The 288,358-nt window shown below is 38.1% G+C and overlaps 1 protein-coding gene across 2 annotated transcripts; it reads left to right on the forward strand.

The window, feature by feature from the left end:
* The first annotated feature begins 6,846 nt into the window (after nt 1-6,846).
* Nucleotides 6,847-184,659, forward strand: PARP8 (poly(ADP-ribose) polymerase family member 8). 2 transcript variants are annotated; one of them, XM_065875479.1, is made up of 27 exons: nt 6,847-6,949; nt 7,036-7,137; nt 8,095-8,149; nt 99,892-99,929; nt 106,595-106,684; nt 107,253-107,323; nt 108,814-108,891; nt 110,399-110,493; nt 119,649-119,709; nt 120,147-120,237; nt 132,235-132,301; nt 137,370-137,495; nt 138,011-138,575; nt 140,199-140,249; nt 140,355-140,450; nt 152,450-152,542; nt 158,967-159,092; nt 160,591-160,656; nt 163,503-163,570; nt 165,367-165,415; nt 166,536-166,648; nt 166,880-166,952; nt 168,567-168,636; nt 171,208-171,281; nt 172,415-172,484; nt 173,348-173,432; nt 184,291-184,659. In XM_065875479.1, exons 1-27 carry the CDS (start codon nt 6,847-6,849, stop codon nt 184,391-184,393), a joined length of 2,679 nt encoding a protein of 892 aa, XP_065731551.1. In that variant the 3' UTR covers nt 184,394-184,659. The 2 variants fall into 2 exon arrangements, with proteins under 2 accessions (XP_065731551.1, XP_065731552.1); XM_065875480.1 differs by lacking the exons at nt 6,847-6,949; nt 158,967-159,092 and having other exon boundaries at nt 7,047-7,137; nt 184,291-184,393.
* The last annotated feature ends 103,699 nt before the right edge of the window (nt 184,660-288,358 follow it).

Consider the following 288,358-nt stretch of genomic DNA (forward strand, 5'->3'; position numbering starts at 1 on the left):
AGAAGCTATCTTGTCCCCCCTGCCCGGGCTTAATAAGCTGCAATGTTATAGGGGATTACCAGAGGGCCATTTTCTCTGGTATCTGAAAGTATGAAAATGCCACGCAGAAATGGAAATGGGAAGAGAGAGACAGTGGGTTGAGTTGAGTCCTCAGTTCAGTTCCCTGAGCTGCTAGGTCTACCAGCTCTTGCTTTGGTCTGCTATGCCACCCAAACATCCTTCCCAGTTGTGAGAGCCAACAAATCAAGTGTTGCTTTTGCTGGTTTGAGTTAGAGTTCTGTGATACAACAAAACATTTCCTGACAAATATAGTGACCCTGGATGTGACCTCAAGGGGGCAAGACTGGGTTATAAAAACTGCACCTCCAGGGAGGCACTTGTTCCATGTTCCTCGAGCTCCTTCCTCTACCTAGAATCTGTATGGGCTCCCAGATGGCACCAAGTACGTGGGCAGGGCCTACAAATATGAATAAGAGGAAGTCCCTGTGCAGGGACTTACCACTTACTTATAACAAATGCATCCAGACCATATGACAGAAACCTACCAAACTGGGGAAGCCAAGAAGGAATTAGTCAATTGTAGATAGGGGTGAGGGAGAGAATTTTTTAAAGGCGGTTCCTGGGGCTTCCCTGGTGGTGCAGTGGTTGAGAGTCCACCTGCCGATGCAGGGGACACGGGTTCGTGCCCGGTCCGGGAAGATCCCACATGCCACGGAGCAGCTGGACCCGTGAGCCATGGCCACTGAGCCTGCGTGTCCAGAGCCTGTGCTCCACAACAGGTGAGGCCACAACAGTGAGAGGCCCACGTACTGCAAAAAAAATAAATAAATAACATAAAAGCGGTTCCTTAATAACAATTAATTCTTACTAAGCAACTCCTATATTTCTCTTTACATGGGCTTATCTCATTTAAACCTCTTCAACTGTTAATGGCTAAGGGCCATTGTTCTTCCCATTTTTCAGATAAGAAAACTGAGATTTTATGTAATGACAAATTGATATTGGATACCTTGCCCAAGTTTCCAATTCTAGTAAGTTGGAGAGTCAGAATTTGATCCTGACTCTTTTACTCCAAAGCCCAGTGGGATGAGGGTTAAAGTTGTTCCACAGTTAATATCGTAAAGAAGAAAAAGAACATATAATGGAAGTTTTTACCTGAATTAAGAAAATATTGAAATTACATGGAACACAATTCATTGCCAACAAACAAATGCAAACCCCAAGTGCTCAGTCATCTAAAGCTGTTTAAATATGCCACATATCCCTCTTAGGTGTATTACAGGCTCAACATTAATTAGAGAGAAGCCTATTTAACTTTACTTAATCCACTTTCCCTCAAACTTATTTGAATCTGGAACCACTTTGGGGGGAAATCTCATTATATAATATAAAATTAATATCCCATGGGACACTCTTGGGGAAATGCTTCTCTTTTTCAGAAGAAAGCATGAAATGTCGAAGGTCATAACAAAGTGAAATCAATTAATCAATACATATGTACTGAGTACCTCCAATATAGTCAGCAATGTGCCAGGAGCTATTTATGGTCAGTGGAAACAGAGTAAGTAACAGGGGAAATCTAAATTTCAAGGAATTTAAAACAAAGCAATAAAAGACAATAATTAAGGCTTCAAGTTAATCCAACAATTATCCATTAAACTACAGTGCATTATATTAAAACAGGCTCTTTTGTAAGCTCTGCGGTGGTTACTGAAATGAGTAAAACTAGTTCCCGCCTTCAAGGAACTTATAGTCTAGAAATGGGGAGTTTGGAGAAGAGGAGATATTAGTGAGTTGGAAAAATCAGGACAGATTTTTTTGAAGAAAAGAGTATGTGGTTTTAAAGGAGTTCGTTTAATTTTTTTTTATTATTGTTTTTAATAAAGACTTAAAACTTCTATCTGACTAGAGTACCTATGAAAGAAAAGGTATTGCTATCCAGAAGATATAAAACCTCCTAGGGGAAGAAAAAAAAAAAAAATCCAGAACCAATAGGAAAACAGAGAAAGCCTATGACAGACAGCCATACTCAATTATACTTGTATACTCAAAAGACTACAAATTGCCAATAAACACTTGAAAAAATGCCCAACCTCACTAACAATCAGGGAAGTACAAATAAAATACAAGGCAGATATTTTTCATCCAACCAATTAGAAAAAGATTTAAAGATTGATAGTGCCTGTTGTTGGAAATGTTGCAGAGAATTAGGTATTCGCAAAAAACAGTTGGCAGAGTATAAAATAATTTTGAGAGCAATTTGCTTGTACCTATCAAATTTTTAAATTGCCAGTTCCCTGTATTTCAGACGATCCGCTTCTAACAATCTACCCAAAGAAACAGCTGAAACTTTGCAGAAAGTGTGCATTTGTTGCAAATTGTTTTAATCACAAAACATTTTGAAAAGCCCATCATGACTGCAGAGGCATGGTTAAAATATATTCAATAAAATATATTTTATTTCATTCAATAAAATTCTCTGCAGGAGCTAAAAGAAATGAGTTAGATCTCTTTGTACTGACTGAGAAAGTTCTCCAGGACAGTGGAAAAATCAAATTGCAAAACAATGTGTATTACGTGGTTCCTTTTAAATTAGAATGTATATGTATAAACCTATGAATATATGTACATTTGTGTGTGGATAGATGAATGCAAGAACCAAGAACGGGAGGATTCTCTTATAACTATTAATACCAGTTACCTTTGGAAGGAGGAGTAGAATTAGGGGTTATGATAGATGGGAATTTTCACATTTTACTCTCTGTACAAATACATGTCTTAAATGGTTTGCACTGAGAATATATTCATGCAGTATTTATGCACTTTAAAAAATAAACAAAGGAGAGGTATTTAAAAGAAAGTAGAATTAATATGATTGAGTGCAAGCTGAGAAATTTAATGAGTTTGTTTGCATGGGATGGTGACGCATCTCATCTAACTAGGGCCGAGGATGCATCTATGGTAGAAACAAGAATTAAAGTTTAATGAGAGACAAATGGGACTAAATTAAAGAGAAACTTGGAACTAGAAAGAGCAGTTCAGGTTTCACACTGTAGCTTTGATATTAGTTAAGTTCATTAAGATTGCTAGAAAGTGCTGTAAAACCTCCACATGACCACTGTGCTGCCCCATCTGAACTTAGGTTAGGGGTGGGGTAAGGATTAAATTCAGATGAATTTCATATCAAGCCACCTAAAATTCTCCATTTTCAAGGTTGACTTTGGTTTGCCCCTACTTTGATTGCTAGGCCAATCAGATGAGGCCAAGATAGCAGGATTAGTATCTCTCAAAGCAAAACTACTAGCTGCTTTATGACAAACTGCCCAAATCCACTTGTTTTAGAAGAGGCCAGCTGGGGCTAGCAGAGATTTTGAATTGTGTGGATTCCTTTCCATTATAGAACAATTGCAAGAAGAAGTTATAGAAATCTAATGATTGACAAGAGCTTTGAGACTGCCTTCCTTCCAGTGGCTTCCCATTTCTCTCAAATTAAATTTCACTTCCCCACTCTGGCTTAAAGGCTCTTGGTGACCCCTTCCCATAGCGACCCCTCCGACACAACCTCTCCCTTTTTCACTCTGATTCTACCACAAATGATCACAGCGCTGTTTCCAAGGTCGACCAAGCCTGCTGGGCATTCCCAGGGCATTTGCTACTGATAACACCGTCACATATTTGGGAAAGAGGGCTGCTCTCTTTGCTAATCCTGTCTCCCACCCTCTTTTCTTAATCCCCATGGAATAGCAGAGGTCAGGCTTTTACTAAGACTTTACTGAGGCCTGGGATTCATTTGGGAAAGGAAGTTCAATGCAGGAAAGAGAAACATAACTGCAACTAGAAGAGGCTATTTTGAGAGCCCATAGGCTCCAGGCATCCCTCAGAATCCATTATGGGGCTTCTTGTTGGCTTGGGTCCTGGCCTGCTGCCATTAGTGGGGCCAGTTTACTCAGCAGTGAGACTTCTGAACATTTATCTTCCTTAAAGCTCAGTTCAACTGCTGAAAGGTTTGGAGAGAGGAGAAGGTTCATTGCCATCTAGTCCCACCTTAGACAAGCTAATTAACCCTTTTGTACCTCAGTCTCCTCTTTTGTAAAATGTGAAGAATAATAGGACAGCTTCCATATAGGGTTATTGTGAATTAAATGAGTTAATATATGTAAAGCATTTAGAGCAGTGTCAGGCGGCACTACTAAGTTCTGGATAAGTGTGAGTTATTAATACCCACATCACACTGTTGAACTTAATGCCACATTTCCATTACCTTACACTTCTGCAGTTGAGTCTTTTAGCATAGGTGAGGAATTTACATTTTTTTTCTAGTAAATCCTCTCTGTTGGCTTGGGATCATTTTTCTAAACCAGTGGGACTTTTTTTGGCTAGACTCTATCATCCACCACATAAAGTATTATTTCCAATTACTACGGCATACCACAGGCGTTCTCTCTCATCAAGAATAATGATTTTTTTTTTAACAAAGTGATTAAGGGCCTGTATGCACTATGTTCCTGAATGCATGTGAGTGTGTGGGTTTGCACAGAAGTGTTTAAGGCAGGGATATAACCTCTTCCTCATCTCAAAGGTACATATAGTTTTTAATAAGACCACGAATAATCTAACTGTTTAAATAGGAGTCTGAGATGAGTCAGGGTAAACGGGATGCTGGCTATGAGCAGAGTTTGAAAGCATCATGCCATAAAGATCTAGCATAGGAACACTGATGCCTTGGTAGTTTTTATGAGAGAAACTTATCTTGTAGAAATGCATACTAGATAGAAAAGTTAGTTTTTAATTTTTTAATTATCCCTTAAAATTTAAAAATATTTAAATATATCACACCTTAAGGGCATGAACAGAGTGAGGTTAGCTTTGTTTAACCAAAAGAAGGCAGCCTGTGAAGCTTGAAGAAAAAATCAAATGTAGGACAAATCACAAGACCTATTTTATGGAGTGAGTGGTAAACCAGGAGGTGAGCCAGACCAAAAACATTTGGTACCTTTAAAACTATTTCAAATTTACTTTGGGAATGCAAGCTTGATGGATAGACAACTATAAAATAAATTCTTGTGAGTTAACAGATTTTAAGTTTTTAGAGACGATAGGGCACAGAATGGAAGGAGGAAGTACGCATGATACCCAGTGTTATGTGGAAGAGAAGAAAGTATTTTTGGTAGCCAGGGGGCCTACACAAAGCAGCATATTCAGGAAGGACTTGAACCCGTCCTGCCCTAGTCAGGAAGCATTTCAGGAAGGATGTGAGCAGATGTACCGTGACTGTGCCTCTACTACATCAAAGACTGCAGTGGTCCAGGTAATGCAGAGGAATGTTTCCTTCTATAATGCACAACGAATGTGATGTATTCCAGGGCGTACCACAAATCATTTCGTGTTTTCTTTCTGCAAGATAGAGGAGTTGGAGCATATGATTTCTCATTGCTTTTGTCTCTCTAGAATCTTAAGAATCCATCAGGGATCACGGTCATTCCTAATTCTCCTAAAGACATTGTCACTGTCAGTGTTAGAACTGTACAGATTAAGGGTCTGAGCCAGTTTGACAACTCTTGGGGACTTAAACTGATAAGGAAGCAGACTGAAGCTGGAGTATCCATAAAGAGGTTGAAGGGACGACCATTCATGCATTCAGCCAACATTTCAGCCTCGCTCCTATATTCCAGGCACTGTATTAGGCACTGGGGATGCAGAACCAAGTGAGACGTGGTCTGCTCAGGGAAGCAGTCTCAGTGGAGAAAAGATCAACAAGCAAAGCGCTGTTAGAGGCCTGTCCTAGGCCATATGGCAGGATAGAGGCAGGGCAGCTACATCAGCCCAAGGTGTTCTTAGGCAGAACAGAAAGTGAGGCTCAGAGCAGTATCTCATTTCTAAACAAGACAACAGGATTGTAGACGCTTTCCCTTGATTGGCGAAAAAGTGGCTTTTTAAAACAAGCCAAACAGATATCCATCCTTTAGGGAGACCCTGGCACGTGCCAGATGATTCTGCCAATTTTTCATGGACGGAAACACAGAGCAGGGAAGAACTAGTGAGTCTCTGCAAGTAGAAGTCCCTCAAAAGGGTCTGTGTTTCCTAAACGGCGCTCCAAAGGGACTAAACTACTTCCATCTGGGAGAAAAAGACTCTGGCAGTCAGGGCACGGGAGGGTGTACGTCTGGAGGCAATTCAAGGCTTTTTCCATCTTGCCTGATGTGGCAACAAGGAAAGATTTGTTCGTTTTATTTATTTATTTTCCATTTTGAACGCTTTTGCTTTTCCCTTCTTCCCCCCTCCCAGCCACTCGGGTTTGGGTTTTCCGTATGACTCATAATTCCTTCCGAAAGTGGAGTCGAATTCATAAAAGTGGTGGTGCGCGGGGGGGAGGGGCTGGGAGCCCCAGGGAGTCTTCACTACCGACATTCCCAGCCCCCGGCGCGAGCGGCGGCCGGGCTGGGGAATCCAGCCTGCGCTCGGATGGCGGATACTATCAGAGCCCCGGCGGCCGGGACCGGGTGACTTCGCGGCGGGCGCGGGAGGGTCTGCGGCGGGCGGCGCTGCAGCAGCCTCGGCACGGTCGCCGCGCCCCCGGGCGGGAGTGTGCGCGGGTGTGGAAGGCCGGCGTGCGGGCCGCGAGGGGTGTGTGCGCGTGAGGCGGAGCGGGGCTCGCCCCTCGCCGGCGCCCGCCGCCCCGCGGGCGATTGCTCTCTTGCCGTCTCCGGGACCCCCGGACCCCCACGGCCTTTGGTCCGGGCGGGGGAGGGAGAAAGTGAGACTCTGTGTCATCATCATCCATTGTGAGGAGGGGAAGAAATTGGAATCCAGCAGCGGCTAGCAGCAGCTGGGCGGTCACATCTGGGAATGCAAAGCCGACCTCCCCCCCCTCCTCCTCCACCACCTCCTCCTCTCTCACCCAGGATCACTTCCGAAACCACTTCGCCTTCAGCCCCTGCCTCGACCAGAGGTTTCATTTTTAACTGAATATTTACGAAAGCTGGAAGCGTGCGAGGGGGTGGGGTGGGGTGGAAATAGCGGCTGCTTCTTTTCCAGGGATTTATTTAATGGGGATGTGTTCAAGGCAAGAGCGAATTCAGAAGGATATCGACGTCGTGATCCAGAAGTCCAGAGCTGAGAAGGACTGCCTGTTTGCAGGTGAGTTCTCGCCTTTCCAGAGCCTCGGATCCAGCGCCAGCTTCCTCTGCCTGCCCGTCACCCCCTTTCCCAGTTTTCTGGCCGCGACGTGTGTGGCTGGGGCTAGGGGGTGGGTTGCACGTCCCCATTCCCGGGGTCATTTGGCAACAGCTGCGGCAGGGGGAGCGGGAGCCAAAAGGGGGAGGGGTTGCCAGCCTCTCCCCTTCTCCCCTCCCCCCTCTGGGGCGGCCACTAGCTTTGGGGGCAGAACCCTGATGGCCCGAGCAGGGGTCTAGGCGGGGGAGCCTTGCATTGTATTTTTAGTCCCCGGTGAACGCCCGGAGCGTCCGAGCCCGCCTCCGGGGTTTCAGCAGCAGCGACCCAGGCGGCGGGTTGGACTCGCCGGGTTTGCGCAATGGGCAGAGCAGCGGCGGCGGCTGCCGGGAATGGAGCCCGCTGCGCTGCGGTGGCCGGCTGCGCCCGGCACCGAGGCCCCCCGTGGGTCAGCGCTGGGCCGATCTCCCGCCCCTTCTGCTCCCTCTAGTACCTCCGACTGGCAGTGCGATGCCCCGGAAAGAGAAGGGATTCCCGAGGTTCCGAGGCGCGCGCCGCCCCTGCCTGGGGGTCGCCTTTCGTCCATTTTGCTACCCCGGGAGAGGGACTGGATTTTGCTTTCGCAGCCGCGACCTCGGCTGGGGCCGCTTCCGGCTGTCCGGACCGGGAAATTCCCGCCGTTGCCACGGCACCAGGCACTTGTTGCGGGGGGCGGCCTTCCGCGGCACCCGGCACGGGGTGCGCGGCATCCCCTTCCGCACCACTCGGAGAGCGGACCTAGGGGCTCTCCAGCTCTGGCCTCCCGCCCTGCCCCGCCCCACCCCGCCAGGTTTCCCTTCGGCTCCATCAAATAGGGGGCCCGAGCCATGACCAGGGTTAAAAATCCACTCCAGGGGTAGCTTTTAACAAGACTTTTCGTTTCAGATTTCAGATACTCAGACTCCACCTTTACTTTCACCTACGTTGGCGGCCCCAAAAGGTACTTATGTGTAGAGTTGCTTCATTTCCTGTTCACAGGCTTGTGTTTCCTTTGTTCTTAGCGTGTTCCGTGTTCCGGTATTTTTTCTTCTTTTTCTTCTTCTTATTCTCTTGTTGTCCTTTAGCCACGTCCCAAGCCTGAGGTCCCTCGATTTTAAATAGCAGAGGGGAAAGAAATATGTTTGATTCAGGTGTTTCTAAGATCACGCCACGGGCCATGAACAGAGCTCTCACACTCTTCGTGTTAAAGCTGTTCTACAGTAGTAGCTAGCTCTTGAGGCTTTAGGGGTTGACATAGGCGAGTGCAAAACCTGAATACTGGGCAAAAGACATAACATGTCACAGAATAGTTTGATCACATGTGGTGATTCTTCTGGTGAGCTGGGGCTGCATGTTTCCATGTTTTCTGAAGATTGACATAAACATGCAGTGTGCCAATTCTCCATGCTTTTTTTTTTTTTTAAGGAGTCCTATTTTGGTGTTCATAGTTGGAAAGAATTTGGGAGTTATATGTAGCTGGAGTGTATAACTTCTTTCTTGAAGAGGAAGAATGAGAGGTGCATATATTAATACTAGGTTGTTAACAGTATGAAAGAAGCCCAAATCCAATTTTGTGTTTAAAGAATTAGAGATGAAATGAAAAGTAATCATTAAAATATGCTTTGCTGTCTTCACTTGGTTGAGGTAGAATTTTCTCCCTGTTAGCCCTTTGGGGACACAGTGGTTTAAAAGAGCAGTGGCCACATATGAGAACTGTCAGAGTTTTAACCTTGCTGTTCGGACTTGACATTCACTACCATTTGATCATATTCCAAATTATGTCTTAGCTAATGGAAACATTTATGAACATATAAATTGCAAAAGAAGCTTTCTTCTGTAAATACATTTTTTACAAGCTTGGAATTGTTACGAATCTTAAAAATGCTTAGGATCTGTGTTGCAATGTACATCTCAAGAAAGCTTTCATTGAGATAGTTATTCAGGTTTCCCATATGCACGGTACACCTAAGTGTCAGGATTGGTATATTGATTTGATTTACTGGTTGAAAATATAACATACGGACTTATTGGGGGAGAATAAAATTACAGTATTTCTCAATTTCCTATAGTACCATCATTTTTGAATAAAAAGAATCAATTAGAAGAGATTCAACTAAGTTAACGCTGCTCCTACACTTGCTATCCAGAGAATGTTGGTGTATGACTAATAATCTCTAGAGTTGTTTTAATAGTTAAAATATGCTGTGTGGCCCACTGAAAACATTCCCCATGCAGTCAGGTTGATACCTGCTTGAGTCGTCTGTTTCACCTCATGAGAGGTGCGGACTGGGAAAGCCCTGGCTAGGCTTTTTAACTAACTAGCTTTACTATTTCCAATAAGATAGTAGAGTTGTTTTGGCCTCAGTTTACTTATCTGTACAAGGGAAAGCCCTGGGTAGGCTTTTTAACTAACTAGCTTTACTATTTCCAATAAGATAGTAGAGTTGTTTTGGCCACAGTTTACTTATCTGCACAAGGAGGGGGTGAACCTTACACTTAATCTCTAAGATCTGTTAGATACTGCACTAAGATTGTTTATCAGCAAATTACTGAACTAGTGTCCACACAGCAAGAGGTGAAGGTATGAACGCCTCCAGGAGCAAGGTCTGGAGGTTGGGATGAATAATTAACTAATTGAGATAACGTCAGTTTTCACTGTAGGAACAAGTTTCCTTTTCTGTGTTATCCTACTAAGGAGATAGTTTTTTCCTTTGGTTCCTGATTTAAATAATGGGGAACTTGCATATCTAATGTGGAACAGTCTGCTTTTTAAAGATGTGTTGTGAATTGTTGATGTGATTGCTTTGTCTTCCCAAAAGCTTGTTCTATAAACCAATATATAAAAGATTGTTTTGGTACAGTAATAATAGTACCCTTAATGATTATCCCTTTATGGGTTTGTAGCTAATGGCAGAAAATAAATTTTCCGAAAGAAAAAATATTGTTTTCATGAACTACATTATCTACATTAGAATCTGATATTTATTATGTATTTCTCATTGCTGTGTGTCTGTCGGGCATTTAAAAATCAAATAATCCTCCTCTGTTTTGATCTAATATGCTTATCAACTTGTAATATTCAATTAATAGTGTCATGTCGGGAAAAGTAGACTTATTTCCTGATTAAAGGAAGGTGGGGATCTTATGGAGAGATAGTACTTGTTTATCTTGAATTATATTGTACTATCATTTCATCTAAACCATTGAAAACATTTATTTTTGAGAAATGATTTCAAGAATAATTTTCAATTCAAGTTGTAGATAAAACAATCTGCTCTTCTGTGTCTGACACTCTCCAAGAACAATTACACTTTGTTCTAGGACAAAAGTTGATCTTACATGTTACCCTTCAAAAAAAGAAATAATATTGAGAATTTTTTTTACATGTAAATTTATTTATGTTTCTGTGGATAAGAGGAAATGCCAAGAGGCCACTGTGTCAGGACTGGCTGCTGTCCTAGTAAATTGGCCTGTCATTCAGAGGTTGTGAGAGGGGCAGAGTTCCTTTTGCCATTTGCTCTCCTGCCTGGGTGGACTTCAGGTGAGGATTGAGGGGGAGCAGATGGTCAGCTGGAAGACTGGGTTCACTTAGTTCTCCCTCATGGGAAGGTTCATGGAATTATTATTATCCTCAGCTTTGGACTGGATTTGCAAACTGAGGCACAGAGAGTTTAGAAAACATGCTCAGATTTACTCAGTTACTGATGAAGCTGCCATATGAACCCTGTTATGTCACACTTCTGAGACCTGTGCTCCTTCCTCTACACTAGTGTTCCCAACCTCTTTGAGACCTCTTTGAGACACTCGTACATCAAAAAAATTATGCAGATGTTTACTTGAGAGCCGTAGTGTTAGTGTCATTTGATTGAGAAATAATGAGAAAAGTGTTAAATGTTAAGAATTGATGGGCTTCCCTGGTGGTGCAGTGGTTGAGAGTCCGCCTGCCGATGCAGGGGACACGGGTTCGTGCCCCGGTCCGGGAGTATCCCACATGCTGCGGAACGGCTGGGCCGGTGAGCCATGGCCGCTGAGCCTGCGCGTCCGAAGCCTGTGCTCCGCAACGGGAGAGGCCACAACAGTGAGAGGCCCGCGTACCGCAAAAAAAAAAAAAAAAAAAAAAAAAAATTGGTAATACCATCTACATATGCTTGAAAACTTGTGTTATACATAGGGCAAGATTGACTCATTGTAGCAATGGTCCTTATAATGCTTCTGACTCCTGGGCTTCTTGGAAGAACTCCACAGTCATCAGTGTTCCAGGGCCTGCTGTAGGCTCCTACCGAATGCTGCCCCCCATTTCAGGGGTGTGCTAAGAACTATAAAACCGGAAGTCTCAACTGTATACAATTTGTAAGTTTATGCAAAAGTCATTCCTTCCTTGTACTTTGTCATGCTGTGATCTCCTGCCTCCTTCTTTCTCCTTTTTTGGTTGGCGGTAAACTCCTTTCAGACCACTAAGGTTTGGGGTTATGGTCCTTCATCTCACCTGCAGTCAGTTGTACAGTTAGTGGTAGAAGAAACAGAAGGGATAAAGTGGGTGGTGACAGCTACTGAGAGGCTGGGGAAGCAGGCTGAGTGTCTGGGGCCAGAAGTTAACAAAGACAAAGAGAGAGCAGGGAGAGAACCCCACGTGAGCCTGGCCATGGACCCCTGTGGGATTCCCTGATTGTGAGCTTTTAGCAAGAAAAGTATTGTGAAGATATAATTGAAGTTTTAAGTGTTGATTGTTAAAAAAAAAAAAAAAAAAGGAAAAAAGATAAGCCAAAAAGAAGAAAATTTAAAAAAACATGATTTCTCCATCTTCTATTAACATATTAGAATTTATTCTTTCAGAATTTTTATGTCTATATGCATATAAAATGTATGCATCCAAAGACGGTATTATACTCTTGAGACCCTCAAGAGTTTTTCACCTAAGAATATGACATGAATGTCTTTGCTTTAGAAAGAATATGAAAATAAAGAAATGTTTATTGAATTAGGAGTTTTCCAGTCAAGGAGTATGCATGATAAGAAATATAAAATTTATATTAGAAATTATTAATAAATTAGAAATTTAATATTTAGTGGAATGTTCAGAGTTGCCTGTAAATGTACAACCTGTATTGTATGAATAGACACTTTTTCATGTGGTCATGGGTAGATTGACATCTTTGAAGTGCACTCTTCTCTTTTAGGAGTTTCTGTCCACATAACTTTTGGAGCATTCTGTGTGACACTAACAGTAGTACTCCACAATCTCTCAAATCACGTGCTACCTCCTCTTTCTCCTGGGCCTTTGCACACCCATCCACATCCTCCCACCTCTCCCACCTCTCCCACCTCTCCCACCTCTCCACCCTAGTCAGCTTTCCTTGTCGAGATCTTTGCTAACCCAAATTCCCCTCTGAGAAGCCTTTCCTGGCATCCTCTACCCTGTTTGATTTTGTTAGTTGTTTCTAAAATCATGTCACATTGTATTGTTAGCTACTGTTTACTTGATCATCTGTCTGGCCATAAGCCTCTCTGAGGCAGGGTCTGTCTTATTCATTGCAATTTGCCCAGCCCTTCGTGCACTGCCTAGTACTATATATTTTCTCAGTAAGTAGATGTTGAATGAATCAGTAAATGAATGCTAAAAGGGCTTCTGGCAGGTGAAAAACAATTTCCTAACCCAAATGGCCAGGTGTAAAGATGCTCAAATAGTTCAAAAAGCCCCCAATCTGGTGACGTCACTTGGACTGGAATTTCTTATGAATCCAGAAGTTGCTTACCCAAGTTATAAGCCCCGTTCTCTGCCCTGTTCAAATGCTTTCAGGAGACAGGTAATGCAATTGCTTAGGATAATAGAGAGTTACAAGGACTGTGGTACACTGGAGAGTTTGGTTTCTAAAAGTATTTAATTCAGTTAAAAAAATCAACACCACTCTGGTGATCAAGCACATCTTCTGGGGACCTTAACCCACCTGGACTCCCAGTGTATAATTCCTCACTCATGGAATGCTATGGAAAGAGAAAATCTACTTGATTGCCAAAGTACATTTGTTTTCTTTTGATTTTCTTAGAAAGGAGGCATGTACCTGCGTGCAGGAGTTGGGGAGCTGGGAGGGTGGAGAAGTAATTCCATCGTCTCCAAAAGATTTGTCAGTTTTCATTATGAAAGAAGTACATGCTCATTCTAAAATCTTGAAATATGTAATTATTTTGAAACCATCAAGTGCCCCTGAAGGTGTCAGAATGAAAAGAAGGATCTTTTTTTTTTTTTTAAATAGGATGCTCCTGTTAGAAACGGGGACTTGTTTTGCATCATTTTTGGTTATACCAATTATTATTCAAAATGATGATTTTTTAAAAAAAGTGTGTGCCCTGGAGCCCTGGGAACCTACCTTAGAAGTTTGGGGTGACCGGTGGAAGGGAGTGTGAAGGAAGCTGAATGTGTGAGAGCCAGGCTTTCACATCCCTTTGTAAATCACAGCTGCTCTAGCTCTTTTCTGTTCCGTATAACATTTTCTTTGAAAAACGTTTCATTGGTAAATGAGTTTTAAAATCATTGACCTAAAATAACCACCAATTTAATACAAGTGTAACGTTATTGAAGCTTATATAGTAAAAACATATTTAAACTCCATTTATTTCATGGATTAAAATAATACTACTAATCATATTTCTGGGCATAACGTCTGCTATGCTTTTTGCCTACCTTACATCCTGTATTTGCAACAGAGAAGACCAGTAGGTATTTTGTCAGCTGTTTTACATTTTATAGCTAAAGAAACTGAGGCTTGGGTAGTTTAAATAACAGAGTTAGTAAGAAGTAGAGTAGGGATATATTGCAGAGTAAGTCAGTGTTTTTGTGAGGTTTTAAGGGGCATTGATTGAACTGGCAAGACTAGAATAGTAGGGAATGTTTGAGCCTAGGAAGGGGTTGCTATTGCCGGTGGCAGGGGCAGACATCTCTTTCCATAGCATTCCATGAAAATCTACTGCTTGGCAGGGGAAGTGCCCAAGCCCAATGCTAAGCATTAATAGTAGGAAACTTATGTACATTTGCTGTGGAATCCTTATGCAGATATCCGGCCGACCCATTTAAATTCCCCATCGTTTCTTTCTGCAGCATTGGGTGAAAAAAATGAATAAAAGTGAAATTTCATCAGCCTTAAAGATATTTTGTAATTCTCTGCACACGTTGGCTTTTGGATGGATATTGTGCTATAGCAGATAAGTATTGCTTTAAAACAGCTGCCACTGACTTTGTATGGAATTTTAATCAAGTTATTGATATATAATCTTTCTTTTTTTCATTCTCTAAACTTCTGAAATCCTATCTTCCATGTACCCCCAGGAAAGACTAATCAGGAATATGTTTTTATTAATAAGCCTTGTCATTCCTACTTTATTGTGTCATACTTTAGGTTTTCTGTTCAGTCATCTCACTTAAATGCTGGGCACTTCAACCCAACACATGAAACAAATCATCATTTCCTCCTTAAAAGAAGCTTCTCTTCCCAGCCCTTCCTTGGGCGGTATCACATCAATTGAGCCTGGCGTGGGGAACCACAGTCTCAGGTTTCATGTATCCCACCATCCTCTTTGCCTCCTAAGCTCCACCAGCTCTTCCTTTGCAATCTTGGTTGGCACTTTCATCCCTCCCCATGTTTACACTTGGTCTGGGCCCTGATCACCTTGACTTAGGTCAGTCACTTTAACCAAGTGCTTTAAAATACTTGATTAACAGCTATTCACCAATCCAGTTCATTTATACTTGAATTCTTTAACCATGAATTTAATCATAGCATTTACATGCTCAGAAGCTTTCAAATGCAACCAAAGTTTATTCCGTATCAAATTTAATCCCCCTTCTTGGCTTTCAAGAGCCAGCTTCCCCATCCATTCATATATTTCTCAGCCTTCTAAACACTGACTCACTACTATTTGTTTATTGACCTCATCTCTCCACTCAACAGCAGTTTGTATTAACTTAGTGCATTAAGCATATACAGCAGCTGTTCAAGGTTTATCGATTGTAACGTGTCGCTTAATATTCTTGGTTTGGCTATCAAGATCATGTTTTTTATTATCACGAAGACTGGTTCATTTAATCTTTCTTTGACCCCAAGTAGCAACTCCGTGAAAATGTATAATGTATTCACATACAAGAAGAGGATAGAGTGAGGCCCTGAGTGGAACAAGGTGAGACTGAGAAGACAAAATGAAATCTGAGGAAGGTGGGATTAGACTATAAACAGATTAGTCCCAATCCGTTACACAATAACAACAACAGCAGGTCTCAAGTGTAGTTTATTTGCATATCAGTGACATCCTGTTTGTGGCTGACACCTTCTCAGTATTAAATGGAGGATGCAGATTTTCCAGTGTTAAATTTAAAAGGGAGGCATCCACTTAAGTCTTTGTGCAGTCAGATCGATTTTCCTTATACCGAAATTAGCAAACAAGATGGTTTCTTTCTGAACATTTTGAAATGTAGGTTGGAAAGACCTTCCCAATGGCCTGAAAATGTTCTTAGGATTTGTCAGCCAACTCTGAAGTGCTGTAGTTATTTGGATTTTCATCATCATTTTGTTTATGAAGCAAATACAGGTTGTTATTATCCAAGAATCGTTTGTAGATTATTTACTGTATTTGAAGTATAGAATTGAGCCAGAGACTAATAGAACTACTTTACATTCGTCAGGCTTTCACATCTGTGCCGAAAAAAGTTCAGGCAAAACTGTAAAACAACAAACCAAAAATACTATTAAGGATAGAGCTGTGTAAAAGAAACAATAAGTCAAATAAAATGTCACACACAAGAAATCAATACTCTGTTTAAAGACTAGAACTATTTTAGCAGAGTGCCCAGAATATAGTATCTCCCAATATTTCTTAAATGATAGTAATATTTTTCTTAAATGCTATGTGATAGCATTTCCCAAACTGTTTAATTAGATGTTAGGTATGTGGCCAAATAATGTCTGGGAAATGCTTAGTTAAATAATATTAAACAATTTTAATGGTTGTCTTTTTAGAGACTTTTATATGTTAGTGTGCATTATGCATACCCAAGAGGTGAATGAAGTATTCAGGGTTTTTCAGACTTATTTGATTACAGATCTGGAACATCTCGAGAGAGTCATTTTGTGGAAAACGCTTTGGTAAACTCTGTCTTATTCATTAAAAATAGTTTTTGAGTAAACAACAGTATAATATAAATGGAAATTGCCGATTCACATTGAGCCCCAAAGAATTTATTTTAAGTAAGTTTTACAGGCGTTGCTTTATGACAGTTAAAGGCACTTGGCATTTCATGCCACCAACATTTCCACATGAGGATTTATCTTTCTGGGTCTCTCACTCCCTCCTTAGTTGTATTGAAGTCACTTATGATGAGGGTTCTCAACTATTCTTCGTTATCAAAGCACCCAAGTTAGCAGGACCCTGTTTGGCACATGATTAGAAGTCAGCTTCATAAAGAAGTATTAGAGATAATGATTCTGTGTAGCAGAAGGATTCATTATGTCCTCTTAAATTCTGCCACTGTAACTGCAGTAGAGCTTCTTAGTGGGCCATCTTTGTTGGAGTATATACTGTGGGAGAAGTTGGTGGCAAGAGAAATCTAGAATTTATCTAAATGTTTCATTTCTTTGACAAATTACCTTTAAAAAATCAATGTGGTTATCTATTTTGTAAACTCATTTTCCTCCCAGTGACCACATAAGAAAATTACTTGAAGGAGTTTTACAGCATTTCTCAGAATGTTTTCAACATTAGTCAGGAAGCAAACTTCCTCTTTAGACAGTGTCAGTCGTTAAACTTTAGGCAGCCACACGTTTCTTTTGGTAATACATGAATAGAGGATGAATCATCTGCTTTACAGCGCACTCCTGGGGACACAGGGTCAGGTCTGTATTTAAAAGGATTCATGTTAACAGTTGATGTTTTGTCTATACGAACATTTTTGTGATTCAGGGGAGCGAGTGGAACCTCACACGTACCGAGATCTGCTTAGTTCTAGGTTTCTCATTTGGAAGTCAGTGTGCAAAATCTTAACAGTGAATTTGTGATTGTGATAATACATTTGTCCGTCTACATGTATTTGTGTCATTGATCTTCTTCAGAACAAAGTCTTCGATATTGGCATGCGGGAGACCTAAGCAGAAGGCTAAAATCTGCTTCATGGATAAAAGCTGATGCAGTCATCCTTTCTCATTAAAATGCACCACAGCTAGATATGCAGCAGCAAAAAAAAAGGCCCTCCAGCTGAAAAGCAGTCATTGCTTTATTACTACTACAGAATTTGATATGATTTCTCTAGTGATTGGTCATATTCATTTTTAGCTAACTAAGAAAGAAGTTTGAATAATTCACTGCAAGCCACATTCTTTCTTGATTCTTTTTGGATCAGTCCATCCTTATGAGAAAACCAGCCTAGAATGGTGATTTCAGTGAATTTCGATTAAGCGATTTCAATCAGAGTTGCATATTCTTGGCTGAATTTGACCCCCCATTGATGAAACTTTGGTCAAGAAAGATTTTAGACTTAATTTTTTGAAATTATACTAGTTTGATTTCATATGAGCTTTCTGTGTTGACTTCCTATGTCATTAATTTAAAATTTCCAGTATTCTCAATTCTTTTTTTTTTTTAAATAAAAAATTTATCTATTTATTTTTGGCCGCATTGAGTCTTCGTTGCTGCGCGCGGGCTTTCTCAAGTTGCGGCGAGAGGGGGCTACTCTTCCTTGCGGTGCCCGGGCTTCTCACTGCAGTGGCTTCTCGTTGCGGAGCATGGGGCTCTAGGCGTGCGGGCTTCAGTAGTTGTGGCAGGCAGGCTCAGTAGCTGTGGCTCGCGGGCTCTAGAGCTCAGGCTCAGTAGTTGTGGCACAAGGGCTTAGTTGCTCTGTGGCATGTGGGATCTTCCCGGACCAGGGCTCGAGCCCGTGTCCCCTGCATTGGCAGGCGGATTCTTAACCACTGCGCCATCAGGGAAGTCCAGTATTCTCAATCCTCGATGTCCAATATGTACAAAATTCTTCCTAACCAAAAGTAATTGGTGGGGAAAAATCTACTTAGGGCAATAGTTTCCTAAAGGGGTATTTTTTCAAAACAGAGAAATGTTGACATTTTCAGCCTTTGAGTTATATTCTGGGAAATGTTACATTTCAGAGGTACTTTGAAATCAAAATTCAGGTGCTTAACACTACACAGCTATTAGAATGGCCAAATTCCAGAACACTGGAAGCACCAGATGCTGGCAGGGATGTGGAGCAACAGGAGTTCCTGGCGGGGAGGCAAGATGTAGGTCCGGTCACTTTGGAAGACAGTTTGGACACTTTCCGATAAAACTAAACCTACTTTTACCTGTGATCCAGCAATCACACTCCTTGGTAGTTACACAAAAGAGTTGAAAACTGAATGTCCACACAGAAACCTGCACATGATGTTTATAGCAGTTTTACTCAAAATTGCCCAAACCTGCATGCCACCAACATGTCCTTCATGTTGGTGGATGGATAAGTCAACTGTGGTACATCCAGACAATAGTGGAATATTTTTCAGCACTAAAAAGGAACTAGCTATCAGGCCATGAAAAGACATGGAGGAACCTTAAATGCATGTTACTAGTAAAAGAAGCCAATCTGAAGGGCTACACACTCTATGGTTCCAACTATGTGAGTTCTGGAAATGGCACAACTACAGAGACTGTGAAAAGATCAGTGGTTGCCAGGGGTTAACAGGGGAGGAAGGGCTAAATAGGCAGAACAGAGAATTTTTAGGGTATTGAAACTGTTCTGTGTGATACTATAATGGTAGATACATGTCATTTTACATTTGTGTAAATCCATAAAATGTACAACACCAAGAGTGAACCTTAAAGTAAACTACAGACTCTGGGTGATAATGATGTGTTGCTGTAGGTTCATCATTATTAATAAATGTATCCCTCTGGTGGGGAAAGTTGGTGATAGGGGAGCCTATGCTTGTGGGGAGGATAGAGGGAGCAAACGGGAAATCTCTATATTCTGCTCAATTTTGCTGTGAACCGAAAACTACTCTAAAAGATAAAGTCCATTTAAAAAATTAGCCAGAAAAAAGAGGCAGGTGCTTGCCAAGGCTTTTCCAACTTAAGATTCATATCGATAGAAAGCAATCTACAGATTCAATGCAATCCCTATCAAACTACCGCTGGCATTTTTCACAGAACTAGAACAAAAAATTTCACAATTTGTATGGAAACACAAAAGACCCCGAATAGCCAAAGCAATCTTGAGAACGAAAAAAGGAGCTGGAGGAATAAGGCTCCCTGACTTCAGACTATACTACAAAGCTACAGTAATCAAGACAGTATGGTACTGGCACAAAAACAGAAAGATAGATCAATGGAACAGGATAGAAAGCCCAGAGATAAACCCACGCACATATGGTCACCTTATCTTTGATAAAGAGACAGGAATGTACAGTGGAGAAAGGACAGCCTCTTCAATAAATGATGCTGGGAAAACTGGACAGGTACATGTGAAAGTATGAGATTAGATCACTCCCTAACACCATACACAAAAATAAGCTCAAAATGGATTAAAGACCTAAATGTAAGGCCAGAAACTATCAAACTCTTAGAGGAAAACAGGCAGAACACACTATGACATAAATCACAGCAAGATCCTTTTTGACCCACCTCCTAGAGAAATGGAAATAAAAACAAAAATAAACAAATGGGACCTAATGAAACTTAAAAGGTTTTGCACAGCAAAGGAAACCATAAACAAGACCAAAAGACAACCCTCAGAATGGGAGAAAATATTGGCAAATGAAGCAACTGACAAAGGATTAATCTCCAAAATTTATAAGCAGCTCATGCAGCTCAATAACAAAAAAACAAACAACCCAATCCAAAAATGGGCAGAAGACCTAAACAGACATTTCTCCAAAGAAGATATACAGACTGCCAACAAACACATGAAAGAATGCTCAACATCATTAATCATTAGAGAAATGTAAATCAAAACTACAATGCAATATCATCTTACACCAGTCAGAATGGCCATCATCAGAAAATCTAGAAACAATAAATGCTGGAGAGGGTGTGGAGAAAAGGGAACACTCTTGCACTGCTGGTGGGAATGTGAATTGGCACAGCCACTATGGAGAACAGTATGGAGGTTCCTTAAAAAACTACAAATAGAACTACCATATGACCCAGCAGTCCCAGTACTGGGCATATACCCTAAGAAAACCATAATTCAAAAAGAGTCATGTACCAAAATGTTCATTGCAGCTCTATTTACAATAGCCCGGAAATGGAAACAACCTAAGTGTCCATCATTGGATGAATGGATAAAGAAGATGTGGTACATATATTCAATGGAATATTACTCAGCCATAAAAAGAAACAAAATTGAGCTATTTGTAATGAGGTGGATGGACCTGGAGTCTGTCATACAGAGTGAAGTAAGTCAGAGAGAGACAGGTACCGTATGCTAACACATATATATGGAATTTAAGGGAAAAAATGTCATGAAGAACCTAGGGGTAAGACAGGAATAAAGACACAGACCTACTAGAGAATGGACTTGAGGATATGGGGAGGGGGAAGGGTAAGCTGTGACAAGGTGAGAGAGTGGCATGGACATATAAACACTACCAAACATAAGGTAGATAGCTAGTGGGAAGCAGCCGCATAGCACAGGGAGACCAGCTCAGTGCTTTGTGACCACCTGGAGGGGTGGGATAGGGAGGGTGGGAGGGAGGGAGATGCAGGAGGGAGGAGATATGGGAACATATGTATATGTATAACTGATTCACTTTGTTATAAAGCAGAAACTAACACACCATTGTGAAGAAATTATACTCCAATAAAGATGTAAAAAAAAAAGTTTCAGGATTTCTTTTCACATTACACAGGCATATAAATTTAAATCAGGAAAGTATAACATTAGCTATTTTGTTTTATTAAATAAGAGTGTCTTGGCACAAAACTAAAATGGGTAATCTGTATTATGGTTTTAGCATTTAGCTAATTATGTAAAAGAAAAATCACAATTTTAAATTAGAAATTTATAAATATTATTCAAATACAGATCATAAAACTGTACTAAACAATAAGTATTTCGTATTCCAAGAAATATCAGTAACTATACAAAAATTCTATGCTTCCAGAATTTTAGTCACCACGGAAACACAATATTTAGTAATGCCAGTGCACTTCTCAAATAAAACCAAGTAGGACTTCGTGCTATCAGATATTTCTGTGGCAGAATACTGAACTTAAACATAAAATATATTTGAAATATTTCTCTCTTGTACACACACGTACACGCATACGCACAAACCTGCAAAACATTGAAATGACAGTGCATTTTAAGCTTCCCCCCTCAACATACAAAGATAACGTTCTGAAGTACACTTGTACATGTTAAGAAAATAATGTATCTATTTCTTTCCCTCACACACACACATCCCCATATGGTTTTCAAAGATGGGAAGCACTGAGAATTACCCTGAAAAATTTTTTTTAGGGTGGAGGGATAGGTAGGCAAGGAACATCGTATAATTTTTAAAAGTGCTGGTACCATATTACTGCTTTTAGAACCACCACAGACATACATAAAATTCTTAATGAATGTAAGTTGGACAGTGTTTACAAATTAATTATAGTCTAAATATTTTTCAAGGATTATGAAATTGTATTTTATATTTTCCAAAGAAAATATTGCAAATGTAGGTTAACTTATAAGATTATTTTAACAGTTCTTTATAGCCTGTAACATTACAGCATGGTATAGCAGAATTGATTCAGATTCTTTTAACCAACCAGTCAAATGGCTTAACCTCTCTGAGTCTGGATTCTGTCGTCTGTGAAATGGCAGTAGTTATATTGCAGGGTTTTCAGGATTGAACTAGATAACATGTTTGGAAGGGGTCTTGAAGACTGAAGGAATCACAGGACTCAGAAAGCTGTTAAACTCACTGTTATATTTTATCATAACAAAAAAATACAGATTAAAATCAGCAAAGGGCAAAGGCTTATTGGGCAAAGTCCAGGAGACACTAGCACAAGTTTCCAAGTGTCTGGTCAGTAGAGTCACATGGACACACTTCATTTTCCCTGCAGTGATTGGTGATAACACATGTTGCCAACCAGGGAAGCTCCCCTGAGCCTTGGTGTCCAGGCCTTTCATTAGGGGTCAGTCACAGCCGTACCGCACCTTTATGACTGACCTCAGCTACTCAGGCTCCAGCAGAACAAAAAAAAAAACAGGTGTTTACCATAAATCACAGTTGTTAGCACAACCATCTGAGCAAATCCAAGACCATAGGCCTAGAAAAACACCCTTATCAGGCAGAATATTCCAAGGGCTCAGAGCTCCTTTCCTAGGAACTGGCCAAGGGCCTGTCTTAAAGACAGACCTTTCTTGGGAATGTGCAGGGTTTGAACATCCAAGGCCTGAGTTAATCCTTTTCTGCAGTGTCCCGCACAGGACAATACTTGTGCTGGACAATAGAGAGGCAATACTTGATATAATTATTCATAGCACTAGCCTGACTAATTCCTGGAGTCTGGGCCCCAGGAGCAAGCAGAATAAGGGTGGAAAATGCCCTTTTTTGGGTAGGAAAATTGCTCTGATTGATTTGGAAATGCAAAATGTTCTCGATTTAAAAAGGCATTAATTTGCAAGATGCACTGTCATTGAATAACAACTTCTAATAAAAACTATAGTAAGTGTACACAAACATTAAAAAGATAGCAATAGCATATGTTCATTTGTATAATTGCATGCTATTCTTTTTTTTTTTTTTTCTGTGTCACGAGGTCCAAGTCTAAGCCTTCGTCATTTTTAGAGTCTAAAGATCCTTCAGACTCACTTGTGGCCGCTATCAGGTCACCGCAGCATCCCAGTGATACTAATTTTCCTTCCCCAAGTTCTGGGTTCCTGATCTTCACCTATAACTTTAGAATAGTTAGGCCTCCTTTTTTTTTAAAAAAAAAAAGTTGAACAATTGTAGGATTTTGTCTACATTTCTTATTTGCTTAACCTTGTAGTTTTTCCCTTTCTTTCATTGAATTATGTATTAGTGAAAATTAAGTAGTTTCTCTGGAAAATCAGCTAAAATGTGTTTTAAGGCCACCATAAGAGCCCTCCTCTTGGCAGGTCCCTCCTATTGTACCAGCCTCCCCCATCCTTAGAAAGTCTTCATATTATTCTGGTACATTTGACAGTTCCTCCTGACGTTTCTTGCGTTGTCTGACATGTAACGACCCTCTCCATAGGAAAAAAAAAAATCTTTTATTTCAGGGTTGTATGGTAGCTTTATGCAACAGACAAGTGGTGATTCCAACGCAGCTGACGATCAAATGAGGTGAAATACTGTTGAGGTTAAGCTATCACTTTTGCTAACACTGGTCGGTAAATGTCACAACTTTTCAGAAGCTTCTTTTGATATATATTTTAGAGATAACAAGTTAAAAACATGAGTTTTATAATCAAGAAAGTTCAATAACCAAGCAAAGGCTTAGTGAGCAAGTTTATGAGATAGGCAAACAATTCCTAATTTCGGCTTCTAAATTACCCCTCACATTTTGGTCCCAAGCAGATTTCTCATTTATTCCATGTCCTCTACATGCTAGAGAAGCTGTTGGAACAGGTGACTGGAATAACTTTATACATTCTGATAGCCTGGATTGCCTCAACATTTACATGTTTAATTAAAGTATCTGATAATTTAAATTAATTTGAAACAATATAATGAAGGGAAGGCTCTTCAGATTTTGTGAGAGAGGCTATTTTGGGACCAGATATTTATCGCTAGGCTTACTACTTCTGCCTCTTCCATTACCGTGGATCAGTGCCCCTCGTTCTGATTTTTCACAGCGCCCTCCCTCCTGCTTCTCATAGCCTCTGCGTTTTCTTTTTTGACAGTGACTCTCAAGGCTATTGGAGCTGCTACACCAGGCAAGGTGGGAAACGGGAGGGGTGAATGAACATAGAGGTCATTTGCAAACCATCTGTGTTCTTACTGCTCCTCCATTCACTCTGTGTCTCTGCCTCTGTCTGTGTGCATGTCTATTACAATATGTATTTTTCATGCACACATTTACAGTTTTTAAAGAGCAACTATTGCCACAGTTAAAACCGGGGGAAATTGATGTTTTTAAAGGAAATACCAATAGGCAAATAAATCAATTGATTTTTTTCCCCCTGAAACTTGCTTAAGTGCATTGATGAAACACACTCAGTAAAGAAAAACATCACTGTCTCATAAAGTATGTTTCACTTTCATATGCCTTCCATATTCCAGTAACTCAGAATTCCCCTTTCTAAGGGTTAGTTTCTAAGTGATGTTGGAAGCCGTGTATGTGGTAAGAGGACAGAATTATAACATCATATTTAAATAAAAAAGTAAAATCTTGCTATATTTGGCACAAATCCATCAGTCCTATGTCCTTTGTTAGGACCTGAGGGCATGCCTGATTTTCATAAAAGCCGTGCATTGCCATTCAAATAAACAAGCAAAAATTATTTTTGATACCCTACTGAAAAGCACATGAATAACTTAAGTGTATTAGAAATTTTGCAAATGGTTGAAATTTTATAAAATGCTGAGTTTTATCTTTTTTCATGAATCCAAAAGATAGACCCTAGTTTTCTGAAAAAAATAATTAATTCACATAGATAATATCTATGTGATTATAGGTAGTAATTAATTAATTAGCATAGATAATTTCCCTACTAATAGGGCATGAGTGAGTTTTAGTTCCAACTTAAAAGAATATATATTACCAGAGATATAAAAACAGAAGAATCAAATATATCCGATCCCATTAGAAAATATTACTTTTTCTTGAAATTTTAAATGACAGGAATTTAATGACATACATAAGTCACCTCTTGTCTCATTTTAAAAAATGGTTTCAGTAAAATGCAGTTGAGCAATTGAGATTTGTTTTCCCAGTACCTATGATATTTTTTGGCTAAAAATTAAGTGAGTTTGGCTTTGAATCCAGTTCATTTATTCTTTAAGGGCTGTTGGATCACTGACCTATGAGGCAAAAGTCATTTAATCATCCTGGATGTGGATAGTCACTTCTAAGCATTTTTTAGATCCTGTTTACTTAAAATGAGAGGGATTAGCATTGGGCACCTGAAAAGGAGGGTGAATATTCCTCTTTGATACCTAGAGCAGCAAGTTTACAGATTCGTTATTCTCACAGGTCAGATTGAGAGCTTCATATAAAATTTAATTCCAATTTCAGCTACTTGTGAAGCAGTTTATTTAAAGTAAAATTAAAGTCCTTGTTTTGAAGTTATGGAGGAGACGCAAGAATCAGAACAGAGTTTCTTTCAACCTGAAGTTGGAAGTCTGTGAGTTCAAGGACTAATAAGTAAAAAAGCAAACTATGTAGTGTGATCATTAAGGGGGAACTATTCCTGTAGTTACCCAGTTGAGGAACATTCCAGTCTTGAATCTCCCACTTTCTGTCCTCTGTCTCCACACACCCCATTCTTCTTTTTCAATTTACTTGTAATACAGTGTGATCGGAAACCAAATAACCTGCTTGTTAGAATTGTGTCAAAAATGGCACAGGCTTTGTGCAGGGACCAGAGGGAACATAAGGACACGGCCTTGTGACATATTTTTTGATGGTTTAAAACCATTTTGTGTGTTTTGTTTTCTTCTGTGCTTAATCTCATGGCTATTATTGTTTCATATCCTCTGACTTAGACCTTTGGCTACAAAGCAGTGTAAATGTTGCACATATTACCATTTGAAATATTGGCAGATGGCAGTGTATAGATAGACGGTTGGAATTTTGCTGTTTGGGCAAGGCTATGCCATTAAAAACTTGTTTTCCCAAGTATCAGTACATTCTCTACTTCTCTGAGTAGAGAAACCCAGATCTGAACTAAGCATAATTGAATACATACCAAGCGAGAGGAGGGAATAACAGTCATTGCCACTTCCTTTGCTTATATATTGTTCATTGCATTTGAATATGAATGGAAAGGTTTTCTACCAAGAATATGAAAGTAACATTTTGCTAAGCGTAATTTTAATGAAATCATTTGGGCTTATTTATAGTCACTTAACATTTTCGGTTCATGTGTTCATATTAATTCTGCTTGCTGGAGAGAAAGTACAGAAATGGTATTCAATGTGAACACCTCGTTACTGCAGACATGTAGAAATTTGGCATTTTTAATATCAGATGTTTTAAGTTAAAGAAAACTTGCCAGTGTCCCACAGCATAATCTATGCTTGCTTATGTCCCTTTAATCTTTCCGTTATAAAATTAAGCCTAGAGGCCTTATACGATTTAAAATTTTCAGAATTAGGTCACGTAAATGTTGTGTCAGACTTCTAATTCATAAGTAATATCCTCATGAATAGTGAAGATCGGATGTATTTATATCCTACTACTTGCTTAGCTGTGGATCAGCAGAGGTGAATAGAGAACACTAATGGTACTTTCAAATGTTGGTAAACTGTTTTTCTTGATCTCTTATATACAAGTGTGATGACTTTTTTTTTATTCCTGAACACTGGAACATATGGTCTGGTAAGTGTGAGTACATTTGGGGAAGGCAAGAGAGAATGCTTCAAATTAGGGCTGACCTGGAAATTTGTGGATTAGGAGGGGGAGGTAGTGAAAAGGAACTTTAAAAGCAACAGAATGAATGGTAAAGAGAATGGATTAGCAGCATTCTCGGGGATCCCAAGGATTTATCCTGAAGAGACTGGGGAGAGTTCCTGTGATTAATGCAGCAGGGGAACAAATTGAAAGCCTTCCACCTAGGAAATGATTTAAATACCCTGGTCCTATCCAGAGTGTGAATACTTTATTTACTTTGAGGAAGATGTTTTGACCCTTCTTACAGATTCTATCAATTTCAGATGTAAGGCAAATACATTTTCCCTTTGGCTGTTTTACAAGGACGTTGAGGATTAATTAAATTTAAAAGAAAGTAGTCCATTGAACTCCCAGGAGACAGAGGAGCTATTTATTATTTTCTCATCATTCATTCCTCATTCATTCATTTTACAAATATTTGTTGAATATCAATTGCAATGAAGACACTATACCAGGTGCTGTAACTGGGAATAAAAAGATGAATAATTAGGGTGACTTCTGCCCTCATTATGTATTGTGTTCGTATTTTATTTTAAAAATTTCCATTGTAATATGAGTAATTGTGCAGGGATATAACGTTGCCAGTGTCAGCAGTAGTTGATCTTTGACTAACATCACTGACACATATTTTTACTTTGTAAATTCATTTTTCTCTTCTAAATTTAGAACTGCTCTACCTTCTACTGTAAGAGAGGCACAACATAACTTCATTTTGTTTTATATTATAATCAGCGCTATATGAACTATTTTTTCTTACTAAAAAAATAAACACAAATTATAATAGGAAACCAAAATAAGCCCCTTACACATTACTTCTCCCATTAAAATACATAGGTATCATTTTAGATGCCACACTGAGAATGATTTTAATCTTGCGTTCTTATTTGTGAAAATATTAAGTAGAATTTTAAAAAAGGGTCTCTAATATTCATATTCTTTAATTAGCATTAAAGAAGCATAAATTAATCCACAGTTTGAATTAAAATATATGTTAATTATCGAAGACATAAACTTAGACATTTCCAATAAGCATTTATAATCTATTGTAGTAGAAAAATGCACACTATTTTCCAAAGAGGCTGGCGAAGGTTTCCTAGCTTAGATGACTTTTATAGCTCGTTGGTTCTTGAAGTTCATTGAATAATGAGTGAACAATTTTGACTACCAGCCTGAAAATGTTAATCGTTCATTTCAGCCTTAGCAAGTGAAAGTAGATAAATTTGTAACGTGTGCCTGGTTCTCTCCTTTGCATTTGAGAAGAAATAAAGACTCTCCTTCCTAAATTAGTACATACAGAAAAGAGGAGAATTTCTCTCCTTGATTATTTCTCAGTTTAGGTTTGTGTTTTTGGAGAAGGAAAATAGTGCTGGAATCAGTAGCCTTTGCCACTGCCAAATAACGCTGTCCTGGACTGGGCTGAAAAAATATTGGATTAAGAATAATGATAAGTGATAAGCTAAAGTTTTATATATATTCATATACTCTATTTCTCTTCATCTTATGTAATGTTATAAAAATGATAAAATGCCTAAATGTAGTCTTGATAGAGCACCAGCGTCCAACTTCTGCTTAAATTACGTGAACCTATCAGAAATCTTAGGATGATATTTTGGGGCTAACCTAATATTATTTGGAACCAGTGTCGGGAGTGATTTCCGGGACTCACTTGACTTCCATATTTATGGCATGAATTTTTAAAAACGATCTTTTCAGTTTGGCTACTTTGAAAGCAGGGAGTTTAGTAAGTGTCACAAATGGCGTATTTTTCTATTCCTGCCTCCTGTTCCTTTCCCAGAAGCGGGATATGGGTGAAGTCTCTTTGTAGGTGGTGTGCTTGCAGGGCAATCAGGGGACCTGTGGTTCTACTGTAGCTCCATTCCCATGAAGATCAAATCATTCAACATCTCTGTGGCTTCAGCTGTCCCACTTATAACAATTGTTCTCGACTGTAAGCTCCTTTTACCAGAAGTGCAGATTTTACGGTATTTCTAAATTTTTTTGCATTTAGTTTAAAGGGTTATTTGTAGTTGATTAGAGAATGTGGAGAAGGAAGCAGGATTTCTGGAATGTGCAGATCATTCTCAGAGCATGGAACACACACAAGCTGTGTGTCTTGACATTTGTGTATGTCAGGATGCCTTCATTTGAGAATGACGGAATACCCAACTCAGTTGGCTGGAATAAAAGAGGATTTTCTTAGTTATCTAATTCTGGATTTGGTGATAAATTGAGTTTCTGGGTTGATGAGTTCAGAGTTTAACAATGTCTTCAACTACTTGGTTGCTTTCCAAAAGTGGGCTCTTGCCTTCCATGTCAGCTAGTATGTATCACTTTCTCCAGGGACTGCAAGATAGCTACAGACAACTCCAGTGGTTTTTCCTTTCCCATATCCAAACAGGGGAGATGCTTTCAGAAGCTGATTATTTTAGGCCTACATTCCATGTCCCATTGCTAGAGTCGGGGGTAAAATTAGATGTCCTCAAATTAGCTACCCTGCGGAAGATATGATATAGTCATGGACAGTAGGAACATTTCTAAGAAAAAAGGAATAGATGATGTTGGCGTGACAACCACAACGTCCACCAGAGAGAGAGTTTTTCCATTTCCATTACATAGTGTATTTTTCTGTTTGGCCTTGGAAAAGCTACAGAACAATTGGATTTATCTTAAGCAAATAATTGTACTGTGCTATGTGAGAGTAGTTCACTCTGACACGCAGCTCTAACAAACAAAATACACTCCTTGGTTTGAGTGTGCTCGGGGCAGACTTCTATAACCACTATCATAATTTTTTTTTTTTTTTGCGGTACGCGGGCCTCTCACTGTTGCTGCCTCTCCCGTTGCGGAGCATAGGCTCAGTCAGCGGCCATGGCTCACGGGCCCAGCCGCTCCGCGGCATGTGGGATCCTCCCGGACCGAGGCACGAACCCGTGTCCCCTGCATCGGCAGGTGGACTCTCAACCACTGCGCCACCAGGGAAGCCCCCAGTATCATAATTTTTGCCACGAACCTCAGAGTTCCCTGGTGAGTAGGCATTGCAGAAGAAGAGACTTCACAGGAAATACAGATTCATTGGGAAATAGATCAGAATATGTCATCATGAACCACGCCCTTCCAGTGCAGATGGTGGAGATAATGATTGGTAAATATTTTATTGTTTTGGATAATATTCTACAGTTCATTTGAATTTATATTATTGATGTAGTTTCAAACTCACATGTGTGACATAAATTATGTATTAATACTTTAATAACGATGGGAAATAAAAATCATAATTCTCATTTCTGTATAAAATCTAATTATGAAAGTTCTAAGTTAATATTTATATAGTGCCTAGAAGTTAATTCTAGCTTGACTCTTCAAGTGTTCTTCAAGTAGCATTTAAATTCTTTACTGAAAGAAAATATGAGATGAGTCATTATGTTATTTTACTCCTTTTATTATATAGCTTTGTCAATTCAGAAAATTAAGGACATCTTGGTATATTATGGGTTGAGCTGTGGCTCAAGGCACTCAAACAGGAAAATGATCACTTTGGTGATTTTGGACAAATATCATCATTCACAACGACTTCCTTGTTTGTGCCAAAGGAATGGCGTAGTGTGGGGGAAGGTGTTTAAATATGAATGATTTTTCTTGCCGAGTTCTCCAGGGGATGCTACATTGTTCCTGGGGGCTCTTAAACTGCCCCTTGACCCTCTGGCCTTCCGAGGAAGAGACACTTTAGTCCACCAATTATCGGAGATGTGATTTTCCAGGAGGCTGGGCTGCCTGACCCTTTAAACCGACTTATCTGTAATTTTGTCCACACCATCCACTCTTGTCAGCAATCACAGCTTTTGATTTTCTTGGCCAATATGGACGTTTTCTATGTTTAGTGAGTATAGCCTAGTTATGCTGCAGTAACCAAGTAACTCTGAAATCCAAGCCACTTCATTCTATTGATACTAAGGTTTAGTTCTCTCTTACTGTCTGCAACCATCTTTGGCTGGTGGGGGGCTCCATGTAATCACCCAAGGAGTAGGATTGAAGAGCCTCTATCTTGTATGTTCATTATCTGGAAACGCACCCTGCTCAGTCTCTATTTCAGGGAAAGAAAGAAGCTAGAGAATTCTACATGGGCCTTTCATTACCTCAGTCCAGACGTGACACACAGCACTTGCTCTCCCGTATCACAGGCTCACATCGGTACCGGGCCACGGCCTGTTAGGAACCGGGCTGCACAGCAGAAGGTGAGCAGCGAGCGCGCAAAGCTTCGTCCACCGCTCCCCCATCGCTGGCATTACCGCCTGAACTGTCCCCCCAACCACCAGTCCATGGAAAAATTGTCTTCCACAAAACCAGTCCCTGGTGTCAAAAAGGTTGGGGACCGCTGATGTAGACCTGCTCAACTATGAGGGTTACAGTGAAAGGGGGCAAAAGGAATGTCAGTGAACAGTGCTACACCTGCTTTACTTCTCTGCACTGGAAAAGGTTGCAATTTCTGAACACTTGGGGAGGTCGCAGGGGACCAACTCATTCCCTCGCCTACCTTACTTGGTAGAATGGTCTCTTGGAATTCATAGATCTAGACAATTCCTAAATGAGGCATGTGTCTCACCTTGTACCTGGATTATTGCAGGCACTTTCTGTTGGAAGATTGTTTTGGAAACATTTATCCTTCTAGCTGCTCTCACACTGAGGCTTGTCAGTTTCTAGCCTTAGGTGGAGATTGGGCCTTCCCTGAGGTCATCTTCCTGCAACTCTCTTAAGAAAGCTGCTCTTAGGTAAGATGGCAAGTAGATAAAAGGATTCCTATTTGATGGCTTTCATTTCTTTCTTAAGGAAGGTAGATGAATAGAGAGATTAAGAAAGTTGGAATAGCCTGCTTAAACTGTGGCATATTAAGCCCATATAACCTCACTCTCTGACATTGTCAATGTGCCATCTTTCCAGTTCTCACATTATTATTACCACTTCTTTGAGACCTTTGATCTCATGGCCCATTTACTTTCTTTGTTAACCTCTTCCTAATTTTACTCCTTCCCCTTTTAGCCTGTTCTGTTGTCTCAGAGACCCATTTGGTAGTATCCCCTAAACTTGTCCTTTTAGCTTTCTGTTGGACCCATTTAGCTAAACTACATTTAAGATTTGTCTACCTACCTACTCCACCCCTAGGCTGATTCACATTTCTGCAGGTAAAAACTCAGAAGTGACAATTAATGTTCCTAAGTGTATGATCTCCAGCCTCAACTGGGCCCTCACATACCAGGTACTACATTAGCTGTTGAGAGAATACTGAATAGTGAGACACCAGTACAGTCTGCTTCCCTGTTCAGCTCTGTCTCCTGTTTTCCACAGTAGTTGCTCTTTCTCTACCTCCCTTCTCCACCCTCCTAGAACCTCTTATTCCTCTACCTTCTTCCAGATTCTTCCAAAATTCTCATTAAAATCAGTAACCAAAAGGTAGCAACTCTTCATTTTTTGCCCGGTACCCACAACCCTGCTTTTGATGATCCTTTCTTCCGTCATTCAATCTCGTTGGAAAGGAGCCCGTGGCTAATGTGTTAACATCCCGCTTTGTGCTCTGGAACACATCTATTCCATGATTTATTCCCCTTTCGCACACCTTCTTCTCACTAGTTCCTTTGTCTTAAAAAAAAAAAAAAAAAAAAAAAGCAAACCAGCTTACAAATAAAAACTCCCTTGTTTCCCCATTCTTTTGTTCCTGCTTTACTCGCCTCCAAAGCCAAATTCTCTGACAGAAGTGTTTGTGTTCTTTTCTTTACATCCTCAGCTTTTCCCTTCAGCTGGCCAGCAATCCTGTCCAGTAGTTGCCCCCTGTGCTCCATTGACACAGCTCTTACTTTGCTTGTCTTGCCTGAATGTAGGCTTTGACAGGATTAATCAGGCTTCCTTTTGGAAATGCTCTTCTCCCTTGGCCTCTGTGATGGACTCCTGGTTCTGCCCCACACCTCTGACTGCTACATCCTTTTTATGGACTCCACTCCCTATTCCAGTCTCGGAAATGTCAGTGTAACTTAACATTCTCTTCTGTTCCCTCATTTTTACCTACTCCAAACATCCGGGGAAATCTCCTGTCAACTCCCTTGTGTTGAGTTAATTTCATTATTGTCATGTCCCAGATCTCCCCACTTCCTGACCCCCTTGTTTTCTTCAGCCCCGATAGATGCTCTGTATATCTGCTTATCTACTAGGCACCCCAACTCGGACATTTAAAGAATCTTCAAACTAAATACGTCAAAAATGAAACTCAGCTTTTGTGCCCTCCCAAGTTCCTATGCCATTGAATGACTCCACTGCTTACCCATATTTACTACCCATGTGAAAAACTTGGGGGGCATCCAAGATGCCTTTGTCTCCCACACTCCCTCTTTATAATTAACCACCACATTCTTCTTGCTTGTTTAACTCCTTAATATCAGTCAAATGACTGATATTGAATGGCGGCCACTTTCCATCCCAACTCCTCTACCTTAGTTCTGACCACCACCACCATTTCTTTCTTTGATTATTCTGATTTTCCAAATTGGTCTTTCTTCTTCCCGTCTTGCTTCATTCCATTCCATTCCACCATAGCAAGATGACCTTAAGTATAAATCTGATCATATTACTTCCTCCTTTTAAAGCCCGTTCTGGTTTACCCACTGACTACAGAGTGAATCTAGAAATCTTCATCGTGTTATTCAGAAGCCGTCTTGTGATCAGACATCCCTTGATCTTCCTAGCTAATCATTAGTCCTCACCACTTTATTTACTTTGGATATTTTTATTTTGCGTTTTATTTTATTACTGTTTGTTTTGATTTCGGTTTAGATGTCATTTCCTCTAAGTTGTCCCTGAAACCCTCAAGGTTAGAGTATATGTCTGTCTCAGGTGCTACTGTAGCCCCTAATACTTACCTATATGTAGAGTAACCTCATAGTTAAAATTCCATAAAGTATTTATGACTCTGTCTTTTACACTCCTTAAAAGCAAAAAAAGTTTCTTTTCCACTTAGCATGGTTCCTGTGTGAAAGCAGATAATCAGAACTTTTGAATGAAGGAGTGAATGCTATTGGGACCTAATTAGACAGGCCTATTGATGAGAAGTTCTCTTTGTCCCCAGGACTGCGTTTTCTTACATCCATAGGATGGTAAAAATTAATACCCTTTACCTCTCTAATCCATTTGACTAGATCTTACTATCAACATCTAAGATTCAGCTTAAGTAGTCACACTTGGTCAGTCATTACCTTGTCTTAGAGGCACTTAATTTGCACCGCCATGACACCTCATGCTTGCTTGTTATAGCACTGAAAGCAATGATTTATAATTATTGGCTTTCCTGCTTGTGTTTACTTCTTGACTTCAAATTCTTCAAAGCAAGAATGTATATTGTTCTTATCTGTGTATCTAGATGACTGACCCAGGAAAAGAAGAGCTCTTAAAATTTTTATTATAAGGATGTTGGGGACTGCCCTTAGGAATTCTTTATATACGTTAAACATAGGAGTTCTCCAGATGATTACCAAACTCAAATGCCATTGGTAGATTTCAAGCGAAATTATCAGTTGACAGGAAATGAAAGGGGTATTTTAAATGCTGTTTTCCCTTACTTTTCACTATTTATTACAACTGACCATAGATTTCCCCCACTGATTTTTAAATGGCCTGTCTCAAATAAAATTTGAATAAGCATGGGAAGTAGCTATCTTGGCCTGGTGTTTTCTTACCCTTTATTCATTCATTTAACACTACAATTGAAAGCATCCCCGGGCATAGGATGGATTACATTTAGCCAGCATTTTGAATCTGAGCCATGTTCTGCAGCCATTAGGAAATTAAGCCTGTCCAGGTGTTGCTGATTGTGTTGATTTTCCTAGGAGGTCATAACCTACCTCAGGATAGAACATAACTACTTTATAGAAGAACATGTTCAGAGTCTAGGGTAGCATTATAGAATTCTAAGCTTTTTTGGTTTGTTATATTCACATCTACACTGCCCATGACTTTAGAGTTACGCATACTTGTTCTTATAATCCTGACAATGCAGAAGGGTATGAAGAAGAAAGAAAGCTGCTTATAATTTCAGCACCCAAAGATAATGGATTAACCGTTTGATATCTTCAGTGTATTTTTCTATACACACACACATTTGTACTCTCTCTCTTGCTCTTTCATAATTTTTTTATTATGTGTAGACTAAGATAATCCTAAATTCCTAAATGGTGTTTTGTAAGTAGCCTTTTTTTTCACATAACAATAACAATAAATAATTGTCTACAGTACCATACTTTATGCTTGAAGCAACTATTTGTGAATATTTTTGTTGCTTTCAATATCCTGCAGTGAACAAGGATCCTTGTACTTACATTTTATTGCACTTGTCTATTAACTCATAATATATTCCTGGAGTGAAAATTCTGAGTCTTTTGACACATGTTGTGAAATTGCCCTTATGAAAGTGACACCGATTTACTTACACTCCTGCCAGCACTCTCATGACTTAGCTCATGCAGGATGTTAGAATTCTTTTAAATTTTTGCCAGTTCCATGCACACAAAGTTGAATCTCATTATAGTTTTAATTTGCATTTATTTAATTGGTAGTCAGTTTGAATATGCTTTCATGTTTAGTTTATTCTCCTAGATTTAATCAAAATCCCCTTGGAGGGTTTTGGTACCACATTTCCTGCAGAGCGGGTTTCATCTCTGAATGTCCTTGAGGCATTTTTTTACGGTGGCTTCAGGAACCTTGATTTTAACTATGAGCCTGACAGTACAGCTTCTAGAAACTGGGGCCATGTGTACCTGGCTTTATCTTCTCTATGGAATAATCTGCTCCCAAGTATAGAAGTGGAGTGCCTTGACAATCATGCTGAATCGTCAGTGCTCGGGTAGCACTGAGCTTTAGGTGGGACCATGACCTGATGCAGCACCCAGGATGCTTAGAAAATGAAAAAATTAACAGCCTAATCCAGGTTCCTGCTTAGTCACCCAGACTTCCTAAAGCAGTGACCTGGGTTGTTAATGTCTGAGCAGTTTAGCTAATTGAATATTTATTAGACATACTTCATAAAAGCAGATGGGTAGTTTCTGTAATCTGCACTAATAATGTGTACCAATTAATTATTATTATTGTCAATAAAAGAGCAAAATATTTTTATGTCTTTCTTTCATGGCTCTTTTTCTTTTTTTTTTTTTTTCCGTACGCGGGCCTCTCACTGTTGTGGCCTCTCCCGTTGCGGAGCACAGGCTCCGGATGCGCAGGCTCAGTGGCCATGGCTCACGGGCCCAGCCACTCCGCGGCATGTGGGGTCTTCCGAGACCGGGGCACGAACCCGTGTCCCCTGCATCGGCAGGCGGACTCTCAACCACTGCGCCACCAGGGAAGCCCTATGGCTCTTTTTAAAAATAAATATGAATCATTTTTTTCTTTTGGTTAGTGTTCAGTTTTCTTATTTTTAATATCTGTATCTTTGCTTCATTGTATAATACAGTAACGGATTATTTCTAAACTTTTCCCCCAATAATACATTATTTTGATTTAAAAATAACTCAATAGATAAGGAATTATTACTTCCAGAAGCACTACAAGTTGATTTACTTTTGAATATGCAAAATATAAGCTTTAGTGTACTTGAGCAATGTTTTTGTGATTTAGAGTTGCTGTGGGATTTATAAATTTCAAAAAATTTCACTTGGGTGAATTCAGAATCATTCTCCACTATGGCATCTTGATATATTTCAGTTGAATTTACTGTTTATTTTTGAACAAAGGCATGATTTAGTTGAAAGAAATACTTGTTCTTCATTATCAGGGATTATGTAAATCTTATAAATTAAACCTGTACATCAGCACTTACAGGACATAATTTAATGCTTATACAGGAGAGATAAAAGATTTTGTTTTAAATGAGGAAAAGAAAAACAACGACTTCATATTAATTTCAAATAGACAATGTAGCAAAAGATTGAGGAGAATCAAACTTTAACTTAGCTGCTTCTGTGTTAATCTATAGTCACTTTTTAGAGTGTTTGGGCTGCCTTACAGAAATAATTTTTTAAAAAATTTTATTTATATATTTATTTATTTATTATTTTTGGCTGCGTTGGGTCTTTGTTGCTGTGTGCAGGCTTTCTCTAGTTGTGGCAAACAGGGGCTGCTCTTTGTTGCAGTGTGTGGGCTTCTCATTGCAGTGGCTTCTCTTGTTGCAGAGCACGGGCTCTAGGCACACGGGCTTCAGTAGTTGTGGCACGTGGGCTCAGTAGTTGTGGCTCCCGGGCTCTAGAGCACAGTCTCAGTAGTTGCGGTGCACGGGCTTAATTCCTCTGTGGCATGTGGGATCTTCTTTCTGGACCAGGGCTCGAACCCGTTTCCCCTGCACTGGCAGGAGGATTCTTAACCACTGTGCCACCAGGGAAGTCCCGATTTTTTTAAAAAGTAGAATTTTTTTAAACTTTCTGGGTGAAAGCTAAAAGTTTTAAGATTAGCTTAAACTTGGGTAACTGAAAAATTGTCCCAAATTTTAAATTAAATTTGGCCATCCAAGGTACCATATTTTCATGTATGTGGAAAACATCCATTAAATTTCTTGAATAATTAGCCCATAATCTTCAATATGAAAGGATGAAAACTGTAGGGCAGCCAGGATGATATTATCTAAAAACAAAGTAGCAGTCCTGTTTTACTCATCAGCTACTTCCCTTTCTCTTTCTCCCTTCAAAAATGTTCTACGCTCTTTATTTTCCATTTACTGATTACCCACTTTGTGCCCTCTGCCCTCGCTGTTCTGACTGATGACCTTCTACTTGGTGTCTTCTTTCTGTGAAGTCTTTTTCCCTTTGACCTTACTAACATCACTCCTAGTTTTGTTTGTTCGTTTTTGTTTCTCTTTTCCTTTCTCTCATCCTTCTCAGGCTTTGACATTTCCACATTTCTACTTTTTTATCTGCCTGCTTGCCCCTTAATCTCCTTGCCCCTTTCTTAACTGACTCTGTAGCTTTTGGAATTTCTTATGCTTTTGCATACTTAGCTCTGGCTATCAGACCCTGAGGACTCACCTGTCTTATCTCTCTCTGTGCCCTTGGACTTATTGCACTTGCCTTGGGTGTTCTTATTCTCACTGAGGATAGTGAGACCCAGGCTTGCAGCAACATCTGTCACTCAGGACATTAAAAGAATGGGTCTGAAAACATGTTCATACCCTTCTGAGTCAAAAACTCTAGGCTTTCGGAAAGTTATTGAACAGGCTGCCAGAATCCTATCTGGAAATCCTGGCCAACAGAAGAAAATTGGTACTTAAATCAAGACGTAAATTAAAAAGACATTGATTCTATAAAAAATAAAAAAAACAATTATTTGTATCATTTTCTTGATAAATGTGTTGGTGGTAACGGATACATGTTGGCAAAGCTGTATCTTTTAAGTAAATAATATTCTCATTTGTCATCCGTAATGTAATTTAGCATGTGGCTTATAAACTGTTTGTTTACTTAACTAATTTCACTAATAATGACAATAATCACTGGGTTGGATCAGTAACACTACTTCCCTTTTGTACCTCCTTTGTAGCTTTCACCGCTGAAGTGTCACAGGAAAGCCTCTCTTTCATGAGGTTAAATCCTCCCATTAGACATCTCTCCTAGCATTGCAACTGAAAATTTACACATTCATATATGATTACTTGATCAAAGTTTAATTTCTCTCTGGACTATGAACTCCACGAGGGCTTTTGGTGTTATGTTGTCCAGGGCCTAGCACAATGCCTGGTACACAATAGGTGCTCAATGACTATTTCTCAATTGAGTGCATAAGTAAGTAAATGAATGAGCTGGTGCTTCATGACTAAATTAAAGGTATAGATAAGAAAACCTCTGAGAACAAAATTCGTAAAATATTTACTAATTGGTTTACTCACCTATCATTCCAGCAGATTTAGGCATCAGAGAAACAAAGATGAATTCGATGTGACCCCTCGCACTGCAGGTGTCCATATTAATCCCAAACGTCCCCTATTCTCAGGACTTCCTGAGAATCCTAGAACATCTGTGAGTGTTGTAATTGAAATACTCTCAAATGATACCTTCTAGCAGGTTCTTCATATCCCCCTCTTATTCCTTAGCATCTTTTCACTTCTTATCACTTTGTCAAATGCCTTATATGAAGCCAGAAATTATACCTGAGCTTGATAGGCAGCAGAATCTCAATGGAAATGAGAACCCCACCCCTACCCCTGACCCCAGCGCATTGAAGAGCAGGAAAAAGGCCGGAGACCATTCTCAGTCAAAGAATAATCAATCTCTTATCCTGATGAGATTTTTGCTTTACCCCGTCTCTGAATGGAAGGAAAAACCATTGAAGGAAATAAATGGGAAACCAAAAAAAATCTGAAAAGAGGCTCTGGTGCCAGGGGTTCCTTGAAAAGGGTTCAGGGAAGGAAAAGGATTAGAAGATTAGGTGTTATATAAGATGTGCTGGCCAAGATGATCTGTAGCTTCTAACTGGTAAGTTAAAAATGTACCAAGTAAATCTATTCAAGACATGTTCCCCCACTGGGAAGACTTAGAACAGGATTTTGCTTAGATTCATAGGGAAAAAAAATTCTTTGGAAAAAGTTCAACTTTGCCTCCTTGGAACTATAGTGGAAAGATACTTTTCCACATGCCTGTGTTCAGGAAATGAGGCCACTGTGGTGTCATTAGATCTTGTCTGTCTGGTTGGAAGAGGATGATACCTAGAACCATGATAATGTCGTTCCCATACAGACAGAGTTGTGTCTGTTTTACTCTCCACTGACTGTAATTCTTATCCTTAACATGGCAGGACACAGATAATGTTGTGTGAGTGAGTGTTAAATGACTGACCAAGTGAATGAAAGATTGTGAAGGGCCTCCCACCCTGGAACATGGAAAGGATTGCTGGATTTGTTGACCCTTTAAATTCCTCCCTTGCCAAGTCCATGATCTAAAGAACATGGATCTCTGGCAGAATTGGGATCTTCAGAAAAAAATCACAGGACCAACAGTTATTTAAGACCTTACTGGTTACAAAGTGTTTTGTACATACATTTCCATGTAATCTCATTTCCAGAGCTGCCTCAGTTTCTCAGTCATCTTGAGAGCACATCATTGTGTAGAGGTAGTTGGATCAGAGGAAATGTACATTTACTCAGCCATCTTCAGTAAGCCATCATCACCTGCTTAGGATTCCTACCAAAATGGTCCTAGAGAGACTCTTGTGAATCAGCCAGATTATTTATAGTGCTGTCTCTATTCAATATGATGAAAAAAACAAGTGTGCTGAATGTCAGCCTTGAATGTAATAGGGATCGCTTGAGCATCTGTTGAAATGTAGATTCAGATTCAGTGGGTCTGAGATGGGCCAAGTTGTACTATTTCTAATAAACTCCTAGATAAGCTGATGCTGCTGGACTGTGGACCATATTCTGAGTAGTAGCAAGTTGCTAGGACATTAGAGGTCTTTGGGTACAGCTAAGGTCTCCCATTGTTTTTCTCTGGCTGATACATTGTTGATAGGATAACATCACCCATTGGTTAGATAAAAGTCCCATTAACACGCAAAAGGACAGACAGCATGACTTATGGAACCTGTCTTCATTGAAAATGAGTGAATTAAGCCAGACTAAATACATATCCATTTTTAAAAGGCCAACCGGAGGCATTCTGGTGAGAAAAATGAGGCTTTCAGGTGGCGTTACTGGTTTAAGGTCAAGAAAATATTGGACTTAAGTCTTAAATCATCAACATTTGTCCTTCTCCTCCTATACCAAGGGCCAGATGTGCCAGAATCAGCTTCTAGAAAAAAGAACTGCACTGGTTTAGGGGTGAAAGGAGCTGGTATTTTTAACTTGTTGCCACTTTGCTGAAAAAAGAACTTATCTTTATATGATTTTCCTCTTTAAAATTCTCTGAGTGGATAAAGCTCTGCAGAGAAAACTAAGTTCCAACTAACTATTGATTATTCAGTAGATAACTTCATTCACAGTTGGGAGAAAAAATAATAAGTTTGCACATAAAAACTTCTTAAGTAGCCTGTGGTTTCCATCATAAATTTTGTTTTGCTTTTCTGTAATGAACTGAAATGGAGACTTAATTTGATCAACTACAAGGAAATAAACATAATATGACCTAAATTTACTAAACAATGCTTTAAGGCAAGTATTTAAATTCTTGGAATATATGTTTGGTTTCCTCTTAACTATTTTATTTTAGTCTCTTAACTATTGCTTATACTTAATAACTGAATGTTTGTGTCAGGCGTCATTTCTCAAAATTATATTTTCCCCCTATGGATGCAATGTTAAATTATTGTGGTAATGTGGTAATGCTAATTCAACTACGGTTCCATAAACTTCCATGTCTTTTCTTTAATCTGGCAAAAGCTTTCTCTCAAGATAATCATTATACTTAGTAATCTTCACTCTCACACTTGATGTAGTTACTAGATAGATAATCTTCCAAGTAGTACTCCTGATCTATCCGCATACTCATTAAGATATTTATTGTTGGTATCGGAAGTTTCTGAATTTCTGTATCTCTGAGACAATAGAAATTCCCCAGGTTATGCTATGGAGAATTTTTTATATTAGAATTTAGATTTAAGTCTCACATTGTTTGAATACTCAAATTCTAATTTTAAACGTGATTTATTTTTAATGACTGACATGAATTCAATCAATTAAATCAATGAATTAAATCAATACAGATTTTAATTTTTGGAGTTCAGGTAACCTAACACAGATTAAAGATTTGACAGCCTAAGTCATTGTCCCCCTTCTCACTCATTTTTTCTTAGTAGAGTGATAAAACGAAAGCGTCGTATATAATTATCTTTTTAAAAAAAATCTTTATTTATTTATTTATTTATCTTTGGCTGCGTTGGGTCTTCGTTGCTGTGCACGGGCTTTCTCTAGTTGCGGTGCGCGGGTTTCTCATCGCGGTGGCTTCTCTTGTTGCGGAGCACGGGCTCTAGGTGCCTGGGCTTCAGTAGTTGTGGCGCATGGGCTCAACAGTTGTGGTGCACGGGCTTAGTTGCATCCGCGGCATGTGGGATCTTCCCAGACCAGGGCTCGAACCCGTGTCCCCTGCATTGGCAGGCAGATTCTTAACCACTGAGCCACCAGGGGAGTCCCTATAATTATCTTTAATAAGAGGAGACTTATAGTATGGCTATAAGGATGGGGATAAGTGGATGAATTGATATTAAATGGCAGAATTTAGTGTTGATCAGATGTGTAGGCTGGGGTGTGTTGATTGCATATGTGGGGTATGAATTGGGGGAATTCATTAAAACGAAGTTCAAATTTCAAAGCATAGTGAATTTGTTTACCTGGGGATAAAGCCTTTATTTAATTCTTCTAATGAAAAGAATATGCTTTTTACCTGAATCCTTTTTATAGATATCAGTTTGCTCTCCGCATAATTTTCAAAAGTAGCATATAATATATATGACACTCAGGTAATTACCTTTCCATTTTGAATAGTCATGTTTGAAGTGACTTTGGTTAACAAGATCGGCTCTTTTGAAATCTGGAAATCTGTATAAATGGTTAAAGAGATAAAGTTTGCTTGCAAAGACCATTTAAAGCATGTGTTGATTAATGATTCCAAAATAAATCGTTACTCTTCTGCTTAGATAATAACCACACACATCCAAGGAAGACCTTGCCTTGCCCAAGGGGCTACAGAGAGGGTACATTTTGAGAATTTTTTTTGTTTTTGTTCAGCAGTACAGTGATACACAGCATTTAGAACTTCTCCCTTTATTATTTAGAAACTTGGAACCTTTTATGTCATAATTTTATTTTTAAAAAATTCAAGAATTTGACCTCATTCTTCCAGCTCTGACTCATGAAAATGATGGGTGTAATTGTGGAGTTGTGACTGTTTTAGCTTGTAAACATAAACGAATACTTTTTTCTTGTTTTTACAGCTGACCTTTTAAATAAAACAGCATTCAGTTTTCCTGCTTTTGTGGACTGATTTGCAGAACATATAATTTGAAACCTGATGAAAATGTATTCATCTTTAGTTGTACAATTTATGTACAATTTATGTTCTTAAATTTGGTTCTTTTAGAAACAAAAGGAGCATCTTCCCTTAACTTCTAATTATATCTTATTTAATTTCCCTAAGCAAGAATATTAAGTTTTTTTTTAAGGTAGATATTATACTACCCTTAATCATACAGTTGCCATAATTAGACCTAGTCCTGTGTGATCATAAATAACTTGATCTTGGTCACTGATAAAGCATGAAAGTAAAATTCTCTTTAAGTAGATAAATAAATTCCTACTTTATTGGTGGCCTCTAGAACAATACCAACTTTAAAATTCACACCTTCTTATCGAAGTGAAAGTATTCTGAAATGACAGTTTTCAAGTCTTGTCACTTTGTTATATGATTTTCTAACACATTTTTATTGTCTATGAAGTATTTAAAATTCATTCTAAGTCAAAAAACCCTAGTTCATCCAAACTAAGAATCTAGTAGATGACACCCTTGCTTTTGACTTCTCACTCTTACCTCTATTTTAAAAATGCATAAAATTCCAAATCCCATTGCTACAGCACTGTTCTTTTTCTCCACCCAGTTTCCCTCTCCACTGTATTCAACAACAGTAGAGGGAATTGTTTCTTTTATTAATGTATGTCTTTAATCCTCCTGTAGAAGTAATTGAGGCACCCAGTAACCTTAAGTGCAAAAACAAGGATTAGGTGAATCCATCAATTACACAGGAGAGGAAACAATAAGGACAATATATGCCTTTCCTCCATGTCATTGTTCCATGAGTGCTTCCTCTCTCTGTGCCAGGCACAGCGGATATAGTAGTGACAGTACTGACCTACTGACCGGGACCCTGACCTCCTGGGCAGACAGACAAATGTACATATAAATAAACCAGATAATTACAGATGATAGGAGGTTTTTCAAAAGCAGATCAACAGGATGATGTGATAATCCCTGGGAAATGCTATTTCTGATTAAGGAAAAAATTTCTTTTTAAAATTATTTCCTCTATGTAGAGACGAGGTATGATACTCGAACTGTCCAACTAAGTCAGTTCATTTCTCCAGAGGTTTACCTGGGGGTTTGATTTGGCCCTTGAAGGAGTCATGATATTATCACTGCCACTGCTTATGCATCAAGCCACCAATATTGATTGAGTGCCTGTTGCATTTCAGGCCCTGGTCTGGCCTTTGGGAACAAAACTGTCAAATTCCCTGATCTCAGTGAGCTTGCCATTTGTTCTCTGCTTTGATATAACCCACCTTGGGAACAACTGGAAGTCTCTTTCCTCTCCGAAGAAAGCTTCAATGGGAAGCTTTGGCCAGCAGGGAACTTGCTTTTCCATTTGTACCCTCCATTAGGCTTGGGAAAGTGAAACAGATGTAGTCAGAGGGTTAGATTTTGGAATTAGTCATGCTTGTCTTATCTCTTTACTTTTAGTGGTAGTTGTTGTCGTAACACCTCACATACCGCTCTTCACAGGTGAGATGCTGGTGAATATTAATGACTGACTTCCTGTGTGTTCACACCACTGATCTAGTAGTGTATGTGTATGTGTTCTAGACTTCTGAGGGCCTTTATCTATGTGCCGGACACTAGGGTTTGAACAATAGAGCCTTTTTCAACAAGTCCCTCTTCATTAAAGAGAGACTCATCTGGAGACCTTATGGAGTTTTCTTTTGAAGATTTTATGTCAAATATGGAAGGCCATTAATAAATTTCTGTTTTTACATTTGCCTAATTAATTTATATTTGCCTTGAGACTTTTTCATGCTTTAAAAAGTGCTTTTATTTTATTTTTAGTCTCAAGAGCTTGAACTTTCAAAATATTCTTAAAATGTATTGATGGAGGTTTGTTTTAAATTTACTTTTTAGGTAAGAAAAATGTCATTTGGGGGAGCTTACTAGAAAAGAATAATGGACTACAAAATGTATTGATTCTATAAGTTTTTATCAGGATCCACTATGTGGCAGGCACTTTGCTGGCTGCTGGGAATATGATGGCGAGCACAGTGAATGTGCTTGATTTCATTATGCAATCAGGCAAAAATACTCATTGAAATATTTTCAGTACTGTTGTACAAAATGTGATGTGATAACCATTTAGCAAGATCCCTGTTTTCAAGAAAACTGTAATGGGGCAGAGTTCATAAAATTTAATTTGGTGAAGAAATTTTATTAAAGTAAGGTGAGTGTCATATGATACTGACTACACACCTGTATATGGTTGTAGTTCAAAAAAAGGAGAAACTGCATTGCCTTGAGTGAGGCACTGGGTTCTTAAAGATAAGTATAATTCAAAAGAGTATCAAGAAAGATAACAATGACATTAAAATTGGTTTACATTTATTGGGCACTCACATGGTCCATACAGTTTTACACACACACACACACACACACACACACACACACACACAAACACAATCTCTCATATACTTTGAGTTGACATTTTCAGTTTTGGGGGTTTAACTTCTTTAAACAAATTGTTATTGTTTAAGTACTGAACACTTTGTAGGGAATACTTTCTTCCTTTATTTTATCACCTCAGTTATATCAGAAATGTAATGAAAATGAGAGGAAAATATATGACATAAATATGACAAAGCCTTGATGGAGGAAATTTTTGTGTAATTAGTGTAATACAAGGACATTCCAATTTAATAGCGGTTAGTAAAGAGAAAATGACTTTAGAAGAATGAACTTTAAAAAAACTTTTGGTAGATTTTTCTTCTTTTTTTGGCTGTGTTGGGTCTTCATTGCCATGCGCGGGCATTCTCTAGATGCGGCGAGCGGGGGCTACTCTTCTTGCGGTGCGCGGGCTTCTCATTGCAGTGGCTTCTGTTGCGGAGCACGGGCTCTAGGCGCACAGGCTTTAGTAGTTGTGGCTCGTGGGCTCTAGAGCACAGGCTCAGTAGTTGTGGTGCACGGGCTTAGTTGCTCCGAGGCACGTGGGATCTTCCCCGACCAGGGCTCGAACCCATGTCCCCTGCATTGGCAGGCGGATTCTTAACCACTGTGCCACCAGGGAAGTCCCCCTGGTAGATATTTTAAGATCGTTGACTTTTCATGTTAGATAACCGCTAAATTATTAATTCTTCTAAGTGCTGCTTTGACTTTTCATTTCTCCTTGAAAGTTTGCAATGCTAAGGAAGTGAGGCATTTATTGCCTTTTTCATTTCAGTTTTTATTCTTTAAGGAGAAGGCAGAAATCTCCTAGATTCAGCATTTGACCTGGAATAGTCCTCTGTGTTAGACGGTGAGGAACCCGAGATTGAGCGAGAGAATGACTACTCCCAGGTCACACAGCCATCCCAGCATGGCCTGCAAAGCCATACTTTTTTACTTCAGGACTTTTTCCACAACATGTGACTTTTCTTGGAGGAAACAAATCTAAAAATCGAGCCCTCCTCTCCCCTCTTTTAAGTTTTAGAAACCAAGCTGTTTGCTTATTGTAAGAAAACAACTCTGAATACGTGAATACAACTCTGAATACATGAACTTAGGTTCCATAATTAATCTTTCATCTTGGAGACCATTAAAAGGTGGGAGTCAACTAAAATTGTAGTCTGCTTTCTCATATTCGTGAACTTGGTGAAGGTAGAACTCACACTGTGGCAAGATTGCGCAGAGGGCTTAGGCTTTGTTTAAGGGACCACTTGACAAGTAAAATAAGGAAGAGCTTGTATTTGGTTTTTTATTTCAGCTCAGAAAATTTCTTCCCAGTTAATATTGTACTTGGTTTCAGCTTCCCCAGATTTCATCTTGAAGTTCAAAGCCTATGAACTGCCCTAACCTTATATTTATACCTTCTCTTCCATGGCTCTCCCAGTCGCACACACTGTTGCCTTTGACATTGTCTTTGGAATTCTGTGTTTTTCAGCACCATTTGTCTATTTAGAGAGTCTGACCTTGTCCATGTCATTGTCTTGATTCTGCCTGCACACATACTCGCCAGTTTTTTTTAAAAAATGAGTAGTTTTATTATGATTCTTATTTTTTCTTTCCATATTTTACTCGGACCTATTAAAATGCTAACATTTGAGAAAAATCTAGGTCAAGCCATTTGAATTAGTTTAGTTTTTGAGTAAAATGAGAGTACTGAAGAAGAGGAAGGAAGGTATCATATCCACAGATAAAAAGGGTCACATTTTCAATGCTCTCCAGCAGTGGGTATGTTAACTTTAAGTACTCAGCCTATTTGGTTGGGTGGATGTTGCCATGTACATTACAGTGCTTGCTATGATGATGTATACCTGAAGGTGGGCATGGTGACAGCACTCAAGCTTTTCAGCCCCTGCCTCAGTGCCAGGGATGTAGCTCTGTGAGAAACAAGAATCCAGTCACGATAGGAGTAAACCTGCAGTACATTTGCAATGAATTTGCAAAAAATAACAGCTTTGCAGTCCATCTGTTGATGTCCATGGGATAATGCCTCAATATCTCACAACTTACGCTTTCCTTATATGAAAGGTTCTGTATTAGATACTTAAGGGTCCTCCAGGCCCCTCAGTTTTATAACAGTCTGAACATTCATTCTTTGAACATTAATTTTCCATGTTTAGATATGAATTATAGGGGAAAGTACCTGCTGTATAAAGCAAAATTTAAGATTTAATTGATAACATTGAAATGATTGACTTTGCTGTTGTTGCTGTTATTTTTGAGCTGTATTTAACATTTGTTTAGCTTGCCCTCATATTAAATCTTTTCCTGCAGTTAGAAGTTGTCTTCTCTGTGTGTTCTATAGGGAATCTGGTGCCAAATCTGCCTCAGGCTGGAGAGTCTGGCCTACTTTTCCTACTTTTAGCCTTTGAGACTCGTGGTGCCTCAAAGTCCTTATCATTCTGAATATCCTGATAATTCTCCTTGGTGTATGTAGATCCTGATCACCAACTGACTATCAAAAGGCCATTTATCTGTCTTCTTTTCAAATCATAATCAGAAAATGTTGCTTATTTTTCTACCATCTTTGAAAAACTACCCTGACCAATGTGTAATTACCTGGGTAAGTACATGGTCATTTATTTAGTATCAGTCTTTATTCCCTAAATGCTCACCTCTAAAGTCTTGCAGTAGTTATTCCTTTAAATCTCTCCTCCCCTGGATAGCAGCCACTAGCTGAAAGTGGCTGTTGAGTACCAGAGATGTAGCTGAATTGAGATGTGCTGGAAGCTACACACTGGATTTCAAAGATTTAGTATAATAAAAAGAAGGTAAACTATCTCAATAATTTTTACATTGGTCACATATTGGAATGATACTATTTTGGATATATTGGGTTAAATAAAATATATTTTAAAAATGATTTCATCTATTTCTTTTTACCTCTTCAATGTAACAATTTAAAATTACATCTGTGGCTTGCAGTATATTTCATTTGGACAGTGCTGCTTTAAAATAGGAATGCATGAAGAATGTTTCAGAATGGTTTTGGAAAGCTGTATTCGTTAATCTATTTGCAGAGATGCAAAATCAGTCTAGAGCAGTGTAATTTTAAAATTTAGAATCACTTCATGGTCAATAATTTGCTTCCTTGTAAAGCAAGTGAGAGCTTTAATGTTGCATATGGGATGGATGCGACATTTACAAATGGACAAACTACAAACTGCCACAGCAGTGTCTTCATTGCCATCTTGATTCTCTTCTCAATATAGATTGAGACTCATGTACACAAGGAAAAATGTTTTGGTGGAAATTGTTGTTTCAGATTTTTAAAGTGTATTATTTTAAAATTGAGATTATTGACCTGAGTAGTACTGTAGGCAGTACTAGTCAGAGATTGGCTTTGGGTTTGTGTTATGCTTTGTTGAGTTTCCAGACACCAAAGTAAATCAAGGGGTTTTCTTCTTGTGAGTTTTATGTGCGTCACTTGATTATAGGAGAACAACCACAGTAGCTAATTAGCTTGCTTCTTTTTTAATTGCCACTTCCTAATGTGTCACACAGGTGAGGAAAGAAAAATACTAATTTGATAAAGATGTCTGACTTATTTTTAGTTAACTGGGCTCATTTTTTTTTTAAAATCAGAAGGCTGCAATATAGGATATAAAAATTGGAAATGTAATTACTTGTATGAGATAAATTATTGAAAACGAAGTTTTTAAAGCCAGTTACTTTTATTACTTTCAAAAATAGTTCACTGATTCAGACAGTTGCTCTATCTCAGGCATCATGGCTCAGGAGAATGTGTGATTTCAGAAGTAAAAGATGAAAGGAACATTGGTGATGCCTTTTGGTCACATATGTAGGAACTATTTTCTATAATATCTGCTTAACTATGAAGAGTAGAGAATGGAATAATAAGGCTTATTATGGAATAATAAGGTATATTATTTCAAAGCACCAAGGTCCAACTGAAAAACTAAAAATAATAGCAGAGTTCTTATAGATACAATGTAAACATTGTAAAGGAGGTAAAATAAGATATAAGTAACATGGAGATAACCAGTCTAGGAATTAAAAATTCAGATGTTTAAAAGGAATTGGTGGGATGGGGCTAGGACTTGATTTTCATCATAAGATAGCTGCATGTACCCTTTAATTTGTTGCCATTTGTCTGCATTTCTTTAATATATATTTTTAATTTGGTCTCGGGCAGTATTTCTTAAAATGTGGTTCAGAATTCTGCATCAGAATTATTGGAGTGCATGTAAAATGCAGATTCCTAAGTCCCAGAATAATTGTATCAGTTTTTCTGGGTGTGATGCCTGGAAATCTGTGTTTTAACTTGAATCTCAGTGGAATCTTTTTTTTTTTTTTTTTCGATACCCGGGCCTCTCACTGTTGTGGCCTCTCCCGTTGCGGAGCGCGCAGGCTCAGCGGCCATGGCTCACGGGCCCCACCGTTCCGCGGCATGTGGGATCTTCCCGGACTGGGGCACGAACCTGTGTCTCCTGCATTGGCAGGCGAACTCTCAACCACTGCGCCACCAGGGAAGCCCTCAGTGGAATCTTTTAAATTGAAGTTTAATTGGTTTACAAAATTATGTTAGTTTCAGGTGTACAGCATAGTGATTCAGTATTTTTGCAGATTATTCTCCATTGTAGGTTATTACAAGTTAATGGGTATAATTCCCTGTGCTATACAGTATATCCTTATTGCTTGTCTATTTTTTACACATAGTAGTTTGTATCTGTTAATCCCATACCCCTAGTTTGTCCCTCCTCCCTTTCTACTCTCATTTGGTAAAGATAACTTTGTTTTCTATATCTGTTGGTCTGTTTTTGTTTTGCATATACATTCATTTGTATTATTTTTTAGACTCCACATATAAGTGATATCATACAGTATTTGTCTTTTCCTGTCTGAATTACTTCACTAAGCATAATATTTTCTAGTTCAATCCAGGTTGCTGCAAATAGTGGCATTTTATCCTTTATGGCTGAGTAATATTTCATTGTGTATATATATACCCGCAGTGGAATCTTGAGCACATTAAAGTGTGAGAATCTCTTTGAGATGTCAGAGTATATTTGGTGAAAATTTTCATGTCGTGAAGTATCTCAGCAGTAACTAAAACAAATGTGCCCTACAAATTCATTGGTATTGATGTAATATACAATTCTAGCCAGCCCTGAACAGCATAACATTGGGATTTACAAAGAGCTTTTTGATAGTGGTGGTTGGGGACCAGCCATTTCTGTATCAGTAGTAAGATGTCAGTGATCTTATTTCCCAGTTCTTGGGGGGTGGGGGGAAGCAAGTCCTTTGTTGGCATTTTATAATTGCAACATTGTGGACAGCACATAGGGGATTAACCCTAAACAAAGTGTGCTTTTTAGTGGGGGGCAGTGTTGTTCTGCTGCGATTACATCAGGGATGGTATCCTTGTCTCAGCCAAGTACCTACGTTATAAACACCATAAACACTACTTTGGTTATGGTATTTTGACAGCAAATAACAAAACGCCTGACTCAAATTGGCTTAAATATGAAGGAAATTTATTATCTCAAATGACTGAAAGACCAGAGCTATAGTAAGATGAAGTCAGGGCATACATCAGGGACTAAGTTATGTCATTAAGGAACTGGTTATTTAGGCTTCATCCTAAGGCTGGTTTTCCTCCTGTTTCCAAGATGGCTGCCATTAATAATCAGCACTTTGCTTACTTCCCTGTTCGGATTCAACAGAAAGCGTGAGGGGATTACCTTATATCAGTTTCATTGCAGTGGAATTATACTCCACTATGTGGTTGTTTCGAGGTAGTGTAGGTACTAATTCTATTGAACATCTTTGTATGTCTCTTTATTTACTTGAACTAGATTCTCTCTTGGATATATTTTAAAAGTGGAATTGTTGGATTAAGATAGGCACATGCTCAGAAATTGCTTTCTGAATTGGTTGTATCAATTTATACTGCAGGCAGAAATGCATGAAAATCACCATTTCCCCCCATTCTTGGCTGTAATTGATGTTACATTTTAAAATTTGTATCAATGTTAGGGTGTTAAATCATATCCCATCGTTATTTTAATTTGCATCTACTGATTATTAGCGAGTTGGAGTATTTTTTGAGTTTCTTGAAAGTTTGGAACTTTATTTCTGTGAGGTTCTATATTCTTTTGCATATATTTTATTGGGTCTTAAATACTTTTCTTAGTTACTTTTAGACATTCTTTTTTTTTTTTTTTTTTTTTTTTTTTTTGCGGTACGCGGGCCTCTCACTGTTGTGGCCTCTCCCATTGCAGAGCACAGGCTCCGGATGCTCAGGCTCAGCGGCCATGGCGCATGGGCCCAGCCGCTCCACGGCATGTGGGGTCTTCCCAGACCAGGGCACGAACCCGTGACCCCTGCATCAGCAGGCGGATTCTCAACCACTGCGCCACCAGAGAAGCCTTAGACATTCTTTATATACTCTGAATAGTTGGTTTATGGGAGGCAAAACTTTTAATGTGTTATCAATTTTCTTTTATCTGAAAAATCATGTAATCCTCTTCCTGTCCCATTTGACTGTATCTGGAACCTTTTGATTGTAAACTTCCTGTGACGGTTAATGTCAGAAACAAGCCTACTTAACAATAATTTTAGTAGTTAAGATCAGGGTTTTGAATCCAGAAGCTTCAGTTTGAATCCAGGCTCTTCATGATCTTGGGTAGTTACTTCATCTCTCTAATTTCTACATAGGAATAATAACTTGCTATAATAAACACACACAAACACAAATGTTTAACTCAGAGCTCAAACCTATACCCACAATAAATAGAAAGAATAATACTATTGTTATTAATAAGGAAGAGAATAGCACTGACAATTTTCATTTCACCAAATAGCTTATGCTTTCAGAGTGCTTTTACTTAAATAAAACTTGGTTGTCTGAGCATTTCCTAATTCACATTTTAATAGTCCATTGTGATGCTGGTAGCATCAAGTGATTGATTTCTGCAATTTTCATATACTGAGACACATATATCTTGCTTATGAAATCACCACTCAAGGGCTTCATAATTTACACAAAAATCTATATAGCTATTTTTTTATTGGGTAGTCTTGTCTAAGTAAGTGTCAGATTTGCATATAATTATGTAGTTCATTAAATCAATATGTTCTTTGTAAACTGACGTAAAATCTTTTTATACAGTTATAAGAGCATGTATTGACTTAATAAATCAGACACTTGTCAACCATGCATCAGTGTAAATTGTTGTTTGTATATAGTGTGAGCATAGTTCTTTAGACAGAGTACATAATTCATCATTCAATTAACAAAAATATATGATCAGTCAGCATTTACCTCCCATGGCCCAAATCCTGCAGGAAGGGAACTTCCTTAGATACATAGAAGTTATAATTGTTTCTCATTTGATGATTCTACTAGGGTGCTTTTGTGTTTTGCAGATATTTTAAATTTAGACTTTTTAAAAAACTCATTTCACAATAAAAATTAAATAGACTTGACAGGTATAGAATGAATAATCTTTTTCTCAAAAACAATATGGCAAATTCTAAAGGTTTGATTAAAATCCTTAGGCCATTAAAACTAACCTCTTAATATTTGAATATAATGTTTGATTTTGAGGCAAAATCAAAAATCTAAAGAGATACTCCAGAGAGTATCTGAGAGAGATTCACTCATTCATTCATTAGGGGACATGTTCTGCTACTTTTCAGGGAACAATAGCCAGGTGTAGAGACCATACTACTTGCCAACATCGTCTTTCAAACGTTGATGGTACTGACTGCTTCTTTTGGATTTGAATGCCTGCTGGTATTTTCCTGCTTCTACTTGCTGTGATCTCCTCTTGTTATCAATGGAGAGTTAAAAAGAATTATATATTCATGACATAAACATATATATATAAGTGCAAAATCCGACAGCATGGGCTTATATCAACTGTATTTACCGTAAATTAGAATAATGTGCTTTAACTGCTCTTTATTGATTTGTCAATTTTAGACAGCTTCTACTGAATGCCTGTTATAGTAGTATTTATCACCTCTTGCATCTCCGTACCCCATAATATCTCCATATAGACATTTCAATAAATTGATGCATTTTTGGTTGTATCAGTAAATCAGCATTACATTTACATTGACTATATCATTGTATTATAACTATATATTTTTTCTTATATAACTTTTCCTAGGATTAAAGATTGTCTATGAATTTTTCCCATTAGCTTTTATTTGACTATATATCTATTTTTTTCCAATTATTTCAGAACATTTGCCATGGCTTTCAATAATTTTCCCAAATGGTCAAACACATCAGAATAAATAATCAGTGACCCATCTCTCTTCACTCCTTACCCATCCTGGTGACCTTCCCTGAGTTCTTTTTTTTCCCTTGAGTCTGACCCATTTTCTGTGTACGTCTGATACACATGTGTTATCCTTCAACATAGCCTTGTGTTGTAACCTCTGTTTACTGGATGCCATGCTTTCCCTTTTTTGTTGAAAAGTGTACTCTTTTAGCTGCGAAAGAAAAGTTGTGTTGGAAGTCATTTTTTTGAGTCTGGGTATGTCTAAAATATTTTGATTTAACCCTCATTTTAATTGACAAATTGAGAAGGTATGAAAATCTGGGTTAGCTCTCATTGTCCCTCATAATTTTGAAGACATTGCTTGACAGTCTTCTACTATCTGGTGCTATTGAGTATACAGTACCTTGCTGATTCTGATTCCTATATACTTAACCTGTCTTTGTATCTCTCTGGAAGCTTGATTTTAGGGCTTTCTTTATCCTTGAAGTTTTGACATTTCACAATGAAATGTCAAAGTAGATTTAGAGTAGATTTTTAGGTTTAGAGTAGTTTTTTTTTTTTTGCGGTATGCGGGCCTCTCACTGTTGTGGCCTCTCCCGTTGTGGAGCACAGGCTCTGGACGCACAGGCTCAGCGGCCATGGCTCACGGGCCCAGCTGCTCCGCGGCATGTGGGATCTTCCCGGACGGGGGCACGAACCCGCGTTCCCTGCATCGGCAGGCGGACTCTCAACCACTGCACCACGGGGGAAGCCCTAGAGTAGATTTTTAAAAGAAGTCTATTAGACTTGACATTCACAGGAAGGCCTTCTGACACAGAGGCTTCTGTCCTTCTAAGAAATTTTCTTGTACTACATCTTTGATAAGATTTCTTCACCTCCTTCAACTCCTTTGTTTAAATTTTGATTCTATTGTTGAACTTCCTAAAATGATCCTCTATGTTTCTTATGTTTATTTTCATATTTTCCATGTCTTTATCTTTATTCTGCTTTTTCAAGATTTCTTCAGTTTTATCTTCCAATCCTTTCTGTTGAATTTTTAATTGTCCGTGTGTATATATATATATTCTTTATTTCCAGGGCTCTTTCTTCATTCTTTTATTTTTTTTTCCTAATTTTTTTCCTTTTGAAAATACTTTCTTAAAACATTTTGTTTTATTTTATGTACTTAATATCTTCTGGCTATCTGTGTCTCTCTGTATCAACTTAAGTTCCTTCTACTTCCTTCATTATTTCTGTTTTCTCCAAGTTTCCTTTTCTGTTTGTTTTGGTCTCTCACATTCATGTTGGAGGCTTTTCTCAAATGTCTAGTGATCGTTCACTGCCTGTTTATGTTCAAGAGTAAGGCAGTGGGTAAAATACAGTAATAATATGTGTAAGCGTTATAGTAGGAGGCAGTAATCAATGAAACTCTAGAGTGCAGTAGCCATGTGGTTTAGAGGACTGTGTCATTTCAGGATTCATCCAAAAATTTACTTCTCCCACAAAAAGTACCCAGTGTCATTAAAACCTGCTACTGTTGCAAAGCATAAAAGAAAGGGAAAAATGAGAACAATGGAAAGACCCAGAGCCCCAGAGAGAGAAAGACAGAGACAGAGAGACAGAAAGAGTTGTAGATGACTAAGAGCCAAATATGGGTAGATGGATTGATAAGGGTGAATTCAGGAGGAAGGGAGAAGGGAGGAAGAAGAGAGAATAAATGATAGTGAGAATATATATTCAGAGATGTTTGTGAAGTGAACTTAATGACCCTTCAATAGAGAGAAGCTTTGTGTTAATTTTGGCAAAAAAAAAAAAATGACAAAGAAAATTCACATTAATAATTTTCTGGGGTTAATCATTATATTTTTATTTTATTACATGATTACTCCTGAAATGGTCCTTTCTCAGTTATCTAAAGGTGATAAAGTGAGCACCTTCCATCAGCTTATTATTTATTCAGATCTATTTGCATGTCCGATTCAACCTGAAGTATAAATTGAGTTTTTTTGTAATTTCATGGGTCTTTGCTTAGGTGCTGTCTTCTAATGATTTTTATCTTTATTTTGGGATGATTTATGAGGCAGTGATTGCTGTTGCCTTAGAACTTTATCAGCAATAGCAATAGAGAAGTACTCACATGCTTCTTTCTATATCCTTTTCAAAGGGAAATCTTTCTATTTAGAAGAATCAGAGACTAGAATGGCTTGAACACCAGTGGTACCCAATCTCACTGAATCCTGCTAATTCTCATTTCTGTACCATTCCTTTGTTCTGGTAGGAACCTTTTAGAGAAAGATAAAGAACAGTGTGTGTGTGTGTGTGTGTGTGTGTGTGTGTGTTTCCTTCTTCATAGGGTAGATTTTCTTGAATTTCATTCTCCTTTTTTAAAATATCAGTATGTAAGTGTGACAGATTAGCAGGGTAACTCTACTACTGACTTTTGAAAAAGAACATAATTTTGTTTCCATGTCCGCAACCTACATATATGATGAAAAATTATTACATCGAAGAGGTTCTGGTTTGAATGACTTAACCTAGCCTCCTTGTATCTATCTCTGTCTCTCTATTTCTATCTATATATTATATATTCATACACACAGATGGGCATGTCTCAAATATCTTGATATGATCCTCATTTTAATTGATAGATTGAGAAGGTATGGGAGGTGGGTATGTGTACCTACATACATGTGTATGTATATGCACTCAAATATATATATATTTGAATGCTTTCCTAGCCTTAGCATATAGTAGTATGTTTAAGTACTTTTTAGAAAGTGAATGGTTTCTTGTTACTGGCCTTCTGTAAAATGGCATCCTGATTCCTCCTCTGGTAAACGGAACCTACCTCCCTCATCCTGCATCCTCAGAACTTGGCAGTTTGGCCTGTTGTAGAGCTAACTCTTAAGACACCAGTCATCTCCCAAGTTTCAAACATTATCATCTATCAGACATCAGTTCCTACCTTTTTCTCTGCAAAGGGAAAACCTGCTTCATTCAGGAAATCACCCATGGTGAAAATGAGTGACCTTCTCTCCAGTCAGGGGTAAAAGGGAGGTAGTTTAATCCAGTCGTGTGCCTGGCCTCTCTTGCCCACCTTCCCACCCTGATTGATTCAAGGGTGTGGCTATAGGACTCACATCTGGCCTCTCAGATATGAGGAGTTCCCTACCGTGAAGCTTCTGGACCTGACTCCTGTTAGAGTTGCTCTTAAGAAGGAAATACACACAGGAAGCCTCTTCTGCTTTGGACATGCTCATGTCTGGGTGTGATGTTGGGACTGTAGCAACCATCTTTTTGGCCACATAGGAAGTTAACCCAAAGGTGAAACGATAAACTGAGAGAGAAAGAAAAGCTGGAAGAAACTTGAGTCCTTGATGGCATTGTTGAACTGCTGAGTTAAACAATTAAACAACCATGGAGTACCCCCTGCCCCTCCCACACACATTTCTTTGCTTTTTCTTACATGAGATAATTGAGGTCTTTTTGAAAGTCAAGTCAGCTTGAGCCAAAAACGTCATGAGTGAAACATATCACTGCTTTACCTTTTACTTCCGTTTTCCATGGTGATTATTAGTACACCTGTTAACCCTCTTTTTGTTTTTAAGCCAGTGGAGTAAATGACAGGCCAGGTTATTTGTCTGGTATTATTGCAATAATGATAAGCCTTCAGAGAAAAAAAAAATCTAAAGGATTTTTCTGCAAAACTGATTTACCTGTTTCCCAAAGGATCTCATTACTTCTTCCATCTCTGAGAAATATTTATGGTACAATGTGATTTTCTTCTTTATCAATTTAAAGTTTTATTAATCTTCACTTTATTCAAGATGGTTTGAAATAGATTACAAAGTGGAATGATACTTATTATGTCCAAAATAATAACAAACAGTGTATGCTGACCTTTGGTTATTGGTTACCATTTTTATATTTATCCCAGGGCTATATGTGTAGAAATAGGTATTTAGCATTTTATTTTTTTAAAAAAGAAACTTCTGGAAAAGGTTTTCTGTTTCTCCACAGTGAATATATACTGTTTTGTGAAGCACCTATAAAGCTACAGAATGTTCATATTTTTTATGTTTGAATCACTGTATTGTTGATTGCAGAAACAAAAGAAACAGGAACATTTTAGAATCTATTCAGTTTCGTATCGATTTTATGTTAATATAAGAAGATGTTTTATTCTAAGGAAGGTACAAAATGGTAGCAATTGGTAAAGATTCTTGGCAAAACAACCTACCAGGTTTTTAAATTACTGCGGTTTATTACTTCTGCACTCATTCATTCAGTAAGCACAGAGGACCAGCCTCTACAGGCCACCCTAAGTATAGAAAGTCCCTGTCCTCATGACGCTCACAGGTCAGGGGACAGATAAAAAGTCAGACATTACAGTACATTCTAATATTGTCAGTGACAGTACAGACAAGGGCAGTGAGCTATGGGAGCATAATAGGATGGGAACCAAATACAGATCTGTAGGGAGGAGAAGAGAGGTGTTTTGGTGTAAGGAGTATTTAATATAGGGAAGTGGGAGGCACTTAAAATGTTTTTAATTTTAAAAAGTTCTAAATGCTAATACTGGACTTGATCTTTATCATGTTTTTATGTTTGTGGCATTAGATTTATATAATAAACTCAATGCAGAGATATAATAATAACTAAATATTATATAACAACTAGATATAATAATAATAACGAAAATGTACTCAGTGTTTACCCCGGTGGTTAAGGAGTGGAGAGGAGATTTTTAATCCCCCTTCTGTCAAATACTTGCTGTGTGACTTGAGGCATAGTTATTGAGCTATATTTTCCTCATCTGTAAAATGGGGATGATAGTGGTCTGTATGTCACAGGGCTACTGTGAGGTTTCAGTGAGTTAAATCTCCAAGGGATTTAGAAGAGTGCTTGGCGTATATAGAGTGATCAATAAGCTTCAGCTGTTATTGTTATTCTTTTGATAGTATCACATCATCTTTTTTAATAGTCTGACAAGGTAAGGTGGGAGACAGAATAATGGCACCGCAGTGTCCACATTCTAATCCCAGAGCCTGTGAATATGTTCCCTTGAACGACACAGAGGAATTTGCAGATGGGGTTAAGTTGACATTTCACGATGGGGGGGATGATCCTGGATTATCATAGTGAGCCCAGTGTAACGACAGGGATTCCTAGAGGCAGGAGAGTCAGAGTGGGAGACGTAATGAAGGTAGCAGAGGGTTGTAGTCAGAGGTTTGCAGATGCTGTGCTGTTGGCTATGAAGATGGAGAGAAGAAAGCACCAGGAGCCAGGGAATCAAGTCGTAGGCAGACTCTAGAAGCTGGAAATGCCCAAAAGAGATTTTCCCCTCAGGCTTTGGGGTAGGGGTTGGTGGGGAGAACGGGACATGGCCCTGCTGACGACTTGATTTTGGCCTGGTGAAGTCTATTTTGGAATTGTGACCTCCAGAACTGTAAGATAGTCAATTCGTGTAAATTTAAGCCACTGAGTTTGTGGCAGTTGGTTAGAGCAGCAATAGAAAGCAAATACAGATAGGCATTATTCCCCTTTCTCAAATGAGGAAATGAGCTCTGGGACGTTAAATCACTGGTAAGGTTACTGGAAGCTCTGAGATGTGAGCAGGGCTTGTAGGCCGTGTGAGGGGATAGTCACCGGGTGGACCCGGGGCCTACAACCCTGTGCAAGGCCTGCAGTTAAGCCTTCCTGTGGGTCCTGAGCCTCTCCAGCTCTTAAGGTAGCAAATTGCCTCTCTTCTCCCTGAGATACATTCTTGCAGGTAGCCCCTCACTGGCTTTTCCACTCTGTTAAATCACTTACCACTTTTCTAGCCCCTTTTCTTTTCCCCAAAGTGTTAGACATCTCTTTTCCATGGTTGGCTCTCTCATCCTTCCTGTCCTTGTGAATTTATGCCCCTCCCGCCCCTTTTCCCTGCTTTTAGTCTCATTTTAGTAAGAGTTCATCAGGAAACAGAAATCTGAGGTCAGCCAGCCACGCTCGCCCCAAGCAGCATATTAATTTCTGACCTGTAGCAGTGCCTCCTGTCACTTCAGTACCCTCAAAAGATTGCAAACAGTAGCATATATTCAGCCAGATGACCACAGTAAAAAAACGTCTCACGTGGTCATCATGAAAGCACCCGAGGTTTTTGCACTCTGTAGTAATCTTTCCATACAATCTTAGTGGTAGACCAGTAGGTGGTAGGCAGTCTTTTTCACAGCCTGCCAAAATACTCACAATGGATACATTTCATATTTGGGGACAGATTTATATGAATTCACTTATATTTTTTACAGATATTCTGGGCGTTTACTCATACTTTCATGAACTCCTTCCCCATATTGGGGGAGGAAAGAGACTTGCAATGCATACTTTTTAGATGTGTGTGGGTCAGCGTGTCCTGGTATTCATAAAGACCTTTAATAAAAATGAAGTACTGCCAAAGAGACGACCAACATTGGTCATTTAATAAGGAAAAGACAGTATGATTAATCAGAATTTTAAAATGTTCATTTTTAAACAGTTATTCAGACCACCATATCATGGGCAGTAGTAACAAGGGGAGTAAGTAAATATTAATTAAAAGAATATTTAAAAAAAAACCCTAGTGTTTATATTGTAATACATGGTATGTTTACTCTATAACTTAGATTAGCAAATTTTCATGTCTCTATATAATTGGAAGTTGTAACTCTTAGGTCTTTACAGAACAGATACGTAGAGCTGCTTTTTCATTCTTGTGTAGTGTACAAGAATAATTCAAAGTTTTTCATTTGTTCTTTAAAGATGAACATTGTTTTAGAGCTTTATTTTCAGTTTTCAGTTCCCAACTTTCTAATTGTAATTCCATTTCTCTTCCACTCTCACATCCGAATGGATGACACTGACACTGTAACAAGAATCTCAAATTTATTATGCCTTGTCGAAATGAGTAATTCTTTCCAAAATTTTGCTGTGCTTCAAAATGGTCATCTGAGACTCTTGTGCTCTCACATGGAGGCCGAGAATTGCTAATTTGGAGCCTCCTGTAAAGAAAGGAAGATGCTGTTATTCCTTACACTAGAATTCTGTTAAATTACAAAGGAAGATGACTTGATGATGTGGCACAGAGCTTTATAAGTGAGGCAATAATTGTATGATACAGGATAGTTCTGATTTAATAGTTGTATCAGTATAGTGAATATCATTTTTTTTTTACTTGCTCATCAAAGGGTTTGATGCTTAAATGAGCCTAATGCCTGGATAACATTGAGATTCTCAGATTAAAGGAATTTGGTAAAATTTTCTTGCTACTAGTGAATGTAAATTGTGTTTGAACAAACATACTGTAAGTTTACTATGCTTTTAATATTTATTCCATTCATTCATTCATTCAACAAATAGCAAATGCACACCTACTATGTATCAGCAACTGTTCTTAGAGCCGTGTTAACAGTGAACGAAGCGCAGTAGGCAGAGGAAGATCATGTAGGGCATTTTAAGAAATTTGATTTTTATTTTAACTACCAGGGGGGCCATTGGATGATTTTGTGGGAAAGGTACATCATTTTCAAATATGTAAGTTGTATAATTTATAAATATTGGGTTAACCAAAAAGTTATTTCAGATTTCTGTGTATCATCTTACGGAAAAGCCCGAACGAACTTTTTGGCCAACCCGATAGATCACTGTGGCTTCTCTGCACAAAGTGGATTATTTGGAGGAACAAAGAGGGAGTTGGAAGACTGGGTGCATGCATTACAGTAGTTCAGGGGGGCTTCCCCGGTGGCGCAGTGGTTGAGAGTCCGCCTGCCGATGCAGGGGACATGGGTTCGTGCCCCGGTCCGAGAAGATCCCACATGCCGTGGAGCGGCTGGGCCCGTGAGCCATGGCCGCTGAGCCTGCGCGTCCGGAGCCTGTGCTCCGCAACGGGAGGGGCCACAGCAGTGACAGGCCCGCGTACCGCAAAAAAAAAAAAAATTAAAGTAGTTCAGGGGAAGGATGACGGTGGCTTGCCTTGGGGTTAAAGAAGAGGAGATGCAGAGCAGTGGATAGCTTCAGAAGGTGGTGTCAGTAAGACTTAATGATGCAATAGACAGATGTGAAGGGGTGGGTGAGGGAAGGAAAGGAGTTAATCATGATGCCATAGTTTTGGGCCTGAGCAGGTATTTAGATAGTCAAGATAGAGAAGTCTGGGGAAGAGCAGGTAGAGGAGAGGAGAGAGAAGGAGTTGTAAGACTGAGTCCTGGAACATTCCATAATTTAGTGGTCAAGCAAGAAGATGGGCTCAGCAGTTGAAACTAAGGAGGGACCATAGACGAGAAACTAAGAGAGAGGATGGTGTCATGGAAGCTAAGAAAAGGAAGTGTTGCAAGAAAGAGAACATGTTTAATTGTCCAGTGCTAATGAGAGTTCAGCTCTCGTAGGGAGAGAGAACTGACCATCGGATTGGGAAACAAAGAGGTTGTTGATTATATTAACAAGACAAGCCCAAAATCTGATTGGGTTAAGGAAAAACAAGAGGTAGGAAAATAGCAGAAATAGTGCATATTGGTAACTCTTTCAAGAAATGTTCGTATGAAATGGAACAGAGAAATAGGGTGGTAGCCTGGAAAAATTATCCTAGATTATACTAGAGTATGTTTGGATGCTGATGGAAAGAGGTAAGGAGAATCTGATGATGACAAACAGGCTAATTTTATGCATGAGATTGTTGAGAGTATAAGCATCAAGGAATTATACAGTTGTGACCAATTGAAATTCACATTAAAATATGGGAATTTGACCATTGGTAAGAAGTTTGGTAAAACTTAATGAATCTTTGTATACCAAATTTTGAAAGTGATACACAGGTAAATTGATCTTAATAGCTCCTTTCTCTCGAAGAAGGAATCTTGTATGTCTTCTTGATAAAAATTGTAAACATACTATGGAATAAATAGGAAGCGCTTTTAAAACCATGGAGAAAGCGTATGTATATCTTATCTCTGAAGGTGTGCCAACAGGAATTTGGCCAGAGAATATTATCAGTATTTTGGTCCTTTATTGTAGGTTTTAAGAAGAACCATATTAAAATTTGTGTCTTTCTCCCCTCTCAGAAGTTAAGTGGTTTAAAAGATAAAGAGGGAAATTATAAAAAATATTTTCAGAGTCCCCAGAGAAAGAACACCCCTTGGAAACAAAACATGCAGTACATTTTCAGAAATCATTTTCATCATGGAAAGTCAAAGTCTACTCTAGATCAGTTTCATGCCAATAACTGAAACCTAAGAGGCTTAACAGAACCAGTAGTATCTTGTTAGGTATAGCTGTTATAAGCCATACAATCCTCAGGCAAATTATTTGAAAATATTTGACTTATTTCTGTCCTTGTTACGGATCCCATCAGCAGTCATATATTATCATTAATGGAGAACCTTTCAAAAATAGTGTTTTAGAAATCTTCCTCTTGCTCCAAAAGTGTACTTTGCATTGCTTATGTTGTAAGAGACGTTGACTCCTTCACTGTCAAGGTCTGGCTCAGGCAGCAGATTGCATTCAGTAGGGATCTAGACTATATGTCAAGGGAAGGTGTGTGTTTCGGACCCTTCTTCTCCCCTCTTGTGTGTTCTCAGCTCCAGCGTCTTCCCATAGCACTTTGGCTGCAGTTAACAAAAAACCATAATAACTTTGGATTAAATGAGAAGTTTTCTTCCTTCTCATGTTGGTCTTTCGGGGCGGGTCTGGTCTCTGTGCTCAGGGACCCAGGCCCTTCCAGCTCGCCCCTTCCTTGTGGGCCAGGATGGTATGTGTGTCCTAGCAAGAAGGAAGAACAGAGGAGGAAGAAGGCAAAGGGACATTTACCAGCTGCCTCTTAGAGGAGGCTCCCAGAAGCTGCCGTAGGTTAGTTCTGTGTGAACCATATTGGCCAGGATCTGATCCTATCCTAATTCCTGGGCGCAGTGGAGGCTGGGGAATATAGTCTTGATTCGGGGCAGCAATGTTCCAGGGTAAACATCCGGTTTCCATAGCAAAAGGCGTGAATACATATTGGGGTCAAGGAGCTGTGGCACTGCATCCAACCCCTGACATCACAGAGGTCTGCATTTCCTTGAAATATACGTGCTCTTGATCATCTTTCTTCTTCCCTTCCATGGGCCTTTGACGATGAGAAAATGGCATCCCTTACTCCCAGCCATGCTGCCCTAGGGTTCAAGTCTTACTGAGCAGAGTGAAGGCTGAATAGCATTCTCTCGGGAGCTCTCAGCCTGGAGCCCTTGTGTGGTGCACACTTTGCACAGCTGTACATGGCAGTGCTGTTTCCCTGCTCTAAGATCTTTTTCTCCTGTGTCCTCTCCTACTTTGGGGGAGAAGAGCAATCTAATTGTCTAATTAAAGTGATTCACAGGAGGTAAAAATAATTTTTTTTACCTTCCAACAGGGGTTATTATGAAATATTTTTGAGTTGGGATAAAACCCTTTCAGCCCTTTAATATCCCTGTGTGCAAAACTTTCCAATAGCCGTCTGCCTGTTCTAAAGAGAAATCTGTCTCACTTAGTATAGGAGTTAAGAGGTTGCAGCGGTGGCTTCCCCCTGTGTTTCAGAAAGCATGCAATTTAAACACCAGTGCATACAGGAGACGCTAAGTTGTTTGTTTTCTAGAGGTAGCATTAGCTTTTGTAATGCAGTCATACCCATGTAGATGATTTATTGGAAGATGAAAATTGGCCAGTTGTTTAAGAAACATGAAGCTAATTTTGCTTGTGTTTTAGTCCACCAATTCAGTAATTTATCTCAGAATACAGAGCTGACATTCTTGAGACAGAATATTCAATTCACTGTATCTCTCCTCCCATCTTCTCTGAATTCCAAGTACTTGTGACTTAAATAACCAGTTGTATTGTTCCGTGCTTACCACTGACCGTGGTTGATTAGTTCACATGGGTGGATTATAGCTGAAATAGTCAGTACTAATTTGGGAATGAGTTTAATAATATTGTGTGGCTGAAACTGTCTTCTTCTCCTGTAACCTTTAGATGGTTTTTGAACACAAGAGTGTCTTATTTAGTACGAAAGTATGAGTGAGCTCATAGAAATGTTTTCTCCTTAGTGAAAAAGAAAAAGTTCTTGGTTGGTAAGAAATCATGCCTTTGTATGCAGCATGAAATGAGTTAAAAAAACTACTAGAAAGGTATTCTGATTTTTTCAGATAGTTTTTATAATATAGTCTTTTCTTTTTTATGTATTTTGTTTTCTGTGTATCTATATCATGCTCTAAAAATGTTGCAGCTTTGTACTAGTATTAAGAATGTGACTGAGTAGATGAATCAGATTTTATTTTTCATGCCCAAGCTGTTTCCTTTTTCAATGTGTCCAATTAAAATATGTTACAGTTTTCATAGTGAATGTTTCAGTGTAATATTTGAAGGATGAGGGACAGCTGGACTGAAACAGTTTTTTTTGTGAAAGTTTTGGGGGACTACTAAAATCTGCTTTAAAATTACCTATATTTGTTTTCCCCTGCTGTTAATTTCTAACTAAGGGCACTGGAAAACTGAAGTTCTTTAGTTACCGAAAGAGTTTAAAAGTTATTAAATTTTACAGTAAGCCAAATGTATTAATAATGTTAAAAGATGCCGTGGTAGAAACTTCTGTGTATTCACCAGCTCCCTTTCTTCCTGAGCACACAGCCAGACTACATTTTCCAGCCTCCCTGGCAGTTCATCATGATCATGCATTTGAGTTCCAGGGAATGGAGTATGGATGGAAATGATGGAAATGATGTATATCATTTCAAGGCTTTGCCCGTGAAACTCTTCTCCATGGCTTCCGTGTTTTGTTTCCTGAGCATGTGATTTAATGCTGAGGTGGATGAAGCCTTAGCAGATGGTTGGACACGACAGACAATAAGCCTGGAGCCCTCAATGACTGTGTAGGGCAGAATTACCCCCTCTTATCCACATACTGTGATATGGATGAGAAGTCAACGTCTGCAGTGTTAAACTGCTGAAAACACATGTAAAATTTGATACCAAAATGTATATGCTTCTCACCCCTCTTGGAGCATGGAATCGAGCTGTGTACTCTGGAGGAAATAGGATTTGGTGAAGACAAGACATTGTCTCTGCCAAAGATAACTTGCCAAAATTTTCAGGCATGGATGTTTTATGTGCTTAAAGATTCTATGCAGCTTACATTATCTCAGATGTTCCCTAACCTTGCAAAGTGATACGAGTTGTATACTCACTAGGAATGTTTGGGATAGTCTAGCATCAAGAAGGCATTTCAGTTCAGTCTAAATCATGAATATTTCTGCAGGAAATAATTAACATTGGTAATTGCACCTTTTCAGAGCCAGCTTATTGGAATGATCTGTAATGCAACTTGGCAACTGTCAACAGCTATCAGAAGCCATTTGAAATAATTTACTGATTAGAGATAAGTTCTTAATTCGTGCCCAGCTTTTTTACTCGATGAATGCTAAAGCAGATTTTTGCCTCTTAAATACAGTAATAGCTTTTCCTTGACATGCAAATAATTGTTATAAACTAAAAATTCCTTTCCCTTGAGAATCAACTTTCCGATGCTTTTAATGGATGATACTTTTTCAAAAATGTTATCCTTTGGTTCACAGATGTTTGTTTTAGAGTTAGATTTGTTTTAAAAACTCACTCACTTCCCCTGGAGTGAAGTTCTGTCTTTGCCGTCTCAGGAAGTGATGGAAGGACATTAAATTTCTCCTTCTTATACTCTTGCCCAAGTGTTTAACTAGTACATTTTCTACCGGAACAGATCATTCTTTCTCAGTTCCTAGATGAAACAGTTGCCTTCTTATGGCTTTGGTGAAGATGATGATAATATGATTAGGTGTTTGGATATCAAAGGCCAGTGGCCTATCTTTTCTGAAAGAATTGGTTTTTTGGTTTTGGCTGGTTTACATTTAATTTCTTTTAGGTGGTTTGGGTCTGCTTGAATACCAGATTCTGGGCCTAATTCTATAACTTTCTTGCTGTACAATATCAATGCTTTCTCATTCATTCATTTGTTCGTACCTATAACAGGAAAAGTTAGGAAGCCCTTTAAAGCTCTGTGATAGTGTGATCCATTGAATTTATGATTTACACATGGCAGGTAGTACCATTATCCTTGGTGATTGTAATCCTAGAGGTAAGAATAAGTTCTTGAAGAAGGATAATAACAAAAGAGAAAACTGAATGAGAAAAATTAAAAATGTATGTACATCAGTGAGGAATATTTTCAGATTTTGCCAAAGAGGTTCATTTCTATTCCTTATTAGATTGGAAAAAAAAATCTTTCAGGAAATGCGGAGGGAGATTTTTAAAAAGTCTGTCTCAAAGTGTTATGTCCTAGAAACATCGAAACTTTTCTAACATTCATTTATGAGAAGTTTAGTTTTGCTTTATAGTTTAAGTAGAGAATTTGAAATCCTCCAGGAGAAATTATTCTGTTTGGGTCCACATACATCTGTGCACTGACATTCATATAAGCATTCTTCAGGATCAGCTGTAGAAATTCTTAAAAATATGATTGTCTATTCAGATTACATGCCTTTCCTTTCTGCTTTTGGAATGGACAGACAAATATATAGCTCGGTGAAATTATATTATGTGTGGAAATTGATTCTTTACTCTTACCTACCTTATTAAGCATGCAAATTGCTGACGTTTCAGTAGATGCATTTAAAATAGATCATAGCTAATCAAATGTGTCGCTTTGTTTCCTTCTAAATGACGCAGTGTATGTGCCAGCACAGCAAAGGAAAGAAATCAGTTTGGTTATCCTTTACTGGAGACAGAAGTTGATTGGTTCAGAAATGAATTTGCAGCTACATGAATTGATATTTATGAATTGCTGTGTAGATGAGTAGGAATCACAGTTTTTCAGAAACAAATGATTGGTCATGAATATATGGTGAAATGTTAGATAATTCTTCCCTGTTCTACCCATCTGTGTGTAGTTTATTAGTGGAAAATAATGTAATTACGTTATTTGTTTTAAAAATTTTTGTGAAAGCAATACATAATACAATTTTGGCTGTATATGATACTCTTTTACTTTATATTTTTATTTGTATAATTGGAGTTAAAATGTCTGAACTTTACTGATTGGAGTAGTAGTCTAATACCAGTTAAATGTATTTAGTTGTTTTCCATGAAGCGTTTTACTTAATGCCTGTGTATATGTGTATTACCTAGAAGTGAATGTTGACTAACGTCTAAAGTAAGAAAAACAATTAGTAAACTATTTATACTTTTAATAAAATATTTATACATAGGTTCAAATAAAAATCTTGTATTTGGGGACTTCTCTGGTGGCACAGTGGTTAAGAATCCGCAGGGATTCTTATGCAGGGAACATGGGATCGATCCCTGGTCCGGGAAGATCCCACATGCTGCGAAACAACTAAGACTGTGTGCCACAACTACTGAGCCCACGCTCTAGACCCGCGAGCCACAGCTACTGAGCCTGCGTGCCCTAGAGCCCACGTGCCACAACTACTGAAGCCCATGTGCCACAACTACTGAAGCCCGCGTGCCTAGAGCCCATGCTCCGCAACAAGAGAAGCCACCGCAATGAGAAGCCCATGCACCACAACGAAGAGTAGCCCCTGCTCGCCACAACTAGAGAAAGTCCATGCGCAGCAATGAAGACCCAACACAGCCAAAAAAAACCCACAACTTATATTTGATTTCACTGTTAATCATTACAGTTAATCTGAGAAAGTATTGACTAACTATTGCTTCCGAACATAAGTACATGTTCAATCAGGGCGTGTCTGTGAAATTCAAACATAATTTCCTGAGTTTACTGCTAGTAATGGCTGTTAACTAAAGCAAAATGAGTGGGCTAAATAACATAAATTAAAGGGTAATGCATCAATTTACTAGTTCTCTTTTCCATGGTAGACATTTTCAATTGTTTATGCAGTATACCGCCCTGGTGCTAAAAGAAGTATTTACAGTTTAGTTACGTTGCCATAGCAGTAGAAGATCTGTTAGGCCCTAAGCCAGTCTTTCTAAAATATAATCAGTATGTTCTTTTCTATTGGTGTTTGTATTTCAGTATGGCAGTGCTAATGTTGGCCTTATCAGTTTGTAAGCAATTCTGCTTAGTTTTTCTAATTCTGTTCATGTAAGTGAGATTTCCTTCAAATCATGACTGTAGAAGCCTCCCTTAAGCCTGAGCTGTTTATGGCTATGGCACCTACTCCTCTGGTATTTCCATGCCTCTTTTAAGAAAGCTGACAATTTGTTTGCTTTATATGTGGTTATTCCACAGTTATACCATGTTGATTCAAGTTGTCCTCTTCCCAACTTAAAAAAAAAATTCTGTTACTTAGCTGTGTGTTAGACAGATCTGGGTTTGAAGCTTCACTTTTTCCCTTGGTAGGATGTGAATTTGGAAGTTTGTGTGTGTGTATACACACACACACATACACACACACATATATTTATTTATTTGGTTGCACCGGGTCTTAGTTGTGGCACGCAGGATTTGCGTTGCAGCATGCGGGCTTTTTCAGTTGCTGCATGCGGACTCTTAGTTGTGGCATGCAGGATCTAGTTCCCTGACCAGGGATCAAACCCAGGACCCTGCATTGGGAACGCAGAGTCTTAACCACTGGACCACCAGGGAAGTCCCTGGGAATGTTTTTATGGTTTTTTTTTTTTTTAATTTTATTTATTTTTGGCTGTGTTGGGTGTTCGTTGCTGCACACGGTCTTTATCTAGCTGTGGCGAGCGGGGGTTACTCTTTGTTGTGGTGCGCAGGTTTCTCATTGTGGTGGCTTCTCTTGTTGTGGAGCACAGGCCCTAGGCACGCGGGCTTCAGTAGTTAAAGCACGCAAGCTCAGTAGTTGTGGTTCATGGGCTCTAGAGCGCAGGCTCAGTAGCTGTGGCTCACGGGCTTAGTTGCTTCGCGGCATGTGGGATCTTCCCGGACCAGGGCATGAACCTGTGTCTCCTGCATTGGCAGGCAGATTCTTAACCACTGTGCCACCAGGGAAGCCCCCTTGGGAATGTTTTTAAACTAGGAGTCTAAACTGTACAATAATACTGAATTTAGGGTGTTTTATTAAATGACATATTTAAGTGCTTGGCATATAAAACATATTCAGTGAAAATACACTGAATGAAAGAAGTATGGGTAAACTGTTTCATTAGCTGTCTTCCAAGCTTTCTTTCTTTTTTTTTCTAACATCTTTATTGGAGTATAATTGCTTTACAATGGTGTGTTAGTTTCTGCTTTATAACAAAGCGAATCAGCTATACATATACAAATATCCCCATATCTCCTCCCTCTTGCATCTCCCTCCGACCCTCCCTATCCCACCCCTCTAGGTGGTCACAAACCACCAAGCTGATCTCCCTGTGCTATGTGGCTGCTTCCCACTAGCTATCTATTTTACATTTGGTAGTGTATATATGTCCATGCCACTCTCTCACTTCGTCCCAGCTTACCATTGCCCCTCCCCGTGTCCTCAATCCATTCTCTACGTCTGCATCTTTATTCCTGTACTGCCCCTATGTTCTTCAGAAACTATTTTTTTTCTTAAATTCCATATATATGTGTTGGCAATGATATTTGTTTTTCTCTTTCTGACTACTTCACTCCGTATGACAGACTCCAGGTCCATGCACCTCACTACAAATAACTCAATTTCATTTCTTTTTACGGCTGAGTAATATTCCATTGCATATATGTGCAACATCTTCTTCATCCATTCCTCTGTTGATGGACACTTAGGTTGCTTCCATGTCCAGGCTATTGTAAAAAGAGCTGCAATGAACATTGTGGTACATGACTCTTTTTGAATTATGGTTTTCTCAAGGTAAATGCCCAGTAGTGGGATTGCTGGGTCGTATGGTAGTTCTGATTTTAGTTTTTTAAGGAACCTCCATACTGTTCTCCATAGTGGCTGTATCAATTTACATTCCCACCAACAGTACAAGAGGGTTCCCTTTTCTCCACATCCTCTCCAGCATTTATTATTTGTAGATTTTTTGATGATGGCCATTCTGACTGGTGTGAGATGATATCTCATTGTAGTTTTGATTTGCATTTCTCTAATGATTAGTGATGTTGAGCATCCTTTCATGTGTTTGTTGGCAGTCTGTGTATCTCCTTTTGAGAAATGTCTATTTAGGTCTTCTGCCCATTTTTGGATTGTGTGTTTGGTTTTTTGATACTGAGCTGCATGGGCTGCTTGTAAATTTTGGAGATTAATCCTTTGTCAGTTGCTTCATTTGCAAATATTTTCTCCCATTCTGGGGGTTGTCTTTTTGTCTTGTTTATGGTTTCCTTTGCTGTGCAAAAGCTTTTAAGTTTCATTAGGACCCATTTGTTTATTCTTGTTTTTATTTCCATTTCTCTAGGAGGTGGGTCAAACAGGATCTTGCTGTGATTGCTGTCATAGAGTGCTCTGCCTATGTTTTCCTCTAAGAGTTTGATAGTGTCTGGCCTTACATTTAGGTCTTTAATCCATTTTGAGCTTATTTTTGTGTATGGTGTAAGGGAGTGTTCTAATTTCTTTCCTTTCCATGTAGCTGTCCAGTTTTCCCAGCACCACTTATTGAAGAGGCTGTCTTTTCTCCATTGTATATTCCTGCCTCCTTTATAAAAAATAAAGTGACCATATGTGCGTGGGTTTATCTCTGGGCTTTTTATCCTGTTCCATTGATCTATATTTCTGTTTTTGTGCCAGGACAATACTGTCTTGATTACTTTAGCTTTATATTATAGTCTGAAGTCTAGGACCCCGATTCCTCCAGCTCTGTTTTTCTTTCTCAAGATTGCTTTGGCTATATGGGATCTTTTACTTTTTTTTTTTTTTTGGCAGTATGTGGGCCTCTCACTGCTGTGGCCTCTCCTGTTGCGGAGCACTGGCTCTGGACGCGCAGGCTCAGCGGCCATGGCTCACGGGTCCAGCCGCTCCGTGGCATGTGGGATCTTCCTGGACCAGGGCACGAACCCGTGTCCCCTGCATCGGCAGGCAGACTCTCAACCACTGTGCCACCAGGGAAGCCCTATATGGGATCTTCTGTGTTTCCATACAAATTGTGAAATTTTTCATTCTAGTTCTGTGAAAAATGGCATTGGTAGTTTGATAGGGATTGCACTGAATCGGTAGATACGACTTTGGGTAGTAAAGTCATTTTTACAATGTTGATTCTTTCAATCCAAGAACATGGTATATCTCTCCATCTGTTTGTATCATCTTTAATTTCTTTCATCAGTGTCTTATAGTTTTCTGCATACAGGTATTTTGTCTCCTTAGGCAGGTTTATTCCTAGATATTTTATTTTTTTTGTTGCAATCATAAATGTTTCCATTAAGGAGTGTTTCCTTAATTTGTCTCTCAGATTTTTCATCATTAGTATATAGGAATGCTAGAGATTTCTGTGCATTAATTTTGTATCCTGCTACCTTACCAAATTTGATGATTAGCTCTAGTAGTTTTCTGGTAGCATCTTTAGGATTCTCTGTGTACAGTATCATGTCATCTGCAAACAGTGACAGCTGTACTTGTTCCTTTCTGATTTGTATTCCTTTTATTTCTTTTTCTTCTCTGATTGCTATGGCTAAAACTTCCAATACTATGTTGAATAATAGTGGTGAGAGTGGGCAACCTTGTCTTAGTGGACACGGTTTCGGATTTTCACCACTGAGAATGATGTTGACTGTGGCTTCGTCATATATGGCCTTTATTATGTTGAGGTAAGTTCCCTCTATGCCTACTTTCTGGTGAGTTTTTATCATAAATGGGTGTTGAACTTTGTCAAAAGCTTTTCCTGCATCTATTGAGGTGATCATATGGTTCTTCTCCTTCAGTTTGTTAATATGGTGTATCACATCAATTGATTTGCATATATTGAAGAATCCTTGCATTCCTGGGATAAACCCCACTGGATCATAGTGTATGATCCTATTAATGTGCTGTTGGATTCTGTTTGCTAGTATTTTGTTGAGGATTTTTGCATCTATGTTCATCAGTGATATTGGCGTGTAGTTTTCTTTATTGGTGACATCTTCGTCTGGTTTTGGTATCAGGGTGATGGTGGCCTTGTAGAATGAGTTTGGGAGTGTTCCTCCCTCTGCTATAATTTGGAAGAGTTTGAGAAGGATAGGTGTTAGCTCTTCTCTAAATGTTTGATAGAATTCACCTGTGAAGCCATCTGGTCCTGGGCTTTTGTTTGTTGGAAGATCTTTAATCACAGTCTCATTTTCAGTGCTTGTGATCAGTCTGTTTATATTTTCTATTTCTTCCTGCTTCAGTCTCAGAAGGTTGTGCTTTTCTAAGAATTTTTCCATTTCTTCCCGGTTGTCCATTTTATTGGCATATAGTTGCTTCTGGTAATCTCTCTTGATCCTTTGTATTTCTGCAGTGTCAGTTGTTACTTCTCTTCATTTCTAATTCTGTTGATTTGAGTCCTCTCCCTTTTTTTCTTGATGAGTCTGGCTAATGGTTTATCAATTTTGTTTATCTTCTCAAAGAACCAGCTTTTAGTCTTACTGCTCTTTGCTATTGTTTCCTTCATTTCTTTTTCATTTATTCCTGATCTGATCTTTATGATTCCTTTCCTTCTGCTACCTTTGGGGTTTTTTTGTTTTTCTTTCTGTAATTGCTTTAAGTGTAAGGTTAGGTTATTTATTTGAGATGTTTCTTGTTTCTTGAGGTAGGGTTGTACTGCTACACACTTCCCTCTTAGAACTGCTTTTGCTGCATCCCATAGGTTTTGGGTCGTCATGTTTTCATTGTCATTTGTTTCTAGGAATTTTTAAATTTCCTCTTTGATTTCTTCAGTGACCTCTTGGTTATTTAGTAGCATATTGTTTAGCCTCAGTGTTTGTATTTTTTTACAGATTTCGTTCCTGTAATTGATTTCTAGTCTCATAGCGTTGTGGTTGGAAAAGATACTTGATATGATTTCAATTTTGTTAAATTTACCGAGGCTTGATTTGTGACCCAAGATATGATCTAACCTGGATAATGTTCCATGAACACTTGAGAAGAAAGTGTATTCTGTTGTTTTTGAATGGGATGTCGAATAAATATCAATTAAGTCCATCTTGTTTAATGTGTCATTTAAAGCTTGTGTTTCCTTATTTATTTTCATGTTGGGTGATCTGTCCATTGGTGAAAGTGGTGTGTTAAATTCCCCTACTATGATTGTATTACTGTCGATTTCCCCTTTTATGGCTGTTAGCGTTTGCCTTATGTATTGAGGTGCTCCTATGTTGGGTGCATAAATATTTACAATTGTTATATCTTCTTCTTGGATTGATCCCTTGATCATTATATAGTGTCCTTCTTTGTCTTTTGTAATACTCTTTATTCTAAAGTCTGTTTTGTCTGATATGAGAATTGCTACTCCAGCTGTCTTTTAATTTCCGTTTGCATGGAATATCTTTTTCCATCCCCTTGCTTTCAGTCTGAAGTGGGTATCAAGGGCTGAAGTGTGTCTCTTGCAGACTGCATATATACGGGTCTTGTTTTTTGGGTTTTTTTTTTTGTTTTTTTTGCAGTACGTGGGCCTCTCACTGTTGTGGCCTCTCCTGTTGCGGAGCATAGGCTCCGGACGCGCAGTCTCAGCGGCCATGGCTCACGGGCCCAGCCACTCCGTGGCATGTGGGATCTTCCCGGACCGGGCCATGAATCCGTGTCCCCTGCATCGGCAGGCAGACTCCCAACCACTGCACCACCAGAGAAGCCCTGGGTCTTGTTTTTGTATCCATTCAGCCAGTCTATTTCTTTTGGTTGGAGCATTTAATTGATTTACATTTAAGGTAATTATCGATATGTATGTTCCTATTACCATTTTGTTAATTGTTTTGGGTTTGTTATTGTAGGTCTTTTCCTTCTCTTGTGTTTCCTGCCTAGAGAAGTTCCTTTAGCATTTGTTGTAAAGCTTTGGTGGTGCTGAATTGTCTTAGCTTTTGCTTGTCTGTAAAAGTTTTAATTTCCTCGTCGAATCTGAATGAGATCTTTGCTGGGTAGAGTAATCTTGGTTGTAGGTTTTTCCCTTTCATCACTTTAAATATGTCTTGCCACTGCCTTCTGGCTTTCAGAGTTTCTGCTGAAAGATCAGCTGTTAACCTAATGGGGATTCCCTTGTATGTTATTTGTTGTTTTTCACTTGCTGCTTTTTATATTTTTTCTTTGTATTTAATTTTTGATAGTTTGATTAATATGTGTCTTGGCGTGTTTCTCCTTGGATTTATCCTGTATGGGAGTCTTTGCGCTTCCTGGACTTGATGACTCTTTCCTTTCCCCTATTAGGGAAATTTTCAACTATAATCTCTTCAAATATTTTCTCAGTCTGCCCCCAGTGGGTAAGGTTGGTTCAGTGGGTTGTGTAGGCTTCCTGGTGGAGGGGACTAGTACGTGTGTTCTGTGGAATAGGCTGGATCTTGTCTTTCTAGTGGGCAGGATTGTGTCCCGTGGTGTGTTTTTGGGTGTCTATGACCTTATTATGATTTTAGGCAGCCTCTCTGCTAATGGGTGGGTTTGTGTTCCTGTCTTGCTAGTTGTTTGGCATAGGGTGTCCAGCACTGTAGCTTGCCACTCGTTGAGTGCAGCTGGGTCTTAGCGTTGAGATGGTGTTGTCTGGGAGAGTTTTTGCTGTTTGACATTATGTGGAACTGGGAGGTCTCTGGTGGACCAATGTCCAGAAGTTGGCTCTCCCACCTCAGAGGCACATTCCTGACACCTGACCAGAGCCCCAAGACCCTGTCAACCACATGGCTTAGAAGAAAAGGGGGGAAAAAAAAGAAAGAAAGAAAAATAAAATAAAGTTATTAAAATTATTTTTTTAATTATTAAAAATAAAAATAGTAAAAGAAAGAAAGAAGAGAGCAACCAAAGCAAATCCACCAATGATAACACATGTTAAAAACTATACTAAAAAAAAAAAAAACGGACAGAACCCTAGGACAAATGGTCAAAGCAAAGCTATACAGACAAAAATCACACAAAGACGCATACACATACACACTCACAAAAAGAGAAAACGGAAAAAATATATATATTTCTATATTTTAAAAAAAGGGGGCTTCCCTGGTGGTGCAGTGGTTGAGAGTCCGCCTGCTGATGCAGGGGTTGCGGGTTCGTGCCCCCGTCCGGGAATATCCCACGTGCCACAGAGCGGCTAGGCCCGTGAGCAATGGCCGCTGAGCCTGCGCGTCCACAGCCTGTGTTCCACAGCCGGGAGGGGCTGCACAGGTGAGAGGCCGGCGTACTGCAATTAAAAAAAAAAAAAAAAAAAAGGAAGAGAGCAACCAAATCAATAAACAAATCTACCATTGATAATAAATACTAAACTAAGATAAACATAAAAGCAGAAACAAATTAGATGCAGAAAGGTAACCCCAAGTGTACAGTTGCTCCCAAAGTCCATCGCCTCAATTTGGGATGATTCGTTGTCTATTCAGGTATTCCACAGATGCAGGGTACATCAAGTTGATTGTGGAGATTTGATCCGCTGCCCCTGAGGCTGCTGGGAGAGATTTCCCTTTCTCTTCTTTGTTCTAATAGGTCCTGGGGTTCAGCTTTGGATTGGCCCTCCCTCTGCGTGTAGGTCACCTGAGGGCGTCTGTTCTTTGCTCAGACAGGACAGGGTTAAAGGAGCAGCTGATTCGGGAACTCTGGCGTACTCAGGCTTGTGGGAGGGAGGGGTACCCGCGGCGGCAGAGGCCGGCGTGATGTTGCACCAGCCTTAGGCGCTCTGTGTGTTCTCCCGGGGAAGTTGTCCCTGGGTCACTGGACGCTGGCAGTGGCCAGCTGCACAGGCTCCTGGGTGGGGAGGTATGGAGAGTGACCTGTGCTTGCACATAGGCTTCTTGGTGGCGGCAGCAGCAGCCTTAGCATCTCATGTCCGTCTCTGGGGTCCACGCTGATAGCCGCAGCTCACGCCCATCTTTGGAGCTCGTTCAGGTGGTGCTCTGAATCCCCTCTTCTCGTGCACCCCGAAACAATGGTCTCTTGCCTCTTTGGCAGCTCCAGACCTTTTTCTGGACTCCCTCCCGGCTAGGCGTGGCACACTAGTCCCCTAAAGGCTGTGTTCACGCAGCCAACCCCAGTCCTCTCCTTGCGATCTGACCCGAAGCCTGAGCCTCAGCTCCCAGCCCCCGCCCGCCCTGGCGGGTGAGCATACAAGCCTTTCGGGCTGGTGAGTGCTGGTCGGCACCGATCCTCTGTGCGGGAATCTCTCCGCTTTGCCCTCCGCACCCCTGTTGCTGTGCTCTCCTCCGTGGCTCTGAAGCTTACGCCCTCCACCCCCGCTCAGTGTCCGCCCATGAAGGGGCTTCCTAGGGTGTGGAAACTTTTCCTCCTTCACAGCTCCCTCCTAGAGGTGCAAGTCCCATTCCTATCCTTTTGTCTCTGTTTTTTCTTTTGCCCTACCCAGGTACGTGCAGAGTTTCTTGCCTTTTGGGAGGTCTGAGGTCTTCTGCCAGCGTTCAGTAGGTGTTCTGTAGGAGTTGTTCCACATGTAGATGTATTTCTGATGTATTTGTGGGGAGGAAGGTGATATCCACGTCTTACTTCTCTGCCATCTTGAAGGTCTCTCCCCAAGCTTTATTTCTTTTCCCATTTTATAAATACGTTTTTCCTGATATGAGTACCTCAGATTTGATTTCAAAGTCTGAGAGGGCAGGCTGCTTTTTCCCATTTTAGCACGTTAATTAGCATCACTGACCACTATAGAGCACATTTTATATTGCCAATGATGTCCCAATTAAAAAATCCCCCGGGAACAAAGCTCCATTTAATAAAGTTGGCTTGGGCATAGCGATGGTTGAGAAAGTTCCCTTTGCCCAGCGCAGGAAAACCCACAAGGGAGCTGTTTGCCTGCTGGTCTCTTGGAGACTTGCTGGCACCTGAATGTTCTCCGAGAAGGGCAGTTCAGGCTGTCACAGGCAAATGCAAGAGGCACTGATCGGTGCTTGGATCATCTCTGTCCCCATGCTGTAGACCTGTCCCAAAGGGCAGAAGCCAAGCCACTCTACTTGCCCAAAGGGCAAGACTCCTTTATTTAGAGGGAAAGGGTGGAGGTGCACTGGGGAGAGAATTCACATCTTAGAATAAATACACCCCTGTTTCCTTTATTATTTCTTCCTGTGGAAACAAACAGAAGAGTGTGCCATTGGAAACTACACTCCTATGGGTAGTTTAAGGACAAGGTAATCCCAAAGGGGAAAAGTTGGGGAGGGGATAAACTCGGAATTTGGGATTAACGTATACGCAGTACTCATGTAAAATAGATACTCAACAAGGACCTACTCTATAGCACAGGGAGCTCTACTCAATATTCTCTAATAACCTATATTGGAAAAGAATCTGAAAAAGAATGTTGATATATGTTCGTGTGGAAAAAAAAAAGGACAGGGTAATCCCATGCTATGGTGTCATTTATAGTCATAAATCAAAACCATCTCAGATTTCTCAGGGCCTTTGATGTGTGTAAGAGAAACACAGGCACTTCCTTTGTGGTAGTGTTTTGTGAGTGACAGAGCATTGCCCAGTTAATGGTTTTGGTAATCGTTTTATCCTTAGCTCCCTATCAGCAGGGCTCTAGTAGTTCTATGACCACTTCCCCCTTTTATAATGAACATTTGAGCTACTTCCTTGCACAAAGAGCTGTAGGCCCATTTGGACACGATGTGAGTCAGCCCTGGCTCTCACGTGCCAAATACCCCCTTCTGCTGAAGTTTGCCCAGTCCCTGCGCCTACTGCTTCTGCTTCTCCCCGGGCTTGGCTTCCTCTGGAAAAGGTGAACACTGATCCACTCAAGCTGTGTCTCTCTTTTTGGGTTGTTTTTCTTTGTGTAGATACTGTGTCAAGTGCTTTGATCAAATGTATTGCAGTGGTAGATGTGGACAATAGTTTTTAAAAGTAAAATATATCAGGTAATCTACATTACTTGTAGGCTCGCGTGCAGTTCTTTTCAACAAAATGTTTTAAGGTTGATTATGGTTTGCGCCTTCTGCTGTGCTGCGGGCTATCGGTACTACAGGTACAACAGAGGAATAAAATGCAGTTTCTGCCCATGAAGAGGTCTGGGTTCTACACTTAGTTTGGAAGATAAAGGCTAGAAAATGAAAAATTTGAAAAATGAAGATGGTGCATTTAAACTCCTCCAGTCTTTTTCCTTTGCTCATATGCAAATTTCTGCCCAATTATCACTTTGTCTGGGAAACGTTCCTTCGCCTGCACCATGGGAAAGTCACATGCCCTTGTTTTATGCTCCAGCTTATGGTGTAGTCTTTCCTTCAGAGCATTTGTCATAACTGTAATTTTCATTTATTTGGGTGATATTTTCATTGTGTTTTCCTTCGATGGACTAGAAAGTTCCTGAGTTTAGGGGTCCTATCTATTTTAATTCAACTCTGTTGGCACAGAGTAGGTCTTCAACAATCATTTACTCCATACTTGGTTGAATGAATACGGAGTTCTGACTATTAAGGACTGGTGAGAACTGATTGTTGAATTCAGTTTCCTTTTACATTTTCACTCTGAATGTGAATGTCATTTCTCTCAAGGGCTTAATATTTGTAGTGTTTTGGTAAAGAGTCGTGTGCTTTTAAAAGTTCTCTTTTGTTTTGTAGTATTTTTAGTCATAATGGGATAATCAGTTTGAATTGCTTCCTCAGAGTCATGTTTGCGATTGGTGGAGTGTGTTAAGATATTTGAGTGCATTATATTTAAGTGGGTGCATATGTGAGAAGGAAAGTTTTGGGACTGGAGCTGGGTAGATAGACATGATCATCACCTGCATTCATTAGTTCTGTGCCATTTTTCTAGGTGGAAGGAAGTTAAGGCTTAAGTATTTTCCTCTAAACTCTAATGAGTATTTCTAAGCCATTATTTTGTTTCCTTTGTTAAATGACAACATCGAGTGAAGACACTTCATTGATACTTGCAATTTTAGAAAACAGAGTGGGTGTAGGTGATGAGTGGATGCTATTGAATTAGACTGACATAAAAGAGTGATGAGAATGTTGAATTATCTAGGAACCAACTCATTTAAAATGGTAAAAGTGATTCTATTGATCTTAACACTTTGAGTTCTGATCAACTTTTGTCATTTTGATACTTTTTATACAATCTTTTTAAATTGACCTTATTCTTGTATTCTTTTTCCTCTCTGTTATTCTGAGTGAAATTTAATTGGTGGTTATCTCAGCTTCGCTTTTGCTATTTGTCAAACTATCTGTTTTTATGTTAGGCCCTTGTTTTCTTAGGAATCACACTTTCAGAGTTAAGGTACTACGGTTTCCTCAGTTTGTAAAGAACTACACAGATTGATTTTATTTTATTTTTGTTTCTTTTTTTTTTCTTGTCACCCATATGGGACTTTTGGTTACACCCCTTCCATTATTGGTTGCCTTTTCTTTCCTGAGAATGCCTGATATAGAAATAGTTCTAAAAAAGAAGTAAAACTAATATTTTAATATTTTTAATAATTTAATCTCTAGGAATTGAAATATTTTTGAATTGATAGCTTCTCCAGCAAAGTTTAAAATGTTGTGTAAATTTATGAGATACGATTTTGATAACACTCAAAATGAAATTTTGTGTGAAGTATTTTAGAGTTTTTCCATATCCTTTCATATCAGAGACACCTATATGTTAACTTTGAAAAATATTTAGTGTGATGAGACAAATCAAAGTTCTTCACTGATGTAGAAAAAAGTAACCAATAGCTCATTTTCTATTCAAACTGACTGAAGACTTAAACTTTTTTTTTGTCTTAAGTGTACTTAGCTGTGTGGTACTTTTATGGTTGAATCTTGTGGTACACATATAAATGTGCAGTTGTTGAAAATTACCCCTCTTCTAAAGTGAAAATCTCATTCATTTAAAAAAATAGACAAACTTTTGCTCTCATTGCTTTGGCAACTATGAACTAAGTAAAAGTTTTCAGCAGTCACCTCATCATCATAGGAACTTTCCTTTGATAACTACTATACAAAGATTTGCAAAATTGATGCCAAATAGCATTGCACGTATCTTCATTCACAAAGATTGCTTTGCTAAGGAAACTATATACAGAGGAACGGTAACTTTCTCTTCACATTTGGCTGTTAAATACATTTTATGATTGATTTAAACTGAATGACTTCTGACTTGGAGCAAGAGCTGGTGTCTGGTACATATAAATGTTAATAAATATGCTATACAGATTAAATTAAATAATTGTGAAAGATGATACAATTTAATGAAAGGCATCAGTATCAAAGAAGACCTAAGTTTTGGATCAAGTGCTGTGTAACCAAGGGCACATTGATAGACCTCTCTGGGCCTTAATTCCCTGACCTGTAAAATGAGAGGCCCAGAGAGATGGTCCGTTTTTATGACTATAATTCTGTGAGTGTTATGAGAGTAAATTTTATTTCTCTTTGCAGTTCAGAAAGTTTACTCTTTGAATTATTTCTTTTCAGTTAGATGTGAATATCTCCTGCAGGCATCTTCCATCCATCTCTTCCAGATTAGCTGTCTCAAATGTTTTTCCTTCCTTTTCTTACCAACAAATTTGGACTCTGTCTTGACACTGATGACAACTTCAGTATCCTTCTTGTCACCTGACAGACTTTAAACATAAAAATCCTCATTTTATAAGTATGCATTAGGACTATGAAGCCTGGCCCTGAAAATTTCCTACCTTTTTAAAAAATATTCATTACCTGAACAGAATTTATTTTAGAATGTAAAATGGGAGAAGAAAGGAGCTAGATGCATTTAAGAATGCACTTATAGTAAAATAAACATTTCAAATGCTTTCGTAAAGTGAACACATATGGAAATGTATTAACTAAGGTATGAAGAAGTGTTTTAGCTTGTCTCCTCCTAATTAGGGCAAGCACCTGGCTATATTTCCTCTTTTAAGATTGGAAAAGGTTTTTTATTTTTTGCGGTATGCGGGCCTCTCACTGTTGTGGCCTCTCACTGTTGTGGCCTCTCCCGTTGCAGAGCACAGGCGCCGGACGCGCAGGCTCAGCGGCCATGGCTCACGGGCCCAGCCGCTCCGCGGCATGTGGGATCTTCCCGGATCGGGGCACGAACCTGTGTCCCCTGCATCAGCAGGCGGACTCCCAACCACTGCGCCACCAGGGAAGCCCTGGAATAGGTTTTTAAAAAACATAAAAGTCATCAGCATAGATTGTAGATGGATTTTAACTGGATTTTGTTTAGTCTTATCAATTTTTTCTTTGCTAGTCTCTGTCATTTTATAAATGTCAAACCTACTTTTATGTCTTGAAAAAGCTGCTATGACAGAACTGAGTTATGTGTGGATTATTAACCAGTACATTAGCTGTTGAAATATTTATTCATTGCCAAAAATCATTGAGATTTTTTGGTTATATTTTAAATGATTTCCTTTGGAAATAATTTATACTTCTAGAATATGAATAAGTTCTTTTGTTATGATTATCAAAGGTGAAATAAAACAGATGAAGAAATAACTGCATAAACTTAGGCATGTTGATTAGAAGCCAAGGTGTAACCTGTGAGGGAAAGGGTACCTGGTGGGGTTGGGCTTACTTTGGGACAGAAACTTTATTCTTTTGACTCTATGTTCAGAAATACTTTGAGGAAGAAGAAGATTAGATCTTGTCACAAAATAATCAGAAGTTTCTTGCCGTAACAAAGCTCAGTGTGCAAAATTCACAAGAGGCCAAAAGACTTAGAGGAAAATGTCAGAAAACCTAGCTCTGCTTCTGGTTCCACGTGGAATTGAATGAATCCCTTTAAATTTATGTTTCTTCATCTGTAAAATGAGTGTGTGCATGAGGTGATTACTGACTTCTGTTGTAGTTGAACACACTGTGAAATCCAGATCATATTGTGAACATTTTTCTTTTCCATTTCCAAAACATTTTTTATCCTTTGGTTGGCCTTCAGAGAGTGAAATCAAAACAACCTCTCTCAAAAAAAAAAAAAAAAAAAAAAAACAACAACCTCTCTCCATTTTGAATTTCTTTGTTCAATTGATTTCTCTTTCGCTCTTCTGTCCAAAAGAATGAGCATATTCGTCTGTTGGACTTGAGTCAAATGAAAATGTAAAATAGGAAATTCATAGCATTGTGCGTTTGCTTGTACAGGTCTGGCTCATGTAAATCTGGTAAGTCTGGTACGTATCTTAAATTTATCTATATGCTAAAGAAGAAAGATGTACTTGTTGAACTTTGAATAAAGGACTGCTAGACAGCTTTTCGTCCTTTCCATTGTGAAGATATATTCATCCTGATCTCACTGTGAAGGGAAATGTTCATTATCTCTTTCAGATATTTTTCTTTTTTTTTTTGATACGTTTATTGGGAAAGCATAAGGTATAGGACTCAATGCTTAGGTGTTTAGATTTCTTATTATAATCAGTTATTTATTTGCTTAATTATAGAATGTGGCCTATGAATCATCCTTTTAAATATTAAAAGTTGAAATATTTCAATTATCCAAATTCATTATCCAGAATTTCTAAATCTAAAACGCTCTGAGAATTGAAGCAGAATTATTTTGTAAATTTGGCCCATGTTAAGTGGCAAACTGACCTGAACTGACATGAGGTTATTTATAGTAGCAACATTCATGCATCTCTCTCCATATATATTATTGTTTTTGATGGTAAGGTGTAAAATATGCACTCTGTTACCTTTCTAAAATATGAAAAGCTCTGAATTTCAAAACACATCTGGCCCCTGGGGATTCAGATAAGAGACTGATATCTTTATCATTATTAATTTTCCCAAAAGATTAGCATGTGAGCGTAAGAATATTCATTTCTTACTCATTATTGCTGGTAGTGGAAATACAATGCAATAATTTAGTGCTTGCGCCTAAGAAAGGTTGGAATTAGAATCTGGAAAAATAAAATACATACAATATGCGGGAGAATCTTAAAGAACACAGAACATATGATAGTACTTATGTATCAAAATTGTGATTTTTAAAACCAGTGTTGTTTGCTATAAATGTAAATAGTGTTTTGTACAGATTTGCTAAATGGTTAAAAGAAATTCTGAATAGAAATAGTTGATATGCAGACTGATATTTGCATAAAAGCTAATTAATGGACTGCTTTGGAAACATTCAATATTTTGTTGAGTAATTTGGCTTTGAAAACAAAATAGTAAAAATTGTTTTCTTGGGCTTCCCTGGTGGCGCAGTGGTTGGGAGTCCGCCTGCCGATGCAGGGGACGCGGGTTCGTGCCCCGTTCTGGGAAGATCCCACATGCTGCGGAGCGGCTGGGCCCGTGAGCCATGGCCGCTGAGCCTGTGCGTCCGGAGTCTGTGCTCCACAACGGGAGAGGCCACAACAGTGAGAGGCCCGCATACAGCAACAAAAAAAAAAAAAAAAAAATTGTTTTCTTAAATGACAAATGCAAATGACATTACAGTAGTTTTGACTCAGCAGATTTTATTTTTTTCAGTAACTATAGGAATGAAACTGTGAATAATTTTCACATAAGGATGCTTTTAAATTTCTGATCTGTGCTCATAGACAACATCCAAAATTGATGAAAAACTTGCTCCTGACATAACAGATGGTGTCTATTGGGCTGTCTGATAGGCAACTTGACTTTAAAAAAAAAAATTGAAAATTCAGTTGCTAGTACCAACATTTTTTTAAATTGAAGTATAGTTGATGTATAATATTATATAACTTACAGGTGTACAGTACAGTGATTCACAATTTTTAAGGGTTATACTCCATTTATAGTTACTATAACATATTGGCTATATTCCCCATATTGTACAATACATCCTTGTAGCTTATTTTATACCTAATAGTTTATACCTTTTAATCCCCCACCTCTTTGTTGCCCCTCCCACCTTGCTTTCCCTCCTGGTAACCACTAGTTTTTTCTCTACATCTGTGAGTCTGCTTCTTTTTTGTTATGTTCACCAGTTTGTTGTGGTACCAATACTTTTTGGAAATTTTATTTTGCTTAAAAAGCTTTATATTTTAAAATTCTTTTTGAAATAGTTTTTTAAAAGCTTTTTCCCTGATTGATTGACTTTAATTTAATATTCTTATTTTATGACTTTTTTGAAAAATTATATTAAGCTGTAATAGCTATATATATATATATGTTTAGATTTCAATTAAACTATACACAGGGTCAGAAAAGGTAGTTGTAAAATAATTTAGGAAATAGCTTATCAATTATTGACTCATTACCTCACAATTTGTTATACATAAAAAGGGACTTTTTGTCAATACAGTAGAATCTAATGCCTTTCTTACCTTTTTCAATCTCTTATCACATGAGGCTTCATTTTAATATTCAGTATGATTACTTGTTTTCCTACTAAGTCAGATTCTCTACAGTGCCCTACATATCTGGTTCTCACACTTGTTCATCTTTTCCTTAAATCTGTAGGACTCATCAATTTCCGGTGTATTCTCAGGTATTATAGTTACCTCCAAAAGCCTTCCATAAGTGGCCTTGTGCCATATAGAGCATTTCCTTACTTTGCTCACACTCTGTACAGTAACTGGTAACTTTTCTAATGAGGAAGGGGAACTTAAGTGACATACTTTGTTATGAAAAATAATGTTGGAAAATCTTGTGGAAGCCTATGATCTAATGATGTTAAATGCAAAAATGTGGATAAGAGTGGTACAGAACTTTTTAACATTGAACTTTATCTTTCTCTTTTATGGAGGTTTTATTTCAGATCCCATATGGACATTTGTCTTTTTTTCTATTATTATATGTGAACTTTGTAATAATTTATGAAAGATCTCTTGAGGGTAGAGTTGGGGCTTGGGAAATCCCATAGAGGACATTTCATCATTTTCCTTTTCTCTGGCCCTCTTAAGAAAAGGAAAGGGGGCTTCCCTGGTGGCGCAGTTGTTGAGAGTCCGCTTGCCGATGCAGGGGACACGGGTTCGTGCCCCGGTGCGGGAGGATCCCACGTGCCGCGGAGCGGCTGGGCCCATGAGCCATGGCCGCTGAGCCTGCGCGTCTGGAGCCTGTGCTCCGCAACGGGAGAGGCCACAACAGTGAGAGGCCCGCGTAACGCAAAAAAAAAAAAAGGAAAGGAAAGAAAGAGAAGGAAAGACCTTTGTGATGGTGCAGGAGAGTATCCAGTACTTCATTTGCTTTGGGCTGTCACTGGATGAGTAAAGGAATCATAATTATACATAGTCAGTTCCACGTGATAACAGAGGGAGGCACATAGGTGAACTGTTTGCAGAAATCATCACAATCATTTCAAGCAAGTCAATTTGTCACTAATGTATTTACTGTTATATAACATTGATTCTCCTTTCCTATTTCATGTCTTTAGGACTATATATTTCCCAACCAAATCGCAAATGTCCCCAGGATGGCTAGTGCACATTTTCTATCTCAAATTGACTGAACAAAGACAGTTAATGCACTTTCTCTTATTCTCTCTCCCTCTCTGCTTTGCTTTTCTCTGCATTCTTTGCCCTGAGAAATTTCTTCATTGACTTATCTGGGGTTAAGAGGTTTATCAGTTTTTATAAATAGAGAAGTGACTTTCCATGGGTGCTGGAGTTTTCCCATTTTCTTCAGTGAATTCACAGTGCCAAAATCAAGGAGGCCAAGACATGGATTTATTCTGTAACGATGCATTGCCTAGAAAGGGAAGTTAAGAGATTGGGGTCTTTTTGCCCACCCTAAATTCAAACCCTAAGAAGGTTAGGTATGCAGAACCACGTATTAGACAAACTATATTCTAGAGTCTCAATATCATTACTACTACTATAATAGAAATCCATCGTGAGCAGAAGGGTTTGTAGTGATTGGAAGAACATTTTTATAAGTCAGATTGATGTTTGCTTCTCTCATTTGGTAGTGCTATAATAGGATTCCAGTGTACATTTGTATGGCTTCTGGGGAGCTGGCCGAACAGAATAGTTTCTGTAATTTATTTAAACATATTTGCATGGCTTGCAGATACTGAAATTTCAAGACCTTCAAGTGCCTTTTGCTGTTTGTTCAGATTTTATAATCAATATTGCAAATATCAGGTGTAATGTTTTCATGATTTTGAGCATGTTGAATTATAGATGAATGTACTTGAAACCTCTGCACATAATATACAAACACAGGCAATGTGACTCCTGTCTTGTCTCATTCAGGACATTATACAGTACAATAAAATTCCATCACAATGATTTGTTTCATGCAGACACATTATAGGCCAAATTATATCCCTTAAAATATTTCATATGTAAAAAAAAAATCTGTTCCATGAGTGAAAGACAGCGTTATTCATCTCTCCTAAAATTAGACCTATTAACAGACTTAATTTAATTGTATTTAGGTTGTTTATCTTTGATAAGACATAAAATACTTATTCTACCATATTTTAAGAGTCATTCAGTGTACTTGGGAAGAGAGTTATACATATATTTTGAGTGCCTCTTAGGATACAATATGCATAATACTGAGCTTCTGGGACACAACAGTGAATGAGCTACATAGACATCTAGTAAAATAAGATACATTAGATCTAGTGTGAGAAAGAAGCATTGATCTGATTTTCACCCAAATTATAGCTGTGAAAGTTTTAGGAGGCGTTAGGATAGGGCCCTATGAAAGTGTTTATTAAAGGGACAATCTGGTCTGGGTCAGGTTGGACAGAGCGGGGTGGAACCCGAGAGGGAGGACCTAAGAAAATAAAAATGTAAACTAATTCCTAAAGGATGCATAGGATCTAACCAGGAGGTATAGAGGAGTTTGCCCCATTTTATTAATGAATATATCTCACAAGTATTTGATTTGTGAAATATAATTTTTAAATTAATTCTAGTAGTTTTTCCCTATAAATATACTTGATTACTATTATAAAGTTTATTCCAGAAAAGTTAGGAAGAAGAGAAAAGCAGACATCATCGGCAATAACAACAATCAATGATTCAGGAAACCTTCTCCCAAAAAGGATACCTTAGATCCTTCTTCCCCACCAAAATGCCCTATACAACTATAAATCGATATTTTAATAAGTATATATAAAAATCGGAATTTTTAACAAAAATGGAGTCACAGCATCATTAGATTACAGTTTTACATCCTTTTATTGTCTGCACCATCCTTTTAATAGATGCACCATTATTTATTTAACCACTCCCTATTTGTGAACTTTTTAGTTACTTCTAACTTTTCAACAACCCAGAAGTATTTTAGACAAAGTGTACAGTATTTATGAAGTTGACTTTATCATTTTAGCACCTAAATTAATCTGAAATAAGGAAGCATTCACTTATAAATTCCAAAGCTTCTTTATTTATGTTTGCATGATTCAAATGAGAATTGGAATACAGATATTTAACTTACTGAGATACACATTCTTTATCAGAAAAAACTCATTTGTAATGCCGTGAACAGAAATCATTTGCGTTATGATCAGTGTTTTTACAACTTAGCTTTTATCCTTATAGAGTATAAAAATAGCTGAGGTGATCAGAAATCCCTTTAGAATCGGATACTCATTTGCAGGGGCCCATTGTTCCAATGGAAAACCCTCAGAATCCTTTTTGCCCATTTTCATGCTTTTGACAGTTTTTCCTTGTAGTCTTCCTCCTGTGATCATAAGTAATTTCCAAAGGTAATTCTTCATCACAAAAATCTTCAGCAAGAGTGTTAATCGGCTATAGAGGCCTCCTTGAGTTTGCAAATCTAGAATCATGACCTATTGAGGTGATAGAATTTAACTTCTCTCCAGAATTTTTCATTAGGAAACTTAGATTGGAGTTTTAAAAGCCTCTATTATTTGCTTCTCTGAGGCTAGGAAAACAAAACCAAGACACACTGTACAACAGATTTCACCTTGAGTACCTATGTAATTGGATGAATAGCTGTTTGGTTGAGTCCTGCCAGAAAGCAACCTTTCTCGCCTGTAACTCGCTGTAACTCTGGGAACCTACCAGCCCGACAGTTTTCCTGGCAGAGATTTGTAGGCATTAGTTGCACATAAAAGTCAATTCTTGTTTCCCAGTAGTGGCTTGTCATTTCTGATCAAATGAAAATCATTTTGAAATATATTCTAGGGATAGTTTTGGTTACACAATTGCTTTGTCCAATAATATACTGGTAAAAAAGAGAGGGCAGATTCTTACTGAACCTGTGAAAATAACTATAGGGCCATAAAACATAAGGAGTCTCATTAGGAGTTTCTGAATTCTGGAGGGATCAGTGAGAATTAGATGCTCTTTCTAAACGTTTCATTTTAGTTTATAAAAGCAGTGTCTACAAAATTGAAGTTAGTTACAGCTCAAAAATAAAGAAAAAGATGAAAGTCTTCCTCATCTGTCTGTTAGAAAATAGAATATTAAAACAGGATCAACAATATCTCAACAAATAGCTGATCAGTTAACTCAATTGTATGTAATTCTTTTTTTTTTAACATCTTTTTTGGAGTATAATTGCTTTACAATGGTGTGTTAGTTTCTGCTTTATAACAAAGTGAATCACCTATACATATACATATATCCCCATATCTCCTCCCTTTTGTGTCTCCCTCCCACCCTCCCTATCCCACCCCTCTAGCTGGTCACAAAGCACCGAGCTGCTATCCCTGTGCTATGCAGCTGCTTCCCACTAGCTATCTGTTTTACATTTGGTAGTGTATATATGTCCATGCCACTCTCTCACTTTGTCCCAGCTTACCCTTCCCCCTCCCCACGTCCTCAAGTACATTCTTTTTTTTTTTTTTTTAGATTCCATATATATGTGTTAGCATACCATTAAACTGCCACCTTTCCTTGGTTAAACCATCCACATGGCTCTCTTTGTGTTAAATATTTGTTACTTTGAGGCTGTCTTTTAGTTACATATTCACTGGCTTAAGAATGAATTGCATTTGCTAATTGAATATCTAGTAATCAATTAACTTTGTGGTCAAAATATGTCAGATTTAAGTACATTACCCTTGTTTTCAAATAATTATACTTTCCACATTAATCTTGTGAGAACAAATCAGTTTTCAAAAGCTTAATGAAGAGTGAAAGGCTAATTGATTTTAGTAAGCACTAGGAAATACTATTCTACAGTCTGAAAGTCTCCTGTTTCATTGATGACCTCCCAAAAGGCTGTAGTCCAGAAAGAAAGAATCAAGAAAATCAGCAGATAGGACTACAGCTTTCCAAATCCAGTTTTACATACATACAGTATTGAAATAAAATGGTAAATCGAATGCCCATGAAGGACTAACAAAAATCATTTCACCACAAGGAAGAAAATGTTATACCCTAAAGAAAATGATCTCATCTTTGACAAATAGAAAAATAATAAATAACTTGCAACTTTTATTTTATAATATCTAATATATCACAATTGCTTTCAGGTCATAAGTTCTGTAAAAGTTATGAATAGTACTTAAAACCCCAAATCATTAGTGTATTCTCTACTTTCAAATAATTAGGCAAAAATTATGAAATTAAACCATGGGTAAATGTCTATTAATTTTTTGTTTGTTTGTTTTTTTAACATCTTTATTGGAGTATAATTGCTTTACAATGGTGCATTAGTTTCTGCTTTATAACAAAGTGAATCAGCCATACATATACATATATCCCCATATCTCCTCCCTCTTGCATCTCCCTCCCTCCCACCCTCCCTATCCCACCCCTCTAGCTGGTCACAAAGCACGGAGCTGATCTCCCTGTGCTATGCAGCTGCTTCCCACTAGCTATCTATTTTACATTTGGTAGTGTATATATGTCCATGCCACTCTCTCACTTCGTCCCAGCTTACCCTTCCCCCTCCCCGTGTCCTCAAGTCGATTCTCTATGTCTGTGTCTTTATTCCTGTCCTGCCCCTAGGTTCTTCAGAACCATTTGTTTTTTAGATTCCATATATATGTGTTAGCATACGGTATTTGTTTTTCTCTTTCTGCCTTACTTCACTCTGTATGACAGACTCTAGGTCCATCTACCTCACTACAAATAACTCAATTCCATTTCTTTTTATGGCTGAGTAATATTCCATTGTATATATGTGCCACATCTTCTTTATCCATTCATCTGTTGATGGACACTTAGGTTGCTTCTATGACCTGGCTATTGTAAATAGAGCTGCAATGAACATTGTGGTACATGACTCTTTTTGAATTATGGTTTTCTCAGGGTATATGCCCAGTAGTGGAATTGCTAGGTCATATGGTAGTTCTATTTTTAGTTTTTTAAGGAACTTCTATACTGTTCTCCATAGTGGCTGTATCAATTACATTCTCACCAACAGTGCAAGAGGGTTCCCTTTTCTCCACACCCTCTCCAGGATTTATTGTTTGTTGTCTATTAGTTTTTTTGTTGTTTTTTTTTTGCGGTACCGGGCCTCTCACTGTTGAGGCCTCTCCCGTTGTGGAGCACAGGCTCCAGACGCGCAGGCTCAGCGGTCATGGCTCACTGGCCCAGCCGCTCCACGGCATGTGGGATCCTCCTGGACCGGGGCATGAACCCGTGTCCCCTGCATTGGCAGGCGGACTCTCAACCACTGCGCCACCAGGGAAGCCCTTTTTAATTTAAATAGCTTGTAGATGTTTACATTAAAATAACTCAAGCAGTTTAATAGGTCCGTGTCCAAATTAGGATGATTTTGGTTCTAAGAAACAAAAATATTTTATGCTGACTTAAACTGTAAAAGCAAAGTTATTTGTTCCTGCCATGAAAACTTCATTGATAAAGAGATGTAGGTTTATTTTGGTCAGGGCTCTGCCTCTGTCTCTGTGTCTGAAATTTTCTAAGTTCCAACTTTCTCTGCTCACCATGGGTGTTAGAAGGCTACCAGCAGAAACCGTGGCTGTATACTTCCTCATCCGCATACAGGAGGAGCAAGTGTCATTTCCCAAAACCATTAAATAAAAGTTCCAAGCTTGACTCTGAACGAATTACTCTGAACCAACTACTGATGCCAAGGTATAGGCTAGGTGACGTCTCTTTCCTACTTTAGGAGAGGGATTGGCAATTCTGATTGGCTTATGTCTCCACCTGAGAGAAGGGATTCTCCTCCCCCAAATTCAAGGGCTTCTTCCTGCAGCAGGGAGGAGAAGGAGGGGAATGGAGAGTGAAGAGGCCTTGTGGATGTCTGTTACAGAATTATTTTACATCTTCTCATGCTTGAATATTTGGGGAGGGGAGAAAGTTGAGAAATCATTTTCATTGATCATTGTCTCCCATTCCACAAGCTGCTTTCTTCCACATGACAGTCTCCATGTAATACTCTCTACAAGATGAGGAAGTAGATGTTATCTCACCTAACAAATAAGCAGGAGAAAGTTAGCCAATTTAATGTTCTCAGGTTCACGTGGTTCATAAAGGCATATTTTAAAGTCCATGCTCTTTCTTCTGCACTCTTCAGGTTGTAGACTAAATCATATTTGCTAAGTAATTTTGTGAGGAAGGTTATTCCAAGTTGGAAGGTCAAAGGATGTATACATTTTAAATAAACATTCATTCTGCAAATAATGACAATGTTCCTATGATGTGCTGAGTACATGGGAGGTGCTGGCATACTGTGGTGAAGAAAATAGGTGCCTTCTAACCTCACAGATTTCGTGAGAGAAGCAAATGTTAATGTCACGCAGTTAAGTTTAAAATTACAAACTGTGTGACTGCTCTGTCATAAGATCTGTCCAAGCCTGGGAAGGTTGATCAGAAACCTTTTTCCTGGGAGGTGACATTTGAGTTGAGATCTGAAGGATGAGAATGAATTCACAAGACAAAAAGGAGCGGGCTTCCCTGGTGGCGCAGTGGTTGAGAGTCTGCCTGCCAATGCAGGGGACACGGGTTCGAGCCCTGGTCTGGGAGGATCCCACATTCCGCGGAGCGACTGGGCCCGTGAGCCACAACTACTGAGCCTGCACGTCTGGAGCCTGTGCTCCACAAGAGAGGCGGCGACAGTGAGAGCTCCGCGCACTGCGATGAAGAGTGGCTCCCGCTTGCCACAACTAGAGAAAGCCCTCTCACAGAAACGAAGACCCAACACAGCCCAAAAAATTAATTAATTAATTTAAAAAAATAAATAAATACAATATATCATTAAAAAAATAATAAAGGAGGAGGGGGAGAGAATTCCAGGCAGCGGGAACAAGGCATGGCGAAGAACTGAAAACGTGCTTTTTGTCTGAGCATAGAGAGTGAAGCAAGAGGGTGAGACGAGGAGATAGGCTGGATCCTGCAGGGTCTTCGGGTAGTATTAAGAATTGTGCTTCGTATTCCACAAGAAATTGTACCTTAACTCTTGGAGAAAGTCGGTGAGATAATATCTTAGTATTTATTGCAGTTATGTCTCTGAATATTTATAATCTTTTCTTAATACATGTTTTCTTGCCTCTACAAAGCCCTTACTTCAGTTACAGAATTATTCCATCATATCCGGCATTTCAGCCTTGACATGCTGTGCAAATCATTTGCAGTAGCTTTAGACTTTTTATAACCACTTATAACTTGAACTTAGATGTAAAATGGTGAAGGCAAAGACCTCTACATTTTAGTGAATATTTACCAAAAGAGTACTGAATTAGTTATAGTTGCAAACTGTGCAGAAAACTCCAGACATTAAACTTAGAGGGAAGAAATATGGAAATTACATATATATTATACATATTTATATATCTATAAATTTAATGTAGGTTTCAGGTTATTTATATATAATTAACTTAATGGAGGTGACCTGGCATGTTGTCCACTATTCATGTCCTATTGGAGTTGTGCTTGTGACCTTCTCTTATTTCTGGTTATGATTAAAGAGAGAGAAGCAGAACTTCGTTTAAATATACTGTTGGCTTTTGCATTCGACTAAGTCAGTATAAAAGAATGATTTTGCTCATACCATATGGTATATTAATACCATAAATAAAGCATGCATCTAGGTTACTAATTAAAGTTGGGCTGAGGTTTTTAGAGTTCATCCTTGTTGAGAAGATGGTTTACTTAGAAGTCTAAACATTCGACCTATAGTGTAACATTTAAGCATAGAAAGTTGCTGACTCAGCCACTTCCCTAAAATCAAACAAAAGAACACCATGGCTTTTGATTCCATTACTTCACGCGCTGCAAGTATAACTTTAAAAATTATCAAAATAAGCTTTGAAAATGGGAACACGTATATTATCGGGAAACAGTATTTATTGGGCAAGCGTCTTCACCCTTTACCTTTGTCAGGGGTGGTATAAATTGCCTTGTATCAACAATTTATTTCCGGGCTTCCCTGGTGGCGCAGTGGTTGAGAGTCTGCCTGCTGATGCAGGGGACACGGGTTCGTGCCCTGGTCTGGGAGGATCCCACATGCCGCGGAGCTGCTGGGCCCATGAGCCATGGCTGCTGAGCCTGCGCGTCCGGAGCCTGTGCTCCGCAACGGGAGAGGCCACAGCAGTGAGAGGCCTGCATACCACAAGAAAAAAACAAAAAAACAATTTATTTCCTTGGTGGGAAAGATGAGCCTGCTGTTCTGGAGTGAGAGCTTCCTGCTCTTGTCTTCATGTTGAGAGGAACAGAGGAAGGGAGGCAGATACATTCTCAGGCTTTTCACTGGAGGCCTTGAGTAAAGCATGCTTATTCCTTGCGTGGAACATATGATGTTGCAACAAATTCCTGCTCAGACATTTTGCATACCGCTGCCTCTTCTGTCTAGGAGAACTGACATTCTTTCTTCTATACTTTCAGGATAGGAGTAGATTAAATAAAGACTTCCATGTGTACTGCTCTCCTGACAAGTAAATTAATTAAACTACTGATCAGTTTGAAATGCTAACATGTCTATTTTTTGTGAAAATAACTGGTGCTTCCATTTTTTAGAGCATCTCAGAGATCTTCCTCTATATCGTGTCGTTGAATTTCAGCTCATGCTATCAGGTCTGGTAGTAATTCAAGTATCACCCTCATTATGGTGATTTGAAAATGAAGAAGACAGAGAACACACATGACCTGGGTGTTCAGACCACTTCTACTTCTGTATATCACAGAAAGCCTGTGAAGAGAATGTGATGAAAGGGCCTGGCACTCACGTGAACAGTGGTGTGTACCCACAGGGAGAACTGCTGGGTACCTGCATTGCTGATTTTTATCAAATATTTGAGCACTTGCCTACTACTTGGTAGGTATTCTGTCCAGGACTGTCATGGTATATCTTCAGGTAATTTAGGAAAAAGATATGATCTGTTCATTTATTCAGAAATTATTTTATTGACAAGTTACTCTGTCAGAGCCCTGGGAATTTGAAGATGAAAATGTTTGGTCTGTACCTTCAGTCTAAGGACAGTTAAGGTCAAGGTGAAGTGGGACATGAAGGAAAGAACACCCAAGTCTACCTGGGTTATTGAAGTTTCATAGGAAGTTGTTCTTCAAACTGAATCTTGAGGGTGGAGGGGCGGGTGTTCTAGGAAAGTAAGTCTACGTGCAGAAGTAATAGTCAATTAATAATATTAATGAAGCAGCTAATGTTTATTGACTACTTTGGTGTCAGTTTTTTTCTTCTCAGTGCTTTACCTGTATTAACTTGTTTAGTCCTCACAACACCCCCAAAAGATAGGTACTACAGACGAAGAAACTGAGGCAGAAAACAGTTATCTAGCCCTCGGTCGCACAGTTAATAATGGCAGAGCCAGCTTCAAAGCCCAACAGTCTGACGCCACCACGTTCCTTTGTGTGAAAAAGCTGACCTGTTTCGGGAATGGTAGAGCCTGAAATGGTTGGAAGTTAAGGTCTGTGGGTATTTATCAGGGTTTTGGCTGGGCAGGTGCTTAAGGGTCAGATCGTGAAGAGCCTTGGGAGACACGCTAAAGAGTTAGAATTTTATTCCACAGGATCAATATTTATATGTTTTTGAAAACAAGATCCAGAGCTTACCTTCATCGGTATTGCTTGGGGTGCTTTTTAGAGACGCACACTCCCAGGTTCCACTTCAGATCTACTATATCAGAATTTCCCTGCTCCAGAAAGTGGCCAAGGGGTTTGTGCCCTGAGTGGTCAAGTGGTAAGTTGATCCCTAGCTCCTGAGAGCAGCCGCTGCTCTTATTTTTACCAAGTTTCTTGGTATTTAATTTGCTGAGTTGAAAATTAACGTAAAGAAGGCTATGAGTTCTGTTTTGTATGTGTTGGGTTTAATATGCTTTCAGAATATCCTATGGGAAATGTGAGGAAAAAAAGAAGCTGCCTGCTTGATTTAGAGATAGGGAATTTTTGAGTCTTCTGCTTATAGCTGGTTGGAGACACTTATGGATATAGTTGAGATTACTCATGTGAAAAAGTAGAGCAGTCAGCATGGCTGGAAAGCATTGAAATATGAAAACAACATGAAACGTGAAATATTGAAAGAGATTAAGAAGACATCAAAAGCAAGCGGGACCCAGGGAGAGGTGGAGTTCAGGAACCAAGGAAGGAGGGTTTCATGACGTCTTTGTTTTTATTAAATGCATCTGAGAACTTGTGTAAGAAAGGAACTAGAAAAATAAAAAAGGTCAGTGGTGACCCGAAGAAGCAGAATTTAGGGGGAGTAGTAGTACTAGGCGTGGAAGCTGCATTGTAATGTGCATGTAAAGTGTGTGGCTAGTGAGAACAGGTGAGATTATTCTTTGTAAAAACTTAACTTTCAGAAGAAAAGTATGGTGATAAAAAAGGCTACAAGGTAAAGGGGGAGCTTAAACATTACTAGCTTTTTAACTTTTTACACGGTTCACATTTATTATAAGTATTGAAACAATACAGATGTAAACAAAGAATAGAGTTCCCTTTCATCCAATAACCAAAAGATAGCAACTGTTGAAGCTTGTCATTATTTTTCAAGCCATGTTTCTGTCTGTATATGTTTGTAGTAGATATGCATTTACACATTTTAAATGAAAATATGTTACAGCAGTCTACATTTTTGTATGTACCTTATTGTATTAGAAACACTTATCTCTTTCTTTTTTTTTTTTTAAGAAATTTATTCAATTAATTTATTTATTCTTGGCTGTGTTGGGTCTTTGTTGCTGCCTAGTTGCGGCGAGCGGGGGCTACTCTTCGTTGCGGTGCACAGGCTTCTCCTTCCGGTGGCTTCTCTTGTTGCGGAGCACAAGCTCTAGGTGCGCGGGCTTCAGTAGTTGTGGCACGTGGGCTCAGTAGTTGTGGCTCACGGGCTCTAGAGTGCAGGCTCTGTAGTTGTGGCACACGGACTTAGTTGCTCCAAGGCATGTGGGATCTTCCCGGACCAGAGCTCGAACCCGTTTCCCCTGCATTGGCAGGAGGATTCTTAACCACTGCACCAGCAGGGAAGCCCAGTTATCTCTTTCATTACATATTATTTTACACCATTACTTTTTCACAGTTGCCTAGCATCATATTGTGTGTATGTATATAATAGTTTGTATAATCCTATTATTGGCACTCTTGGTTTTGGCGGGGGGGGTAATTTTTCATTTTAAATAGTGCTACCATTAATATCTTTGTGGGCAAATCCTTTCTCATTTGCATAATAGCACATTTTTTATTAATTTCAAATGGTGGCATTGTTAGATTAAATTAATATAAAAAGGTACCAAATGGAGTGTGGGTTTATGGGATCTATAAATCGAGATGATATTAGTCTTAGATAAAAAGACAGACATTTCCTTCTTTCTGGATGCAAGGAGGGTGGAGGACTGCTTGCCATTGCCTGCAATTTTGTGTTAGTTTCTGTATTTTGCTTTCTCTCATGTAAATTCTAAAAGTGATCTAACTGGGAGAGAAAAGATAGGAAAAGATTTGGTTTATCGAAGACATTGCTTTAGATTTTAGAGAATAAGGTAAAAGGTATTACTCAATAAAATACTGGTTTTTGCTTGCTCTGTCAAAACCCCCTGGGTGAAGTATGAGTTCAGGATCCGGGAGTTTTGAGTTAGAGATGGCAGAAAGTCACAGCATTTGGGGGCCCACTTGTAGAATACAGATGTTGAATTCAGTACCACTGACAGGTGCTCTTGGTCTAAAACTCTTTCAAGTCTGAATTCCCTTCTCTGTTGTGTTAAAACTGCCATCTTCCTTTAGCTCCTTCCTGTTCTTAAAGAATTTCCTTAGATCTGTGAGCTTGAGAACTAGATCTAAACTCGATCTACTTTCAGCTCTCTGCAGACATTTCAAAACAAAGAGGATGGTAATGCAGCAAATGGTGAATTGATACAAGAATGACCTTATGAATGATTTTTTAAAAATATATAAACAAACACAAGATTGGGCAGATACTGAACATCTAAGGGCTCTCCCAAGGAACTTCTCCAGAGGCTCTTGGCTATCGGGAGGTATCTTTAACTGGGATAGATGCTTTCAGAGGAATAAGAGGTGGAAGCAACCATTTTAATCTAAAAAGTTATTGAGGTTATGAAATAACTTACAGATTCTAGTTTTAAACTTGTGATATTAAGAACCTAGTACTGTGCGGTGCATACAGTATACGCCAAACACACATAGACGGACCTCAATTTCTCTGGCAAAGCACCTCAATGTAATTGTAATTAGCGAATTCCAAATATCTGAAGGCATTTTTTTTAAATCAGAATTTTAGAGTTTGCTCCAGGTTTTTCGTCCTTCTCATGTTCACCCTCTTTCACTTTGACTTCTCAGTATTTTTGCCTGCTTTAGTATTTATTATGTACAGCATATGCTACCCTTACTCTCCTATCTATTTAAGCTTGGTCCTTTGCTCTTTTTTTGGTCCTACCTTTTAGGTCCTTTAGTTTAATCATGCATGTCTGCTTCTATTGATACTAGATTGTTTCCCTAAGGACTCTGTTAGTGAAACTGATTTGGATTTTACATCTCTGGTGATATTCCTTCTGGTGTACACCAAGAAGATGCTATATATCACAGGGGCTGATGCATTATTTTGTAAGGCTTTTGTTTTCTATTTTGTATTTGAAAAATTAGGTGTGATCATGAACATGGGAATGTCTCTTAATATCATGAGGATAATACAATCATAAAATAAAATCATCCATGTTAGCTTTGGTCTCTGAAAAATGTAATATATTGTGATTTTGAGCAAACCGAGTTCCCCAGAGGACATTCATTCATGTAAAACTTCACTTCTGTAAATTTTCATTGCTTGTACTGGAAGCTGACTAAAATTACTTGGCATCTGCTGCTGTGTGTCTGGCGTTGTCCTGGGGACTTTACAGCTGTTAAGCCATTAAATCATCACAGCAGGCTTGTAAGGTAGGTCTGGATTCCCCCATTTTACTGAAAAGGGATGGAAGCTGAGTGTATAGAAAATGGCTTTTCTTATGCCACCCAGCTCAAAGCTGGAATTTGATCCTGTTTGGCCCTAATCACAGCAGTCTTCCTAATTGGAGTTAGACATGGGAATGTATTAAGGCTTCACTTTGGATTTAAACATTGATTCGGATGAAAAATGAAACCAAGTGCTGTTGGTTGAGATGGTAAGCTATTGAGAATTAACCCAATTTAGTACTGAGTATAATCTCTGGCAAGGTCCCAGGTTCTGTCACATAGTACTGCCAGATAAAGGGTTGCCTTGATCATCAGTGATTTCATTTCTGCAAGTACAGTTCCATTGTAGAAGGGAATGAATTGTGGGAAAAGAAATTCACACGGGATCATGGTGTATATTTCCCCCAGCTTGTCTGAGGCTCCACTGGCCTGGTTATTTTATCTTCTAAGTTTTGGCATTTGATTCAGGGCCCAAAGCTGGGCTCTTGGCTGGGGTTCAACATCTGCCATTTGTTCTTCCTTCTCCTTTCCAGTAGGCACCTCCTCACTGATATTTGCTCATTATTTTATTACTTAATTCAATGTCTCTCCTCTTCAGTCTATCCTAAATGTTTCCAATCACAGTAATTTTTTCAAGACACTTATTTTGTCTTAAAATTCTATTACGCTTCACAGTCTGACTTCACTTATATAATACTCTTGAAATGACAGAATTACAGAGGTGGAGAATTAATTATTGGCTGCCTGGGTTTAGGAATGCTGGGGTGAAGGGAGACAGCCTTGACCCTGAACACGGCAGCATGAGGGAACTCTCCGAGTGATCAGATAGTTCTGTATCTGGATCAGATAGTTCTGTATCTGGATTTCTGTATCACTCTCCGAGTGATAGGCACACGAAGCAAATGTGGACAAATGACATAGGTAGAACTGCACCCAGATTTTACACTAATGTTGATTTCCTGCTTTTGATGTTGTGCTGTAGGAAGAGAAGATATAATCAGTGGGGGAAACTTGGTGAAGATCCATGAGACCTCTCTGCACTGTCCGTGTAACTTCGTGTGAATCTATAATTATTAAGAAAGAAAGGACTGTTGTGCTTTAAAATATTCAAGTTCGTTTGTCTAGCATACATTTTGGTATCTATACTTATATCTATATAAAGTAATGGGTAACACGGGGTTGGTTTTCATTGTGTAAAAGCATGTTTGCCTTAGCAGTAACTCGAGCCTTTCTTTTCTCTCTCTCTCTCTCTCTTTTTTTTCCTGTTTTAACAGTGTATCCTATTCAGTACATGTATCTGAAGATTACCCAGGTATGTTTTCCTTTTTCTTTTTATTACAAATATTCATGCCATGATTCTTCGAATAGTTTTTTTCTTCTGGAGATGTAAAAGTATATAAATATATCTAGGGGTGAAGGGTTGGCAGGGAAAGACAATATAAAAGAATTCTGTTGATTGCCTGTGAGTTACATGTCTCACCCTGAGACACAGTACAGAATCAAAATAGTTCTCCCGTGAAACTACTTTCCTTGAGTCAATATGATAGCTTCATCCTGTATATTTACCTCATTCCAATTAAAATGAAGATTCTCTAAACTGGTTTAGTTGTTGGCTTTGGATAGTTTTTTCATACTCTAAAAATAATGGGTAGGAGTAACAGCTAAAATAGTAGCTAAAAATAATAGTAATATTTGAAAATAATAGGCCTTTCTTAATTTCTCTAAATTTATATACAGTTGAACACATCTCACAACAACTCTCTGAGGTTGTTACTCTAATATCCTCATTTTACAGATGAATGATGACACTACTAGTAAGAGGAAGAACTGCAATTTGAACCCAATAGTCCAGAGCCCGTGGACCATACTGCTAGACTGTACTAGGCTTCTTGCATATGCACAGCTGTCCTCACTGTGTGTCCTGAAATAGATTACTAGATCCACACACATTTGTCCATAGAAAACTGAATATAAGGTCACTACAGATCTACTTTTCTATTGATCAAACCAGTATCTTTCTTCTAGGCCATGTTCAGTCTTACTTTCTAGACTCACTGTAATCCCACCAGAGCCCAGGATGTGTACGCCAATATTTAAGTCATGATAATTTGGACTTTATCTTTAGTGTTTTTCTCACTAATGATGTCTATAATTTTATCTTGAGTAAGAGCACGAGCACTGTAGACTTAGTGTAGATCAAACGTGACTTGATTAGTTTACCCCAAAGAAAAAAGTATAATGCGAGAATCTATTTCTTATCATATTCTGTGGCAAAGATTAGCAAATTTTAACTGCCTATGTTTCATATATATTTTTTTTACTCCAGCATTCTTACTTAATAAAATCTGATGGTTACCAAACTAACTGTTCTGATCTGTCAGGGTCATGAATTGAAATCACAATTCCAATTCCTATTCAAATCTAGCCATTTTATTCACTTACTGTGCATGATTGGGATCATAATTTTCTGTATAAAATGAGTAGATTGCTATAAGTAACTTTGATTACGTATACTTTGAGTATTTTAAAAAAAATAATTAGTTAATAATGTGGTATGAGGATATTGTAAAATATTTTTTTAGCCTTTAAGCTAAGTATTTCCAGTGGCAGTTTGCATTATGCATTTAACCTTTTTGTAAGATCAAATGTTACATTTTAAAATAATTTTCACATATCATAAGTTCCCTTACAATTGTTTTGCTATGATCTCTATATGTTTTAAGCATAGCATTCTATAAAACTATTGTGCAATTTTACAAGGAGAGTTATTCATTATTAAAAATATGCCTATTTTTAATAGTATAAAAAGTATTCTAGGCAGATATTATTGGAAGGACCAAGACATGAAATGTATAAAGAAAAAAAATTTCTTAGCTGGTTTTGCAATCAGCCCTCTCCCTTATTATGATATAGTATGTTTTTGATGCTGAATGTTTGCTTAAATGTGTTAGGAAAATAAAAGCCCCACTATTTATTGTAAATATTATGATTATTATGCTTCCCATCTGAGACAGCTCCTAGAGATGTCACCCAAGAGAGGTGCAGGACATTTAAGTCAGGGTGATAGAAATAATGCCACAAATGAAAGTCCCCTGAAGACAGGAAGTGAATTATTCTGTAGCGCAAGAAATATGATAGATGCCTTTAATAAACCAAGTGAACCAAATGTTTAGCTCCCTCTTGTGGTCAAGAAGTATTACTCTGGTTTTTCTCGCCATACGGGAGCCCCACTGCAACTACAGTATATAAAAATTGAAATTAAAACATAAAGTATTGGTTATCATTGGTGCTTTTTAAAATTGAGTTTACATCATGAAGCAAGTGCATAGTGAATTGCCAATATAATTTAATTTATAAAAAAGAAGTGTAAATAAAACACAGAGATGGAGAGAGAGATTAGTGCATTTGGGGATAGAATTTTGAATTGGTTGATGCCAAGTATTTTCTTATGTGTGATTGAATTGATTCTAAATACCAGTTTGTGTATAGACAGAACAAGTGCTATCATGACATTTTATACTTGAAGAAATGTGCTGAGGGAAGTTAAATATTCCCCAAGGATGTGTAGTTTGGTGGTAACCAAGTCTATAATTCAGTTCTGATTCCTATCACTTCTGTGGAAGAAGTAGTAGTAGTATTTTTATGGAGCTTTCTTCAAAGTGAATATTACTATGATAATATTTTCCCCATTATTAAATTTTAATCCATAGTTATTTGTACTAGTTCAGTTAATACGCTTGATTTCTCATATAGATAATATTATATAAAAATTATATGTTTGCTCTTCCTTTCCAGTATTCATACCTGTATTTTTTTTCTCCTCTTGTACTGGCTAGAATTTCCAGAATGACTTTTAATAATAGATATGAAAATTGGCAGCTTCGTTCCTTTTCTCAAAGTTAGTGAGCTTGCTTCTAGTCGCTTTCAGAGAGCAAGTGTCATTCCTTTTCTCATTTACTAAGCTTTTTTTTTTTAAGAATGAGTATTAAGTCTTTATCGAATTCTTGTTTGGCATCTAATGAGGTATCGTGTATGTCTTCTCCTTTGAATAGAAGGTGACAAGTTACATTAGCAGATATCTTAAGGCTGCTCTATAAGAACTACGTGTATTTTGTCATGTACTCTGTTATTAAATACTTCAAATTGATGATGGAATTAAACTGTTCTTTGGCATTTGATAGAACTTGCTAGCAAATCTATCTGAGCCTGTATCTTTTTTCTTTTTTTTTTTTTTTTTTTTGCGGTACGCGGGCCTCTCACTGTTGTGGCCTCTCCCGTTGCGGAGCACAGGCTCCAGACGCACAGGCTCAGTGGCCATGGCTCACGGGCCTAGCCGCTCCGCGGCATGTGGGCTCTTCACGGATCGGGGCACGAACCCGTGTCCCCTGCATCGGCAGGCGGACGCTCAACCACTGTGCCACCAGGGAAGCCCTGAGCCTCGTATCTTTTTAGGGATGGTTCTAGAGCAGTCATATTTTTCTGCCATGATTGATGAATCTGTTCTTTGTTTCTATTTCTTAGTCATTTTTTAACATGTGTTCTTCTTGAAAGCCCACTATGTTGGAGGAATGTCCAGATTTTTCAGCAAAAAGTGTTTTTAATAGTATTCAGTCTGTAAGTCTAAAAATCTTCTGCATCTCTGTGGTTATTTCTCCTTTCTCATTTCTGTTATTTTATATTTATTCTTGTCTTTTTCTCCCCTTGATTTTTCTTCCAAAAAGTTTGCCTATTTTAAAAATTATTTCAAACAAATGCTCTCTTTTATGTTGCTTTTAATTTCTAAATGCAATAATCTTGATAGTACTTTTATTAATTCCTTCTGCTAATGTTCCTCAGGATTTTTTTCCTACTTTTTCTGGATAATACGGTTCAGTGCTTAGCTCATCATCTAAGTTTGAAAATACAGTATGGAATTTTTTTTGCCCTATGAATATGTATTAGCATAATCCTCCAAATTCAGGATTATGCCATCCTATTTATTCCTTAGCAGATTTGCCATTTTATAGTTTTAATCTATTAAGTTACCTGTGCCATCTATTGGAACTCATTTCATAGTTTGTTTTTGTGAAAATTAAAATTGAGAGGGTCTTCAGTTTTAGGTACATATAATAACGTATATAAATGAAATACTAAAGATATATTGGCTATTCAAATAAAATGAAGAAATAAAGCAGCCTTCTAGTTTACCTGTGGAGTTTCTACTGTAGACAATTTTCTGTTTTTTAAAGGTAAGTGTATTACAAGTCACAGATAATTGACTCTGTTGTGACCAGCAGAATTCTTTCTCATCAGTTACCACCTTTAGTTGGGAGGCTTACCTACTGGAGGGTATGAATTCTCTGATTTCTCTTACATGTTTTACAAGATACTGCAATTGTTGAGTGACAATATTCTGATATAAAAAAACATAGCAAAGCATTGATGTTTGGATTCAGACAGTTTTACCACTTACTATGCTATGTGTAATTACTTTAGTTACTTAAATAATTTGGGTGAATTAATTTTTCTGAGCCTTGGTTTCCTCATCTTTAAAATAGGGATAATAATTGGCTTGGTGGTTGACATGAATATCATATGTAGAGGAAATATGCAGATTGTAGTATAAAACCAGTATAGTTATTATTTATAATTATTTCTATTAAGTTACATAGTAATGAATAATGGAATACTGGCTTAAATTAGAAATAGAATAAAAGCAGTAATTTAAGAGATGTGTTTCCGTAGCTCTCTACTCACCTCTCCCTTGTCCACAGAAGTTCCAGTAATGCTTACATAGTCTGGTAGGGAAGGGAAGAGAAAATATTCATACTGTTAACAGCCTTTAACAAGAATCTACAGGTTCTCTACAAAACATACACGTTAAAGAACCTAATTGTCCCCGGAAGCTTTCAGAAAAAAAATTGCCATCCTCAGACTCAAGTGGGAGACTTCCCGTGAAGGAATTTGAGTTTGAAAGCATTCTGTTCTGTCACTGACTCATTCTGTTACCTTAAATGCATTCTTTATCCTTTTTGTGTCCTACTTTCCTATGTCTAAACAAAGACAATGTATTATTACAGATATCAGAAGAGGTTGAGGAAGATTTAGAAATAATTAGTTAAACAACAACAAAAGAAAACATAGAATCAATTCAGACAGCTGGGACGCTCCTCAAAGATCATCAGCAAACCTCTTCATTTTATAACAAAGCAGACAGTGGCTTAGATTTAAAGGGATCAACAGCTAATTGGTAGCAGAGTCTAGATTTGAAGTGCTTTGTCTACTCTTAAATTTCTGTTCTTGACTTGAATACACCTCTGTGATCTGGCCTATTGTATCGTAATGGTTATTTAATGGATACTGTCATGCAAACTGAAAACATTTTGGTTTGGGTAAATTAAGCCAAAAGCAGAAATTAAAAGTGTTCTAATGCTTAAATACTAATCAAACTACAGACTGGTAGAAAATCTCTTAGAAAATGATATGTTGAATGCCTAATCCTGTCTTTCGGTGTTATGCAACAATTATTTACTAGGTTATATTGTCTTGAATCACACCTCACTGCCTTCCAGTGTCAACACTTTGTGTAAGCCATTTGGTCCTTTAACTTGAGTTATTCATTTCCCTGTTTTCTTAAACAGAAAGTTCTAATTTATTTGCCTCTTGATGCTTTAGTACAATCCTCCTCATTCCATGATATGGAGTCCACTGTCCAGATTTTTCTGGATCTTTCCTTCTAGTTGGTGGTCAGCATTGCTTCCATTGCTGTTTGTCTTCTCAAGTTTGCGTCAAGGAATCCATTGTACATAGGGAAAACCGAACTATGCACAGTGAATCAGTAAGGCTCTGAATGAGGGTTTAAGAGGTTTAAAAATGGACTGAACCCTCTGAATGAGGGCTGAGAAATTTTAAAACTCTGTTTTAACAGAGCAGCTGTTGATCCTCACCTGAAGGTATGAGTTTACTGACAGAAGAGACCCCAGATAAGCAGTCAAAGGCTCACCTAATATGATGAGACAGTAATTAAAAAGTTATATTAAATCTGTTTCTTAATCCGGGGTCTCACTTGATAAACACAAAAATCCTCACACCCTCCTAGATGCTACTTGAAAAGGAAATAAGGCAAAATTTGTAATTAGAACAAATCAAAATAATGGGGCAAACCTGTTTTGTTTCAAGTCTAATCCACCTGCATCTCCTCTCAGATTCCTGAATAACTTAAATCCTTTGACTTTGAGAGTCTTTTGTGGCTACGTTGTGAATACATATCACTGTCACTACTCAAGGTCTAAAAACAGTACAGATGTTTCTTTGGAAATAAAGTAATGACTTAGCTATCTATCAGTTTAAAATCATGTTCTCATTGTACTGACACAATATTATGAAGACTGGGCTCAAGATCTTTTATCATGTGTTCGGTAAGTCATCTGAACACTCATTTCTCCTAGCAGAAATTGATACAGGCTTCTGTTGTTGGTTAGGTCTATTTTAGACTTTTATTTTTTATATATATATTTACATTTTTTATACATCATTGGTGAGTGTATTATAGGACGATTATTTAAAAATTGGTTAAATATTTGTTGAATAGCTGTGTCACAGATGCCCTGTAACCATCAATGAGCAAAAAAAATAACAGTCGTGTGTCATATTACCATATACTTGATACCGATATTGGGAAGGATGCTCTTCAATGAGTTGAGGCAACCAGTTGCGTCCAAATGATCCATTACTGCATGGGATGTTAGAGATGTGTTTGGATAGTCTCTATCCAAAGTCCATATTTGTCTAGGAGATGCAAACATCTTTAAAGAAGCTATTTACAATTAATTCGCACATAAACCTGCAATTTACTTCATTTTTTTTCTGAGATTAATCAGAACAGTAATGTGTGCCTCATGAGTGTTGGACGCGATGTGGCTATACCTTAATGTTTTTTAATAAAGGTTGTACTTTTTCAAGTTACTATGCCTTTAGTTGTCTATATTTCTTTTGCAGATAATACATATGTGTCAAGTTCAGAAAATGATGAAGATGTATTAGTTACTACAGAGCCAATTCCAGTAATTTTTCATCGAATAGCAACAGGTAATAGGAATACACAATTTTCTTAAATTCCAGGTTAATATTTTCTTGATTATAGGTAGCTTTGTTTTTTGGTTTCTTTTAACCCATATAGTATTTATCTTTGGCATCTATAAATCTGGTTTTCCATACAGATTTTCTATTTAAAGTCATTAATTTGTTTTTCAACAGTTTTTAAAATGCATAAATTAGTACTTTTAAAAAGTCCCATTTAAATGCCTTATGCAGAGATTTGCTTTTGTGAAAATATTTTCATTCATAATGATACTGCCAGACAAACTGAATATTTAAAAAACATACTGAAGGCAACGTAGATCCCATGAAATATATAGTGAGAACTGAAGGAATTTGTACTGTGGCCGCTTCAGTTTGAGCACATTTTTATGGGCGATGAAAAATCAGAATAGTTTGTATGTAATATAATTCTCCAACATAATATAATTTCAAAATATCCCTTAATTTCTCTTGCAAAGGAAAGAATCATCTATGGGGTGTTTTTATACTGAAACTTATAAATATTTGGTAAATAGTATACTGAAAACTAAAATGATTCTTTAATTATAACTTTCAGAATTAAGAAAGACAAATGACATTAACTGTTGCTTATCCATAAAATCCAAATTACAGAAGGAAAATGGGGAGGTATGTAAATTACATTTTATGTTTTATTATATTTCTTCAAACAGTATAGATGTATTTGAGATTTACTGTGTATTTGTAGTTAATATCATCATTATTTAGGTTAAAATTGCGTATAGTGAATGAAGTACACGCTCCTGGCTTAGGGACTTATGTATGGGAAAGATGGTGGCCTAAAATTAGCTACCTTTCAAGTAATAGAAAGAACATCTGGTTTAAATCTAAATAAAGTGCATACAAAACCTAACTTGTTCTCTGTGTTTTCATCAAATAATGTAGTTGATTGAAGAGCACTTATGTAACATATTTAGAATAACCGTATGTTATTCTAAACTGTATGTTTAGATTAACTGTATGTGGTATACATAGTTTCGATCAGACCCTGAAAATTTCATCTGTAAAAGATGATCTTTCTAGCTAAAGGAGCACAGAGCTTGGGTATAGTCTTATTATTTTTGGCCAGTGTTAAAACAACAACAAACTTATCCCCTTTCCTCACCTTCAAGAAATTTACTTCAATCTGTAAGTAAATACGGGGACATTAAACAAACAAAATGAATGTGGTGGCACCCGACAATTCTTTGGTTTTAAAACTATGCACTGAATGCAACCCTACCTTCCCCTCAGTGTTGTACCATTCATCGTGCTCTTCAGTAGCCAAACTGAGAATCACTGATTTAGCATTATTGCTGCTAAAACCAAAAACTGTTTGTATTTTATAAAACCCAAATTCCCTTTTCTAGGTTTTTTGTTTGCCTTAGTAATTTGAAATTTGATCTAGAAATTTAAGGATAATTACAAAACATTGAATTAATAGATTCCTGTGTCTAAAAGCAGCTACCTTTCTCTTAATTATTTTAAAAGGGTCAGGGATAGGAATAGTTACTTTAGATGAATTTTCGTTGTTTGTACTTTAGACACATAACAGATACGGTTCAGTTAATTAGAAACTCAAACTTCAAGTTCAAGCATATTTAATTAAATATCCTTTTGAAATCTGAAATCTAAAATTATTTCTACAAAGTTCTCTTCATAATGTGATTTGTATTTATTTTCATAATTTGAGTTTTATATTATTAGATTCAAAGTGCCTTTTCTTTCATACCATTATGTGGTGTTGGCAGTGGAAGTGAGAACAGTCTGGGATAAATAACGCTGAGGAATTTTTTAATAAGAAATTGAATCAGTGTGAGCTGCTCAGATGTTTTATCAGAACAAACCCAAAATTGTAATTGATTAATGTAGCTTTTTATATACATCAAATATTAAATTGTACAACTCAAGACCAGTGAAACGTACATAGAGCTTAATGCACCCACAAAATTGTCTCTTAATACCTTTTTGTTTTTGGTTTGTACTGCACCAACAATTCTTTCATTTAAAATCCATGTGGTATGCATAAGACCTGCCTATTATGGCCACTTGTTACTTTAGTTTCAGAAGGAGGAAAACTAGTTTGACCATTAAAATTGCCTTCTTACTATTATTATAAGGAGTCAAGACAAAATAGTACGGTGGAAGAAGATTCTGAAGGAGATAATGATTCTGAAGAATTTTATTATGGAGGACAGGTAAGCACACCAGCTCCTCCAAATAGCCACTCTCAAAGGTAGCAGTAGCCATACACGGTCTAGTGGAAATCTGTGCTTGTCATCTAAAACACCTGTGTGGTGTTCAGGGTTCTGTAACTAACAAGGAAATTTCTATAATTTGTCTGTCGCTCATTTTCTATATATTTTCAGAAATTAAGGTTACTTTTGCAATTATTTGACTGTAATCATTTATTTACATTGAGGTTGTCTTAACTTCATTACAGATGTTTTGCAGACAGCATCTTATTATGCTTTTAACTTTTACATTTATTAAGCATATTGTGCTCAGTCAATAGTTTGAAATGGTGACACTAATAAAAGCATGAATTGTTAGTTTTAAATAGAAGGTGATTAACCTTTATAAAAACTGATGGGCCCTAATTATCGAGCATCCTCATTATTTGTATTCATTATCTTCCTTTTCCTTCTATACTAAAGTGTTTGTTGAAAAATTGTTATGAAGAAACATCATAATTTATATATATGAAAATAGCATAGCCACATATGCATATATGTGGAAGAATTCATTATATTTTTCCAGAAGAATGTTAAAATTTTAAACTGAGCATTTGATTTTAGGATATGGCTATATAAGTTGTCTTGTTCTGTTTCTGTAAACTTCTTGATCCAATATGCTTTGTAACTTGGATAGTTTAAGGGAAAGGTAATATGTTAAAGAGATGCTTTAAAGCCAGTTATTATTATGTAAAGAATGCAAGTCAATTTATTCATTCAGGATCAGAAATTAGTAATCTGTCAATCAAGTGTATGCAAGGCAGTAGAGGTATGGACGGACATAAATAAAACTAGGTTTCCTGTCTCCAGAATTCCTTACTAGGAACGGGGTACTTTTCCTAATGATTCTTTAACCAATATAACGCTCTAACATTCTGCAAAATAATTCTTCCAGTTTCGATTTTTGTTTACACTGCTAATTCTTACAGGGGGAAGTAAATGTTTTCTTCAGTCTAGAAGTTTTTCAGATTATCTGCCACTTCACTCCTTTTAACATTGGCATTGTCTTCGTATCAAAGTAGTCGAATATTACGTTTTAAGCATAATAAATTCTACTAGATGTACGTGAACCTAAGAACTTTAGTGAATATATTGCTGAACTGTCTATACTTTTTCTTTTTTTTTTTTGCGGTACGCGGGCCTCTCACCGCTGCGGCCCCTCCCGCTGCGGAGTAACAGGCTCCGGACGCACAGGCTCAGCGAGCGGCCATGGCCCACGGGCGCAGCCGCTCCGCGGCTTGCGGGATCCTCCCGGACCGGGGCACGAGCCCGCGTCACCCGCATCGGCAGGCGGACTCCCAACCACTGCGCCCCCAGGGAAGCCCTGAACTGTCTATACTTTTTTCATGAAGGCGACAGAGAAAATGCCCATGGCAGAACTACAGGGTCACCTGTCCAAGAGATTGTTTGTATTTTGATTTTTTTGATTCTCTTTACCCTAAGTCATTTCTAAATTATCCCTTTTCATCAGGTGAACTATGACGGGGAGCTGCACAAGCACCCCCAACTCGAAGCTGATTTGTCGGCAGTGAGAGAGATATATGGGCCACATGCAGTTTCTCTCAGGTAAATAAATAGCTTCGGTGAATACAACTTAAAATTATTTGGAAAGTCACTGGAATTTTCTGTTGGAGTTAAGTGGAAATTTCCTTGGGCTTAATTATATTTGAAAGTATATGAGAGTCTATTATGTTTCTACTTACACAAAATGGCATATTTATGGCTATGATTTTTTTTGTGTGTACACATGGTTTAAGATTGCATTGATTTCATTAAAGAAATTAGTTATTTTTGGAGAGTTAGTCTGATAAAATATCAGTCTTGAGTGGCATCATAATCAATTCCCGTAACAGATTTGGCCAGCTGAGCCCATGTTGTTATCATAAATTAAGGACATATTTGTGTGAACAATAAAAGTAAATAATGCATAACTGCTGGTATCCAAATCACATTGTGACATGTAATCTGGCCCCTAAAAAAAGAAAGGAAAAAAAGACATAAGTTTGTGCAATGTGTGTTTGAAGGATAATTATTTTTTTTGTTGCAGTTACTTAATATATTATTTGGTGATAAATTTCCAGGCCACTTTCTATTACTTTAATCATTCAGAAGACCCCCACCATCCCTATTTAGACTTTCTTTTCTCTCCTTAATTTAAGAAAAACCCTTTTCTGCCATCATACTTGTTTCCTTCCATGAGTCAGTTCTGATGTTTCAGATTTTTGTTATCTTCCTAAAGGGTGGTCTCCAAGTCTCCAGACTCCTCTCATAGCCTGACCTCAGTTCCAGCCTCATCCACCCAAACCAGGATTGTTTCTGTTCTCAAAACGTGCTATATTTCCCCTTGACTTTGTCTATTTGCCCAAGCAGTGCTTCCCTCTCAAACCCAGTTGTTCTCTTTATTCAAGCCCCAGTCTAAAGGTCAGCTTTCCTTTGAGCCTTCCTTGAATCTCTGATGCAGATTGGTTATTCTGCCGTCTGCACTCCCATCACATTTGGCTCTTAATCTCATTTGTTAGTCTCTTCATGTCTTGTTGTTATGGGTTTACTTCTCCCCCTCTAGACTCTGAATTCTGTGAGTGCTGGGGCAGCACACTTTTTTGTTACTTGCCTTTATTTTGTGTTGGTTTGGTTTTCAGTCCTCCTTGTACTCCCGTACTTAGCCTAGCACAGGGCACATGTGAAATATAAGCTGGGGGCTTCTTGACTGTTTTCAGTGGAACGTCTGTGAAAAATGTTCATATTATCTGGTTATATTCTTTTCAGTGAACATACGCAGATTTTGAGAGAGCAAACGAATACTTAAGGGAGTATAACACAGCTGTAATTTATAATTGCTAACCGTTTCATTTTACCTGCAGAAACTCACAACCACCTGTGGCCTAAATAAGCTGGGATCGTACACCCGGACCCTCTCCCTCCTGCTCATAGAGGGATATTAGGCTACAACTGAGTGAGGGTGATTGGGATTATACTTGGAAAAGCAAATCTGCAATTTCCAAAGTTTTGGCAAATTAGCTGTGATCATTTCACAATTGATCTATGCTCTGGCTCCAGGATAAGGAATATGGAGATTCCATAAGTATTATAGAATGAATAAATGAAGAAGGCAACAGGGACTATCAATAAATTGTCCAGGGATTCCCTGGCGGTCCAGTGGTTAAGACTCTGTGCTCTCACTGCCGAGAACCTGGGTTCGATCCCTGGTAGGGGAACTAAGATCCCACAAGCTGTGTGGCTCGGCCTAAATAAATAAATAAGTAGTCCAAAACAATGACTAATCTTTTTAACTTTAGTCAAACTTTGGTTGAAAGCTTAAAACTTTAATCGCAGTAGTTTAACCTTCTCCCCCATGAAAGAAAAACGTCTGTATGTGATTAATTCAATACAACATAGAATTTAGCTGCTTTTCATTTGAAATATGTATTTTTGTTTAGAGAATCACTTTACCACACATTGATTGCTTTTATAAAGCTTTTTTACATATATTTCCATGCTATCTAGGCCTCAATCATATCATATATATATGTATATATATATGAATATTTTTGTTTCTTCAGCAAGCATTTGATAATTTCTTATATTACCATCATGTGGTAAATACTTATAATTTCTATTAGTATCTTCCATTATTAATAAAATATTGATAATTTATGGACTGTTGAAATTAGATAAATATCTGGAATTTCATTCAAGTGAAGTGTCTAAAGTCATAAATGGTTTTGATTATTTTCCCCTTGCCTCTTTCACTTACAAGTTTTGGTCCAATTTAACTCTCAATGAATGCAAGCCATGTTCTTGCCTGCTCTAGATTTTCTCTAACTACAGAGGATGTTTCCAGAATAAATAACCTCCCAGAGGCCTCATGATATAAAGGGAAATCACAGCAGGACTAGTGTGATTTACTTAAAATAAATAAGAATGAATTTACTGTCTGGTCTCAAATACTGTGGCTTGGACATATGGGAGAAAGGAGTAGGTAGGCCTAAGATCTTGGAGTCACCTTCTTTGCAAAGTTTTAAGTCTATTGAAAAGAGACTGTTCTAATTAGCTGTTCTTTTACTTAATTGAGTTTCATAAGAACTTAATGGAGTTTGAAGAGCAAAAGTACCTCAATATGCATAATATGCTATTTGCTGTCATTTTTTTTAATGTGACATCTAATGAGAAAGGCAGCTAACCACATCTGAGTTCACTTTAAGAGAAGAAAATAACAGAGATTGCCTCAATTGAGGCAAAACTCTCTTTTAGTAGGTTGAGGGAGGTTATAGAAAAAGTGACCGATGATAAATTTACTACTTAAGTAGCTAATTTTAGCTCTACCTGGCCAAATCATTCAAAAGCAGCATTCTGGCTGGGTTGAACCATACTTGGAAACATTGATGACAATTCTGATTCACAGGCTCTTGTGCAGGAAGTGAGTTAGGTCTCTGGGGGAGCATGGTTAACCCCCTGATCAGTCTGCATGTGTCTCATCTTGAATCATGCAACAAAATGACGTTATTTTATGTTTTTATTATAAATTTACTCCTATAGTCATGTATTCATTTAAAAAATGATCAGTGCTATTGAAAACAATTTGAGACTAATATTTTTAGAAAGCAGGAAATTACAAATCACAAAATTCTCATTTGGTTGGGAATGAAATGATTCTGATAATTTGCTGATGATGTTTCAAACTTTTACCCCAAATAAAATATCCTTTGCTTTATGATCATCCATCGTCCATTTAAAGAACTGAAGGCAGCTGAGTAATATTCCAATCTTTGTATTGTGGCTAATCTTAAAGTAGGTCGGAAGATTGCAAGATTTTGACTATTCACTTTGATCACTTTTTGTGGTTGGATGATTGTAATTTTGGAGTTGATGTTTTGGAGGACAGGGCATGCAGAGGATTTTTTTAAGGTTTGAGGAAGCTATACCACTGAGAGAGAGAGAGAGAGAGAAGAAGGAAAGAAAAAGCCACATAAATCAGGGTGGACCACTTTAATTTCTCTGGATTTCCATTAGTAGTGGGCCAGTAGGACTACTTAACAGATCTCTGGTTCTCCTCTTCTGGCAGATGGCAGGATTGTATTTCCCTATCTCTTTTTTTTTTTTTTAAATTAATTAATTTATTTTTTCGCTGCGTTGGGTCTTCATTGATGTGCGTGGGCTTTTGCGGTGAGCAGGGACTACTCTTCATTGCGGTGCGCGGGCTTCTCCTTGCGGTGGCTTCTTTTGTTGCGGAGCACGGGCTCTAGGTGCGCGGACTTTGGTAGTTGTGGCACGCAGGCTCAGTAGTTGTGGCGCACGGGCTCTAGAGCGCAAGCTCAGCAGCTGTGGCTTTGCACGGGCTTAGTTGCTACGTAGCATGTGGGGTCTTCCTGGACCAGGGCTCAAACCTGTGTCCCCTGCATTGGCAGGAGGATTCTTAACCACTGCACCACCACCAGGGAAGTCCTGTCCCTACCTCTTATAATATCAGCAGTGGACACACAACTAGTGTTGGCCAGTGAAATGTGAGCCAAAGTGCTAGTGTGTGAGTTCCCACATCTTCAGTACTCCACCACTCTGGACCCCTTGGCGACTACAATGAATAGCATTCTTTCTAGTCCTCTGATTCCATAGTAAGCAGGTAGTGTGAGTGAGATATAAATCCTTTTTTTGTGCGTTAAACCAGTGAGATTTTGAGGATGTTTGTTACTACAGCATAACTTAACCTACACCGAAGTATGTCATTCATCAAAAGATCTTGGGTTGGATGTTTGTAATGTCCTTTGCAGCATTACTGATTCTCCCGCTTCTGCCTCTGGAGCCCATGGAAAAGCAGTCTGAACTGAAAACCAGGGGAAAGTGATGGCAGGAGGCACACAGAAGAAAGAGACAAACAGGAGACTATTTTTCAAAAACACTGTCATAAAACCTAGATGCAAGCTTCAGAATGTGAGATCCCAGACAGTCACCTCTTCTTCCAATGCCTGTGCTTTCCTCAAGCAAAACCAAGGACTTTTGAACGGAGGGCAGAGTTGTAGCAAGTGTTTACACTGTACCTCTTATACACTGTTTATTTTATATGGGTTTCCTTTCTTATCTGGATCTAATTTTTAAATTCTTCTTAGCCCTGTTGTCCTTTAGAGAAATTTATAGCTACCATGAATACAGTCTTGCAAATGCTTTAATCTGCCAAGACTTCTTCCCAACTACTGAGTTTGCATATTTCTTGGCCCATTCACAAACATCTCTCCCACACTGAGCATGAAACACACACTGAGTAGGCATGCAGAGATAGACACACAAGCTGTTGAGTTTCAGATGTCATAGGAAGGTGTATGTTTCTTCACAAAATATATTTCTTCTCCAAATATAACTGACTAATTGTTGAAAGCAGAAATAACTAAATAGCAATAGAGGTTTATTTCCCAAGAACTTGTGATAGAGTTTCATGTATGTGTGTGTACGCATATAATTTCCTTGACAGTTGATAAGGGAAGGCTATCTGTCTAAAATATATTTTTATAACCAGCACAGTCCTGCTAATTTTGATCAGATAGTATTATAAAACATCACAACAGTATAATAAATAAGCTGTGGTTTTATAGAGAAAGGAGGACCAACATAGATGGTCTAACATTTAATATATTGTAAGTATGTATGTGGTATCATTAATGAGGATGTTGTCTTGATTAGTTCCACTAAAAAACAGGAGAATGAATTGCTAAGAATTCTAACACATAGTGCCCTCAACAGTGCATGTTCATAGAAAAATATATTTCATACATATGTTCTTAAATGAACTAGGTCACATGCAAGTAGTCCAAATCAGATGGCTGGATTTCAAGATATGTCAATTCAAAGACTAATAACTCAGATGCTGAAAAGAAATTTCTGGAGCAGTTCTTCTCAAGCCCTCAGTCCCAGAGTAAAACAACTGCATCAGATCATTTCTGTGTAGTCTCCCTTCTCTTAAAAAAGTATTCAAGTTCAATTTGATGTGAACTTTTCATAGTGAATAAATACAGGCAGTGCACGGAATTGTTTTGAATTATTATAAACCCGATACAGCATTCAGTACACAATCAGATGTCAAGATTCACAGTTCAAGTTGCATTCGTATTTCAAGCATTCGCCTTGATTCTGCGTTTGCTATTCATGAGATCTAGGGCTACTGAAAGATACTCAGATACAGAAGCAATCCTGATGGCTGGGCCGCTGCATCTGGACAGGCTGTAATCACGCTTTGTAATCTCGCAGTGGGAAACGTGAAATTACTGGCAATATATAAAAAGGGCATCACAAGGGAAATTGGTTTGCATATACACAGTGTTTTTGTGAGTTCTTTGAAGTGTGGCATAAAAACAAAAGTGTAACTATTTACAGATCTACACCTGCAGAATCCGGCTAATTGCAAACCTTTAATGCCTCTGCCTCCTTAAAATTCTGTATTTATGCTCTGCTGTGGTGAAGAAGAACACTTGTAACCCTTTAGTTACTTTTTTTTGGAAAGAAATTGATAGTATTGGTAACTGGGAAAATACTAACTTTTAACCAGAAAAATGCTGAAGAAATCATGTAAGGAATACTTCAGAATTCACATATTAAAGGTTTTATAAGGAACGTATATCACATTCTGATCATAACGTTATGATAAATTCCGTTGAAGTGATCTGGAAATCTATTTTTGAAGAAAACAGCTGTGGGTAAGGTTTGTGCTGACTTTTGTTATCTCTTGATTCCTTTTGCTCTGCCTCTAAACATACCCAAGTCTTGCCATCATAAATAAATCCAAAATTATTCTCGCCTCTGAAACTGGCAAAGATGGGAGAAAGAAATGCCTGGCGATGATGATCATGTGGAAAATGGTCACTGGGGGATCCTCACTGGTGCGATTATAAGTTGTTTTAACCTTTTAAAATAGTAACTAAACAGTATATATTAAGACTCCCAAATATAGTTATACTATTTATTTTACTCAGTAATTCTAGAAATTATTCTCTGGGAAGACAGCTGCACATCGATTTTTATCCAGAGAGCTATTTATCAATATTTATAGTGTAAAAAAGTTGAAAGCAACCTAATGTTGTATTACATAACTTTATTCATATAAATACAGACATTTAAATTTATGGTTTTGAAGAATATTCCACAATATAAAAAATACTCATTATAGAAAAAGTGAAAGAGCAGGACAAAAATCTTTACATACCTTATTATCCTTAATAATAATCATGTGTATTACATGATATATTAATATATGAAAGAGACTGGAGTGAGATATAAGCAAAAAGAATTGTCTCTGAGTGACCGTGTTACAAGTTATCTATTGTCTGTTTTTCTCTTTCTCACATTTTATATAATGAGTCTATATTACCATTGTAATCAGAAAAAGTAGATATTTTTAGAAAATACATAACATTTTTTAATAAAATAAATTGTATCCACAACCTATAGTTAATATATAAGTACTCTTTATACTTTTTTGGTTTTCCTACTTCTATTTTATCTAAATAAAGTGTTTTAGTTTCCATAGTGTTTTGGTAATCTGCTTGCTCAGTGAACAGTATATTTGGAACATTTCCCTCAGGATACTAAATGTTTTTATATCAATATTTTTAATAATGGGTAATTTTAAAAGATTATATTAACGTGCCATCATTTATATCCTTATTATTCAATATTCTTTTTTTTTTTTCTAATTTCTACTCTTACATACATCCTTCTAGGTAAAAGTTTGCACGTATTTGTTATAATTTTCTTGGGAATGGTTGTTGTCAAGGCCTCTTTGTCTCACCAAAATGTCTTTTGCACATCATTAGTGATCTATCCTCATCATTGTATTTAATGGCTCTCTTTTAACATGCCTGGCTGTAGGTTATTTGACTTCTTAAGAGAAATATGCAACAGAGACTCGATGTGGCCTGAAAAACCTAAAATATTTACTCTTTTGACCTTTATAGGAAAAGTTTTCTGAACCCTGAAGTAGAGGCATAAAAGAAATGGTTCTTGTGCTTGGTCCTTCTTCTTGTCTTAGTTTCTGTATAATTTCATAACTAAGTTGGCATACTTTTGTATCTAAATTTGCATATATGTCTATATTTGTAAAGGGTTATAAAGGTTTTTATCCTTTATGAATAGCACAGATGTTTTGACACAGGCAATTAAAGAATTCCTATTCTTTTCTTCTTTATGTAACCTTTAAAAATATGACCATGAAAAAACAAAAAGTAATTTCATAAATAGTGAAAATGTGCTCAGTGTTTTGATATATTTCTAAGGAGAGGAAGGAGAAAGCATAGAGGCTGAGTTATTATTTTCTAACATGCTGCATGTTTTTGGTCATTGATATCAAAAAGCAAAAGGACCCTCTAGATTCCTTTATTCATCAAATTACATAAAGCCATTTAATCATTAAAAATGCCTTCTCTAAACCCTATAAAAGTGCCATAGTTTTGTACTCTGTTAGCATTATTTGCATATATCATACACAGAAATTTTCATTGAGTACTTACTATGTGCCAGATACTGTACTGTACAATTGTGAAGTTGAACGTGAGTTCAATGCCTGGCTTCCCACTGACTTCTTATCTGCCCTTTGACAACTTGTTTCGCTTTCCTAAACCTCAGTTTCCTCATTTGCGAATGAGGATAATTATAGTATCCCTGTCAGAAGGCTATAATGAGGACCTAATGAGATCATCCATTAATGTTTGACCTGGTTTCCAACACAGAGTGGTAAGTGATAGTTTATTGAATATCGAATCGGCTAAGCACTTGCATAAGTAAATAGGATACGTGTATTCACATCCCAGCTCTGCTACAAAGTGATGACAGGTGAGTTACTTTATTACTCTGAGCCTCAGTTAATGGGCATATAAATTGGAAATAGTGGTAGTACCTATAGGGCACTATGATCGCAGGTATGCAAAATCCTTAGAACGATTTCTGGCATGAAAGTGCTCAATAAATATTGTCCATTAACTTTTATAATTTCTGTTATCTCTGTAGTTTTCTCCCTCACTATGATTTGTATTTGTAACTTAAGAAATTTATTACAATATCAAAAATAGGGATGTGTGTATGGAGAATATAAAAATTGCTGTTTTTATGATCTTTGTTAACTAGTTTGTGGCACTACTAGTGTGGCACTACGTTGGCTGGAGAAAAGTTGGTCTCCATCATGTCTTTATGTGGAATATACTGTTGTTTCTTGTTTTAATTTTGATACATCAGACCTTTAGAGCTGGCTGTCAAAACATAGTGACATTTAAGTGGCAGAACACCTGGACCAGTTTCAGAACCACAGTCTAATGTGACAGGAAAATTTATGGGCACTTTATTGTGGCAGTCACTTATCCTTCCTTGTGTCAGAAACTCCATTCTTGTCCTTAGAGGCAGCCCTTCATCTTCAGAGAGTACAGTGGAAAGCGAGTGGTCACATAAGAAGATTGTTTAATTTGTCACAGAGAACTGGGAATGTTTGAAACTATGAACCAAATAAGTCTTGAATTTATGCATGCATTTGCCTGAACACGAAGATGGAAAGATATCTATATGGTATAAAGAGGTCACATAAGGCCACAATCCAACTAAACTGAGTTAGTTAATTCATGTCCACAGTCATTTCTGAGCTATCTGTGGAAATCAGAGATGAAAATTCATGATTAAATTTTAATTTAAAATAAGCTAGGACACACTATCTTTTAAGCAAAATGAAAAAAAATAATGTTAATCTTTGCTTTCAGGGAATATGGAGCCATTGATGATGTAGATATTGATCTGCATATTGATGTTAGCTTTCTTGATGTAAGTATCCGTTGAAGCAATATGATTGGTACATTTAAAAAACACACTTTTATTCTTGGAAGAAATTTAATTTTAGTTTCTATTGTACATAATACTATAAGTAACATAATGACTTTGTCAAAGTGACTTATGAAGAAATGCTATGACTTGTCAAAAAAGCAGAGATTTTATATACATATATTTTTTTTCCATCAGTTCTTGTAATACATTCTGAAACTTATGGGCTTGTAGTATATCATTATTTCTTAAGTTTTCACTTTAATTTTCATATTTAGAAGGCAAGAATTAAGAGTACTTTGGCTTTCTTTTCACAAGCAAATAGGTTTTGAAATAATTTATAGGCCTTAATGATTTAAAATAAGTTTAAAAAATTTTATCTGGAAAAAAAATCAAGAACTCTAAAAGATGACTAATTCATCTTTCAAATATTTGCATAGGAGGAGATTGCTGTGGCATGGGAAGTGATTCGAACAGAACCTATAATTGTCCGACTACACTGTTCGCTTACACAGTATTTAAATGGCCCAGGTTAGTTTTATTTCTCTATTATTTTGAATGTTCATTAGTTGTGCATTATGTAAAATGACTGTTCATTTGGTAATTCTGAACATAAATGCAGCTGTCTTCATAATGATACTTAAATATACTTGCATCCTAACAGAGGTGCTTTATGACCAATATAACTATTGGAAGCAGAAACATATAACATTTAGTTTTATAGTTTTCAGAAGTTGACAAGTTGCTGTGAAACAAACACAATAAAACCTAAAAGAGAATTTTGCATATAATAGATTCTCAGTAAGTATACTTAGGGTTGCTCTTAAGTTTATTTCTGTCTCTGAACCTGAGATTTAATTTTAATGTTTACTTATCTCACCTTTGATTACTGATGAATTTAGCCTAAGTGTAACATATTTCTGTATTTGAAAATGGAGATCATAATAATATTTTTGTTTTCCAATACCTGAAGGGATGATTTTGCTTTATCTCAAGGAATAGTTGTTTATAACACAGGACCCTATTATAAATCTTGCCAAGACTTACTGGATTTAAATGTTTTCTCTGCCTACTAATACACTCTCTCTCTCTCTCTCTCTCTCTCTCTCTCTCTCTCTCTCTGTCATACACACACACACACACACACACACACACACACAACTGCATCTATTCATATTATTGCAGTTATCTACTGCTGCAGAACAAACCACTTTAAAACGAAGTGGCTTAAAACAACTTCTCTCTCACCATTCTTTGGGGCTCAACTGGGCAGCTCCTGCCTGGGGTCTCCCGTGCCTTTGCAGTCAGGTGGTGGGCGGGGTTTATGTCATTAATGGCTCCACTAGTTGGATGCTCAAGATAGTTGGATTTCAGATGGCTAGCAATTGATACAGGTGTTATTTCGGGACCACACAGGGCTCAGCTGGGGCTATTAACTAGAGTGTCTCCTTACACAAGGCTTCTTCATGTGGTTTGGGCTTCTTGTAGTATGGTGACAGGGATCCGAAAGCAAGTGTTCCAAGAGACAGGGTGTGCTAAAAGGCTTAACGGCTCTTTCACTGTATTCTGTTGATCAAAATTATCAATGAACCCACCCAGAATAAAGGGATAGGGACATAGACGGCACCTCTCGAAATTGTGGCCATTTTTGATCTGCTGTGCACACATTACCGTGGTCTCTGCACATTTCTCTTTAGGCATATCATGGAACTTATATCTACTGTTAGTTTTCACATAAGAAAAATATTTGCCCTTTCAAGTTCATGAAATATATAGGAAAGTCTCTCATTTTGAAAATGCCTCTGTTGTCACCATTTTTAAATTTTTGGATAATGTATTCTACTTAAATAATCAACATGCAGTAACACATAGTAACTGATGTGATTTAATACTAGGCAAAGACAAATAGATGTTACATATCTTTATTTTGATTACTTCAAATATGTAGAAATGTAATAAAGAAGAAAACTAATTCCTCATAATCCCTCTATACTGAGAAACCTGTAAATCGGTTGGTGGTGTTTCTGTTTTCTGTGCACATGTGGTTTATTTTCATAAAGTTGCTATCAAATGGTATAGATATCTGTGTGCCTTAATGTTATGTCATGAGCCTGTCCTCCAGTCGTTGCACAATATTCCAGCCTGTAGGTGTAGTTTTTGCTGTTTTCCCACGTATTCTGCTGTGTCGCTAATATTTTTCTTTCTTTAGTGATCTGAAATGTACTTATTCTATTTTATTCTGATGGTGGTTAAAAGCAAAAGAACCCCTCATGTCTGAACTTTTCTTTTAATTAATGGGGTTAGGAAGAAAATTGGGTCATTTAATCTCTACCCACCCCAATTCCATCTGTGCAAGATGACGATGTGGCATGCTTTTATGTAATCTTACCACTGTTACTCATGTGTTTATGTAATCTTGAATTTTAGGCAGAGATTTTCCATTCACAGTATCTCTTTAAAGATTTGTCACATTTGCATGGTTTTATATTTCAACAATTATATTTTAATTCACGTTTAGATCATTTTATTGCTCAATACTATTTATTTAGTATCACAGTTCATCTGTAATTTCTTATTTTTTCATCTTTGTTAGTTGATTTACATGTTTAATAGTTTGTAAACCAAAGAAACGTGAGGATTATGCTTCATTTTTCATACCTAAGAATGACTCTTTGTTTTGTGAATGAGACAAACTTGACCAACTATAAATTTATGGGCTTATAACAGTTCCCCCCAAAAAGGCAAAAGTGCTTTAAGAACTTCTGCTACTCTGTGTCTGAAGTGTTTAACTTTGTTCATTTGTAAGAAATCTATCTTGGTTTTGTTTATGTTTTGTTATATGTACTTATCGAGGTATTTTTTTCTCTTTCTCCTTGATACTACTCTTTATATATTTATTTTTGATTGGTATGCTTACCTTCTTTATCTGCTCACCCCAATATATGTAGATTGGATCTAATTCCTGTATCCTCCATGCTGTTTATCATTTCTCTTAGTCTTTCATCCATCACCTCTGATTTTCTAAGTTTTTTTCATTTGTCTTCTACTCCATTGAGTGAATTTTTTTCATAATTTAGTCTTTGATATAATGTTCCCCTTCTATTTTTAATTTTACTACAATCTCTGCTGATACCATATTTTCCCGTTTATTATCAATTGCTTTCATTTTATTTATGCATCATTTTGAATTTTGTTCACAAAATCAATAATCGTCCAAGAATTATAATTTTGTTCCTATAGATGTGAGTTTTGTTTTCCTCAGAATTCAAGCAGTGTCGAAATGCACTTCTTTCAGAAATTAGTGTGATTTGTGTATAATTTCTTCCGATAAGAAGAGTAAAGACTCTTTATAATGAAAACAGGAAATACAGAGACAGTGTGGGGAAAAAAAATGGATAGTAAAGAAAGAGAGTTCCAGGGACTTCCCTGGCGGTCCAGTGGTTAAGACTCTACGCTCCAGTGCAGGGAGTGCGGATTTGATCCCTGGTCGGGGAACAAAGATCCCACATGGTACGCGGCCAAAAAATAAAAATAAATAAAATATTAAAACTTCTTTAAAACAAAAAGAGAATTCCACATTTACTCATTTACTGTACTCTAGAGTTAGTTCTGATAAGAATTGAAGAAATACACCTCCTTATCCAATTTGAAGTTAAAAATAAAGATTATTTTTATTGTACATGGGGGAATATACTTTAAAAAGAAAAGGTTGTTATGATTCTTATGGTACTAGATATTTTTTCCAGAATTGCTAGTATATAAGTCTAGTTTATGATCTCAAGGACAGGGCTGCTTTTAGTTTAAAGTGATAAATAGCTGATGTTATTAAAAATGTTTGCCTGTGCAGATCCTCTCATTATTGATACCTCTACATTTACACGATCACAGTGTGCGACTAATTTCCACATATCTTGAGCGACCCTCACTTATTGCCTTCCCAACCTAAATTATTAGACAAGGAGAAATTGAACAACTTTTACCTTTTGTAAAACAGAAAATATTTTACTAGTATTTATCTTTCTCATTCTATTGCCCCCAAAACTGAATGCTGTGGGGAGTTTGGTTGAGGTAAACTTTTAATTTTGGAAGAATAGACATTTCTATAATATTTATTACTTTTCCTATAAAGGAGCATTTATTTGTAGATTCTACTTTTAAATGTTGTACAGTTCTGTGTTTTTTGGGTTTTGTTTTTGTTTTTGCCTTAAATGACTGATTTTAGCTAAATTTATTCCTGAATATTTGTGTACTACTTGTTTGCTTAATGGCACTTTTATATTACAGTTTATTTTCTAACTGATTGTTTTGGCTATCAAAAATCTATTACCTTCCTTTTTTAAATTGTGGTAAACATATTATAAAATGTACCATTTTTAAGTGCACAGTTCAGTGGTATTAAATACTTTCACATCGTTGTGCAGCCATCACCACCATCCATCCCCATAACACCATGTGTTCTTTTTTTTTTAACATCTTTATTGGAGTATAATCGCTTTACAGTGTTGTGTTAGTTTCTGCTGTATAACAATGTGCATCAGCTATACATATACATATATCCCCATATCCCCTCCCTCTTGTGTCTCCCTCCCATCCTCCCTATCCCACCCCTCTAGGTGGTCACTAAGCACTGAGCTGATCTCCCTGTGCTATGCGGTTGCTTCCCACTAGCTATCTATTTTGCATTTGGTAGTGTATATATATATGTCCATGCCACTCTCTCACTTCGAAGGAAGAAAAGAATATATAGTAGACCTAGGTTTTATATTTCTTGTGAACCCAGTCAGGAACTAGAATATACTCCTATACATATAATATATTCTAAGAAAGTACTTAGTAGTAATTTGATAATTATTAGCATCATGATTTAACTTAGTAGATATAGTACAGGAAGAAATTTTATTCTGTATGTGACTTGCTTTTCGTATGATGGCATACAATTACTTTTGTTTACTTCTCACCAACCATCTTGTACATTGCAATTTGGAGTTTTAGTCCTCAGCATTGAAATGTTTTTGGTATTTCTTCCTGTTCCAGGACAAAAATCAGAAAAATAAAAGGTATTTGTTTAATAAATTGCTGTACTTTAAAAAAAAATCTATTACCTTTACAAACATTAAAAAAAATTAATCTAAAACATTTTTAGGTTTACAGAAAAACTGCAAAGGTAGTACAGAGTCCTCATACACTCTACCTCCAATTTCACTGATTACTAACATCTTATATGAATACATTAAATACAATAAATTACAATAATTAATTGCATTAATTTTAATAGTAATAAGAATTTTGTCACTTGAATTTTGGAATATTTTTAGAAGTAACATCTTGTTAGCTCTTTCAGTGTATTCCAAAATTTGGGGTCATTCAGATTTTATACTACTAATTTGAGTCAATGTTGGTGACATTTATTTTCTAGTCATTCATAGTAGGAATAAGTTTTGGCCTTTGTATTATTAATTTATAGGATAATTAGTATATTCTGGATAAACAGTTGTGTCTATTATACCTCTTCTTTCTCTCTATATGTGTCTTATACAATTTTTTTCAGTGAAGATTTCAGTTCTAGTGTGTTTTGGATTTTTCTGCATTTTTTTAAACCAGGTCCTTTTTGCTTCTTTGCCTCCATCTTCCCAGTTACTTTTTCCATCTGCCTGAGAAGAAACTGTGTCTTCTTAAATCTTAGAGAGAGCACACTGTGTTCTAGTTTTGTCATCTTTTTCTTTAAAAAATAATTCCCCTGAGTTTTCAAGTTAGGATTTTTTATTCACTTTTCTATAGCCTTGGGTTTGGGACACATGGGATTGGAATGATGTACTCTCTATGTTAAGGATTAGAATGTTTTCAGGAAAGAAACTGATGGGTGATATAACATCCATTTTCTTTGATCAGTGGAGTGTTTGTATCTCAGACTAATGGCCAAGATGGTGAGGCAATTGGGGATACCAGCCTGGTTTACTATGTGGAGCATGTGTGGTCTGAGACTGTCCTATTAATAAGTCAGTCTTTGCTCTGTCTTATTAATAACTAACAGTGATCCCAACTGTTAGTATGAATGGTGCTACCCATGCTCCTGTGCGATATCATCCTTGCATTTGCATGCTAGCTTCCATCTCCTTTCACCTAATTAAGATACCCTTCCAGCAGTTCTCTCTCTCCTTCTTGTACTGTTCATGTCCCTTTCTTCTAAAAGATTTCCTTCAGGGAAAAAAAAAAAAAAATCCTCTCATCTTTAAAACAAACACCTTTAGACCTCAAATCACTCTTAACTTAGTCCCTAACACTCTGCTTCCCATGCCTGTTAAATATCTTCATTAGAGTTGTCTCTATTAGCTTACTTCAGTTTTTTAAAAAATTCTATCTATTTTTTCTACAGCAGGTTCCTATTAGTTATCTATTTAATACATATTAGTGTGTATATGTCAATCCCAATCTCCCAATTCATCTGACCACCACCACCTCCCCACTGCTTTACCCCGCTTAGTGTCCATACATTTGTTCCCTACATCTGTGTCTCTATTTCTGCCTTGCAAACCGGTTCATCTGTACCATTTTTCTAGATTCCACATATATGCATTAAATATGATATTGTTTTTCTCTTTCTGACTTACTTCACTCTGTATGACAGTCTCTAGGTCGTTCCACATCTCTACAAATTCGTTCCTTCTTATGGCTGAGTAATATTCCATTGTATATATGTACCACGTCTTCTTTATCCATTTGTCTGTTGATGGGCATTTAGGTTGCTTCCATGACCTGGCTACTGTAAATAGTGCTGCAGTGAACATTGGGGTGCATGTGTCTTTTTGAATTATGGTTTTCTCTGGGTATATGCCCAGTAGAGGGATTGCTGGGTCATATGGTAATTCTAATTTTAGTTTTTTAAGAAACCTCCATACTGTTCTCTGTAGTGGCTATATCAATTTACATTCCCACCAACATTGCAAGAGGGTTCCCTTTTCTCCACACCCTCTCCAGCATTTGTTGTTTGTAGATTTTCTGATAATGCCCATTCTAACCAGTGTGAGGTGATACCTCATTGTAGTTTTGATTTGCATTTCTCTAATCATTAGTGATGTTGAGCAGCTTTTCATGTGCCTCTTGGCCATCTGTATGTCTTCCTTGGAGAAATGTCTATTTAGGTCTTCTGACCATTTTTCAATTGGGTTGTTTATTTTTTAAATATTGATCTGCATGAGCTGTTTATATATTTTGGAGATTAATCCTTTGTCTTTTGATTCATTTGCAAATATTTTCTCCCATTCTGAGGGTTGTCTTTATGTCTTGTTTATAGTTTCCTTAGCTGTGCAAAAGATTTTAAGTTTCATTAGGTCCCATTTGTTTATTTTTGTTTTTATTGCCATTACTCTAGGAGGTGGGTCAAAAAAGATCTTGCTGTGATTTATGTTAAAGAGTGTTCTTCCTATGTTTTCCTCTATGAGTTTTATAGTGTCTGGTTTTACATTTAGGTCTTGAATCCATTTTGAGTTTATTTTTGTGTATGGTGTTAGGGAGTGTACTAATTTCACTCTTTTACATGTAGCTGTCCAGTTTTCCCAGCACCACTTATTGAAGAGATTGTCTTTTCTCCATTGCATATCCTTGCCTCCTTTGTCATAGATTAGTTGACCATAGGTGCATGGGTTTAACTCTAGGCTTTCTGTCCTGTTCCATTGATCTATATTTCTGTTTTTGTGCCAGTACCATATTGTCTTGATTACTGTAGCTTTGTAGTATAGTCTGAAGTCAGGGAGTCTGATTCCTCCAGCTCCTTTTTTTCCCCTCAGGATTGCTTTGGCTATTTGGGGTCCTTGTGTCTCCATACAAATTTTAAGATTTTTGTTCTAGTTCTGTAAAAAATGCCATTGGTAATTTAATAGGGATTGCACTGAATCTGTAGATTGCTTTGGGTAGTTTAATCATTTTCACAATATTGATTCTTCCATCCCAAGAACATGGTATACCTCTTCATCTGGTTGTGTCATCTTTGATTTCTTTCATCAGTGTCTTATAGTTTTCTGAGATCTTTTACCTCCTTAGATAGGTTTATTCCTAGGTATTTTACTCTTTTTGTTGCAGTGGTGAATGGGAGTGTTTCCTTAATTTCTCTTTCTGATCTTTCATTGTTAGTGTATAGGAATGCAAGAGATTTCTGTGCATTAATTTTGTATCATGCAACTTTACCAAATTCATTGATTAGCGCTAGCAGTTTTCTGGTAGCATCTTTAGGATTATCTGTATATACTGTCATGTCATCTGCAAACAGGGACAATTTTACTTCTTCTTTTCCAATTTGTATTCCTTTTGTTTATTATTCTTCTCTGATTGCCGTGGCTAGGACTTCTAAAACTATGTTGAGTAATAGTGGCAAGAGTGGGCAACCTTGTCTTGTTCCTGATCTTAGAGGAAATGCTTTCAGTTTTTCACCATTGAGAATGATGTTTGCTGTGGGTTTGTCGTATATGGCCTTTATTATGTTGAGGTAGGTTCCCTCTGTGCCCACTTTCTGGAGAGTTTTTATCATAAATGGTGTTGAATTTTGTCAAAAGCTTTTTCTCCATCTATTGAGATGATCATATGGTTTTTATTCTTTAATTGTTAGTATAGTGTATTACATTGATTGATTTGTGTATATTGAAGAATCCTTGCATCCCTGGGATAAATACCACTTGATCATGGTGTATGGTCCTTTTAATGTGCTGTTGGATTCTGTTTGCTAGTATTTTGTTGAGGACTTTTGCATCTATATTCATCAGTGATACTGGTCTGTAATTTCCTTTTTTTGTAGTATCTTTGTCTGGTTTTGCTATCAGGGTGATGGTAGCCTCGTAGAATGAGTTTGGGAGTGTTCCTTCCTCTGCAATTTTTGGGAGAGTTTGAGAAGGATGGGTGTTAGCTCTTCTCTAAATGTTTGATAGAATTCACCTGTGAAGCCATCTGGTCCTGGACTTTTGTTTGCTGGAAGATTTTTAATCACAGTTTCAATTTTATTACTTGTGACTGGTCTGTTCATATTTTCTATTTCTTCCTGGTTCAGTCTTGGAAGGTTATACCTTCCGATGAATTTGTCTGTTTCTTCCAGGTTGTACGTTTTATTGGCATAGAGTTTCTTGTAGTAGTCTTTTATGAGCTTTGTATTTCTCCGGTGTCCGTTGTAACTTCTCCTTTTTCATTTCAAATTTTATTGATTTGAGTCCTCTCCCTCTTTTTCTCGATGAATCTGGCTAAAGGTTTATCAATTTTGTTTATCTTCTCAAAGAACCAGCTTTTAGTTTTATTGATCTTTGCTATTATTTTCTTTGTTTCTATTTCATTTATTTCTGCTCTGATCTTTATGATTTCTTTCCTTCTACTAACTTTGGGTTTTGTTTCTTCTTCTTTCTCTGGTTCTTTTAGGTGAGATGTAAGGTTAGATTGTTTATTTGAGATTTTTGTTGTTTCTTGAGGTAGGCTTGTATTGCTCTAAACTTCCCTCTTACAACTGCTTTGCTGCATCCCATAGATTTTGGATTGTCGTGTTTTGTTGTCATTTTTCTCTAGGTTTTTTTTGATTTCCTCTTTGATTTCTTCAGTGATGTTTTGGTTAGTTAGTAATATATTGTTTAGCCTTCATGTGTTTGTGTTTTTTTCCCTGTAATTTATTTCTAATCTCATAGCGTTGTGGTTGGAAAAGATGCTTGATATGATTTCAGTTTTCTTTTTTTTTTTTTTTTCTGTATGTGGGCCTCTCACTGTTGTGGCCCCTCCCGTTGTGGAGCACAGGCTTAGGACGCGCAGGCTCAGCGGCCATGGCTCACGGGCCCAGCCGCTCTGCAGCATGTGGGATCTTCCCGGACCGGGGCACGAACCTGCGTCCCCTGCGTCGGCAGGCGGACTCTCAACCACTGCGCCACCAGGGAAGCCCTGATTTCAGTTTTCTTAAGTTTACCAAGGCTTGATTTGTGACCCAAGATGTGATCTGTCCTGGAGAATGTTCCTTGCGCACTTGAGAAGAAAGTGTATAATCTGCTGGTTTTGGATGGAATGTCCTGTAAATATCAATTAAATCTATCTGTTCTATTGTGTCATTTAAAGCTTGTGTTTTCTTCTTAATTTTCTTTCTGGATGATCTGTCCATTGGTGTAAGTGAGGTGTTAAAGTCCCCCACTATTATTGTGTTACTGTCGATTTCCTCTTTTATAGCTTTTTGCATTTGCCTTATGTATTGAGGTGCTCCTATATTGGGTGCATATATATTTATAATTGCTGTATCTTCTTCTTGGATTGATCCCTTGATTATTATGTAGTGTCCTTCCTTGTCTCCTGTAACATTCTTTATTTTGAAGTCTCTTTTATCTGATATGAGTATTGCTACTCCAGCTTTCTTTTGATTTCCATTTGCATGGTATATCTTTTTCCATCCCCTCACTTTCAGTCTGTATGTGTTCCTAGGTCTGAAGTGTGTCTCTTGTAGACAGCATATATATTAGTTGTTTTTCTGGGGTTTTATCTTCTTCCTTCATCCGGTACGTAGTCCTCTGCCTTTTCATTTGGTCTGTCTTTCTGTGAATGTCGTTTTCATTCCACAGGCTGCAGGATTGTAGTTCTTCTTGCTTCTGCTGTCTGCCCTCTAGCTTCCTTCATTTTCTTCCCTCTTTTTTTCTCCTTGAATACGCTGTAGATGTGCTTTGGATGCATCATTTCACAAACGCTGCTCTTGTCAATGTCACCAGTGACTAGAATATTGCTTAATGACCCCATGACCAATTTTGAATCCTCATCTTAATTAACTTAGCAGCATTTGATAACAGTTGTTTACCCCCTCCTTGGAAATTTTTTTGAATATATGTCCAGATTAACATATTAATTCTGTAATCTTCCATCCTCCCAGCCATTCCTCTTCAGCCTTGTTTGCTGAGCCTCTACATACTGAATGGCTCAGGCTGAATCCTTAGAATTCTCTCCGCCATCTGCACTCACTCGTAGTTTCTCATCCAGCCTCGTGCCTTTAAGTACATATGTATTTTTGCTCTTCCACATATAAGTCTTTTTTTTTTTTTTGTCTGTGCCATGGGACTGGTGGGATCTTAGTTCCCCTACCAGGGGTTGAACCCCGACCCTTGGCAGTGACAGCTCGGAGTCCTAACCACTGGACCGCCTGGGAATTCCCCCCACATTTATGTCTTTAGCACATTCCTCTCATCCGAAATGCATAAACACTGGATTTCTTTATCCAGTTGCCTACTTAACTTTTCCACTTGAGTGACAAATAAGCATCTCAAATTTACAATAGCCAGAGTCAAGTTGGCAGTCTTCCCCACTGCTCCAAACCTGATTCTGTTGCAGTCTTTCACGTACCAGGAGTTGGTACGTTTCGTCCTTCTGGTTGCTCAGGCCAAAAATCCTTTGATTCATCCCTGACTCCTTTCTTTTTCTGACACTTTAAATTCAGTCCATCAGCAAAATCTGTCAGCTCTCCCAGAGAGTGTGAATCCAAAATGTTCACCATCTCTGCTAATCCAAGCCACTATACTCTTCCCTTAATTACTGTAATGAGTTCCAGACTGATTTTCCTATTTCTATCCTTGCTCTTTACAGGGAACCTACACTGTTTGTGGTCCTTTTCTCATCTCATCTCCTAATGAGATACCTTGTTCACTCCTCTCCAGCTCTCCCTGCTGGTCCTAGAATATTGAAGCACATTTCTTCCTCAGGGGCACTGCCCTGTGTTTCCTCTGGCTGGGATCCTTTTCGTCATGCCATATTATCTGATGTTGAAGTCTGTTTATGCCCACATAACCTTCAGCTCCCCCACCCTTTTCTGTCTTTATTTTTATCCAGAGCCTTTATCACCACGTGACATTTAATCTATTTTCTTATATATTTTTTGTCTGTCTCTTTCTCTTTACTAAGGCTCATGAGAGCAGGGATATTGGTGTGTGTTTTTTGCTTCTCTATCTATAGTGGCTGGCACAGTGAGAAAACAATAAATACCCTTTACACCAGTGAATAATGAATGGTGAGTGACTCTTTTGGAGGTTATCAATTTCATAAGCAGCATAGTTATTAACTTATAGAAATATATATATCTGATAAAAATATGAAGCACACAAGAGGTTGTGCAGTGAAAAGTGAGTAGCCTATGCCTACTGTCATCCTCCATTGTTTTATTCTTAAAAGGTCAGTGTGTATACAAACATGTCTCTCTTCCACCTAAGGAACAGTGTGCAAACTATCCTACACATTGCTATTTACACTTAATATATATTTTTGAGATCATTCTTCATTATTATATATATTGTGCATTTACATATGCGTATAGTATACATTAGTATATATAATATATACTAACCTAGAATGATCTCCAGTATCTCTCTATAAAGCATAAATAGCCATGTGTAGGATTGTGTGTAGACTATTTTAAAGTGTGTATGTATATACATATATATTACATAGACATAGTAATATATATATATATTACTTTTCAGACTTTTTCCTGGCTGATGGTTGAGTTTCAACTCAACATTTAGGCTGATTTTTTTTCCTTTGCAGTGCCCACTGTTGATGTCTTTCAGATTTCCACAAAAGAGAGATTTGGACTGGGACATCAGCTGAAAAAGTAAGTTTTCCGATGAATAAAAAACAAATTTCTATTAAAGAGAACTGAGTTCTCATTTTGCTCACCACTCCCCGCCCTGTTTTTATTCAACAAAGCTTTTTGAAGTAAATGCCTCAGGAGCGGAAGTCGTCCTGATGCTAAGAGCTGCATCAATAATTTAGTTGGCAGAGCTCACTTTAGAACTGAGCCAGATTCCTTCCATCTGCCCCCCCTGGATTCACTCTCCTCCCTCTAACATCCTGCCTTCCACCTGAGGAGGTGGGCATATAAAAATTAGAAAATAAACCCTTAATGTTTAGAATTCCACATCTTTGAAACTAAATTCAATTTGCAACATATATTTAGCACATTATATTATGCAGTGTTTTCTTTTTAAGGACTCAATATAGATCCATCAGTTGTAACAAATGCACCACTCCGGCAGGAGATGTTGATAATAGGGAAGCTATGGGCAGGGGCATATGCAGAATCTCTGTACCTTCCTCTCAATTTTGCTGTGCACCTAAAACTGCTCTAAAAAAATAAAGTCATTAAATTAAAAATAATTTTTAAAATGAGGGAGAAAATTGGGTGAGGGAAAAAATATCACAGGGGAAATTTTCTTGGTTTCCTGTACCGGATTAGGTATCCTTTTCCAGTGCAATTGGCTTTGTTTTTTCAATTGGATTTTGTTTTTCAAGCCAGTATCTTACAGGTCTTGGAACTAAGCATGGAGCCTGCCTTCTATGTTAAGCCATTCAAGTTGGCCACCACCTCATCTTAGCACATGTTTTTTTCTCCCCCGCCTATGATTTTTTTCCCTCATCCAATTTTCTCCCTCATTTTTTTTAGAGCGGTTTTAGGTTCACAGCAAAATTGAGAGGAAGGTACTGAGATTTTGCATATGCCCCTGCCCATAGCTTCCCTATTATCAACATCTCCTGCTGGAGTGGTGCATTTGTTACAACTGAAGAATCTATATTGACTATGATTATCACTCAAAGTCCGGAGTTCTACTTTATGTACTTTTGTAAGCCACTTCAGAACTTTTTTTTGGGGGGGGGGGTGAAATGCCATTGTTCCAAATGAGACAACAATTATAAAAGCACAGAAGTCTAGGAATAGATAGCTTCCTACCCTTAATGACATTGAGCTCAGAAAAAGAAATTATGTGTGTAATCCCAACCCTGAGAAATTAAGGAAAGCTATACTCTGTATTCACTGTTGAATCACCTTGTAGAATACGTAACATTTTATTAATAGTTCCACCCAAATGTTTGACATTTTTAAAAAGTTATTTACTTTTATGGACAAATTTTAATTATATGAAAAATTTGGTATATGAACTAGAACTTTATTTAATGACCCTTGATAAATTTTAGACTAATTTAGTTTCTTTCCTTAATTATAAATAACTGGGTTTGTCTGTGATCTTCTAGTCTAAAATTATATATAATAAAATTTCAAAATCTGATCTCATCCTCACAATGTCATAAGAGGAAATCGAAATATAAAGAGGTTATTTTCCAGAAACATACAGCAAGTTAGGAAGGCAGATTTAGAATCTAGGCCCTTTGTTTTTGCTCAGGAAATAAGAAAGACTCATTAAACTTTTTCTGTGGTTCTTTATCTTGTGTGTTTCTGGCAGTAAGAGTCTAAACAACAGCAACAGCAAATGCCTATGCAGTGCTGCTTACATGTCAGGCACTTAGAATAGTGACGTATATTAGCTCCCTTGATCTTCACAGCAACCCTATCAAGCAGGTACTGTTCCTCTCCACGTTTCCTAGATGATGAAGCCCAGGCCCCGGGAGCTTAAGCAACTTGGTTAAGCTCACACAATGAGAAGGTGGTACAGCCAGAATTTGACTCCATATCAATACTTTTGATCCATCCACTAATCTGCCTCTCATATAATCCTAGATACTCCTTTGTCTTAATAAGGCTTGGAATATATTTTCATCATTGAATGGATATTGGGGAAATGTGAGGTCATTAAAAGAGCCTGAAAGAGAAAATACTGACCCCAAACAGATGTAATAAAGTGATCAGCCTTGAATAGGGTATCTGTCAATCAAAGGCGAAGCATATCACAGACTATGGAAATAATCTTAAACTGTGTGTGACTTTATGTTGAATTGATGTTGATCAAACTTAAGTTGCTTTTTTCTGTTTTTGTTTTTGTTTTTTTTGCGATACGCGGGCCTCTCACTGTTGTGGCCTCTCACGTTGCGGAGCACAGACTCCGGACGCGCAGGCTTAGCGGCCATGGCTCACGGGCCCAGCCGCTCTGCGGCATGTGGGATCTTCCCAGAACGGGGCACGAACCCGTGTCCCCTGCACCGGCAGGCGGACTCTCAACCACTGCGCCACCAGGGAAGCCCCTTAAGTTGTTTTTAAAAGGAAAAAAATACATTGCAAATCTCCAACATTGCCTGAAGTACATACAAACATAAAGTATGGTGTAAATTCTTCATATGTTGAGTTCACATTTATAACACAAAATTCAATTTATAACTGATGTGCAAATCAAAATAAAACATTCAAATTTCAAATTAATATACTAATTTAATTTGACGGGTGGTGTCATTTCGCTGAAGCTGTTTCACCACCACAGTTTGAACACAGTACTGACTACTATAGTGCCTATTTCAGCATGTAGAAGATCACGTTACCCACGTGTATTCCCTTTCTCTTCTGAACTACCCTGGAAGCTTTGTTCACATAGCTGGCTGTGACCTCATCCGGTCTTCAGTTGATGTGAATGTATAATTTACCTTGAAGTCTTTTTCCCTTCTTTTATCATCAGCCAATGGCAATTATAGTAGTTCTTCTTAGTGACAGCACAAACTCAAACACCAGTGTGAGCACTGAAATCTCTCGGTGGCTCTCTATTATAAGGGGGTGGTCGTTATACCAAATGTGCTTATATGTATATTTCAGATCACAGTTGAAATGAAACACTATATTGAATTTCTTAGAGGAGGTAGTTAACTCCTCCCTTTCGAATCCAAGACCATGTAGGGATTTGGGTGTGCAAGTTTAGGAATTACTAGTTTTAGATGTTGAAGTCACACTTTAGAACGCTAATGTAATATGAAAGTGGGAACAATTTTAGCTCTGTTACTTGTTATTTTTTGTTCCAGTTAGCCTGTCAAGAATCAGAGAAGCACTTGCTTGGTTTCTTAGGGAATGGTACACAGGAATGGCAGTTTTTCATAGGAGGAAAAGAATCTGAATCTGCTTTGTACAAAGGGTGGTGTCACTGGAGATTTCAGGTTAAGTACAAGGGAAAATGATGACCTTAATATTACTGTTACATTTAAATCTTGATGAAATCTTGGGAGAAAAAAACCTTCAAAAATTAAGTGGAAAATAAGAACTTACCCTCGTCCTGAGCTCTAGGGAGAATTTACTGCAAATTTGGAATCATGCATCACTGACTGCAGCTTTACCCCCTTCTTCCTCACTACCTCTGCAGCTAAAAAGACCGCAAATAATTGCACGTTTCCTCTGAATTCATCCAAGCTAGCTCACTAAAGTTTGGGGTAGTTAGTCTGAGTGATGTAGTTTCTGGCGATCTGAGTTAATGTGGTGAGACCTGAAGGATCTCAAGAAAATAATAATTGACCTAGTGCTAAGAGTCACAGCTGCCCCTTTTGAATAACATACGTTAACATAGGTCTCTCCGTGTTGGATAACATAGGTGTTACAGCTCTGCTTACAATCCAGGCTAACTTGGACAGATTTCATTTCCTCACCTTACTTGTGAAATGTGTGGAAGGAGAAAAAAAATCTGTATATAAAGTTCCTCTTTCACACCCTGCTGTATTGTAAATAGTAGATATTGGTACCATCTTCCTGGTCCAAAAGCAATCTGTGTTAGAAACAACTGAAAAGAGCAGGAAAGCAGGACCTGCTGAATTGACTTGGGAAAGAAAATCAAAATGTTTAATTTACTGCGCACAATGTTTAATTGTAAAATTTTGCCTCTACTTAATCATCAGCCTTAAGGGACTCTCCTCCATTGTCACTGGAGGGATGGGATCCAGAGAAGCTGTCATAGCCTGAGACCCTTCTCAGAAAACAAGGCTGTGTCTTTCTTAAATCCACCTTTGACGTTCTAGAATTCTTTATCACAAAACAGTGATGCCATGGTCTTGACTTAGAAAATATTGAGATCAGAAGTTACCAAATTCCTGCCTTAGGATAGGAACTAAAAATTCTTAGAGGCTCACCATCTTTTAAAAAACCAGCACATTTTAAAGTGAATGGCAGCTGTGCTGAACGTAAAACTCGCTGACCTCCTAATTCTCCATAGAGTCAATTTTGCATGGCTTCTTTTTGTTTACGATTTTGTACTTTCATTTTGTTTTCCTTCTCATGAAGAAAAATACATAAGCAAATCAAGGAGAAGGAAAAGAACTTTACTTTATCTTAATAAATCATAATTACTAACAAAACATTTTTTAAAACCTGTGTTGCTGGCACCAACAAAATAATTCAGACTTTTCTTTTGCCACCTCAGCTAAAGGTGTTGATCCTAAAGGCCGTCCTTATAAATCTCTTTATATCCTTATTCTTTTATCAACTTCTTAATCGTTTGTATTTTTTTTTTTTTTTTTTTTTTTTTTTTTTTTTTTTTTATGCGTTACGCGGGCCTCTCACTGCTGTGGCCTCTCCCGTCGCGGAGGACAGGCTCCGGATGCGCAGGCCCAGCGGCCATGGCTCACGGGCCCAGCCGCTCCGCGGCACGTGGGATCCTCCCAGACCGGGGCACGAACCCGCGTCCCCTGCATCGGCAGGCGGACTCCCAACCACTGCGCCACCAGGGAAGCCCCTCGTTTGTATTTTTAATTATGTCACAGTAATTAATTAATTATTAATCGTGACACAGTAAAATCATAGAAATTTTCTATAGGATGCTTTCCTACACAAGAAGACATCTTGTATGGTTCAAAATTAAACTCCGCCTAATTACCATGCATTTATTTTCCTTTGATAAATGCATTCTCTACATAATCCATACAGAAATCTGATATTAAATTACCTTGGAACTGTGATAACAAACTTACCTTTGGTTTGACAGAATCATGCAGACATTTGTTACACAGCAGTGGAAACAGAGCAAAGAAAAATCTAGTTGCCTGCACAACAAGAAGCTGTCAGAGAAGAAAGTGAAGTCTCCCCTGCATCTATTTTCTACCTTGCGCAGGTGGGTAACAGACGTCTTTCCATCGTCTTACTAAACGCTGCACCTGTGATATTCCATGCTTATTTAATTCAAAGCATTCTTGCTACAGTCTTGGCATCTGTTTATTTTCTTTATGACTTTAAAAGAACAGACCAAGTTACATCCATTCCATCAAAAAACACGGATACTCATTTCTATGTTTTGAGTTTGTGTTTCCTTTACATGGGTTAAATTTACTAAAATTACATTGTTTGGTTTCTAATCACATAGAGTTTTCCCTACCAAAATTAGTCCTTTATAGGGCCCTGGGATAGGTAGGAGGGAAAAACAAACTGGACAAACCTTTTTTGCTTTCCAGGAAACATAGAATTCAGTCCCTGTGATCTTTCCATACATATTTGGTTTCAATTTTGGCTGGATAAGCTGGATTAAAAAGACATGGTATTTGTAACAGAGTTGAGATGATTGAGCCCGACAAGTGTTCTCCATGGTCTGTTGCACTCACGATTTGCCCTGTTAATTGTTGCATTTTGAAGGTCGCCAAGTTATCCTCCCCCTGGTTGTGGAAAAAGCAAATCCAAACTGAAATCGGAGCAAGACGGGATCTCCAAGACGCATAAGCTGCTGCGGAGGACTTGTTCCAGCACAGTCAAGACGGAGGACGTGTGCGCCCCGAAGCCACACAGGACCTTCGGTCGCTCGCTGTCCAGCGACCCCCGGGCTGAGCAGGCGGTGACGACCATTAAGTCACACAAGCTCTTGAACCGTCCCTGCCCTGCAGCCGTCAAGCAGGAGGACTGCCTCGCTCTCAAGTCGCACAAACTCTTGACACGCTCTTGTTCTGGAGACCCGCGCTGTGAGCACAACGCCAGCCTGAAGCCTCACAAACTGCTAAGTAGGTCTTATTCCAGTAACCTCAGAATGGAAGAATTATATGGACTCAAGAATCACAAGTTGCTCAGCAAGTCTTACTCCAGTGCCCCCAAGTCATCCAAATCGGAGCTTTTCAAGGAACCCAGCGCAGAGTGCCGGAGGCTCTCTCTTACCTCAGGGCTCATTGGTATCTTAACACCATCATCATCTTCATCTTCCCAGCCTGCTGTGCGTACATATTTTCATCTTGAGTTCTTAAATGTCAGCTAAGGGGCAATGGAGGGTTTTGTTAGTTTGTTTGTTTTGTAAGATCTGGGAAAGGAAAGAAGCACAGTTTTGTTTTTGTTTTCTAAAATTTACAGTTTTTTTCTTTTGGATGTTATTTTGCATACCAGACATTTGCAACTGGTACTGGAATGTTCGTTTTGATTCTGAAAAAATAAATGTGGCTTTCAATTTGAGGTCTAGTCCAGAGTCCTGTCACGGGAATGACTGCTACTAAAAATGGAAGGAAGTCCATTGGATTCACAAAGCCTGTCCTTTTAAGCAAGCGTAGCATTTTTAATGTTTTATTAAGTAGGTTTATCTAATCTCTGGTTTTCTCACAAAAGTAGTGGAGCGCAGAGTTTGTCTAATAATTTTTTTTTATAATAAAAATTGTTGATGTTTTGTTTTATTTATTTATTTCTAATAATTAAGAGTGGTGTCCTTCCTATTGTATATAAGAGGACAACTTTGCCCATGAACTTGTGGAGAGAAGTAACAGTTACAGCTGTATCCCTGAGCCTCACTTAAAGCTGCTCTCAGTGTCTACTTTTTGAAACTGAAGTCACTTTGTCCTGAAGCTGTTTTGCATGGGGAGATGGGCCTGGGAGGTGACTGTATTAAAGCTTAAATACTTTGGGTGGTATTTATTGGGAGTCAGTCTTACACAAAGTTTACCTCTAGAGTAATCAGCATTATAGCCAGTTTCAGATAAAGAAACAGACCTATCTTATGTATATTAATTACATAAAAGAATTGACCAAAAGTTTTGTTTGCTTTTAGTAAATTTGTGTTTGTGTGTGTTAGGGAGGAACGTATTTAACTCTTTAACTATTAATACAGATATACCAAGCAATAGATGAAACTGAAAAAAAATAAGAGGATACATTTTCAGAAAGTTATGGTGCTCTTGTATAGATTTATTTCTAAAATTACATTTTAAATTATACCATGAAATTTTATTTGTGTTAAGAAAATGTATATGAGTATGTTGATAATTTTAGGTGGATATCCCCAAAGCCCATTTCTTCTCAAAACTAAGTATTAAAGACATATAGAAAAGTAATTATGTCAGAGTTACATAGTAGAAAGTTTCCCATGGTTACTTTCACCTAAGAAAGACAATTTCGGATATTCTGTAAAAGAAAATGTCTTAATGTCCTCCTGTATGGTTAAGCCTAATACAGTAGTTTAGTACTGTACCCCTTACAGCAGCTGTTTAGTATGTCCTTGGAGAAATAATTCTATCTGATTGTAAAATGAGATTGAAATAATCTAAATGAGGAAGTGGGAGCAATCAGTGATGAGTAATAGAGGCAACGAGTTTTTATGATCATTTAAAGATGGCACTCATTTTTATTAGAAGATCAGAAATTAAGAATGCTGCTCATTTAGTTTAAACAAAGATTGTAATGGAGGAAAGGGCATTATAATAAATTCTAAAATCTCGATGTCATAATCCGTGATTTAATTCACATTACAGGTGATCTTAGATCACATCTGTATTCACTGTTGCAAAAGTAAAAGGCTATAATTTATATATTTTCCTAATTAAAAAATTATTTTCTTCTGCTTTGCTTTTTATAGCCAAATGGTGCCAAATGTATTCCAATACGAGACCGTGGCTTCCTAGTGCAGGTATGAGCCAAGCCTCCATCCGTTGTAGAAACAGTTTAGCCTTTAGTGGGTTTTCAAATCCTTCATGAACTTGACTTCATTCTTTCTCTTTATTGTCTTATTCAGACAATTGAGTTTGCTGAACAGCGGATCCCTGTGTTGAATGAATACTGTGTGGTTTGTGATGAGCCACATGTGTTTCAAAATGGCCCCATGCTTAGGGTAAGTTCTCATTGGTGGAATGGCAGTTTAGAATATAAATGAAGAGGGTTAAGATATAAAAATAAATAAGTAAATAACTGCATTTACAGTAAATACTCTCTATTGAGCCAATTACGTAATACACAAAGTCATAATTCTGACAAATGAGTCACTATTTCTGAAGGAGTCTGTGAAAGATCAAGCTGTTTCATTTAGCAAAATGTTTCTTATTTCTCACATGTGCTTATTTATCACTTCAGTGTTTATTCATCTATCTCTATATCCATCCATATCGGTATATGTATGTAAACTTGTAAACACTGTTTTTTCAAAACAGCACAATTTAAAGATAGTTAATACAGAGAGTAGACGGTAGTCATTGTTCCAGTTAGAAGAGGTATGTAGTAGAGTCTGGAGAATTAAAGATTTCAAAAAAATGCCAACTCACTAACACATTTGTGGCATTATTAAGCGAGTATGGAAATAAGAATCAAAGTATAAGTGGTATTTTTGGGGAGAATTATCCAATTCAAAAGGTTTTTTTGCAATTTTTTTACTGAGTTAAAATTTCTATCAATATACAGTTCACTATTTGAATGTGTACAATTCAGTGGTTTTTACTGCATTCACAATGTTGTGCAACTGTTACTAATTCCAGAACATTTCTATTACCCCCAAAAAGAAACCCTATGAAAGTTAGTAATCACTCCCAATTTTCCCCTCACCTCATCCCCTGGCAACCACTAATATATTTTCTGTCTCTATGAATTTGCCTGTTTTAGACATTTCATATAGAAGGACATTAAATATAAGTTATACATTATGTGGCCATTTGTTTTTGGCTTCTTTCACTTAGTAAAATGTTTTCAAGTTTCATCTGTGTAGCATGTCTCAGAACTTTATTCCTTTTTATGGTGTAATAAGACTACATTATATGGATATGTGACTTTTGTTCATCCATTCTTCAGTTAATGGAATTGCTGGGACATATGTTAATGCTACTTAACTGTTTCAGGAGCTACCAAACTATTTTTGACAGTGGCTGTACCACTATATTCCTACCAGTGGTGTATGATGGTTCCAGTTTGTCCACATCTTCACCAGCGCTTGTTATTTGCCTCTTTTTTTCCCCCAATTATAGCCATCCTAGCATTCATGAAGTGGTATCTCATTGTGATTTTGATTTGCCCTTCCCTAATGACTAATGATTTGAGCATCTCTTCATGTGCTTATTGGCTATTTGTATATCTTCTTTGGAGAAATGTCTGTTTAAATCCTTTGCCCATTTTTTATTTGGGTTATTTGTCTTTAGTGAGTTGTAAGAGTTCTTTATATATTCTGAATACTAGATCATTGTTAGAGATATGATTTGCAAATATTTTCTCCGATTTTCTTTTTCTTGATAGTGTCCTGTGACACACAAGTTTTTAATTTTAATGGAATCCAAATTTCAGTTGAACTGTTGCCTAATCCAAGGTCACAAAGATTTGCACCTATATTTCCTTCAAAGAGTTTATAGTTTATATCTTACATTTAAGACATTGATCCTTTTTGAGTTAATTTTTGCTTATGGTGTGAGGTTGTTGTCCAGATTCATTCTCTTGCATGTAGATATATGTAGTTGTCTAAGCACCATTTGTTGAAAAGACTCTTCTTCCCCAATTAAATGATCTTGTCTCTCTTGTTGAAAATGATTTGACCATAGATGTTTTGAGTTACTGGTCAACTCTTAATTTTACTCCACTGATTCATATGTCAGTCCTTATACCTGTACTATACTGTCTTGACTAACTGTAGCTTTGTAGTGAGTTTGAAATGAAGAAGTGTGAGTCCTCCAACTTTTTTTTTTATATAATATTGCTTTCACTGTTTGGATCCCTTGCATTTCCATATGAATTCTAGGGTCAGCTCATCTGCCAAAAAGGCAGATAGAATTTTGATAGGGTTTGCTTTGGGTCTGTAGGTCAATTTGGGAAGTATTGCCATCTTAATATTAATCCTTCCAATCCACGAACGCAGGGTATCCTTCCATTTATCTAGATCTTTAAAATTTTCTCTTTACACTGTTTTTTAGTTTCAGTGTTCAAGTCTTGCACATCCTTGGATAAATTTATCTTTAAGTAGTTTATTCTTTTTGATGCTGTTGCCACTTCTAATCAACATTGTACTGGAGGTTCTAGCCAGGCAATTAAGAAGAGAAGAATAATAGAATGTATCCATATTGGACAGGAAAAACTAAAGCAATCTGTTTGCAGATGACTTGAGCACTGTGTGCCAGGCACACTGTGTAGACATTTTGCACACTGCTTCCTTATTTGATTTTCACAAAGCTCTGTGGTTTAGGTATTTTTGTGCCCATGGTGCAAATAAGGGGGTTAAGATTCAAAGAGGTTAGGCGATTTATTTAGCATCACCCAGCTATATGAGTGGAAGCTGAACTTTGAACCTGATTTTGTCTGACTTCAAAAATGCATCACAAACATTTATTGAAGGCTTTATGAGTATAATGCACCATACTAGATTCTGTTGCACTTTTTAAGAGAGATTTGTCCTGTCCTTAGGAATATATGTTTGAACAGATGAATTGCAAAGCCTAGAAATAGGTACTTTTATTAGAAATTTTTTGTATTTCAGGATTTATACTTTAAAAAACATATATAATACCCATTTATGACCATAATGACCGAGGCTTTATGATATATTTGTTTCATTTTATTTGTTTATGGGAAACATATAAAAGAGTTTTTTTCTTGCCACCCATATGCTATTTTTTTTTCCATATGCTATTTTTTGACAGTCAGTTATTCCTCTCAAAGAGATATATTGTTACTCTGAAACCCAACTTAACTAAATCAGAATTTATTAAATATTTGTGCAAGATTGTTATTTTTAATCAATACATGGAAATGTATAGTTACAATGAGAGGAGAGAGGATCCTTTAACCATGTCAGTTTATCCCAGTTAGGAGGCCTATTTTTACTTGGTCGTTGTGCATCTGTGGATCTTGATTCATTTCTTGATCCATGGCAATGACATTTTCCTTGCCGTAGATAATAGTAATGTTATTAATGGCATAAGCTTTTTGAATGCTTTTTATGTAATCATGTTTTTGAAGTGCCTTATGTGGATTATCTTATTTAATCCTCAAAATAACCCTATTAGGCAGGTATTAATACTGTCCCTGCTCTATAGATGAGGAAAACCGTAATTTTTTTAATGTCACACTACTTGTAAGTAATAGGGACAGGATTCAAACCCTGGCAGAATGGCACCAGGGCCACAGTTCTTAATCATGATGCTACTCTTGACTCATGTGCTTGAATTAACTACTTTTATGTCCTGGAAATTTACCACACATATTGTTGGCAGTTTGCTCTTTACGGTTTAATTGCTGTCAGTTCATTCCTATAATAGGTGATAGAAATATCATAGTTGATGTTAGTATTCTCTTTGCCTTGCTTCAAGTTCTGTTTTACTTTATCTTTCTGCACCAATGAAGTTTGCTGTCTCTTTCTAGAAATGGAAATGCTTTTGTAAACAAGAGAGAAAACGTTTTCTAAATAAATATAGCTAGTTATCAGGTGGTTTTATGTTGCTTCAATTCAGACTGATATCTAAGGAAATCAGAAAACTTACTTTGGTTTCTTAAATAGTAAGATAAGTGACATATGAAATCAGATCAGGAAATGAAAATAGAGAAACATCTCATAGTCAAAGGAAGAAAAGTAAACAAAACTACCTCCTTCACCTAAATCAGGTATATATTCATTTTTTCTCTCTCTCTCTTATATTTACATCGCAATATGTTTTACTATAATTTCAATAATGTACATAGTGTATAATTTCAATAAGGTATAAGAATTATTACAAATATAATATTCAGCCCATATAACACATTAAAAACTGCAGTAAATCCTCAAGCTATAAAGAGGATAAGTCATAGCCCCATGGGATGATTAAATAGGTTAGATAAAACTCGATTTCCATAGATTTCTCTGCCTAATGTTTATTACGTTCGTTTGATCTTTCTCTGTCAAAATTCAAATTGTTTCTTATATTTTGTCTCTTTTCTTCAAGCCTGATTGTTTTTTAAATGACCTAAGTCCCCTTTTACCCCTATTTCCCAAAAGTCCTAAAATTTTACTCACTCCTTTCCTATTCTGCCACTTTACTCAGAGGTCTAGGTAAGCATGTCACACTTTCGCAACATGAAGAACTACTTATTTAGAAATACCACAATGCTCTGATTTTCTCTTTTGTTTATAAAGGTTATAAATATCACTCTCAGGTGTGAGTCCTGACATGTAGTACTGTGGATCTGCATAAAACTCACATTATCAGGAGGGTTGTTCAGAGTCCCAGAATTTCAGTTCGGCAGTACAGTCTGCATTGTGATCAGAAAACCAAACCACTGGTTCTCTACGTTTTGGAATCAGCTAGAGTGTTAATGCGCTAGACTGTCCTGGAGATGCTTTAGAATGTTGATTTTGGTCTTCAAGTGTGTTCGCAAAACAAGAAAACAAGGATTTACTGCTAAAATCACCACTGCTTTTATCAGCCTATAAATTCCTAGTGCCCTTGTCTTTCTGTTAGTGTCACATTAAACACCCAATTCTTGGATCAATGCAGGTGTTTGTCTTCTTCTTTGAACCCTGTACGTGAGCTGCTGAATCCTGTTGGAAAAAACCACTCATGTGGTTGTGTGGCTTAGTATCCCTACAAAGTTGGAACTTTGTCAGTGATACTGGAGGCTCATTCTCTGTGTCCCTGGTTAACAGACTTTCCTGTTTCTCACATCAATATGTGATGTGGGAATTATGATTTCCTTTTCTTCTCCTGCTGTGTGAAAATGTCCCACATTACTTGCTCTGGATTATCAGGCCTGAGATTCTACTGTCACCTCTTGAGAATAATGCTCTTTCCTACTAAAGCAAGGTCAGAGAAACCTGCGAGTCTAATAATTTTGTGGTCCAGTCTTGGCTGTGGACCATAGACAAATGTTTGTAACTAAGGTTCTTATTTTCAGAGTGGAAATGAACAATACCCAGCTGTAATTTGGTCATAGTATAAGGCACTCCCATGACCATTTTTTTGGAAACTGAGTGTGTGGGTCAACCTGGGTATGTCCCATTTTACCTTGAGGAAAACAGGTAGGTCTTCTTGTATTTAGGTCTGATGTTAAAGAATGGATGAAAAAGCATAGCCTATTTTCTCCCTGCTCCCCCTCAACGCATTTTGTAGAAGTTAACATTTCAAGTTCTGAAATAAAGGCTAAACTAAACAATTATGCCAAAAAACTTTCAGTTCAAAAATATAATTATTTTTACATCCAAATTGAGCAGAAATTGGTTTTAATGTTCAAACAACTTTAGTTTTATCAGACAATAGGGATCACCATGTATATTGGGGACTAACCAGGCCTGATCCTATTTTATTGTGGATCTGTCTTGATCTCTGTGGGATTCCTGTCTTTCTTAATGGACAGTAAATCTTTCCCTACCCCAAATGTGTCTGTCTTCCGAACCATGAAAAGCACCCAAAGTACTGGCTATAAAACTGGAAACACAGAGAATTAAAGGCATATAGGTTTTGTGTTTCCAGTAGATATTCTTAATTATTCTCATATGTTTTCAACAGTTGTTTTTAAATTATGAAGTTGTATTTACATTGTTCATTTCTTTTTTAGCAAGAAATAGTGTAGCAACAAATTAAGAATTTTGATAAACTGTGGGTATGAAAATAAAAATACCACTTCATGATATGCTTCAATGAAAATTCTTATTAAACACTAATTTTTGTATATACATTGGGTTAAAACAAGTAGAAGAGACAGCTTATCCAGGTTACCTAATACTGTTAATATTTAAACGGCTCTGTATACCTCAAGGAGATTTTATAAACCATATCTCACTTGGTTCTCTTTCTCACTTAGTCCTTTTGTCAACCTGGTGAACTAGATCTGATTTTATCCCTGTTTTATAGCTAGGAGAACTGAACTGTGCACATATGCTCCAACTGGAACAGTATCCACTTTTATCTGTTTTATATATTGGGCTTACATGAAATATTTTGTTTGAAAAAAAAGACCATGGCAAAAAAAGGTTTGAAAACCACTCACCTACACTGTGCTATATATAAATACATAGCTAGATCCTCTTGAGTTGTGTCATTTCTATTTTCAGTAGGAAGTAATTTAAATTCATTGAAAACACAAAGTTTCTAAAGTGCAGTTAGGTTCTAAAATATTCTTTAGGGCTTAAAGCCATTTTTTTGAAACATGTTTTTACTGCTCACATTTAAATTGCTTTGATTCAAATAAAATTAAAAATTTATTCATCTTAGCTTAAAATTTTCTAAAATGAATCTTAACTTAGGGACATGTAAAGTTCCCCATGTTTTTAAATGGTGCATAATGAATATTATATTGCAGATATATTATGTATGTTATGTGTAATGGCAGGAGGGAATTGCCATGGTTTTGCAGTTTACATTATAGGGACTAATTTTTTGAAGGCAATATAATACTATAACATTAAAAATAGATAATATTTTATAAAATGAAACGAATAGATTTATTGTAAACTCGAATTAGTAAATAATGTACATTTTGGGTGATATTTAGGCATACACACTTTGTATTAAAGTATGTTTAATAAAACACACAATTTCACTTATCTAGCGATAGCTATTCAACGACTACATTTTACTTTGAATTGATGCTGGAGTTTTCTGTGCAAATGATATAGTTATAGCAGAATTTGTTGGGAGCACGGTATTGGCTGGAAGTTGGCTCAGGGTGGGAGAATGCTAATTACAGTATAACTGCCTATTTTATTAAGGAAAAATGAATCCGTTTCTTTCCTTGAATAGGATGTGCTTTCTGTGAGACATCTAATCTTGATTACTTACAACTTGAGAGCTTTCTTTTAGTACGCCACCTTGTGTTGACATTTTGAACTCCTCTCAAATAAAATGTGGATAAACATGGGAGAGGGTCAGTGATCTACAAAAACTAGTTGGCAAATTGTTATATCAAAATTAAACTCATTTATATCTTGAATACTCTATAGAATGTTCAAGTAAAAAATGATTGATATAACATTGTTACTTTAAAAATTCACTGGCATTTACTTAGTATGGTGTTAAATAGTACATAAATTATTCACAATATTGCTACCTCTATAGTTGCTATTTTAAAAGGAAAGGAAGAAACATAGGCAGAACACTCTATGACATAAATCACAGCAAGATCCTTTTTGACACACCTCCTAGAGAAATGGAAATAAAAACAAAAGTAAACAAATGGTACCTAATGAAAACGAAAACATAAACAAGATGAAAAGACAGCCCTCAGAATGGGAGAAAATATTTGCAAATGAAGAAACTGACAAAGAATTGATCTGCAAAATTTACAAGCAGCTCATGCAGCTCAATATCAAAAAAACAAACAACCCAATCCAGAAATGGGCAGAAGACCTAAATAGACATTTCTCCAAAGAAGGTAAACAGATTGCCAACAAACACATGAAAGGATGCTCAACATCACTAATCATTAGAGAAATGCAAATCAAAACTACAGTGAGGTATCACCTCATACCAGTCAGAATGGCCATCATCAAAAAAATCTACAGGGCTTCCCTGGTGGTGCAGTGGTTGAGAGTCCGCCTGCCAATGTAGGGGACACGGGTTCGTGACCCGGTCCAGGAAGATCCCACATGCCGTGGAGCGGCTGGTCCCGTGAGCCATGGCCGCTGAGCCTGCGCGTCCGGAGGCTGTGCTCCGCAGCGGGAGAGGCCACAACAGTGGGAGGCCTGCGTACCGCAAAAAAAAAAAAAAAAAAAAAAAAATCTACAAACTATATGCTGGAGAGGGTGTGGAGAAGAGGGAACTCTCTTGCACTGTTGGTGGGAATGTAAATTGATACAGCCACTATGGAGAACAGTATGGAGGTTCCTTAAAAACCTAAAAATAGAACTACCATACGACCCAGCAGTCCCATTACTGGGCATATACCCTGAGAAAACCATAATTCAAAAAGAGTCATGTACCACAATGTTCATTGCAGCTCTCTTTACAATAGCCAGGACATGGAAGCAACCTAAGTGTCCACTGACAGACGAATGAATGAAGAAGACGTGGCACATATATACAATGGAATATTACTCAGCCATTAAAAGAAACGAAATTGAGTTATTTGTAGTGAGGTGGATGGACCTAGAGTCTGTCATACAGAGTAAAATAAGTCAGAAAGAGAAAAACAAATACTGTATGCTGACACACATATATGGAATCTAAAAAAAAAAAAAAGGTTCTAAAGACCCTAGGGGCAGGACAGGAATAAAGACACAGACATAGAGAATGGACTTGAGGACACAGGGAGGGGGAAGGGTAAGCTGGGACGAAGTGAGAGAGTGGCATGGACATATATACACTACCAAATGTAAAATAGACAGCTAGTGGGAAGAAGCTGCGTAGCACAGGGAGATCAGCTCAGTGCTTTATGACCACCTAGAGGGGTGGGATAGGGAGGGTGGGAGGGAGATGCAAGAGGGAGGAGATATGGGCATATATGTATATGTATAGCTGATTCACTTTGTTATAAAGCAGAAACTAACACACCATTGTAAAGCAGTTATACTCCAATAAAGATGTTAAAAGAAAAGAACCGTTATAAGAGGAAATTCCAAATGCTAATGAACATGTCTAAAAAGGTTATTCCACGAATAATCAAAGAAATTCATAATATAGCACTTTCCTTACCAAATAAAAAAAAAGGAAGATAAAATTACTTTTATAAGAATATAATGTGTAGTTCTACTTCAGATTTTTCAGTATGATAGCAAACTTTCTTTTCTCCCCGCCAAAAGCAAGTTTTCTGTCGTACCTGATTTCCTTCTTCAAACAGTTGCAGTAACAGGATATTCCTAGAAATCAGCCTTACAAATTTGAGTATGGGAAGAAAGTCCACTTTTCAGTGAAAAAAAATGCGGGAAAGAAAAGGAGTGTCTATAAAGTAATTAATCCATAGCTTTACATTAAGAACGTAGGTTTATTTTTTAAAATAATGGGTCAGCTGGTAAGTCCAGGTAATTTGGAGATTTAGAGGTTTGAGTATAAACAGATGTGGGAGGGAGATGAAATGGTAATTCAGGAGAAAACATTGAACTGTTGTTGCTCATCTGTTAGCCAAGATAAAGACCAAGAGGTCTGGGTGAAATCGGTAAAAAATCACTTGAGACAAAGTCAGGGTGGCACATGAATACCTAGGATTGGCTACAAAGTGTGGTGATAGAATATTCAAATTTCAAAAAATTATCTTCCAAAAAAATTATCTTCCAATCTAGTTTAGCAGAATATTTTATTTCATTTTCATTGCTTAAGGCAACAATTTGGTACCAAAATGGTAGTTTCTATTTATATTCCCTGAATATGTGTGTGAACACACATACATACATACGTATATTTTAGGATGATCACAAAGTAAGTATAATTAATTATCCAGGGTTCAAATAAAAATATAAAAACCAATCATTACTCATATATACTAAATGAGCCTTATCCTGATGTTCAGCTTTGGGATTGATGGATTTTAGTCATAAAAAAGTTATTTGGCAGTAGTAGTATCAAAAACGAAGTACCTTCTGTGTCTCTGTTTACTTCCTCAGTGAACTTTGGGTGTCTGGTAGAGTACACGTATTAATTCCTATGGCCCTTTATGATTTCCAAGGTTTATGTTCCCCGGGTTCTTGTTTGTGTATAGTTTCACTATCCTCAGACACCAATACAGTGTTTGACACTATAGTAAATATGAAATAAAATGGTTGATGTTATTATTTCAGACCATACCATGCTCCCCTAAAGTAAACAAAAGAAACAACCCAATGTCAGTGGGGGAAGTTGAGGAGGAAACATACGTGCACATGCACATGAAAAAATAGATTTAGAATAGGTTAAATGGTAAAGTAAAAGAAAAAGTAGTAGAAATTGAACAGTCTGCTCTAAGTATATCCAAATATATGCAGCAGTATATATCGCTTGAGGCTGGATGAAGAAATTTTTCCAATTAGTTTCCTACCATAGGTAGTTTTTCCTGATGTTTCTGAAATAGAATCAAACTGTTCTTTTAAGGCTGACAAAGGAAATATATCAATTTATTTGTTTTGAAAATTCTCTTTGGGGAATGTCAATCAGAAATCTTTGTGTGATTGGTCATGCTTTTTGTCTGCAAAGCTACCATGTGGGCCTATTCTGAGCATAAAGGATGCTCAGAATGGGGCCATCCTTCCCCACTAGTTAAGCAGTAGATGAAACTATCCTCTGAAATGAGTGAACATAGGAGCAATGGCACTAACAAATGCGTCTGTCTGCTGTGCGGGGCACCACAGGCTGCATCGTGTTAGGCCTCATCAGCTACCTAATGCAATGTAACTTGGGAGATAAGATAAATCAGACAGATGACACTGTATCAGATGTGAAAGATGAGAGCTCTTCCAAAGCAATTGCAGAGTGTATATTTCAGTGCTGTGACTCCAGGAGGTTATTGAAGTCAAAAGTCTTTCCAAAAAAACCAATCTTTCAAGAGCTGGGTAGCAAGTAAGCAGAGTCATGCTATTTCTTCCAGAGAAAATTACCTAGGAAGAAATGGAATTCTCCCTTTTATATTTGTTTTACACAGCTTTGTGGTTTAATTAGTATATCACCAGCTTAGGTATCTGCTTTTTTTTTAGTGCATCTCATGTGCAAATGTGTATTAAGCAGGCGAGGTGGATTTTCCAATTAAAGGATGTTTTCATCTGTTGCTAAATCATCCAAGTGCAAGTGCCTAAAACTAACTAAAATGAATTTTTTAATCATATTTGTGACTCTGTATCAATAAATGATTATTTACTAATTGTTACCTAAATTTAGAAATTTAATTCTTTAAAGTGATATTTCTTCCCTTTTCCCCCGTCCAGTTTTATTGAGATGTAAGTGGCATACAGCACTGTATAAGTTTAAGGTGTACAGCACAGTGATTTGTCTTACATGCATCATGAAATGATTACTACAATAAGTTAGTGAATATGCATCATCTCATATTAATGGAAAATAAAATAGCAAGAGAAAAGTATTTTTTCCTTGTGATGAGAACTCTTACGATTTACCCTCTTAACTTTCACATACACCAGTGTTAATTATATTAATTATGTTGTACATTATATTCCTAGTAGTTGTTCATCTTATAATTGGAAGTTTGTACCTTTTGACCACCTTCCTCCAATTCCCTTCCCCCCACCCCTCCACCTCTGGTAATGGCAAATCTGATTTCTTTTACTACGAATTTGTTTGTTTTTGAAGTATAATTGACCTACATACAACACTTCGTTAGTTCCTTGTGCACAACATAGTGATTTGAAATTTCTATACGTTACAAAATGATCACCATGGTAAGTCTAGTTACCATCTGTCACCATACAAAGTTACTGCGTTATTACTGACTACCTTCCCCACACTCTACATTTCATCCCTGTGACTCATTTATTTGGTAACTGGAAGTTTGTACTTCCTAATCTCTCTCACCTATTTCTCTCATCCTACCACCTACCTCCCTTCTGGCAACCACCTGTTTGTTCTCTGTATCTATGACTCTGTTTATATTTTGTTATGTTTGTTCATTTGTTTCTTTTTTTAGATGCATGTAAGTGAAATCATACAGCATTTGTCTTTCTCTGTTTGATTTATTTCAGTTAGCCTAATGCCCTCGAGGCCCATCCATGTTCTCGCAAATGGCAATATTTCGTTCTTTTTAATGGCTGAGTAATATTCCATTGTATTTATACATATACCACATCTTTATCCATTCATCTGTCAGTGGGCACTTAGGTAGCTTCCACATCTAGGCTATTGTAAATAATATTTCTTCCTTTTTTAATATTCTAAAACTTTGCATTTTCTATTTATTGTAAAGAATGTCATACATTTAATTTAGGAATTGGAGGATGGGGAAAAAATGTTGAATTGACTCCCTTTTCTTTTGTAGCCTACTGTGTGTGAACGAGAGCTGTGTGTATTTGCTTTTCAAACCCTGGGAGTAATGAATGAAGCTGCTGATGAAATAGCAACTGGAGCTCAGGTAGTAACATGTGATACTAACTATTCTATATTTTTATTTGAAAAATTTATTCTGATCCACTAGCTAACTGTACCTTTCTCTGGGATGAATTTTTGATAGTTTCTTGATAGATTAAGAAAGCAAACCAGCATTTGATATTTCTAGATAGAAACTAAATTTTGCCAGCTTTATCTAATGTGTGTTTTTTGTCCTTTTGCAATTGCCAAGAGGAGAAGTTAAACCAACTTTAATTGTTTGAAAAATAATTACGTTTCTTTCTTATATGGTGAAATTGAGATACTGAAACCCTTGCACTTGCATTATGTAATGTTTATTTGTAAAGTTATAGTGCCATAAAATGGAAGCCAATTTATTTTTAAAACTTAGGTGAAAAGATAATGGACAGAACATGTAATAAAAAGAGAGCATTCAATTTTACAATAGCAATGTTTATGACATAGGAAGGAAAATATAAAAACAAAGAAACAACTTGAAAGTAGAGAAGCATCCCATGTTTCTGGAAAGGAAAAAAATCCATTGTAAAGATGCCAAAATTTATTACTTCATGCAATGTCATTAAAATTTCAACTAGTTTTTGTTCATTTATGGAACCTGACTGAAATACTAATAAATAGATGAGAAAAAAATTACAGAAAACAAAAAATAATGAGTGTTAATTAAGTGAGGCTAGACCAACCAAATACAAAACCATATTATGTAATCCTATGATATTTTGAAAAAATATAGTACTGACAAAGAGTAGAAAGTCAGATTATCCCCAAAATAGGTCAAGTTATAAATACATTTAATACGTATTAAAGGAGGTATCACATTATATTGTAAAATAAAAATGGTTTAGTGAAGGTGGGAACAAATGACCTACAACATGGGGGGGGAAACAGGTTATCTCTTTATGCTGTGTGCAAAAACAAATTCCAAATGGCTTAAAGAATAGTTTTGTTTAAAAGTATTATGCCCACACTAGAGGAGGGTTGAATTAAGCATGCACAGCCTAGGTAGGGCCTCAGGTTCATGTATTTATGCAGATACAAAAAATCATGAAGAAAAATATCAACAGATCTGAGTCCATACATACTTCACATTTTTTACTTGAAAAAATAGTGAACACTAAGAGCTAACACACTTATGAAAAAACGTGTTTTGCTACAAACTTAATTACATAGAAGCTCATAAAAATTGAGACAAAAAACATGAAGATCATCACAAATTAACACAGGAAATGAATTCACAAATATGGACCTATAGTTAGTAAAGAAACATGAGAAAATACCTAGTCTCACTAAAAATCAAAGGAAGCTAAATGTAAAAGAATTGTATAAAATTCACAAAGATGGGTGGAAAGAATGATCACACAACAGACATCTGGTCATTCTTATAGTAAGTATCAAATGCCTGCTATGTAACAGGCAGTACACTAGACTAAGGTACAACAGTTAACACAGACAGCCCACGCCTCATGGATTTAGACTCCCTTAACCTCGTTATTTCACTGATTACCTAGACTGAGATGCATCCACTTGATGAAATTTTAAGGACCATATTTGTGATGTAATGAGTTATAAATGAAAATAATGCAAACAGAACATTGATCATATGCAATGTGAAAAATGATTCCATGATTAAAATAAACTTCAAAAATGCAGCTTAATATTGCCCCTATACCCAATGTGCACAAATTTGCATACTAAAAGCTCTGAGAATCCCTAAAACTGAAGAAAATGACTAGCCTATACTTAGAGGGTTTCTCAAATGTATCTATCCATGGTGAGTCTTTATCTCTTTTTAAAAATGGTAACATTTTTCTCATTCCTTGAAACTAATATTGCTCGAAAAAAGGTACTTTAATATATGCTATTTATAGCTATGTAAAAATAAACTTTACACAGGTGTGTGTATGAGTGTACATATGCACATACATGTATATTTACATGGATATATGTGTGTATATATATGTATAATTTTTCAAGTAGTATAGTTAATATTTATGCATTTTACTGGAAGTAAAGTATCCCGCATACAATTTGAAAAGGGAAGGAAGTAAAGCCTAGAAATAAGGAATAATTGTTTAGAAGGAAAACTAACATATTAACAGTAGGCTAGGTTGAAAGAATAATAGGTGCTTTTTCCCCTCTTACTATAGCTACATCTCTAAAAATAATGGTTCTTAAAGTGAAATTACTTTTGGATTATATAATGATAGTAACAAGGCACAAATACTCGATCAGATCAATTCAGTGATTCAACTCTAAAGATCAGTATCCAAAAATCTCAGAGACTTTAGTGATTCTACTCCAAAGTCAATGCGGAATATTCTTTTCACCACTTTAAAGGAGATATCCCAATATTCTGGTTATAATCCTAGAGATTACATGGAAATGGATTCCTTTTCTAAATAAAGACTATATCTCTGTAGCCTTGTTGCATCAGTTGACTCCTGTATTTTTAATGGTCTCTGAGGAGCTCTGGAGGTTGCAAGAACATTCTTTAGAGGGATCTGCAGGAGGCTGGGCTGCCATGAGAGTGTCTCAAGCAGCTGGGATTCCAGGCCTCTGAGTACTGCTTTATCCAGAACAGCAGCTCCATTTTATTCTTTTATGTTTGGGGTCTCTCATATACAATTTTCTTTTAAAAAAAGAAAAGATAAAAGGAATTACTCTTGAACTGTTTGAAGGCCATTAGTCTACAATTTTAAATTCACTTCTTTTCCAGATTACATTGTACGTCATTTTACTCTGTGGAAAAATTAACATATGTAAATAGAGTACAAATCCAAACAGTGTAACATAAACCTTTCGTTGTTCAAAGATTCTGAATGCTAACTCCTATAACAGATAAACCATAAAATTAAAGTGATTTAAGATGGTAGGCTTTTATTTCTAACTCACACAACTGTTCGGTTAGAATGTTTGTTGGGCAACTGTGTGATCACTGAGGGAACCGGATTCCGTCCACCACATGAGTCTGCTGTCTTCAATACTGGCATACAGTAGAGGGGAAGGGAGGAAAGGGGAGAAAGAGCGCCTCTTTCTTCATCAGCTCAGCCCCTTTCCACTTTCCGTCCATTGGTTAAAACTAGTCTTATGGCCTGACTTAAACAAGACGGGTAGAAATGTCGCATGCAGTACAGTTGCTTCCAGGCAGTAGTAGCCCTATACCTTGAAAGCAAGGAGTATGTGACTTCGGTGGACAGCAAGGAATTTTGCCAGGGTAGTTACACTGTTTCTTTTCAGTTAGGTTAAGACATATATTAACAAAAATATTCTGTTAATTAACTTCTTTACCCCTACATCCATTATTTTCATTATAATTTACTTAAGTCCACCGGTGAAATGGTTGGCAAAACAATGCATTTGCTTTTTCTGGTAGTTTTGATTGTTTTGAAACTTTGGGCACAAGGTTTTTAATTAAAGTATTTGATTGAAAGGGGAACATTGTTCAGGTTATCTTGTATCCATTTGTGCCTTTCTTGTTGTAGTGAAAAACACATAGTGTAAAATTTACTACATTCATCGTTTTTAAGTGCACAGTTCAGTCGTGTTGAGTATATTCACATTGCTGTGAAACAGACTTCCATAACTTTTTCATTTGCAGAACTGAAACTCTATACCTGTTGAAAACTCCCATTTTCTCCCTACCCCCATCCCTGGCAACCACCGTTCTAATTTCTGTTTCTGTGAATTCGATTACTTTAGATCCTTCGCAAGTGTAGGCATATAGTATTTGACTTTTTGTGACCGGCTTATATCACTTAGCATAATATGTCCTCATGGTTCATCCATTTTGTAACAGGTGAGAGGCTTTTCCTTCTTTAGGGTGAATAGTATTTCATTATATGTGTATACCCCATTTTGTTTATCCATTCACCCATCAATGGATATTTTGGTTGCTTTCACCTCTTGGCTGTTGTGGATAATGCTGCTGTGAACATGGGTGTGCAAACATCTCTTCAAGATCCTTCTTTCAATTCTTTTGGATATATACCCAGAAGTGGGATTGTCACTTACAGCAGGATCATATGGAATTTCTACTTTTAGGTTTTTAGAGGAATCTCCATACTGTTTTCCACAGTGGTTACACCATTTTACAATCCCATCAACAGTGCACAAGGGCACAAATTTCTCCAGCTGCTCACCAACACCTTTTATTTTCTGTTTTTTTGATAGTAGCCATCCTAATGGTTGTGAGGTGATATCTCACTGTGGATTTTATTTGCATTTCTCTGATGACTAGTGATGTTGAGTATCTTTTCATATGCTTTTTGGCCATTTGTATGTATGGCTTCTTAAAAGAAATGTCTGTTCAGTTCTTTTGCCCATTTTAAAATTAAGTTTATATGATTTCTTATTGTTGAGTTATAGGAGTTCTTTATGTATTCTGGATATTAACCTCTTATCAGATAAATTATTTGCAAATATTTTCTCCCATTCCATGTTGTTTTTTCACTCTCTTGATTTTGTCCTTTGAGGCATAAAAGTCTGATAGAGTCCTATTGTCAAATTTTGTTTTTGTTGCCCATGGCTTTGGTGTTATATCTAAAAAATCACTGCCAGATCCAATGTCATAAAGCTTCCCCCTGTTTTCTTGTAGGAATTTTACAGTTTAAGGTTTTATGTTTACATTTTTATTCTATTTTGATTTAACTTTTGTGTGTGGTGTAAGATAAGGGTCCAGCTTCATTCTGCTGCATGCGTATATCCAGTTTTCCCACCCTCATTTGTAGAAAAGACTGTCTTTTCCCCATTGAGTGGTCTTGGCACCCTTGTCAAAGATCATTTGATCATACATACGTGAAGGGTATGTATTTTTACAAAGCTTCAAATGCATACTGTGACATATAATTTTTTAAGGTATTTATAAGATTGTACCAATTCCTGGCCCCAAAAGTTTCAGAAAAGGCTCTTTTATGTTACTGATGATTCTTTCTCAGGATTCTTGCTTGGGTTTTACTATATTAGGAGACCAGATAATGCTGAAAACAATTTGTATCTGCGTTACGGTGCATCTTTCTGGGGTAGAAGGAGTATGAGTATGGGAAAGGAAAACAAAAAGGAGGGTTTTAATTTGTCTTTATTATTATTATCTGTTGCTTAGAATCCAATTTATTGCAAACACACACACACACACACACACACATAAATGGAATAGTGTGGTAGAAACATATTAGCTGTTTCAGTTCTACTGTTTTCTGAGTAAGTCCTGTGGGTATCTATGTCTGTGTACTTTGGAATGTGTTACTTATAGATCCTATACCCGATGGCTTGAGTGTTGCTAATTATTTTAGGTCACTGGAAATTCTGGATGCTGTGATTGGGTGGATGTGTTTTGTGAGTATACACACAACATAGTGAGCCCTACTGTCATTAGGTCACAATACCCCCTCATTAACCATAAGAATCAAAAATTGTCCTACTCTTACTGTGCATTTTTTAAATGCCTGTTTCAAAACTTTCTGGAAATATCTTTCCCTATAAAGATTAAGTTAGCCGCTTCCTTATGAAGTCTCTTGTCTTTACCCTATAGGTACGTCCGTTCTGATGAGCTCTCTCTGTTTAGACAGTATCGGCTTTCTTGATCCAGTTGCTAGAGCGTGTTGTTTTGGGGAACTAGGGAGGGGAGCCACGATCTTGACTGCTGTGTCGCCTTGCCTCTTAGTGAATTGTGCGAAGGAGTCATAGACGCGCATAGGAATAAAGCCATCTTATTTAACAAATCAGAGGGCATTAATAGCCTTTGTCAGAGGAGAGTAGGAAGAAGTAAGATGGTGTCAGGAGATTTACTGTCCTTGGGGCATGTCAGATTCATTTTCTGCAGTTTCCTTCCCCCGGAATGGTTTCTTCCCAGTTAGTCATGTCTCCGTCTCCCACTTCGCTCAGGTCTCTGTTGAAACGTCACCACATTTCCTGCCCACGCTAAAATAGTCCCCCCTACGGCCTAAGTCTCTAATGCCAGCTTTATTTTTATAGCATTTAACACTGCCAGACACTATATGTCTTTAAGCGTATATTTAACTGATTTTTCAGCACATCTTCTCCATTGAAAGGAAAATTTCACGAGACCTTTTCAAGGACCTGTCTTGTTCATTGTTCTTCCACAGAACCTACAACAATGTTAGCACGTAGTATGTGTTAATGACAAAGACATGTTAAAGACAGATACGAAGACGTGAGTTGTTGGAAGCAACACATATTAGTCACTTTAATATGTGTTACCTTAAATAACACATATTAAAGTAACTTTAAATATTAGTTACTTTAAATTAATAGTCAGGTTTGGTCAAATTTGATCTAAAGTCACAAATTACAGATTTCAGAGATTGCTAGCCATCCTGAATCTTTCCTAATTACCTACCGTGAGAGGGAGAAACAGTGGCAAAGCATTTGATAAAACCTGAAGGGTAGTAACTATCTTATGTATGTATTTCAAGGTGGTAGATCTACTAGTATCCATGTGTAGGTCCGCATTGGAATCTCCTAGAAAAGTTGTCATTTTCGAGCCATATCCTTCTGTGGTAGATCCTAACAATCCTCAGATGCTGGCCTTCAACCCAAGGGTAAGTAGTCATTCTAGCACATCAGTCACAAGTTTCCTTTAACAATAACTGAGATTTTAGTCTCATTAGCTTTCTTCTTTCTTAGCTAAATTACTGTCTCATCATACCCATGACCTGTCACGAACTCTGTATCCATTTAGCAAATATGATTTCTTTTTCCACAAATTTGATTTACTTCCACCTTGTCTTTCATGTATCCTGTTACTTCTCCTCTCCTTTTCTACTTTAAAACCATTTTCCTAACTTTGCCTTCATCAAACTAGACCCATTTAACTTTAATCCCCTCAAATTCTGATCTTTACACATCCCATCTGCATGGAAGGTAGGTAAATAACTATAATAAATTGGTTTATAATGGTCAATATGATTATTTTAATTTCATCATATATTTTTTGAGAGTCTAACTTATGTAATCTCATTTTAATTTTAAGGATCATGGGTTAAGGGACAAATTTTCCCTTTTCTTTTGCATTTTTATTTCATCCTCTCTTGCCGTCCCCTCTCTCCCTCCCCAGTTAGCTGAAGGTTAGTGAAAGTTTATTTCATATTGTTGATCAACTGACATTTCTTGAGAAAACAGTTTTATAAATATTCAGGGAAGTTTGGCAGAATTCTTCTGAAATAACATGATTTTCAAATTACATGAGAGCCCAAATTGCCTTAGTTTCTATTACTATTCATCCTGAAATCATTTTATGGAAACAAGGACTATATAAAATTCTCTTGGAAACACTTTCCCTCCTTCACAAGTGGCAACAGTGCACATATTTTCAGTGTGCTTTAAAATGAATTATCAATTGAGTGTATGGTGTCATTTACACACTTATTAATCATACTTGTTTGGTAACAATCTTCCAATCAAAAGGAACTAAAAGCAAAATGAAACTGTAAGATTTAAAGTGGATTTTTGTGTTTTAGAAGGATTCTGTGCTTACTTTATTCATCATGGCTTAATTTTTTAGTGGTGACAACAAGAATCAGGAGCCTAATATCTTTTGCGTATTTATAGCTTTTCCCCTGTAAGCTGAACATCATTTTATGTATTTACACTAAAACTGGCATTATTTTCTTTTTTCTTCCCTCTGACTCAGTTATAAATCCTATGTCCTTGAGCCATCTTATTAAAGTCTTCCTTTTTTTTTTTTTTTTTTTTTTTTGTGGTACGTGGGCCTCTCACTGCTGTGGCCTCTCCCGTTGCGGAGCACAGGCTCTGGACGCACAGGCTCAGCGGCCATGGCTCACGGCCCCAGCCGCTCCGCGGCATGTGGGATCTTCCCGGACCGGGGCACGAACCCGTGTCCCCTGCATCGGCAGGCGGACTCTCAACCACTGCGCCACCAGGGAAGCCCAAAGTCTTCCCTTTTGTGTACACAACACAGTCATTGCTTTCAAATTGACCCTGATGGAAAATTCAGGTACAGAAATAATATGTCTCTCAAGTAACGTGCAGACTTGCAAAGGCTTACGGTGAATACTATTTTTTCCCCCATTCAAACAGAAGAAGAACTATGATCGAGTAATGAAAGCATTGGACAGCATAACTTCTATTAGAGAAATGACACAAGTAAGTTTATCATCTTGTGGTCTTGTACAGTTCAGTTTTGCTTGAGTGAAATTATATTTTTAAAATATCTGAGAGTACTGGCCATGTGGTAAAATGTAGACTTTTCTATTATATGAGAGTACAATTAAAATCATAAAAAAATGAAAATTGTTTTGTACTAGGATGTTTTAATTAAACTACATCAGTGTTTTGGCATGCTACCGCTGTGACTTTGGAGGGTAATTGCGTAATCATAATCTGAATGCTCGGCTCTCAAACTCAGACAAGAATTTGTTGGAATATCTTAAGGTAAAAGTTAAATCTGGTACCATCTTCCTCGACTGCCAATTTTAATTAATGGTAGTAATTTCAAAACATTTTAATGTTAAAATCAAAACTAATATTCTGTCAAATGTAAATTACACGTAAATAGTTTAGATGTAACACAGAATCTCAAAAGAACTTTGGAAGACACCAGACACCTTGAGAGCATGAGTTTATATTTTTGGCCACTAGGGAGGTTTTGGTGGAAGAGTTTGATGAGCAAGGATCAGGGTTTATTATGAAAGTCCAATATATCCCTGGGCAGGAGTCCAGCACTTAGAAAAGCACATCTTATTGAACTATTGAGGCCTTTCCACTGCCAAACACTTGGCGAAAGGTTTGAAGCTCATCATTATAAGTAGAAATTAACAATCTAATTGACAATACCACACATTGCGGGTTGAGTTTGCATATGGTGGTTTCAAGGCTTGCACTGCCCCTAGAGGCCTTTGCAAGTTTATGGTAAGTCATTGCCTTTCTCTGGGAAGGGAGGGAATAGTGATTTCTCCAGTCTTGGGGCCCACAAAGCTTCTGTGCCACTCCCCCGCCCCCACTACCCCATCTACTCCATTTGCAGATGTGCATCCAAAGTACATTTTTTAAAAAGAGTTATTCTTTCTTAAAATTTATTTATTTTATTTATTTATTTTTTGGCTGCATTGGGTCTTCATCACTGTGTGCGGGCTTTTCTCTAGTTGTGGCGAGCGGGGGCTACTCTTGGTTGCGGTGCACAAGCTTCTCATTGTGGTGGCTTCTCTTGTTGTGAAGCATGGGCTCTAGGTGCACGGGCTTCAGTAGTTGTGACTCGCAGGCTCAGTAGTTGTGGCTCACGGGCTGTAGAGCGCAGGCTCAGTAGTTGTGGTGCACGGGCTTAGTTGCTCCACGGCATGTGGGGTCTTCCCGGACCAGGGCTCGAACCCATGTTTCCTGCATTGGCAGGCAGATTCTTAACCACTGCACCACCAGGGAAGCCCAAAGTACATTTTCACATTCCCAAATTTGATTCTTGGTTCTTTTGATAGTTATTTATTTATAAAGTCAAATACTCATTCATCCATTCAACAAATGGTATGTGTCAGACAGTGGTAAACAAGAGATCCTTTAATTCACAAGTTATATTATTTGCTTAAAAGCCGTCATTCTTTCCACCTGTTTTTCTATGCCCTTTCTACATTATCCGAATTCCTTTTCAAGCAAACATTTATAATTTGTATGAGGAAAAGAAAACAATAAATGCATTTCCACTTAGGGGGAAAAAAGAACCTATTGCAGTACCTTACATACAATTAAACATTTTTGGTCACCAAAGACTTTGGTATAGGATATTTATACTATACTGTAGATCCAGAGCATTCTTGTATCTAAAAATAGCTACAAACCCTGACTCTGGGATCAGCTCTGTGCCAAGAATTGCTTCCTTTATTCTGGGTCATGTGTAAGCTATTTTAATAGGAGGGAATGGAGATGATTGCGTGTCAGCTTGGGAAGTTGGAGGCCCATGTGGTATGATTTGCTCATCAGTGACGTGGCCTGCAACCTTGAGCAGTTGCTTAATTGCTTGATGCCTCAGTTTCTTCATTGCCAAGATGGTAAATAGTAATGTTGCCTTCTCCCTCAGTGTACACTTCATAGGGATGCTGTCAGGTTTTATCCTGTCAAATTCTTTAAATTTCTCCAAATAAATATAACATTATACTGGCCTAAATTGTCACAGACAGATTGCCTTTCTTTCTAGGAAAATGTTAATTGTCTGGGTGAATTCCTTTTAAATATTTGTTAATTGTTAATTATCTGGGTGAATACTTTTAAAAGAAGGGGTCATCGTCTTATGTAAATTTTGTCCAATTTTCTCATGTAAAGATCTACCCGAAGTCAGTACCCTCAGATATGAGCATGAGTAGTAGCTATTAGAAGTTTCGCTTTAATGTTAGTTAAATGTTAAAAATGTCAAAGAGAAACCAGACACTTGATAAAGGTGACAAGACAGATTTATTCAAGTACTGCGGTAGGGGAGAGAAACTTGCAGTGTGAGCTGAGATCACCTCCGAGTAAGGCAAGGTGACCGAGATTTTTTAAAGTGAAAACAGAGAGGGAACAAAAAGGGGCTACAGAGAAGTGAAAATAGGGGGGGCTCTGGGGAAATGGAAATTTCAGGGGGGATAAGAGAATTACTGAAAGGTTAACTGTATGGATTGGTACCTTTTGTGTTTTAGCAACATTGGGTTTTCTTGAGCAAAGACTCAGCAGTGGTCCAGGGACTTCCAGCCTAGTGCATGGAAGCCAGGCTAAAATTCCATTGAGCCTCTTATCAAAACGTTCCGGCAAGTCCTTTGTCCTGCATGGAAGGTCAGAGTTCATATCATCTTGGGGAGAAGCAACTAGGGTAATGGCTGCCATTATCATGTCACAACCACAGGTCTTCACGTTTAACTGGATAAGGCATACCTGTTCAGTCTGATTTTCCTTTTGCAAAAAAAGAAAAAGAGAAAAGAAAAAAAGGAATTTTTAAGAAAAATCAAAACGTATAATGACTTTTTTTTCAGGCACCGTATCTGGAAATCAAGAAGCAGATGGATAAACAAGACCCCCTTGCTCATCCCTTACTGCAATGGTATAAAATTTAGTTTTCCTCTTAATGAAAACAGCATCACTTCCTACTGCCTGCTTTAAGGAAAAAAAAAAAAAAAAAAAGCCTATGTTGCAAGACCTGCAATGCTACAGTTCTGCAAGCCTATGAGGCCTGGTGATTTTACAGTCCAAGAGTCCTTAAGGACTCTCACTTTAATTAAAATTTGGACATCACAAGGGGAAGAAAGTGCTGTCATATGCACTGCAGGGATATATGGTGCAGTCGACAGCAGTTTGTTATCTATCATTTTAAAAACTTTGATTGGTTAGATTACATGGTGAAGCCATTTTGGCTCGTTTAATTTTCTAGTGTGATAAAACTAATTTTCATCTAATTTTCTGTGTGATAAAACTGTTTCAAACACTTACTGAAAATCTCTCTATAATGTGTGTTTTGCATAATTTACTCCCTTAACAAAGACAGTGTAAATTTGATAAACTCTGTGTTTGATGACTGCCCATGAGGCACTGTTTCAGAGGAAGTCGGGTAAGGCACACAGCGTTAGTCCAGGCTGACCCTAGAAAAGAAGGGTTAGGCTATAGTTGAGGGGTGGGTTGAGAGCTCCCCTTGCTCTACAACACTTACTTCAAATAATTTGCCCTCTGGTTTCTCATCTGCAAAAAGAAAACAGTAGTATCTACTCACCTACTCACCGTACCTATGGGGGTTTTAGGTGCGTCTCTTTGAAATCACTGACAACTCAAAGACTATGGAATTTACCATGATTATCAGGCAGTAATACAAATGTAAAGATTATAAGAAATTGGTCTGAATGAGTACTTGTTCCATGCTACAGCCAGGAAGTTTTTAAAAAAATATGTAAAGATGGGCAAAGGAGGAAGAGGCCACCTCATGACTCTTAATTACTTGACTTTCACTTAGGCAGAACCTTACAAAACACATTTAATTTAGTCCAGTAAAACCATGACAAAAGTTAGGTTTTAGAAGTCTTTCTCCTTTGTATCTTTTATAAACTATTTTTAAAATTCTGACGAACTGAGTAAAATAACACAGTTTTTATTTTAACTTTTAAAATTCTCATATTAAGTCATATTCAAAATGAAGGTAAAAATTTCAAATATCTAATCTCTTTCTTTTTTTCCCTGAAGTTAGCCTGATTGTTCACTTTTAATTATTTGTGATCATTTCCTTCAGCTTGTTAGTCACTCTTCCTTCAAGGAGGAGAAAATTTACCAACATGTTTTACACTTTTTTTAGCTATTATTCTCTATACTGCAAAGCATAAAACAATTAGTCCTTTCAGATACCTGAGGTTTTGATTTTTTTTCACCTTCATTGTCTACATATGGTGAACAACAGTTTGTATATAAACCATTGTATGTATCAGCACAAATATCCTCAAATATTTAAAGAAAGGAAAACTATCTTCATAAAAACTCATTCTTAGTTAGACAGTGTAGGGAGAAGCAGATGTCTGAATCAGCTTCTAAATTTTGTATTTAGATTACCATTATTTGAAAACATATTCATAAATGTTCACTTTGCTGACATCTAAGGTTGTGGTTATTAAAAATTATATCTCTTAAGTTTTAAAGAGCTACGTCTGTGTTTTCAGATTAAAGTATCTTGTTTATTATATCAGCTCTTTAAATTGTTTCAGGAAGCAAAGCAAAATGTTGTAATTAAGTAAAATTGTTACTCAATTTAGTTTATGTCACAGCAAAAATAAGTTTTAATCACTTGCCAGCTGAGGGAAAAACACTTTAAATATATGTGGCATATATTTGTGACTGATGGCTTATTTTAATTAATTTCAGGGTTATTTCAAGTAATAGGTCACATATTGTGAAACTGCCAGTTAACAGGGTAAGTTGTTTTTTCACGTATACATACAGAAATGTGAGGGACACTTACTAGTTGGGAGAACTGACCCCTGTGATTTTTAGGCAGCCTCTCCAGGAAATTGAAGTTAACTCGGGCCAAGCCTAATCCTTCAGTTAGAAATGACCACATGCGCCCCAGCTCTAAGTTTCTCCAAGATATCAAATTCAATTTCAGGCTGCTGCCCTGAACTTTTAAGTAAACGAGTCAATGTGAAACCATTTAGTTATTCCACATGTGATAGAGAGGACATTATCTAGAGATTGACCAGAAAAAGGTAATGTGCTTTTTTTATCATTGTCAGTTTAATGTTGGCACAGCTTTACTTTTCTATATTGGAGAAGATATTGCCTCCAGATAGCTTACTTATCGGCCTAATATGCTTACAAAATAAAGAAAAAGCTAATGGACTCTGATTTCAGTTCTGATCGTCACCTAGGAGCAGTATCGAAAATCTCAGCTCACCCATCTATGAATCTCTAAACTATGAGATTCCTATATATTGGATTCCTGTATAAGTACATATATTCTTAGGTGAAAGGGCAGCGGTTAGAAAATTTTGTTAAGCGACTGATTCAAAAGACTTTGTTTCAATTTTTTCCATAAGCAAAGTGGGAAACTATAATTTGAATGTAGGCAATTTCTAATTTTACAAATATATGTAAATAAAGCATGATGATGATAATTTTTGCAGTTTTAAAATCTTGAACTAACTTTTCTGCTTAGCAAATTCAGATATTTCCCCAGTTGAATAGCTGGTGGATACTTAGGGAATTCAATAATAAAAGTCTCAAAAAGAAATGTAATTAGGAAGGCAGATCTGCTTGAATGTGATTACATGGCATATTCCAAAGCTAAATATAAATGACTTTGGATTGTCTGTCTCCTATTCCTTTTCCATTAGCCTAAAGAATTATCCTTCAAATCAGCAATTCCATGCGATTTATCATTTATGCAGGGTTTTTGTCAAATGAATGCCCTGTTAATATAAACTATTATGGTTTGAAACTAGATAATTCTTAAACCAGTAAAGTTTGAAATTGTCATCAGCCTGATTGTATGTTAAATTTGACATGTTTTCCTGCATCCTTATTTTAAATGGCAGCAACTGAAGTTCATGCACACTCCCCATCAGTTCCTTCTTCTCAGCAGTCCACCAGCCAAAGAATCCAATTTTAGAGCTGCTAAAAAACTCTTCGGAAGCACCTTTGCATTTCAGTGAGTACGGCTTTATGTTTAGGGGTGTGTGTCACCCACTTAGTCTTCCAGAAATGTGTGGGGAGGAAGGCATCCTCTTTTAGTAGTTGGCTGTTAGCACTGGACAGTTCACTACACGGTACTTGACTAGGAAACCCAGAACTCTGAGAAGGCACCATGACTTGTTATATTGAGACCCCCATAAAAACGTCATTGATTTTTGCTTTTTCCCTCCCCTCCCCTGTGTTTTAGTGGCTCGCACATTGAAAACTGGCACTCCATCCTGAGAAATGGTCTGGTTGTTGCTTCTAATACACGACTGCAGGTAAATTTTCTGCATGCTTTAACAAGACTCATTATTCTTCAGTATTGGAGTTCAGTAAGCAGTCCGTCCTGGTGGTGTTTTCACTTGCAAAAGGGGATGCGTGTATGCTTTAAAAAATTACGTGGATTTTTCTAATAGGCATACGTAATTTTCACAAAATAAGTCAAGCAGAATTGATCTATACACAACATAGGGATGAAAAGAAAAAGAAAACTGAGTTCCCCTATGAGAAAATAGTGAAACCACTTTAAACTTAATAGAAAAAAATTAGCACAAAAGAGGTAAAACCTTAACACAAATTCTCTCTGCTACTCCAACTCAAGTTTTTTGAGCACAACCTCAGTGTGAATACTTTAACAGAAGAAAAGGTAAGGCTAAGAATAAGCAAAATGGAGATTGGACACCAAAGAGCCATCGGCTACCTGCTTTTCAGCCCGTAGGGCAGCACATGGGCAGGATACTGTGGGTGTGGTCTTCATCTTTATTTACGCCCTTCATCTCCAGCATCCCACCTCACTCTCATTCAGCTGATTTTCATCTGATGATGTAAGGAGGTCAGGAGATGAAATCCTCAACCCAGTCACCTGTGCGAGATCTCATATTCTGATGACAATTGGGATGACACAACTAAATATAAATGTTCATAGATACACATTTAATATAAATATAAATGTCCATAAATATAAAATGTCCATAAATACATATTTATTGAATTAATATTTGGTGCATACTAAATACGGTATGAGGGCCCTAGAGCATGGAGATAATAAGAGAGAATTTTAATTGTTCTGAGTAGTAGACCAGTCGAAGAGTTTCAGTTAATGAAACTCTCCGTAACTTGAAAAATTTAGAGGAAGTAAGGAATGGGATGACAGTGCCGTATAATGAAAATCTAAGATATTTTGTTGATATACTAGCAGATGAGTCCTGATCAACCTTCTGTCACATGTGTTTCAGCCACGTTTATTTTCAGTATTTTAGAGTCATTAACATAAAAGCCTACTCCAGGGCTTCCCTGGTGGCGCAGTGGTTAAGAAAACGCCTGCCAATGCAGGAGACAGGTTCCATCACTGGTCCAGGAAAGATCCCACATGCTGCAGAGCAACCAAGCCTGTGAGCCACAACTACTGAGCCCGCACTCTAGAGCCCATGCGCCACAACTACTGAGCCCGCATGCCTAGAGCCCGTGCTCCACAACAAGAGAAGCCACCGCAATGAGAAGCCCGCACACCGCAACGAGGAGTAGCCCCTGCTCGCCACAACTAGAGAAAGCCGCGCACAGCAACGAAGACCCAATGCAGCCAAAACTAAATAAATTAATTAAAAAAAAAAAAGCCTACTCCAGTACTCGATACTAAGTGACTCTTTGTCATCAGCTGGGTGGAAAATCTTTACTAAGGATTTTTTCTGGCTGTCATTTTCCATATATCAATGCACTCTGAATTTTAAGAACGAGAATATTAGTACTCTTTTCAAATTAGACCTTGAAATCAGAGCTTTATCATTCTATTAAGAGCTAATGTTCCAGCATAAGACCAATGGTCTTCTTTTGTGAAATATTAACATTTGAAACCATAAACTGACCATTTCCTTTCCCACCTCCTCTCATTCTAGCTCCATGGTGCAATGTATGGAAGTGGAATCTATCTTAGTCCAATGTCAAGCATATCATTTGGTTACTCAGGTAAGCTTGTATTTCATTTCAACCTCAAATATATTAAGTTTTTGTTGTTGTATATTCTAGGCACAATTTTTTATCGAGTGAATGAAGCTTATTTGATGTATTTGTATTAAATTCATTTGGTAAATGTCAGAAGTAAAAACAAAGCTCACGTGTCAAGATGAATTTATAATACTTCCCCTAGCATATGAGATGGAACATATGTTTTGTCAGTTTCAAAATTAATTTTAATTTTGTTTCAGTAGTTTCGACATTTGTTCCGTCTACAGTAAACATTGAAAATATAGCATGTACAAAATATTACGTAGAGCACTGAAAAATGTTTACATATTATATTAAAGAAGTTTTAAGCAGTATGGAAAACTTAGGATTAGAAAAACACCCTCAGAACCATCCTACTTATTGACAACTTCTTGTTAATATTTTAGTGAGATTGTTTGAGAAAAATATATTGGAATAAACTGAAACCATGTGCCGAGGAGGAGCCTCATAAATTCAAAATATGGAAAGAACGATTACCAAATTGTTAGCATTCGTAATCCTGAGGTAGTAAAATTCAGGGTGATTTTTTCTTTGTACTTTAAAAAATTTTGGAATATTTCACAATGATCTGTGTGATTTTTTTTCTCAGAACAGAAACTTATTCTGTTTAAATATAAAATAATTATGCCCATTGTAAAGAAATTGAAACTACACAGAATTGTATAAAATAACAAATGAAACATTTTCCTCCTAACAACCTCAGGGTTTGGTGAGTTCCCCTTTAGACTTAAAGGCGTTTATATTTGTATACCTGCATATATAGTTGGTTTTGCTTATGTGCTTGTGTTGTGTGGGGTTACATGATTCCACTAAACAACTTCAGGAGATGTTGTTCACATGGTGCCTGGATGGTAAGTCTTAGGATCCATATATTATAGAAAAGGAGACTTAGAGAGATCTAATAACCAGGAGAACATTGAGCAGGCTTACCTGTCTGATTCTCTTGCCCAAGTTCACACTCTTTCAGCCACAGCAAGTGGTTTCTCAGTGTTCCACCTCGACCTTTCCCAGAGCACATGTCCTACGAGGACCAGGCGGGCTCTGTATGCCTCTTCTGACCCAGCCTCAAAACTCACGTGGCGCCACTTCCCATGTACAGTATTGGTCAAAGCAGTCACAAGCCCCTCCATATCCAGGGGCTGGGGAATTAGACTCCATCTCCTGATGAAAGAGTGGCACAGTCGCACTGTAGAAAAACATACTGTTGAGAGATATTGTTGCAGTGATCTTTGAAAATACAATATGCCAAAATAAAACTAGGAAAATAAACATCAGAAGAGTAAGATATTATAGGAAATAAAATCATGTAGTTCAGTGGGAAAGATGATCAGAATCAGCTTAAATCAGACTCTAAATCTTTTTAAAACAGAACACAGTAAAAAAGTAATATCAAACCATTTTTAATAAATAAATACAATCTCAGCATAGATAAGGACAACACAACACATCATCGAGTCCTGTGATTTTCTTCTTATACGGGTGTACTGACTCCTTAGATGGGTTCATGGAAAGGTTTTTGAGGGATTCAGATGAATGTGAAATTTGTCTGTGTGAATGTTTGTCTGGAGAGAGGGTAGATAGCTTTCATCCAATTCTTTCAGTGTCCTTGATCTGAAAAATAAAAAGGAAGAACCTCTACAGTACGTTGAAGTAGCTTCATACTTGGTTTGGAGGACTTCAGGTCTACGAGTTAGAGAGCAGAACCATCTTTCTGCACTAATAGCTTCGCCTGTTCCTCAGCTTGACCACACCCACTTCTGCCCCTTTGCGGGAATGTCTGCCTTGGAAAGTGCCTGCATCCACACCATTTGCAGTTTGGTCCATAGGCTTTGCCCCATTTTCATTAAGCCGTTTATTGAAACAGCAGCAAACAAATAGGCTTCTCAACTTCAGGATAGTAGATGAGCATTTTTAAATACACTATAGCTACAAATCTACCTATTCTAAAACAGACAGGAATTTTAATTCTGTTTTGTCTGAAATACTTCACAGTAAAAAGCCATGGCATTAACAGGTTAAGGTAAGACTTGTGAGTATCATAGACACAAGGACTTAAATGGTTTTTCTTTATTAGGAGGAATAGTAAATTCTACAGGAATTGAGCATGAAGTTAAGTTGCAGTATAAATATATTTTTCTGAAATTGTTTATATTTTCCACCCCTTATCTTCTTCTAGTCACCAGATGGTAACAATAAAATTTAGGTCCTAAACGCCTTTTAAAATCAAGTTTTAAGAATTTTCTGATTATATCAATTTTATGCAAGGGAAGGTCCTAGCCTTCTTTTCAATGCAAAGAAAAACAAAGTATATTTTCTACTTTGTAACTTGACCAGGATTTCCAGAACCCACCAACTTTCTACCCTGCTTGCTCAGGGCACAGCAGCTGCTCCTTCAGGAGCCCTTTGTGATGGTCTGTGGCCTGATGCTGTCAAACCTTTGCCTAAAGTGGAACTTTGCAGTGTAGATGGATTGTATTTTGAGCTGCATGATACGGCTTTGTCCCTAAATTATTATTTTGCTGATGTTTTTAGGGATGAACAAGAAGCAGAAGGTGTCAGCCAAGGATGAGCCAGCTTCAAGCAGTAAAAACAGCAACGCATCACAGGTGTTGTAGCTAATCGGGTGACTGACTGCCTCTGATGAGTGAACTCTAGCTCCCTTAGCTGGCAGGACTTCGATAAATACTCAGGCTTTTTAAATCTGCAGAATTATTTTAAGTGGTCGTTGCTCCTACAGGAATGAAACTCACCCTAAAATGCCTTTATTCAATAAATGTTCAATAAGTATGTATTGATCTTCTACAAGAGTGCTGGACATCTCCAAGATATGGGGCTACAGTGATCATCCGCGATAGACAAATCCTCTTGGTGCCTGCATTCTACTGAGTGGATATAAATAAACTAAATATATATTTAGATAGAAAGAATGCTAGATGGTGGTAAATCTTACAGAGAAAAAATCAGGGGAAAGGGATGTTGAATTCTGTGGGATGCAAGATGGAACTCGAATGAATTTTAAATGGGGTGATCAGGAAAGGATGCTCTGAGAAGGTTCTATTTGAGTAAAGACCTATAGGTGGTGGGTGCACGAGCCATATGGCTCTCTGGGAGAAAGAGCACTCAAGGCATAGAGAAGGGCAAACACAGATCCCTGGTTGTTTCAGAGAAAACAAGCATTCTGGACCAATTAAAATCCATCTGATGAATAATGTGACTTTAGATTATTTTAAAAAGAGTATAGCTAGTCTAGTGTCTGAAAACAAAAACAAACCCCCAGATTTTCTACATGAAATGTTTCTGAAACCTCTGTGGCTTAATGATGCTATAAATATGGGTTTGTTTTGGGTAGTTAGATGATCTAGAATAATTCATTTTAATGTATGAAAAGATTATGCAACTTTAATTTTGTTTCCCTCCAAATAGAGATGCTAGGCTTCTGGTAAAAATAAATTTGAGTTCTAATTCTATGTTGTGAGGCTATTGAACTTTAATTTAGTATTTTTTAATTTGCTTATTTTTGAGAATAATTTAATTATGATTATGTACAGAAATTAAGTGATATAACAAATATAGATTGACATTAAGAGAGAATTCAAGGATTTTGCTGTTGGTCGAGATAGACCTTTTTTAAACCTCTGGAGCTATCTTAGTGACTATTACTTTTTAATGATGATTCTTTTTTTTCACTTGAGTGACTGTCCCATTTTTACTCTAATTTTTAAATTCTTTTGGACTTTAGTCACAGAAAAAAGGACAGCAATCCCAGTTCCTGCAAAGCCGTAACTTAAAATGCATAGCCTTATGTGAAGGTAAGTTGAAAGCTTTACAATTCTCATAGCGTTAATTCTCTCTCTTATCTGTATTTAAAAGTTTAAGTGTGTTTACAAAATGCTCACAATGGACTAGTGAAAGCTTTATTCCTTATGACCATCTCTAAGGGCACAAATGGAAAATACAACAGAGATCATAAAGGTTAAAACCAAAAAGCAGAATTGGCAAGAATTCAACTAGTGCTATATTTTATTCTTGGCAGATATTTCAGAATGGTGATTATCTCTTTCTGATCAAGTATTGCTTTTCTCTTTTGTTAATATACCCCTTCCTCTTTATGTTGGTTTCTGAATGTATAATACCATAAAAAATCTGAAAGATGAACCAAGTGCTGAGTAGATAACCCAGTAGGCCTTTCTCATTCCTACACTGAAATTATTCTTCGATTCTGAACTTAGGACAGAAAATTGATAGGCGATTTGCAAGATCATATACTTTCCTTTGTTCTTGCTTTAAAATCTGACTTTGGCTAAAAGTTCATTTTTTTTTCTTCTTGTGTTGGGAGTTTCGGTAGCCACTGTTTACTGTCTTTCAAGTTTTTCAACGTTTGATGGTTATAGAGGACGCTAAGTTGCTTTCTACATAGTTCCCAAGTCAGGACCTATTTGCCACCATAACACAAAAGTGATTTCCTTCCTATTGTTATGCTAATCGTGTTCCAGACATAAAATTGTTACTTGGCATTTCACTGTTTTTATTTACATTTCTTGATAGCTTAATAAGGTGAAAGAAACATTTTCCATATGTTAATTTGTGCATGCACTTTTGCTTTTAGATTTCTAAGAGAAGGGATACAGTAACTTAGAATAAATAGTTCTTTAATTTTCTCTTCCATTTACAGTGATCACCTCACCTGACCTGCACAAACATGGAGAGATATGGGTTGTCCCAAATACTGATCATGTCTGCACACGGTTCTTTTTTGTGTAAGTGTAAAAACTTAAAATCCTATGTTATTGTCTTCTCCATAAGTGAGGTAGTAGTGACTACATTATTCTTTGGTCACTTTAGCTGCCAAAATATAGCAGACAGGTATTTTCTCATCAACTCAATGTTTTTGTTTTATTTTACTAAGCTGTGAAAAACGGGGGTGTTTAAATGCTATTAACTTAGAAGAATTGAAGAAAAACATGGTCTCTTTAACCACTATCTGTGTGTATGTATGTATACATGTGTATAGAAGTGTATATATACATACGTACAGATCTTATATGTATCTAGATAGATATAGACACACACATAAATATACACATATATTATTTATAGATTTAAAAAAATATTAGACCTGGGAATGAGGAAAACAATAATGAGAAGGTCTTCTTCCTATAAAAAGTTGATCTGCATTCCATATGATAGAGGCTGGCAATGCAGGGCATGTTAATGTGGGTTTTTTGACACAGCTATAGCATAAGAGCTGCATCAAAATACAAGAGTGGTATTTTTCTTCCCTAAGTAAATGAGTGCAGTAGATCTGTCTGATTTTTACCCACCTTGCTTAACTCTCAACTTTCTCCCATGCCTGAGCCTTCCTCATCCACGGTCCTGTCACAGAAAGGACCTCAAGGAAGAGTTGAGTATATCTGTTTTGTACGTTTATGTAACTTTCTAAAAAGAAGCTGGAAAAATGCACTGACTTGTTTTATAAGCCATGTCAAAATGACTGTATCATGATTACTTCGATATATAGCATAGCTGGAGCATGCTACATCTGCAGTATTTGATCTATTAGCTTATTGACTGACGGTTCACAATGAAAATTTTATGAACTGCCTGGTTTTCTTTTGGTTGGTCTGAAAAGTGTGATTTTTCTTATGATCCAGATTTATATATTATGTATTTATCTATGTTTTGTGTTTATGTTACATATCAATATATAGATTACATAGTGTGAGACATATACATACCTATAGATATCATTCTTAGTGGCAAGACAGCAATAAGTATAGTAAAAAGAACCCTGCTGCTGCTTTTGATCAGACAGTTTGTGTCTAGGCTCACCAGTTATTAGTGAGGTGACATTGGCCAAGCTGCATAACCTCTCTAAGCTTCCTCAGTAGACGCAATATAACATCATCAATAGATACAGCAGAACAATATACCGGTATCAGTTAGAATCCCAACAGGAAACCACTGGCCCCTAAGAAACGAGATAATTTCTATCATTCACAGTTAGATCACTTGCAAAAGTGTGATTATAGGGAAATCATAGGTCTAGGACAATAACCTGGATCTAGTAGCACCAGAGCTATTATACATCCTCAGGTCCAAAAAGATAAGAATAGGAAGCAGTTATCAGAACCTGGTAGGAGAGCCATTTCTAGTTCATCAGCTTTGACAGGAGTCATGGCCTTCAGTTCAGGGACGTAGGCAGCCCAAGGTGACCTTGTGGGGCTGGAACCAAGCAAAACCTTGACCTCGCCCTCCCCATTGGCCAAACTCTACCAGAAACTAGAGGGCAAGGGAGCATATTGACCAACTCCATAGAAGTCACCCTTCTGGGGCAGAAGGCAAGGTAGAGAAGTGTACAACCACGGCTCTGGAGGCTCCCAAGATAGCTGTCTGCTTTTCAAGGTTATGATTCAGATTAAGGTATAGCATAGTGCAGGTCTCCACTGAAAGGCACTCATTGAATATTTTTTCCCTTCTTCTTTCTTGCTCATCTTGACTCTTACCCATTGTTAGAAGGTCGGCCTTCCAAAAGACACCTCCAATCACAAAGTTATTTCATTGTGTGAGCTGGAGATTTTCATGGAAAAGTAACTCCAGAGGCCTTTCCTTAGCTTGTCGTTAATCAGCTAATCTGCTCCTTTTAGCATCTTGCTAAAATTCATAGTTGTTGAGCTAAATAACATTAGACATGGAAGTAGGCAGTAAACATTTCTCGTGTTACCTCTTGGCAGTTTTACATAAATTATATGTAAACTAAATCAGTGGAGGTATATGTGTGGGTGTGTGTATGTTGACTGGAGAGAAGGATTTCTATATTTCATAAGAAAAAAGTGAGGAAAGACCATCTGAAGAAAAGAGAAGAAAAAGCCTTCAGTACACTCAGATACTTTCCAAATAATGCAAAGGAAAACATTCTATTAAGGTAATGATTTTCATTCCTTTATAAACACAAATGAGACTTCATTCTTTTTTCCTGCTCCCTCAGGAGAGAAGGAACTAATTAAGGAAAATTGATAAGATTCAAAACACATGAAAAGGAGAATCCATTCACTAATGTACATTCCAATTACAACCATCAGTTTTCCTTCTTTATAAAAGATATAATCACAGAGTTCTGCTAGTGATGTGCCTGCCTGGTGAATGGCACTATCTAGGAAAAGAATAAATTGAGGAGAAAGAAGTGAGTTATCAAATATACCATAATCAGACAGAAACTCAATTTCTATTCTTATTTCATCCTTTCTTTTTTTTAACACATTATGTGATCTCTAAAGTTAGATGCTTTGCCTGATGACTAGGATATAAATTGGTGAGGCCTCCGTTTTATCTGTTACTAACTGAAAATATTAAAAATTATATAAATTCTATGCTAATCTGATTTCCAGAGTGGAGATAATAAAATGTATAAAATTAAATAAATAAATAAAACAGTCATCTAATATCCTAATCACATTCTTCCCAATAAGTAAACAATAACAGAGAATGAGAGAAAAATGGGGGAAACTTTAGAACAGGGTATCAGAAAAAATTAAAAGTAAAATTTAAAGGAAGGTATCTGTTAGGAAAAAAATAAGAGAATAAGAAGTTTGAAAAAAATTTGTTGGAAGACTCCAAAAACGAATAAACTTAATCAAAGATAAGTGCTTCAGGCAAAAGGTAATAATTCAGATGTTAAGAACAGATTCCAGACGGTTCTGAGGGTCTAGGAATCGTTGCTAGAGCTTGATTTTGTTACTGACCTTGAGACACGTGTACAAAGACATTAAGGTCAATATGTAGAAATAAGGCAGCTATTTTAAAAAGGGCCAGAAGTTTCACAGGGGGTGTGAAAACCACAGAGACGTATGGTGCTCCAGTCATATACAACAAAAATGTTATGAAATGGGGATTTTAAAGCTAGAGAGGAAAACTTATTATTGGTGTTTTCCAGAAATAGGAATAAATAATAAAATCCAAGAGAAGGTAATTGATGATTTGGCAGGTTATCAGATTAGATGTATCTAGTGCCATGGGCACCCCATGTTACACTGCCCCCACCACTGCCATAGTGTAAACTCAGAAAGATAGGAGTGTGTCTTCTCCCTCAACTGTCTGGGACCAAGGAAAGGTTAAGAACCGCCAGGTTTTTGTATCTTGCTTATTATCTGGTGTTACAACCTACATGTTTGATGCTTTAGTGGTTCTCTGATTTAGAGCAGGCAGATCTGCAAATGAATCGTTTCCATAGTTTCTCTGTTACGTCGATTTAAGGTATATATTTCTCAAAATATTTCAAGAAGTTCAGAAATTTAGGAGCAAGAAGGACCAAATAAAACAAGACTATCTGCAGAAAAGTGATGCAGGGTATTTTCAGTTCTTGCGTCAAGCAGATGTCGGTGCTAAATAAATTTCAGGAATTCCTATCTAAAGTCTATTCTGTCTTTTAAGATCTAGCTCAAATACCACCTCTTCTATGAAGCTCCTAATCAAAATTTATCTCTCTTCCTGGTATTCCTACAACTCAGTGCAGAACTTCAATTTAAAATTCAGCTTATTCATTGTATCTGACTCTTCCACAAGACTGTGAACTCCTAAAAGGCAGACTCCTACTCTTGTGTTTTTACTGTCCTGCGTGCCCTGCATCACCTTGCACGGTACCTGATGTACAGCTGCTTGTCAGCAAATTTTTAACGAATGAACAGAAGAAGGCCAAAAGGAAAATATTTTGGAATATGTATTGTTTTAATTTTAGGTCAAAGTTTGAAATATATCTAAAAAGGTAGCTACAGGAAAAATTTATAAAATAATTGTATCATGGCTGTTACATGAAATAAGAGATACTTTGCATCATGATTTTGCAAAAGATACACAGTGTTTGAATGGGAACATAGCAAGGAGACAGCTTATTTATGAAGTTAAAAGATAGGACATTCAGTCATGGCTCAGTGACATAAATTGTGTGACATCGAGCTGATATGATCTGGGAGCTTTGCTTTATCCCAAGTCTATAATGAATCCAATTTCTCTGTCTCTAACCCAGATCTCTTTCCAAGATTGAAACTGCCACATCACTCCCCTGCTTAAAAGTCTTTGATAGCTGCTCACTACTTATAAGATGAAGTCCAGTCTCCTTTACAAAGGGAACCAGCTGATTCCTTGGTGCTTTGTTCTTCCTTCACTACCACTGCGTTGAAGGTGGAGGAGAGCCAGTCTCCAGCTGCATGGCCCACCACTTTTCGTTGCCCGCTGTTTCTCACCCCATGGTGTTAATGCTGCACAGCCTGAACTGTGTGCTGGGATTTCCACGCTCCATGCTTTTGCTCTTTCCTTTCTCCATTCATCTTGAATTCTCTCTTCCATCTTCTTCCCTCATATTGTTTATCTAATTCCCACTCCTCTTTTAAATCTTCATGTATGTCTTCCCTCCTCCCAGAAACCTCCCTTGATGCCTTTGTGCTGCTCCCTTTTGTTACTATCTAATACCCTGGGCATGTGTTTATTACTGGATTGTTCTTAGGTACTGTCTTCTCCATTAACTCTGTATACCTCTTGAGGTCAGGGACTATACAGCTCATTTGTGTTTGCGTACCTAGCACAGTGCTTGGCAGATACGTAGGAATGAATGAAATGCCCATTTTAGAACTGCTTGCTGGATATTTTGTCCCCCAAAGTCCACTAATACCTTAAAATCATTATGTACAAAGTAGAACCCATTATTGCTGTAGTTTTCAATTCCTTCTTCCATGCTCACTAGTCATCAGTTCCCAATTACATCTTTTCACAGTTTTCTTCTGTGTTTTCTTCACAAAGGTGTGAAGGAAACTGCACCACACAAAGTAAGATTGTTCTTTCCCAAGTCACAATGTCAAATTCATTTCACATGTGCAGTTATCTTCACACCTTTGTTTCAGTGTGTATCGTTCTCTCCCCTAGAGTACACCAAAAGGTTACTAGCTATTTTCCATGCTTCTGCTTCTTCATTGCTCCTAATCTGTTTTTTAAAATGCCAGATTTTTTAAACATTGCCATCCTTACACCAGTGATACCTGTTCAATGTACAGAAACTGAAATCAAAGGTAAGCAAAAAGAGAGACAATCACCCATCATATTCCCACTTAGAGTTAGCTATGGTTAATAAGATCATACAATTTATACCACATTATTTTTCCAGAAGGAGAGTTTGATTATTCCTTGCTCATACAGGCTGATAGTTATTAACAAATAAAAACATGGCATTTGGGCTTCCCTGGTGGCGCAGTGGTTGAGGGTCCGCCTGCTGATGCAGGGGACATGGGTTCGTGTCCCGGTCCGGGAAGATCCCACATGCCACGGAGCGGCTGGGCCCGTGAGCCGTGGCCGCTGAGCCTGCGCATCCGGAGCCTGTGCTCCGCAACGGGAGAGGCCACAACAGGGAGAGGCCCGCGTACTGCAAAAAAAAAACATGGCATTCTGCAATATAGTGCCCATCTGACTTGACTTCAGTTACGCATACAAACCACTGATTGAATAAAATTATTATCCAAGCTGTTTCTTGAAAAAAACTTGAAATTCTTTTCCCCGCTAATGTGCCTTTGCTCGGTCAGTAGGAATGGTTGGCTTTCTCACCAGCTCAGCCTTTAGCCAATCTTTCCAGACTTAACTGTATGGTCTTTTCCGTGGGGCCTCTCCCGGTGTCCCACTCAGACAGGATCTGTCTTTACTGTCAGTTCTGCTTGCCCTTTCTTTGTATCACCCAGGCTGCCTTGTCCTCCAGTTATTTGCATAACTCTGTTACCTCCCCTAGTAAAATGCAAATTCTGTCCGTGTTTGGGAATCTTGCATCTCGTGCAGAAACATGTAATACATATTGAATGAAAGCAATGACAAAAGACTGAATGTTCTAACTTAATAGACAGATTTATACAGGGCTCTGAAGCAGACAGTACACTCAGCATCAGATTTCCTACAAGAACTTTGGAGAAGTGCTGGATATCATTCAGTTCACATTGAATTTCTCCTCTCTGTGACTAATGAAAAACAGTGCTATCATTTCTGGCTTCCAGATTTAGGGAGTCAGAAAACAAGTGTAGGGCTTCCCTGGTGGCGCAGTGGTTGAGAGTCCGCCTGCCGATGCAGGGGACACGGGTTCGTGCTCCGGTCCGGGAAGATCCCACATGCTGCGGAGCAGCTAGGCCCGTGAGCCGTGGCCGCTGAGCCTGCGCGTCCGGAGCCTGTGCTCCGCAATGGGAGAGGCCACAACAGTGAGAGGCCCACGTACGGCAAAAAAAAAAAAAAAAAAGAAAAGAAAACAAATGTATGTGAACCAATCTTAAAACTGTCACAGAGCTGCTACAATCAGTTTGAAAATAAAGGTTGTCAATACATTTAAGTTTTTGTCCATGAAATTTCCTAACATACCCAAGAGAGTTCCAGATAGCCAGATTCCATCTATTGTCTCATAGCTATTAAAGCAAATTGGTTTATTATTTATTAAAATTTAAGTTATCTTTTTATACTCCTAGGAACATAAGTAATTTTTGTCTTCTTTTAGGTGGTTTCATTTTTCCTTCTGTAGAAAACCCCAGTCAAGTGTATCATTTCCCTATTGATATCATTCTTGCTGTAATTCTTTCTTTTTTTTAATTTTGTTGCTGCCAGGACGTAAGTGAACTTCAGTGTTATATTAACAACTTAGTGTTTGTCTGCAATACTGATAAATAGCTGCAAAATAATCTGTATGCTATATTGTAATAAATGTCTTAATGCCACTAGTAATTCATTTATCTAAGCCCTGCTGGTTGACCAATTCAAATGGTAGTTGGTTTTACCTTTATTATTATATATGCTTCATAATTTAAGACACCTGAATGCCTTTGACTGATTTTATCCTTCAGCCCGCAGCTGTTTTGTTTCCTTATGGGCTTCATAGACAATGGAAAAATCAGCATTTTTCTTAATACTTTCAATCTCTTTCTCTCACTCCTGCTCTCTATTCTCTCCTCCTCCTGTGTTCTTTCTATAAATTATTATAGTTTATTTAAAGAATGTGAGTCTCATCTCCTCTCCATTAACTTCAAATGCTTTTTTTTTTTTTTTTTTTTTTTTTTTTTAATTTTTAACATCTTTATTGGAGTATAATTGCTTTACAATGGTGTGTTAGTTTCTGTTTATCAGTTAATTTCTGTGAATCAGTTATACATATACATATGTCCCCATATCTCTTCCCTCTTGCATCTTCCTCCCTCCCACCCTCCCTATCCCACCTCTCTAGATGGTCACAAAGCACCAAGCTGATCTCCCTGTGTTAAGTGGCTGTTTCCCACTAGCAATCTATTTCACATTTGGTAGTGTATATATGTCCATACCACTCTCTTACTTTGTACCAGCTTACCCTTCCCCCTCCCCATATCCTCAAGTCACTTCAAAGCTTTTGCACAGCAAAGGAAACGATAACCAAGACCAAAAGACAACCCTCAGAATGGGAGAAAACATTTGCAAATGAAGCAACTGACAAAGGATTAATCTCCAAAATTTACAAGCAGCTCATGCAGCTCAATAACAAAAAAACAAACAACCCCATCCAAAAATGGGCAGAAGACCTAAATAGACATTTCTCCAAAGAAGATATACAGAATGCCAACAAACACATGAAAGAATGCTCAACATCATTAATCATTAGAGAAATGCAAATCAAATGCTTTTTAAGTGTCAATGAATGTGTAATACTTGGATATAGCAAACGCTTCCGTTTGACTGGGAAGCAGAGTGAGGGAGGAGTGACGGGTCATGACTAGAGAAGAAGTTCAGGTTTGGATTATGAAGGACCCAGGTGTGCCATGCCAGTGACATTGGATCTTGTTCTGCAAGTGAAGCGAAGGCCATTTGCATCACTCTAGCAGGGCAGAGAATAGTCTTGTAGGAGGGATGGGGGGGATAAGTGTAGAGAGAGAAAGATCAGTTATAATGTCATTACAATAGTCTGGGTCAGCGTTTCTCACTACAGAAAGAAATGAATTTGACATTGTGACTTGGGAAAGAACAATCTTACTTTGTGTGGTGCAGTCAATACTCTCTGTCCTACTTTATTCTAATTTCATTGGAAAATGCTAGCCTGGACAACCTAATTTCAAAGCCTGCTAACTGTACACAACCTGCCACTTGAAAATCACCCGTTTAGATGAATGATAATGAATGCCTAAACGAAGGTGATGGTATTACATGGAGAGAAGATGCAAGTGGGAATAACTAGGGAAATGGAAGCAACATAACTTGATGATGTATTGGATTTGGGCACGTGGAATAACCAAGAATGACTGAAGTTTTCATGTTGGTGGGGGGGGTAGATGATGGTAGTTCAAACTGAGATATTATTGACAGAGTAGAAAAGAGCAGTCAGTTTTGTATTAAGAAGTTAAGTTCAACTTTGAATATACCACCTCTGTGATTTCTGTAGGAAATTTATAGTTAGGGAAAGATGTAAGGACTGGAGATACAGTTTTAGGAATCAGCATGTGGGTGATAGTTACAACAATGGGACAGACTAAAGTAAAGTGAGTTTGCATATCATAAAAAGAGGGAACACTGAGGAGGGAATTGTGGATAAAACCAGCATTGAAATGGGAGGCCAGGGGAGAGAATGCAATGAAAGAGACTGAGAATTAATAATCAAAGGGCCAACTAGGGAGGGAAGAGATGATATAGCTTTAAGAAAAAGAGCAGTCAGCTGTATTACATGCTGCAGACATAGCAGATACAGTCTCTGGAATTTATCAGCTAGGAGGCCATGGGCAACCATTGTCAGTACTTTTCAGTAGGGTAGTAGGATCTGAAGGATGATTGCAGTGGGTTGAGGACACATGAGAAGTTTTAATGTATTACAGGCAAACCTTAATCAAGGTCAACTTTAAGTTGAAAAGAACAGAGATGGTAATATGTAGGCTGGTATCTATTAAGCTGAAAATATCTTATATAAACAGCTATTAGGAAACTTAGGATGGAGATACATGGTAGACTGGTATCAGAAGTTGGGAAGCCATCAAGAACCAAAGCAGTTCTAAGACCTGCCACTCTTCCCGCTTCTCTCAAAGCACTATGGTTTCCTTTGTGTCTGGTTCATTCTCTTTTCGTCAGTCTCTTTTGTTTTCCATAATCTGTATCCTAGAGGAGCTAGGCCAGTTGGTTTGATCAAACACCATTATCTCATGTGGGCCAAGCCTGCAAGCCAGGTTGCTTCCCCAGCCTTGGCTCAGAATTATGGATGGCTTAGCTTACCCTTGGTCCAGTGAGTAGCCTGGATTTATACAAAAGCCAGGCTAACATATATTTTACTTGCCCAATAAAATATATCTGTACACAGTTTGCTACAAAACACCCAATTAGATCTAGGTCTAAAGCATTTCACTTACACATTCTCTAGTTTGTAACAGAGCACTTATTGTTTGAACTCCTGAGAAAATAATTACAACTGGGCTTTGTACCACATATCCCATTCTTTTTTTTACAATAATGTCTCACCATTGGGTGCCTTATGTATACGTATGTGTGTGTGTATTTGCACGGTAAAAATTAACCAAGTAGGCAAACTTGGGCCCCTTCTTAGGAGTTTAAACTCGATATAGATGCAACCATCACTAGGTTTTTAAGTAGTTGATTAGGTAAGGACCTAAGTTCTCATTGTTATGTGTCATCTATTTCATTTTTCTGTACTGTGCTATTTCAGGAGAATTTAAGCACGGTGAGGAAAAGACAGTGGCACACATTAATCTTTGAGACACTATGCTCACACCCCTGGTTATCTATTTTGAAGTAATTACCACTTCTCTAAAGCTTCTGTCTTGAAGTCATTTTTATGAAGTAAAATTAATTCATCACCTATTCTACTCTGAATATTATCATGGAAGTTTAAAAATTCATTCTTGGGAAATTCTTATTGCCCAAGTAAGTTTATTTGAGGAAATGAATTATCATGTAAAATGTAATTACTTCTTTCTAAAGGACTTAGTAATTGCTGTCCTTTAAAGTTATATTTTCACTTCTATTGCTTAGCTAAACTTAGCAGACTGGCATTCTTGTGTGTAGTACCAGCATAAATAAGAATATTGTTGTAGTCGGACTAAATAGAGCAACCAGTGATAAAAAAAAAATGCAGCGCTGATTACAACAGAATAATAATTAGAAGGCAGGAATGGCAAAGGAGCAATGGTGGAAAGTGAAGTGATTTTTCTGAGAGTGTCACTGATCAGAAAATAAATGATTGAAGCAGGAGTGGAGTTAAGAAATCCAGAACCCAAGGAACATAAAACTGAAGTCAGTATCTTCTTTCTCAGCAGGCTTCATATAACAACTGCTGTGAAAAATGTTTGCAGAGCCAAAGACACTGGGGTGCTTCCCGCATCTCAGGCAATGCTTTATGTGAGGTTAAAAAGTTAAAATTAAAAAGGAAGGGTCAAATCAGGGCATGACGTAGAATAATCACGTGTTCAGTAATGTGAGCACATTATTAAACGCAACTGAGAAGCACCTGTCTCTGGCTCTTGATTCCCTTGGGCTGTACTTTAGGTACCAGACAGCATTTCTAAGCTGTCTTAAATGCTTTGGGGGTGTTTTTGAATGTTTCTTCTTTTCGAATGTTTTATGTTTCTGTGTCTTGTGTTTTAGCTACGAAGATGGCCAAGTGGGAGACACAAATATTAACACACAAGAAGGAGGCATTCACAAAGAGATCCTTCGAGTAATTGGTAATCAAACTGCTACTGGTTAAAGGACCACCATTTAATTAACATGATTTGAAAGCCTTCCTCGGGTTCAAAGCTGGATTTTGAACTGAAGAAGATGATAAAATAATTTATTGTTATTATAAACAAAATTAACCCTTTGAATACTGATTTTTTTCTTAGTATTTCTAAGTTTCTCATTAAATACCTAAAATGGTATAAAATTTATCAATTGTAGGGTTATGGAATCTAGTAATAAAATTACAACAGCACTTAAACTGAAGTTTGGGTTCCTCACACAATAAACAGATTGAAAAAACAGTTTTGTGCTGATATTTTTATATTAAACTCTTTAATTGGAAATTTGGTATTATATACCGACATCTTAGGGTACAAAAATAGAACTGAAAGCATTTTATAGTGGCGTCTAAATCTATAAGATACTTTGCAATAAGTGTAATGTTTGCACATTCTGATGTGCTATATAATTAGCGGTATGAACATTCGAATGTTTTGGGGAGGGATGTTTCCTAATCTGTTACTTTTCCATATACAAAAGCAATTAGGTCTTAGATACAGTGCTTTGCCCAAAAGTATGTAATATACATATCTATAGATTGATGCATCAAAATGTATGATCGTGCATATATGTGTGTATGTACACATACGTGTATTTTAACAGATGGCACAGCTCCACAATTCTGTTCTCATTCAGTGGAAAGAAAATAATGTTCAGTAAGAAAATAATATTCTCTCTGGACATAAACCAAGATATGAGCCAAATTCACCACTGCTCATTCACTGAAAATATTTGCAAACAAGTTTTCTATTTGTTTAAAGAATTTTCCCTTCAGTTAAAATTTAACTCTTTATAATATTATAATTTGGGGAACGTCTTTATTCAAATGATAATATGTTTAAAAGAAAGGCCTCAGAATTTAAAACAACAGTATATATATTTTTATTTCCTACTGTGGAACGTTTTCTACATTTATTTGTACCACACCAGCATTTTTATATTTTTCATCTAATACCTCTGCTTATTTTTTTTTCATATTGAGAAAGAAGACAAACTTTGAAGTTTCTTTTATATTAAAAGAACATGAATAAGTTTATATAGAGAACAATAACACCAGCTCTCAGCATTCTCTTTTCAAGAGTCATGTGTGCATCAAAATCATTACTATTTCTTTGGGACCTAAGTTCTTATTCATTACAATTTTTAATTGACAGTGTTTCTTTTCCTACATGATGTTTTTGGAATAAGGCCATTCATGAGAGCAGTTTAATTAGCAAGTCTGCCACTCTATTCAAACCCTGAATCAAGGCTCATATCTGACTCTGATTTACTTAGAAAGAAAAAATAAAAATGTATACTCATTTGCAAGTGTAATATAAATTCTGTGATTGTTCCTTTGGTATAAAAGGTGAGAACAAAGGTCATACACATTGTTAAGGATTGCTATCTAGGAAGCATTTACTAATTGTTTGTTTTCTTATATTGTAAATAATTGATATGCCACTTATTTCTGCAAAAATAGACTTGAAGGGATATTAATCATTGTGATAGGATCCACCTAAAACATTGATCTGTTTTGACTTGTGCCTCTGAACTCAAGGCCAGACTGAGGGATAATATTGGTGTTGTAGGTCCAAGATACAGTATCTTATTCAGTTCTGTGACCAAATATCTGAAGACTTTACATGGGACAAGAGGACTCCTTGCTTCTTTCTGCCAAGACTCCCAAATCCCTTTACTGTGTTTTAAAAATATTTTAAAGTAACAAAATTACATTTTCAAATTAATTTTGTGGGACATTCATGTATGTATGACATAAATATGAGGATGTAATAGTAGGATTTGGAAATTGAAATCTTGAAACCCCATGTGTTTGGCCACTAGGACCACTGAGGCACCTCCAAAAACCCTTTAAAGTGCCTCCAAGCATAATTTAAAAACCACTAATCCACTAAGGATTTACTCAACAGTTGAGTGACCTGTAAGGGTATAGTATTAGAATCTGAACTGGAAGGGTAGCTTGGAGGACTCAAGGGAGACTATTTAGGGGAGATAAAACATTATAATACAAACTTCTACTGTCAACTTAAGAGTAAAAGTAGATTCATCTATCAGAGCAAGGAAAGTAATTGATAGTTTTAATGTCCACTAAATATTACAGATAATAGACATCTTTTATGATAGTAAGATGTCTTCTCATGATAATTGAATGCTTTTGCAATGCAGAATGACAGATTTTAGTTTGTTTTGAAAAACTGTCAAAACTTTTTAAGCCTGTGTCTAAAAATAAAGCCAGTCTTCTCATTGGACTTTTGATATTGGGAATACTATAGTAAACTGATGTTTATTTCTACAGAATCTAATTTCAATACCCATTAGTAGATGAATATCATGCTTTCAGAACCCAAGCAGGTCCTTAAAATTTAAAAGTTTAAACATTATCATCATGCCTTGATTCAGTTACCTCGTTAAGATATTCTCTTTTGACTTATTTGATAATTCCGAACATGTGATATTGTATTGTACTTCTATAATCACTTGAAGTCTGTTCACTGATTCTTTGTAATAGTTATACTAATTATGTAGTCATTACTACTTAATATTAACCCACTGAGCAAAGGCAGTCATTTCTCTTCATTCTTCAAGTGGGAGAAGAGGAGCCTTAATTTATTAGTTCTACTTTTTTTCCTGCATTACTGATTTTGTAAACATTTCACTATGAATAATTTGTCCCCTTTCATTGTCCACTGTATTTAAAAAGAGAAGAAAATGATTGAACGTTCGAGAAGAGAAAAAGTAATAATATACATATAACCTAGTGCTGTAGAATACATTATGGTAAGGTACTTTGGTGCCTTAGATTGCGTTTAATGTTAAAATGATTTTTATTTTGTTGCTCAGCAAATCTCAGTCAAATGTTGGATTTGAAGGTGGTTTCTAAATTTAAAATTTAAATATAAGAGTGCCACATCCTTAAATTCACTCTCAAATACTGTGTGATATAAGAAACCTACTCAAGCTATTGTTAATGCTATGAATATTTCTCATTGAAAAATTTAAGAGTTTAGAGAAGAAATCCCTCAATTATTCTCCCCTTAGCTAAAAGAAAGGAAACTTTTAATATGTAAGTCTATGAATCTTTATTATCACTGAAAGAATTTTATCAGTACTTTGTACCATAACTTGTACCATAACTTGCCTTAGGGCATGGGGTTTCAGAAAGTTCTAAGGAAGACCTCATTATCCTTGTTAAAGTCTGGATGACTTCATCAGATAGTGATTTAATACGTCATGAAGGTCCATTCAACCTTGGACTGTCTACCGTCTAAATGTATGGATTTCACGGTGGCACTTGAAGCACATTTTAAAAATATTATGATGTTATTCTATTGTCCTGCTGAATTCATTGTTACACTACCTCAAGACAAATGATAGACTGTTTGTCAAGATAAGTCTGGGTTTTCAGTATAAGGATCAAATAAAATTTTACAAATAGAAGTCATCAAATAGTATGACAGTCAAGACCATGCTAGATCTATGTTGTCAATTACCTCTTGACAATACAGTAATATGGACATTTCAATCACCAGTGATGAATAACATAGTTATCACCCAAAGAGTAAGTGAAGGGGTTTCAAGTTGCAAAATTTGAAAATAATTAGTTCCCTTTAGGATTGGTTTTCTACGTGGGCCAATTTTATGTCCTTTCACCTGAAGCCACAAAGAATTGCCCACCCTTAACAGTTAAAGGATTAAAATACCCAACTGCTGTGCCAGAATGGCAGACTGAATATTCAAATATTCTTGAATGCCTGCTAAATTTTTGTCAGATTATATATAAATTTGATGTATATTATTATCCAGTAAATTTTTCTTGGGAATTTTGTATACACTCTGATATATTAGGATAAGTTTTTGTAGTTCAAAGGAATTTCAAGTAGTTTTTAGACAAAACATATCATATCCATGAGTGTGAAAAAGCTGTGTTGAAGAATAGATTACATTACACATTTACCAGCAAGTCAGTAAAAAATAGTGCTTATTTACATAGTCAACATAATTTAATGTTCTAAAAATAATTTCTTCAATCTGCCCGGTATTTAATGTGTCATTTGAGATTTTAAAAACGCAGCCACTCCTTTATGTAAACATTAAGATATGCCTATGTTTCTTTAATTCTACAGCCTTCTTTACAATAAATTTCTTGACTTTTGTGCACAAAATAGTATTGCAACCTGCTCTTTAGCCTTTGGTGCCTTAGAGTTATTATAAATATTTAACAATATGTACATAATGTAAATACTGCCAAAAGATCACTAAGGCCAAATATTTTCTCTATTCACTTTTTACTGCACTTGCTTTCTATTGCTACTTAAGCCTCTTTTATCCAGCTTTGTAATAGTTCTAACATTGTAGCCAATGTAAATGTTTACTTTCAATAAATCTGAATTTGTTCAACAAGTACGGTATATGTGGGCACTATTTTGAAAACTCGGTTAGGCCTTAGATACTCCTCATGATGAATCTTGCTTCTGGGGACTAGATATTTGAAGTTCTCAATAAACTCTAAAAATGATGCTGCCCTTTTCACTTAAAAATACTTGTAAAATAAGAGGGAATAAAAGAAAAAACTCTTCCTGCCAGTATTCCCCAAGTAGTTGCAGTAGATTTAATTGGTCATGTGAGTACCATTTTAATTTCAAGTTCCGTCAAGAAATACAGGATTGAAGCAAAAGGTTTTTGTACATTTTACATATATGCTCTATTTATAAACACTTTGGCATAATACCAACTGGAGCATTTCAAATGAACTGTCTTGAATTTTCTAAGCATTTCTGACTTGGTTAGTAATTGGAAAATAATTGTTAAAGCACCACTTTATAAAATACGTTTCATTAACTGAATAAGGTATTAGTCCATAAATAAATATGGTTCTATAAACACTTTAATAGTAAATATTTATGAGGAGCTAAATTTACATTCTTGCAATAAATAAAATATTTTACTCATGTTACATTTATGGCTGCAAAACCATAGATAACACACTTCTGGTTTTTCGACTTGATTTCAGTTACTCTAGAAATACTTGTTAGAGTCTAATATGCATCTTGACATTCAGTATAAGGAATAGAGAGTATTAGATTTTGTGTTGACCTTAAGGAGCCTTCAGTCTATTTGGGAAAGGAAAACACACACGTTTGCAAATAATTCATGAATAGCACAAGGCCAGTGATGCTGAATGGGAAAGACCAACAATACAGGCAACACTTAGGGAAGGAACAGATCATCTACATCATAGCAATGGGGGAAATACCGTGCGAGATCCTTGGGCATTAGCAGAACACTTAATAGACTGTCCCCAGTCTGAGGACAAGTAAAACAAAGATAGGATGGAAAGCAGGCTTACAGATGAAAGAATCTTGAGTGAACCTACAAAAACTCATACTTTTATATTTGTTGAAACAGAAACTGCAATCCAAATGGCAACTTCGATCCTTTAATCCTTTATTAAAAAGACGTTTAATCCTTAAATTAGTGTTAATGAGTAGTGTCTTACTAGTATTTCCATTTACTTATTCAGCACTTTTCATAATCTTTTTGCAGCAAAGTTACAATGATTTGCTTGTATTTGCTTGTATATCTGCTTTTGCTTTGTTGTAGATAATACGTATATTAGAAAGCACTTAACTTTTTTGAGTTTTTAGTTTTTGATTCATCCACCAAATTTTTGATAATTATCTTTTTGACTTCATGGCTCAATCTTACAGACTTGTGGAGCTGTCATTCCCTCTCATGGGGAATGATATTTCTCCTCATAGGAATATAACTGGCAAATATAATATAAGAGTATAGTTCTACATTCCAGGTTAACTTAAAAGTTACACAGGCTGCTTTTTTGGAAAGCCGATGTTGAGAATTTGCTGAGTATTTGGCCTCTGTTTCTGCTCCTAACTTCCGGGTCCCTTTTTAAAATTATTTCAAATAGTAGTGATTTGTAACTTATATCTAAGAAGACTGAAATTTTCAAAGATACCAAATATATATACCTATCAATAGTTGAAAAACCAGGTATTCTTGAGTTTCAGATAAGAGAATTTTTTAATTAGATAGGATCTGTTTTATGAGCTCTTGATAATTTAGACAGCACATTCACACAGATTGTCTCATTTTCCCATCCACATAACTGTGGAATGTGTTAGCAGATATCTTTATCTCTTGTAGAGGAGAAATTAAACACCTTGCCAAAGGGATCACTAGGCTCCAAACCTAGGGTCAGTGTTTCTGAATCTCATCTTTGTGCTCTTTCTAATAAACCGTGTTTATCCCTGTTGAGATCCTAGCTTGGCAAAATGGATAACAAGTGTAAGAATTACAGCAGACTGATGGGAAGCGTCAGTGAAGAGTTAGGTCTGGTTGCCTTGAAGAGTTCTATCAAGGGGTCATTAAATACCATTGCACACGCTGGGTGTGGTTTTATTCTGGAGAATCTGGAAGGAAAGAAGTCTACACTTCAGTGGAAAAATCGTTGTCAGCCCTTGGGTGAGTGACATCATGAAAGTGGAGTTTTGGAAGCTTGCTGACAGCTGTATTCAGAACGATTTCAGAGGAGGCAGAAAGCAAGAAACGTTAGAAATTGGTTTTAGTAATTCTGACGGGTACAAAGACCTGGAGAAGGAGGAACTGAGAAAAAGAGTGGATAGAAGAGATGGAGAGGATTTAGGAAAAAGCAGTAAATTAGGAAACAAGAGATCCAGTTTGTGTGTTAGAGATAACTTGATATAAATTGGGAATTTTCCCCTGGACTTTGTATTGGAGATCAATTAAAATTCTCCTATTCCTTTTGGTATTCAGGAAAGAGAGGACGACCTGAAGACGATGGCCTAACAATGCTGTCTCTACACCAAGAAGCCTAAAAGCACACATTTAGCCAAGTGAAGGGGAAAGGTAGAGGAGGGATGTTCTGGACCCTAAGGGGACATGTTTGCGAACACACTTCACCCTCCTCCTGTAAAGCGGGCTTGCTCAGTACTGAGATCTGCATGAGAATGGTTGTAGTAGTTTAGTAAGTTTCATGTCTGTTGTGATGTGACTTATCATTTCCCAGATCCATCATATTGTCAAGTTGTGTGTGTGTGTGTGTGTGTGTGTGTGTGTGTGTGTGTGTGTTTGATGTACTGTAGCCTGGGCGACACTGAAGACTCATCACCCAGGATGGTGGCATCTTACTCTTCTGCTTGGAAGATGCTGTCCGCCATGGCTCCAGATCCCACCTGTAGTCTGATGACTCCTAAACCTGCACTCTTATTCCTATCTCTCCCCTGAGCTTCAAATTCATATGATCAAATACTGCCACACAAACCTCTCTTCCTCGGTGCTCCTAGGATACCTCAAATAAACTCTAACCAGTGCCCCCAACCCCCCACCATCTGACTCTCCTCTCAAAAAGCCAATGAACACCATCCACCTGTTTACTCAAGCCAGGAGGCAAGTCATCCCCTAGTGCCTCCCTGTCATTCAATCCCCCACCAATCAATAGCCAGGTCATTTAAATTCCTCTGTGTGAGTGTCTTGAGTGCGTTCAATTTTCTTGATCTCTCCTGTGACTTCTTTTGTTAACTTTTATGTGGGTTATATCAATATCTTCCCGTGATTCTCCTTGACTGAATCTGGGACCCTCTCCCCAGAGCAGACATTCAGCTAGAACATATGAGTACAGCCTATGACTGTTAAGATTCTGAATGTTAGTTCTGTGTGTTAGTGAAGAGACACTGCCTCAGTCCCACATGCCCAGATGCAGCAACTAAAGGGTTAACTCAGCACACAGCAGACCCTCCTACATTTTGGTCCCCACTAAATAAGCTACTAGATTTAAAAAAAAATTTTATTGAAGTATATTTGATTTACAGTGTGTTAATTTCTGCTGTACATCAAGTGATTCAGTTAATAATATATATTCTTTTTCATAATCTTTTCCATTATGGTTTATTACAGGATATTGAATATAGTTCCCTGTGCTGTACAGTAGGACCTTGTTGTTCATCCATTAATATCACAACTGTCTTGACCCCCTTACATAATACTGAAGCTAATGTGATCTTCCTAAAATGCAAATCTCATTTTATAAAACCCTTACTTAAAATCCTTCAATGTCTTCCAATTTATTACTCAATAAAATAAGAACTTCAGGCCCCTGTTTCCCTCTTCCGTCTCCAGCCTCATTGTTCACCACCACCACAACGATCCTTACACTCAGCTTTGGAACCACCCTGAATGATTTGCAGTCCAGAGGACAGCCGGTCGCTACTCATCTCCTTTCACAGGCTTTTTCTCTCTGCCTAAGACAGCCCCACTCCCAGCCTCCAGTTTTTACTCCTCTTGGCCCTCAACCTGTTTTCACTTCTTTCAGAACCTCCTCTTGTCCTCCCAGTCTGGACCAGATGTTTCTTCTAAGTCTTCTCAGAGCATCTGACCGGCACTCATCTGTCTCACTTAGCACACGGTGAAAAGGTGTATTGATCTGCCTGCTGCTTTCTCCTGGTCACCCTCCTTCATGCCACCAGGCACAGATTATTTCCAGTACTTGGTAAGTGTTTGACACTAAGTAGGCACACAAAAAATGTACGCTTTAAATGTCCATCTGATGAAAATGGTCTTCAAATAAAGTGACATTAAAGCCAAAAATATGTCTTGTAATTGGCACATAATATATTCATAAATCTAAACAACTACCCAGCAGGGGGAGAATAACAAGCCAAAGCTAACGTCATCATCATCACCCCGGGGTTCCAGCTCTATCACCTGCAGAAATTGGAGGAATCCCTAGATGTGGGTAACATTTTCTCTGTCACCCTTGAATTATGTATTTTCATCTTCCCATTATTTAACTTTGGAACAAGCAATACCTGGATTGTTAGGTCATTTTGAGAGCCCAGAATGAACCATAAAACTGGGTACCTACAACTTTATAATTTAATGTCAGTAGTTTGCATAACCAAAGGGTCATTGCTTTGCTAAATAATTACTTTAAATTTTGAGCATCCTTAGCATACTTAAGAGTTAATTTACAGGTCATTAACTACTTGACATACAAGGAAGAGATATTTTAGGCTAAAGTACTAATATTCATTACCAATAAAAATAAATCAGTGATGGAATTAAATACATCTATAATTACGTCAGTGAGGAAATAAGGTTCTTTCCAAAGGAACTACATTCTTCTAACTTGGTATAAATTGCAAGGAACCTGAATTTTATTATATATACTTACTACTTTGTGACATCTAACTTAATTTTTGCAGCTGTGTAATTGGGAACATTATGTTCTTTATGTGTTTCCTGGTTAACTTCTGGGATACATATTTCTTTCTTTTTTTTTAACTTTTTATTTTATACTGGAGTACAGCCGATTAATAATATTGTGATAGTTTCAGGTGCACACAAAGCGACTCAGCCATACATATACATGAGGGATACATATTTCTTAATAGTTATAGGCTTAGAGCATAACCAGTTTTCTAGTTCTAATCTGCAACAGCCGTGGAACAGCATAGCTTTTTGCAATTTATTATTTGGAATCTTTTTCCTTGCATTCCTGCCTATTGTAAATCTATCTATAACTCAAGGCCATAATTCTCATACCCTCAAGTACATGAATACTTTCTGGATCACTCAGCCATAAATGATGTCTCCCTGCTCCAAATTCCTGCAATACTTTGTGGTTTGGGGGAACTGACTTATAGTTACCACTACTTCTGGGTTTTTTTGTATAAAAAATTGCATTCCTCAAAATTACACTCTGCCTACCACCACCAATAATCTTTCTTTGCTAATGTTGTGCTTAATTTCATAAATTTAACCTGTTAAACATTTAAGTGTTTAATTTTTTAAAACCATGCAATTAAATAATATTTAAATTTTTATTAGTATTACTGAAAAATGTGACGAAGAGTAAGTCCAACCACTTTGGGCTGAAGGTGACCACAGTCTCTCTCCACCTCTTTCATACCTTCTCCACTTCTGCTATCCAACCAGGATGATTTGGGGGAAGTAACAGGGCAGAGTCATCATTTATTACCATAAATAGTATAACAATTATTGCCATATGTAACATAAAAATTCAATGAATAAGAGATCCACCACCTTCCATCCTCTTTAAGTTTCCTTAATTTGTTCAGAATGAAAGAGACTGTTCATACATTGGACCTAAGGCAAAATATTAAGCTGCATATAGACATTCAAAAAGCATCAACAAATACATGATTCATTGTTTAGTATACAAAAGTTCTAAAACATGTGTAAGCAAGCATGAACTTTCATAAACATACTGATTTTCTTTTGTAATGTCTGACTGACATCTGTTTTCAGGGATCGGGAATGCTATTTCAGCTTGCATAATTCTAAGGATGAGGGTTTGGAAGTGTGTACCAACACATTTCCCATTGAAAAAGCAGTGCTGAGGGCTCACTGACAACCTTATTTCTGTTCAAGACTACCTTCATTCTCAAACTCACCAGGTTGAAAACCATCTCTCTTCCCCATTGCATCCACTCAGTCTCCAAGAACTGTCAAGTCTCCATCCAAAAAATCTCTGCTTTCCCTGGACTACTACAGTATTTGTCAGCCCTAATATTTTCATTTATCTCTTCAAAACACTTGTTTTTCTTTTTAGCCCATGGTATGTACCAGACTCTGTGACAGGTGTTCTCCAGATGCCCATCTTTCACTTTCGAGAAGTAGTTCCTGCCTTAAAAGTGTCTACAGTCTTTAAGAGAGTACCTACAGAGGTAGTTACAATCCAGGATGCTGCATGACGTGATAGGTGGGTACATGGAAGGAAACCTCTCACCGAGCCTTGAAGACCTCTTTGTCAGGGTACTACCCTGCTCAACGATCCTGTGGTTTCTCATTACTGTATAAACCACACATCCTAGCACAGCATTCAAGCCCTCTATGAAGAAACCAAACAGTTTCCATCTCTATCACAAAATCACTACACGTGATTTATTTTCTGTCAAACCAGTTTCCCCATTAATCCCTGAATCCACTAAACCTTGGACATTGTTAATTCTATGTTCTTCCTCACACTCTCTTTGATCCAAATCATTCTACCCATTCCCACTGTCAGATCAGTTGGCCTTAATCCTCTTTTCTTAAAAATCTCAGAAGAAATCCTATCTCCTCCCCGAAGTCCATCACCAGATACAATCTCTTTCTTCCATACAATTTGATAGCCATTAACTTGAACATTTCTCGTGGCTTCCATCACATTCTGCTGTAGGTAACAGCACCAGGCTTGCCTCCTTTCTTCCACTAGAATGGAACCGCCTCCAAATAAAAACCTGTTTATATTTGTTTTTGGGTATCCTCCACCACCACCCCGAGTAAATGAGCAGCAAATATTTTTGGATGAATAAATTAAGAATTATAATGTGAGAATATTGCAGGCAAAGCAGTTTTACTGCATACTATAGACACTCCCTTCAGTGGTTTCTGCCCTTCTACCCCAATGGTACCAAATTATAAACTGAGGGAAAATAATATATCTAAATCTTGTTTTGCAAATTCACTATAACAAAATGGTGACTATTCGCAAATAGCAATTAGAAAACCCCTCTGGGAAAAGAGAAAATAGTTGAACCTCAACTTGGGATCCTGGTTGTTCTCTATATTTCCTAATTTGCCTTGAAAATATAGCTACCTTGTTTTTGTTTTTTGTTTTGGTACGCGGGCCTCTCACTGTTGTGGCCTCTCCCGTTGCGGAGCACAGGCTCCGGACGCGCAGGCTCAGCGGCCATGGCTCACGGGCCCAGCCGCTCCGCGGCATGTGGGATCCTCCCGGATCGGAGCACGAACCCGTGTCCCCTGCATCGGCAGGCGGACTCTCAACCACTGCGCCACCAGGGAAGCCTAGAAATAGCTACCTTGATACGTTTTTCTCACAACCTGTTTCTCACATCAAATAGTAGAGTGAGGGTTTCAGCAGCACCGTCCCGACGACAGGAGGGGGCTGATGAGAGACCACAGAGTGTGGAGGACCAGCAGGCAGTGGGGTGGCTGGGGAAAGAGGAGGGGCTGGGGAAAGGCGCCAGCAGGGGAGGTCCTAAGTGCACCAAAGGCATTTCCTGGGCTCATGTCAAAGCCTGGCCAGGCCTGGTCAGGATGAGTGTAGTTGTTGGCTACAGAAAGGAAACGAAAAGTGGAGTAAATCCTGAAGATTCTCTTCCTTAGAGCCGTGTAGCCTCCAGTTTCCACTGGTGCCTCTCCCCTCCTACTTAGCCATAAACCTCCTGTTTCACCCTGGGTTTCAAATTCCCAGGAAACTCACAGGACACAAAAAATCTCCTTTGACATATTAGATGAGGTTGCTTCATTCCTTTCAGTATTTATGGGACTGCTTTTTTTTTCTGTAGGCCAAACAAACAAAAATAAAGAGTGTTGAAAAGAGGGGTTTTAATAAGCTAAAGTCCTTTTACACAATTGGGAAAGCCCTCAGGAAACCTGGAAAAATTAGCCATGTGTTTTGTTTTGTTTTGTTAATTAATGTGGGGTGAAGAGGTGGGCGTGAGGCCTTTCATTCCTTAAGCAGCCAACAAAGGAAAGGAGCACAGGTGAAAAACGACAGGGAAAGTGGGAAGGCAAGGAGGTCTCTGGCATAATGTGGGAGCCTTCTGAAACCAAGAAGAATTCCAAGAGAAATTTGTTTCTCAGCCCTCTAGCTAGAGAAATCATATTAATCCTGACTCTATCCCACACGTTTCTCATGCTACTTTTTATAAACAAAATTCAACTTTTGTTTAAATGCTTAGTAACTCACTGGGTTTTTCTCTGCAGCTCTGGTGCTATTATTTCTTTCAGGTTGTCTAGCTACTCAAGTCTAAAAAATGAATGTTTCTATTCATCTGCTATTTTTCATATTTATCCACGTAAATAAGCATTTCCCTCAGCGTGACTGAAACTGCACTTTTACCCACACTCTATCTCCACAATCACACTCCAATTCATATGTGTTGACATATTTTCAAAAGCCTCATTGTGGAAGGTGAGAAGGTGAAAGGTTGGCCCATATAGGGTTGTGACATTGTTGACAAGCTGTCATCGTCTTAAGACTTGCAGACAAAAGGGAGCAACGTGAGCACAGTTTAGGAATCCAGGTAACCATGATGTTCTACGCCACCACAAAGAGATCTCACAACAACAGAGATATCAAAGCGAGCAGGTTTAAAGGCAGCAGTGGGGACTGACATTTCATAAAGATGGCCATGGCAAGAAGTTAAATATGAAGTCCAGGCTACAAGATATCAACTTCTTTTCAAACAGAACTATCTAGTGTGTTCAGTTTGCCAAAGAAAACCTGTAATTCATTCATTAGCCCTTTGTTTTCCCAGAAAGTGGAGAATGGGGTCCTGGGCAGAGTATGTACTACATATGCTAATTAACTAAACTTTTTCTCCTGGGATTTCTAGGTCCTGCCTAATTTGACCTCTCCCATCAATCCAACCTTATCTCCCACTACCTCCCCCTCCCAACACCCTAAATTCAGCCATTAGTTTTTTCCTGTGTCCCTTCAGCACACCATGAGCCTGTCCACTCTCCTGAGGGCCCCAATTTTCTGCCTTTGCTTAGAAGTTTCTCTTCTTCTGACCTCCAGGTACCAACCAACCTCCAATCCACTACCTGTAGGCTCAAGCTAAGCTCCACCTCCTCCATGAACTCTTTCCAGACTGTAATGTATGTTAAGAGGGGCTTCTTGGGCTTCCCTGGTGGTGCAGTGGTTGAGAGTCTGCCTGCCGATGCAGGGGACACGGGTTCGTATCCCGGTCCGGGAAGATCCCACATGCCACGGAGTGGCTGGACCCGTGAGCCATGGCCGCTGAGCCTGCGCGTCCGGAGCCTGTGCTCCGCAACGGGAGAGGCCACAGCAGTGAGAGGCCCGCGTACTGCAAAAAAAAAAAAAAAAAAGAGGGTCTTCTTAAGGTTTTTTTGTCTCCCTAATATTTTGTAAAGACCCAGGGAGAAAGAAAATATTATTTATACTTCAAATTTCTGAAACGTTCAGAATATAGCAAGTACTCAATAAAAAATTCTTGAATAGGCAAACTGTATTGACCAGTTAACTGAGAATGAAGAGAAGAGAATGAGAAAGTTAGGGTGTAAGGAAGGCACCCATATATACTTTTGTTTAAAGTTCTCTCACTAACATAATTATTCATTTACACTGATGTCTCTCTGTGTCTTCTGACGCTAAAGCCCTGGACTTACACGTCTGTCTTGTGCACCTGAATCCACTGGCTGCTACAGGGTAAGATGCTCAATATGCTATAAATGAGCAAGCTAACCAGTGCAGGATGAATTAATGAGTGAAAACATCAAGATCACATTTGGGCCTCTAAGCAATACCTACTCAAGCTTCTCAGGAAATCATGTTCTGCGTTGAAAATTCTCCTATGGGCCCCAGGAGGAGCACATCCTTGGACCAACAGAGATAGTTAGATTTGAGTTCCTGGAGGAAGGAGCAGGCAGGCCCTCTACTAAGCAAGGGGACCTACGTGAGGGCCCCATGAGAGTGGAAACGGAGTGCACAGCGCACAAGCATGAGAAAAGTTTAGTTTTCTATTAATTTTATTCCCCTTGGGGGCCTTGCTCTGTGTCTTGCTTTGGCCACGCTCCATCCACTTTGAATTTCCCTTTCTTATCTCTGTCTTCTCCCTTATCTTCTCCGCTCTTTCTTTTGATCTCCTGTTATCCTGAAATGCAAACTGAGGGTGGACAGAGAGAGCTAGGAGACACCCTAGAGGCTGAGATGCTGTATATCGTACAGATTTTCCCCGATTGAATGAATCTGGGTTGAAATTGAGGCATTTTCTAATAGGATAGAGGAAGCAACTTGAGGCATTTCACTGCATTTTAATATCTCTAAAAAAGCTAAGTAGCTACCGTGCTGCAGGTTCTCCACACTACACACAAGGCATTGTTCTCACTTCACTTAATACTCACAGTAACCTCTGAGGTTGATACTATTATTATCCACATTTTACATATGGGAACACTGAAGCGGAAAGGCACAGGAATTTGGCCAAGGTCACATTTCAGTGAGTGGTGGAACCAAGGCCATCCAACTCAAGCTCAGATGCTTAACTGCGCTGTGATTTTGGCTCTCTCACCCACTGATCAGCAAGCGCAATTCCAAGCACAGGCTCAACATGCCAAAGAGTTTCCTGAACTAAATCTCTTTCTACACAGTGTTTATGAAATCTATGCCCTTTGAACTAATTTTGGCATTTATAATGGCCCAGAAAAAGACCTTCACCACTGAGAGGATCTTTATAGAGTAAGAAGAACAGCTGCTAATATAAATGCTTTGCACAACACTTACAGAGTGTTGCCAACAAGTTGAGTAGAATCCTGGATATGTCTGCTCCAGAAGCACTTGAGGTCGGTTCCAATGCCCTATCCCCTCCCCAGGCTGCTGAAGGTAAATCTAATTGCTCCGCTCACAGAATGTTGAGTGCGTTACCTGCCAGAAAAGCTGTGGTTACAGGCTATGTCCTGCAAAACACAACAGAACAAAACCCGAAAATTGTCACAGCAATTCACATCTCCTGGAATACAGTGACCTTGATAATCCTCAGGACTCTAAAGCCTTGGAATGGTATCAGATTTATGAGGTCCAGAGCAAAACACCACAGAAAATACAGTCTGTAATAAGAATCACAGATACCCATGCGGGAAGTAAATCTGGTATCAAGAGATAAAGCTGCCACCCAAAGTATTTTCTCATGAAGTTGTTGGTCAGTTGTGGAGGGAACCATAGGATCATAAAGATGATTTGTTCTGAATTATTTTTTCATTCATCAATTAAGGCATTCAAGATGTAAATTGGCCACCAGTCCCACGCAATTACTATGTGAGGAGCTGGGAATACAGGGATGAAATACAATGAAATGCTCATATGTTCAGGAGGACAGGGAAATGCCTTTTTATTTGTTTACCTCTGTGCCAATCCTGGGCATCTTGGCTTTCAGATCCATTCTGCACTCTTCCACTGCTCTGCATTGCAGGGGGAGCTGAGCCTACTTTGTTTCTCATGCTCCTGCGTCAGCCGCCTTCCAGGTGGACTTGGACAGTGCGAAGCAAAACAGGAGACTGGCAAACCGGAGAAGGGAGAAGATGGGGTATTCCTCCCTCCATTTGTTTCTCTGGTGGCCTCTCCAGCAGAAGTTGTTTCTCCTTCGTGGCTCTAGCTAGCTCCTGCAGTGCACGCTAACTGATATTAGTAACCTCTGGGCCGTTTCCTCATGCCCTGTTTGGATTCTAATCTCCTCTATCACCCGAGTAACCAATATCCTGCATTGAATCCCCTCTGGTGTAAATGCTCAACGTGCTTTCTATTCCAGACCCTGACTACAGATGTGAATTCCCTATGCATAGAACGAGTCTTACACATATTTATTGCTCAATATTCGTTAAGTGAACAAATAAATTAATAAAGGGAGACAAACAAACATATGGATGATTATAACATACACATTAGGGGTGAAAAATGGATATATACTACAGGAATACAAAAGACAAAGAAGTTCTTGGTGTATTTGAGAGTTTAGGGAAATTGAATTTTGAAGGAGAAATTTTCAGGTCAACGGTAGGTAACGTGCTTTCCAAGAATCGGAAACCACGTGAGTAAAGACAAGAAGATAAGAGACAGATAATGAGTGCTCAGGGACCTACTTAGTATTTCTCCATGGGTTGGACATAAGATTACTGCCTGAGAATTGTGGAACTTGAATTAAAAGATGGTGAGATTTAGACTACAAAGGGCCTCGTGTCCAAACTAAGGAATTGGATTTATCCTGCAGAATAACTGAAAAATTACAAGCAAGGAAATTACATACACACACACACAAATTTGCTGCCCATGACATACCTATTCCAAAACCAAAGCGAGCATTGTATGATTACTTAATTTCTACCTTCTTTGTTTGCCTGTTGTTTATTTTTGTTTCAAAAAGCAACTGTTGCTGAAATAGTTCATCTAGTTAAAAATGATTTTCAGTAACAGTGGGTGCTTCAGTCTGAAGGCGCCTTTGTGAATACTGATTAGTTAATCCCCTCGGGGTTTGTGTTCTCCATTACAATAAACATCAACCACCTTTCGGTTTGTTTTTAATCACTGATGCATCATCTTATAATGTCAAAAGTGTGCTTCTCCACTGCCTGCCAGATGGCCGCCATGTGCCAATTGCCTAAAACTCCACACAAAAAATGTCATGTACAGACTAGAATTATGTAGAAATTGCAAAAGAAACTGCAGGGTATCAGGAAGCCGTGGTTTTACAAGCATGTTAATCTGGAACCTTTGCTAAGAATACTAATACTTATAGCCCCAATGGGTGGAGGCAGCATCTGAGCCATTTTACTTGTGCATCTGGAAGAGTAAAAGCAAATCATGATGACTTAGGTCTGTGAAGCACAAAGATTCTGTGGTCCCACCTGCTTTGAAAGGATTTTTACAAATATCTTATTTCCTCCATACTCCTTGAACTTTTTTTTTAAATTAATTTAATTAATTCATTAATTTATTGGATGCGTTGGGTCTTCGTTGCTGCATGCGGGCTTTCTCTAGTTGCAGCGAGCAGGGGCTACTTTTCACTGCGGTGCATGGGCTTCTCATCATGGTGGCTTCTCTTGTTGCAGAGCACGGGCTCTAGGCGTGCGGGCTTCAGTAGTTGTGGCACCAGGCTCAGTAGTTGTGGCTCACGGGCCTAGAGTGCAGGCTCAGTAGTTGTGGTGCACAGGCTTAGTTGCTCTGCGGCATGTGGTATCTTCCCAGACCAGGGCTCGAACCCGTGTCCCCTGCGTTGGCAGGCGGATTCTTAACCACTGCGCCACCAGAGAAGCCCTCCTTGAACTTTAAATACGATTGGCTTAAATGCCTAGATCAAAACCTTATGGAAATCCAAAGCCTGACTCAAGATTTCTGTGGATTCTTCATGTGAGCAGGTCACATTCACCTCCTAGATTCTGACATGTACTGTTTCTGTGTCATACATGCTTACATTCAGACATGGAACTCAGTCATTTCCTCATTTTCCACACTTGCATTGGGGCAGGTGCTGCATTGCAATGCAAATGATTTCCATGTCAACATCAGCAAGTTCTTTCATCCTTTCAGCCACTTTGTCATTGGGATTTTCTCACTGGCTCTTCACCAGCTACCTGGACACTATATATCAGCTCTCACACCAGGATACTTAACAAAGAATTTAAATGATAAAGTGTTCGTCTTCTTAAATGATTACCTCTTTATTCTAGTTTATCCACCAAAGGAAGAAACTCCTTGAAGAAGTTAAGCCAGCTTAAGGGGTTAATATGAGTGATTTTATCATTGAAGATATTGTTATGGTTTAAACATCTTTGGGTCCTGGGGCCCTTGAGAATGTGATGAAAATGTTGGACTGTCATCTCATTACTACCAGGTGCAAGTGGAAGTCCAGGTTCCCCTGGACTTCCCCTTGGACTTCAGCCTCCTAGGCATCTGAGCAATTGGACTTCTCCTTGCTGTTGGATAGAGTGGGAGTTCTGATTCCACACTGGGCCTCCACTAATGCCTCCCTGGCTGGCAGATGTAGGAGTGCCTTGTAACTGCTCCTTATAAGACCACCACCAAACCCACAGAGGGAGGCTGTCCACACTTCCTGGGCAATGATGAAAGTTCTGACAACTGGGTATCCTCAGACAACACCTCACTTGGGGAGTGGAAGGGATACTTCATGACTGCCAGGTGGGAATGGAAGTCTAGACTCTCCACTAGGCCTTTGCTGGTGTGGGCAGGGTGGAACCAGATGGTTTTGTTTTTGTGTGTGTGTGTGTGTGTGTGTGTGTGTGTGTGTGTGTTTTCTGTGATGCTTAGGATGGAACGATTATTATCTAAAACTTCTCTTTTTTGTTAGGCTGCCCCTTTCTTGGTCCTTTGGCTAGAGAGAAAGGGCTTTTGTTGGGGCTTCCTTTGTCTGCATCTGTTGACACTTCTGGGTAGCTAGCTTCTTCAGCTCTGTGATACATGAGGGAAAAAGACAAAAAAACCCAGAGAACTCACCACTCTTTTGTCCCTTGGATACTCAGGTCTCTAGTGAGTCTTTCTTCTGTTCACCTTCCATAGACTTCTTATATTTGTCTCATATAGAATGTTTAATGTTTTCATTTGTACTTAGTCGAGGAATAGGGAAAATATATCTACTCCATCTCCTGGGAAATAGAAGTTGATTTGATCCTCATTTTTTTTGGTGAGATTTTTGGTCCTATTCTTTCATAAATTTTCTGTTTATTATCTTTATGTGTTCAATTATTGAATTATCATTGCTATTTTTATTTCATTACCTATCTATAGTTAAGGTTATTAACAATGTCATTTGGTTGCAAATACTTTAACCAGCTTTTCGATGGACTTTTAATTTTGTCCATAATGTTGAAATATAAAAGTTTTAATATTTATGGAGTTAAATCCATTGATAATTTTCCATATTTTTCCCCTTATATGAACAGTCTTTCTCTATCCAAATATCAGTAAATATTTGTACATAATTCCTTTTAGATTTTTTAAATGACTTTATCATTTTACTTTGGACTCTTTTAGCCACCTCAAATTAATATTTTTCTTTTTTTATTAATGTATAGTTGATTTACAATGTTGTGTTAATCTTTGCTGTACAGCAAAGTGATTCAGTTATATATATACATATATTCTTTTTCATATTCTTTTCCATTATGGTTTATCCCAGGATATTGAATATTGTTCCCTGTGCTCTACAGTAGGACCTTGTCGTTTATCCATTCTGTATGTACTAGCTTGCATCTGCTAACACCAGCGTCCCAGTCCATCCCTCCCCCTTCCCTCCTCCACCTTGGCAACCATACGTCTGTTCTCTATGTCTGTGAGTCTGTTTCTGTTTTGTAGATAAGTTCATTTGGGTTATATTTTAGATATTAATATTTAGATTTAATATTTTTCTATAGACTTAGAGGAGAAATTCTTGGAACTATGTTTTTAGGGGAAGAATTTTTGACTGTGTTGAAGACTTGAAAATGTTTCCAAATATTCTCCAAGCCAGTACAAAATCTTGCTGCAAAAATGTCAGACTGTATCATTTATTTACTCCATGGATGAGCGGTACCAGCCTTCCTAACAATGTGTCTGCATTCGCCTCAGTTCATGTTGAGGATGATGGGAAGGGAACTTTGCCTGCACTGTTACACCCAGGAAAATGGGCATGCTGAAAAACCTATGTGGGTGATGATGGATTCCTTGACTGGGCTGTCAGAGGATACTGGTTGAACCATCTTACCAGGTCTCCTATCATGTAACACACCGCTGGAAGCTTAGCAACAGAAATTAGCTCTGCTGAAATATCAATGAAGTTAATACTTCAAGCGTCTTGACTCGAATTTAGGTAAGTTTTGAAAGACAAACAAGTGTGCACTATGGCTCCTTCAGTTTCCCTCACGAGTGTTAGCCTTTGTTAGGCACTCTAGGGCTGAACCAAGGTCATTTTTTGCTACTCTTCTGGAGGCCAGGAACTCTGTAATCATCTCTGAGAATGAGATGTGTGTCAGTGTGGTATTGCCATCTTGAAACACCAGGAAAGGATTCTGTGGTAGTGGGCATAGTGCTAAAATAAATCCTTTAGAGCTCTCTGCCATTGCTTCATTGTTGTTTGTTTTTTGGTCTGTGCTTCTAAGCCTTCATCAAAGCCATAGACTGAATAAAATAACAATTTTTCTTTGCTTAATACATCAGAGAGAGAACTCACAATTGTATATTAACTAGGATAACTCAAAAATGGAGTCACAAAAGGGAATCCCATTCCTGAAGTGAGAAAAACAGTTGTGTTACTATTAAACATGACAATTATAAAGACTTCATAGAAACGTGGAAAATATTTTGGGGGTAAATTAGGTGGAAAGAAAAGCAAGACGAGAAATAGTGTGCTCACCATATTAGGGAATAAATACAAATTATGGTAGTAGTAGCTTCCGGGTGTTTTTTTTCCCCCTCAGTCTTACGTAATGTTGCCTATTTACGAGACAGCCTAAAAATCACATTTTAATTAATTAAGGAAGAGGAATTATGTAAAAACAGGAGTTTCCTTGGTGTACTTTGTTGTTGGTTCCCTAGAGTTACAGACTTCAGAGGAAGGCTCCCATTGGCTAGTTTTATAGCAACAAAATGCTGTTTTATTGAATGTTGCCTCATCTCTGCCTGTATTTTTATTGCTACACAAGCAATGGTAGATTAAAAATAACTCAAATATTACAGCATTTTATAAATTTCAGCGTTATTTTATAAACAATGCCCAGATAGAAGAGAGTATGAGATAAAAAGAGCAACTTCCCGAAGTAGCCCTATTGCTTCTGTCTCTGAGCTGTGAGAGGGATGTTTGAAACCAGAAAGTTCCAGCAGAGCAGGTTTGTCTCCTGGAGGGTGTGCTTTACACAGAGGCCTTTTGCCAGGAAGCCCAGACAACAGAATTTCTTTAGGGACAACTAGAGCCTTCAGCTCTGCCAGGAATTACTTGGGAAGAAAACCCCAGAAGCATTCCGTTCTCCAGAGGGCAGGTTTTGGTGCAGATTGGGGCAGATCTATGACTGTGTGTGTCACTCCAGGGCAAGTGAGTTTCATGCATCACAATAGAAATGGTGAGCCAAGCTCAAGAGTTATTTGCAAGCTGAGAACAGAAACTCACATAAATGGTTACAAGATAAAAAATGGAAACTTCATCAGCTATACAGAAAAAATAAAAGAGAACACAGCTGCTGGCCCAAACATACACACACACACACACACACACACACACACACCCCTCAAGGGCTGAGTGCTGTTAAAAGTATTTGTCAAAGAGAAGAGGAAAGCCCTCTGGAGCCAGAAGAGGGAAAAACTATCTAAAAGGAAAACAGAATGGGAAGTCAAGAGAAATTAAGACCTTAGGTCCCAGTCATGTCCCCATGACTCCGGAGAGAGAACATTGATCAATTCTCTCTGAAAAACAACTAAACACTCAGACTTTTCTAGTAGCCCATGAAAATGTACTAGAGTGAATCTTAAATATGAGGGCTCTATATTAGCTTTATATTTATGAAGCAGATCCTTTTATTTGTTATAAGTCTTGGTTAAGGATTCTAATAAAATTCTATAAAAACCTGTGAAACTTGGTGTGCAAACAAACATGTCACTGAATCGATGCCCAGAGAAGACCAGATAGCCCTTAGAGAAGAAAGGGAAGTTAGGAGACTGGCATCTCAGAAAGAAAGACTTTACATCCTGTGCTTTATCTCGATGCTCCTGGGTGTATTATTATCAAACATAAAATAAGGAGGTTCACAGACTTGCCCAAGGCTACATGGCTAGAACTACTCAGTTTGAGATTAGTACATGAGTTCTTTGTCTCCCTGCCCTCCTGTCAGGCTTCATGTATTTATACTCACATTTTCTCAGTTGCTTAAATAGCCCCCAGAAAGACCATTCAGGGGCCATTGCTGTAGGCACTAACCAGGAAGGGGAGAGGGTTCTGCTACTGCCCAGTGGGCACCAATAACAGAACACAGCAAATCCTCACCTCTGTCTTGTGTAGCCTCCATGAGGTCATTTTCACTCTATAGCTGATCCTTTTTTCTGTGTTCCCTGATGGGTCATTTACATGGCAGACCAGTGCCTCCTATTAAAAATACACACACACATTTTTTCCAGTCAAACCACACCATGTATTTTTAGTTTAGAAAAATGAAAAGGGGAATGTAAGTTTTCCTGACTAGCATTTCTCTAGGACACATTCACCTAAGCTATTTTTTTCCTGCATGCCTCACTATTTTTTTTCCATGTTACACTAGTCCTGAAATGCCATCAGTATTCTGGTGTAGGTCACTATTCACCTGACACTTTCCTCTTGTGGGGACATGTTATTTGTACACAGTTGCATTATTTCACTCTTGGTATCTCTTTCAGATTCTGCAAATGTTAATGTTGTATCTGTCACAGTAACATTCAAATCATAGAAATAAGTACTGGAGGCTGGAAACTTCAAAAGTAATCATAGAGATACTTCTCATAACTTTCAACTTTAAGATCATTTTTCTTTTTTGGCTGATTGGGTTTTACAAAGAGAGGGTGGAAGCAAGAGAAATGATTGTATTTTTAAAAAGTTTTTATCTATGCAGTTTCTCCTACTCTTACTTTTATTTCTCTTCTCTTCTTTTTATTTCCCCTAACAAGGTATTATTTGTAATATACTGAAAATGTATTATTTGCAGTGCATTGAAAAGGAAAAATTGAAAAATGTGTATGGTTTCACATGATTGATTTTTTCTTACCTAGGGTTGTATGAGTTGAATTTCTAATACAGTGTCATTCCTTATATTTATCATTTTCTTAGCCATTGGTGCAGAAAAAAATATGGCTACATTTCAGATTTTAAAATGCATTACGGTTTTTCTCCTGAACAGAGTGAAATTTTGGAAAGCATCCTTTTCACAAAACAAAAACATCCTGAGGCTAAGTCTGGGGTGTGTGTGTGTGTGTGTGTGTATGGGTCCAGCATTCCTGGGCTGAGCTATTCATCCTTGTGCCCTACAGAGACCTGGGTTGTTTTGTGGACACCTGTCTTTGTACAGCTTTGAGAGTTTGCTGTGGAGAGCACACAAAGGAAACATTAGGAGGATGGTGGCAAGTGGATCAGCTCAGCATGCAATTCATTTTTGAAAGGAAAGAGAACGGTAGAAGGTTTGACGTTCAGAGACTACGGTGGGCAGATTCCTAAGTCACTCTAAAGATGACTATGGAATTTAACATGCCTGGCATGGAGCACATAAGAATGATCCGGTCTGGTATTCTTGCCATAGCATCTTTGCTGTAAACACTTTTTTGCTGTAAAAGATAAAATAATGAAAAATAAAAGAGGGACATTAAAAAAGACATACTGGAATATGAAAAGTGAATAACAAAGTTAAAAAGACTTTACTGCTAAATACAAAATACTTGAATACACTTAAAATGTGTGTAGACTCATGGCAATACTGTGCAAAGAACTGATTTGATTTTGTGGGTTGAACCTAAGCACTTGTCTTCCAAGGATTTTTGTTCATTTATAGTGTTTTCTACTTTTTTCTTTTTGCTGTTGATTCATCTCCTTGTTCAGCATCACACTTTTTCTTTGTTGTTAAAATTTCTTTGTTAAGAGAGGTATCAGTTTCCAAACACCGGGATGCACATTTGTAACTGAGCTTTGTGTTGCGTTGTGAGAGCCTCTACATATTGTTTGTTCTTGGCATGTTGTCACCTGTCCGTTGATGGATGTTCCAAAGTCCTATGGGAAATGTGGGTTCAACTCTGCGCCTTCAAATCAACTGAAGGATTTGCGAACTGGTATATTATCATTTTCTTGTACGGTATGCAGTCTGGCTTTACACTCTTATTTCGCACTTCCGTTTTATCACCGTGTTTCCTATCAAGTTGACATACAGGGTTGTTATCTACTATTTTAAGACCACCATGTTTACTCATCACCGTAGAGACCATTATGAGGTCTCAGATCCATGTAATACAAAAATGGGAGCACTGGGTCAATGGAGAAAGGAAACCAAACTCAGTTATTTTATCTTTTACAGTAAAATTGCCTTATGGCAATGCGTTATGCAGTGAAAATGATTCCAACGAAGATATCTACCACAAAGATGCCTATGGTGAAGGTACCTAGAACCCCAAATAATCACAGATTGTAACAAATTACAAGAACTTTTAAAGAGCTTAGTTTCTGTCTAAGTAAAATAGATTTCTTACAATACTGTATTTGTTCACAGCAATTCCATGTAGGAATCATAGAAACTTTGCCTGTTCTAGGGAACTAAGATGCGCAAAGGCTATGAAATCTTTCTGCTGGTTTTTCTTTTTTCTTTTTTTTTTTTGCGGTACGCGGGCCTCTCACTGTTGTGGCCTCTCCCGTTGCGGAGTACAGGCTCCGGACGCGCAGGCTCAACAGCCATGGCTCACGGGCCCAACCGCTCCGCGGCATGTGGGATCTTCCCGCACCGGGGCACGAACCCGTGTCCCCTGCATCGGCAGGCGGACTCTCAACCCCTGCACCACCAGGGAAGCCCTGCTGGTTTTTCTTTCATGTAATAATGACCTTCTTTTGTATTTTGCAAGTAGAGTGGTGGCAGTAAGTTCTACCTCTTTGCCTGGCTTTTGCTTATTTACTTGAAATGATATTTATCGCTTCTCAGTTTTACTTATAACAGTAAACATCAAAGAGATGTTTAACTACATGAACTACAAGTTTTTGGCGTCCTTAATGACTGAACATCTTGAAGTGAAATCAGAAGTTTGAGAACGGCTGTTCTGAGTTTCTTCTACCCTAATTTAGTCTCCTCTTTCTTTAATTTACCTTTGGGTGGCTAACTCTTATATACGAGCTACACTTTACATTTTTCTGCTCTACTTTGTCCACAAACCTTGACTCTTCCCCTACGCCCAGGTTCCCCAAGTGTGTGGAACAGACCCACAGAGGTAACCAACTCAATTATGCTGTGGGAAATAAGAAACTAGAGGAAAATGGAAAACATCAAAAGGGATAGTGTAATAAAAAGAGCACAGGTGTTTAATAGATGTGTTCAAGAGATGTGGGCTCTGGTCCTCTCACCATGGGAGCAAATTAACATTCCTTGTCTGAAAAATGAAAGAGGAGATCAGTTGTTTTCAAAATACATTCCACAGACTTTTATGGTTCTGAAGATGTGACGGTGGTTCCAGGTGGAATGAGAGACAGGGTGGGTAGACTTTCTCCTTCCCTGTCTCAACCAAGACAGAGCCACTTCTAGATCATCTTATAGATCAGAGTTTAGGATAAGACTTCATTTGATAAAAGAGCCCTTTTGCATGAAAAATTTTGGAAACCACTGCACTACATGATTTAAAGGCCTTTCCGGCCCTAACTTGACAGAAGAGAAAGGGATCCTGACAGGAAAATATGTCTACTTCGACTAAGACAATATAATTTTGGTTTTTGTTCTAAACTTTATGAGCTGAAGAGGTTGTCTCAAATGAATCTGAGATGAAAGCTGTGCACCGATCCTAAGTGAAGAGGTTGTGAAGAGAATTTTCCTGTGTTCTACTGGTGGTCCTTGTGGCATTGATATATGAATACAACCCTCCAGCCAACACTTGGTTACACTTTCTTTAACAGGATCCCTAACACCTGAGAAGCAAGTTTGCCTTGATCTGATAAAACATGATTCAGTAGAAAATCCAGGAACCTGACAGAGAAGTTTCTTTACTCCATCGGAGTTTATGGAACATTTGCGTTGCTATTGAGGTATGAAAAAAAAAAAAAAAGAAGAAGCACTGCAAGGTCTAACTAAGGTGGAGGACATTTAATAGATGAATCAATGCAATAAAATATTGCAACAAAGTAGCATGTTTTAACTTTGAGATCTTATATGTCCTGTTTTCTTTTCCTCAGCTTAATAAATATTTGGACAAGAGACTTTCTACCTTGCCAATGTAAATATTGAAGCATAGATGTGTGAAACAACCTGTGTGGGTATACTAACAAAGAGCACAATAAAAGAGACAGAGCTTCAATGCAAGGGTTTTGATTCATCACCTGAATTTTTTATTTTTTTAAAGTTATTATAGTCTACATGATTTTTTAAAATTAATTAATTAATTTATTTTTGGCTGTGTTGGGTCTTCGTTTCTGTGTGAGAGCTTTCTCTAGTTGCGGCGAGCGGGGGCCACTCTTCATCGCGGTACGTGGGCCTCTCACTGTCGCGGCCTCTCCCGTTGCGGAGCACAGGCTCCAGACGCGCAGGCTCAGTAGTTGTGGCTCACGGGCCTAGTAGCTCCGCGGCATCATCACCTGAATTCTTGGTTTTACATTCCAGAGAATGGATTTCTTCTTTGTTACTGACGACACCAATACTAGCAAGTGCCCTAGGAATATGTTTTTACAACACAAGATATTTCCTGAAGGAACAATTCTCTTGGGAGGAGAGAGCACTTCTGTTTTCATCTCTGGCCCAGCTTCCACTCCAAGAATCTAGCCCACCCCCAACTTTTGCTGTATAAGCATCTTATACATTCTAATTGAAAGAGTTTCAAGTAACCTAAATTATCATTTTCATGAGAGGGAGGTTATGATTTTTTTAACTTCCATTATAGTTTTATATCTACTTAGAAAAGCTCTAGCACTTTCAAATGTTTATAGTTTAAAACATAACGAAATGCATGGCCCTACTGTCTTAGGTTCTCCTAGGAAGGAGGCAAAATATGCTCATTTCAATTCCAGATAAAATAGTGTTTGAATTCAATTTCTCTGGAATTTGAAAATTGCTGTTCAAATTTCTCTTCTCTGAAACCTTTTAAAACACAGTAGCACTTTTGTTTAAAACAAAATCACAAAGTTTAACATCTTTAATGAAGAACTGTTATAAACGTAAGAGATTTTTCTCGTTAGTCATAGCTGTGTCACTTTCAAGATGTATCTTCCAATATAGCTCTCTATAAATTTATGACATTCTCTAGCTTGATTTTCTTCTCACGTGATGAGTACTTAAGTTTTCACTTGGATCATGAAAAAAAACCTTGAAAGTTAAACAGCATTTTGCAATTTTGATACTATAATCTTCGCTGATCCACAAAAGGTATGAATGGGTTAGTCATTTCCTGCAATTATAAATGACCTTAATGTGATCACATGATGAAAGTCATGCTATCTTAGTCAGTTATTTTGGGGGTCTTTGGGGAGTTTTTTGTGTTTCTTTGGACCAGTTCTGTAGGGAGCTAAATTAGTAAATTTATGTCTGCTATTTCAGCTCTAAGTTACACATGACCCAGTTTTGTGTGCTTATCTGGGAACAATCCATTATTGACTTAGTTTGGAGTAGACATAATGTACTAATCTTAGTCATCAGAAATATGCCCTACTTAGAGAAGTATTCCATTCACTTTATTTCTCAAATGCACAGACCACTTTGAACAGCCCTTATCTACAAACAACAGAGAGGAGTAGTTTCACACTCTAAGAATTTATCATAAGTCACTGGAGAATTTGACACATTCCTTGTGCTTCTAACTTTTCTGCCTGAAGCTAATTTCAGCATAAACTCTTACATGATTAAATGAATTTCACCCAACCATTTACTCGCATGGTTTGAAGATCATAACAAAACTGATGGTTATATTTTGGGAAGAAACAATATGGCCTCAACTGCTTGGTCTGACACAAAATTACTTCAAGGTTTTCAAATGCTTATAGGCTTCTGGATTTAGAATGGTGATGAGTTTTTGCTTTCCTGTTCCACCTTTATCTTAATTTATTTCCACCCCTCCTCTTCATCCATATAATCCCCATCTCCCTTTGGTCAATCTGCTACTATATGTCATGTACTACATTTCTGTGGGTGACTTCAAAACTTTTTGGAACTGGGCATTATCCCCTTCTTTCCACATTCCTCTTCTTCCTCGTTATTCTGAAGAAATGTAATCAAAGAATGAAAAGACCAGATTTATCTGACTCAATAGTCTACCATCTGAAAAGACTGTCAGGACTCTATCAGAAAAAACATCATATGTCTTTGTGGGGAAAAAAAAGCAAGAGAAGTATTTCTTGCTCTATAGAAGTTAGAGTTTTAAATATGACTTTTGATTTTCCATTGTATTAGTTTGCTTGGGCTGCCATAACAAAGCACCAAAGACCAGGTAGCTTAAACAACAGAAATTTATTTTCTTACTGTTCTGGAGACAAGAAGTCTGAGCTCAAGGTGCTGGCAGGTTTGGTTTGTTCTGAGGCCTCTCTCCTTTGCTTGCAGACAGCCTCCTTCTCACGAGTTCATGCATGGTCTCGCCTCTGGGTGCATGTGCCCCTAATGTTTCTCTGTGTGTCCAAATTTCCTCTTCTTATAAGGACATCAGTCATTTTAGATTAGGGCCCTTTCTAATGGCCTCCTTTTAATTTAATCACCTCTTTAAAGGTCCTATCTCCAAATACAGTCACATTCTGAAATAATGGGGGTTATGGCTTCAATATATATATTTTGGGGGAACTCGGTTCAGCCCCTAACACCAGTGTTTTGGTAAAACCCTCCTCAGGTAGCCACAGTAGATCTTTTCTAGCATGATCTGGTTTTCTATCCACATAAACATGAAAATGCCCATTAGCCATCTCATTACATCTGAGATGTAAGGAGTAGCATTATTATTGGAAATTGGAAGAGATTTTCTCTTTGTCTTAGGATGGATTAATATATTTATGTATCCTAGAGGGCACTGTAGGTGCAGTGTTACTGTTCTGATTTTTTTGATTTACTTTAAATAAATACTATGCTATTTTCGAAGGGAGTTAACCCAGGAAGTAGGACTGCTAAAGGTCAAGTTTTAAAGACTTGTGGTCATCTAGCTTCTATACTTGAAAAGGAAGATCCACACTTAACCAGAGAGGGAAGCTAGATTAGAAGTAATCAGGGCCCTCCAGAGAAACAGAACCAAGAGGAAATGTATCTCTATCTATTATCTACCTACCTACCTATCTATCTATCTATCTATCTATCTGCCATCTATCTATCATCTATCTATTTTAAAGAATTGGCTCATGTGATTGTGGGCACTGGCAAGTCCAAAATCTGCATGGCAGACTGGTTGGCTGGTGATCCAGAGAAGAGTTGATGTTGCAGTATTGAATCCAAAGGTAGTCTAAGACAGAATTACTTTCTCTTGCAGGGACCTCAGTCTTTGCACTTAAGGCCTTCAGCCTACTGGATGAGGCCCATCCACATTATGGAGGGTAATCTGTTTTACTCAAAGTCTACTGATTTAAATGTTAATCACATCCAAAAATACCTTCACAGCAACACCTAAACTGGTGTTTGACCAAACAACTATGTACCATAGCCTAACTAAGTTGACATATAAAATTAACCATCACAGGTGGATTTTAAAATACAGTGGTGACAGCTCATTGTGACACTATGTCCAAGAGCAAGGCTCATGTTCTCGCTGTAAGTTAACCACTCTTAGGCCTCCAATGAAGGTAGTGTTGTCAGCTGATCTGCCAGACAGCCATGTGAATGTGGGAATAGTCAGTGTTATAATGACCTCTTCCACATGTGCCAGCTATATAATGCATGCAAGAAGGCCACCCAGAGACTGGCTATGTACTGTGAAAGTTTGCCTTCTTGGAGGCACAGAACCATACCACATGACCTCTTGCCATTAGTTTGGTTTTTAGAATCCATCATGTACCACATATGATTCTATCCCAATGCTATTTTATGGAAGTGATTCACATTTTGGAGGTGGGAGCTTCTTGAACCCTTCCTTCAAATGAAATTTGGAAGCGTAAACAAACAATGAAATGGAGCAACAACACTATGTGGGTGCAAGTGGATTCTTCACTACTGGCCCCTACCTGTGCTGATTTTACATCTTATTGTAAGTGTAAGGAAAGGGCTTGTTTCTCTGTAGTTCACATATAGGTGATATCAGATCTTCAGAATACACTTCAAAGTATGAGAAAAGCTAATATTTTCTCTGATAACTTGAGATAGCTATTGCAAATCCCCTGACCTATAACTGGTGCTTTATTATTTCAGCCATTGTGTGTGGCCTCATTGGTCCTAATTTATTATTTTGCTCTTCACTAAGCCCAGGTATATGCCTTCTCAGGCCATAGTACATTGTGTTGGTGAACAGACTCTTACTTGAAAGGAGAGGCTACATACTAGGTAGCTTGTAGGTCTTCTCCCTGTGATTTAAAGGGAGAGAGTTCCAGGGAGAAACAATGACAGACAAGACAAAGGCGGGGAGTGGTGTCTGTATTGGTAATATTGAGTCAAAATAGTTTAATTTATATTTGGTAGCCTCTAAGAGAGCAGAGGAGTATTTTAGAGAAGTATTTAGAAAGTATTTCAGAAATACTTCAGAGGAATATTTTAGAAAACTTCCAAATAGATTGATTTTCTTTTTTTTAAGTTTCAGCATACATATGGGTTAAAGTCAGTTTTGAAAAAACTTCATTTACATACAACTCTGAGAATACTGATTAAATAATGCATTTATTTACATGACTATTTTACAATAATCTGTGGAAAGATCAGGACCGCGCTAATGCCTGCCCTAATCTAAGAACCTGGGTTAAGGTTTATATAAAATTTCTTGCAACCCACGAAAGCCACATTTCCCACACTATTTACTACAGGGCCCCAGGGCACCTCAGGGAGCTCACAGGGTCACAACAGGATATTTTAAATTTTCAAGGAAAACACAGCAATGCTTACTATCTGTCAGACACAAGCAAATTATTAATTTAAGGATTTTCACAGTTTCAAGATTAAATTGTACTACATTCCTTTTAATGATGTCATATCTAAGAAGTTGAGTGTTCTGAAACTGCTGTGATAAAAAGCAAGTAGCATGCAGGAATGAATATAAAAGAGGAAATAAAAGTGGCAGTGTTCAGTCTGATTGCAAGGTTTGAGATGCAATGCTTGTTGCAGAGCACGGGCTCTGAATCCCGCCCACCCAGAGCCCGTGCTCTGCAACAAGAGAAGCCACCGTAATTAGAAGCCTGCACAGCCCAACGAAGAGTAGCCCTCGCTGGCCACAACTAGAGAAAGCCCACACACAGCAACGAAGACCCAATGCAACCAAAAATAAATAAATTAATAAAAGAAAAATCTCCTGCCCATTCCTTACCTTACCTACTGTATGTACCCCAGAGGCACATACATCCAATGCATTAGTACATAATTCTAGTCATTTAAGGATGAAATAAAGTTTTTCTTCCAGTTTATGTGTGTATGTTTGTGTGTATTTGTGTGTGTGTGTGTGTGTGTGTGTGTGTACTTAAGTGTCTATTAAGTTACTGGAACAAAAATACTAATTTGTTTGGACTAAGCTACTTAAAAAACTATTAGGGGGCTTCCCTGGTGGCGCAGTGATTGAGAGTCCACCTGCCGATGCAGGGGACACGAGTTCGTGCCCTGGTCCGGGAAGATCCCACATGCCGCGGAGCGGCTGGGCCCGTGAGCCATGGCCGCTGAGCCTGTGCGTCCGGAGCCTGTGCTCCGCAATGGGAGAGGCCACAATAGTGAGAGGCCCGCGTACTGCAAAACAAACAGAAACTATTAGGTAATTCTTTTGGCCTTGCTGCTGCCATGAAAACATTACACCAAGGGCACAATGAACTGAGAAAGTTTGCAAACCTTTATGCTAGAGATAATGGCTGCATTTGGTACCTGCTACCAATTGAAGAACAGGTTTCAAAATATTCTAAACGGAGGACGGCTTGAAGATGGCGGAAGAGTAAGATGCGGAGATCGCCTTCCTCCCCACGGATACACCAGAAATACATCTACACATGGAACAACTCCTACAGAACACCTACTGAAGGCTGGCAGAAGATCTCAGACCTCCCAAAAGGCAAGAAACTCCCCACGTACCTGGGTAGGGCAAAAGGAAAAAAAGAAAAAACAGAGACAAAAGAATAAGGATGGCACCTGCACCAGTGGGAGGGAGCTGTGAAGGATGAAAAGTTTCCACACACTAGGAAGCCCCTCCGCGGGCGGAGACTGCGGGAGGCAGAGGGGGGAGCTTCGGGACCGCGGAGGAGTGCACAGCGACGGGTGCGGAGGGCAAAGCGGGGAGATTCCCACACAGAGGATTGGTGCCGACCGGCACTCACCAGGCCGAGAGGCTTGTCTGCTCACCCGCCGGGGCGGGCGGGGCTGCGAGTTGAGGCTCGGGTTTCTGTTTCCGGACGGAGCGCAGGGAGAGGACTGGGGTTGGCGGCTTGAACATAGCCTGAAGGGATTAGTGCACCACGGCTAGCCGGGAGGGAGTTCGGGGAAAAGCCTGCACCGGCCGAAGAGGCAAGAGACTTTTTCTTCCCTCTTTGTTTCCTGGTGCGCGAGGAGAGGGGTTTAAGAGCGCTGCTTAAAGGAACTCCAGAGAAGGGCGCGAGCCGCGGCTAAAAGCGCGAGCCCCCGAGACGGGCGCGAGCCGCGGCTGAGGGCGCGAGCCCCCGAGACGGGCGCGAGCCGCGGCGGGAAGTGCGAACCCCAGAGACGGGCGCGAGCCGCGGCTGAAACCGCGGACCCCAGAGACGGGCGGGAGACGCTAAGGCTGCTGCTGCCGCCACCAAGGGGCCTGTGTGCGAGCGCGGGTCACTCTCCACACCCCTCTTCCACGGAGCCTGGGCACCCCGCCACTGCCAGGTTCCCGGGATCCAGGGACAACTTCCCCGGGAGAACGCACGGTGGGCCTCAGGCTGGAGCAACGTCACGCTGGCCTCTGCTGCCGCAGGCCTGCCCTGCACACAGTCCCCCTCCCTCCCCTCCCACCCCTGGCCTGAGTGAGCCGGAGCCCCCGAATCAGCGGCTCCTTTAACCCCGTCCTGTCTGAGCAAAAAACAGACGCCCTCCAGCGACCTACACGCAGAGGCAGGGCCAAATCCAAAGCTGAGCTCCTGTGAGCTGTGAGAACAAAGAAGAGAAAGGGAAATCTCTCCCAGCAGCCTCAGAAGCAGCGGATTAAAGCTCCACAATCAACTTGATGTACCCTGCATCTGTGGAATACCTGAATAGACAAGGAATGATCCCAAATTGAAGAGGTGGAATTTAGGAGCAAGATCTATGATTTTTTTTCCCTTTTCCTCTTTTTGTGAATGTGTACATGTATGCTTCTGTGTGAGATCTTGTCTGTATAGTCTTGCTTCCACCATTTGTCCTAGGGCTCTATCCGTCCATGGTTTTTTGAAAAAATATTTTTCTTAATAATTAATTTTAATTGTAATAACTTTATTATACTTTACCTTCGTTCTTTCTTTCCTTCCTTCCTTCCCTCCTTTAGACAACGAATCACCCCAAATTGAGGAGGTGGTCTCTGAGAGCAAGATTTATGATTTTTCCTCCTTTACCTCTTTTGGTGAGGGTGTATGTATATACTTCTGTATAAGATTTTCTCTGTATAGCTTTGCTTCCAACATTTGTCCTAAGGTTCTATCCGTCCCTTTTTTTTTCTAAATATTTTTTAATTCAATAACTATATAATACTTTATTTTATTTTTACTGTATTTTCTTTCTTTCTGTCTTTTTTCCTTCATTCCCTCCTTCCTTCCTTCCTCCCTCCCTCCTTTATTTCCTTCTTTGCTTCTTTCTTCCTTCCTTCCTTTCCTCCTTTCCTTCTTTCTTTCCTCATACTTCTACTAATTCTCTCTACTTTTTCTCCCTTTTATTTTGAGCCGTGTGGATGAAAGGCTGTTGGTGCTCCAGCCAGGAGTCAGGGCTCTGCCTCTGAGGTAGGAGAGCCAACTTCAGGTCACTGGTCAACAAGAGACCTCCCAGCTCCACATAATATTAAACAGCGGAAATCTGCCAGAGACCTCCATCTTAACACGAGCACCCAGCTTCACTCAACGACCAGCAAGCCACAGTGCTGGATAACCTATGCCAAACAACTAGCAAAACAGGAACACAACCCCACCCATTAGCAGAGAGGCGGCCTAAAATCATAATAAGGCCACAGACACCCCAAAACACACGACCAGACGTGAACCTGCCCACTAGAGAGACAAGATCCAGCCTTATCCACCACAACACAGGCACTAGTCCCCTCCACCAGGAAGCCTACACAACCCACTGAAACAACCTTAGCCACTGGAGACAGACATCAAAAACAACAGGAACTACAAACCTGCAGCCTGCAAAAAGGAGACTCCAAACACAGTAAGATAAGCAAAATAAGAAGACAGAAAAACACACAGCAGATGAAGGAGCAAGATAAAAACGCACCAGACCTAACAAATGAAGAGGAAATAGGCAGTCTACCTGAAAAAGAATTCAGAATAATGATAGTAAGGATGATCTGAAATCTTGTAAATAGAATGGACAAAATGCAAGAAACAGTTAACAAGGACCTAGAAGAAATAAAGATGAAACAAGCAACGATGAACAATGCAATAAATGAAATTAAAAATACTCTAGAAGGGATCAATAGCAGAATAACTGAGGCAGAAGAACGGATAAGTGACCTGGAAGTTAAAGTAGTGGAAATAACTACTGCAGAGCAGAATAAAGAAAAAAGAATGAAAAGAACTGAGGACAGTCTCAGAGACCTCTGGGACAACATGAAACGCACCAACATTCGAATTATAGGGGTTCCAGAAGAAGAAGAGAAAAAGAAAGGGACTGAGAAAATATTTGAAGAGATTATAGTTGAAAACTTCCCTAATATGGGAAAGGAAATAATTAATCAAGTCCAGGAAGCACAGAGAGTCCCATACAGGATAAATCCAAGGAGAAATACGCCAAGACACATATTAATCAAACTGTCAAAAATTAAATACAAAGAAAGCATATTAAAAGCAGCAAGGGAAAAACAACAAATAGCACACAAGGGAATCCCCATAATGTTAACAGCTGATCTCTCAGCAGAAACCCTACAAGCCAGAAGGGAGTGGCAGGACATACTGAAAGTGATGAAGGAGAAAAACCTGCAACCAAGACTACTCTACCCAACAAGGATCTCATTCAGATTTGATGGAGAAATTAAAACCTTTACAGACAAGCAAAAGCTGAGAGAGTTGAGCACCACCAAACCAGCTTTACAACAAATGCTAAAGGAACTTCTCTAGACAAGAAACACAAGAGAAGGAAAAGACCTATAATAATGAACCCAAAACAATTTAGAAAATGGGAATAGGAACATACATATCAATACTTACCTTAAAGGTAAATGGACTAAATGCTCCCACCAAAAGACACAGATTGGCTGAATGGATACAAAAACAAGACCCTTACATATGCTGTCTACAAGAGACCCACTTCAGACCTAGAGACACATACAGACTGAAAGTAAGGGGATGGGAAAAGATATTCCATGCAAATGGAAACCAAAAGAAAGCTGGAGTAGCAATTCTCATATCAGACAAAATAGACTTTAAAATAAGGACTATTACAAGAGACAAAGAAGGACACTACATAATGATCAAGGGATTGATCCAACAAGAAGATATAACAATTGTAAATATTTATGCACCCAACATGGGAGCACCTCAATACATAAGGCAAATACTAACAGCCATAAAAGGGGAGATCGACAGTAACACATTCATAGTAGGGGACTTTAACACCCCATTCACCCATGGACAGATCATCCAAAATGAAAATAAATAAGGAAACACAAGCTTTAAATGATACATTAAACAAGATGGACTTAATTGATATTTATAGGACACTCCATCCAAAAACAACAGAATACACATTTTTCTCAAGTGCTCATGGAACATTCTCCAGGATAGATCATATCTTGGGTCACAAATCAAGCCTTGGTAAATTTAAGAAAATTGAAATTGTATCAAGTATCTTTTCTGACCACAACGCCATGAGACTAGATATCAATTACAGGAAAAGATCTGTAAAAAATACAAACACATGGAGGCTAAACAATACACTACTTAATAATGAAGTGATCACTGAAGAAATCAAAGAGGAAATAAAAAAATACCTAGAAACAAATGATAGTGGAGACACAACGACCCAAAACCTATGGGATGCAGCAAAAGCAGTTCTAAGAGGGAAGTTTATAGCAATACAAGCCCACCTTAAGAAGCAGGAAACATCTCGAATAAACAACCTAACCTTGCACCTCAAGCAATTAGAGAAAGAAGAACAAAAAAACCCCAAAGCTAGCAGAAGGAAAGAAATCATAAAAATCAGATCAGAAATAAATGAAAAAGAAATGAAGGAAACGATAGCAAAGATCAATAAAACTAAAAGCAGGTTCTTTGAGAAGATAAACAAAATAGATAAACCATTAGCCAGACTCATCAAGAAAAAAAGGGAGAAGACTCAAATCAATAGAATTAGAAATGAAAAAGGAGAAGTAACAACTGACACTGCAGAAATAAAAAAAAAAATCATGAGAGATTACTACAAGCAACTCTATGCCAATAAAATGGACAATCTGGAAGAAATGGACAAATTCTTAGAAATGCACAACCTGCCAAGACTGCATCAGGAAGAAATAGAAAATATGAACAGACCAATCACAAGCACTGAAATTGAAACTGTGATTAAAAATCTTCCAACAAACAAAAGCCCAGGACCAGATGGCTTCACAGGTGAATTCTATCAAACGTTTAGAGAAGAGCTAACACCTATCCTTCTCGAACTCTTCCAAAATATAGCAGAGGGAGGAACACTCCCAAATTCCTTCTACGAGGCCACCATCACCTTGATACCAAAACCAGACAAGGATGTCACAAAGAAAGAAAACTACAGGCCAATATCACTGATGAACATAGATGCAAAAATCCTCAACAAAATACTAGCAAACAGAATCCAACAGCACATTAAAAGGATCATACACCATGATCAAGTGGGGTTTATTCCAGGAATGCAAGGATTCTTCAATATACGCAAATCTATCAATGTGATAAACCATATTAACAAATTGAAGGAGAAAAACCATATGATCATCTCAATAGATGCAGAGAAAGCTTTCGACAAAATTCAACACCCATTTATGATAAAAACCCTGCAGAAAGTAGGCATAGAGGGAACTTTCCTCAACATAATAAAGGCCATATATGACAAGCCCACAGCAAACATCATCCTCAATGGTGAAAAACTGAAAGCACTTCCACTAAGATCAGGAACAAGACAAGGTTGCCCACTCTCACCACTCTTATTCAACATAGTTTTGGAAGTTTTAGCCACAGCAATCAGAGAAGAAAAGGAAATAAAAGGAATCCAAATCGGAAAAGAAGAAGTAAAGCTGTCACTGTTTGCAGATGACATGATACTATACATAGAGAATCCTAAAGATGCTACCAGAAAACTACTAGAGCTAATCAATGAATTTGGTAAAGTAGCAGGATACAAAATTAATGCACAGAAGTCTCTGGCATTCCTATATACTAATGATGAAAAATCTGAAAGTGAAATCAAGAAAGCACTCCCATTTACCATTGCAACAAAAAGAATAAAATATCTAGGAATAAACCTACCTAAGGAGACAAAAGACCTGTATGCAGAAAATTATAAGACACTGATGAAAGAAATTAAAGATGATACAAATAGATGGAGAGATATACCATGTTCTTGGATGGGAAGAATCAACATTGTGAAAATGACTCTACTACCCAAAGCAATCTATAGATTCAATGCAATCCCTATCAAACTACCACTGGCATTTTTCACAGAACTAGAACAAAAAATTTTGCAATTTGTATGGAAACACAAAAGACCCAAAATAGCCAAAGCAATCTTGAGAATGAAAAAAGGAGCTGGAGGAATCAGGCTCCCTGATTTCAGACTATACTACAAAGCTACAGTAATCAAGACAGTATGGTACTGGCACAAAAACAGAAAGATAGATCAATGGAACAGGATAGAAAGCCCAGAGATAAACCCACGCACGTATGGACACCTTATCTTTGATCAAGGTGGCAGGAATGTACAGTGGAGAAATGACAGCCTCTTCAATAAATGGTGCTAGGAAAACTGGACAGGTACATATAAAAGTATGAGATTAGATCACTCCCAACACCATACACAAAAATAAGCTCAAAATGGATTAAAGACCTAAATGTAAGGATAGAAACTATCAAACTCTTAGAGGAAAGCATAGGCAGAACACTCTATGACATAAATCACAGCAAGATCCTTTCTGACCCACCTCCCAGAGAAATGGAAATAAAAACAAAAATAAACAAATGGGACCTAATGAAACGTCAAAGCTTTTGCACAGCAAAGGAAACCATAAACAAGACCAAAAGACAACCCACAGAATGGGAGAAAATATTGCAAATGAAGCAACTGACAAAGGATTAATCTCCAAAATTTACAAGCAGCTCATGCAGCTCAATAACAAAAGAACAAACAACCCAATCCAAAAATGGGCAGAAGACCTAAAGAGACATTTCTCCAAAGAAGATATACAGACTGCCAACAAACACATGAAAGAATGCTCAACGTCATTAGTCATTAGAGAAATGCAAATCAAAACTACAATGAGATATCATCTCACACCAGTCAGAATGGCCATCATCAAAAAACCTAGAAACAATAAATGCTGGAGAGGGTGTGGAGAAAAGGGAACACTCGTGCACTGCTGGTGGGAATGTGAATTGGTTCAGCCACTATGGAGAACAGTATGGAGGTTCCTTAAAAAACTACAAATAGAATTACCATATGACCCAGCAATCCCACTACTGGGCATATACCCTGAGAAAACCAAAATTCAAAAAGAGTCATGTACCAAAATGTTCATTGCAGCTCTATTTACAATAGCCCGGAGATGGAAACATCCTAAGTGCCCATCATCGGATGAATGGATAAAGAAGATGTGGCACATATATGCAATGGAATATTACTCAGCCATAAAAAGAAACGAAATTGAGTTGTTTGTAATGAGATAGATAGACCTAGAGTCTGTCATACAGAGTGAAGTAAGTCAGAAAGAAAAAAGACAAATACCGTATGCTAACACATATATATGGAATTTAAGACAAAAAAGGATGTCATGAAGAACCTAGGGGTGGGACGGGAATAGAGACGCAGACCTACTGGAGAACGGACTTGAGGATATGGGGAGGGGGAAGGGTGAGCTTTGACAGGGCGAGAGAGAGTCATGGACATACACACACTAACATACGTAGTAAGGTAGATAGCTAGTGGGAAGCAGCCGCATGGCACAGGGATATTAGCTCGGTGCTTTGTGACAGCCTGGAGGGGTGGGATAGGGAGAATGGGAGGGAGGGAGATGCAAGAGGGAGGACATATGGGAACATATGTATATATATAACTGATTCACTTTGTTATAGAGCAGAAACTAACACACCATTGTAAAGCAATTGTACCCCAATAAAGATGTTAAAAAAATATTCTAAATGTGTAGTTTTTCACAGGTAATTGTGTATGAAAGAAAGAAAGTGCATGGGAGAGAGGGAAAGGAGAGAGAGAGGAGCTTTACATGAATTTTGTCCATATTATGCTTTTTCTGTTTATAAAAAAGGATTATATATAAAATAATCAACAAGGACCTACTGTATAGCATAGGGAACTCTACTCAATATTCTGTAATAACCTATATGGGAAAAGAACCTGAAAAAGAATGGGTATATGTATATGCATAACCGAATCACTTTGCTATACACCTAAACCTAACACAACATTGTAAATCAACTATACTACAATATAAAATAAAAATGACATTTAAAAAAAGCATTGTGATGTTTAATCTCACCTCAAAATCTCCTGCTCAGGACTTCCTTGGTGGCGCAGTGGTTAGGAATCTGCCTGCCAATGCAGAGGACATGAGTTCGAGCCCTGGTCCAGGAAGACTCCACATGCCGCAGAGCAACTAAGCCAGTGTGCCACAACTACTGAGCCTGTGCTCTAGAGCCCACGAGCCACAACTACTGAGCCCAGGAGCCACAACTACTGAATCCCGCCCACCCAGAGCCCGTGCTCTGCAACAAGAGAAGCCACCGTAATTAGAAGCCTGCACAGCCCAACGAACAGTAGCCCTCGCTGGCCACAACTAGAGAAAGCCCACACATAGCAACGAAGACCCAATGCAACCAAAAATAAATAAATTAAAAAAAAAAAAATCTCCTGCCCATTCCTTACCTAGTTTGCCCCACCTTGGTAAAAATGGTGTCACCATCAAATCAGAAACCTAAGCAGCATCCTTTATTCTTTCCTCTCTGTTACCCTCCACAGTGGCTTTATCACTGAGTTTTGTTGTTTCTACCTTCGACATATAGCTCCTGCCCATCCATTTCTCTCTGGCCTCACTGCCAACCCCTTGCGCAGACCACCCTCCTTCCCCGTATAGACCTTGATGATGGCAACAGCTCTCAACAGGTCTTCCTGCATCCACTCTTCCCCTCTGTTCTCAGCAAAAGAGCTTCAATAATCTTTAGAAAATATAAATGGAATTATGATTCCCCCTTACTTAAAACCTTCAGTAACGTCTCATTTCACTTTATGAAAAAAAATATATCAAAGCTCCTTACATGACTTAAACAAATCCTACATAATTTGTCTCTCCTCTGCCTCTCTGACCTCATCTCCATGTCATGCCCTCAGACTCCATGCCCCAGCACACTGGCTTCTTCCTGTTTCCCAGGCACTAAACTTTTCTCCAACGCAAGGCTTTCTTGCCTCTCTCTGCCTGGAACGCTCCCAACCATCACCACCGATATGACTGACTCCTTTCGTTTTTCAGTAAAAACTGTGACTTTCTCTGCAAAATGTTTTCTAACCGCACAGCCCTAAGTTAAACCTCTCTACATAATCTCACAAGGAGAAACTTTCTCATGACCTGAACTGATTATGGTTTTTTTTTTTGGTGGTACGCAGGCCTCTCACTGTTGTGGCCTCTCCCGTTGCGGAGCACAGGCTCCGGACGTGCAGGCCCAGCGGCCATGGCTCACGGGCCCAGCCGCTCCGCGGCATGTGGGATCCTCCCGGACCGGGGCACGAACCCGTGTCCCCTGCATCGGCAGGCGGACTCTCAACCACTGCGCCACCAGGGAAGCCCTGATTATGGTTTTTATTTGCAGTTGTCTGTTGATTATTTTATTGCCTGACTGGCCTCACTAAACTAGAAGCTCTGCTAGGGTAGCTTGTGGTCTTTGTACTTATCGGTGTAGACCTAGTACTTAGCAGTGTCTCTGGTTGTGTACTCAGTGATAATTGGGAATAAATGAATGAGTGAATGCATGAATGAATGGGAGGATACCCTCCATTCTACCAGATGTGTGGGTTAGGATCTGGGATTGGTCTGCTTGATCTTTTCTACTCTGCTGGCCATTCCATCTAGTCTTGTCTCCTTGCCCTTGGCCCCTGCATCATCTGTAGATGAAATTTAAAGTGATTCAACAGTGTACCAGCTGAAGACAAATTTACAGACACAAACAAGGAAGCAGAGCCCCCCTTTCCCCTAAAATAACTCTAAATTCCCTAACTTTGCAAGTACAAATAAAGATTTCAGATTGTTTTTCTTGAATCACTCTTTCTTTTTCCTGTTAAGAACATGGCTATTTTAAATCTTTTCAAATCTGAAAAGATTTGAGTAATTACCATATGTAAGAGATTTCTTGAGCAACTGTTTTTTTTGTGCTAAAAATTCTACCCTGGCTTTTCTCTTTATAGACGTCCCAGTAATGTTTTTCATATGAACATAGGAGCAAAACTTCTTGGGATGTCTGCTTGTGGCAAAGCAATATTTCAGTTTTCTAAAAATAAATCTTATCTCTAACTTTCCACTGTATTAAAAATGGTCCAAAATCCTAGGAGAAAAACTTTATTTGGTTCCTGAAAATGATGGGAAGTTTGTGCAAAGTTTTACTGTAACTATAAGGAAAGGATTTTGAGAGAACGTGCATTTGCATTCTGTGTATGAAGCTGTTTTATTAGTTTTATTTTTTTAATCTTAGTAAAGCGTATGTGTATGTATTTCTATTAATTAAACCTTTTATAAGTATGTAAATATTTATTTCCTAAATACTAGGGGTAAAGCTCTAGAGTAAACCCTAATTGACAAATAAAACGCATATATTTAAGGTGTACAAAATGATGTTCTGATATACATATGCATTGTGAAGTGACTACCACAATCAAGCTAATTAACACATGCATTCCCTTACATAGTTACCTGTGTGTGTGTGTGTGTGTGTGTGTGTGATGAGAACACCTAAGATCTACTCTCTTAGCTAATTTCAAGGATTACTAACTAAAGTCACCATGCTGTACACTAGATCCCCAGAACTTACTCATATTACGTCTGAAAATTTGTATCCTTTGACCAACACCTTCCCATTTCCCTCACCCCCCTGCCAGGCCCTGGAAACCACCATTCTACTCTCTGCTTCTCTGAGTTCATCTTTTTTAGATTCTGTGTATGAGATCATGCAGAATTTGTCTTTCTGTGTCTGCCTTATTTCACGGGGCATAATGTCTTCCAGGTTCATCCACGTGGTCGCAGATGGAGGATTTCCTTCTTTTCCATGGCTAAGTAATATTCCATTGTACACAAATACCACATTTTTAAAAATCCATTCATCTGTTGACTGACACTTTGTTTCCATATTTCTTTCAATTCTTTTAATTAATGAAAATGCTGTGGAAAAGATGGGATGCTTACTGGAGCTTGAAGGGTAGATTTCTTTATAAGCATATTTTTAAAAAGTATTCTACAAGGAAGGACTGGACAAAGAAATAGCTGTCTTGGGAAAGTATTAGTAATAGATGAAGAAAGGCAGAAAATTTCAGAGGTCTCTGTTAAGTGACATAGGCTTCAATCATTGATGACCCAAATAATGATCAGTTGCTTGTGCTGACATCCACTTCACGTATCAGGGGTCCATTCAGTGCAAAATATGCCCTGGTAGCAATGGCCCTCTCATCTTTCCCACCTCTGCTTAGCAGAAGAATGCTGGGCTCTTCCCTGGCACTCATTCTTCTGCTCAGAAAAAAAAAAAAAAAAAAAGAAGTTGAGTAGGTAGATGCATCCCCAGTAACTTCCAAGAATGTTCCAATGATGTTGTAGAGGGAAGACACTGGTTCTCCCTTCTGACTCTTGCCTTAGACTGTGACCTGGTCCAGGTTGCTCTGTGATGATTAAAGACCCAAGACGAGGGATGTCCCTGAGCAGATAACGAGAGAGTTTCAGTGACATAGTCTCTACCAAGTGTTTACCTTAATAGCGTTTACCAGAAGAATCCTGATCAGTATCTCTCAGCAGGAGATGCTACTTATACTCTTAGAAGATTGTTCTGATTAGGGAAAATTGTTTCAGAGGAAGGGATAAATTCAGGTGAAGCTGGCGACAGAACCTAAGATTGCTGACGGCAAATTTTACCCGAGGCATGGCATAATTTTGTCTTCTGTTTTACTTAAAATATTTTAAATGTTGTAGAAATATGGAGGTTTAGCATTTTATAAAGATCATTCAAAATTCAAACTAGACTCCCACAAAATAAGGAATGGTGAATAGCATTGTGTCTGTGCCCTTCAGTGTTTAGCTGGAAGATTCAATTTAATCTAAAAAATGCAATTAAAATGTTAAGTCCCCCCCCGTGGGGAAAAAAAAAAAGTTAAGTGCTTTGTGTTTCAGTCAATAGGCAATAGATGTTATTATGTATCAGGTACCACAAAAACAGCTGTGGAAGATTTGAAAAGTTTAATGCAGGGTCTCTGCCATCACTGGGGAGAAGAGACACAATCACAGGAAATACAAAATGTGTAAGGCAATGTGTGAGCACCAAGCTAAGTAATTCAGCGATTTAAATTTATAGACTGAAAGCCTCATTTTAATTGCAAATTACATAATCGCATTTTCATGGTTTACAATAAATGAGACGAATTTCTCTCCAAATTGTTCTTCTCTTGGAGAGTCGATTTGGCCTGCATAGTCCACATTGAAAGCCAGAAACCAGCACGCCCGGCAAAAACATTGTTGTTCTGGAGCTACACAGCCTCACACACACTCACTGGGTTGGGTAGACTGAAAAAGGTCTGCCTCAAATAAAAAGTGAAATATACAGTTATTATGGACATCTGAATTTTGAGATAAAAGATTTCCTCTTCTCTGGCACTATGAAAACGAGTTAAGATGTTCTCCCAGTAAACTCCCAGGAGAATTAATTTGGAGATAATTACACTCTGGTGTTTAAAATCATACTTGGATTTTTGAAGTATTTGGATATGAGGAGAAGCTGTGGTTCAAATGTAGGGTTCAAGACTAAGAATCTCGGGGTAGATTTTGCAGAGTGGAGAAACTGTGATTATAGGATAATTTTCATTACCTAACATACAATGTGTATTGGCTTTGGATATTTTCTCCAATAATCAAGAGAGCTAAACAGTGCAGGTTAGTCCTATACCTGTTATTATATTGGATGAGACTTTCGGGTGAACTATTCAGCTATTATTTTAAATGTTAGGAGGCTAATTTATGTAAGCTTGAGCCGAAGGTCAGCTCATTCCTGGGATTCAGAAATGTTGAGGAATGTCTGATAAGTTGGTAAAATAGGCAGCACACATATATTCACTCACAGTCTTTGATTCACATGGGGAAAAATATTTGTGTAGAAAAAGTGGAAAAGAACTGGGATGGGCATCATGGTATCTGACTCAGGTAGGGGGTTCCATGGTGGACCCATTGGCTATCTGTTCAGTCCACTGGTCTTTTCCCCTTCTTTCAGATTTACTGCCATCCCCTGGGGGCTGATGCCCTGCAAATATACTTGTATTATATAATCTCAGCCATGGCTGATTGGACCTGGACAGGACATTCTACTCAAGATAGGTCAGTCTGCTTTTCTTTCTTGAGAATCTGGAATTGAAATTCCAGGATGACCAGGATGTCTCTCCATAGGACTGAATCGTATAAACCATTGTAATCACAACAGTATAGTCTGTCTTGTGAAAGGAAAGCAAAAAGAGCTGAAGAGTGAAGTAGATGTACCAGAAACTTGAGTTCACAAGTTGTGCTCCCGTGGTTCTCAGCTCAGAGAGGAGAAAGGCATTTACACATTAACATGGAACCATCCTTGGCATAGACAGCAGTGCTCTGATGGAGGGGACAGTGAGCAATGGCAGTGCAAGGACACTGGGAATTGACTCTTGAGGGTCAGGTCAGTAGTTACCAAAAGGAAAATGGTGCAGGCAGATGAATTTAGGAGCAATACCTGGAGACCTCAAACTACAACAGTGTAAGATTGGCATCAATGAGATGAGTAGTGACTCACTGAACTTTGGGTAAATAGCATTAAAGTGACCCCTTTAGTACCCATGATTGGTTAGGTGTAAGGAAACTTGCAACCATATGAGCAAGGGCTCTATTTCCAGAGCAGTCACTTTGCAAATAGTAACCAAAGGATACAGCACGGTGTTTATTTTTCACCCCAGGTGGACTTGTCCACTTGAATAAGAAGTGTCACTCAACGGCTAGGTGGCTTTCGTCATATCTGTTACCTTCTCAGGACCTCACCTGCATTTGTAAAATGAGGCATCTGGACAAGATGCAACGTTTCTGGGTCTGAAACATATTTCTGTGAAGCTAGAAATATATTACATTTGTTCTCTTCCTTCGTGAAAAACATTCACACACAAAAAAATTGTGGTAGCTAATTCATTTATTTTGTTTTTCCCCTACTCATAGAATTTATTGTCTGTATGTTTTTTTTATTATAAATCAACATTCGTTAACAATCTTTCTTATAAGCTGAAATGCAAATGGGCAGTTTTCTTAAGATAGGATTTCAAAACAGTAGATTTTTTACTATGGATTAAAAAAAAAAAAGACAGTGTGCTGAAATGAATCTTTCCTCTATGAGGTATGGGACCCAAAATCTATTATAAACTAGCCTCTGGTATATATCAGTGACTGAACATTGGAAAGACATAATTTAGCTGTTGAAAATCTGATTTGTGTTTGCTGAAGTGTTCCAGGAGCCCCTTGAATGGAAACTTTCTTGAAGATCTTACCAGTGGTGGAAGTGCCCTCACAGAGAAATGAAAGGTGGGTAGGAACACTAGGAGAGAGAGGATGATAAATACACCTACATCTTTGATAGCCTGTGCAAGGTTACGTCGATCACAAATCCAAGCTTGCTAGATGAGTCAAAAAAAAAAAAAAGGCAGAGACACAAGAATGCAGAACAAAAGATTTCCGCTAGAGAAACAAAGTGAATCAGAAATAGTGTAAAAGGTTACCTTACATGGAATTAGTAGGATAGCTTAGGACCAGCCTTAGGAGAACTTTGAAGGAGACAAAGAGTGTTGGGGAATAGCTCCATTGTTCTAAAAACTAGAGGACTTCTTTTCCAAGATACAATTTGTGTGTGTGTGTCTGTGTGTGTTAAAGCACCAAGCTGGATGTATGGATATGACTTGACAATGAATTGCAAAATCACCACCTCTACTGTGGGATGAGAGTTCCTCCATATTTTTTAATTACTCTCTTTGCTGGAGCCACAATGTCCCTGTGTTCTGTAGAAATACATAGACATAATGACAGTTTAAGAGCTAGGTGCATTAAAGTAGTAGAAGAAGAAACAGGGGGAGACAGAGGAGGAAAGAGAAGGGGAAGGAAGGAAAATTCAGAATGCCAAAGCATATCAGGCACTCTGCTGGAATATTCATAAATGTGATATAATTTTTACCATGAAAGAGACTATGCTGAGAATCGTGCGGGATAAATGTCCTTCCTCTGGGGAAGAATGGAGATTTTTAAACAATGTATCAAGTGTCAAGGAGACAATATTATATACCAGTTAAGGACATGGATGTAGGAGTCTGGGAGATGTGGGTTTGAATCCGAGATGCTGCATTTTCCAGTTGTTCTAAGCATCAGTTTCCTTATCTCCAAAGTGAGCCCACCCTCGAAGGGTTACAGTGACAATTAGTGATCATAAATGCTTAAGGTTTCCTACACTGCTGCTCCCTGAGTAGGCATTCTTTACCCATTATCTCATTTAATCCTTACAACTAACATCTGAAATGGATATTATGCCCATTTTTCCGAGGAAGTACCTGATGGACAGAAAGGTTAGGACTTTTTCCCAAAGGTCAAAGCTGGCCAGTGGCAGCAAACCCAGGCTTTATGACTCCAAGTCTAAAGCATTCTGACTTACCTGGGATTTTGACCAGGGAAGCCAGAGCACAAGGAGGCAGAATGAAATTGGCATGGCACTGCTATACCTCTCCTGTCTTCACCGTCCCTTCTAAGGTCTGATTGTTCTCATGGGGCCGACGTTTATCTGGACTGTCCCCTTGGTAATGGCCCATGAGTGACCCTGTAAGCAGTAACACAGAAACAAACACAGTGACTTTCTCCCCCAAGTTAATTAAATCAGCAGAGTCCCATTTAAATGCTCTTTACCTGAAGTTCTGTCTTTAAGAACTGACCTTCTCTAAGATGTGGCCTCACTAACAACTCAAAGCTCACCTCAAACACGTCTGTTAACAGATGATAAAGTTACCAAAGCTCTTCTTCTGGCTCCATTCAAACTCACCTGTGCATGAATGCTGTCTCTCAAGGAAACTTGGAGAGGAACTCTATGTTTGGACACTCTCCCACGATAATGATTAGAGGGCCACCACCCCTGCTTTCTCTCAGGCTATTACAATGAGTCAAAATAAATTTGGAAGTTCCTGAAAACTCCCAAGTTTTGCATCCTCATAATGCATCCTCACGTTCCACTCACAGGTTTATTTACCAAACCACACGGTCATCAGGAGAGATGGTTAACCTCCTGCATTTACCGCCGCTGTTGTCAGTTTGCAGCTCATAGCTTTGGGAAGCCAGCCTTTGGACCGGGCTGGATTTCTCTATATAACTGTTTTCCAGCACTGGGTTACTCAGAGTGGTTTTCTCCTCCTCAGTGGATAAGTTCGTGTTTATTGAGTATCTCCTATAAACTCAGCATTAAGGTCATAGAGAAACATAAAGTGCCATGATTTGACCTCAGGGACTTTTGAGAGTACCCTACGAGACTGATTTGAGCCAATCAGTCAGAAAATGATAATGTTTTTTGTTTGTATTAAAACTTGCAGCCACATAGAATGCTATTAGACTGAGGGAAATTTAAGATATCAACAAAGAATGATTCCGGATTCATTTTCTGACTTTCCCAACCTTCTCACAGAATAATCTGAATTTTTAAAGGCTCATTATTGAAACCACAACTTAAAATAGAAGACCTAGATTCTAGTCTTGGATCCACCAGTGAGTGGCTGTGTACTCTTAGACGAGTCACTTGACCTCTCCAGATCTCAGATCTTCATGTTTTATAAAATGAAGGGGCTACCATGTGTGAGAAATTATGTGCCTATAAGATCTTTTTTCAGCTATAATTATGAGCTCCTGGGGCCACTCTCCACAAAAGGTATTTTAAAATAAAATATTTAATTATCATCACGACAGATGTGTGGACCTGGCTGCAGGTGCAACCTCTGGTCTTAAAATTTCAGGTCTCTGCAAGTAAAGGGGCACCTGTGGGATCCACAACACACAAGGACTGAAAGGTGGGTCCCTCTGACCAAGGATCATCTGGCTCCACCAGCAGCCTGTGAGACACCCCTTAAACTGACAGGCCCCAGACTACACTTAACCATAATCACAGCTTAATGAAAAGAGATTGAGAACTAAAAGAGTTTTACTCCCTGCTCTGACACTAATTTGAATTATTACTCTAGACAAGCTACTTACACTGTCAATTTCACATTTTCCCCCATGGCCAAGAGGGAAGAATAACACTGATTCTAATCATTTCATCAGATTGTTGCGAAGACACCCCTACACCTCCTGCACCGTACCCAGATAGAAAACTACTTTCAACATCTCTGGTACGTGGTGGTCACAGTGCAGTTTGTGATGACAGATCTCATTGGTTCAGAATATATATGTCACTCACTGGCTTACCCACAGGATGAATCTTAAAGGACCACTCTTAGCTTGCCATGTCCCTGCTCAAAAACCTTCTATAGCTCCCACTCCTTGACACAGGTAGTCTGAAGGTCAAGGTCGTAGATACTGTTTCGACTCAACATCTGCCTCTCAGCGGTCGTCAGCTGTGTACGCCAAAGTCTTTTGCACTCTTTTTTCTCCACTCTTTCTTTAGGCACTTCCATGAGGCTGTCCAGTGATCTGACAGATCAGCCTGGGTTTCTGATCCCTTCCTATTGCCGGTCTGTGTCTGTCTTCCACTGAAGGGCAGACCACCTCACGCTGGTGCAGCTTCCCCTGCCAAGAGTCATCAGGTCCCTTCTCCAGCCTCCACTCCCATTGCTTCTGCCTCTGCTGCCTCAGGCGCTCACTTCTTTTTCCTGTTGGGGCTGCAGTCACAATGCTCGAAGTCCTAGGCTGCCATCCAAGGTCAAGAGTCTGACCCCAATCTCCTCCAGGCTTGTTTGCCTACCTCTCCTCACGGGAACGTTTTGTTCAGGCTAAATTTATTCTTTAACCCAACACGTCTTCCCCGCTTAGGATAACTTCTGCCCTTTCCACAAGTCTCAAATGTTTCCATCTTGAAAGGTTTAATCAAAACCTCACCTGCTCCAAGAAGCCTCCCTTACGGCCTCATGGAGACTCAGTAGCCTTGTTTTCTCTCAACATCAATAACTTTTATTCTTTGTACTCTGCTTCTGACACTGCAATCTGTCATAGATGACTTTTAAAGGCAGAACTTCAGTCCTGCTACAAACTTTGTAAATCCTACCATTTAAATAAATGTTTTGGACTCTTTCTCAAGTCCAGCTGAAATCTGTATTACTTGGGACAAAAGGTTGGGCAGAGTAAAAATACAGAATAATTTTATCTTAACTGATAATTTGAAAAATCAGACCTAGAGATGATGAGGTGATGGACTAAATAGAGTCATGATCTATTTCCAAATCGTTGACAACACTCTTTTCCCAACTACTTCAAAAGATTCTTCAAAACCCTAAGCAAGGAGAGTGGGAAATAAGGCAAAAGCAGTAACAGCAGTAAGTGATGGCTGGGCTTCTGCTTCTTCTTTCAATGCCTAGGAGACCAACACGGGTATGGATTACTCAACTGCTTCCTTTCAGGGACAAGGCCAGGGATGTACCAAATTATTTGACACATCCCTCCCCTTGTATCTAGGGGATGCTGTAACTGCCTTGATGTCTTAGTCTCTTTGGGCTGCTATAACAGAAGTTTTATAGGTCTTAAACAACAGAGATTTATCTCTCACAGTTCTGGAGGCTGCAGAGTTCAAGACCAAGGTGACAGCAGATTGGGTGTTTGGTAAAGGCCACATCCTGGTTCATAGACTGCCATTTTTTCTCTGTGTGCTCACACGGCAGGAGTGAGGGAGCTCTCTGGAGTCTCTTTTATAAGGACATTAATCTCATTGATGAGGACTCTGCCCTTATGACCGAATCATCTCCAATGGGCCCCACCTTCAAATACCATCACACGGGGGATCAGGTTTCAACATGAGTTTTGGGAGACACAAACATTCAGTCTTTACCACCGACCAATGGAATCCAGCAGAAGTAACCCTGTGCCACTTTCCAGGCCGATGCTGTAAGAGACTGGCAGCTTCCACTGCCTCTTACATTCACATCTGAGATTGAGCCACCCTATTTGAAGAAGCCCAAGCAGTCCCACGGAGAGGCCCACAGGAGAGGAGTGAAGACCCCTGGCTGAGAGCCCCAGCGGAGTTCCCAGAAGACAGCCAGCACAACTGCCTCCATGCAAATGAGCCACCACAGAGGTGGAAACTCCAACCCTGGTCAGGCCACTCCAGCTTATGCTTTGAGGATCAGAGATGAGTGGTCCACAGACATATTTTTTATCAAAATGAATACTTGTTGTTTTAAGCCACTAAGCTTTAGGTGGTTTGTTAGGTGGTTATAAACAACCAGAATATAGTTAGAATTAGTTTCTGTCATTCTGCTTGAAAACAGAGTTGGCTGAGTTGACCTGACACACTTCATAATTATATGTTGAGTAGAAAAATCTACCAAAAATGTGGACGTTCTCACATCCGGATTTTTTTGGCCAAGAGAACAATTAAACAACACAAAAAACATCGGTTCAAATTCTCAGTGAAACGATTACAAAATAACACTGCTTTAATTTCTCATATATATTCTGCAAGTTGGAAGAAGAATACGAATGCCATTTAAATAATGTCCGGTCTAAATTTTCCACTCTCCTGTAATGACAGAGAATAATAGCCATTAGAAATAAGGTTTAGGGAGTTCAGTACTTACTTTGGAGAGGATGTGTGGATGTTAACAGTATTCCTATTTGGGGGAACCTACTAGGCTATGTAAGGATTTGGTGCCATTCTACATTCACCAAACACTTAGTGAGCTTTGATTACGTATGAAGCACCGTTCTGAGCTTTGGGGGTACAGTGTGACAGAGAAGATGTGGTTCCTGCTCTTACGGGACTTACATGAGGTAGGAGAGAGAAACAGTAAACAAAGAATTATATATCAAATCACTGTATCACAACAATTTTGTTAAATGCCATGGAGGAAAAATACAGAGGGTATAGAGGACATATTAGCAGAATTGAATCGAACTTGGCGGTAAAAACATCCTCCTTGGCAAGTGGCATAGGCTGACATATAAAGGTGAGTCAGAATTAGCCAGGTGGAAACGGGGTGGGAAGGAGCTCGGGGGTCTGGCCAGAGCAGACTGACCAACGTGGGGAGTGATGGGGGATGAGGCTGCCCCGGGGGTTTAGTGGTTGGATTGTGTGGCTCTTTTAGCCCAAAATAATGATTTTGAATTTTAATCTAAAAAAATGACACTCATGACAAGCTTTAAAAACGGAAATGATTATATTGATTTTTTTTTTTTAAGGATTAATCCCAGGAAGAAAGGTTTTGAAGTTGATGTAAAAAGTGACCCGATACATCTTTAATTTAACGAAGGAAGGTTTGGTGGGAGAAGAAGTTGGGGGGATGTTGATACCTGACTTCTCTACCCAACACATCTGCCCAGAACTCGCCTTCCCTGTAGCTTGCTTCCAGGTCCCTCCCATCTATAAAACTCCGAGTGGCTCTGCAGCTGAGGTCAGTGAGGACCCCCTGGAGGCAGCAGATGTTGCAGTCCACTGGTTCTTTCTGGAGGTGGGGGAAGAGCGTGACGTGGGTCCAGCAGGAGGAACAGACCGTGAGATGGCTTTCTTCTCCACATGAAGCCGGACGAGGAGCAGATAACCTCTTGCCACCGATAAAGAAATAGAACTGATTATTCCGTAGGTGGCATTTTCTTTTTCAGTATCAAACTAATCAAGGTCCTGCTGAGGTGGCAAGAGACACTGAATTGCTGAGGTGGCTGCCTTCAGATGAAAAAAAAATTGAGCACCTGAACTTAGCTCCATAAATAACTGACAGTTATTTGCCCTGGGGATGGTGTTGCTCTGAATATTCCTACCAAATGCTAACTTAGAGATTACACTGTGTCTATCAAAATGGCCATTATAATTTCAGGAGAAAAGCTTCTCTTTGGCTAGGGCAAAAATGTATTTTAAGAAGCACAAGTTTATACCTGAAATAGGACTTTTGCCTGAATGTCTCCAAATGCACAAAACCCAAGGCAAAATCTTCTCTATAGTTGTTCACCCTTTTTTGTACTTGAATATGCCTAACTTCAAATCTGTTTTGTTGTTGTAAAACCAGTGTAAGTCTATAATTATTCTCAAGTTCATTTTATTCATAATCAAATAAGCATTATAATAATAACTACATGTCTAAAACTATACTAGCAATCAATCCTCTTACACCAGGTAGCATTTTAAGAATTAACTTTGTCCATCCAAACCTACTTTTCTAATAAAGTCATTTCAGCATCACTTCTATGCCAGGCACATGGGATGCATTTAGGAACTCTTTTTGCATATGGAAAGATGACCTTTAGGTTATAAAGGTTTCTCTTCTAAAGCTATGAAGTATTCTCTCTTCTCGTGGACTTTGGCTTAAGTATTTATAAATCCACTATTATCATAAGTGTGTAATGTTTTGTTCATCTTTCAGATCTTCCCTAGATGCTTGTTCCCAGATATATTTGAATAACACTTTACTTTCCATGCAGATATTCCAGAATCATAAAGCCAAACCTGGGATCCTTCAATCTTACCCTTCATTTTAAAGAGACCTTACAATAACAGGGTGATGCCTACACTTTAGCAATTAGAAGTGGGGTTCCTGACAGCATCCCCCAATAGCATTCTTTCACCTTTCATATCCAGTTCATTTGGGATTTCCCAGTTGTACTTTGGCTCTCAGATGGTTTATAGAAAAGGCACTTCCCTCTAGCCTCCCTATCCAATCACATGAAACATTCACTCCAAATCAGTCGTCAATGGCTCCCTACTGCCTTTTGTACTTATTTCAAATCTTGCAACTCAGCCTTCAAGGCCCCCATTAACTGGCTCCCATTGAATCCCTGTTCCTCAAAGGAACTCTTCCTTTTTCATCATTTTGGTTTTCCCATTGCATCTGCCCCCTACACGCCCAACGCATACATATAACCCCAGTTCATTTCAGCTCCGTGACTCTAGTCAAGATATTTCCCTGCAGGCAATGCTCTTTTTCTCCTCATTCCATTATTTCAAGTGTTGAACTTAGGCTCCTGTCTTGCTAAAGGCCCACCTCCTATATAAAACCTTATCAGGTGTGCTAAACCAATGTAAGTAGTGAAGGGAAACATACTGTACAAGGAGTTAACAGAGAGAAGCAAGCCAATCCCCATCGCAGGCTCAGGAAGAGGCTCAGGATGTGTCATCACATTTGGCTGAAGGTAGAGCCAGGCAGGCGGCAGAACACAGGGACCCTGTTGAGCAGTTTGCTTGGAGCTCCGTGCGGGTCCCACACTGTAGAGCCAGGTGATTCTTCCCCTACCCCAGCAGGGTATTTGGGATTCTGCAGAAAAATTGAACTAGAGGGGCTCAGCACCAGGGGACACCTGGGACCTTGAAGGGAAGGAAGAGACACTATCCTGGAAAGAGGAGACTTAATTGAAATTCTACAAACTGAAATGAAACTCTTCAGCAACCTTGTAATCTTCAGTTTCAAGAATACTGTGAACCAGGCACATATTCCAGCCAGAGGACTGGAAGATTCTTCTCTGGAGAAAACAAATACTCTCAAAGGAAAAAGAAGATCGAATGCTACTGGCATTTGGAAAAAATCCCCTGATGAAATGGCTAGATTTCTACCCAGTCCCTCTGTGCTGAAGTCTACCAATTACAAAGTTTTGCCAAAGCACAAGAGATTCTGAATTAGTATTTTGTTAATTTTAGGAAAGTCCCTCCTTGAGAGACAGAGATGAAAACAACCACAGAGAGGAAAAGGAATTTGAAGGAAACAGAGGTAATGCTGGGAATATAAAGAAACATCAGAACTCTGATCAGTTTCCTTGGAGACAAAAGAAAGTATTATATCTATGGAATGATAGAAGACTATTAAAAATTAGCAAATAACAGTAAAAAAGAACTTTTGAAAAATAAAAATGATTCCTTATGTAAGCAAATTGAATATAATTTTGGAATATAATATTGAAGATATATTTCAAAAAAGTAAAATCAAAAACATTGAAAATAGAAGAGTCCAAATAAATGAAAATTTGATCAATATGGATGGATCAATATGAGATATTCAACTCTCAAATAATAAGAGTTCCAAAATAAAAGAGAATAAGGAAAAGTTAATAATGATGATGATAATAATATCATTATTTCTTATTTGAAAGGCATGAGTTTCCAACTTGAATGGGCCCAGCATCATAAGTGAGAAAAGACCCACACCAACTCATGTTATGGTGACATTTCAGATAATGGGAATAAAAAAAATATTAAAAGCTTTGAAAGAAAATAAAAATATTCCCCATAGAAAGGATAAAGAATCAAAATGATAATAGACTTTTCAGCAGCAACACTAGAAGCTAGAATATAATGGGGCAAAGGAATCAAAATTTTGAAAGAAAATGAATTGCAACCTAAAATTCTAAAATCAACTAAGTTATCAGTCAGGTATAAATGTAAAGAAATAAATTTTAAGATCCTTTCTCACGCATAGCTATTGGAAGAGTTTCTCCAACAAAATAAGGAAATAAACCAAAATGAGACAAAAATAGATCTAAGAAACATGGAATAGTGTCTCAGAAGTACAGTTCCAGCAGGCCTTCCAGGCAACCAGACCAAAGTAATGAGAAGGTTATTTAGGAAGATCTTAAATTTAAAGACCAATATGCATCTGGCTGTATTTACTTTGAAAGATGAAATGCATACAACTAGAACCAGCTTCTATTTCTATTGCTTTGTAAACTAGGCTGAGTCTACCCACTCACTGTGAACACATCTGTAAATAAAATGTGGCCAATGGCAAACTCTAAACACAAGAAAAAAAACAAACAATGTAGGTTGGTGATGTTACAAATACAAGCTTCCTCAGTCCAACGTAGAGACTGTGTTTGTTTGTTTCCCCTAACAGATTTGCCTGTGTATCCAGTCCACAACTGTAGGCCCATAGTTAGTGCTGTGACATGACCCCAGTGGGCCTTTGGCACATACTAAACGGTCTCTCCATTGAAGTCCTGTCTCTGATTCTCTCCTGCCTCCTCCTACTATTAGTGTCCACTGACCTCTCCCTCTGTTAAAATGTGCCCTCTGCAATTCCTCTAGCCCTGGGAAAAGTACCTGGAATGCTAACAATTTACCCATCCTTAGGAGCATGTCTTTGACAAGAACCAGACTATTCTCTCCTACTCCCTTCTCCCCAAAGAAGACAGACAAATTCTTCCCCAAGTTGGCACCACTACTTAAATTTTCATCTAGTTCTTCTAGCTGTTATTCTCAAAACTCTTGGGAAAGAGAGATGTGAGCCTGATTAGAAATCTTGTCAATAGAAATTACATCAGTTTCTCTTAATCTCTTGATCAGTGAAGAAACAAACAAATAATGCAAAGCATTGTGGGTTTTCTGTCTGCAAGAGGAGTTAATGTGCACAGATCCGATTATCTTAAAAATCAGTGTCTCTTACCTTTTAGTGAGTTTGTCATGTTGATCCATCAGGTGAATTTAGCCAAAGGCTGAACCACCAATTTAATTTCATTTCTTTATACTGTCAGTTTAGAAGCGTCTTTACTTTTTAAATAAATCAAGGTTAGTATGGTTTTATTTTAGATTTCAATTGGTTAGGATTAGTTATACCTGTTTATGTACCCAAGAAGTAGGGATTTATAAACTCTTGCCATATGGGGACACATTAAACGGTATCAGGTGCTAGTGCTGTACTTAATTGTCAATTGATAAATTCAATGAAATATTCTTTCTTGGTAGAACTAAGTAAAAAAAATTTTGGAAGTTCAACACTATGTGGTTCAATATAATACATGTTAGTATTATTTTGAAGGGTTACTGCCTTCAGTGACTACTGGACTGGAATCAGAAAGCCTTGGTTCGTTATGAACTAAATATGTAATATTAAGAAAGCCCCTTAACCTTTCTGGACATCAGTGTTCTCATCAGCAAATTGAAAGGGCTGAACAAAATTATCTCTAATATCAATTTCTAGAAACATGACTTTTTCGTCTGCGTTGGGTCTTCGTTGCTGCATGCAGCCTTTCTCTAGCTGCGGTGAGTGTGGGCTACTCTTCGTTGCATTTTTGTTTTTGAACATATGATTTTATAATTACTATTTTTGTGATAGAAAATTACCAATAAAAATAAGAGAATACAGGTCGAGAAGTTTTACTTCAAGAGTGAATACAAGTGATTGGCTTCAAATTGGTAATCTAGGTAAAAAGGATGTATGTGTTTCTTGAACAAATTATTCTAATTCAGAAGGAAATGTGAAATGAAAGTTCCAAATTGTTGTTTTCTTTTTGAGTATCATCACAAGTTTTGAATGTTATAGTTCTTTATTAATATCATAATATTGGGCTCGTATTTACATAGTAATTTAATTTTCCAACTCTCATCCTTTATTTAATAACAAGAGCTATTATAGACAGAGGGCTTATTATGAGCTAGGTATTTATTATGAGCATTTTATACACATTTTCTAATTTAATTCTCACAGTATGCATATAAGGTTAGTATTATCATAATAATACATAATAATACAAATGTACTGAGCAGTAAACTGAAGCCCAGTGAGGTAGGATAATTGTTCAAGGTCATAAATTAGCAAATGACAGACTTTTTAATCTGGATCCATCAGACTCCAAAGGCATCTCTTAGTCACTGTGGTACCTTGTTTATAATTCTTCATAAATATTTTAGCAAATAAATGTGCTACATTTATTTAATTTTCTCCAATTTCTAGTCAGTCTTTAAAATGTTGGAGATCACTTTTTTTTTTTTTGCTGAGCAAGATTCTCACCATTACAAAAATTGTGTCATTTACGCATAAATGAAAATGTTAACAATAGAAGAGGCTTCTTAGGCTTTATGTAAATCCAAGATCTTGTGAAACAAGCAGAAAATTAACACAAGACTTTCTTGCCAAAGTCAATGACAAGTTAGAGATGAGCAAATTTTCATGAGGCAAACTGTTAACTAAATGTAATACCTAGTTCCAAAAGTAATGATGTTATGGCCACTTGACAATTTCATTTGCACCTTTCAAGTGAAAAAAGTAAAAGCTAAATCTTTCTTTTTATGTAACCCATATATTATGGATTGAATCATGTCCTCCAAAATGGTATGTTGGAGTCCAAATGCCCAGTACTTCAGATGTGACCTTATTTTGACACAGGGTCTTTGCAGATGTAATTAAATTAAAATGAGGTCATTAGTGTGGACCCTAATGCAGATGACTGGTGTCCTTAAATAAGAAGGGGAAATTTGGTCACAGACACAAAGGGAAATGACGAGAAGAGGTGAAAGGAGAAAATGGCCATCTAAAGCCGAAGAGAGAGGCCTGAAACAAATCTTTCCCTCACAAATCTCAGAAGAAACCAACAGCTTGAATTTAGACTTCCAGCCTCCAGAACCGTGAGACAAATTTCTGTTTTTTAAGTCACCCAGCTTATGGTACTTTGCTACAACAAGCCTAGCAAATTAATACACCATGTTTTCTAGGCCATATCAACTGTGCATTAAGAACTTTAAGGTAGAATATCAGTGTTTTTCTGGCTCTAACCCTTTTTAGAAAAACCAGACATCAATTTACTCACAAATAGTTATCAATCCTGTGCACTCTGAAGCCTTTCCACTTTTTTCTCCTTATATTTTCATTGTCCGATTGTAGTCCCTGTTTTATGAATACTGCTCTTGGCTTCCTGCATTTCACTGGTGGAAATCAAGATGAAGACTGACAATAGAGGGCACAGGATAGGCCAGAGGGATGAGGGATGCTCGGGACTTGGGCATGGTCCAGCACACTTCATAAGGAGACTACAGTGGAGTTTGAATCAAAAGAACACATTATCCTCAGGGCGTATAACCCTTGGTGATCTCAGAGCTAGTAGGTGGCTGCTCTCAGACTCAGAGACCCTAATCTTGACCATAATGGTTACAAATACCGTGTTATGAAATTAATAATTAAAGAGTACTATGTTTTCAAAAAATCTTAATATGCAGACTGGCATTACTTGCTATTTGGCTATGCATAATTAAATATTTAATACAAGGCTAAAGCACTTATGTATATATTAAGTCAGCAAATATTTACTAATGATCTCCTGAGTTCCAGGCATTTAAATCACTTGTAGAAAGTCATGATTGTAAAGGTTTTCTGCTGTGTGCTTTTGAGCATGTCATGTAATCTCTTGGGCCATGTTTTCTCTACTTGTATGAAAAGGGAATTGTATGATATTACCTGTAAAGTCTTCCTAGCTCTAAACTTCTATGACGTTAATGATTCCATTCATTCCATACTTTAATAATTCTTTGTTTCCACCTCTTGATATCTTCAATTTGTGCAGAATTCATTATCCTGATTATAAATTCCAAATGCGTGGCTGATTCCTCGATCCGCTTAAGGCCGCTCACAGGCTTCAGGCTGTTAAAATTTTTTAGGTCATAGACTAAATTTGGAAAATGGCAAGATTTTAAGCAGCTACTGCTTTAAGATTTAGTATCATACTTTCTATTATCCCCAAATAGCCCTTCTTAACATTTACCTTCTACTTCTGAATATGCTATAAACAGTCTACTTACCTTCTCAAAATTAACGGCTATCTTGAGCACATTAAAAGGGCACCATTGTGAAGTTTGTTTTATGTTTCTTTCCATTAAACGTATTATTCTCAGCATCTCGCTGTTTTACGTCTTTTCCCTGGTGTTGAGCACAATTACCACTATATTCTTATGACTCTGCTCTAAAGCTCTCCTTCTAGCTGAAAGCCACACTACATCGTTAACTCCACAAGGTCCAATGACATTTTCCCAAACATGTTGTGACTGTCACCACTGGAGAGCAGTGCTTTTAGGGGAAAACGTAGAGCTGGTATGCAGCACGTTCCTTTCTTTTATGCTTTCCTAATTTCAGGTAATTATTGAGTTGAAGTTTATTAGCTAATTGTGTACATGCTGCGGTATTCAAGTACTTTCATTTATGTAGTTGACAGTAACTAGAGTTTTCTTCAATACAGGTATTTTTCTTCAGATTTGGGAGGTGAAACTGCACTCGACTAGTTGTGATTATTGGAAGCCCAGTGTGGCTCTAACTAGAATTTAATCAGTCGTAGTTATTAGGGAATTATTCCATGCACCTTGGGGAATTATACTAATTTTTCTCTACCAAGATATCATCCAATTGGCGCTCCACTGATACGTCCACAAACCATGGGCATTGTTTTACCTGCAACAAGGGGAGCAAGGTCAGGGGCAGGAACTTGAACCACTTGAGCTAAATAAACTTAAGTTCAAGTTCAGTATTGTGGTAACATTTTAACATTTCTAGTTCTGCTCTTCTCAGTGGTTTCAGAAAACATATAACTTTTATATCAATTAAAATTAAGTTATTGGGTATATACTTAGAAAGCTCTTAGCTTAGTTAGAATTGATTTATTGGTCACTATAAAATACATTTTAGAAATTGAGTTTGATTTCACTGCTACCTTTAGCAAAGATTTGTAGCATACTCTCTATGTTTACACAAGGTGCCTCTCGACTTACAGGTATGAAAAGGTCTCTTTGGTAAGGATGAAAATTTGCCAGACATGTTTAAAAACATGTTCTTCCTTTCTTCAAATTGTCCTCAGGCTCCATACTTGCCAGTGTTCTAACTGGGAATTCATATAATGGTTGGTCATCTGGTAGCCTTGAGTACCCCCAAGATCATGTCTCAAAAGATGCTCAGAGAAGACCTAGGTTCCTGACCAAGATCAAATGAGAGAAAGCAAAGTGATTTAAGGCATAAAAGACATCCTATGGTGGTGGTAATGGTGATGATGATTCTTTTTTATAGCCTTATGGAGGAATAATTGACACATAGTAAACACCACATATTTAAAGCTTACAATTTCATCACGAAGCCATCATTACTCCCAAACGTTTCCTCTTGCCCATCTGTAACTCTCCTTCCCACTTCCATCAGCTCCGTCCCCAAACAACCACCAATCTGCTTTCTGCCATGATGGACTACATTTTCTAGATGTTTATATAAATAAAATCATATAGTTTGTATTCTTTATTTGTCTGGCTTTTTTCTCTCAGAATAGATAGCTTGAGTTTCACTCATATTATTGTGTGTACTAATAGCTCACTGCTTTTGTGGCTGAATTGCATTCAGCTGTATAGATATACCATGATATGTTTACCCATTCACTTATTGATGATAACCAGCAAGAAAATGAGCACCTCAGCCTTATAACAACAAGGAAATTAATTCTGCCAATAACATGAATGATCTTGGAATAGGATCTTGAGCCTTAGGTGAGGCTGTACATATCAACACTTTAATTTCAGTCTAGAGAAACTCTATAAAAAGGACTCAGCTAACCTGAACCCAGACTCCTGACCCATGGGAACAGTGAGATAATGTTTGGGTTATTTTAAGGCCCTGTGTTTATCATAATTTGTTACATAGCAGAGGTCAGGAAATGCTTCCCTGAGGAAGTAGCATACAAAGAAATCAGAGTCTGCTACGGGGGTAATAGGAAAGAAGATTGCTGACAGAGGTTGCATCCTGCCCAAATGCCTGGGGGTGGAAGGAAAGGGGGAGGATTCAAGGAACTGAAAGAATATGATTGGCTAGAGTGTAGCTATTCAGAAAGGGAATGAATTGAGATGAGCCTGGAGAGGTAACCAGGCCCTGTAAATGTTTGGTCTTTTTGTTAAGAGCTCTGAGACCTCAGGAAGGGTTTTTAATGTGTTGTAGGGTGGAGAAGAGGTTGAATGACTGATGTGATCAGATTTGCTTTTTTGGAAAGGTTATTCAACCTGCAGTTTGGAGGCTGGGCTTGGAGAGGGCAACAGTGAATGTGGAAACCAGTTAGGAACGCAATGCCATATTCCTGGAGAGAGAAGTGGGCAGTACACAGTTGAGTATTAGCAGTGGAGGCCAAAAGTGAACAAATTTGAGTTAAGAAACGCCTTAGACAACCACATGGAGATATCAGGTAGAGAGTTGCATGTACTGATTTGAAGCTAAAAATGTGGGTCTACACAGAGACAGACTCATTGACCTGTAGAAGGTAATTGAAGCCATGGGTATGTACGAAACAACCTAAGATATCAGATTCTTCGATGTTTAGTTCTGCAGGATAATATTGCAAAGAAGACTTTTAGTAGCCAGAGATACTGAAAGAAAAAAGTGTGGCAAGGAGGCCAAGAAAAGAGTATTTTGAAAAGAAGGGAACGGTTCACAGTATAAATAAATACTACGAAGCCAAAAAAATATGAGCTCTGAAGATGTCTGCTGTGTTCTGAAAGTCTTACAAAGAACTGTTTGGGTGAGATAATAAGGGTGGTGAGGAAATAGAAATATTGTAATATAGACAGCATTTTGGAAAGCTTGTGAAAAAGAGGATGAAGAAAGAACTCTAGCTTCAGGAGAAAGGAGGTCAACGAGATTTTTAAAATTTGTTTTGCTTGTTTGTTTAAAAATAGGAAAGATTTAAATACCAAAGGAAATATCCAGTGAAGGAGTGAACCTCTGTCATTTATTACTACTGTGCTTTTATTACTTAGTGTGACTATTTGTCCTATGGAAAATGAGAAAGGTTTTATTTAACAGCATAGGTAGTCTTCTAAGACTTTAGAGCTATTCTTTTACTTTAGGATCCTGGCTTAAATTTGAATTACAAAGAAGTGCAGAGGAAGTTTGTGCAATAAGTAAGCAAACACAGGAGCTCATTCAGAGCTTAGTGTTTGTTGTTCTATGACCTGGGTTAATCAATTAATGAGGCAGTACCTTTAATAGCAGCCCCTGTCTTCTGAATACTGTCTAAACATCTGTGATAATTTTTCAGGCTCTAAAAGAGTACTGTTACTCTCCAGGAGCTCAAACTCTAATGGATGAACACATAAAAGCACTGGAAGGTTTGTGGAATACTAATAGGAGGAGAAACTGGAGGAGAATTCCTATTTCCTATAGTATTATTAAATCTTTCTCTTAAAATTAAATTCTTGTTCAAAGAAGTCTCTACAAGGTTGTTGGGTTTTATGTTTGCTTGTTTGTTTTGTTTTTTGTTTTTCTGATACACATAAGAGTGAGCCAAAATTCCATCATCACCATCCTTAAAATAAGGCTGTATCCATGCCACACAACATTTATAAGAAAGTTATGGCAGTCATTGTTCATTGATTAGCGAATATTATGAAGTCAGCCTTACCCATCGTACATTTTTGTTCCAATCTTTACTTTCCCAAGCTTCTATTTTCCTCCTGAACTTCCTATGACTATTCAGGAAACAGTCAAGGCTTTGTTATATGCCCTGCCCTCGGGGCATTGTTGACATTGCAAAACTACTGAGTAATTGCTCACTGTGAGTCTCAAAATAAACTACTGACAAGGAGGACAGAGCCTATAGCTTTCAAATAAATGAGCCTGGATATTTTGAGTGCCAAAAGTCTGAACTTTATATCATAGAGGAAGAATATATGAAGAGATCCAAAGGTCCCCAGTCAGCCCTGGGAGACTGCCTAAGAGCTACCGCGTAAAGCACCATCTTTGCCAATGCTAGGAAGCCCAGTGGGAGTCACATCAGCCTGTAGGTGGTTCAGTGACCATTCGAGGATGCACTGAACATTGATTGTGCAAGGAAAACCTTCTCGTGCCTACCCTGAAAAGTAGGCTCCAAACAAGGTGATCGGGGTATTGTCCAAAGAAAGTAGAATTCATTTGCACATGGTCTCCGATGTTAGAACGTAATTAGTGAGAGGAGGTTCTGAATGTGACCTTGAAATGAGAAGCCCCACCTCTACCAGAAAGTGCCATTTTTTTAAATTAAAAAAGAATAGCATGCATGGTGCAGATATCATATTAGAGGAGATAGAAGACTGGGGCTATCACTGTTGGATAAAATTAACAATTGTGGATGATCACCGATATCCTCTTACTTATTGTCAAATTATCAATCTGTAAAACCAATCTGATTTTGAAAATCTGTACAAATTACCTTAAAATTCTTTTGTTTATTCCATCATACGTGTATCTAAGAACATTATGTGGATATTTCACTTGGCAAGTGACAAAAGTAGGTCTTTTTTAACTCTTGATGTCCTCAAACTGTCAGGGCAATGGGAGTTCCTGATGAGTTTTAAGGTGCGTTGCCAAGCCATGTCCTCTGTGATTATTGAAGTAATGAGCACTTAGAATGGATTCCTGTGGCATTAACTTATTCTATGTAATTCTTCAGCGTGTAAATTTTGATAAATTTTGTTCATGTAGGAAAAAAAAGTTATTTTTGATAATTTAATCCTGTCAGGTAGCATTGCTCATAATTTACTGCTGCTTTCTTTTGAAAAATGATGGATATAATATACGAGTTGCTTAATTATTTGACTGACTTGGTTTCTGAAGTCTGCCAAAACATTTTCTTTATTTGGCTTAAGAATTGTTTGGGAGTAGTTCTCATGTAAGATAGCATAAAATCATCTATTAAAATATATATATAGAAAAAGTTCTAGAAGATTCTAGGATGTTATATATAAATACATAGAAAAAGTTCTAGAAGGTTCTAGAAGGGTGTATATATTTTTATATATAATATATAAAAAAGGTTCTAGAAGGGTATACAGAAACTGTATATAGTAGTTAGCTCTGGAGAAAGAAGTTGAGTGGCAGAGATGGGGATGGCGACAGGGGTTGAGAAGGAAATGTTTAATTTTTTCTATGTATAATTCTGTATTGTTCTTTTTGGTTTTTAAACAATGACCTGGTATTAACTTTGTAATTGAAAAAATGTCTGTGCCTTGAGAAGCTCATCTGGCTTCTTTTGCACATTCTTCACTTTGGGTTTTAGAATGCATTTTCCCCTTTTCTAGGTTGTGGCTGTTTGCTGTTTTGCATATAAAACACACTAAAAGAGATACCTCTCTGACTAGACTGTAGGACGCTTTTGTTTTTCTCCCTTCTTTTCGTGTGGAAAAGATTTGTAAAATGAGTTCAATAGAACACTGGGATTAAATAAAAATCAGTCATGGCACTAAATTCTCAAGGTAGACATTCAGTAGCATCTATTAATCATAGATTATGTGTATCTTATCTATATATCATCTGCAAATAAACTTATTTTAGTAGAGTGAGTGGATTTGTTTTGGTAAATGTTTAGAGCAGTATGTTTCCAGAATAGGCATTTCAGCAGTGCGATAATTGTGCATTCATGTTTTGTATACAGTATGACAAATCCAATCAATGCTTATTTCGCTTTTCATGATTCCTATAATAAAAAATACAATAAAATGGAATATGAATGTCCTGAGGCACTCACTGCTCTGTATAAATAGAATTTTTAGTTAAGGAAGAAAACACATGATTACTTATTTTATTAATTTAATCTTAGTTTTTGCCATTGTATGTCTTTAAATCAGCTCCTATAAATTTGTGTCTGAAATACCACCATACTGAATAAAAGTCTAGAAATGGTACAGTGAATGTTGCTGAAGAACTTAAGATATTTATTTCAAGACAGTCTTCTCGTAGAAATCTCATTTATTTTATTTTAGATGATGGCCCTAGAACCACTGATGTTTTTCAGCAAAAGAAGCCTTTTCTCTTTTAATTTCACATAACAACATTGTTATGTCTAAGTGATTTTAATACAGCTTCTAGCTTTTATAATCCTTTTTTTAAAAAAAATTTATTGTATAGTTGACTTACATTGTTGTGTTAGTTTCAGGTGTACAGCCAAGTGAATCAGTTATACATATGTATATATATATATATTATATATATATATATATATATATCTCCATTCCTTTTCAGAGTCTCTTCCCATATAGGATATTACAGAATATTGAGTAGAGTTCCCTGTGCTATACAGTAGGCCCTTATTAGTCATCTATTCTGTATATAGTAGTATGTATATGTTAATCCAGTCTCCCAGTTTATCACTTCCCCCACGTTTCCCCTTTGGTAACCATAAGTTTGATTTCGAGATCTGTGAGTTGGTTTCTGTTGTGTAAATAAATTCACTTGTATCATTTTTTAAATTAGATTACACATATAAGTGATATCATATGATATTTGTCTTTCTCTGCCTGATTTACTTCACTTTATAATAATTTTCTTGATAGTTAAATTCTGAAGGTATTGATTGCTTAGAAAAAAGAAATACCATCATTCTAATTTTGGAGACAAATCAAAATAATAGAGAGTAAAACCACCTAGAATAATTTAAAAAAAATATTCAGACAACATTTTAAGGAAATAATTAATTAAATAAAATCAAAATTTTATTTTTGAAAACCTTTAATAACTCAAAAAACATTTATCAAATTATTACCAAGTGCAAGACAATGCAATGGGTATTTTAGGATATTCATTCAAAAATATTTATTCGGCATCTACTATGTGTCAGGCTCTATTCTAAATTCTGGGGACATGTTGGTGAATAAAACAGACCATTCAAAATAATTTTTTAACACTATTATGTCCCAGACATTATTTTTGGAGCTGGGAAACGGTAATGGACTAAAAAGAAAACATTCCTTGTCCTCATTTTAGCTGATAAAGACAGAAATATGTAAGATAAATAAAATATATAGCATGCCACACAGTAATAATTGCTAAGAGGAAGTGTAATAAAGCAGAACTGGGGGTATGAAATGTTGGCGAGTGTGTGTGAACTTTTAGATAGGGTGCCAGGGTAAAATTAACTGAGATCATGATATTTTAGTAAGCACCTGAAGAAAGCAGACTGCTATATCTGGGAAATAGCTGATATCTTGACAAGTAGAATCCTAAGCAAAAGCAATAGAAAATGCAAAGGCCCTGAGGTAGGGTTGTTTCTGAAGTGTTCCAGGAATAGCAAGGAAATCAATATGACTGTTGTGGAGAGAACAAGATGGAGTGAATAAATGAGATTAGAGGGGCAATGAGGCATCAATTACCTTTGCAGTTGATTTTGCATGGCCTTATAGGTCATTGTAAGAATTTGGGCTTTTACACTGAAAGACATGGAAAGTCACTGGAATTTTTTGAGCAGCAAGATGACATGACTTGTGTCTCAATAGGATCACTTTGTTGTCTTTAAAATATACTGCAGTATGGCAAGGGAAAGTGTAGTTGAGAGGCTGTCCCAATGACTGATACATGTCAGGTATGATGCTGGTGAAGTGGTAAACAGCCAAGCTTCTTTTGCAGTTGGAGTCAACAAGATAGTGTGACCATACATATATGGAGTGTGTAAGAAATATAGGCATCAAGAATGACCCCAAGATTTTGGGTTAATTGTGTTGGAGTAACAGTTTTCATTGAACTAAAGTAGGGAAAATTTAACTAAAGCAGGGAAAGATTCCCCTCCCCAGTCCCACTCCTAGGAGTGGCGGTGAGTTTAGTAATTCAGTTTCATATGTGTTAAATTTGACATGTCTTTGGACATTTGAGTGAAGATGTTAGACTATGTGGTGAAAGACTCAGGCTCATGAAGTAGTTGAGCATCACTAGCATATAGGTGATATTTAATGCCATGAGGTGGGATAAGGTCATTTGATGGGGATAAACCTAGAGTGGGCTCAGAAGAGTGGAGGGCATGAGAAGTTGCAGACACTGAGTATAGACAACTCCCCAAGGAGTTTTGTTGTAAAGGGAAGGAGAAATAAGATGGTAGCTGGAGATGGAAATAAAGATATAAAATATAACTATAAAAATGACTATAAATAATATTTGAAAAGTATGTTTTTGAACTTCTTATTACATCATTTTGATTATAGCATCTCATATAATTCATATTATAACTGTTACTTAAAGAAACTAGCACCTCAAAGAGGTCACAGTTTGAGTGGGATGTAGAAAAGGGAAGACAATTACTGAAGAGACTTCATACCTAAGAGGCTCACCTGGCCAGTGAGCATGATTTTTCCAGGTGTGTTATGAGCTTAAAGATAAAGCACTGGGGCTTCCCTGGTGGCGCAGTGGTTGAGAGTCCGCCTGCCGATGCAGGGGACACGGGTTCGTGCCCTGGTCTGGAAGGATCCCACATGCCGCGGAGCAGCTGGGCCCGTGAGCCATGGCCGCTGAGCCTGTGCGTCCGGAGCCTGTGCTCCGCAACGGGAGAGGCCACAACAGTGAGAGTCCCGCGTTCCGCAAAAAAAAAAAAAAAAAGAAAGAAAAAGCACTGATTGTAATAATGAATTGATAGTGCTCAGAAAGGGTCAAGTGATTCTACACAATTTATAAGAAAATCAACTAGCAAGAGGCTTTTGTATTAGAAGAGAAGTGGCAACAGACGGCAAAGTCATAATGTGACTTTGCTTTAAATTGGAATTAGAACTTTAGGGAAAAAATGCCCTTTATGGGAGGAAGGTTTTTCCAGAAGGAATTGGACAAAGGGATATGTATATTATTCTTAAAGTAAGAGATGGGTATCATAAAACTTAAATATTTTATATAATGGATTTATTACTATCTATTATGGGTTGAACTGTATTTCCCCCCAAAATACAGTGAAATCATAACTCCCAGTATCTCAGAAAGTGACCTTATTTGGAAGTGAGGCTGTTGCAGAGGTAATTATTTAAGATGAAGTCTTAATGGAGTAGATTGGGCCCTTAACCCTCTATAAATGGTGTCCTTAGAGGAGGAGAAGAGACTCAGAAACATAGACACTGAAGGGGAGAAAGACATGTGACAACACAGGTGGAGACCAAAGTGTTGCAGTTACAAGCCAAGGGGCACCAAGTGTTACAGGCACCCACCAGGTTTCAGAGGAATCATGGCTCTGCTGACACCTTGATTTCAGACTTCCGGCCTCCAGAACTGCGAGGCAGTAAGTTTCTGTCGTTTTAAGCCACCCAGTTTGTGGTGTTTTGTTACGGTAGCCTTAGGAAATGAATACACTGTCTATTCCCCAAAACAGTAGTTGCCCCTTTCTCCATGGTTTTGCTTTCTGTGGGTTCAGTCGCCCATGGTCAACCACGGTCCAAAAATATTACATGGAAAATTCTAGAAATAACAATTCATAACTTTTAAATTGCATGCTCTTCTGAGTAGGGTGATGATATCTCGAGCCATCCTGCTCTGTCCTGCCCAGGATGTGAGAACCATCTCTTTGCCCAGCATATTCCCCTGTTAGTCACTTAGCAGCCATCTTAGTTATCAGACTGAGGATCCCAAAAAGCAAGAGTAGTGATACTGGCAATTTGGATATTCTCTTACTGTGCCTAATTTATAAATTAAACTTTATCATAGGTATGTATACAAAGGAAAAATCATAGTGTATATAGGAATACCATCTGTGGTTTCAGTCATCCCCTTGGGGTCCTGGAGCATATCCTCTGTGGATAAGTGGGGGACACCTGTAAGAAAATATAACTTTAAAAGTCTTGCCTAGAGTTTGGGTTCCATTCTGAAAAAAAAATTTTTTTAAATGTAGCAATGGGGCAGCTATGGATGAGTATGCAAAACGAAGTATCCATAGTATTACTACTATTAAGCGTTGACTATGTGACACTTTACCTACATTATCCCAAATCTCTAAAGTAGCCTTTCTGCAACATAGGTATTATAGCCAGAATTTTACAGATGGGAAGTCAGCAGCCTAAAGGTGTTAGAATAATGATTCTGTCAGATCTGAGCCCTTCTTCACTGTTATATGCCTTCTTTCCATTAAGCTACAAAGAAAATAACACATGGGGAAATTATGAAGACGAAAAAAAATATGTAGCTTCTGTGTTTGTAATTTCCTAACACTTCAGTTTTTCACACATAAGAACTTTTGCTTCATGGTTTATATATTTCAAGATAAAGAGATTCAACCAATAGAACCATCAGATAAGTGCTCCATGGTGCATGGCTTGTATGAACAGATGTTAACATAAAAAGTAACTATGTGACTCTCAAAATAAGAATTTTTTAAAAACATGCCATAATTTCTGGTCAGGTTGCTCAAAGGAATAAAAGTAATTTGCCCCTACCTCAAACAAGCAAAGGAAACAAAAACCTGACAGAGTTCTTTACTATAATGTATCATCTCAAGTAAGAAGATGCAAAATGTGTCAAAATTAGAATAAATGAACATGAACAATGAAAAATGAGTAAGCTAAGCATGATTTTTAACAGGCTTAAGTAGAATATCTGGGAATAATTATACCCTAAAACATGGAGGAAAGATAATATATATTGTGACTTTTGTTACAAAGTCAGAGGCTTGTGATTTGAAGAAAATAGAAAAAAATAGATGTAATTATAAGAGAAAATGTTTTGTTAAGTGATAAATGGAAAAACCAGAGAAAGTATTTGTGGCTATCTACCAGTCCCATATACCTGTATATATGTTTTAATGTTTAGCTTATTGACATTTTGCCTTATCTTCTGCATCTTACATGGATCAATGCTTAGTAAAAGAAAAGTATTTTTGAAAAATAACATACTGGATCAGATAACAGGCTCCAGCTTTGATGGATAAATTTCCCTACTGTCCAATTCTTCAAGACAGCCTGTTTATATTGGCCTCACATGGCTAAGTTCTTGACCATAACCTTAGCTGAATTTCATTCTGTCTTGTCAGAAAGTATCTTTGTCTTTTTGTTAGGCTGGGGAAAGTTCAAAGGTCAGGCAGCTGGCGAGAGCTGTGGCCATGGAGGCACCATTTTCCTGGACTCCAATCCTCCTCTCTGGCTCTTCCTTTGTTGTACTATTGCTATCTTATCCCAAAGCAAACTGCTCAGTGGGGCAACTGACATTTTCAGGAACATATTGCAGTGGGATCCACAAAGCTTATTTGTGTTGAGACATGGAAAGACTGTGATTCATACAGCAGCCCCATAACATATTCCTCTGTAAGCTCAAGATGAAACTGCCATTTCCTGTTCTTATATCAGCAAAATCATCTGCAATAATTTTGTACATCATTGTGAAACAGCATAGTAATTAGCAGGATAAATTTAGGTACCAAACAGAGCTGGTGTCTGCTTTCAGTCTTTTCTACTTACAAGGTGATGTTGGACAAACGATTTAATCTCCCTAAGTCTCCAGTGCTTTCTGATCAGGTTTGTGAGAACAAAAGGCATGATGCAAAAGGCATGGAAAGCACTAACATTAGTGCCTGTAGAAAGTGGACAAGAAGGGCAAAATGTTTTCGTCATTAACTGTGTGACCTTAGACAACTCACTTAACTACCCTGTGCCTCAATTTCTTTATTTGTAAAAAAGGGGAGAGTTATATTATCTGATTCAGAGAGCTGTTGTGAAGATTAAAAACAAAAGGATATTTTGAAAGCACTCAGAACAGTGCTTGACACAAAGTAAGTGATTAATATATATAAGCTTCTATCATCGTCATCATCACCATCATTATCATCAGTAGTACTAACATGATCAGCAGCATTATCCATTAATGTGATAGTAGTAAAGTGAGACTCTAGCTAGGTTCATTTACAATTGGTTTACATTAAGTGGGGCTAGCTTTGTATAGATGGAGTGTGATTTTAGGCTTGCTTGAAAAAAAATCTCCATCCCCCTCCACCTCATCGATACATACCTTTCCCATAGAGTTCCCCGAGATTAAAAGCTCGCCATGAGACTCTGAGTTTAGAAATCTCCTCTCCAATGGATCACCTTTAAACTGGAAGGGAGTTTAATATATGTAAACATCTTTATTTGAAGAAGAATAATACCCAAAGCTAATTATAATATGGATCAATTTATCATGTCATTTTCCTTCTTGGTAGCAAGAACGTGGTAATATTCAAGAGCAGTTGGATTTCCAAAGTGGTAGAGTAGATCTATAGGCAGAACAAAATCAGAATATGAGGCAAGGCAAACATGTGAGAATTGTCAAAGAGGAACGCGGCTACTTTAAAGTTAGAATGGGTTTTATCCAAATTACTGAAGCTATTGAAGCTGCTGTTCTTGTCCCTGTTTTTCCCTGGGTGCAAACACAGCTCCAGGAAGGTTTGGACAGGGAATTAGTGGCAGCTTTTGATTTATGAAAAGTGTCCTCAGAATGCCGCAGGGGGCAATGCTCAAGGGAGGGTGTCTTCCCTCAGAAACAGTGAAACAAATGGATGTAGTCATTCAACTCTTCCATAACAGGAAAAGAAACTGTTGATAAGAAATGGCTGCCTGATTAGTCTTTTGGGCAATAAAAATGCATAGAAAATGTGCATGAACAGAAAGAATTTGAGAACTTCAGGCTTATGAAGAAAATGTTCTCTGCAAAAATGTCACCAAATTATAAAATTGCTTGTGAACTAAAATGAAAGATAAATTAGAAATTTAACAAGGGCTGTATTAAGTATTAAAATATTAACATTTGGATTGAATTGCTGATTTTAGTGACTTTTAGCAGCACCAAATTTATGTAGGGTCATGAATAACGAGGTGAGTCAACATTGTATAGACAATAAATGTGAATATTTTAGAGAAAGTACTCCCATCACACTGACTTTCTGAAGTTCACTAACCTTGGAAATTTCTTTTCTGGCACAGGTACAAAATTATCCAGATTGACTTTTTATGTATTCACATTCACCACATTATAAGCAATCAGGAGATAATTAACAGTCCTTGAATTCACTTTTAACTTTAAAGACTGAGCCAAAGTCACAGCAATTTCATTTTGTAAGACTGTGGCCTTTCAAAAAATAACTGTAAATAATATAATATGTAATCAAACTAGTATCATTCTGATCAAATCAAGAATAAGTGCCTTTCGTGGTGAATGTACAGATGAAAGTAAAGTTCATTCTATATTAGAACACCAGGACCAGGCTGAAGCAAAGTCAAACAATGGGTACCCCTCAAAAAGAGGGGTTTCAGAACTATCACAGAGCTGACTGACCCCAAGCTTATCTTCCCATCAACTTACACAGCATCTGAAATTTCTACTATTAAATTCCCATTTTGAGTTGACATCATGTCCAGAAGATAGGGTTTGTTTAGCTAGAGTTAAGTTAGCTAAATGGGGTAATAAACATCAACACATTTGTTTCTATTAGCTATCAGATCAGTTTGCTTTCATCTACGACAGAGAAGAGCCAGGAGAGAAGTGGATACACTGTGTGAAATGTCTGGAATAAGGACCTGCCTGTGGAGACCTAATCCACATAGATGACCACACAGGGCAAGAGTTTGAGAGGAAGACTTTAAAGGTTGGGGATAGAAAACAAAATTGCGGGATGAAGAAGGAGTTAATGCAAATTCCATGGAAATCATCACTAACTTGACAATTTTTCTTACATATGGTTATTTTATAACAATTCTGAGAAGAGATTTTACTAATACAATTAAACTTTGTTCAAAAAACTATTGAAATCTTTTAACATTACCTTAGGGACCTGAAGACAATGTTATGTTCCTTGCTGTATCTAGGGTCAAAACACACAACAAAGAGACCTAAGCTTGTAAACTCAGCATTAAATCATTATCATCCTTATTTGTGTGGAAAAAAAATAAAACTTGATCTCTTAATCCATACGCAAAAGTTAAGTGAAGGTGGGTCACAGACATAAATGTAAATCCCAGCACCATAATGCATAACACGTAGAGGAAAAATTTGGGTAGATAGGGATTTCTTGAACAGAACACTAAAATCAATATAGAAGAAAAAAAAAGATAAGTTTGATTTCATCGAACCTAAATGCTTTCATCAAAAATCTTATGAAGAAAACATACAAACCACAGATTGGGGAAAACATTTGAAGTATATATATGACAAAGGACTTGCATCTGGAATATATAAAGTCAACAACAAAAGTATGAACAACCCAGGAAAAAGAAAGGAATATGGATACTTCATAAAGTAAAATATACAAAAGGCCAATAAACATACAAGAAGGTGTTTACTATTATCAGTTATCAAGGAAATTCAAAGTAAAACTACAATGAGATACCATTTCATACATATTGGAATGGATACAATCAAAAAGATTGATAACACTAAATATTGGCAAAGCTGTAGGGTATCTGAAACTCTCATACATTGCGAGTAGGAGTGTAAAATGGTCCAACCATTTTAAAGAGCTGTTTGGTAATTTATTTTAAAGTTAAATATACGTCTACCCTATGACCCAGCAGTTTTACTTCTAGGTATTCACTAAAGAGAAATGAAAATGTAAGTCCATGAAAACTCAAATGTCCATTACACATGAGGGGATAAAAAAAAATTGTGGTATAGTCGTGCAATGAAACACTATACAGCAATGAAAAACACTAACTACTACATGAAACAGCATGACTAAATCTCAAAAAGCATTAAATTAAGCAAAGGATTCCAGGCACAGAAGAGTATATACTCTGTGATTCAACTTATATGAAGTCCAAAATTAGGCAAGTGTATGATGACAGAAGTCAGAAAGTGGTTGCCTAAATGGGGGTGGGGGGGAGGGGGGAGGATGTGAATGACTGGAAAGGGGCTTGAAGGAACATCCTGGTGTGATAGAAATGCTCTAAATCTTGTTTTGGGTGATGGTTTCATGGATGTATAGATTATCACAATCTTAAAATCTGTGCTTTTTTTTTTTTTTTTTGCGGTACGCGGGCCTCTCACTGTTGTGGCCTCTCCCGTTGTGGAGCACAGGCTTCGGACGCGCAGGTTCAACGGCCATGGCTCACGGGCCCAGCCACTCCGCGGCATGTGGGATCTTCCCAGACCGGGGCACGAACCGGTGTGCCCTGCGTTGGCAGGCAGACTCTCAACCACTGAGCCACCAGGGAAGCCCAAATCTGTGCATTTTTGACATTAATTATGTATCTTTAGAGAATAATTCTCAAATGGATTCTTGTATGTTGAATTTCTATTATCTACCAGGCAGTGTGCTAGTGGCTTTATAAGTAGTATCTATAAACAAATCTAACAATCCTTATGGGATAGTATTTTTCCCCCTTATTTTAACATACAAAGAAATTGAAACTCTAGGTTTACTCCATGAAACTTATACGGCTAGTAAATGACAGAATGATATTTAAGCCAAGGTTTGATGCCAAAAGCCATGCTCTTTCCAAACTGCCACACTTTCAGAGTCAATATTTCTTACAGTCCCTAATGACAAAATAAACAGACTTGGGAATTTGTGGATGCAGTTGAAATGGACGGAGCTATGGAGAAAACAACTCAAAAACTGTAATCTGCTGTCTGAAATTTGTTTGTAAGAACCTAGGTGTCATAGAGAGAAGCACAAAAGGATTCTCAGTACAATAGTGAACTCACACAATGCCTATTATCTAAATGATTTCATTGTGAACTATTTTAAGAAGCTAAGTTATTTGGTGCATGTACCTGTTAGAATAAATCACTTTATAATCTTTTCTTTTGATAGAATTATAACTGTTCAAAATGTTTGGACAAAAAGATATTCTTTCTTCTTCTATTTTTCCCTGCTAAAATATCACTTTACTGACTAGGAGAAAGCAACTATAGAAACATGGAAACCAAATAAGACTTTTAAAAGGACAGTCTAAATACTACTGTCCATTACTCCATTTACTGGAGTAAATGATATAGCTGGAAAACTCAATGGTTTTACACAACAAGGTTTATTTCTCACTCACAAGATTGCCAATATAGATCGGGTGACTCTCGAGACACCTTTTGTCCATGTGGTAACAGAAGGATCCAGGTTGCTTCCACCTTGTTTTGCCTTCTCAGAAGCGGCATCCGTGATCTGTGCCAAAGGACACAGCGTGTGCCACAACAATGCACATCCCGTTGGTCAGAACTCAGTCTCGCTGTCTACCTTACTACAAAGAGGAGGAGGAAGTATCTCCCAGGCATAGGAAATGATGTAAATGAACACAGCACTGCCTATTCCACAGCAAAGTTATCATTCGTCGTGAGAAAACACTGAAAGAGAAGTCAGCAAATTTCACCATTTTAGGAAACACCCAGGATGGTCCACCTTGTATAAGAACGTAACAATTAGAAAAGACAGTTAACTCATTCCACAGACACACTCTCCCAGGGTGAACTATGCCATCCCCACAGGTGCTCACTGACCTTTGGATTGCTCCATTTTATTAACTTTCAAACCTTATCCTCAAGGAAGATCTGATGTGTTCTTTTCTACTAAGGCAGAGGGTTGTCGTTGGAAATGTGATCAAATGTAGTTTTCTACCTTCTTTACATCCCTAAGAATTTCAGAGCTGGAATTATGTGCCATTCACCCCCTCAAGTAACATGCACTTAAGAGAATGCCACTTTTAAATCTGTTGAAAGAAAAGAAAGAAAAGAAAGATTCGATTTGCAGATTCAGTATGTCTATAAATCTCGTGCTCATAGCAAATCCTTTGGAATATGGAGTTGGACTTCCAGGAGAAAGTGGTATAAAGAAAAGACCAAATAAGACTCGTTGTGAATAAATTACAATCTTAATTGACACTCATTTTATTTAAATATTCTTTATAGGAGAGGGGTTTCCACATCTTATCATTTGCATTTATGATGAAATGCACTGCTGAGAAGTTAAGAGGTAGAAAATGAAATTTTGTTTTTGTTTGAAAACCATCTTTGTAGGAATCATTTTATCACTAAGGATTTAGCAAATACTTCTACCTAGCGCTGAAATTTCTTTTCATCAAGATGAGGAGATAAAAAGTAAACTCTTTATAGAAACTTATTTCAGAAGACTTTACCATTCTTTCACAGAAAATACTGTTTCACATATTATATAATAAAAATTAATCGTCATGAGCTCAGTTCAGTAAGATGTTTGCAGTAATTACTCCTGACATTCTCACAAACATTAAAGTGTTTAACAAATATTTCATAAATATAATGAAGATATTTATAATAAGTGATTCCTCATTATATTTCTTTGCAATTTGATAAGACAGCAAAATGCCAGATGATTCCTATTACTGCAGAAATCAGTTGGCAGGTGATAAATAATTTTTCACAGAATGATTAAATCAATATCAGCCTCAGAGTGAAAAAATATGTTGGGCATATTATAAGCAGGGCAACACTGATTGTTCCTGAAGTCATTGCTTTCTTAGCATGAGGTTTAAATAAATACTGGATTTATTGAGAGCTAGAGAAATGGCCTCACAATAAAAAGACGAGGTTGGGAGTTATTATGAATGAAAACCAAAGCAAACAGCAAATCACCACCACCACAACAGCAACATTCAACTTCTGATTTCTTATAATCATATGCATTTGACTGCCAAGTATTTGGTAGAAAGCATCTTCTATGTCCTGTCAATTAGATAAAAAATTCCGGTCACGTTGAGTATTTCTTTCAGGACACATGATTTTGATGATTTTCGATGCCCTTTCTCTCTTTTTGTCTTAGTGGCCATGATGGAATAATCTATAAGAATAGGGAGATGATGAGGCTGTATAGAGCAGCTGTGTGATTGACCATTGCAGTGGTCACAATCCAGAGGACCAAATCAGCTAACTGGGGTGAGGATTAGCTCACAGAAAGTGCTGATTGGCGAGCACCGCCTCTTCTCAGCTCCAACACAACATGACACGTCCTCCAGCCAAGGAATCTGAAATCTGAGATTGTGGAATGAACTCGACTTGAAGTGAGGGTGCTTTCCTGAAGGAAAGAGAAAATTAGAGAAAAAAAGGCTTGATTATAAGCACTATGATTAGGACCATGATAACCACAGTTCAAGCTGAAGTATAAAAGGGTTTGGGTTTTTTTTTTAAAAACAGACATCAGTGAACATGGCAGATGTAGCTTTGACTGTCCTCAGCAGTAATCCTTGTTCATTCTAAATCTAGTCTCCTTATGTTCTTAGCAATTTAAGTGTGTTAAATCAGATTTAAGAAAAAAAAGATACATGAGAATATTAATGGTTGTGTTTTCTAAAGTTTATGGAAAAAATAAAAGATAATATGGCAATTATATTTTCAAAAATAGTATAAATTTAAAGTTAAGATAAATAACTTTTGTTGTTGTTAAGAAGTCAATGTTCAGCACATAATCAGGAGGTGTTGTATTATTTCAAGTCAGCACCTCCTTGGAAATCTTTCTTGCAGACCCACTGTCAAACACACAACCTTCTCTGTTCATGGATACCATATATTTCACAAATGGCGAACACTCTTACTCCAATTTAAATCAAACCGGTAAACACACAAAAATAGTATTTCTTTGTTTACTAATATTTCTTTCTAATAATTCTTTTCTAGCATGAACTTTTATATGTGGAAAGTAGGGATAAGGAAGGAGCTTAGATTTGAGAGTCAGTTGAGGAAGGAAGTGGAGTCAGCAAAACTAAGTTTTGGGGTCTTTAATTTTTTTCTAAGTATATGATTTTTTTGTGTTGTTTTAGAACTGAAAAGTATTGATCCCATAAAAGTCCGTTTGAACATTTTAATCCTAAATATATAATTTCTGGATCTGGCCAAATTCTAATCTATGTTGAGCATAAATTCATAATGTAAGGGAGTAAACCCATAGAGGTTAGGATAATTTTTGGTGCAAAGGAGAATTAAAGGCAGAATTTGAATATGTCTTCAATGCCATTTTTTTAAAAACTTGAGAAATGAAATTCTCTGGAATTGATAACAGAGGATCAGTTTGCATATGAATTAAGTCATGACTATTTCACAACAATTTTCTAAATATTATTTACAAATGAAACTCACAAATAAGAAGATGGTCCTTAGCTTCTCAGAGCAACTCCTCAGATACACCAACTCTTCCAACAGTAAAAAGCCATCCTGTCTTTGTATTGTGCATTCCTCCCTCCAAAACGCATTCACTGAAGATTGATATGCTGATCTCATACTAAGCGCCACAATCAGTCTTTATGGCAATGAACCAAAATCCTCCATTTTCATAATATAAAATACAAATAAACCAAAATATGTGCACTGAATTTTGCCAAGACACTTGGCCTTTCAGTAATGATCTCATTTCATTGCCAGAGCATAAAAAGTGGAATATTTTTAATTTAAATAAATGTTGACATGGTCAATTGAATGGGTGTTTTCAAGGGCTATATTTTAATCTATACTTCTAAGTTATTTTGAATAAAATTCAAATAGAAAATATTCATACTAATATGGCAATTAGCTTCAAAATCATCCTTAAATTTTTAGGGAACACTCTCGATAGTGACAATGTTTAGAAATCCAGCCAATAACTTTGCCTCTGAGTATTGAGGTAAGACAGTTTGTCTAGATAAAAATAAACCAATTATTAGGTGTTTAATAAAATTACCTATTTATTTATCTTAATAGAAGACTAAAGTTATCATATGTTACAGAGCATAAAGAAGATGACAAATGTGGAGGAAAAGATAAGAGTGAGAAGGGAAGGATTTAGCATCATGATTTTGAAAGCATATGTTTGAAAACTGTCACAAGGAGAAAGGAATAGAATAATTTTATACGTTCACAGAGGAAAGAATGAACTGATAGATTGAGCCTAAATATAGGAAAGAATTTTCTATCAAAACTGTTCCAAAGGAAAAAAGAAAAAAGGTGAACTGACTCAGGAGGCTGTGATTTCTCTCTCACTGGGAATATTCAAGAACAGGAAGGAATTCCTGTATGTGCTCAACAAATATTTATCGCCTGCCTCTAACCTGTGCATCAGATGCTGTGTGGGCACTGGAATAAAATGGTGAATAAATCCAGATGAAATATCTGCCCTCATGGAACATCTAAGCTAGTGGAGGAGACAGACCCGAATTGAATAGATGTTCTAATTACCTCTTTGCAGGAGTAGAAAGAGGTGGGACCAGGTGAGCACATGACACAAGGGCCATCTAAGTCTGGAATGTCAAGGGAAGGAGGTGACAGTTGAGTTGAGATGCAAGGCTAAGAAAGTGCTAATTGGGTATAGAGGAAATAGAGGCAAAGCAACAGAAGTAGAAGCAAGTATGGCCTATTCAAGAAGCTGAAAGAATCTAATATAGGAGCAGGGAGAATGAGGGGGAGTGCAGTGTGAAGCGGGCAATCAGTGGTTAGACTTGGTATGATCTTGCAGGCTATGTTAAGCATTATCTGGTGTTTGTTTTTTATCCCTAGAACACTGGGACAGACTTAAAAAAAAATTTTTTTTTAAAGGGAGTACTATGATCAGATTTGGGTTTTGAAAAGATCACTCTGGGAATGATGAGGTAGAGAATTTATTGGACTGGAGCAAGAATGGCTGTGGGGTGTGGATACAATATTTTAAATAATAAAATAATCAAAGAGAGAGGTGTTGCCTACTTGGAATAAGCTGGTGGCAGTGGAGATGGACAGAAGGGGATAGAATTGAAAAGTACTTGAGAAGTCAACCAAGAGGCTCTGGTGTCAGTGTGGGAGAACTTCAGGGTGACTGAGGTGCTTGCAACTCAGATAGAGGGACTGTTAGATGAAGTGTGAGGGTGTGGGAGGGAGAGAAGATCATGAGTTTGGATGCAGACACCTTGGCTTTGAGGTGCCTTTAAATGAGTAAAGAAGAGATATAAAGCAGGGATTTGTTTATACTCATCTGGAACTGAGAGGAGTAATACAGACCAAAGATAATGTTTGTGAATCAAATCATATAGATTGTAATCACAGCAGTGGGAATGAATTATGCAGTCTATGGAGTGAGAAGAGGACCAAGTCTTGAGAAGTTTCACTATTTTGTGACTGGGCAAAAGAGTATAAGCTTGCTAAGAAATCTGAAGAGAAGCCATCAGAGACAAAGGGGAAACCTATTATTTACCAGAAGTCAAGAGAAAAGAGTATTTTAAGAAGTGGCAAGAAGTCAACAATGTTGCATGCATCTGAGAAGTCAAGACTCTGTAATGTCCGCTGGGTTTAGAGACATGTAGTTCATGCATAACCTTGGGGGGAGACAGAGGGGATTCATATATGAGATAGGTTGTTGGGTGAGATAAATTCTAAGGTTCTTTTCAGCTGTAAGATTCTTCCAATTTTTGTCATGGCAAAATACATTTCTAAATTATTTTATAATGAGATTGTACTTCACCTGGCCCCTTAAAAATGTTTTCTAAATTTAGGAAAATATTGGAAAAAATACAGTGCAAATTTGTGTAGTAATGTGTATAACTTTTGAAAGGTCAAATATTTTGAAAGAAAATATTTATATCTTTTCTTTTTGTTTTAATAAAAATCTCTTTAGCTGGGCTGCTTCCTGAACTTCCTCTCCACAGCAATTCACACAATGTTGGAAATGTAATCTCAAAACTGATTTCAAACATCTTCATTCTTTCCTTAATCTGGGAAACCAATGGGACATAATCAAATTCTAGTCACCGTACTAAATTACAGTTCCTCAGAAGTGCAAGATACTTCTCTGATGATAAATTTATCTAAAGCTGGGAAAATCCTAATAGCCTTTAGGATGTTGTCAGAGATGGTCTTCCACTGCTAAACAACACTGGGGTCTATTCTTAACTCTGTAACCGATTCAAGGCCTGATTCACAATATGGCTCCCACTGTGCTCTGTGCTGTCATTTCCCTGTCTATAAAACGTGTTACTTGCACTGATCTCCTTACAGAGTTCTGTGGGTATATTGATTGTCAGATACAAACTGTTATAACTGTGCAGTCTTTCTTAAAATGCAGTTGTCTATAATCCTCTTTTCCAGGTTGCATTTCTCTCACAGTGTTAGATGGTTGGATTTTAGCTGTTCTTTCTATGGATGGTCCAAACTACTCCCAGAATTTCTGGATCTCCAGCTCAATCCGGTAGCCTTATAAGTAAATGATTACTCTGTCTTCCGAGTGAGCAATACTTTAACATCACATCGTGAACGTACTTTATGATTAACAAGCAAATAATGGAGTTGCTTTTTGCCCCTCCCTCTGTCCCATTGCTAGTCTCTCTCCAAGAAGCTTTGGTTGAGAGGACGGAAAGGCCCACTTCTGGGGGTCTCCACTCTCTCTCAGGTGCTCCCTCGATTCCTCCCATAAGTGGTATCTTCCTCTTATGTACTCTCAGCAGTTTTTCCTCCCACTATTTCCAGAGGAGCCTCTCGACAACTCTCCGTGGCAGTGGCTGCCCTGCTTTCAGTGATTTCTCAAATTAGTAGTCTACTCTCAGAATCAGCTTCTCTCAGCAGTGAGATTCAGTGACCCTGACTCCTGGTGTCTTTCTGCAGCTCTTAGGAGGGGGAACTGTGTAAATCTGTAATGTTTACTGTTCTTGGCTTGTGACCAGTAGCCATTCTTTACTCCCAGACTGTGCAGAGTCTCCAGCATCCCTTGTTCTTTTCTTGGCAATTCTTAGCTAAATCCTTAACCAGTTAGGTAATTGTGAATCACTCTCAGTCATATCTGAAGGTGATTACAAAAAGGTCCTTCTGGAGCTCTTGAAGTGGCTTTTTAAAATAATTAATTAATTAATTTTTGGCTGTGTTGGGTCTTCGTTGTTGCGCGCAGGCTTTCTCTAGCTGCAGCGAGTGGGGGCTACTCTTCATTGTGGTGCGCCAGTTTCTCATTGTGGTGGCTTCTCTTGTTGCAGAGCATGGGCTCTAGGCGTGCGGGCTTCAGTGGTTGTGGCACGTGGGCTCAGTAGTTGTGGCTCGCAGGCTCTACAGTGCAGGCTCAGTAGTTGGGTGGCGCATGGGCTTAGTTGCTCTGTGACATGTGGGATCTTCCCGGACCAGGGATTGAACCCATGTCCCCTGCATGGCAGATGGATTCTTAACCACTGCACCACCAAGGAAGTCCCTTGAAATGGCTTTGATGGTTACGTTCTCTCAAAGAAAGCCTTTCCAAGTTATTTTAAATCAACCTAGAGTTAGGGAGAAAAAAAGTATTCAACAATTGCTACAAAGTCACTCTCTTGATTTTCCTTTCTATTATATTTATTTGTGCCCTAGAATTAATTTACTCAGGGCAAGTATTCTTAATCATTAATATTCTTCAAAAGGTAGAATCCATATAACTTACAGGCAGTGACCTAACTCAACATAGGGGACACTTAGGTATTATCTCTTCAAGAGCCTCTACTTCACAGATCACTCAATAACAATACAGTGCATGGCTTAAGAATAGCTCTGGGTACCCCCCCATGGTATACTTCAAGGAAGACAATATAGCATGGTAGCTATTGAGTATGAGCTCTGACATTAAAATAGCCGTACTAAAATCCTGCTTCTTCCACTTACTGATTATGTAACTCTGGGCAAGGGGCTTTATTTTCCCAGGTCCTAGTATCCTTGTGTGTTAAATGAGGATGATAATTACATCTATCTTTTATGGATTCTATGGATGCCTGGCGCATAGTTAACAGTCCATAAAGTTTAATGTTGTAAGTTTTTCCACACCTCCCAGATGTAGAGAGAAAATAGATGTTTTTTCATTCTAAAACAGTTTTGGTCTTCCTCATGAACCAAAAAAGGAACCTCAAGAACTAACCTGCTAATTTTAGTTCATTGCAACTTAAACAATCCCTTTAGGTAATGCTTGGCCTTCTTAGATAAAAATAATCAGTCTTCCAGATTTCCATCTCCCTTCCCCTGAAGCTCTCCAAGATGGCATCAGATATACGAAGGTTGCGTGAAATTAACTGTGTCCTCACTGCATCAGGGAAGAAAGCATCCAGAGATCCATGTGATATCCTTGTACTTTTCTCTCATCTCCATGGTGATGACTTTCTCTACGCTGCTTACCCTGCTGGCATCTCAGCTCAGGTCCAGGCATTGACTGGTCTTTCTCTCGGTTAGTTCCCTGTGAAGCATCCCAATGACTCAGCCTTCTGTTGGATGTTACTGGCACTCTGGATCCCTCCCACTCCCCATCAAATTACTTCTGGGCTTAAACCTAGAAAAGGGATATCAGCACCTGCATGTCTTCCTTCTCTCTGTTATCTCCCAAGATAGAAAGTATAGGCTTCTTTTTCATCCCTCTAGATCCTATCTTCCTTGGTCCCAGCTTCAGCTTCAGTCTTATGACTAAAGTTTAATGTTGGATTGGATGTAGATATAAAAGTGAGATTTAATTACTGATAAGAGAACCCAAATTTGGAGGTACTTTAAAATACTATACCTTTTTACTCTCTTCCTGTTAAACCTTGTACTCTCTTCCCGTTTCCGACACTAAATTTCTAAGAAGGTAGATGTTAGGTATCAGAGTCATATTTTTCTCTATTCATCCTGGAGTTCTTCAAATTTGACCAGATGATCCTGGACATCATGAGGCAAGTCCTGTTCCCTCTCTTAGGAATCCCTGCATCCCAAGATCTTAGTTCTCTCCCAGCACTGGGACCACTCCTCTTCCAGCTGCACAACTGCAGAGTCTGGAAGAAATCTCCTGGAAGGTTGGGAATCACCAACAGAGGAGGTGAGTTGCATCTCTCTCTGCCTGAAGACAGCGAGAACTGTAGTATGGCTCTTAGCTCCTGCCAGGCCCTCCTTTCACTCTCAGTCTCTGGATTAAGAGAGGAGCCATTGAACTGAGCTGGCTCCTCTAGACCACATGGTACTGGCCTTGGCTTCAGAAAACTGTGGGTTTTCTTTCTGGCTTATCTACGAAGTCTCTTTACATTTTCACTGGTCTCAATTTTATGTCCCAAGTTTTCACTGGTAGAATTTGGCTTCTCTCTCTTGAGTCAAAGAAGAGAGCTTAAAGATAATTTTCATTGCCCTACCCTTTCTGCCTTCAGCTGACCATTTCCTATCTACCCGAGCATTAGATTTTTTTTTTTTAAGCAGATTTACTGTCCTGATCTCAAGATGACTAAGTATAGATTTGAAATTGGCCCAAAGTGCAGATTTTTGCTGCACAAAAATCTTTTTAAAAGAACAATCATGACAAGTTTACCCACTCTGCAGTCCTCTGCCCTCTCCCTAGGTACTAAGTCATTTCTTCCCTACTCACCCCCATTGGGTTTTTTCCTTACGTTCAAATGTATACACTTGAGATTCAAAGTCAAATATAGTTGTTTAGTATGTGGACAAATGAGCACCTCATTTGGTTTCCTAGTGAAAATACACTCAGCTCAGGGATGGAGTTCTGAGAGCTACCTGCTACAGGAATACTCCCTTTAGGTTATTTGCAAAAGTCCAAGGAGCTCATCGACAGAGAAATTTAACAAGAGCTTCTAAAATTTTGGAGGAATTTTGGGAACCTACCTCAACATAATGAAGACCATATACGACAAACCAACAGCAAACATCGTTCTCAATGGTGAAAAACTGAAAGCATTTCCTCTAAGATCAGGAACAAGGCAAGGTTGTGCACTCTTGCCACTATTATTAAACATAGTTTTGGAAGTCCTAGCCATGGCAATCAGAGAAGAAAAAGAAATACAAATTGGAAAAGAAGAAGTAAAACTGTCACTGTTTGCAGATGACATGATACTATACATAGAAAATCCTAAAGATGCCACCAGAAAACTACTGGAGCTAATCAGTGAATTTGATAAAGTTGCAGGATACAAAATTAATGCACAGAAATCTCTTGCATTCCTATACACTAACAACGAAAGATCAGAAAGAGAAATTAAGGAAATAATCCCATTCACCACTGCAACAAAAAGAATAAAATACCTAGGAATAAACCTACCTAAGGAGGTAAAAAACATGTACTCAGAAAACTATAAAACACTGATGAAAAAAATCAAAGATGACACAAACAGATGGAGATATATACCATGTTCTTGGATTAGAAGAAACAATATTGTGAAAATGACTATACTACCCAAAGCAATCAACAGATTCAATGTAATCCCTATCAAATTACCAATGACATATTTTACAGAACTAGAACAAAAAATCTTAAAATTTGTATGGAGACACAAGAGATCCCAAATAGCCAAACAACCTTGAGGGAGAAAAATGGAGCTGGAGGAATCAGACTCCCTGACTTCAGACTATACTACCAAGCTACAGTAATCAAGACAATATGGTACTGGAACAAAAACAGAAATATAGATCAATAGAACAGGATACAGAGCCCAGAGTTAAACTCATGTACCTATGGTCAACTAATCTATGACAAAGGAGGCAAGGATATACAATGGAGAAAAGACAGTCTCTTCAATAAGTGATGGTGGGAAAACTGGACAGCTATACGTAAAAGAATGAAATTAGAACACTCCTTAACACCATACACAAAAATAAACTCAAAATGGATTAAAGACCTAAATGTAAGACCAGACACTATAAAACTCTTAGAGGAAAAAATAGGAAGAACCCTCTTTGACATAAATCTCAGCAAGATCTTTTTTGACCCACCTCTTAGAGTGATGGAAATAAAAACAAAAATAAACAAATGGGACCTAATGAAACTTAAAAGCTTTTGCACAGCAAAGGAAACTACAAACAAGATGAAAAGACAACCCTCAGAATGGGAGAAAATATTTGCCAACGAATCAACGGACAAAGGATTAATCTCCAACATATATAAACAGCTCATGCAGCTCAATATTAAAAAAAAACAAACAACCCAATCAAAAAATGGTCAGAAGACCTAAATAGACATTTTTCCAAAGAAGACATACATGGGCAAGAGGCACATGAAAAGTTGCTCAACATCACTAATTATTAGGGAAATACAAATCAAAACTACAATGAGGTATCACCTCATACCAGTTAGAATGGGCATCATCAGAAAATGTACAAACAATAAATGCTGGAGAGGGTGTGGAGAAAAGGGAACCCTCTTGCAATGTTGGTGGGAATGTAAATTGATACAGCCACTATGGAGAACAGTATGGAGGTTCCTTAAAAAACTAAAAATAGAATTATCATATGACCCAGCAATCCCACTACTGGGCATGTACCCAGAGAAAACTGCAATTCAGAAAGACACATGCGCCCAAATGTTCACTGCAGCACTGTTTACAATAGCCAGGTCATGGAAGCAACCTAAATGCCCACTGACAGACAAATGGATAAAGAAGATGTGGTACATATATACAATGGAATATTACTCAGCCACAAAAAGGAATGGAATTGGGTCATTTGTAGTGATGTGGATGGACGTAGAGACTGTCATACAGAGTGAAGTAAGTCAGAAAGAGAAAAACAAATATTGTATATTAATGCATATATTGTGGAATCTAGAAAAATGGTACAGATGAACCAGTTTGCAAGGCAGAAATAGAGACACAGACGTAGAGAACAAACGTATGGACACTAAGCGGGGAAAGCCGAGTGTTTGGGGGATGAATTGGAAGATTGGGGTCGTCTTATATATACTAATATGTATAAAATAGATAACTAATAAGAAACTGCTATATAAAATAAAATTCAAAATAAATTTGGAGGAATTTTAATTAGAACATATGATGGAGAAGTCAACTTGCAGCATTCCTAGCATATGACTAAAAAGTTCACAAGAAATGATGCACTGGCTTTTTCTCCTTCTTTCTTGATGTTTGGGCAGGAACACTCTGGATTCCACTTTGGTTGGCTTAAGGCGATGAGGTATAGAGGAACCTCCTCACGGCACAGTTAACCTTGGGCCTAGTAGTGACCCTGAGGCCACATTAATGAAAAGGTCACCTGATTTCCATGACCTCACTTAGTCCACATTTGGGGACATAGTATAGTATGGGTCTCACAGCCAAAAGTACCCAGAGCATGCAGAGCAACTCTTGGAGGTTTAAATTCTGGACAGAATTCTGATTTCCTCCCCAATCCCCATCTCCATTTCAAGGGCTGAGGGATGGTCAGATGAAACATGTGGATGAAAGTGAAAGTACCTTTCATGAATATAAAAGTTCATTGCTGGAGGTGGCAGGTGTTATACCTTGACATAATGTATGTGCTTTTCCAACTACCTAGTCAGAGCTATCCACAGTGACCCCAGGACAAGTATAAACAAAAATAAATAATATATAGACTTGAAATAAAAGAATCAAAAAACAAGATCTAATCTAAGTCGAGTTTTTCTTTCTTCAAAAATAAGCTTCTTCATTTCCCTTGGAGCAAAGTTACAGGTCATCTGGGAGAAGGAGTCTCTTTAGCTGTTCTCATTACTGGGCTATCGACCTCCCATCTACTTCTGCCTGTATGTCACCTGGGGTGGACATGAGTAGCCTTAATACTCAATGGGCTGTTATATCCTGCAGCATCTGTCTGAGAGGGGAAACCAACTTCCTTAATGTAGATGATTATTATTTTATGGACATTATTATTATAGACAAGCAAAACTAGTTATCTTACATGTTGCACCAACACTAACTTCAGAGAGGAACCAAACTAATTCAATGATAAATTCTTAAATATTCATTTTTAATTTTTTAAAATAAATTTAAAAATATTCATTTAAAATTAATTTTTGCAATATAACTAAGTGATAATGGAAATATGGCCAAGCAACTAACAACAAATAACCATGAAGGGTAGTTGTTATTATTATTATTTGCTATTTCAACAAGAGATAGTTGTTTTGATATTTTAAAGATCCAGATCATCTGATATTTAAACTGATGCAAAAAAAACAGTTCCCCCCCCCCCGCTTCTTACTCCAGATACTTTAGATGTTGATATATTGATATTGGATAAGAAAATGATATATCTGTGAGCAGAGACTTTGATTTTTTTCAGGCCCATGGCACATGAGATCAAAATAAAGATTTTATTAGAAATACATCTATTTAGTTCAGTTGGTTAAGGATGCAAAGGAATTGATGTGGAAATCGTGTGACTCCAAGCTAATAAAATTTGGGAATTATTTCGCTCGGGAACAGCTAAAGCATGTCCGCTCTGGTTTGAATACACCTACAGCCTAGCTGTGGGAGAGAATGCCTTTACATAAGGAAACTGAAATTCATCTTCTATGGATGATTCTTTACAAAAACAAATGTGCAGTAGCACCAAGTCAGCACACTGGCCTCTCAGTGCAGGCTGGCGAGCAGCCAGGGCCAGCCTGCTGAGAGAGAAAATTAAAGAAGAATACAGCAGCTGCACAAGGTGAAGTCTGATGGTGGCTGTGGAGACTCTTCTGGGCAAGCGAGGAGAAAAAGGTCAAGATTTTGCTCGTGTGGTGCCTTCAGAGCTGAACCCACGGCTGGGGTGTCCTAGTTCCACAAAATGCCCAGGCTTTTTGTAGGGGAAAAATACACATATATACAAGCCATCTCAGAGCTTGAGCACTGAAGTGTGCTGTTAGGGATGAATATTCCCCAGAGGCCACTGTTTTGTTTTTAGCATCTGTCAATTGTAGGATATCTAGATTTCAAAGTCTATTTACTGACTTCTGGGTTAGGATCAATGACTCCTCAAAATTAATACAATCAGTGGAAGTGCTTCATTCGGAGAAGGAATAGGAAGAAAGTGACTTCATAGCAGAAAGTTTTTCTGGTTAAGAGAGCAAAGAGATACTCGGTCTCATGGCCATAGGCTCTCATACCCAAGTCTTCCTCAAATATGTCTCACCGAGTCATTAATTGTTGGTGTCTGGTGTCCTGGCTGGAGAACACAGAAGTCTGTTTTTCTCTGAAGACTCTCCTCACCTCACCAACACATGCTGACCTGTCTCTTTGACAATTCCAGTTTCACAGTTCACTCAGCAGATGGTTATTGAGCTCCTACTGTGTGCCACACACCTCGTTAGTATTTCTTGGCTCTTAGCATACGTTATATAGTTATTTGTCATTTTTCTGACCGCGTCCCATCTAGGGCCACCCAGTTGCAAAGCTTGAGGTGACATCATTCATGTTGTAGTCTATATAAATGACCTCTCTTGGAGAGGACTGTACAATCTTTGAGGGCAGAACTACTGTGTGTTGCTTCTTGAAGTTATCTCTTGGGTTTAACAGAAGACGCTGTACTTACTAGTTGCTCAGAAAATGGAAACATATTCGTATATCAGTGATGATTTTAGTGAATTTATCTCCTCTGAGGAAAGAATCTCGTATATGCATAGGCTGTTCAAGTTGTTTGTTCCCTGAATATTCAGCAGTAAGTGCTCTTTCATGACCACCTTATTCTTATTCCTCATCTTGAGAATGTGAACAGTTATCAGACTGGGGAGAGATTTCATTGTGATAGACTTTTATCAATGAAAAGAATCGAGTTTAAATCAAACAGAGCTCAGATGATCTGGCTATAGATTCGCATAGTTTATTTTAGCCACAGACAAGATACACCTTTGCTTTTGCCCCACTATTCAAACTGGTTTTATAGTAAATGAAATAGAAGTATTAACTTTATCCTCATGCACACGATTATAGTTCTTTATGTATGCTTTATTACCATCAAGATTGCTACAACTCAGGACTTCCCTGGTGGTGCGGTGGTTAAGAATCTGCCTGCCAATTTAGGGGACATGGGTTCTAGCCCTCATCCAGGAAGATCACACATGCCGTGGAGCAACTAAGCCTGTGCGCCACAACTACTGAGCCTGCGCTCTAGAGCCCACGAGCCACAACTACTGAGCCCGAGTGCCACAACTACTGAAGTCCGTGCGCCTAGAGCCTGTGTTCCGCAACAAGAGAAGCCAACGCAATGAGAAGCCCGTGTACTGCAATGAAGAGTAGCCCCCGCTTGCCGCAACTAGAGAAAGCCTGCGTGCAGCAAGGAAGACCCAATGCAGCCAAAAAATAAATGAATTAATTAATTTTAAAAAAATTGCTAAAACTCACTTGGGGGTCCCTGAACAAGCCTGTGCCCCATTGTTTACTGAGATCACTTGGAAATGATTTAGCAATTTTTGTCCCAGTATCTAAGTTGATTTTGTATTCCATGATGATATTTTTAGTTTTCTCATAGATATGAGACAGTTTCACAAGTCATATTTGGAAACTACGTATAATTTTCACACATTAAACTTTACTATTTATTTAACTTCCAGAGATAGTTTCAAACTAGTATAATTGGAACCTACAAACAAATGCAAGGGAAAAAAATCATTCAAAAACCCAATTTGGAAGTATATATTGTTCAACAATGTGTTAGACCTTGGACTGGGACATGGAGGATTTTAAACTATGGCTCTTGTGCTCAAAGAACATATAATCTGAAGATTGATGGAGAAAATTACAAATGGTTGGAAACAATATACTGATATAATGGCTGTATTTTGCATTTAATGTTAGTTAAAGGATGCCAGAAATCCCAGAAGAATGGTGTAGAAGGGGTTGAACTGGTATTTTAAAAATGAGTTGAAATTGAATGCTCAAGGATAAGTAGTCAGGTACCACTCTCAGTCTCCATGATTACTGGAACAGCCAAATATTTAACATGCACCAACAGCTGTCCAACTCACAGCACATACACATGAATTTCCACTGCTTGAAAGCTTTTTCCTTAGGCTTCAAATTAAAGTTTTCTACCTCAGCCTTCTGTCAACCCAGATCTGGTTAATTCTCTATTTTATTTCCTTCCTTTGCTGCATTTATCAGCTCTGAAATCAAATAATTACTTGTGTAATTATATTTTTACGTTTACCTCGATGATCAAAACGCAGGTTCTAAAGAGTGAGGATCAGTTATACTTTGTTCATTACGCAGTGCCTAACACATCCTAGGTACTTGATGCCTAATATGTATGAATGAATGAGCCAAGCAGAGTAGAAGCTGGGGGAATAAACATGAACAAAGCTTGGAGTCAGACTTGAAGAACACAGCATGTAACAAAGAGGAGGTGCCCATAAAGGAGTTCAGATTTTTAGGGACAGCTTTTCCAGAAAGGTTTTACAATAAAGAATATTGAATGTGGAGAGGATTTATAGTGTTCCTGACTTGTGAAGATCACTTTGTCTCACAATATATAATTCAAGCTACCTAATATAAGCCTGAATGGGTGCACTACAAGATCTACCTGCAGATTTTAAAGAATTATGAGACAAATGCCTTTGAGAGGGTAAATGCATTTGAAGCACAGTACTTTTAAAATAAATTACAACCTGAAATGGTACTCTAGGGAGAGTGGAGAGATTCAAAATGCTCTTTGTTCTTTGATTTTTTGCTCATTCATATGTAATTACTCTTTTCTTTTGTCTTTGGAATTATTGTTTTATGCTTCACGTTTCAACTTGTTTATTATATGACAAGGTTAATAACTGTCACACAAAATAACCAGTAATTATATGCATTTACTATTTTATGAAGCAAAAGAGATGGCAATTAGCAGGATTTAGAGCACTGGAGATTTTATTTTTAGACATATTTTGCCTAATATTAACTACTATACGTAAGTCATCACACTACTTGGTTATAGTGGTTATAATTATGTTGGGTAAAAGAAATGATAATTCAGAAGTGTACATGTATGTGTATAAATATAAGACCAACATAGAAATTGTCCTTAGTGAAGGCTTAAGAGGAATACAACTGATGCAAACAAAGCTAAACATTTTAGTACAAAGTGAATGAAGAGAATTGATGTTTTCTCTTGTTTAAAAGAAAAATTAAAAATGTATTATTCTGGTGGTAAATGTCAATAATGGGGGAGGCTATACATGTGTGAGGGCAGGGGACACAGGGAAAAATCTCTGTATCTTCTCAATTTTGCTGTGAATTTAAAACTGCTCTAAAAAATGAGGTCTTAATAAAAAGAAAAATACAAAACTGACTGAAATGTTAACCATGATTGTAACAGGAAATAAAGATATGTTCAAGGAAGACAGTCATATTGGAGAATTTCAGTCCATAAAATATTTGGTTATTTCTATTTTATCATACTAGAAACAACCTTGCTATGAATGAGATTGATGGTAGCACCAATACTGCTGGTCTAGGAAAAGAAGCTCAGTCATCAAATGCTCTCCCTCCATGTAAATCTTAGGTCTGGATTTTAGGTATGTGATTAAAGAATACGTTCTTCCTTTTTTTTTTTTTTTTTTTTTTTGTGTTTTTTGGTTTAGGTGCAAATACATGTCTTTCCTCTTCAGTTCAAATGTATAAATATCACATATTGGGTATATGTAATGTAATATATAATATTATGCATAGCTGAATCATTCAAGGATACATTCATCATGAGTTATATAATACCTGACAAATAATGGCTTTAAAAATGTTAAGTTAATTTGCCTTTGTAACAATAATTCTGGAGGAAGGCAACACCTGAAGCACAGGGTGAGTGTAGCTGCTCCAGGAAGTCATCAAGGAACCAAGCTGCTTCTCTCTTTATGCTCTACCACAGTATGTGGCTTTCATCCTCATGGTCTCAAGATGGCTGTCACACTTCCAAGTAACACATCCACATTCCAGGTGGGAGGAAGGGGGCAAATAAGGGATTTCCCCCCCATTAAGCCTTTATTAGGGAAGGGCAGCTTTATCCAGGGACTGTTTTCTATATCTTATTGGCCAGAACTGTGTCATAAGGCCACCTCCAACCACAAGATAGGCTTGGAGTTTGAGAATTTAACTCTCCAGCCTGTTGGAGAAGAAGACAAAAGAGAAGGGGGTTTGGAATGGATGTTGATTGAGCTGACTTAAGAAGTTATTAAACTCCAAAGAAGTTCACTTAAGAAGCTCTGCCTAAGAAGTCTAACCTCCTTCCAAGAGATCCTTATAACACAGATACTTAGTAAATGCAGATGGAGGACAACTGCTTTGGTTACTCCGGCTGTGTAACAAACTACCCCAACTTAGTGGTAAAAACAGTAACTTTTGTATAGGCTCACGCATTGTGTTGGTCAGTAATTCAGACAGGGCACAGTGGAGATAGTTTGTCTCTGCTCCATGGTGTCTGGGGTCTCAGCTGATATGATTATGCAGAGGGTTGGGGGTGACTTTCACCATGGGGGGACTGGAATCATTTGGAGGCTGTTTCACTCAAATGCCAGGCGTCCTGCCTGGGATGACTTGAAGGCTGTGCTCAGCTGGGGGATCAGCTAGAACACCTACACATGGCCTTCTCATGTTGCCTGGACTTCTCTCAGCACGGGCGCTAGAGTCCCAGAGAGAACATCACAAGAGCAATTGTGTCAAGTGACCCAGGCAGAAGCAACATGGCCGTTTCTGACCTAGCCTTGAAATCCCATAGTGACCTGTAGAAGCAGTCACAAGCCCACCCAGATTCATGGGGAACAGACAAAGACCCCCTTCTCTCAATGGGAGGAGGTCCAAGGAATTTGCAGCCATTAAGAAAAAAACTGCCACAGTAACAAGGATGGGACTAAACATGGAGCACGATTCTCTAAGAATAACTTTCTTCAAATTTCTTTTCCATCTTCGCCATTCTTACTGCACATTGAGAAAAGGCAGTGTTAAATCTATTAGGAAAAAGCCCCTTTACAGAATTTCTGAAGTATGGTGAGTTGTTTAACCCACTAGGCAGGAGACAGCGCCCAGAGGTGAGGCTGTTCCCCAGCTGCCGAGTCTGATTATCCGGAGCATGGCCGGGACAGGGCTGCAGCCACGTAATTAAGCAGCCCCATCTTCACTTTCCTCTAAAGTACCGTCAGGGGTTTTTCTGTGTGTGAATTCTCTGAGAGTCGAAATTCTCTTTTCTATTTTCCATGCAGCGTGGAATGTATGACCTGTGTTTGTACAAAGGCAGCCAGCTATAAAGTTAGATCACTGAACGGACAGTGAAGTGGAACCAGAGAAGGCTCCTCTTTGTCTGAAGCGAGGAGTGGCATGTTGTTATATTCTGTACAGCAGAGGAAAAGTATCACAGCAACATTTCTGAGTGAATTAGGTCCATGAAGAACAATTTCAGGCATTAGATACCATTTCTGATTTCAAGGCCCTTATAGTAATATCCTTCGCAGCTAAGTGCAGTGGAATGATTTAATTCTGGCTCTGACACTTACTAACTCTGGGACTCTGGGCATGTTTCTATAGCTGTCTCTCCACTTCTTTTTCTCACCTCAGGAAATGGGGATAAAAATGCCCATCTTAGTCACTGTGAGGATTAAATGCATATTCTTGCTGGGATACTACTCTGGCCTCTCTGAAGTGCCCTACCCTTGCCTCTGTCACTGGTGATGGACAGTCTGCAGGTCCCTGAAGGGTGTCAGCTCCCCGTGATACTATGAGAAAGTGGGTCAACTGTCTCACCTTCATACTCCCAAAGAGAGCTCTGGGCTTACCCCTGTCAGAGCTCTTAACATTCAACAATGCACTTCACAAATTCTAACTGAAAAACAGTTATGTGCCAGGGACTGTGCTGGGGTCTGGAAATGCAGCAATGAATATAATCAGGGTGATCTCTGCTCTGGTGCTTTGTATACTCTCGTGGAGCAAAAGAGGCAACAAACAAGCAAGCAAAAGGATAAAAAGAATTCCACATAGTGATAAGGGCTATAGGGAACCAAAGAACGTGGTAAGAATGAGTGACTCTTGAGGACCCCCTGTGGGCAGATGGGAAAATCCTAGTCAAGGACATGGTATTTGAGTTTTGAAATCTAAATATCGTGAAGTAGTCAGACATATAAACTCAGTACCGATACTCTTATGAGCACTCTCTGTGTATTAATGCCCTTAATTCTCACAACAACCTCTTGAAGTAGATACTCTTCTTATTTCCACTTTACAGATGAGGAGACCAATGTGGAAAGGTGAATGAAGTATTGTAATTTGCACAAGATTATACAGCTACTAAATGGCAGAGCTCAGATTCAAACCCAGACAATCTGCTTTCGAAAGCCCATACTCTCACCACTCTGTCTCTCCAAAGGCATTTGATATTGCATTGATATTTACTTTTTACTTGTATGTTTTTCCTACTAGACCATGAATAAATTGATGGTTAGAGTTCAGTCCCATGAATAATGCCCAGCTCTTAGTCCATTCTCAATAAATGTTTATCAAATGAATGCATGCCTGCAATGAGCAAATCTAGATGAAATAAAGCACTCATTCCGTGCTTAGCATCATATAAGTAATTAAAATCTTAGTTCTCCCTCCCTGCCTTACTCCCCAACTCCCTGTCTTAGACTCATATAGCCTGCTGCTGAACTTGAAATAACTAGAAGATTTATAGGGGAAGGGGGTCACCTTCATAATGTATAAAAAAATAAATTAAGAAAACAAAGTCTTTCAATTTGTTAGCAAAAGATGAAAAGGAGTAACTTTGGTGAGTTTTAAAGAAAAACACATGGAAGCAAGGAACCTGTAAAATAATAAATTTCCTCCCTCCAACATAAAAATGATGGCCCCTGTGTTTTAAAGGAAAGCAATTTGGAAAACTTCCACACATGCACATTTTGGGGAAAATGTAGGGAGAAATATGAAGTTAGGTAAATGTCTTTAATAGGTACTTCAAAGTCTTGGATCATTAAATCATTTCCACAGCTTTTTGACTGTTATCACCCCCTGAGCCATTGCCAAAACCACTCCTTGAAATGTTGCAATAAATTTGAAAGACAAATCAGATTTGGAAATTTTGCATGAAAGAGAACTGTATCTTGTACTTTAGAAACGGTTTTCAATGTCAGCACATAGTTGCCTCCTGCCAAAGATGAGCTTGGGAGCGGTGACCTTTGTGGATGACTTCTCTTTCTTAGATTTTTGCCCTACAGGATTTTGGAAGCCTGGTCACGGGAATATTTAAGGATACCAGGTGGTTTTGAAATGCTCGGTTGGACTGGGTGACTTAACTAGGTCTGAATGTAACAATTGAAAAAAAATATTTTTCCATGAGGAAAGTGAACGTTTATATAAGATGAATCAGTCACAGGGCTCTAGAAGTAACTGTAAGGTACTTGCTGCTGCTGACGAGCTTGATAGAAAAGGATGATGCTTAGACTGGATGTTTGTGTCCCTCTAAAATTCATATGTTGAAATTTGAAACCTCAAGGTGATGGTATTAGGAGGTGGGGCATTTGGAAGGTGACTAGATAATGAGGATGGAGTCCTCCTGAATAGGATTAGTGCCCTTATAAAAGAGAACTCCCTTGACCTTCTGCTTCATGAGGTTACAACAAGAAGACTGTCATCTATGGACCAGGGAGCCAGTCCTCACCACACACTGAATCTGGGAGCATGATATCTTGCACTTTCCCGCCTGCAGGACTGTGAGAAATAAATGTCTGCTGTTTATAAGCCACTCAGTCTACAGTATTTTTTATAGCAGTTTGAGTGGACTAAGACAGATGATAAGCCTAAGAAGAAAGCAAGAGATCATTTCCTATATATTTTAAAATTTTTATTTATTTTTAATTTTTTTTGCGGTACGTGGGCCTCTCACTGTTGTGGCCTCTCCCGTTGTGGAGCACAGGCTCTGGACGCACAGGCTCAGCGGCCATGGCTCACGGGCCCAGCCGCTCCACGGCATGTGGGATCTTCCTGGACCGGGGTACGAACCCATGTCCCCTGCATCGGCAGGCGGACTCTCAAGCACTGTGCCACCAGGGAAGCCCATACTTAGTCTCTATTTTCAACCTAATTTATAAATCCAGAGTTAGAGAACTGAACTTACTAAGTAGTAATGTAGCACAAAGGGAGAAGAAGAGACAGCAAGGAGGCAATATTTGCTGCGGCCCAACATCTCCTGTCAAAGAGTTGACAGCCAGGAGTATAAGCAACCACTGAGTACCAAGTCAAGATAGGGTAGCTGGATGCAGCGGATACAAAAGGAATGCTACTAATTAGTGGTTTACTATTACAAATGGTGGTCTGAGCTTATAGTTATGGCCTTGCACATCATAGATACTCAAAAAATTTTAAAGACTAATTGCCTGAATGAGCATCCTGATGTACTTGAAAAGAAAAAGAAACGGGGTTTCTCATGTTATCTTGCTATTAATTTGGAAGAGAGGGTGTGCCAAAGGAACTCAATGAATGAAAATATTAAATGCAGTAAGAGGTTCAAAGATCGTCTTGAAGTGTGATCATGTGGAAGAGTCCAGGATGAATCAGCTTTTTTTCTTTGCACCCATCCCTTAGGTTAGCAAATACACCATCAACCGTAGGTAGAATTTACAACGTTCATAAACGCAGAATGAACTGCAGGTGGCAGCAAAACATGCTGGAAGAGAAAGCGACTTCAGCAAGTATACTTGGGAGAATTCTGAAAAACTTCTTTTGCCAGGTTGCAGGTAGAGAAGGCACTCAAATGTGATACAAAAAAGAAAGCATGTGGGAAGGTTGATCATGATAATTAAGTTTAGATAATTTCGTGTCGTTTTAATCACCTTTTGACTAAATGAAAGGATTGAAAGAGCTTACTGAAAATACAAGTATCTCACAACAAAGCCCAACTAATCCTCTTACAAAATGGACATTTATGCTGAAGAGAGATTTTTGTAATAAGACATGACATGCAATCTTTATTACAAAAAATTATCATTCAGACCAGTGTGGAAATGTGCCAGTTGGGAGGTGATTTGTCTCTTGGCTCAGAAGAGATATTAATGGAAGGATATTAATATCGTTCAAAGAAAGGATATAAGTAAAGAAAACATGAAAGAATGTTAGGTATAGATGGGATCTCTGAAAATGTGACAATGGCATGAGAAAAAAGAGCACAGAGCCTCTGGGTCTTCTTAAAGTATCTAAAAATAGGAATGATGAAAATACTACAAAAATGTGCATCAATTTGTTGAAGTTAGTGGGGAAGGAAGAAATGTGACAGTCTGTGAATATTTATAATACAAAGGATCTACTTACAAGTAAAACTCAGGGGGACTCAAATATTAAGAAACAGCTTCTAGGTTCCCAAGAAAACCAAAGTGATGGTCCTAGTAGATCAGTTTTTGCAAAAGACTAGACTTTATTTCTTTACATTTCAGCTGTCATATCATTTGTTGCAGTTGGTGTCCAATAGGCCTATGGGTAATGGATAGAGTTGAGTGCTTCCCAAGACATTTAAAACGACTGGCAGAAGGAAAGGCTCAGAGTAGAATGATTTTAGGTCATGGCCTCATCCCCACTGGGCTCCAAATGCCATTTCAGCCCTGGAATTACTGTGTGATGTTGTCCAAGTTATGAAATTCCCTGAGTCAGTATTTCTTGAATGTGAAGTGGGCGTTTAAGAATACCCCCTCTCACCAGGCCGTGTGAGGATTAAATATGACAATGTATCAAAATACTTGCCTCATATTAGTTACTTAATAAATTCTATACCTCTTCCCTCTTCAGGAGCATTCCCAAAGATGTTGAGGTATTTTGAGGACTGTCTCCAAAACATTTCCCTTACCGACAGCCTCAGTGTCAAAAATTCCTAGTTATAACATTCTGCCTTCAGATGGCGCAAAGTCCCTTGGGGAATTAACAAGGTATGACTATGGGCAGGCACCAGCAGTAGAGCATAGTAGGTGAAGTAGAGATGGTCATGCTGCAGCTGCCAGTTGGCTACAGTTCTCTGTTCTAGCTGCAAAGACTATCTAGTTAAATTTATATGAATTCAATGTCATATTCTTGAAAGAGAGACTGATTTCTCTCTGCATCCTTGAAAAAGAGATTCATTCTTTTCTGGTCAGTGGTGGGGAGGTGGAGGGTAGGGGTATTTGGAGTCAGATTGGCTTCCGGAGTGAAAACATGGCTGCCCAGGTTCAAGTCTGTGGCTGGAAGTGGAGTTCTCAGAGTGGGTGTCATTTTACCCCCAGATATGTATATTACTACCACTACTATTGCCACACACATACATTCATACACACTCACGTTCTCTTCTATATTTCTCTTATATTATCAGAAAAATTATTACAGAATGAAAGCAAATTATGGATGCTTGTTATTTTGCTTAAACGTTACAGATGAGGGGTGTTTTTTTTCATTTTTTTTTTAAAGCAACCATGAAAAACAACATTTTTTTAACCAAGTTGCCAGGGATACTGTGAAAGTCTTAGATATCAACAAGACTTCAAAGCAAGCACCTTGATCAAACTGGTACTTACTTACTAGGAAAAAATTCACAGGGCTGGGAAGCATAATACAGATAAGCCAGTTCTGAAGTTGTTATCATGAATGAGGTGTGGGGTGTGAACAGTTTCAGTGCTGTGTCTTTGAAATGTTCGTTCTTATGGTAACCTTAGAAAAATGCCTCTTACGATTAAAAACATATCTGTATTTTACATGCTTGATGTTTTATATTATACTTAAAAGATCTTAACAAAATGAATGTTAGTGTAACTACAGATCACCTAAATGCAAAATTATGTTACGATTCTTGGTGAGAATAGATGAAGTGAGAACCTCCATTCTGTTGCTGTTTACAATTTTTTTCTATTTCTTCTGAGATATTTCATCTCTAGCTGCTTCCTCCCAACACACCCTTCTGTTGTTACTAATAATGTCAGGCTCTTCTGCTAAAGTTTCCATCAGTGGCATTGATCTGATTCTAGAGGAAGGAAGCTAAGAAAAACTTCAAAGATTTTACACAGAGGCCCCTCAAAGGGCAATCACAAATCTTGGCTCACCACTTAGCCAGAAGCTCAAAATTCAGCTGTTTATTCCCTCCTTTATATCAATTCATTTGTGGAGATCATTACAAAACTGTCAAAAACAGTATTCTTGGATTGCAGGACTAGGGATTAGGTTGGATGAATGGAGGTAATAATAAGTTGACTAATTTTATTTTGGTACATTAAGTTAGTGGTATATTTTCCTTAACATATATATGTGATTTTTTTTTGGTACCATGCAAACATTTCTAACTATACTGTGACTACTGAAAAGGCCACACCTCAAGAAGCTGCATTGACAATAATTGTCATTTAGGAGAATGAATACAACAAATAGTGACACACACATACACACACACACACACACACATATATATATATATATATATATATACAGCTTTTTCATTGACAGAATCCTGTTTTTTTTTCTGGTGTGTTTATAAATTCACTAGGTCTAGCAAGTGCCTTAAAATTATCTAGTGGGATTGCTCTATTTTTTTAAAATTAATTAATTAATTAATTTTTGGCTGCATTGGGTCTTCGTTGCGGTGCGTCGACTTCTCATAGCGGTGGCTTCTCGCGCTGTGGAGCATGGACTCCAGGCGCGCGGGCTTCAGTAGTTGTGGCTCGTGGGCTCTAGAGCACAGGCTCAGCAGCCGTGGCACACGGGCTCAGTTGCTCCGCGGCACGTGGGATCCTCCAGGACCAGGGCTCGAATCCGTGTCCCCTGCACTGGCAGGCGGATTCTCAACTCCGTGCCACCAGGGAAGTCCCTGCTCTGTTTGTTGAAGAGAAAATTGAGATACAGCTTGACTAAAAGATTTGCCCAATGTGAGACAGCAGCTTACTGCAGTGTGGACACTGGTATCCAGTCTCTAGCTTTGAACCAACTGCTATTTCTAGTCTTTCTCACAATTACAATTTTATATTAACATTATTTTCATCGTTATTGAAGCTCTTACTACCTATGTTTACCCCAAGAAAGGAAGAAAACAAGAATCTAGTCTCAAAAATCTTAAATTATTTCAAGATACAATCTGACATTAAAATTCTGAGCAAGGCGTTCCAATAATCTGAAAAAAAAAAAAAATCTTTGAAATAACATCTCCCAAGTAGTCTGGGGATAATGATGAGCCATGGTTTCTGAGTAGAATTTTTAGTGAATATCAGAGGGTATATATAAAAGTTTAGTGTTAAGCCAATGAACTTTTCCACTTGCACTCTAACCAGTAATTATTTTGGAAAGACACAGAAATTCTCCAGTATTGGTTGTCTATCCTGATTGCACATTAAATGATCTGGGGTGGGGGAAAGGTGCCTACCTTCAGGATCCCTGAAGGTAGACCGGGGCGTGCGTGTGTGTGTGTGTATATTTTAGGCTAGAATATATTAAACTCCCTAGGTGTTTCTAGTATGAGCCTCAGCTGCCGTCCCTATCCCACTTTAGCCCGCTAAGGGACAGCATCAGACCGCTGCAACTCAGGCGTTCCTCCACGGCGTCTCTTCCTCTTTGGGCGCAGTAGGGGGCGCTCCGGCACCGGGTTTACTCGTTGGCCACCTCATGCCCCCACCCCCGTAAAACGACAGCACCGCAGAAAAGGCGTTATTTGGAAGCCAACAGAGAGGGGAAAGACGGAATTGCACCTTATGAATTTACATATCCGAGAGCCGGCAAGTGGTCGTTTAAACAATATCCCCCTATTTGGCTTTTCGGAACATCTGACCCAACGGCAGCCCCCCTTGTTTTCAGCCTTTGGACTTGGAAAAACTTAACTTCCCGCAGGGGTAGAGTCCCGGCCCGGCGGCGGGGCGGGATGGTTTACGACTTTGGATCTTGAAGAGTTCACTGTTTAAATAAATCTTGGTGAGCAATGGAGAACAATCTCCACATTAATCTTGCGTAATTAGCGTTATAAACCCTCAGCAGCCTAAGAAGCACTAAAGACAAAGCTTTATGCAAATGTCCCTTCCCTCGCCTGCCGCCCCTCTGCCTAGCGGGGTCCCTCTCCCCCCAACTCTCCCTACCCTCTCAATTCTGGCTCTGGCGCCCGCGAGCCTCCTTTTAATGACACGGTCCACTAGATACCTTAAAGTTAATGACAAAGTTCTTGACTTTAAAAAATAAAAGTACATAAAAAGGATTATCAGTAGCAACCTAAGGAGGGGAGGGGTTTGTGCAGGCAGAGGCTATTAGAAGGATTTAGCCTATAGGGAATTGGCACTTGCTTTTGGCAGCCAGTATTGTCCAGGTAAGGACAGAACCTGCTGTGTGAGGAGAATTAGGGGTTGGGAGGCGGCATTTTCTCCAACCAGTCACTCTCGGGGTGCACACCCAGGGTGGGCGCTCTTTCGGCAGGAGCGGCTAACCAAGTTCACCCCCAAGGATCCCACTCTGCCCTCCAGACGCGCACATTTCCCAGGCATTAGTCTGGAACTGAGTCCTCGGCTGAGAGTCGTTGCGAAAACGAGATACGGCCCCCAAATGAGGAGGAGAGTGTGGGAAATCTCAACACACAAGTCTTTACCTGCAATTGTGGGGATGTAGGGGGAGCGGCGCGCACAGAGGCCGAGATGCGCGCACTGCCGCGCGCACACGCCCGCACAAACGCCGAGCCAAAGGCGGGCAGATCCCCTGCTTGGCTCCGGATTACCTGCTCTGTGTTTACTGTTTCGGAGGGCTTTACGTGAAATGAATAAATTTTTTACTTGCTCCAAGGACTGGCTTGTTGTTTTATGGCATGTACTTATTTAAAACCTCTTTTGTCGGTGTTGAAATGGTCCAAGCTCCCAAATACTGTGCAGGGCTATGAGCATGGAACAAGCCGGAACGCAATGAGTATCAGTGGCGCAGTAAAACGCCGTGGAGAGGCGAGCCTTACTCTTTTCTTACACACACACACACACACACACACACACACACACACACACACACACACTGCTTGCTTTTCTTTTTCACAAACCAGAACCTAATGCTTTTTAATGTCTTATGCAGAGGGTGAAGGGAATGCAGTCTGGAGAATTACACCTGAAATACTGCAGGCGTTGAAGAATTTCCACAGAAACTGTATTCTGATTAGAAACAAACCTCAGTACAAATCTATTTATCCTCCTTCCATCTGTATCCGCTTAGGGCTTATTCCTCCCTTTTCCGACCCCAGCCCCCCAACGTCGTACCTAAAGGTAAGCACAATGGTAAACAAAAGCTAAGACTTTGCTCTTTTAACCGTAATAACTGTCCTGTCTACACTTTGTTTATGAAATGGAATAAGAATGGGAGGGGGCCGTAGTTTAACGGCACAACCGGGCTGTATAAATACAATACTCACTTTTTAAAAGTGAAGTGGATTTGGTTTACTCTGAAAAACAGTAATTCAAACAGCACCTATCTGCTCCAGATAGAGTAGCTATGCACATCTATACAGGCAAGTTTGAAATTTAGAACAAGGCTTTGATTTATTCCCTTTCTATCAGTGATTAATGCCCCTTAATTAGCTAATCTCAAAGCCATTATTTACAACCAGGGCAGACAAAGGGAAAACTGATGATCCAACACTTATGTCAGTTTAAAATTTTGAAACAACAAAAAAATGCTTTATTCAGAGTGCAGTCCCGAGTCTTTCAAATGAACCTCAGAATAACAAAGAAAGCCACAAGAAAAATATTTAAAGCCAAACCAAAAAAATAAAGACAAAATCAAACTCCACCCCCCCCCCCAAACAATCCCAACAGTATCCCTCCAGAAAA

The sequence above is a fragment of the Phocoena phocoena genome, chromosome 3, assembly GCF_963924675.1.
Source record: "Phocoena phocoena chromosome 3, mPhoPho1.1, whole genome shotgun sequence".
Taxonomy (NCBI): domain Eukaryota; kingdom Metazoa; phylum Chordata; class Mammalia; order Artiodactyla; family Phocoenidae; genus Phocoena; species Phocoena phocoena.

Bases quoted from the DNA above. Each gene is read 5' to 3' on its own strand.
- PARP8 (XM_065875479.1), top strand. From the start codon at position 6,847: ATGCAAAGCCGACCTCCCCCCCCTCCTCCTCCACCACCTCCTCCTCTC. The intron at 159,093-160,590 runs GTAAGTAGTCAT...CCATTCAAACAG, and splicing joins TGCTGGCCTTCAACCCAAGG to AAGAAGAACTATGATCGAGT. The intron at 166,649-166,879 runs GTGAGTACGGCT...CCTGTGTTTTAG, and splicing joins GGAAGCACCTTTGCATTTCA to TGGCTCGCACATTGAAAACT.